We start from the raw sequence: 272,991 nt of genomic DNA, 5'->3' as shown, positions 1-272,991 counted from the left end.
GAAGGGAACTCTGCCCTGGGCAGGGACAGCTCCCTCTGTCCCAGCTGCTCCAGCCTGGCCTCGGGCACTCCCAGGGCTGGAGCATCCCGGAGAGCTCCTGTCCCTCTCCTGTGCCTTGTCCCTCTCCTGTCACTCCCTGCCTTGTTCCCCTCCAGGGCTCGGTTCTATGAAGGCCCTGAGGTCGTGGCAGACACTGGAGTTGTCCTGGACACCACCATGAGAGGGGGACGCCTCGGGGTCTTCTGCTTCTCCCAGGAGAACATCATCTGGTCCAACCTCCGCTACCGCTGCAATGGTGAGTTTGGAAAGGCCAATGCTGCTCCTCCACCTCCTCCACCTCCTCCACCTCCTCCACCACCACCTCCTCCACCACCTCCTCCACCACCTCCTCCACCACCTCCTCCACCTCCTCCACCACCACCTCCTCCACCACCTCCTCCACCTCCTCCACCACCTCCTCCACCACCTCCTCCACCACCTCCTCCACCTCCTCCACCACCACCTCCTCCACCACCTCCTCCACCACCTCCTCCACCTCCTCCACCACCTCCTCCACCTCCTCCACCTCCTCCTCCACCTCCTCCTCCACCTCCTCCACCACCTCCTCCACCACCTCCTCCTCCACCTCCTCCTCCACCTCCTCCTCCACCTCCACCACCACCTCCTCCACCACCTCCTCCTCCACCTCCTCCTCCACCTCCACCACCTCCTTCACCTCCTCCACCTCCTCCACCACCTCCTCCACCTCCTCCTCCACCACCTCCTCCACCTCCTCCACCACCACCTCCTCCACCTCCTCCTCCACCTCCTCCTCCTCCTCCTCCTCCTCCTGTCCTTCAGGACCTGCACAGCCACAGGGATGGGGCAGCAAACAGGACCCAAATCCATTTTTCACTGCTGGCCCTGGCCCTGATCTCCCTTTGCTTCATCCTCAGACACCATCCCAGAGGACTACGAGACATTCCGGGTCCAGCAGGACTGATCCCCACGGAACGTCCCTGCAGCCCATCCTGCTTCTGCTCCTGCTCTGGAACCCTGCCCCGAGAGCTGTCAGCACCTCCCACCACGCCCTCACAGCCTCCAGCTCCCCTTCCCCACCAGCAAATCCCTGACAATGTTCCACAAATCCTCTGGGAAGGGCAGAGGTGGAGACAGGGAGTGTGACCAGAAGCCTGAGCTGCTGCCAGCCCCGCTCACGGCCGTGCTGGGAGCTCCCTGCAGCAGCTGGGATGGTTGGAGTCACTTTGGCAGGGAGGATTCCCAGGAATCCTCCCCCTGCTCTGAGGCTCCTGGGTCTGAGTGTTGTTTTCCTTTTCAAGACCTGCTGCAAAAGCAAACCCAGCACGAGTCTGAGAAGGACGCGCGGAGCGGCCTCGGTACGAGTTGCTCATTTTAATAAATGAAAAAAGCACTTTAAGGAGAGTATCTTTGTTCTGGAATGCTGGATAATAAGCACTTGGAATGCTGGATAATAAATTCTAGATTTCTCCTTGGTCATGTGTGTGTTCTCTCCACTCTTCTGAATTTTTTTCCCCTGCAGATGTGGAAGGGCTGAGCTCAGTGGGGCTGGGAGAGCCCTGGGCTGGGCTGGGAATTTTCTTGGGAATGCCAGTGCATGGAGGAACCTTTTCCTCTCCTTAGCCCTGCCCTGCCTGGGTCTTGCTGGAACAACAAATTGAAGCTTTGTGCTGGGTTTGTCACCGTGCCAGGGCTCCCACAAACAGCTGAGGAGCTGGGAAAATGTTCCTGTCTGCCGGGGGAAAGGTTTTCCAGGGTTGGAAACCTGGGAAGCCTTAAATCCCTGTCCCTGCCAGGTAACCAAGCCCCTGGGGAACATTCTGGGGACAGTTTAAATTCGGAGCTCACAAGGTTTTAGAGCAGCTGCAGCTTCTTGAGGAGTTCCCCAGTTCAGTTTTCAACTGAAATAATCTGATTTTGCCATTTCCTTATCGACACTGAACCTCCACCAAACCAACAACAAATGAAACTGAGAAAAAGCTGAGCAGCCAGAGGCAAAAACATTTGAACTTTTATTTCATTTCCTTTACAAAGAATGCAAAGGTACAGAAACAAAAGCCTTCACACACACCAAAAAGAAAAAAAAAAAAAAAAGAAAAAAAAATCAAGGTTGGAAAGGATAAAACACAGAGCTCAACTGGGTTTTCACATCAGGTCTGGTTGCAAACACTTAAAGCTAATGTCAGTTTACCCAGAGAAAAACACAATACATAAATTTTTGCTGGCACAGGGGTGGCTTTTCCTGCACTTCTGTGCTCCTGCTGCTGCACTGAGCAGGGTTTGTTTGCATAAATCAGTGAAATCACTCAAAAATTATCTGAATAAGAAAGGTTTTGATTGTCCAGAGCAGCATTTTTAGGCTGAAAATGCATCATTTTGGTTCTTTTTTTCCCCCAACTCGACCCCCTCCAGGTCGGGTTCAGCTGCCACTGAGGCAGAGACACTGCTGGGTTGGGTTGGATAAAATCAAAGTTTCCCTTCAGGAGTACAAACACCTTCACTTCCCCTCCAGCAGGGAATCTGGTCAGGAAGAGCTGAAAGTTCTGATTCCTCCCCAAAATACCACTCAGGGTCTCCTGTCCTGTTTAATCTGGGTTTTTTGGGATTTTTTTGTGGATGTCCAAGGGATGCTGCCCCTGCTCCTGCCAGGAATAGTCAGGATCCAACAAGGTTTGGTTTAATGAGCCTTAAACCCCCAAAATTTCCCCCCACAAAATCACAGAACTTGGACATGGAACATCCCTGCAAGGATGGAAACATCACCTCTATTTCCTCTTTTAATACCTTAAAAATCCCAAATTTGAGCCAGGCTGAACATTTTCCTTTCAAAGGTGCCATCAGACAGAACCCAGGATATTTGGGAAGGGCTTTTCCTGCTGGACAAACAGGAGAGGTCTGGCTGAATTCCAAAAATTCCCTTTTTATGGCATAATTCAACCCCATTTCTAGGAACAAGTTTAAACCCATTGGTTTTTCCTTCAGGAATTTTACAATTCCCCTGGTCCAGAAAGGACAGAAACCGTTTTTAGTTGAGAATGGAGACTTTTCAATCCTTGATTTTCTTCCTAATCCACTGTGGACAAGTGGGATTGAGGAACCCCTGGGAGTGTTGGAGCAGCCACAGGGAGCAATCCCAGCTCTGTCTGGAATTATGGACTGGAGGATTCTCCAGTGGCTCCCAGGGACCAGGAGGTGACACCGGGGTGGACTGACCTGGGTGTGTCCCTTGTCCCCTCTGGGGCTGGGACATTGGGCAGGAAAATCCAGGATCCCAAGCCAGAACCAACCCCTGTGTCCAACCCCAGCTCCAAGGTCGGCTCCATCCCAACTCACCAGCACAGGGAATGAAGGGAAGCACCAGAAACGTGACCCAAAGGACACTAAAATCCTAAAATGCAACAGTTTTAGGTCTGAGCCAAAGCCACCAGCAAGGCCAGGCCCTCAGAGCTGCCTGTCCCTGTCCCTGTCCCTGTCCCTGTCCCTGTCCTGTCCCTGTCCCTGTCCCCATCCCCGTCCCTGTCCCTGTCCCTGTCCCTGTCCTGTCCCTGTCCCTGTCCCCATCCCCGTCCCCGTCCCTGTCCCTGTCCCTGTCCCTGTCCCTGTCCTGTCCCTGTCCCTGTCCCTGTCCCTGTCCCCGTCCCCGTCCCTGTCCCTGTCCCTGTCCCTGTCCCCGTCCCCGTCCCCGTCCCCGTCCCTGTCCTGTCCCTGTCCCTGTCCCTGTCCCTGTCCCTGTCCTGCCCCTGTCCCTGTCCCTGTCCCTGTCCCCGTCCCTGTCCTGTCCCTGTCCCTGTCCCTGTCCTGTCCCTGTCCCTGTCCCTGTCCCTGTCCCTGTCCCTGTCCCCGTCCCCGTCCCTGTCCCTGTCCCTGTCCTGTCCCTGTCCCTGTCCCTGTCCCCAAGGCCACCACAGCTCCAGAGTGTCCGGACAACGCTCCCAGGAATTTCCACCTCCACAGGGGTAGAACTTCCCATGGAGGTGGCAGAGGCTGGAACAGCTCCAGGGAGAGTCTGGGGACATCCCAAAGCCACCAGGACACGCTCCTGTGTCCCTGTTCCAGGTGGACTAAGGGATGTCCAAGGGCCCTTCCAACCCCAACTGTTCCGGGATCATGGAATTCTGTGATGAGGATTCCTGTGGGTCCCTTCCAACTGAGGATATTCCAAGATTTCAGGGCTGGAATTCCAGGACTCAAACTCAACCTCCTGCTCTTCACTCCCAGGAGTAATTCCCACACGGCCCAGCCATGTTTGGGATTCTCTCCCTTTATTTTTATTATATTTTTTTTTTTTCCATGGGATTCTCCCCCTTTATTATTTTTTTTTTTCCCCATGGGATTCTTTCCCTTTTTCCCACACCTTCCCCACCCACCCCTTCCAGCCCCTGAAGAAAAGAGCCAGTGGATTTCACCCCTTCAGGCCTTTATTTTGATAAAATTGGTCAAGCCCACATAAGGCAACGCACACACGGCTCCGCCCGCCCCCCGCCCGCCCCAAACCGCCTCGGAAAATAAATAACACAAACCAAGAGAGGACTCCATGTAGTGTTTGGCTTTGCAGTATAGAAATTCCACACAATGATTCTGTTGTGTTGTTGTTACTTTGTTGTTTTTTTTTTTTTGTTTGTTTTGTTTTGTTGATTTTTTTTTTCCCGTTTAAAAAGGTAAAAATGATTTATAATACAGTCAGAATGTCGTGGTGCCCGCATAGAAAACCGACATGCAATCCATGCCTACACTGCGCCGTATAAATAAGATGCAACTCAAAATACAAAGAACAGGAACACTACAAAGTTTAATTCTAAGAGGGAGGTGTTTTTTTTTTTTTTGGTGGGGGGGGTGGTGTGGTTTTGTTTTTTTTTTTTTTTTTTTTTTTCCTTTTTCCTGGTTGTTTTTTAAAAAGGACAGACACACGTAACAAAGGCTACCTGCGCTTTCACATTGCCATCACAGTGACGGGGGGGGCGTTGCTCCGAGGAATAAACGCGCTGGTTTTGGGGTTTCTCCCAAAAAGAAAAAAAAAACAAAAAAAAAAAAACAAAAAAAAAAAAAACAAAAAAAAAAAACCCCAACAAAACAAAACAAAAACCAACCATGGTTGGGATCTGCAGGGGGAGGAGGGGCCTTCCTGATTCCTTCAGATCCAGAGGGGGTTTCCAGGGTCTTTCCTCAAGGGAACAGATCAAGCCTTAATTGTTGTTTTGAAAGAAATGCAAGTTTTTAGGATAGAGGGTTTGTTTTTGAGGGAAGTTTAGGTAAACTGCTTGTAGATAAATTCAGGGCAGCTTTTGTTCTTGGAATCATGGAATTGAGGTTGGGAAAGAGCCACTGAATCAAGGGTTGGGGAAGAATCACTGAATTAAGGTGGGAAAAAAACCTGAATTGAGGGTTGGGAAAGAATCACTGAATTAAGGTGGGAAAAGAACCTGAATCGAGGGTTGGGGAAGAATCACTGAATTAAGGTGGGAAAAGAACCTGAATCGAGGGTTGGGAAAGAATCACTGAATTAAGGTGGGAAAAGAACCTGAATCAAGGGTTGGGAAAGAATCACTGAATTAAGGTGGGAAAAGAATGACCAAATCAAGGCGGGAGAGAAGAAAAAAACAAATTAAGGTTGATAAAGAATTCTGCAATCAAGGTTGGTAAAGAACAACCAAATCAAGGTTGGAAAAGACCTCCAGGAGCATCAAACCCAACCTCCCTCTGAGCTGAAGGTTCACCCACAAGTGCTCCTAAAAATGAACTCATCCAACAATCCACAGAACCTCCACGGGGCACGGAACCAACGATTCCTGAAACGTTTCTGGAAAGGTTTTCCCCTCTTGAGAAATGAAAAATCAGCCCAGAGGGGCAGAGCCCAGGCCAGGCTGGGAGTGGGGGGCACAGGGGGGGTTGGCAAGGGTTAGGGTTGGGGTTCTGCCATGCAGAAGCCACGGGAGCCCAGAGGGGGAAGCTATGTACAGGGAAAGGAGCCTCCCCCTGGCCCCACAGCACCAGGGCTGGGCTGGCTGCTGGGAAAAATAAAATTAAAGTTAAAAAAAAAAAAAATAAAAAAATCACAGTTTTGGATGCACCGAGGGTTTATTCCTGTTCTTCCCCATTGTATTGGCAAATGCAACAGTCTAGCTTGGGAATTAAGGGGTTAATCTGTTGTGGAGATAGAAAAACACTGAGGGAGGGTGGGACAGTCACCCCTGGAGACACCAGACAGCTTCACCACCACTGAAACCAAACTTAGCAGAACAGCAATTAACTCCATTTTCTCCTCAAATTGTTTTTTTGTTTGTTTTTTTGTTTGTTTTTTTTTTGCTAAGTGATGATTTTCCCTTTCTGCTCCCAGCCCTGGGAAAGGAGCCCCACACAACTGAAATGAGCACAGGCTTGTTACATTTGAAATAAAATTGGATTATTTCTTCTGGGAACGCTTGGGATCCACTCCACGCTTTTCTTTCTGTGGGTTTGCTTCCAGATCAGCCTGATGCCACAAAAACTGGGATTTGAAGGAGTTGAGAAGTGGGGGAATCCTCTGGGGCAGCTCCCACGGGAAAGGGAAAGGCAGGAGGTGCTGGGATGAAAACCTCCTGTCCCACACAGCATTCCCACGGGGACATCCCAGCTCCTTCCCTCTCCCGAGGGATAAAACCTGGATTTCTCTCAGCTGGAGGCTCCCTAACGGTGCCAGCTGCATCCAAGGTGTGGAAATTTGAAATTAAGGCCATTTGCAAGGTGTACTGACAAGTCTAAGGAACAAAGAGCTCTTATTTACACACGGGGTTAAAAATGCAGGAAGGAATCTCAGAACTCAGCTCCTGCTTCGCTCTGGGGATAAAATCACATTAAAACCACACCTCAGACAAGGACGGCCACGAGCACGGAGCCATTCCAGGGGAGAGCACCAGGAATTCCCACATGGAGCTCCAGGAGCTGAGCTCCAGGCTCCCACTGCTCCTTCAGCAAATCCTGAGTCACCTGGGCTCAAACCCCTCCTGTTCTTTCCAGGTTTCCTCCTGTCTTGAGCTGCCTTTTATCTCCTCCTCACACTGGAAAAGCAGGAGGGATCTGAAAGAAGCAACCACCAGGAGTGAACTGGGCTCAGACCCTGCCAAAAAAAAAAAATCCCAAAGCATTCCTGAGAGATGTGGGGAAAGCTCTGGAGGGCGTGGTGAAGGGTAAAATTAAAAAAAAAAAAATAAAAAATAAATTAAAAAAAAGACACAGGGAAGCCAAGAAAAAAAAATTCCACGTTTTTAGTGCAAATGGTCAACAAATGGCACAGAAGGTGAGGGGAGCTGCAGGACTGGGGAGATCCCAGAGCAGGAATCTCAGGGATTTCTGGAAGCACACAGAAACTTGGTATAACTCATTAGGAGAACTCAGGAGAGCAGGGACACGACGTTAATTGCAGGGAGAACTCCTTAAGAGCAGCCCAGAGCTGTCCCCAAACAGGAGCAGCTTTGGGATTGGGAGAGCTGGGGTTGGGATTTCCTCGGGAGGGATGGGCTGGGGGGGAAAAAAAAAAAAAAAAAAAAAAAAAAAAAAATCCAGGAGGGGTGGGAAGGGGTGAACAAACCCAACTGGGGTGAACAAACCCAACTGGGGTGAACTGGGCTGCACTGGGATTGCAGGGTATGGAACCCAGGCCTCCAGCTCACCCTCGGGGGGGGTTACACTGTTAATTAGTTAATTAGACTCCAAATCCTGTTAATTCCTGCTGAATTCCTGCCTTTCCCCCAGCAGATCCCAGGGGAATGAGGATGCTCCAGCAGTGCCCTTTAAATTCATTTATTCCCACAAATCTGGGAAGCACCATGGATCCAGCCAGAGTGAAACCCCCAATTCCCAGCCTGAGCAATCTGGATGGGAATTATTTTTTTTTTTTTTTTTAATTTGCAGCACAGAATATTCACAAGGACCACAAGAAATAAGCAATTCTCCATTTAATTACGCAGAATTTTGGAGGATTTAATCCTGGTCATTGTGGAGCAAGAGATTGTGGTTTTTTTGGGTTTTTTTGGGTGAATGAAGGAATTTTTAAGTTCCAACCACCCTATTTTGCCTATTCCAAAGGAAAATATCTAAACTTGCCTTAGGCTTCCTCATTCCTGCTTAACATCTGTTTAAAATTCCAGTTAGTTTAAAAATACCTACATATATAATATATATAATATATTTCTGGAATAAAACCACAAAAAAAATGTCCTGTACAAATATTATATAGAGTGCTTCCACTGGCTGTATGTAGTTGAGCTACTTTCCTAATATCCAAATATTTAAATAAAAAAAAAGAAATTACAACAACAACGACCAAAAAAAATCATAAATAAGTAACAGAATAAGTAATGAGTAAAAAATTAAAAAATCATGATTCTACAAGCCTGGCATTGCTATGGAAATGCCCTTCCTGTTGCCCAGGAATCTCTCACAAAGTAAAAATTAGGATTATGCAGGTTAGTCTCTTATTTTTTTTAGCTGCTTTAAGATGTTCTGATCCTCTGTCTAATCAAGTAATGAATTATAGAATTTTCATGTGTGCTCAGAAATGCTCTCTATACATGTAGCCATATATAGAAATAGATATATATTACATATATATTAAAAAAACCAAAAACCAAACAAACCAAAACTAAAAAAAAAAACAACATAAAAAGCTTGGAAAAAAAATAGTGTTTAAAGTGGATTTTTGGGCTTGGTGGCGGCTCCGCTTTGCCGGGATTGCTGGGGCCAGGAGGGAGGGACACACCTGGGGACACCTGGAGGGGTGACAGTGTCACAAAGCAGAGTCCCAGCTCCAGGGAAAGGTGGCAGTGCAGGGATCTGCTCCCGGTCCAGGAGAGAGAGGAGGGGACAGGAGCCTTGAGCCCCCCTGGATTTCAGTCCCTGCCAGCATCTCCTGCCCTTCCTCAGCTGCACAAAACCCTCCCCTGGTGCAGACACAGGGACAAGGAGCTGGGCTGGGGGGAGAAGGGGAGGGGTCCGGAACAGGAGAAGGATGATGGAAAACCAAACTGGGACAAACTGGGACGAACTGGGACGAACAAACTCCTTGTGCTGGACGGAACGAGCGGCTCGGGGGCGACATCGCTGGACGGGGCTCGGCAGCGCGGCAAGCTCAGAACAACAAGCTGTGGTTACTCATGGTACAGGGGACACGGAGCAGCTGCTCCCCAGGGATGGGGGATCCCACGGGCTGGGGTGGATCCCTCGGGGTGGGTGGGATGGATCTCCCCAGGCTGGGATGGATACCCCAGGGTGGGTGGGATGGATCCCCCCCTACTCCCCCCCCGGCTCAGCTGGATCCCCCCAGGGCGGGTGGGATGGATCCCCCTGGCTGGGATGGATCCCTGGGCTGGGATGGAACCCCCAGGCTCAGATGGATCCCCCAAGCTTGGATGGATCCATGAGCTGGGATGGATCCCCCAGGCTGGGATGGATCCCCCAGGGCGGGCGGGGTGGATCCCTCGGGGACGTGCAGGTCCCGGCAGGTCACAGCCGGTCCATCCGGAACGTGTCCTCTGTGGCGGGGTCGGTGAGGACCATGTCGGGGTCGTTGAGCATGTGAAGTCCATCCAAGGTCAAAGGGTCAATTTTGAGTTCATCCAGAGGGAACTGGGAATCCGTGTCGAAGCTGACGTCCCCCACTCCTGCCAAGGAGCTGGTCAGTTCTTTTGATAAGCTGGGGGGGGATTCTCCTGTCACTGCAGGGGGACACAATGCACAAGGGTCAAACACCATCAGGAAACAGCTCCCAAAAACCCTGGAAACATTTATGGAGCTCTCGGAGGAGGAACATCCACCCTCCTGCAGATTTCAGATTCCTCACGGCATCTTCAAGCCACCAAGCACGACCCAGAATTTGATGTTTGGTGTAACTTGAGTCTTTTCTCTCCCTCGGGTTTAGGAGGAATAACCTCAATTTCCACCACTGCCACCAGCTGCAGCCACACCATCCCTGGGCAGGGATCGTTTCCAAAATCCCACTGTGACCAGACTGGCCACCATATGGGACGTTTTGCTGGCCATCTTAGGCTGAGCACAGAAGGAGTTTGGCTCCCACAGCTTTTCCTCACTCCAGGGAATTCAGAGGCAGGATGAATCCATAGGAAAACTGGAGCTCTACCTGAGCACTGTGACACACACCTGGACTGGCACTACAACCCAGGTGAAACAAACCCTCAACAGCAACAGTGCTCAGCACAAACGCCAAGGCTGGGATCATGGAATATCCTGAGCTGGGAGGGACTGACGAGGATCATGGATCCAGCTCCTGGCCCTGCACACACCCCAAAATCCCACCCTGTCCCAGAGAGCTGCCCCAACACTCCTGGAGCTCTGGCAGGGTTGGGGCCTGGGCAGAGCTCTCTGAAGGGCAGAACCTTTCCCTGATCTCCATCCCAAAACCCTGGAACAGCTCCAGCCATTCCCTGGCTCCTGTCCCTGCCCCCAGAGCAGAGATTGGAGCTGCAGAACCATGGGGTTCTCTCAGTCCTTTTCCCATCCCTGTATCCCAATTTGGGACACTCAACACCTTCAGATGCAGAACCCAGAGTCCCCCCAGTCCTTCTCCCATCCCTGTATCCCAATTTGGGATCCTCCAGCAGTTTCAGATGCAGAACCCAGAGTTCTCCCAGTCCTTCTCCCATCCCTGTATCCCAATTTGGGACACTCAACACCTTCAGATGCAGAACCCAGAGTCCCCCCAGTCCTTTTCCCACCTCTTTATCCCAACCTGGGACCCTCCAGCAGCTCCCGAGGCACCCCCAGGTGAGGACCAGAGCGACCCCTCCCCCGTGGGCCCTGCAGGGCCAGCAGCCCCAGGTGTGCTCTCACCTGTGAGGATGATGTTGGGGATGTTGCTGTGGCTGGAGTAGCTGAGCTGCTGCGAGTCCTGCAGGCTGCCGTGGCTGCCCGTCAGTCCCATCATGGCAGCCTGGGAGTAGTTGAGGGTGGAGCAGGGGCTGTAGAGGCTGTTGGAGCTGATGGCGTTCTCGATCATGTTGAACTGCTCCAGCTGCACACAAACACCCGGGGAAGGGTTAATTAATGAGTTAATTAACGCCCAGCCCTCGGGGGACACGGGGCACGAGGACACGGCTCCAGGACACCACAAGGACAGGCAAACAAATTCATCTTTCCTTGCTCAAGAAGGGGCTCTTGGCCCAGGGGATCCCCTGCCCAATTTGGGAGAGGGGGGCACAAATCAAACGGGGCACGGGAGAACGAAAAAACGGGAGGAGGGAAAGGAAAATAAAGGGAATTCAGGCTCGTCCTGAGGTGTCTGCCCACCAGAATTCCCTGCAGGATACATCCCATAACTGAATTAATTAATCCAGGATACATCCCATAACTGAATTAATCCAGGACACATCCCCTCACTGAATTAATTAATCCAGGATACATCTCATCACTGAATTAATTAATCCAGGATACATCCCATAACTGAATTAATTAATCCAGGATACATCCCATAACTGAATTAATCCAGGACACATCCCATAACTGAATTAATCCAGGACACATCCCCTCACTGAATTAATTAATCCAGGACACATCCCAGAACTGAATTAATTAATTAATCCAGGACACATCCCATAACTGAATTAGTCTAGGACACATCCCATAACTGAATTAATTAATCCAGGACACATCCCCTCACTGAATTAATTAATTAATCCAGGATACATCCCATAACTGAATTAATTGATCCAGGACACATCCCCTCACTGAATTAATTAATTAATCCAGGACACATCCCATAACTGAATTAATCCAGGACACATCCCCTCACTGAATTAATCCAGGACACATCCCAATCATTTAATTAATCCAAGCTCTGGTTTGCCAAACCAAGGGAGGTTCAGATTATTCCTAAATTAAACCAGCCATGGGTTTTTCCCAAATTAAATCAGCCATGAGTTATTCCCAGATAAAACCAGCCATGGGTTATTCCCAAATTTCTGAGTCAATCCTGTCATTGCCTACAAGGGAATTCTTTCCCAACTGCAACTCCAGCCAGAAATGTGGAGCTTGAAATAGTTAATTATTTTAATTTTTCAATGTGTTTCCATGATGTTTAGTTTTAAAAATTTTCAGCGTCGTAAATTCTGTTTGAATTATTTTCATTATTTTAAAAGTGTAGGTTTGTCATTTTAAATTTTAATTTCATAATTTTGCTTGATAAAATTTTCATTTTAAAAGGTCATTATTTCAAAAATTTAGTATTTTTAAAGCTGATTCTCATTATTTTAAAAATATATTTTCATTCTTTTTTATTTTTAAAATGCATTTTCATTGCTTAAAGGTTTTCAGTATTTTTCCTCTTTCAAATGTCATTATTTTTCTGTTTTCTAGTTTCCCATTATTTTAAAAAAATTATTTTCCTCATTTTTTCCTTTTTAAAATCTTCCATTATTTTAAAAACTTCATTATTTTTCCCTTTTAAAGCTGATTTCCATTTTAAAATTCTCGCTATTTTTCCTCTCCAAAACTTATTTTTACTTTTTTTTTTTTTTTCAAGCTAATTTTCACCATTTAACATTTTCTTTTCACTGTTTTTCCCTTTCCAAAGCTGCCTGGCATTATCTGAATGTTTAAAAGCTTTGTTATTATGGATATTTTTAATTTTTTTTTTTTTTTTCCTTTTGGCAGAACACCTGAGCGGGATTGGGAACAAAGAAGAGGGGAGGGGGAAAAAAACAAACAAAACAAGAAAACTGCAGAGTAACACAAACAAAAAAAGAAGGAAAACTCTACATGGACAATACGGGGACGTGACAGAAAATTAATTAGGAGTTAATTGGGGTTAATTTGAGGTGGGAGAGATGAATTTGCTCACCTGGTGGGAGAGGGCATTAGCCTGCCTAGCTGTCATCTGCTGCTCATAATAGGAGTCCCCAAAAACACTGCCCAGCATGGAAGAATGCTGAAAACAAAACAGAGGCTTTATGGTGCAAAATCCCCAAATTCTCCCCCGGATCTCCCGGCAAAGGCAGCTCCAGAGGAATCCGGGAATTCCAGAGGAATCCAAACTCCAGAGGAATCCAAATTCCAGAGAAATCTGAATTCCGAAATACAAATTCCAGAGGAATCCAAACTCCAGAGAAATCCAAACTCCAGAGGAATACGGGAATTCCAGAGGAATCCAAATTCCAGAGAAATCTAAATTCCAAAACACAAATTCCAGAGGAATCCAAACTCCAGAGAAATCCAAATTCCAGAGAAATCTGAATTCTGAAATCTGAATTTCAGAGAAATCCGGGAATTCCAGAGGAATCCAAACTCCAGAGAAATCCAAATTCCAGAGAAATCTAAATTCTGAAATACAAATTCCAGAGGAATCCAAACTCCAGAGAAATCCAAATTCCAGAGAAATCTAAATTCTGAAATACAAATTCCAGAGGAATCCAAACTCCAGAGAAATCCAAATTCCAGAGAAATCTGAATTCCAAAATACAAACTTCAGAAGAATCCGGGAACTCCAGAGAAATCCCAATTCCAGAGAAATACAAATTCCAGAGAAATCTAAATTCCGAAATACAAATTCCAGAGGAATTCAGGAATTCCAGAGGAATCCAAACTCCAGAGAAATCCAAACTCCAGAGGAATCCAAATTCCAGAGAAATCTAAATTCCAAAATACAAATTCCAGAGGAATCCAGGAACTCCAGAGAAATCCAAACTCCAGAGAAATACAAATTCCAGAGAAATCTGAATTCTGAAATCTGAATTCCACAGAAATCCCAACTTCAGAGGAATCTGGGAATTCCAGAGGAATCCAAACTCCAGAGGAATCCAAATTCCAGAGAAATCCAAATTTCAGAGAAATCTGAATTCCAAAATCCGAATTTCAGAGAAATCCCAGCTCCAGAGGAATCCGGGGATTCCAGAGGAATCTGGGAATTCCAGAGGAATCCGGGAATTCCAGAGAAATCCCAACTCAGAGAAATCCACACAGAGAGGGTGGGAATCACCCAGGGCCCTCATGGGATCCCACAAGATCCACAGGGAGAAGGAGGGAATCCCACAGGACCATGAAGATCCCAAAGGATGCAGAAGGAATCCCAGAGGACCCAGGAGATCCCAAAGGTTCCAGAAGGAATCCCACAGGACTATGAAGATCCCAAAGGATCCAGAAGCAATCCCAGAGGACCATGAAGATCCCAAAGGTTCCAGAAGCAATCCCAGAGGACCATGAAGATCCCAAAGGATCCAGAAGGAATCTCAAAGGATGCAGAAGGAATCCCAGAGGATCATGGAGATCCCAAAGGTTCCAGAAGGAATCTCAAAAGATGCAGAAGGAATCCCAGAGGACCATGAAGATCCCAAAGATTCCAGAAGCAATCCCAGAGGACCCAGGAGATCCCAAAGGATGCAGAAGGAATCTCAAAGGATGCAGAAGGAATCCCAGAGGACCATGAAGATCCCAAAGGTTCCAGAAGCAATCCCAGAGGACCATGAAGATCCCAAAGGTTCCAGAAGCAATCCCAGAGGACCATGAAGATCCCAAAGGTTCCAGAAGCAATCCCAGAGGACCCAGGAGATCCCAAAGGATGCAGAAGGAATCCCACAGGACCCCACAGCTGCCACAGGGTTGGGGCACCACAGAGCCCCTGAGGCTGCAGGGACCAGACAGAAAAAGGGGATTTAGGGCCAAGGACACTGCACTGGGATCACGCAGGGACAGCAGAGTGGGAAGTGTGATTTGTTGGGATTGGGGTGGAGGAAGCCAGCGCTGAGGCCGGAGAAGCCGCTCTGGTTCCGCACCCGCAGCCTCAAAGCACAAAATTCCTGCTCTGAAGTCATTCCATGGGAGCTGCAGAGCAGGAGAGGTCAGGAGGAAAAGCCCAGTGAAGAATTCCAGGAGAATTCCTCAGCCTAAATCACCCCCTCAGTTATTCTCCATTATTTATTAATTATTCTAAAGGTGATCAGGAAATTTGAGGTCCATGTTTTAATCCTGATAAAAAATGCCAGATATAAATTAGCATCACTCGTGATTTAAAATTCCCAAATCCTGATACTGCAGCAGAAAAAAACCCCACCATTAACTGACAAAGAGAACATCTATAAAAGACAATTTCCATTTCTCAGTCTCGGAGAACAAAATTCAGCTCTGGTTTATCCACGTGGCAAAAGCAGAAGGCTACAAATTTCCTCCTTAAAAACCTAGCATGGAAAATGCAGGAAAAGCTTAGGGAGGATCAGAACAGGCATGGATTGCAGACCCCCCAAAAAAACCAATAAAATAAATATTTTAAAAATATTTTGGTTTTAAAAATATTTTTAAAAAACCACCTACAAATATTTCAAAATAATTCAAAAAACACCTAAATTGCCAAATTCTTTCCATGAGGGGAAAGAAGCACCAAGATATTCCTTAAAAGCCTCCCCACTTCCAGCCAGACCCCTGGGCTGTTTTTGGGATGGTTTGGGATAAATGGGATCAAGGGAGGGAATTCCCAACCTGAGACCCCATGGCTGGAACTCCTCCTGCAAAATCCTTGCTGAGCAGATCCTGCTGGGATGCTTTGGGATCCCAGAGATCTGGGATTCCCTTTCCTGAGCCAGAGCACCCAACAATCCCTGCTCCACACATGCAGCCAAAACTGGGAAAGGGCTGGAACTGGAGCCACTTTTCCCATTTATCACCTGGGCATCAACACTTGGGGGAAAAAAGGAACAAATACCACGAGAGCCACTGGTAAGAGAAAAGCAAAGCACCACTTAAAGCAATTTAAAGAAAATTTGGGGTTTTTTAACCAACCTAAGTCCGCTATTCCAGCTGTTCCCAAGGAAAATCTGAATTTTGGGATGGCACAGACTTGACAGGAAGCAAAACCAGCACTAAAATCCAATGGTTATTTGAGAGCTCCAAAGAAGATCAAGGTATTTTGTCCCTTTAACTCCTGTGGTTTCATTCCACAGAATGGGAATAAAAGGACAATTCCCAAAATCAGGACAATCCCTAAAATCTTGGTGTTTCACCGAGCACTGTTCCTATCCCAAAAAAAACTTTGGGGAACAGGAGAAATAATCAACAGGAGAGCAAAATGTGCTTGTGCAAGTCCAGGTCAGAGCCTGCTACCCAAACCCAGCCTGGATTTGTTCCTCCTGTGGAATGTGCTGGTTCCTACAGATGCAAGCACGGAAATTCCCCAAGAAAACCCCAAAATTCCCACTGGAAATGTCATTCCTTCAACATTTCAGAGCTTTAGAATAATTTATCAACAACTCCAGGAGTAACATTGTGCAAACACCATCTCCAAAACCACTGGAGAGCCACCAGAGCTTCTTCTGGGGTTCATAGAGTGACTGTGAGGGGAGGGGGGGGGGGGGGGGGGGGGGGAAAAATAGAAACAACAAAACAATCCCAAAGCAGAAATCCCTGGCTGGGATGATCCATCTAAAAATACCTACCAGGTTCTCCAGGTCAGAGCAGGAATATTTGTGTCTGAGTGGAAGGGGAATGAGGGCTGAGAGCAGGCACTGGGGTGGAAGCCATGCAAACACAGAGCTGGGGAGGGCAGGCAGAGCTCTCCCAGCCCTGTGGGACTGGGAGCACTGGTGGGACACACACACACAGCTGGGACTCGGGAGCAGAGGGTTTGGGAGAGGTGGGAGCATGGAAAAGAACCTGTGGTGGATGTGGGACACAAATCAAAGCTGGGGTTTGTGGTTTAGGGAATGTCCTTTGGTACTCTGAGGATGAAATCCCAAATCCACGGGAGGAAGAGGAGCACGGGGAGGCAGTGCCAGGCTGCTCCACCAGGGAATTTCTGCTGTTGGAAGGGATCTGCATTCACTCTGGGCAGATAAAGGGATTCTGCTGCCTGCAGCTGCCCCATCTTCATCACCAAACCCAAATTTCTCCTCCAAACTGGTTTTTCTCCTCTCCACGTTTCATGTTTGTGACCACCACCAGCTTTTGGGTCATTCCTGGAGGTACCAAATCCACCTCAGTTTTAATTGAGCAGAACTAAGGAATTCTGTGAGTATTTAAGAGGCTGAAACTACAGAGAGTAGAATTAATAAATCCTCTGCCTTCCACTCAGAGTTGTGGTGTCCCTGTCAAACAGAGCAAAACCTGAGGAAGCTTTTACAGGATAAAACCAGCAGGAAAAAAATCATAGCCCAGTGTGTGCTCTGGTCCTTGGGACTGACCAGTGGGGACAAAACCAAGCCAGAGTGATTGAGAAATCAAAGAGATGGGGAAAAAAAATCAACATTAAAAAAAAAAAATCAATATAAACCCCAAATTTGGACGTGCTGTCCAGTGAGAACTGAGTGTTTGCAGCATGCTCTGCTCTAGGGGACAGTGCTGGTTCTTTGGAGGCACACAGAGCAGAACTCACAGAAGCAGGTAGAAGAGACAGAGAGAGGTTAAGAAGCAATTAAGGCAGGGTTAAGGAAACGCAGCCAATTCCTGCCACTCGGATCCAGGCTGAGCTTACCATGACCTGGCTAATGCAGGAGACCTGGAGCTTCTGCCTGGGAACCATGAAGGGGCAGCACTCCTTTACAAAGGATCCTCCTTTCACAGCCTTCAACATTCAGTGACGAAAACAGAAAATGGATTTTCAGATTCTTGTGATGCTCTGGAAGAATTCCCTGCACTTCTTTTCTCCAGGTGGGATTCTCCAGAGCAGCCAGCTGGGGCTCACTCAGCAGCATCAGGCACTGAAAATGCATTTTCTTACATTGGGGCACCCTCGAATTTTGCTGGTTTTTGGCAGGTGAAAATCCTCCTCCAGAGGATCACACACTTCCCCAAGTTGTGATTTCCAGCCAGGACATGTGGATGTGTGAGGAGATACAGGCAGAGCAAGGAAAAGCAGCTGGCATGCAAGGGAGTGTGCTGGGAACCCATTCCCTGCCAGCCACAAGCTGCTCATTTTAAGAGCATTTTCTCCAGTGTTTTCTCTCACATCAAAAAATCCTGATCTAAATCAATTTGGGATATTTAGTGTAAATATGTAGTGCCCCAGGAGTTTTCCTGCTGCAGGAGGAACTGAAATTCCCCATTTCTCACCCTCCTAACCTCACACCCATCAGCTCCCCTGGGATCCTGGGGAATTGAAATGCTTCTACCTGGACGTTCTGCCCCCCAAACAAAGCAAGCAGGTCCCCCAAAAATTCAAGCAGCAGCCTGATCCTGTGATTCTCTGCCCACTAAAAAAAAAAAGAAAAAAAAAAAAAAGGCAATTCAGCAGCTCCTGAACCCCTGTGGGAGCGGGGATGGAGATGGGGACGTCGGTGACGCATGAGGCACACACGGAGTCACAGTGAGACAACTATGGGGCAGTGATGGAGAAACCCAGCTCAAAACACACACAAGAAGCAAGGCCTGTGGAAGCACAGAGTCCCTTACTTGAGGGGAGCTGCCAGGAGAGAAGCCTTGATTGGAGACAGGAGAGGTGGGAGACTGGTTGGCTGGGGAGCCAGCATTACTGCGGTACTGCTGGAGTGAGGCCTACAGAACAACACACAGTTAAACACCTGCCAGCGAGGGAAAACAACACCTTGTGCACTGATGGGGCTGGGAGAAGCCATCCTCTTCACCTGCTGGGTGGGAACACAGGGTTTTGTGAATGAGGGCTCAAAATGATGGTGGGGAGAGCTCTGGGATAGCTGGGAGCATTTCCTGCCTGTTCTCGCTCATGTTCGGTTCAAAATTATGAAAAAATTATCAGGTCAGACAAGGATTTAGGGTAAAGAAGTGTGGGAAGATGGGAATAATTCCAAAAGGATGTCACTTGTGCTTCAGTTCCCACATGTGTGATCAGTGGGACCGTGCTCTGCCTCCAGCTGTGTCATCAGCACAGCACAGGTGAGAACACCTGAAGGATAAACCTGTCCCACAGAGCCCCAAACTCCACTGCACCCCAGGACATGGAGCAGGCACCCTCAGGGAATTCACACTGTGTTCTGGGATTTTTATACTCTCCTCAGGTGTCTCGAGAAGTTATTTTTCAAAGATTTAATTTTTTTTCCCCATCATAAAGAACCCTGGTTCAGAACAAATTAATAATATTAATGGTATTTAAATTAATTATCATCAAGAGTAGCCCAGCTCTTCTTATTTTGCTTCCATTATTAATTAAGGGATGATTGAGGAGAACCTGCAATCCAGTGAATTTAACCAGATTTGTAGTGTGGGAGAACTCTGCACTACCACTTTTGACCCCAAATTCTGTAAATCCCAAGAAAATTTCCCTTTTTGCTCTGCATTGCCATTCAACCTGTCAGCAGCCACCCAAACCTCAAATAAATTTCAAAGTCTGCTTCACAAAACCTTGCCAGCGAGGTTGTGACAGCTCCAAAGGCTTTTTGATAAAGTGGCTTTAAATCTGTTTATTTAGGAATTACTTGAGTTGCTTTAAAAGATAAGCACAGCAGCCTAAAAGTTCAGGTCATAAAGAGGTTTAGGATGAGGAAAGCAACACAGAAAGCAAAGGATGAGATCAGAATTGTCTGCACTGGTGCTACATGAGGATTAGAATCAGAACAGGGACACATTTTGAGTGGGGTGGGATCCTTTCCACTGCTGGATTGTCCTTTCCCTCTTCCCCTTCCCATCCTGCAAGGGAAGCAGCTGCTCTCAAGGAGCACCAAGTGTTCAAAATTCCATCCACAATCGAGTGCAGATCAACAGAATTGATTTGTTCTCATTCCCAAAGCCATTCCTGTCACCACAGCACTGCCAGGGTGGGACAGACCCAGCAGGAGCTGGGACTTCCCTTCTTCCCTTCTGTGATTGCTCATTTGGGATTTTCAGCTGCTGAGAACATTTCCTAACAAGCAGGAAAAGGGATCTGTCCAGAAACCCTTGCTCCAATTCTTCTGGGCACTGGAGACAGCCACAAATCTCATTTTGGAATACATGCTCTAAAATTCCCCAAAAGAAAAGGGTTCTAAACTAGTGAAACTGCAGAAAGGACCTGGTTCTCAAGAACTTGTGGGAAATAAATTTTCCAGGTGGTATTTTATTGGAAAATGGTTGTTGTAGCTGGACTCTCCCTCAAGGCTCTGGGAGCTCCCCCAGTCTGTATCAAGATGTGTTGGGGGGACACTGAACACCCTGAAAAATCTCCCAGTAAATGCTGATAGATTTAAACTGGCTCTAATCAAACCTGGGAGAAAAAAATTAATAAAAAATTACCTCCAGAAAACATTTAAAGCTACATTCAACCAAAAGCACTTTAAATCTACTTCAACCTCCTTAAAATTCTCACGCTCACAGGGTTGCCCAAGCTGATTTCCCACCCTCCAGTGCACATTCCCAGCCTTTTCCCAAGGAAAGCCCTTCCCAAACTCACCGAGTTGATGTCGATTCCCATGGAGGGCTGGCTCTGGCTCCCTGGAGGTGACTGGGGGATGGTGGAAGGTACCGTGACAGACAGAGGGGGGAGCTGGGGACCCCTCTGCAGCCCCGAGCTCTGCAGCAGAGGGGGGGTCTGGGGCAAGGAACTGGCCACTGGTGGCTGCTGCTGCTGCTGCTGGGAGCTGGTCTGGGTGAAAAAGGGGTAAGGGGGGAGCTGCTGCTCCAGGGATAATGCATCCATAGCCACGGCCTGCAAGAGAAGGAGAAGGATCAGCCAGGCTGGCAGGGAATTCCTGTTCACACCAAGGGAAGGTTTGCGTTGTAAAAATGGCACCCAAAGGTTCAGAGAGTCAAGGAACTGCTCTGAGATGCTCCTGTGCCCCTGGCAGGGGTGGACTGGATGAGGTTTAAAGTTCCAACCCAAATTATCCTGTATAAACTGGTATTTTATACGACCAGTTGAATCTCAAGGTTAGAAATCACCAAACTGGGCAGAGACAGAGCCACAATAAAATAAATTTTAAAAGTTAATCCAGCTTCTCTTACAAATTAGAGAAATGGCTTTCAAATTTTGCATCTCACTTTTGGGACAACATAAAAATTGTGGTCTAGGAGATGGTTTTTATCACAGTTCTAGAAAAGAGAAAGTAAAATCTGTTATCTCTATAAAGCTCTCCTGTTTTAAGGCTCTGAATTAAGGAACACCTTTAAAGGAGGAAACTACAGAACAAGAGATGAAGATCACACAATCATGGAATGATTTGGGTTGGAAAGGACCTTAAAGCTCATCTTGTCCATGGGCAGGGACACTTTTTACTATCCCAGGCTGCTCCAAGCCCAGTCCAACCTGGCCTTGGACACTCCCAGGGATCCAGGCTGCTCTGGGAATTCCATCCCATTCCCTCCCTTCCCTCCCAGCCAGAAATTCCTTCCCAAAAATCCCTGTAGCTCTTTGAGCTCAAACTTCCAGCCTGAACAGATGAAAGCAATGAGGATGTGATCAGAAAACCTGAACTCCCACCTGAGTGATGGGTGACAGCGGGGACAGCGTGGGGGACATTTGCTGGGACTGAGGTCGCCGTGAGTCTGCACCCAAGGACAGGGGGCTCACACTGGGCTGGCGGTGCTGGGACGGGGCTGGCGTCGTCGTCATCCCTGCTGGGAACAACAGACCACCCTCAGCAGGGACACAGCAAAGCCCTGCTCACATTTACACCCAAAAGAATTCCCTAAATAAGGGGGGGAAAAAAGAGAACGGCCGGAGCGGACAACACCGGAAGCGCCTCGGGAGCTCGTTAGGTGATTTGCAATTAATTTTTGTCGGGTTGAAGAGCATCAGGATGAGAGGAAGAGCCCTGTGGGTTGTCCTGGCTCAAGCTCAGGCACTGTTGGTCAGGTTGGTGGCCAGGATGAGGAATTGGAAGAGGCAGAGCAGCCTCAGCAGTTCCAGACACCGCAGGCAGCGCGCTCGCACACCTGCACTCGCCGAGCCCAGGGAAAACAGGTTCTGCTCTGTTTGGCTGGAATGAAATAACATTTGGGAATGAGATAACAGATCCTGGAACCAGGCTTATCAGAGGGCACTTGAGGTATTGTAAAAGCAAACACCTCTTAAATGGAAAAAGCAGAAGCAAAACTGGTTAGGCAGGAAGAGCCCCGTTTTTAATGGAACACCAGGGCAGGAAATGTTCATTACACTCCCAAGAGCAGGACATGAGGATAAACAACCCAAATATTATAATTCTGTTCAGATCAAGCCAAAAATCTGTGAGTTTAGAAACCTCACCTTTTTTTGTGCTTTCACCCAGAGTCACCCAGGGCAGGGATGTGAGGTCAAGCTGCTCCAGAGAGCAGCAACTCACAGGAGAGCCTGGAGCTCCCGGGCACTTGGCAAAGGCTCAGGGCATCCAGGCAGGATGCCAGGGAGCCAGGAAAGCCAGGAGGCAGCAGGAAAAGGGGCTCAGGTGCCCAGGTAGGTGCCCAATCCAGCCTTGGCTCCAGGGACGGGCAGGAGGGACCCAACACCTGCGGGCATCCAAGTCCTGACACCTGGCAGGTGCTGCCCTGCCCGGCTCACCTGGGGCACAGCCCGGGGCTCTGGAACGTGCCAGGGGTCAGGAACCTCCACTGAGGGTTTAGCAGCAAGGAAAAGTTGGGAAAATCTGTTTGAAAAGCAAAAAAAAACGCTGAGGGGGTAAGGAGTGAAGTGTGGGGTCGTCCCGAGAGAGAAGCTGGGATTAAATCAGGGAGTAAATCTTGGATTTGTTCTGAATTTGGATGGATCAGGGAATGGTTTTAAAGCAGTTTCAGACTCACCAGTTTGGGTTTATATCATTTACTTTGCTTTGTATTATTTACTTTGCTTTATATCATTTACTTTGCTAATTATGGGGAAAAAATGTGGAGATCCACTGTGGCTTAAATCCTAATTTCTAAACACATGCCTGAAACTTTGGAGACCAAAAAATTCTTCCAAGGGTGCTGGAAGTGCTGTCCCACTCTGTCCCCAAATGGTCAAATCCTTCCAATGGATAAATAAATCCTTTTTTTTTTTTCCCCAAACTCACCTCAACCTGGTTACAGTCATTTCCTTCTCCCAGTCCAGGAGAAAGGGAATCCTGCCCAGCACAGGAAATATATTTGTATTTTTGGATACAACTCCTCATTTCTATTCTAGGAATCAACAGACTTGCAACTGTCACTGATAATGATAATAAAAAATAAATCCTCTTCATAATGATTTGAGTATCAGTGAAATTACTTTAAAAATAGAAATTAATAATTTAAATGTTCATCAATAATAGGCTCCAAAAGGATCCTCTAATGAAAAAAAAATTGCTGTTCTAAAGGAATGGAAATAAAAGGGTGCTGGAAATATTCCCATAACACAAGCAATGCTGGAGTTCAGCACAAGGAATTCCAAGACAGGAAAACATAGATAAGTAAACACATATATACATAAATAAATAAATCCATTTAAAAATAAACAATAAAAAGACCCCAAAAAAGCAGATTTGGGCATGAAGAACACAAAATAAATGTCATAAAATATCCTATTAAATATAAATCTCTATTTTTCTGTACAATGTAACCCAAAGGAACAACGAGACCAAACTTCCTTGGGGAAGGAGCAAGAATTCCATAAATGCCCTGATCCCACAAATCCCTGATCCCAGGAGCTCTGTACCGGTGGGAATGACCAATAACCCCACAAATCCCTTTAATCCCAGGGTCTCTGTACCCCATGGAATGATCAGTAACCCCACAGATCCCTTTAATCCCAGGACCTGTGCACCCCAAGGAACTCCCAGTAACCCCACAGATCCCTTTAATCCCAGGGTCTCTGTACCCCATGGAACTCCCAGTAACCCCACAGATCCCTTTAATCCCAGGGTCTCTGTACCCCATGGAATGATCAGTAACCCCACAGATCCCTTTAATCCCAGGGTCTCTGTACCCCATGGAATGATCAGTAACCCCACAGACCCCTTTAATCCCAGGGTCTCTGTACCCCATGGAATGATCAGTAACCCCACAGATCCCTTTAATCCCAGGGTCTCTGTACCCCATGGAATGATCAGTAACCCCACAGATCCCCTTAATCCCAGGGTCTCTGTACCCCATGGAACTCCCAGTAACCCCACAGACCCCTTTAATCCCAGGGTCTCTGTACCCCATGGAACTCCCAGTAACCCCACAGATCCCTTTAATCCCAGGGTCTCTGTACCCCATGGAATGATCAGTAACCCCACAGACCCCTTTAATCCCAGGGTCTCTGTACCCCATGGAATGATCAGTAACCCCACAGACCCCTTTAATCCCAGGGTCTCTGTACCCCATGGAACTCCCAGGAACCCCACAGATCCCTTTAATCCCAGGGTCTCTGTACCCCATGGAACTCCCAGTAACCCCACAGATCCCTTTAATCCCAGGGTCTCTGTACCCCATGGAATGATCAGTAACCCCACAGATCCCTTTAATCCCAGGGTCTCTGTACCCCATGGAACTCCCAGTAACCCCACAGATCCCTTTAATCCCAGGGTCTCTGTACCCCATGGAACTCCCAGTAACCCCACAGACCCCTTTAATCCCAGGGTCTCTGTACCCCATGGAATGATCAGTAACCCCACAGATCCCTTTAATCCCAGGACCTGTGCACCCCAAGGAACTCCCAGTAACCCCACAGATCCCTTTAATCCCAGGACCTGTGCACCCCAAGGAGCTCCCATCATTCCCGATGCCCCTGCGAGCGCTCACCTTGGCTGGCAGTGCTGATGCCCAGGTGGGTCAGGTTGGCAGCCAGGTTGCCCGTGCTGCTGGAGCTGCTCAGGGCAGGGAATGTGGATTCCTCGGGGTCCAGGGGCGTGGGCAGGGGCGATGGGAAGTGGATGTTGGTCAGGTCTGGCAGCGAGCCGCCCGTGTTGTGCGCGCCGGGGATCAGCGCCGCCGCGCTCTCCTGCTCGGCCGAGGGGAAGATGCTGAGAGGAGGAGGAAAAAAAAAAATAAATAAATAAAATTCAGTCATCTATTCAGCTTTCAGGTCGGATGGAGGTTTGTAGAATGGATTTCAGCAGATTTTTATTTTTTTTTTTGGAGATTTAAATTAATTTTTAACTTTTTTTTTAATTTTTTTTAAATTTTTTTCGCTCTTAATTTCAAAATTTACGTAATAGAAAAAAATGTCATTAAGGAGGTATTTTTGAAGGTTTTAGAATGTATTCACGCAGAATTTTATTAGAGTTATTAACTTAATTTTTTAAATTTTATTTTTAATTTTTGCACGATTCACTTAGAAATTTACGCAACAGAAAATGTCCTTAAGAAGGCATTTTTTTCAAATAATTTTTGCTTTTAATTTAAAAATTTACTTAACAAAAAATGTCATTAGGGAGGTATTTTTGAAGGTTTTAGAATGTATTCACGCAGAATTTTATTAGTTATTAAATTAATTTTTTTAATTTTATTTTTAATTTTTGCGCGATTCATTTAGAAATTTACGTAACAGAAAAAGTCCTTAAGAAGGCATTTTCTGAAAATATTTTTTGCTTTTAATTTAAAAATTTACATAACAAAAAATGTCATTAAGGAGGTACTTTTGAGGGTTTTAAAATGTATTCATGCAGAATTTTTTTAGAGTTATTAATTTTTTAAATTTTATTTTTAATTTTTTCGCGATTCCTTTATAAATTTACGTAACAGAAAATGTCCTTAAGAAGGCATTTTTTTAAAAATAATTTTTGCTTTTAATTTAAAAATTTACATAATAAAAAATGTCATTAAGAAGATACTTTTGAGGATTTTAGAATGTATTCACACAGAATTTTTTAGAGTTATTAAATTAATTTTTAAATTTTATTTTTAATTTCTGCGCGATTCATTTAGAAATCTGCATAACAGAAAATGTCCTTAAGAAGGCATTTTTTAAAAATATTTTTTGCTTTTAATTTAAAAATTTACATAACAAAAAATGTCATTAAGGAGGTACTTTTGAGGTTTTTAGAATGTATTTATGCAGAATTTTTTTGGAGTTTTAAAATTAATTTTTAAATTTTATTTTTAATTTTTTTGCTCTTAATTTAAAAATTTCTGTAATAGAAAATGTCATTAAGGAGGTTTAGTTGAGGTTTTTAGAATGTATTTAAGCAGAATTTTTTTTATTTTTTTGATTAATTTTTTAAATTTTATTTTTAAATATTTTTGTGATTCATTTAGAAATTTCTGTGACAGAAAATGTCATTAAGAAGGTATTTTTAAAAATTTTTTTAAAACCTTTTTCGCTCTTAATTAAAAATTTACGTAACAAAAAATGTCATTAAGGAGCTATTTTTGAGGTTTTTAGAATGTATTTAAGCAGAATTTTTTTGGAGTTTTTAAATTAATTTTTAAATTTTATTTTTAATTTTTTTGCTCTTAATTTACAAATTTATGTAACAGGAAATGTGATTAAGGAGGTATTTTTGACGTTTTAGAATGTTTTTAAACAGAGATGTTTTTTGGAGTTTTTAAATTAATTTTTAATTTATTTTTTTAAATTTTTTCGCTTTTAATTTAGAAATTTACTCAACAAAAAATGTCATTAAGAAGACACTTTTGAGGATTTCAGAATGTATTTAACTGGAAAATTTGATTAAGATTTTTGATCTTTTAAACTTAGAATTTTAATTTTTTTTTAATTTTTAGCTTTTAATTTAGAAATTTATTGAACAAAAAATTCATTAAGAAGATATGTTTGAGGTTTTCAGAATGCAATTAACTATAAAATTTCATTAAGGTTTTTGAGCTTTTAAATTCAATCTTTTAATTTTGTTTTTTAAATTTAATTTTTTTGCTTTTAATTTAAAAATTTATTTAACAAGAAATTTCAATGAGAAGATATTTCTGACCCTCTTAACAAGAAAATTCCATTAAGAAGATATTTTTGAGGTTTTAAAAATGTATTTAATGCTAAAATTTCATTAAGAAGATATTTCTGAGCTTTTAAAAATATATTTAACACGAAAATTCCATAAAGAAAATATTTTTGAACCTTTAAAAATACATTTCACGAGGAATTCCATACAAAATTTATTTCTCAGCTTTTAAAAATCATTTTTAACAAGAAATTCCTTCAGGAAAATTTTATTTTTTTTTTTTTTTTTGCATTTCTGACCCTCAGAGGCTCTTGTTTTGTACCTAGAAAATACCAAAAGAACAGGATATTTAAGAATATTCAATCCACAATTTTTCTTCAAGATCTCAGTGCTCTTAAAATAAAAATAAAATTGCTGAGAACTCACTTGATTCCTGGAACTTCACAGGATTTAGGTCTCGACGACCCAGTCTGAAATAAAAGGGAGAGAGATTGAAAAGCAAAGATGCTGCTGGAGGGGATTGCCTTGGAGATATTTCAATTAATCAATTTAATTTCATCATTTCTGTCTAAGATCTGGGAGCTCTTAGAAGATATTTATGATTTATTTTTTTTTTTTTTTCTGGTTAACAAAAAAAAAAAAAAAAAATCTGAAATTTCAAGAGTTTCTCCTCCTAGATCCAAACCTGTGCATTCACACACACATAAAATCCTTTCTGATGGATTGTTTATTAACATTTTTTTAAAAACCTGATGTTTAATCTCCAATCTCCTCGAGTTGTTTATGAATACTGACAGTCATTAAAGCATTCTTTTATCTAAATATGTTCAGAAAATGAAATTTTTATGCTTTGAAAGGTGCAATTCCCACCTTTTTATTGTCCCAGCCTTGCTTTGAGAGGGTTTTGTCTGCATCAGAGGTGGTTTCTTCCATTCCAGGGACAGTCAATAATAAAACTAAATAAAAATTAAAAAAAAAAAAAAAAAAAAAAAGGAATCACTAATAATCAATAATATTCAGCTTCTCACTGAGACATTCTCAGATTGGAAATTTAACTTTTGGGAAAATGTTACCAAGTTTAAATTATCAAGGAGGATGAAACAGTTGAATTCTGTTGGTTCAAAAACCCCCAAAATTCATGAAACCAGACTGAAATTGTATTTAATTAATTATTAAATAAATGGAATTTTTAAAAACCCACCCAAATGATACTTAAAAACATCCTGGCTTCCAATTTCTTGTGCTTACATATCCATGGAAGGTTTCTTTGGCATCTGGTTTTTCCCTTTTTTTTTTTTTTTTTTGCAATTTGCACAAGTGATCAAAACCCTGAACATCCAAAGGGGTTTCCAAGGGGCCAATTCCATTGGGGAAAACCCAAATCCCTCCTCCCTGACATGGAGAAACACCACAAAACTGGAATTTAATTCTCCACATCCCAAGGATATTTATTTGTTGATTAACGTGACAAAGAAACAACGATTGTAAAATTTAAAAAAAAAAAAAATCTAACACCCGTGAGTGTAAATTCCGATTTACACTGGAATTTAATTTAATTAAATTCATTTCTGATTTCTGGAATCCTGCTCTGGATGAACAATTCCCAAGGATCTGCAGCTCCAGGAGCTCCTGGCAGAGCTGCAGGACAGCACGGACGTGTCCAAGGGCTGAAGGATTTAAATGCAGGAGTTTTCCTTGGGATCAGGGAATGAAGGAGTTTTAGGATGAACAATTCCTGATTTTTTCCTGAGCTGGAGCAGGCACAGGCCCCAGCAGAGGGCACCAGAAGTGAGGGTGCAGAGCTGCTCCAGCCTGGAATTGTCTGCAGTGTTGGGGATCCCCAGCAATAAACAGGGGGTGAAACCTCTGGGTGTCCCCGAGTGAAATCCTGGCAATTCCAGGGTGGGAGTGCTCAGAACTCCAGAACCTCACCAGCCCCGAGGATCCTCCCCAGGGCAGCAATGACACAATTTGGAGCTCAGGAAAACGTTCTCCCTTTGTTTTGGGTGGTTTTTTTTCTGGATTTCACATTCCTGGAATGGGATCCCATTGTGTTCAGCACTGCTAAATTTTACAAACACAAGGAGCCCAATCCGTGAGGATTCCATTGTTATAAATCTTTTTATCCTTTTTCTTTTTTTTTCCCCTGCTCACCTCTTTTCTGCTGCATGTCCTGTGACCCTCCTGAAAAGGAATCCTGCTGAGCTGGAGTCATGGTGCTCTGGTGCAAGGCAGAGTCAGAATTTGTCCTGAGAGAAAGCAAAACCCACAACATTTTTACTTTTTTATTGTCAGAATTTTCCTCTCAGATTAAAAGCAACAACTTGGTAAAAAGCTAAATATTGTGCATTAAAACCCAAAAATCTCTATATGGCAGAAACCAGGCAGAATTTCCTTGTGAAAAAATCAATTTGCAGAACAAATTAGTTCAAGTTTGAAGAGCAATTGTTTCAATAATGGGATTGAGAGGAACACAGGATGAACTGGCTGCCCTTGTTAGAACAGTTTTATCTGCTTTGTTCAGATTAAACATGACCAAATAATGCCATTTTTAAGTTGTTTAGCCATACTTTGGTTATTGTGGTGGTTGAAAAACAAACATTCCTGGCTGGGAGGAGGAAAAGGAATGGCACAGGATGTTGTGGAGATGGGAATTCTCATGGCAAACACATCTCAGGATGAACTTTGTGATTGTGGTCACTCTCAAAAACTGTAACCCTGTGTTCCTTCCCCCTGGAACATTCCCAGCCCAGCTTCTGCACCCAGAGAAATATCCAAGTCTAATTATCCAACATCCAAGTCCCAGGGCTGTGCCTGGGAACTTCTGGATTTTTAAAGATTTTTAAAGATTTTTAAAGGATGTTGAAAGATTAAACTTTAAGGATTTACCTTTCAAAAGGTACCATTAAATTAATGCATCGCTTGCAGACACCTTAAATTTCTTTTAAAAGGAGCACTATTGATTTAAAAACTCAGTTCCTGAATTTCAAAAGGCACAATTCCAACCTGCTGCAGCTGGAAGTGCTGCAGTGTCACACAACACCCCAAAACCCCCCAGGTGACACCCAAACTCCTCAGGTGGTGACACCCAAACCCCCAGGATGGTGACACCCAAACCCCCCAGGAGGTGACACCCCCCAGGATGGTGACACCCAAACTCCTCAGGTGGTGACACCCAAACCCCCCAGGAGGTGACACCCCCCAGGATGGTGACACCCAAACCCCTCAGGTGATGACACCCAAACCCCCAAGATGGTGACACCCAAACCCCTCAGGTGACACCCAAGCCCCCAGGATGGTGACATCCCCCAGGATGGTGACACCCAAACCCTCAGGTGACACCCAAACCCCCAGGATGGTGACATCCCCCAGGATGGTGACACCCCCCAGGATGGTGACACCCAAACCCCCCAGGAGGTGACACCCCCCCCAGGATGGTGACACCCAAACCCCTCAGGTGACACCCAAACCCCCAGGATGGTGACACCCAAACCCCCCAGGATGGTGACACCCAAACCCCCAGGATGGTGACACCCCCCAGGATGGTGACACCCAAACCCCCAGGATGGTGACACCCCCCAGGATGGTGACACCCAAACCCCCAGGATGGTGACACCCCCCAGGATGGTGACACCCCCCAGGATGGTGACACCCACCTCCTCCAGCTCGTGTCTGATGGCGGGGACAGGTACACGGTGCCATAGGGGCAGCTGTCCACGTGAGCCTGGGTTAAGGCAGCAACTCTTCCCACTCCAGCAGCAAATCTTTTCCCAAGAATAATTCCAATTATCCTGTCAGAACCACTACACTCACAGATTTTTCTATGGGGAAGTGTAAAAGGATCTCGACCCAAAGTACTCTGTGGATTGTTGGAATATCTGAGCAGTAAAAATTCTTCCTCCTTTTGCATGGATTTCACTGCTGGTGCCTCCACCCTGCTGTCACACATCCCCTCCAGCCCCATCCATCCCAGCTGATTTTAAACCTGTCAGAAACGATCAGCTCATTCCCATCCCCAAATGCCAAAAGGATGAATCAACCCGCACTGAACTGCACGAGGAGCTGCAAAGGAGAATCCTGCCATGGGTTTGCTCAGCTCTGAAGGGAAACTCCATTTCCCCAAGATAGCCCTGACCTTTCAGGGAATCATGGAATGGTTTGGGTTGGAATGAGAGGATCCAGAGCTGGCAGTGAGGGTGCACCCAATCCCACTGTCCATGTTCAGTGTCCCCAAACAAACTCTGAGGACACCACTTGGACACTGAGCCATTGACCAGAACCCTTTGGACACATCCTGATCCACTGATCCAGTTTAGACACGAAGATATCCCATGGGACAGAGCCCAATGCCTCACACAAACCCAGCCAATGATGGCAGCAACCACATCAGAGAGGGCCACCAAATTTACAGGACACCTCTGCCCTGAGTGACACCTGCTGAGTGTCCCCAGTCCATCCAAGCATCCCTCAGCTCCACGTGGATCATCATCCCCAGGGAAAGCTGAGGAAAGCTCAACTCTTACTCACAAACAGGAGGCAATTCGGGACTAGAAATAGGATTTTCACATCTTGGGAAAGGGAGTGACACAGAGATGGGAGGTGACACCAGCTGGGTGAGGAGGGGAGGAGAAGGGAGCTGTGCCCAGCACACAGGGATTGGAGAAGGGAGCTGTGCCCAGCACAGGCAGGGATTGCAGGAGAAGGGAGCTGTGCCCAGCACAGGCAGGGATTGGAGAAGGGAGCCGTGCCCAGCACAGGCAGGGATTGCAGGAGAAGGGAGCTGTGCCCAGCACACAGGGATTGGAGAAGGGAGCTGTGCCCAGCACAGGCAGGGATTGCAGGAGAAGGGAGCTGTGCCCAGCACACAGGGATTGCAGGAGAAGGGAGCTGTGCCCAGCACACAGGGATTGGAGAAGGGAGCTGTGCCCAGCACAGGCAGGGATTGCAGGAGAAGGGAGCTGTGCCCAGCACACAGGGATTGGAGAAGGGAGCTGTGCCCAGCACAGGCAGGGATTGCAGGAGAAGGGAGCTGTGCCCAGCACACAGGGATTGGAGAAGGGAGCTGTGCCCAGCACAGGCAGGGATTGCAGAAGGGAGCTGTGCCCAGCACAGGCAGGGATTGCAGGAGAAGGGAGCTGTGCCCAGCACAGGCAGGGATTGCAGGAGAAGGGAGCTGTGCCCAGCACAGGCAGGGATTGCAGGAGAAGGGAGCCGTGCCCAGCACAGGCAGGGATTGCAGGAGAAGGGAGCTGTGCCCAGCACACAGGGATTGGAGAAGGGAGCTGTGCCCAGCACAGGCAGGGATTGCAGAAGGGAGCCGTGCCCAGCACAGGCAGGGATTGCAGGAGAAGGGAGCTGTGCCCAGCACACAGGGATTGCAGAAGGGAGCTGTGCCCAGCACAGGCAGGGTTGCTGTGCCAGCCCTGCTGTGCCAGCCCTGCTGTGCCAGCCCTGCTGCCAAGGATATCTGCCTGCCGTGCTTGTCCACGGAGAGCGGGCGGCGGTGCGGCGAGCCCAGGCGGTTCCGGTCCCGGTACACTCTGTCCACCAGCCCGTGGTGCCTCGTGGTTCTGCTCGTGTCCAGCGCCGACGACTGGAATGGGGTCTGGGAGAGACACAGGGATTATCCCCAGGGAAACGCCCCCCAGCCTGCCAGAGCCTCCTCCTCCTCCTGTGCCAGGCTGGGTCCTCCTCAGGAATCACACTCAAAACAACACGTGAACCTTGCGTCGCTTCGCTTGTCCTCCGACAACTCTTTAGGGAAAGCTGTCTCCTCCAGGAGGGGCCATGCTGGAGCTGCCCTGGCCTGGCTCAGCGCTGCCCTCACACCTTGGCACCCCTGAACCCCGGGGTGAGCGTGGCAGGAGCTGCCAGCTGCTGTCCACATGCCCTTGGTGCAGCATGCAGGGTGCATCCAGGAGGAACATGCTGCCACCCAGAGCCTGAGCCCAGGCCAGGAGACGCAGGGAGGAGCTGCACGCTGAGCTCAGCATTGCCCAGGACACGCTGCCTGCTCTCGGGGCTGCCTCTCACCCCTCCTTGCAGCATATTTGTTTGAATGGGACATTGAGAGATTAAAAAGAAAAGTGGTTTCCTTCCTCCTCTGTGTGATGGTTCTGAAGTGATTTTTCAGCTCCTTCAGTGACCCGAGGTGGGATGGTCCCACCTGGACTCTTATCAGCACTGACATCCTGAGCAGTTCCTGAGCAGATGATTTCAGAGCAGGAGGATGGCAGGGGAAGGAAGGACAGGGAAGATGAATTCCCAGGCTAAACTGAAAAACTTTCCCATTTTCCACATCCCTTCCCAGTGTATGCCTGGGGGGGGGACAAAGGAAGTACCGAGGGGTCAATCTCTGCTCCTACTCCACCAGCAATTTATGGCTCTCCAGGGAGAAAAATCCTCCCCAGCCTTGCACTCCCTGCCAATGTGAACAGCTTTGCCGAGTCCCTCAACACCATCTGTTTGGAAATCCAAAATTTCCTCCTCCATTCAGGTGCTGCACGTGGCAAATGCACTGTCCTGTCTGCCAAGCCATGAAACCATCTGGCTTCCACATTCGTCCCTTTTTCTTTTTTTTAAATTTTATTTTGCTTTGCTTTTTTTTCCAAGTGTCAGCTTTGGCTGTTGAAAAGATTATTTCTATAAAGCTTTGCATTTGTTTTGAAAGGCTTTGTTTGTATGAACTTTTTAAAGAGCCTTTCTACTATTTTAAACTCTTTTCAGCAAATATTGGGCTCCTCACCCTCTCTGCACACACAGGCTGTGTTAACAGAGCTGCAGAGGGGCTGTGGTGTTTATTTTCTCATTTCAGGGCCAACATTTTACATGCAGCAGAATATTTAAGGCAACAGGGGACTAGAAAGGAGCACAGTGACTTTTTACAGGACTCTCAGCACTTCAGTTCACGGGGTTTGTGCTTCACTTCCTCACTTGGCTGAGAAAACTCAAACAGAATCTCAATTTTTAGGCTTTTAAATTCAAACACGGTGCTTTAATCTCTGCTGCAAGCACTGAACAACAATCCCCACACACAAGTGGGAATATTCATCAATCCAAAGCCACAAAAGGTCTCAAAGTCCTCCTTTTTTTCTGTTGTCACAGCCCAAAAGGCAGCAAAATTTGCAAATACGTGCTTGGAAGGTCAACAGGAAAAGTAATTTCCTATGTCAGAGGTGTCAGCACAGTGCTGCTAAAAAAAGGAGCAGCCAGCCCAGAGCACAGGGAATGCAGAGCTCACCTGGAATTTAAAGGGAGGCCAAAGCATAAAACTTTAAAAACAAAAAGTTCAGTGTAAAAACAGCTATTTGTCAGGTTTTTATCTTTTTTTGGGGGGGGCACAATTTCCTCATTAAAAACACAATAAAAGTCTCACTTGAGTTGAGCAGTGGCACAAATAAATGTGGGATGTGTCCCAGCTCAGGGCTACAGTTTATAGAAAGGGGGATTGTTGGGCAATGCTGTTTCCTGGCTTTCCAGGAACCCAGATCCCAAAAGAACCCTGAATTTAAGGAAACAGAAAACACCTGAGGAAATGGCATCACCTCCAACAGGTCTGACTTCTCCCAGCAACCTTCCTATAAAATTTATTTAGGGCCAAACACCAAGACAGTGTTCATGGATTAAAATTCCCCATCTCTGCATGGCATGAGATATTTAACTACACGGGGGAAAAAACGGATTAAAAAAATTAATAGATCTGAGCATCGACTTTATTTGGGAAAATGAAGAACTAAAAAGTTTTTACTCCCATGAAAAACATTCAAGGGTTTGAGACCAGACCCAAAATCCCTCAAAGCATGAAAAAAATCAGCTTAAACCAGACAGGAAGGAAAAAGCTCAGTGCTCTCCAAGTGTCACTTTAGGATTGACCAGGAAAATAAACCCAGGTGAGCTGGGTGAGGGGGAAGGAGCAGTGGTACCTACTGCAGCTTGGTATTTTGGTGCCTCCTGGTGCCAAGCAGGATTTGGGAATTCATTCTGCCCTTCCCCATGGATTGAAACATGCAGGCTGAGTGCACATGCTCAGAGATTGCTGAAACCACAGGCCAAAACTGAATAATCTGCTATCTGCACCAAATAAAACCCTCCCAAAAAAAAAAAACCAAAAAAAACCCCAAAAAACAGAAATAACCACATGACAGCAAGTCCAGGGAATCTGCAGAGGAATTATTTGCATGTTCCAGACTGGGATGCATGGCAAAACCTGGATTTGTGTGGCAGTCCTGTGGAGCTGGGGGTGAACCAAAGAAACGCAGCGCAGGTGCACAAATACGTATCCACCTGGGCAAACAGGACCAGTCCTAAATACGTATTTGCACAAACCTAAAAACTTGTTTACCAAAGAGACAGGAACTGCTCCAAAGGCTTCAGCCAGAGCTCCGTTGTGCTGCAAATCAAAGAAGCAGAAGATGCTCAGACACCAACGCTCTCAGCAGGCACAACCACCCAGGCTCTGCCTTCACACCGTCCCAGCCTCGTCTGCAGTCGTGCTTGGAGCTTCCAGTTGGAAAAAACCTGGAAAGCTTTTCTCCCCACCCTGCTACAAACACATGGAGGTTGTTTTGTTGCTTGTCACCATCTGGAACAACGTCAATTTGGGTTTTTTAGTGTGTGTGTGTGTGTGTTTGTGTGTGTGTGAAAAATTATAGAAAACCCCAGGGTTTAAGGATAGTTTGTTTTTGTCTCCTCCTCCAGTTATTCATAAATTTTTGAATATTCCTTTTTCAGCAGTCAGGATTAAAGCAGTACAGGTGAAAACCAGCAGTGATGGCCATCAAGCACAGAAATATTATTGTTTAAAAGGAATTCTTAGCCTCCTTAACAAAAAAACTTGAACAGAGCAGACACTGTGGAGTAACACTGAGGACTTCAATCCACTACAAACCTCTGCTCTGTATTCCCCAAAGAATTAAAGATTAAAATAGACTTTAGCCTCTCCTCTTGCACAAGATTCAAGCTTTTAACCTGCTCAAATTCAGCTGTCTGCACCTATTTGAAGAAGCAGTTAGAGGAGGTCAGCGAGAGTTTCTCCATTTGTATTAAGCAGCCTCCATCAAAAAACCACAAACTGCAAAATTTCCTTCCCACCACATCCTCAAGAGTTCAACTGTAACTGTGACTGCTCAAAAAAGGAAAACCAATGCAGAAATGTTCATTATTTGGAGCACTCTCAATCAATTAAATGTGAAAATCAGGAGTTCCCAAAGGATCCATCAATTAATCCTGTCCTTGGACAACATCCTCTGTCCAAACACGCTTCAAACAGCAAAATTATTCACCTGAAACTCTGATTTTCTGTTTAAGGTGCATCATCCCTGGAGTCACAAAACCCAACCAGGACATTCTCACATTTCCTTTTCAGCCAGCCCAAAAAAAAAGTGATTATTCTGATAGCACTTTGTGACCCACTGCTCTTCTCCTCTCCCAAAATTCCTCCCACAGAACATGCACATCAATTCCTGCACTCCCCACTTCCCAACATCACCTTTATTTCCTCCCATTTTGCTTTGAATTTACAGAATCTTCCCAAATTTCATTAGGAATTGCATCTCTCAGAGTACTCCTGACCCCAAGACCTCAAAACCAGGGACAGGAGAGCTAAAATCTACCATAATCAATATTAAAAAAACAAAAATGCCCACACATCCCAAACTCATCAGAAGTTTTTAAAGCAGGGTGCTGACTTCTGGGCCAGCACACCAGCATCCAAGCACAGAATTCACCAGCAAATCCAAGGAAAAACCCTCAGAACTCACCTGGAAGGGGAGATCCATGGCACTGTTCCCAATCTGATTCACATTTGGCAATGACCCCCCATAGTACTGGCCACGACTCTGCCCCAGTTGCAAATATTGAGTTTTCTGCAGCTGTAGCTGAAAGAAAAGGAAGGGGAAAATACAGTTTTAACTGTTTTAACCAGCACAACTCGACACTGTGACCGCTGAGAATGGAAATCATTAAAAGGCATCAATCCAACTTTCACAAAGGAGGCTCAAACTTCTCCACGAGTTTCTTGCAGCAAGAAAAGCTCAGGAGAAAGGGAAGGGAGAGATTTCCAAGGAAAAGGCAGAGCCAGGTTTTCAAACAAAGGACAGAGAGGTTTTCACAGAAAACCCCTTCAGCCAAGGAAGAATCAAACCACCACGAGGATTCCCTGTGGGACAGGTACACGTGGAAATGAAGGGGATGATCTGCAAAGTTCCACTCAATCCCAGGTACTGCCCTCCAGTAAAATATTCCAGGGGTTCACTCAGCGTTGGAGACATTTCTGGATGTTTACATGGGATGCTCAGGATGTTCACGAGAGCTCAGGGATGTTCAGGGATATTCTGGGATGTTCAGGAGAACTCAGGGATGTTTCAGGGATGCCGAGGGGTGCTCAGGAATTTTCAGGAATGCTCAGGGATGCTGAGAGATTCTCAGGGATGTTGAGGGACACTCAGGGATGTTCAGGAGTGCTCAGGAATTTTCAGGCATGCTCAGAGGTTGTCAGGAATGCTCAGAGATGCTCAGTGATATTCTGGGATGCTAAGGGGTGTTCAGGGATGCTTAGGAATTTTCAGGAATGCTCAGGGATGCTCAGGGATGCTCAAGGATATTCTGGGATTCTCAGGGATATATTCAGGGATGCTCACAGGTTCTCAGGGATGCTCGGGGGTGTTCAGGGATATTCAGGAATGTTTAGGGATGCTCAGGGATGTCCAGGGGTGCTCAGGGATGTTCAAGGGTGCTCAGGAATTTTCAGGAATGCTCAGGGATACTCAGAGATGCTGAGGAATGCTCAGTGATGTCCAGGAATACTCAGGGATATTCAGGAATGCTCAGGGATGCCCAGGGGTGCTCAGGAATATTCAGGAAAGTTTAGGGATGTCCAGGGGTGCTCAGGGATGCTCAGAGTGCCCACAGCACACTGCCAGCATTCAGACAGGATGCACAGAAAAGGCCCAGCCTGTTTATTCCATGCCAGCACTTTGGGGAGTATCCATGGAAGATCACAGAATTCCAGAATGATTTGGGCTGGACGTGACCTTAAGGATCATCTCATCCCACCTCTGCCATGGCAGGGACACCTCCCACCATCCCAGGCTGCTCCAGCCTGGCCTTGGGCACTGCCAGGGATCCAGGGGCAGCCACAGCTGCTCTGGGAATTCCACTCCAGGGAGGAATTTCATATTAAAATAGTCCCTGAATAAAAGATCAACCAAGAGGACAGCTCACACATTCTCCTGACATCCAAACAATTCCCAGAAAACTCAAATACCTTTTATTCACAGAATTTCCCCCAGAAACCACCAATTTCCAACAGCACAGACAGCCAAAATCTCTGTGCTTGAGCTGAGGGACCAAATTAATCCTTGATTTAGGAGATGAAACCTCTTCATGGAGCACAGAATCCCAGGATCACTGAAGTGGGAAAACAACTCCAAGATTGTGTCCTGCCTTTGCCAGGCTGCAAGGGAAAAACACCACCCACAAAGCTGTTGAGGGGTTTTTTTTTCCCCTTAAAAAAGGGCTAATAACCCCTCAGGCTGAAGATTTATAAAATATTCCAAATTTTTCCTATCCAATGGCTCAGAGAGAACCCATGTAAGGAGCAGGAAGGGCCCTTTAGCTTTTCTTGTGCAATATTTTGCCACGCAGTTCCTGAAGCAAGACATGAAATTAGAGAAACCCTGTGCTGGTATCACTTAATGAATCACAGCCCTTCCAACTCAAAGAGCACAAAAAGCACAATATCAGAACTAGCTGTGTTTTTTTATCCCCCCTGGCCCCTGCACATGTTTTTGTTTTTTTAGGTTTTTTTTTTTTTTTTTAATATTTTTTTTTAAAGCATTGTTTGGGATTTGGGCCAAACATTGAAGTAATTATTTCAACAGGTGTTGGTTTCCTTTCAAGAAACTCCAAAAGGCACCCAGGGAGGAGGGGGTAGCTCGGTGTTTTTTTTAGGATTTTAGGGGTTTTTTTGTCAGGATATTCCCACCTCAAAGCAGCACAGGACAGGGAGGTCAGGAGCATTTGTCTTTTGTGCTGCACTTCCATGGAAATGAAGTGACCCAAGAGCTGGGGAGGGAGCTCAGGCTGTTCAATGGCTTTGGCTGCACCATTAATTTTAGCAAGGATAAACACTCCTGGAGATCAGTGCCAAAAATAAGAGGAGTGATTGCTGCTCCCTGCTCTCATCCATCAGCACAGCAGGGAGAGGCTGCTCTGCTCAGCTCCTGCCTTGCAGGACAGAGTGGCCCCCAGACTCCACATTTATTGGAGCCCATCAACAACTGCCACTTGCAATCTGTGAAGATCAAGTGGATGCAGAGCAGGATTTGTGTCCTCTGGATTTTGAGCTGGAAAATAAAGTTGGTTTGAATCTTAGGAGCTTGTTGTCATTCCAGCAGGAAATCAGGAGTGAAATCAGCTCTGGGTTTTTGTTTTTTTTTTCCTTCTCAGCAAAATCTACAAATTTCTCTGAGATACCTCATTGCACCAAAATCCACAATAAAACTTTGGGAAGGGACCTTAAATGTTATTTAATTCCACCCCACACTTTCCACTACCCCAGGCTGCTCCAGTCTGGCCTTGGACACTTGCAGGGATGGGAAATCCACAATTTCTCTGGGCTATCTGTCCTCACCCTTTAGGAAACCAGATGCTGTGCCTAAAATAAAATTTCATTTTCCTTTCCATCCACCCTGCAGGCACATGGCACAACTGGGGGTGAGGTTTTGAGGAGGGTTTGATTTTAAAAGCAAGAAACAAAAAGCTTTTTCTTAATAGAAAAATTCCCCTTACTCTGGAAATGTTAACAAGTCTCAGGGCAGCTCCAGGGTTATCTCCTGGGCTTGGATTCAATTAATGCAATTTGGATTCTGGATGAATTTAGCCAGGGAAGAATGATAAGGAATTACTGAGTGCTCACCAGATTTATTAATTTCATCAACCACGAGAACTTGGTGACTCTAAATTGCAGTTTTTCCATTTTTCTGTGAGGTGGCCAAGAGCAGCTCCCTGACAGCTGAAAATATTGCTAAATATCCCAGTTCCTTCCCAAGAAAGCTTTTGGTAAGGAAACAGCTTTTGCTTGTTAATCCACTTTATTTCTGCCTGGTTTTCTTGCTCTCAAGAAACATTCCCCAAACGCCAGACCCAAATGGAATCTGTAATTTCCCTTCCACCAGCCTCTTACTCAACTTTAAATCCTCACTTCTTTTTTTTTTTTCTTTAAAATCCAATTTAATCACGAACAATCATATAATTTATTTGAACATTTTTATGAAATTCATCAATTTTTCCATTTGGGTCACCATTTGCTGGACATACAGCTGTGTTTGTAGGGAGAGATTCAAATTCTACAATTAAATAAATAATAAATAAAGACAGAAAAAAAACCCTAAATACAAATCCAGTCTTCCTACAGACTTTCTAATATACAGATGGGAACTAAATGAAGCATTTATTAATAATTCAATACTTTAACTTATTGAAATTCTTCCCTGAAAAATTCTGAGTAAATACAAATTTGTGGGCAGAACTTTTTGGGAAGTTTGGTGATTTTTGGCACTGTAAATCAACCCCAGTGCATTGTAAAATTTTTTCTAAAAATGTCTTTTTTAACAGATGAGATTTGGACTGCCAGAACGATAATAAAAGGGTGGAGTGTCCGTTTGATAAAACCCCAGATATCTGGTGACTACAGGAAGCAAAGATTTACTGATAACACCTTTTCACTGCCTTGCAGTTTCCACACTGAGCTTTCTTATAATTTCTTTTTTTTTTTTTTTTCCTCTTTAAAAAAATAAAAACCTTTCCTCTTTAGCACCTCCAGCCTAATAAGCAGCAAAACCAGCACGGATTAAAATTAGAAAATAATTATTGAAGCTTAATTGGGACTTCAGTTCTGCTGGCAGGATTTAGAGGGGGTTTTAGAAGCTGCATTATTGGGAAATCCCGTTGTGCTGAGCAAGAGTTTGCTTGGACAGGGATGAAATTCCCCAAGAATTTTCACCTGGAGCACCCGGGCCTGCTGCAGAAATTGAGATTTTGGATTTTGGATGGGAGGAACTTGTGCTGAGAGGAAGCAGAAGGAAAAGAAGCTCCCAAATGCTGGTCTGGTTTCTCTCTGCAGTTGGAATTAAACACCAAGTCAAACAAAAGCTGCAGTTCCTGCTGCCATCCCAGCGGGACTGGTGCCTTCAAAGGGACATTTCTCCCCATTCACAACCCTCATGTTGATAAGAAAAACAAATAAAAGCTTAAAAAGAAAGAGATTTTAACAGCCATTTAATGATTCCAGTTTAGATTTAGTGGCACGAGCTACAGATCACCTCATTAACCCTTTGATTATTTTTAAAAAGTTCTTTAAGGTGCCAAAAAAACTTTCCTTGGCTCCTCAAGGGAATCATTTTCTGTTAATAATCCAAAATTCACACTAAATTTGAATTTTAAAAACTCAACGCTTGCTACTCGTAGAATTACTGAAATTAATACATATTCAAAGAACTGCTCGTTTGTGAACCCAGCCACCCTGAAAACTGCCTGGGATTTCTTTAATTCAATGAGGAACAAATCACAAATAAATAAGAGAAAATCCTGGTAAACCAAGGAAAAGGGAATTTTCTGTGTTGGTCACAATTTTCTTAACTCCAGCAGCTGCTGGTGCCTCTCCACATTCCCAACCTCAGAATTAAAATCAATTATGAGCAGACACAAATGAATGAAAGGTTGGGAAGACTTCTGGACTTTTTAATCTCTATAATGCTTTGAGAGCTTGGGAGAATACTGACTGTTTTTATAATTTTATTATGTTTTGGATAATTTATTGCAAACAACTACAAATACTTCCATTATTTACTGATATAAATTCACCCCTGCTGTTATCAGACAGTTCAATAGGTGGCTGAAGAGATGGATTTGCAAGTTGAGCTTTTTATTTTAATTTCCCACGTAATTAAAAAATTAATATTATGAAATCAAACAACAGCAGTATTTTCACCTCAGCAGGCACCTGTAATATGTAAATAATGGAGTTTATCTTCCATGCCCTGATAAATGAGGGAAATAAATTTTATGGTGCAAAGCCACTTGTTTGAAACTGTCTTTTGGAGCACCTCAGAGAAAGAAAAGGGTGTGATAAGAGCAAACTACAGCTCAAATTCCGTGGTAAAACACCCTGATTCTCCAGGAAAGGGCTTGAGACAGAGGGAGATAAAAAATATCTGAAATTGCAGCCAGGTGAGCAGGCTGCTGTCACTGAGAGAGAGAAAAGGGGGCTCAGAAAGCCCAGTGAGTGCCTGAGAGTGACAGCAGTGCTTTCCTGGGGAATAATCAACATTTGGGAGGGAATGGGGGAATGGGGGGATGGGGAATGAGGGAATGGGGGGAAAGGGGGGAATGGGGGGGAATGAGGGAATGGGGGGGAAAGGGGGGAATGGGGGGGAATGGGGGGGAATGAGGGGGAATGAGGGGGAATGAGGGGGAATGAGGGGGAATGAGGGGGAATGAGGGGGAATGAGGGGGAATGAGGGGGAATGAGGGGATGGGAGGAATGGAGAGAATGGGGAGAATGGGGGGGAATGAGGGGGAATGGGGAATGGGAGAATGGGGAATGAGGGAATGGGGGGAAAGGGGGGAATGGGAGGATGGGGAAATGGGAGGATGGGGAATGAGGGGAAAGGGGGGAATGGGGAGAATGGGGGGAATGGGGGGAATGGAGAGAATGGGGGGAATGGGGGGAAAGGGAGGATAGGGAATGAGAGAAAGGGGGAAAGGGGGGAATGGGGAAATGGGGGGGAATGAGGGGGAATGAGGGAATGGAGGGAGAGGGGGGAAAGGGGGGAATGGGGGGGAATGGGGGGGAATGAGGGGGAATGGGGAATGGGAGAATGGGGAATGAGGGGATGGGAGGAATGGAGAGAATGGGGGGAATGGGGGGAAAGGGAGGATGGGGAATGAGAGAAAGGGGGAAAGGGGGGAATGGGGAAATGGGGGAAGGGGGGAATGCGGGAAAGGGGGAATGGGGGGAAATGGGGGAATGGAGAGAATGGGGGGAATGGGAAATGGGGAGCAGTGGCAGCTCCTTCACTCTCCCCAGGCTCCTGTGCCAGGACAAAGAGCAGAGGAGCCTGTGCCTCTCTCTGCCTGGGCTGTCACACTCAGGAAGAGGCAGATTTCCAAAGTCACCGATTTCCTGCAGTTTCCAGCCGTGCTCCAAGAGCAGCAGAGGCTCCAAAGGCACAGCTGTTCCTCCCAGGAAGGAGGGGAAAGGAAATGAAGGCTGAAGTTGAGAGGAAAGGGATAATCCACAGTGAGAGCAGCTGCTCTGCCTGCCTCGCTTGGGACCTCGGGGATTCCAGCAGCATCTTGGAACAAAATGTTTTGCAACAGTTTGGAATTTTTTTTTTTTTTGAATTTTCAGAGTGTTTTTAGTGTCATAAAAGTGAAGTTTTGAAAGCTGGCTCTGCACAGAGGAATGAGGACAAGCCCAGCACAAGTTTCTCTTGCTGCCTGTGCCAATCCTTCCCAAGGATCTTGGTGTCCTGGAGTGATGGATTTTGCAGGGAATGGGACAAGCAAAGCCAAAACAGGAAGCCAAACGTCTACTAGAAAAGAAGTGAAAATTACCCCAAAAAACTGCAGACATATGAGATGCACTGGATGTGACCCCATGCTCGTGGAACTGCTACATCATTGTTTACTCCTCCAGCACCACAACTGTCACTCCAGTCACTTTTAAGGATTTATTCCATTATCCCATCCCCGTGGCAGGACACAAACACAGCTCTCAGGCCGAGCAAACACAGCCAGGAAGAACAAAAATGCAGGAAAAGGCCAAAAAAAAAAAAAGCATTTTTGTTGCATTTTTTTGTTTGGTTTGGGGTTTGTTTTTTGGTTTTTTTTTTTTTTTTGAAGGGAAGGAAGCTGTTGTAATATCTTGGAATTTAGCAGCAGTTTTGTTTCTGCCACTGGGACATTTCCCAAGCAACTCCTTCCTCAGAGCTGAGCTGAGAACACAAGGCCAGCCTTGATTTTCAGGGATTTTGATTTTCACCCTCAATACACTAAAACACCCAAATTTTCTTCAAAAAAACGTCACAAATTAACAACAAAACGGGAGGTGACACCTCCAAGGAGCAGCTGGGATTGTCCCAGCTTCCACCAGTTCAGCACAGAGCAAAAAGGGAAGCAAAATCCTCTTCCATCTCCTGGAATGAAACAGGAACTCCATGAAAAAAAAACCAAACTGGGATTCAGAAAAAGATGTATTTATCATGAGAGGAATGAAAACTGCCAGGCACAGGGAAGGGCACAGCGAGGCAGCTGACTGGAGACTTTCTAAATCTGATTATTTTTAAGGTTACCTGACAGCATTGCTCCAATACTGCACTTCCAGGAAAATCCTGAGCTCTAAAAGGCTGCAACACCTGCAGGAGGCCCCTGCAGCTGCTGAAAATCCTCTCCAAAATGAAGGCAGAACTGCAAATTCTGTGCTCTGACAGAGGGGAAGGGGGTGATGGAGTCAAAGCTCTTATCTCAAGTCTGTGATAACCTGAGGAAGGCATTCCCACCCTTTGGATTTGGGATTAAAATCACTCATTTTTACAGGCTGCATGACCAGGAAGCAGAGGACTGGGAGGCAAGGATCATTTCTTCTTTGTTATCATCAAACTTTGGGCAGTGGGTGGTTTGTGGAAGAGACAAAGCAAAGCCAGAAAGGAACCCCAAGAAACAACCCCAAAAATGAACCCCAAAAAGAACCCCAAAAAGCAGAGACACAGCCCTGCCCCACACAGCTGAGGTACAACACAGCACTCACTATAAAACAACACAAAATAAATTTATCACAGAAAAGTCTGAGTTAAAAGGGATTCACGTGATAAGTTTATCACAGAACAGGCTGAGTTAAAAAGGATCCATCAGGATCAAGCTAAAATGAATTTATCACAGTTAAAAAGGATCCATCAGGATCAAGCTAAAATGAATTTATCACAGTTAAAAAGGATCCATCAGGATCAAGCTAAAATGAATTTATCACAGTTAAAAAGGATCCATCAGGATCAAGCTAAAATGAATTTATCACAGTTAAAAAGGATCCATCAGGATCAAGCTAAAATGACTTTATCACAGAATACACTGAGTTAAAATGGATCCATCAGGATCAAGCCCAGCTCCAGGCCATGCTCAGGACACCCCAAGAACCCCAACTCAGAACTGCAATCCATACAACCCTTTGCTAAGAGCACTGCAGTCCAGTCCAGCCCAATAAACTCCATTCATAAGGGCTGCATGTTATTGATCAGCAGAGCCCAGGCAGGAATCAGCTGAGCCCTGGCCAAGCCCCAGCGCTGCACTTTTAACACTCCAAGAGAGCCAATTATTACTCATGAGTTCATGTTTTCTTCACCTTCCTGTTGAGGAGATTATTTAAGACCTCAAATCACTTAACTGGATTGTTTTGTCCTCTTCTGAGTCATCTCCAAATTCCAAGGCCCCATTAGATTCTCCTTCAGGAGCTGCAAGCAGCTCCCCAGGTTGCCTGAGCAATAAAAGTGTGAGGAAACGGGGTTGTAAAAAATCACCCAGGCTCGGAGCTGTCCCACAGCTGCCTCCTTCAATTCCTGTGAAAGTGGAAAGATCTCACACCCCAGCACTACTTAAAACCTCTAAACTCCACAGTGCATTCAAATCTTTTTTTTTTTCCCCAAGAAAAGTTCAATTTTTTCTTGTGAACCCAAAGAAAAACAAAACAGAAAGAGGAGGGGAGAGAGGAGGCAACAGCATTTAATGCTGTGAATTTTTTTTTAATTTCTGGTTTTTTTCTTCTAATCTCTGAACAGTGAAAACAGATAAAAAGTCCATTTTTCTCCCCAAAATGAATGAAAATTAATCATTAGGAGGATTGAGGGCAAAGAATCATTAGGAACACACCTTGCAGGATTAAAACAAACAAACAAAACCATCACAATAAAGATTAAAACTTAACGCACAGGCTGTGACTTGGTGTTTAAAAACACTTTTGCTATTTCTGGTGAACAAAGGTTTACTGTTTAAAACTTCACAGTCACAACTGAGCAGCAAAAAACAGGATACAGCAAACTGGAGCCTTAAAATAGTGACTATTCTTCCAAGTTGTGCTCTATCGCCGGGCAGGGAGCCAAGCAAAGCTACAACAGGCACCAAACCTGATTTGAGAGCTTTGAAAAACAAACCCCAGCCCGTGGCAGCTCAGCTCAGCTCCTTCCCTGCGAGGTTTTTCAGGCGTGGATGCTGCTGATAATTCAGTAGCTCGTTTATTATTTGATATCCAGAAGGCAAAGAATTCTTTTGGCTCTCTTTAGATGGAGCTCGACACGCTGAAAATCTTGTTTATTTTTGTGAGTGTTATTAGCTAACGATGAGTTGTGCAGAGGATTGGGAGGTAAGGATTACTTTTTCTTTGTTAGCATCAAACTTTGGGTACTTGGGTGGCTCGTGGAGAACAGGAGACAAAGCAAAGCCAGAAAGGAACCCCAAAAAGGAACCCCAAAAAACAACCCCAAAAAGCAGAGACACAGCCCTGCCCCACGCAGCCAAGGTGCAACACAGCAATAATTACTACAAACCATCCTAAAATGAATTTATCACAGAAAAGGCTGAGATTAAAGGGACCTTCTTTTCTTAAAGCAAATATTCCTTTTGAGCAGGGATCTGATTGAGAACAATCATCCAGTTCCAATAAAAAGTTCCTCAACCATCCCCATTCCTCCTATTGAAATGCCTCAGAAAAGCTGAAATAAAAGCAGAGATGCCCTCATTAAGTAAGATAAAAATAGCTTTTATGTTCCATTTTTTATTTTTAGCTAAAGAATGAAAATTCAGTTACGTAACCCTACAAGTTTCGTAAATTAGGAGCCAAGCAGGGCACGTTTGCACTCTTTGGGGTTCAGGGGCACCTCACCCTGCCCTCAGGGTGGCCAAAAGCTACAGAAAATTGTTTGTGGCTTGAAAATGTGGCATCAGCCAACCCTTCAGGTATCAAAAATATCCCAAATATCATCAGAGTCCAAATTCTTGAAATTGCAAAAGGCTCATTCAGCACAATCATCCCCCTGAACCAGAGGCAAATCTAATTACAAGGAGAAGGTCAATCAGACATTTGAATCTGAGCTGGCTGCTGGAGACTTGTGCAATATTTAAGATATTAAATAAATATTAAATCAGATATTTTCTATCCCTCTTGCTGCCAGGAATACAATCTATACCAGGACTCTGCAAGGAATCAAAAAAGTCAGAAGTCTGGGTATGAAACAATCCCTGCCTTCCCTTCTCCCACAGAGGGTTTTTATTCCTTTAATCCAGCTTACAGATGTTGAAATCCCACTTTGAGGCTGCAAAAAAGAAAAAAAAAAAAAATCTCCTGCACAGCTTCTTCATAAGCTGCTCTTCCAACAGGTCTGAAGAGGCCCCATCCTGTCACCAACAACTGCTCCTCTGTCTGAGGTGGAAGCTATCACCATCTGCCTGGAAATTTGTATATTTTGGGATATGGACTCCAATTCCCTCCCCTCAGAGACCTCGACCGTCCAAGGAAAATAATATTCACATAAATAGTAATAGCTGGGTACCAAAATTAATTGAAAATTCATCTGACAGAGCTGCAGTGTGCAGTTAACACATCTTACTGCTCTGGAGTGATAAGTAACCAGAGTAAAACCAGCAGTGAGCAGCTCAGCAGGGACAGCACAGAGGAGATTTTCCCAATCATCAGGAAAAGTGATAGACCAGGCAAAGGAAGGAAAAGACACTTGGAGAAAATCTGCCTGTGAAGCAGGGACTTTCAGCCAGGGCTGTGGAATTCCTGCTGCAGCCTCAAGCTGCAGCACTTCAGCCTCCTCCACCTCATGATTTAAGAGCTGTTTTTTGTGGGTGTGTGGTGGTGTTGTTTCATTGCAAAGGATTGTTCTGGTACAAAGGGAAAGAATTCTCAATTCCTGAGAAATAATTTGCAAAACAAGGCAGTTATCAACACTTGGTTACAACTTTAAAAAGTCCCAAGGAGCTCAGGCCAAAACATAAAACATAAAATGATAAAGAGGAGCTGTTCAATGCTCCCTTGGCTCCACAAGCACTGCTGGAGATCCTCATTCCTGGATATCACTTCCAACAGCACGAAATGCAAATCATTTCAAAACAAATCAAAGCAACATTTGAATTATTAACTCCAGAGATGCTGATAATAAACACACACATCCAGCTGCCACCTCGAGCTCAGAGAATTCCAGAATGGTTTGGGCTGGAAGGGACATTCAGGCTTATCCAAGTGCCAGGGACATCTCCCACCATCCCAGGCTGCTCCAAGCCTGTCCAGCCTGCCCTTTGATACTCCCAGGTCCCAAAAACTCTTTGGGACCACAAATGTGAGGAGCTGAAAGCAAGAGAAACAAAAAAGTGAAGCAGCAGCGAGGTCACAGCTGGTCACTGTCACAAAATGAACCCTGCTCCCAAAAAATCCACCTGATTTTGAGTTTGCTGCTTTTCCCTCCCTCACCCAACCCCTCAGGAACCCCTCAGCAACAGCACAGCTACAAAAACACCAGGGGTAGAATTCCAGCCAGCACAACCAGGAACGGTTTTAACCCAGAAAAGCTTATTTTATTTATTTATTTATTTTAAAGACACAGCTTTACACTTGCTGAGAAATGCCTTGAAGTCTACTTGAGTTTCAGATCCTGCATTAGGCACAAAAATATCGATGCCAGTGTGGAACAGAGCATTAGGGAGTGATCAATGCTGTCAGGACCATGCACCAAACTGCCCTTCCACTGCTCAAGAAATGTTCTTTTGCAAGCACAGATGGATAATGGAGAACACAGATACATATTTAGCCTTTAATACATTTTGGTTAAATCCCTATTGATAATTTTTGAGAGGATGTCTGTTTTTTGCCAAATTAGTGTTTGATTACCACAACAATGAAAGTGTTTGATAATTTCACTGAATCCCAGAACCCCAGACTGGTTTGGGTTGGAAAGATTCTAAAATCATCAAATTCCACCTGGTGCCACAGGCAGGGACACCTTCCACTATCCCAGGCTGCTCCAAGCCTTGGATATTCCCAGGGATGGGAAATCCATAATTTAGCTGAGCAAACCCTGCCAGGGCCTCCCTACCCTCACAGGGAGGAACTTCTTACAGAAAATGCAGGAAATGTGGGTTAAAATTCCCCCCTAAAAGGTCCAAACCCATGGGTTTGGTTTCATGAGGTCCATCCGTGCTCTACCCACACATGGCTGGACACAGGAGTGAAAATTCTCTCTGAAATGTGCCCGGTGCTGCTGCCTCAGCAGAGCCAGGGCTTTGATATTCCTAAAGTGCAGGGAGTGCTTCCCAACCAAAATCAATGGCATTGATAAATTGATTATAAAATGGAGAACAAAGTGTTAGTGAGAGGAGCAGGGGGTTGATGGACGGCAGATTTCAATAAACGTTGTTTCTGAGATAGCTAGAAAATAAAAATGTGGTGTACTCGATAAAAAAATCTGATAAGCACTGATCTGATGGAGAAAGCCAGGAACAGGTAAAAATGGTTGCCAAGCCCACGTCCTCACACAACCACAACCACGCTCTGGGCTTTCCATGCCCTGGGGTTCCCCCTCCTTTTCCTTCGTGCTGGAGGAACAGCTCTGTGTCCCTTCCCTCTCACAGATCCTCAAGACAGCTCGCCCTCAGGCCACACTGCTACTAAAATCATTTTTCAGTACCAAATATTCATCAGAACGACTCCGAGGCACAAGTCCTGCGGCTGTGTTTTGTGGGGTGATGTTTTTACTCAGAGAAACCCTCCTTCACCCCCTGGCCAGCACAGAACTCAGATGAACACCGCACCAGCCCCTCCTGTCCTCCAGGGCTTTGACACCTCTGCCACTTCTACAGTCACAGCTGGATCTGAAAGGCAGCACCACAAATTTCAATTTCTGACTGGTAAACTAAAGAGAATCAGTATCCACACCTCCCCCTTTTCAGGGTAACCACAGGCTCAGCTCCCCTCTGCAGCTTGTTTTGAGGGGAAAACCCCAAATCAACCCCAAAGGACGGGAAGAACCGACTGCACCTCCTCACCTTGAGAACAGATTCTCTTCCCAAATGAGCACCTTCTATAAATGCAAATTACCACCCAGTGCTGATGCTAAATAAAACCCAAGCGCAGCAGCCGGAGCCGAGTCCCACATGTTCACCCTGAGAATTACAACCAAACACCCAAAATGCAGCAGTTGTACAATTCAGCCTCACGTGCTCCCAGAGCCCTTCCCCAGCTTTGCTACATCATTAACACCGAGGGATTTGGCCACTGCACACACAGAGATTTTGTCCAGCAGCAGCTGTGCTGTACTGTGTGGGAGTGATGGGACAATCAGTAAAAAAAGGCATTGTCTCCTTAAAATAATAATAATAATAATAAAATTAGAAATCCAACAAAAGCTGCTTGGGTTTGCCAGAAGAAACCTTGCCCTGCTCGGTGCAGTTTCCCAGGATGGCACAGCAGAGCTCGGTGTTTACCTTGGACAGCTCAGGCAGGCTGAGGGAAGCCAAGGGTTGCACAAGAACAGAGATTCTTTGTGCCCTGCCAGGTCCCCTCTGCCTCTCACCCTGCTGATTTACAAATGTTCTTTCAAAGAATTAAGGGTGCTGCTGGCTCGAGGTGGCAGCACCTGGAGCATCTCTGCAGGTTCCAAACTCCCTGCTTTGCTTGGGGGTCCTGCTCCATGATGGCCACACAAAGCTCCCAGGACAGGAGGAAACGGCCTCGAGCTTTCCAGGCTGGGCATCAGCAGGAATTTCTGCATGGAAAAGGTGGTCAGGTATTGGAGGGGCTGCCCAGGGATGGGTTGGAGTCCTCTGGAGGTGGGGACAAGGCACAGCTTGGGCTGGGAGGGCTCTTCCTACCTCAGGGATGCTGGGATCCATCAGAGAATGAAATTCATCACACCAGTGGGTGAGCACAGATGAAACCCAAATCACTCTTTTCTTGGAAATGTCCAAACTTTGGGAAAGTTAATGAAGAAAAAAATACCCTCTAGAGCTTGAAAAATTCACATTTGTGTTTGGAGAGAAAGCCACTTTTAGCCTGAGCTGCCAGCTGGAAGCATCAATATCTGCTCAGAGGGCTCAGTCCTGATTTTGATGAATTTCTTTAATATCTCCCAGACATTCAAAACCACTCTTACGTCATCAGGAATTTCTTTTGTATCACATTATTTAATAAAAACCTGCTGAAGACATCAGGAACCACTGCAGTTCTGTGTCATCATCATCATCATTAGTGTTTCTCATTTTTAAAAGCAGATTAGCATTCCTGATTTAACTAAGCTTTTAAAACTGTTTTGCATATTATCTACATCCAATGCTGAGCTGGGGATGTACAAAGACACATTTTGATCTCTTCCACAGCCAACAGGAACCAGAAAACCACTGAGTGTCTCATTTTTAAGTACAAATTTTGTGCCAGGGGGATGTGTGTGGGTTTTACACACTCCATCACAAACTGTAGGGTTTTACTTCATTTTTATTTCAAATAAAAATCAAATCTATGCTGTTATAACATATTCCACTCGATAAAATTAAACTACTAAAGGGTTTTGTATTAAAAGTAGCCAGGTTTAAAATATAAACACCAACGTTTTACTTCACATAGTTTCCAGGAACTCAACAAAAGCAATGCAGAACTTTGGATAACACCTAAAAATACACAAGCAAAAGGTGATGAAATTTTGCACAATGTTTCCAAACATCACCATTAACCTGGGTTTAATTCCCTGGGTTTGTTCCAGGACAGATGAAGGTGGGAGACTGTACCCATTGGCAGCGTTTTGGAGTTTGGGGGGGGGGTCTTTTTTTTTTTTTTTTTTTCCAAGGTAAGACTGCAGAGCCATCAGAGGGAGCTCAAACACAGCTCTGGCTGAAAGCCCTCAAAATAAAGTGATTTTAAGTGAATATATATTTAAAAAAAAATCAATTCTGGAAACCTGAGAAAATCTCCATCAAAAACCACCCTAAAAATGCAGGTCACAAATTGTCTTTAAATATCTTACATTTTTCAGCATTTCAAGAGTCTCATATTGAAGGGCTCAGCACTATCTGCACGTTAATTTTTTTTTTTTTGTTAATTACAATTTGAAAGGATGAGTAAATAGCTGCATCAAAAGCATCCCTGGGCTGAGAAATTGAGACAAGCCCTGGTAAACAAGCCCAGAAATCAGCGCAGTCCTGAAATTCCAAACCTCACAGAAAAAAAAAATAAAAAAAAAAAAAGGGAAGGAGAAGAGCCACAAACAAAACACAGGAGTCAATGTCACAGAGCAAAAAAAAAAAATAACTCCCCCTCTCCTCTCCTCACCCACTTTGTTACTATGGGGTTGGCAGAAAGCTCTGGATTATGAACACCAAGGTCCCACTCAAAAGACAATTAAGCAGCTCCAGAGCTTCCATCGACCACCCACCTCCACTCTGCACAAGGTCTGCGCCTCCCAGCAGAGCTGAAATGCCAAAAATCCACTGTGCCAGCTGAAAAACAGCACTCTGCTGCTCCACACTACAGGGAAACCCTTGGGAAAACAAAGTTTATTCTTTCTCAAATGATTTTTTTTTTTTTTGGTGAGGGCGGTAAAGGAGGGGTTGATATCACAACGGATCAGAATTTAAAAATCCCACATGGATCCAACGTCATAAATAGGTGGAAGATGACCATGAGAGAAAGGAAGTTCAGAATTTCTGCCTCTGCTCTGAGCAGTAACCAACAATAAAGCAGACAAGATGGTAAACATTGCAAAAAGACAATTACTAATAATGAAAAGGCAAGAGAAATTTTGGGCTGCTTCCACCAACTGAGTAAGGCGTTTTCAAACTGACAGCAACGTGCTGCTTGCCAAATGAAAATGAGAGCAAACAGCAAAGTTGTGCTTAACCCCTTTTTGCTTTTATGCTGCATTTTAAACGCCGATGAAATAACGGAATGTGAAAGAAAGTCTACAAAGGAGACATTTTACTCAGCTCTCTGGTCAGTGTTTCCATCACTTCAGTACCCAGAATGCTCAGAAAAGTTATTCATCTTGGGTTCTTTCCTCAAAACCAGGTTCTTGAAAGTGTGATGGGTTTCCGAGTGCAAAACCTGGGTTAGGAGCGCTTGGATTTGGGAGAAACTGAAATGGGATTCAGGAGAAATGAAATTTGGATTCTGACTTCTCTTGCAGGAGGTGGGAGCTCAGCGTGTGAGTTAACTGAAGGACAACCTGTAATTGCAGATTCCAAGAACTCCCTCTGGAACACCCAGCTCTGGAGTGGCAGCAAGGACTGACCACTGAAGGCAAAATCCCAGGGGACTGAGCCACACAAGATGATTCCAGTGACTACAAACACCTCCAAATTATCCTCACTCTGCTCCCAACTAACTCCAGCAGGAACATCCAACATCCAGGTGAGCACAAAGAGGGCTCCAGCCTCACACCTTCCCAGGCAGGTGCCTTTCCTTTACATCCAACCAGCAGCACCACCAATTCCAAACAAATATTTACCCTCTCCTGACACAGAGGAATAAAAGGGAACCTTTCACTGCAAATCCAACCATGCATTCCGTTGTTCTTGCAAAGCTTCCGCCTGAAACAGGCTTGTAAATTTTCTTGAAACAGTTAAAAACAAAACACTGACACAAGCAGCTGAGACAAGAACAAAAAGAGCCCTGACATCCCAGAATCTGGACCAGAAAAGGCATCTCGTACCCAGAAAGCGCATTGGTTACGCCGGGAATTTCTGCTGATGGGCTTTGCAGAGACAGCACCAGCCAAGGGAGGTTTTGGAAGTGCAGCAATTTGCACCTACGACAACCGGAGTGGAACGGCAACAACACCGGCCACAGCGAGTCCCGCAGCTCCCGCCCGCAGCCGGGGATGCTCCGGGGGGCTCTGAGGGACCCCAGCCCGTGTCTGCCCCCGGCTGAGGAACCTGGAGCCCACCGAAGACTCCGGTGAGGAAACCGCGACACCTGCTCGGAGCTGCGAGCCAAGCTCGGCCCCCGGCCTGTGCCGGGATGAGGAGCTGGGGAACCCTCCAGGCCAGACTGAAGGGACCGGGATTCCCCTCAGAGCCGGGACTGTCCCGGGGTGAGGGACACGGGCCCCGCTCAGACCGGGGGGCTGGAAGCAGCATCCCCTCAGACCCCGCTGAAGGAGCTGAGATCCCCTCAGAGCCGCGACCCAGCCAGAGGTGATGGAGCCGGGATCCCCCCTCAGACCCGGGCCTGTCCCGGGGTGATGCAATTGGGATCTCCCCTCAGATACCGGCAAAGCATCCGGGATCCCCCTTCAAGCTGGGGCTTGTCCCGGTGTGACGAACCGGGACCCTCCTCAGCCCCCTCGCAGGGGACACGGAGGTGCCCCCGCCGCAGCCCAGCCCAGCGCAGCCCCCCCCTCCCCGCCGGGCCCGCTCCGGCCGTGCAGTGATGCCGCTGCCCCGACCCTCCGGTTGGCGGCACCGCGGCCTCCCCCCGCGGCAGGTGTCGGTCTCCGGAGGATGCTGCGGGCCCGGTGGGCGGCGCGGGCAGGCAGGGCCCGGTGCCGCCAAACCGGGGGTGTTGGGGAGACCGGGGGGTGTGAGGTGGGGGCTGAGGGGGGCCTCCCCCCACCGCCAGGGGGCGCTGCCCGCCCCGCCCGCCGCGCGCCGCCGCTGCCCCCGGCCCGAGGGGCTCGGGAAGGGAGGGGGGGGGGGCGCCGCCCCTCACACCCCCCCCCCCTCCGCCCGCCTCAGCCGGGGGCGGCGGCGCCGAGTCTCACCCGGTGCGCGCGGGTCAGGCTCAGGTCCTTCATGACCTCCTCGAAGGCCGCCGTCTCCTCCGCCTGCTTCTGGTTGTGCAGCGCGATCTTCTCGCTGAATTTCCGCGGGTTGTTCGAGGCCGCCATCTTCCCCCGTCCGCATCCCCCTCCCCGCGGCCGAGGGGGGGGGGCGAGGCGCATGCGCCGGCCCAGGGATTGGGGGGGGCGGCCGCAGGGCGCGTGCGCGGCGGCGGCGGCGGGGCGGGAGGGGGCGGTGAGGGGGCGGAGGTTGCGCATGCGCGGGGCCGGGCGCGCGCGGGAGGGACGGCGGGGGCGGGGGCGCGCGCGGGGCTCGGGCCCGGTTCTGGTCCCGGTCCCGGTCCCGGTCCCGGTTCCTGTTATTGTGTCTGTCCTAATCCTGATCCCGGACCTTGTTCCCATCCCTGTCCCGCGTCCCTTCCCTTGTGTCCCCGTCCCCATCCCCGTCCCTGTGCCCTTCTCTGTCTCCATCCTTGTCCCTTTTTCCCTGTCCCCGTCCCTCTGTGGAGGCTGCTCAGTCTCCTGCTGAAAAATCGACTTTAGTGATGTTCTCACTTCACTGAAATGACGAAAACTCAGGAGGTGCCCGGCTTGGTTTATCAGGATTTCACACAAAAATCACCTGTAACTGCAAGAAAAAAAAAAACAAAAAACCGACACCCAGAGCTCTCCTTCACACACTGATTTATTTCTTTTTAATACCTTCAGTGTGAAAATCGGGCTTTGGACTCACAGGTGATTGTCTGCCCTCAGGGATGGACACAGCAGAGCTTGGGTTTGCGCTGGGATGTGAACCAGAGCAGCATCACCTGAGCGTGGATGCTGCTTCATCAAGAGCCAGGAATAATTAACAATTCTCACAGATAATGAGCAGGACTTGGGAACAGGGTCCTGCCTTAGTGAAACGGGAGCTTCACACGGACCAGGTGGGCTCTTGTGGCATCTTCGGGGCTCTTCCTGTGGAGTTGTCACCTCCTGCTGTTGTCCCCTGCTATGTCACACGGGTCCCTTTGTCCTGCCAGGGCTTGGTACCAATCCCCAGTCCCGGGCAGAGGGGGATCAGGACCACGAGAAACACAGGCAGGTGAAGAGAAAAGGTTGAGCCTCAGGACTAATGAACATGGGAAGAGAGAGAATCGATTAACCGGTGTAAGGTAGAACATTAATTAATAAAGAATCCGGTAACTTGTAGCCAAGGAGCTGCGATTTCTTGGTTTGCTAAAATTACTCGCAGTGTGGAGGTTTGAAACTCCTCGGGCTTGATTTGTGGAAAACTTGTGCAGCCTGTGCAGAATAAACTCCTTCCTGAACTGGTCCCCGTGTTTAGAAAATCCCTAAACTGGCACCAGTGTGGTCCCCACCGAGCAAACCCCAGACCTATCATTTAACATTTATTTCTCAGCATTTCCTACCCATTTTCCCATAATTTCCCACAATTATCCCGCTGATGGATTGATGAATCCTCATTCCAGGCTCAGGATTAGCCACAAAGTCACGTCCTACCCTAAACCCTGGCTGCCAACTTGCACTTAACATTTCCAACATGAGCTGAGATACCATCTCGGGAAAGCTCATCCAGACCCTGGCAGGACCAGCCCTTCCTCCCTCACTGCTGGCAGATGTTGCTCCAACCCCTTCCTCGCCTTTTCCCACCAGGAATAAACACCATTTTCCCTAAAATCCCCTCTGGCTCTGTACACGAACAGCACATGACCTGCAAAATTGGCCTGTCATGCTAAAAGCACATCAATCACCAAGATTTAACAGGGAGATACTGATTATCCACATTGTTTTCGCTCGAGGAGCGAGACAATGATAAATAATCGGTGGAGTTGTCCTGGATTTCATCCCGAAGGGGCTGATATCAAACATCTCCAGCCCCAGCTGCCACTCTGCCTCTGCTGCAGCACCGCGGGATGAAGTGCCTGAGATGGAGCTTGATAAATTCTCCCCTTTTGGATCTCCAGAGATGGGATCTCCACTCCTGGTTCGAGGGGAAGGAATGCAGATGGCCTGGGAGGCAAAGGGGGGCTGTGTGTGTGCAGCTTCCTCCCTTAAAAACCTCCCTCCATTCTCTTTGTTTTCCTGTGCAGCTTTATCAGATCGAATTCCAACGTGAACCTGAAATCCCCACGTTTCACCCGGCTTTGCAGCACAAACTTCTCTCAAACACCACATTTGGGGCTGCTGGAACATCTCAAGCACTCAGAACTCCAGGTTTTGGGGTGGCTCTGGGGGCTGCTGCTCCTGCAGGGATGCAGGTCCAGGTGAGGGCAGGGAGAGGCTTTGCTGGGTGCCAGGTTTGCTCCTTTCCCCAGGGAATTGTGCCATTCCTTGGACAGAGCCTCGAGCTCCTGCCCCGAGGGTCATTTCTGTCTCCACGAGCACATCTGGGGCCATCTCTGAGCTCCATCTCACCTGAACAGATCCAGCTCACCTGAACAAATCCATCTCACCTGAACTGCTCCATCTCATCTGAACAGATCCAGCTCACCTGAACTGCTCCATCTCACCTGAATGTCTCCATTTCACCTGAACATCTTCACCTCACCTGAACAGACCCAGCTCACCTGAACTGCTCCATCTCACCTGAATGTCTCCATTTCACCTGAACATCTTCACCTCATCTCAACAGATCCATCTCACCTGAACTGCTCCACGTCACCTGAACAGACCCAGCTCACCTGAACTGCTCCATCTCACCTGAACTCCCCCATCTCAGAAAGCCACACTGGTACCCCCAAGGCAGCGGCCCCGGCTCCTTCCAGACGTGTTTGGGAAGAGATTTTGGTAACTGGGACTCCAGAGCAAACAAAGAACCCCTGGGGGCTGGGGCTGCTGTGGCCACATCTGCCAAAAAAACCTCCCTGAGCAACCTGAGCCTCCTGGAGCAGATGTGCTGCAGGGAGGAGCTGCCGTTCAGAACCTCCCTGGCAGACAAAATCCAGCTCCTTGAACGCTCTCCCTCAGGGCTTTCCCAGGAAGGTGTGAGGTTGAGGGACTCACACACCACCAGGGCAGCACTCGAGCACTCTAATGAGCTGGTGGTTCTTTTTTTTTTTTTTTTTTTTTTTTTTTTTTTTTTTTTTGCTTGCAGACAAAAATGATTTTGATCTTTCACACTTCCTACTTAATGTTCCTGTTGACATTCCCATTAACCTCGCAGAAGAATATCCTCAGAGTCCCCAGTTATTTTGAACTGGGCTCCAAACCGTGCTTGGAGTAGGAAAACATTCTCTTGTTTCACTTGGAACTGGTGAAAATGTCTTTAATTTGAGATGTCCTTGTTTTTCAGAGGGCAAATAAAAGCACCTGAACCACTCTCCCCCTCCAAGAGCCCAGCAAATCCACTCACACTGAAGGTTGGCTCAGCTCCCTGCACCAATATTCCCTTGTCACCCTTCCAGCTTCGCTCCTTTACCATTCCCTGTAAAATCTAAAATTACAGAAAAGCCAAGCAAACAGCGACTGCTGAGTGAAATTAATTCTCATTTCCACACCTCGGATCTTTTCACTGTTTCGAGAGGTTTTGGCAGCCACGCCGAGGGTTCTGTTCCCTGTTCCTTCTCCCAGAATGGGGGCATGGCTTTGTTCCACATGGGACACAGGGATCATTCCCGGGACACAGAGATCACTCCTGGGACGCAGGGATCATTCCTGGGACACAGGGATCATTCCTGGGACACAGGGATCGTTCCCGGGACACAGAGATCATTCCCGGGACACAGAGATCATTCCTGGGACACAGGGATCACTCCTGGGACACAGGGATCACTCCTGGGACACAGGGATCATTCCTGGGACACAGGGATCGTTCCCGGGACACAGAGATCATTCCCGGGACACAGGGATCGTTCCTGGGATGCAGAGATCATTCCTGGGATGCAGAGATCATTCCTGGGACGCAGGGATCATTCCCGGGACACAGAGATCATTCCCGGGACACAGGGATCGTTCCTGGGATGCAGGGATCATTCCTGGGATGCAGGGATCATTCCTGGGACGCAGGGATCACTCCTGGGATGCAGGGATCACTCCTGGGATGCAGGGATCATTCCTGGGATGCAGGGATCACTCCTGGGACGCAGGGATCACTCCTGGGATGCAGAAATCATTCCTGGGATGCAGGGATCACTTCTGGGACGCAGGGATCATTCCTGGGATGCAGAAATCATTCCTGGGATGCAGGGATCACTCCTGGGACGCAGGGATCATTCCTGGGACACAGGGATCACTCCTGGGACACAGGGATCATTCCCGGGACACAGGGATCATTCCTGGGATGCAGAGATCACTCCTGGGATGCAGGGATCATTCCTGGGACACAGGGATCACTCCTGGGACACAGGGATCATTCCCGGGACACAGGGATCATTCCTGGGATGCAGAGATCACTCCTGGGATGCAGGGATCACTCCTGGGATGCAGAGATCATTCCTGGGATGCAGGGATCACTCCTGGGACGCAGGGATCACTCCTGGGATGCAGGGATCATTCCTGGGATGCAGGGATCACTCCTGGGATGCAGAGATCATTCCTGGGATGCAGGGATCATTCCCAGGACACAGGGATATTTCCCAGGACACAGGGAATTGCCAGTGCCACAGAGCAATATCCCACTGGATGGGATATTGGGTAGGAATTCCTTGCCTGGGAGGGTGGGGAGGGGCTGGGAATGAATTCCCAGAGGATGTGGGATCCCCTGGATCCCTGGCAGTGCCCAGAACCAGCTTGGAGCAGCCTGGGATGGTGGGAGGTGTCTCTGCCATGGCAGGGATGACCTTTAAGGTCTTTTCCCATCCCAAACCATTCCTGCTCTCTGATCCCACTCTGGTTCACATCCCAGCGCAAACCCAAGCTCTGCTGTGTCCATCCCTGAGGGCAGACAATCACCTGTGAGTCCAAAGCCCGATTTTCACACTGAAGGTATTAAAAAGAAATAAATCAGTGTGTGAAGGAGAGCTCTGGGTGTTTTTTTCTTGCAGTTACAGGTGATTTTTGTGTGAAATCCTGATAAACCAAGCCGGGCACCTCCTGAGTTTTCGTCATTTCAGTGAAGTGGGAACATCACTAAAGTCGATTTTTCAGCAGGAGACTGAGCAGCCTCCACAGAATTCCTGCTTTTGTGGCTCCTGGGAGCTGCTCCCTTTGCCCAGGGACATCTCCCACTATCCCAGGTTGCTTCAAGCCCTGTCCAACCTTTGGGCACTTCCATGGATGGGGCATCCACAGCTGCTCTGGGAATTCCATTCCAGGGTCTCTTCACCCTCACAGAGAAAGATTTCATCCCAAAATCCCATTGAAATCACCTGTCAGGGTCCCTTTACCCCAGGGATTATCCAGGGAGCTGCAGCACTCAGGGCTGACACACAGAGAGCACCTCTGCCCATCCAGGGGTAAATCCTGCCCCTTTTCCATGGGGAAAACTCTGATTTTTCTCCCTCAAGAACACCGAGCCTAGGTTTTTGGCAGCCTCCCCTCACATGCAAACCCCAAATCCTGCAAAAAGGAACAACCCAGGCACCTTGGGGCAAACTTCTCCCTTCTAAACCTCCGTGAAATTCAAACATTCCTGTGAAATCCAGCTGCAAACCACTGTCCTGGAGGGGCTGACACTGAATGCCAGCACTGACCTGCCACAAAGTCACTCTGCATCCTAAGGAGGATCAAACACCACCCCAGGCCACAGCAGGGAGGGGAAAAAAAAAAAAAAAAAGAACTTTGCATTTATAGCTAAATAATTGCCAGCTCTGTGGGCAGGCCCAGATTAGCAGCCTGATTACAAACATCACTTAACCACATGGAAAATGGCTTTTAGTGCAGCTGGGACCGGGACGATGAAAAATATGAAATATATTAAAGGATCCATTCTGCTTTAGGTGCTCCTGATGTGGTGCAAGCCCAGTGACTTCAAAGGCCTCCCTCCAGCTGGGCTGGTGGCCTGCACAAACAACCACCCCTCTCAAAAAAAAATCAAAAAACCCCCAGATTTTCATTTCTTAAGGAGCCATATAAACCAGTTCTAGCTAATTACAGGGGCCTGGGTGTGAAAGAGTAACTGCAAAGCCTCAGGGACCCAGCCAAGAAGCTTTGATTTCTCTTTCCAGCTCATAAAACCTTCTGAAAACTTTTGCCCCGGCAGCTTTTCTGCTTTCAGAGAATCCCAGAGTGGTGTGGGTTGGATAAAGATCATCCAGGGGGGCACCTTCCACTACCCCAAGGTGCTCCAACCTGGCCTTGGACACTCCCAGGGGTGGGAACTGTCACCCTCCTCTTCCTCCTCACCCTTTTCCTGAAGATCTGAGGCTGATTTGGGGGGGCACAGCTCAACCAGCAGCTGTTTCCCAGCAGAAAATTTTGTGTTCATTTTTCTGGAATCCTCAGCGTTGCAGCAGTCAGACACAAACCTGCCCCACAAATAAAAGCTGAAACTTCTCCCTGGAGCTGAGCAATCAAAACAGAGAAGTGTCTGCTCTTGGAGCTCAGTGAGGAGCTGGGAACGAGAAACAAAAAGTTCTGGAGGCTGTGGGATGCTGCTGTGCCCACTCAGCATGAACATGCAGAGAGGAATCGGAGCTGCCTCTGCACAAAACACCTCGGGGGGAGATGTCTGGGGGGGATATTTCTGTGCTCCCAGGTGGAAACCAGGAGAGCTGAGCCCTCCTTGGAAGGTCAGAGCAGCCACATCCTCCCTCTCCTGCCATGCCAACACACCCAGACTGAATTTCTCCAGCCACATCCACTTTTCCTGATCCTTCAATCCTCCCAAACTGTGAATTTCTCCAGCCACATCCACTTTTCCTGATCCTTCAATCCTCCCAAACTGTGAATTTCTCCAGCCACATCCACTTTTCCTGCTCCTTCACTCACGAGTGATGAAATCCCATTCATTTGTGCGAGCAACTGGGAAGATTTATTGTAAATAAAGTTCTGCACATTACACAACTGGCTAAAAATCATAATTAGAGCTGCACTGGGGAACATGTTTTATTTATCCTGACAGTAGTCTGGCTCCAATAATCCTGCCGTGATAAATGTCCCGAAAGTTTGTGGAGTTTCAGCAGCTCCAGCCCTTATCACAGCAATGGAAGTGGGAATTTCTGCCTGGGTTTGATGTGGCTCCCACAGCAGCACTCCAAACCAGCAAACCAGGCAAACTGGGAGCTGCTGGGAGTGTCTTCCTTCTGTCTGAATCAAAGAAATCGAAATTTTTCCACTGCTGCTAAAAAACTTCCAGGGCTGCAGCCACGTCTGTGTGAATTATCCGGGTTCTGGGCTAGGGAGAAGTGACAGTGGGATTGGGAGCAGGCAGACCCTCTGGAAAAGGGTCAGTGACACCATTAATGGGATGCAGACATTCCCAATCTCGCTGCTCTCCACCCTGCCAAGACTCCCAGGGCTGCCTTTCTAGTTTTAAGCACAATTTCAGGCCCATAAAACATCAGAGGATACAGGAATTATTATCCCAGCCCTGACAGGAGCCTCTGCAGGGACACAGGGGCTCTGTGCTAACGATGCTCCAGCTTCTCCTGCTCCCCCATCTGCTCAGGGGCATTTCCAAATTTACCCAATTCACCCCCAGAATTTTTATGGCTGCTCTGAGACCCATAAACGACTCCGAGCACAATCAAACATTGATCTGGCTTTGCTCATTCCTCAGCAAAAGAGGAAAAAAAGAGGAGCCCAATCCACCTCCTTTCCATGTGGGGGAATCCTGGGAAGTATTTCCACACAATCCCATCTGTATTTATGGGAAAACCCTCCTGAAACCATCAATTGTTGAATCCACCAAAAGGACCAAACCTTTTTTTTTTTTTTTTTTTTTTGTCAGAATATCAGAGAGGTTTTGCCCAGCCCAGCCCACAGCCACCAACTCCATCCTCTGCTCAGGGGTCAAGCAAGATTTATGATCCAAAATATTTATGGTCCACAAACATTTAAGTCTGCTAAATTTAGAGGGGCCAGAAGATTTCCAGCTCTCTTGATGAGAAATAATTATTTACATTGCTATAAAAAGAACATTCCAGCAACAAAGAGCTGCTGTGCTCTGATCCAGAGACCTCCAGATTCTTTTCCCACTGCTCCTCAGTGGCAGGGAATAGGAATGGGAATCCTAGGTTAGTTCTGCCTCATGACAGGCAGTTATTTAACAAACAGAATTCCAGAAGGGCTTTGTGCATCCTCCTGTCTGCAAAACAACACTTCCAAAAGGAATGAATACCTGGATTACATTTATTTTTACAAGGTTGTCCTTAAAAGTGAGACCAAGCAGGTTTTTCCATGTTTTCCAAGGATTTTCCACTTTCCCCCCCAACACACACCCCCCTACCTGAGAAGCCTGAAGGGAAGAATCAAGTTTGGTTTCCTCAGGAAGGGATTCCAGGGATGGTGTCCACATGGATCTCCAGGCTTGTGTAGGGTGAATCCAGAAAAACTCAGGGATTACAGAGCACCCAAACCATCCCCTGCTGCCTCAGGAAAGGGGGGAAATTTAAAATAAAACGGGGAAGAATGTTCAAGTGCTGTAGAATAAAGGAATTCCAGAGTGCTTTGGGTTGGGAGGGGCCCTTAGAGCCCATCCAGTGCCACCCCTGCCATGGGGACACTTCCCACTGTCCCAGGTGGCTCCAGCCTGGCCTTGGACACTTCCAGGGATCCAGGGGCTGCTCTGGGAAGCTGTGCCAGGGGCTGTCCCCCCCGCCAGGATGGGATTTATCCTGGATATCCCACCTAAACCCCCTCTCTGGCACTGTGGATGAAGGAATGACACCCTGAGAAGAGATGGAGCAGATCCTGCACACAGGAAAAGGGAGGAACACCTCCCTTTGTTACCAACCTGAGAAATGGCATTTTTTATAAACATGTGCAAGCATTCAATAAGGAAAATCCATTCTTTTGTAACTGTGAAGCTTGAACTGAGCCCCAGTTCATCCTCTCAGCATCTCCTGTCTCTGCCAAGCCCATCCTGGGCGTTTCTGGCAGCCAGGCCAGGCCAAAGGAACAGAGAAAAGGAGTGAATTAAGTGCCTGAGAGCCCTCCAAGTGCAGCATTCCACACAGCAACACGTCCTTTCCATCGATTTATTATTGGCAAACCAGCAAATGGAGAGGAACAGAGGAAATTGTGCATGGCTTTTATCTGAAATTCAGAATGCGAGCGCCCTGCGTCCTACCCAAAGCTGCTCTGATCCCATGGATTCCAGAAAATTCTCTGAGGTGTGGAGTTCATGCTTTACACAGAGCTCTCAAGGATTCAGCAGCACACCAGACATTACGAGTTGTCAGTAAAGGTTGCAGCCCAGGATTTATTTCACAGCAGAACGCAACAGCTTCTCTACAAAAGGAGACCGTGTGCATCCAAATCAAGCTGACACAGATACAAAACAAAGCCCTTGGAAATGGAATTCCTGATAAAAGCAGAGATCTTTGCAATTCATTCATCAAATTAAATAAGGAAAATGGCTTGGAGGAAAGTTCAGGAAGTGTTCTCTGCAGTGAAGACTTTACAAAAACGACAGAGCCATCTTAAACCATATCTTAATTTAAAATACCACCACAACAACAAAACCACATTCCACTGGGACTCCCATCACTTGGGGATGCCAGACTGCTCATTCACACGGCAGGGAAGAAAACCTTCCAGCTGCTGGAGGAGTAGCACCCACCTCCTTTACTGGAGGAAGAGTTGGGAAAGGTGAAAATCCTGACCCAGAATCTGCAGGAGCTCTTGGCTTCACTGATGGACGGCTGCAGAGCTCTTATTGCCAGGGCAGCCAAATTTTTGGCACTTCTAAACCCAAATAATCATGCCTGTTTATATATAATCAAGCTTTCACCATGGCTTTAGTGCTGCAAACTCTGCACGCCCCAATTAAGGGAGAATTTCTGCACTGGAGGAGCTGGAGGGGGTGAGGAATTGCAGCGTGATCCAAGCCCTGAAGACCAGAGGTGTGCAGGGATAAATATTCCCTTTTCCAGGGAAGGAAAAGCCACCTTTGAAAAACAGGGATCTGCTTTTCCAACCCGAGCACCTGAGCTCTTGTAGCTCCTACTGTCCTTTTATTGCTTCTGGAGGTCAGTGTGTTACACAGGTTTTGGTTTGGTTTTTTTTTGGTTTTGTTTTTTTTTTTTTGTTTGTTTTGTTTTTTGTTTTGTTTCTGGCTTTTTTTTTGGTTTTTTTTGTTTGTTTGTTTGTTTTGCTAAAAAACCAACAAAGCAATGCACAATGATTTTTATTTTTCAGAGCTATTGATTAAAAAAAAAAAAACAAACCCACCTGATCTCTTGGAAACAAGACCCCAGTGCTGAATTACTCCTGAGCTGCCAATGTTTGCAGTGCGTGACTCCGTTAAAAATAGGAAAAATTGGCAAAATGCACCCCCCACAAAAAAAAAAAAAAAAAGAAAGAAAGAGAAGAGAAGAGAAGAGAAGAGAAGAGAGAAAAGCTTTTCCCAGCTGTAACATCTGTTCAGTCTGCCTGGCTGACAAGTGCTGCTGATGGAACTGCCTTGCCAGCACTCCCCAGCAGCAGGAGGGACTTTCTGGAGCAGGGAACTGGAGCAGTTTTGTCCTTTTCCCTGCCCCACAACCCCAGAGTCACCTCTGGCTCGTCACCTGCGGGAGGATGAGGGGGGCACAGGCAATGCCAGCAAAAGACTCTGGGAAGTGCAAATCCCTCTCCCACTCGTCCGTCTCTGTGTTGTAGACCTGCACGATGCTGGTCACGTTGTTCAGGTGCCAGTTGTAGCCCCCCACGATGTAAATCTTTTTTTCCAAGAGGCAGCAGCCTGCCTCCGACTGCCCCGCGCGCATCGGGCTCACCGTGGTCCACTGGTCCGTCTCGGGGACGTAATATTCCACAGCCAGGACATCAAAACATCGATCCACGTGGTCCATACGGCCTCCCAGGGCGTAAATCCTGCTGTTGGCACTGACCATGGCGTGCAGCACCCTGGGCTCGTTCATGGGAGTCTTAAACTCCCACTGATCCGCGGCGGGGTCGTAACAGTGCAGAGCTTTCTTGTCCTCCACGGAGATCCCGTATCCCCCCGAGATGTACAACCTGTCCCCCGCCGTGGCCCCGGCGTGGCCCCACGTCCTGCGCTTCAGGGAGCACACGTAGGTCCACTCGTTGTCCTTGGGGCAATACTTCTCCACCGAGGCCAGGCTGCCCGAGCGGTTACGGCCGCCCGTGGCGTAAACCATCCCTCGGAGAACGTTGAGCTGGAACTGGATCCTGCTCTCCTGCATGGCCTGGATACGCAGCCACTGGTTGAGGTGGGGATCGTAGCGATAGGAGACGTCCACGGCGCCCTCCCCGCTGCGGTACTGCAGCTGCTGCCCTCCTACCAGATAGACAAAATTATCCAGCACGGCCACGCAGGAGTGGCTGCTGCCCACCTCCATCTCGGTGAGCTCGCGGAACTGGCGGCCGGCGGCGTCGGGCAGGCAGAAAACCTTGGAGCTGACGGTGCGGTCGTTGTCGGTGTAGGGGGTGCCACCGAAGGTGACGAGGGACAGCGCGTCCGAGCGGATGGCCGTGCGCGGGGACTGCATCTCGTGCTGCCGGAAAGGAAGGATCTGGTAGTTGAAAGCTTCCAGCAGGTATTGTCGGCACAGCACGTCCTCCACCATGATGTCCAGGGTCTGCACGCTGTCCACCAGCTCCGAGGATTTCATCAGAGGGAAGCGGATGTGGCAGAGCACCTGGCTGGCACTGGCGCGGCGCGCGGGGTCGAACTGCAGCCAGCGCACGGCGGCGCGGAACAGCTCGATCTCGCTGCAGCTCTTGAGCTTGTTGCTCTGAAGGAAGAACACCAAGCGCTCCAAGGGCAGGTGGAGGAAATCCTCCTCCTCGGAGATCTGCAGGAAGTGCCTGAAGGTGAAGGAATCCACGGATTCCTTAAGGGATGCCAGGCTGAAGGTGGTGGCCATCTGCCCGATGTTGAGGCACGTCTCCACGCTCATGGCAGACTTGAGGAACTCCTCGCACAGCTCCACCACCGGCACCATCTGCAGGAAGACGGCGGCTCCCAGCACGTCCTGGATGCAGTCGAGGTCCAGGGTGACCTCGGCGCTGTAGGCGAAGTCAATGATGTGCTTCAGGCCCTTGGCAGACACACCTTTGAGCTCGATCACGTCCTGGCTGGCTTCTCTCATCCCGCCCGTGAACATGGCCCTGCAGGTCAGCAACACAAACAAAAAAATCCCCCCTTGTTTAAGCAAAAGATGTAGCACCTTGGAGTCGGGTTTTATTTAACACTCTGATTCTCTTAGGGTGGGGAAGGGGGGAATAAATCAAGGCTAAATCTCTACGAGCCAGGAGAAATGAGAGTGTGCAATGACTTACATAAGGCTTGCATAAACAGTGCACTGAGGAGGAATATTCAGCAACCGGAGAAGTTTTTCAATCCCAGTGGCAGCAGGAATAAGAGCACACCACAGGACCAAGCTCCAGGAAGAGGCAGAGCTGCCAGAGCAGGGAGTGAACAATTCTGGACACCAATGAATCCGTGATATCCAGCAACAAAAACGAACCCACGGGATCTGCACCAGCAGAGATCAGGAGCTGGACCCTGAAGGGTTTCAGGTTTAGGATCTGGGAGCACAAGGAAGGAACACACCTGTGGTAGGAGTCCAGTGATTCCTGGCCCTGTTATCCTGTTACCTCGCAGGGAAGTACGAAACGGCTCAAAAATTGCAGGTGCAACACATCTCATGAACAGCTCTGGGCTTCCAGCAGAACCTCCCCTCCAAAGCTCCTTCCTGAAAAAATGGGAGCTGCAGCCCCTCCAGCAAGGCCAGCAGCAGGGGGCTGACAGGCAATTAAACAAAAATCGGGGGGAAAAGGCTCAGTTACAGCACAGCTGTGAGCACATCGCTCGCCCAGGCCACGCAGAGCTTAGGCCCTGCCTGGATCCCCTCCTTGAGAGGCTCCTAAATCCCACAGGAAGCACATTCCACACCGAGGGCTGTGAGGCCAGGGCTGCACTGGTGGGGTTTGAGGCCATTTCCAGCCCCTTCCAGAGGGTTTTGTTGCCCAGGGGTGGCTGGGGGTAAAGGTTTGCACCCCTTGGTGGAGCAGTTGTGGGTCAGGCAAAGTCAGAGCAGGTGACATGGAGCGACACGGAGTGACGTGGAGTGTCACCACTCCCTGCCGCTGCTCACACATCCCAACAAGTCCATGAATTGTCACATAAGAGGTGCCTTAAAATTTCACATTTTGGGCTGGTTTTTTTCCACCTCCTCTTTTCCATGGGAAAAGGTAAATCCATGGTGTCACCAGAGCAGCTTGCGCCGACTCCAAGGTGCGAGTCAGCCCCAAAAAATGCTGACCAGACCCTACATCGACACAGGAATAAAGGAATATCTTGGGAGCACTGTCAAAAGACAGGAGTTCCAAGTTTCCTGTCCAAACCAGGCTAGAAAACCTGCTGCCGTCCAGCATAAACCCAAGAAATCCTAAATGACCTAAATAAGGAAATATCTGCATGTGAGATCAGCCTGCTGTAAGCGAGTGACCGGCAATGCTGTTCCCAATTATTTGTCCGTGCAGCAGATGAGAGAATTCTGCTGAAATCCCTGCATATCCCATGTCCCAGCCCTGATCCCTCACCCCAGAGGACACCCAGCCACGTGTGTGCTCCAGCACCAGCTGAGCATTTATTGTTGCCATGCTGAAGACAAATCATCAACTAGAATGCAATTCCCTTCCAAAAGTGTTATGGTTTTAAAGTGCTGATTATATAAATGCCTCGATTTCACTCTTTTCCCTCCCCCTTCCCACAGGAAAAAAAAAAAAATCAAAACCACAGAGGGTTTGCAAAAGCTGGATTATTCTGCCATTGTTCCCCAGGACAACCTTCTTTAGCACCACTGAAGTTCTAAGGAGGAACTTGCTCAGAAATCAGTTTTTGACAGTGAAACCACCCTGGCAGTGGCCCTGCACCCTAATAAAACAGAGCCATCAGCATTGGGGGGGAGAGCAGCTCCAGGATTAATTAAAAAAAGGAGAGGGATAAGCCTGGAGGGTTTGTGTTAGGCCAGGGAGAGAGGAAGGAAAATGAACACAGAGCAGCTGAAGAATGGGCAGAGAGAGGGACAGCAGAAGTGAAGCCCCTTGGTCTGGTTTGCCTGCTGGGAGGGACCTGCACATCAAGGTAAATCCCACTAACAGCCCCTCTTCCACCCTCCCCAGAACCTGGAACAACTCCAGCTCGAGTTCTCTGTGAGTCTGAGCCTTTCCTGCTCCTGGTGTCCCCACGTCCCTCACTTTGTGCTGCCACTGGTGCTGTCCCAAAAAGATCCCAGACTCCAAGGTCAGAGCTGGGGTTTGACAGAGAGCCAGTCCTGAGGTGGGGGAGCTGGGGAAGGGGCTCAGCAGGAGAAAAGGGGGCTCTGCACAATTCCCTGACAGGAGGGGACGGCTGTCAGGGGACAACAGGACAAGAGGGAACGGCTCAGGCTGGGCCAGGGGAGGATCAGGTTGGATATTTGGGAAAATTTCCTCATGGAAAGAGTGGTCAGGCTTTGGAAGGGGCTGCCCAGGGAGGTTTGATGTCCCCATCCCTGGAGGTGTCCAAGGAATTCCGGGACATGGCACTCAGTGCTCTAGGCTGGGGACAAGGTTGAACTTGATGACCTTGGAGATCTTTTCCAACCTCAACCACAATTCTGTGATTCTGTGACAGAGGTAAGATTAATAAAATACCTATTTTCACTCAGGACTGAATTCCCTGCCCTGCAACTGGCTCCCTCTGCATTAATTTGGCTGTGGGAACTCCTCGTGATGCTTCAGTTTTCAGCCCACACCAGTCAGGAAAACTCTCCCAGACCTTCCGGGATCACACAGGGACCCAGGGCAGGGAGCCCTACAGACAGAGCAGTGGTGGTCAAAGAGAACAGGAGGATGGGATGTCTCGTTCTGGAGCCCTCACTGCCACTTCCAAATCAGCTCAATTGGCTCCAAGAACAAAAGCAGCAGCAACACGTGCCCAGGTGGGTTCAAAACCTGAGCTTGGACTCCTGCCTTGGCCCAGCAGCTGTAGTTGAACAAACCTGAGTGCAGAGGGACTGATCCTGAACCTCTACCTGCCTGCAGGACATTGTGGAGCAAGCCAAACCTCCAAAGGTTTCTGTGGGGTGGGACTTTTGGGGTGTGGTGGGGAGATTGGGGCAGGGGAGGATGGGGAGGCAGCAAACCCATGGGAAAGGTGCAAGTGCCTGCTTTCCTATGGGATTCTCACCTGAAATAGTCACTGCAGGCAGCCAAGACAACTTTATGAACCTGAAACACTTCATTATTTATAGTGAGGATGACATCAAGCAGCTGAGCCTGGGCTCGGAGCGAGGCCAGTCCCTGCAGCAGCGTGGTGCTGTGGCCAGGAGCAGAGAACGTGCATTTCAGGGTGCTGTTCTTGTCAGCCATGCTAAAAACAGAACAAGAGAGACAGGCTGGTTTGAAATGAGCACAGAAATGTCAGGTACCCACCCAGAGAGATGGGGACACGTGGGAAGGCAAATTCCCACCTCGACAGCCACCCAGAGAACATCAGCACCTCGAGTTCCCTTGTCCCAGCACAAAACACTTCCACATTTTCCAGATATCCTCTGGCACTGCTGACAACCCTGCAGCACACACGGGGCTCCAGACACCACCCAAACATCTCCTGGGACCACAATCTCCAAGGAATTTTGGTGTCTCCACTCTGAGCCCACCCTGACACCAGGTGCTTTTTCTCCTCACCATCTTCCCTGCCTGCAGCTGCTGGATTCCCTGCTCTGGCCAAGGACAGCCCTGCCAACCCCATTTGATCCTTCCCTTCTCCCTGACCCCCAGAGAGAAGCAAAAATCAAAATATTGCACGGCACTGGCTGCCCTGAATAACGTCAGCTGTTTGAGCAGCACTGTCAACAGTCCCCTCCCAGCGTAAACATTTCCTTGCTTTTCCCAATGCCTCTCACACGTGTTCCCCAGCAGCATCCCAGGATCTGCCTGGCCTCAGATGCACTTGTCAATGGGAACAGCAGGAGCCCTGCTCCAGGGGAAGAGGCTGTGGGATGCTCTGGAAAGAATTCCAGGACAAACTTCAAGCCCGCTCGTGGGAAATCCCAAATTCATTTGCAAGTTTAATCCGGTTCTGAGTGATTTTTCAGGATCAAGATCCTGGAAAGAAAACACAGGGATCAATATTCAGGATGGGGATGATGTTTCCAGGAGCATCCTGCTGCTTGTTCTCTGCTTTTTTGAGGAGTGTTTTATGGAAACGTGACATCAAAAAAATCCCAAGGAGGAGATTATCCCGGGTCTGGGAAGCTGCGTGAGTTGCTCCAAAATCCACAGTGGGAGAGTGCACTTAGGACTGCACTAAGAGGGAATTATCATCACTATAATAATAATAATAATTATTATTATTATTATTATTTAGGTGGAATAAATCAACGGAGCCAAAAAGGAGTAGGCTGGGGCTGAGTAATCCCAGGGTTTGCTCCAACCCTCCTCCCCAAGAACTCCCTGGAACAACAACAGCCACACACAATGGACCAAATACGAGCCTTCGAGGTCAGGGAAGAGTCAGGGAGATGGGATAACAAAAAAGGGGATGTAAACAATCCTCAAACAATGAGGGACAAGGGACAGGGCTCTGCTCCTATCGGGTTGCAATTTCCTGCAAGCTTTAGGGTGAGGGAGCGAGGGGAAATCTGGGATGTCCATCAGAGCACTGGGAAGGGAGGCTCTGGATGCACAAAACAAACCTTGGCAGGCTGGCTCGAGCTCCTCAGGATTGGGAATGAGCCTCAAAATCCATCGGAGCTCCTGCTGGGATGGCTGATGGTGCTCAGGGGTAGGGTGGTCTGAAACCCCCACCCTAAAATCAAAGCACTCTAAAGAGCCTCAGAGCAGAGTGTGGAGTATTCCTCGCCGGAATAAAAAGGATTAGCAAAAAGGCAGTTGCTGACAGGACGTTTAGCCACACTCTGCAAGCCAAGAAATGCCTGTCCACCCCAGCTCTTCCCAGGGAAAAAGAGGGAAGAGATTGGAGGGAGCGAGGAGCGGATTCTCACCACATCCAGAACTTTTCCCTGTCCTCTCTGGAACTTGGATTTGCTGGGGGAGGAAGGAGGAAAGGTCCAGCAGCAGCAGGGAAGTGATTGTCCCTCTGCACACAGCAGCAAAGCCACAGCTCCAGGCTGGACAGGTAAAATCCACAGGGACAGATCTGTTGGGAGCTGTGACTTCCCCACACTCCTGTAAGAGTCTCCTCATGGGAATTTTCCTTTTGTTTTGTACTGATTTCAAACATTCCTCTTCCCAGCCTTGGGGTTCATCCCTATGGGAATGCTGTCCCTGGATGCACAGCACAGGTTCAACGAGTGTCACCTGAACAAATATTTTTTTTTTTCCTTTTCCTCAATTAACTTTTACAGGATTAGCTCAGGGCGGGTTGGTCCATCTGTGTGGGATAAAGGTGTTTGGATGTGGGACTCATTTCAACAGGTAATGGAACAGCTACTCCAGGAAAAACTTTGTGTTCTGGTTGCTTTGTCTATTTACAGGGTTAGAATAAAAGGATCCAATGATTACACAATACCCTGAGGAGGGAAAATAAAAAGCAGAACAAAAAAAAAGCATCACTAATGTCCAGCAAAAAAACCCAAAAGGGTTTTCAAGAGAAAAAAATAAGCTGGAAACAAAACAAAATCCACACAAAGCATGAGAAATCAAGTAAGCGATTTATGGAAAACAAAGCAGGAGGAGGAGAGGTGAGAGAACAGCACCAAGCAGTGTTTGCTCTGCGGGGAGAAAAAAGGGATTTGTGATAAGAGCAGGCTTGGCTGGGCACAGGAGCACACCTGAATCCACGGCCTTGGCTCCCACTCCAGCACTGGGAATGAAGGAAGAGGAGAAGCAGTTAGATGCCAGAGAGTGAAAAATAAATATGTAAAACCCCCGAGCACAAAAGGAAGCCTTGAACATCTGAGAGTGCCTTTGTGAGGCTGTCGCTATCTCATCCCAGATCTCCAAATGCTGTGTACTTGTTGCTTAACAATTTGTTATAGCAGGAACAGCCTGGAAGACAAAATTTGGGAAGAGCTTGTGTCTCCTCCTCGAAGCTCAGAACGTGTCCCGGAGATAAAAGCCTTTCAGCACAAGAGGGAGAAAGTGTTTATTCCACTCCTTCCCTTTCCTTGGGAGGCAGGGCTGGAGAGCTTCTGGAATTTTCCCTGGGATGTCCTCAAAGATCTGGGGTTTCTGTGGTCAGAGAGTTCCTTCAACACCTTGGCTCGGAGCAGGGTCAGGAGTGGGGGCTGCACCCGAATTTATCCTTTGGGAAAACAAAAATCCCACCCACACCAACATCCCACGGCAGGGATCCCAACATCCCAACACCAGCAGAACCTCTCCCATGGATACATCGGCATGGAGGTGGCTTTGGAAGGAGCAGGAATCCCATTTTCCATATGGAAACAGCTGTGAAAGGCATCCTTCTATCCATGGCACACACGGCAGGGGCAGCTGGAATCCCACAGCCACGCTGAGCCAGAAGGGTGATGCCTTTAGGGCAGCAGCCTCAGAGGCTCTGATGGTAACATCCCTGGTACCCCAGAGACTCTTAACAACATCCCTGGTACCCCAGAGACTCTGATAACAACATCCCTGGTACCCCAGAGGCTCTGATAACATCCCTGGTACCCCAGAGACTGTGATAACAACATCCCTGGTACCCCAGAGACTCTGATAACATCCCTGGTACCCCAGAGACTCTGATAACATCCCTGGTACCCCAGAGACTCTTAACAACATCCCTGGTACCCCAGAGGCTCTGATAACAACATCCCTGGTACCTCAGAGACTCTGATAACAACATCCCTGGTACCCCAGAGACTCTGATAACAACATCCCTGGTACCCCAGAAACTCTGATAACAACATCCCTGGTACCCCAGAGACTCTTAACAACATCCCTGGTACCCCAGAGACTCTGATAACAACATCCCTGGTACCCCAGAGACTCTGATAACAACATCTCTGGTACCCCAGAGACTCTGATAACAACATCTCTGGTACCCCAGAGGCTCTGATAACATCCCTGGTACCCCAGTTCCAGGCAGGGAATGAGTAATGGGATTGAGGATTTGTCTCAGAGCCGCTGCTCTGAAGTCAGATTGTATTAAATCCTCTGTGTCATGTTTTCTGTGGTCAGCGTGAGGGATGAACCCCAAAAGCTGAAGCCTGCTGCTCAGGGAGGGTGTGGAGATGTCCCAGAGATGGTTCAGGGAGCAAACAGCAGGCAGGGAAAGGAAACAGGGCCAGAAATCCTCCTGCTGCTCACCCCCAGCTCACCGACCACAGGCTCTGCTCACACACTTTGAGTTTTGACCAAAACCAGATGCAGAGAGAGAGAGAGAGAGAGAGAGGAGGCATCTGGACAGCCCAGAGACCTCTGAAGCTGAGATGTTGAGGGCCACACTTCAAGAACCAGCTCAGGCACAAAGAACATCCCAAGAACCCCGGTGCTGCCTCCTCCGTTCCCCCCCCGGCGTCACGTGGAATCCAAGATGCGTTTCGAGCTAATGAATCATTTTTACCAAATCTGTACTGATGATTAAAAACATCAAAGCTGGAATTAAAGGCTTACCAAGCATGAGTTCATATTTCAGCGTGTTTGCAACCACTGTACAAGTACAAGTGGAGAGAATTAGAGCAGGACAGATTGTAACATTTTAGTGATTGAATTAAGGGTGAAAAAAATCTTTGGCTGCACCACTGCCTGTCGTGTTCCTCCTCTTCTTTTACAACATGGAAGGAGGGGTGGTTTGGTGCTCTCCATCCCAGCTCAGCATCCCCACATTTTCCCACTTTTTGGGCAGGTGGTGCTCAGTAATTTTTCATCCAGGAGAAACTCAAGGGGTTTTGGCAGGATTCCTAAGCAGGGCAAACTTCCAGCAGCCAAACTCTTCCATAAACTCCAGCTCCAGAGCTGGGACACCGTGGGGAATGGCTGGGGGACAGGAGGGGAAGGAGGAAAAGCAGCAGAACGGGTGGAAAAGAACCAGGTGTGGAGTGGCACAGCTTTTCCAAGGCTAAACAAAAGGGCTGGGGATTGCAAAATAGCCAGCGAGGCACCTGCAAGGAATTTTTTGTGGTGAGAGAAGCAGAACTCCCATAAAGCTGGAGAGTAACTTTATTTAGAACATAAGGTATGAATATTAAGGACCTTCTTTAGGAACCTTTGACAGGCAGCATTATAGATATCTTAATAATGCAAATCATTTAATGCCTTTAGTTTCATGCCCAAGTAAAAAAAAAAAAACAAAAAAAAAAACCACACATTTAGATTCAGATTTTTAAACTACAATTAAGACACTTAAAATCAAAACAAAAGTCAAACTCCCTCAGATAAGTCACTGGTAGCCATGGTGACTGTAATATTTCAGATCCTGAGGCTTTATATCACATGCCCAAACGATGAAAATGAGTTTTCAGCACTTCACACTCACAAATGCTACGTTAGGGCAGAAAGGCTGAGCCCTTCACTGTGGATTTGCTGCTTCCCAGACTCACATTTGGGATTTTTGGATGACGTTCCCATGGCCTTTGCATCCCTCTGAGAAGACACAGCAAGGAGTTTCCTTGGAAGTTTGGGGGCAAGGAGGATGAGGCACAAAAATACCTGCCCTGTTAACCTACTTCTGTTCCCAGCAGCATTTACAGCATTTCCCAGCCAAATTAGCAACCACAATAAGCACTTAATGATCAGCAACTAATTAAATATTAACACTCTGAATGAAGGGGATGTTTTCCAGCGAAATATAATCATCCTCAAGAAAGATATGGGCGCAAAAAAAAAGTGTTTAATCGATTTCTTTGTTCCCTTTTCCAACTCCTTCTCTTAATTTCTCCCATTTCCCTCCTCTGCCTCCACTCATTTTCCACTCCTGACACCATCTCTTTCATCAAAGCAATAAATAAAAGGAGAGAGCCCGAGACTAATATCGCTATTTAAAAGTGACTGGCAATTTGCAGGGCTCAAATAAAGAGGTTATAAATGGGGGCTGAGTTTCAGGAGTGTGAAAATAATGGACCTCTGGAAAACGCCCTCGAGCACAACAGGAGAGTTTGAAAAGTCTCCAGCCTCGAAATTTAAGGGAATTTAAAATTTGGCAAAGGGAGAGCAAAGAAACATTCGCTGTTTAAGAAAGAAAAAGGACAAAGCCCAGCAAACAAAGCCTTTTTTTTTAGTTCTGTTTCAGGGCCCCAAAGGTTTGTCCCTCTTCCAGCAGCTGCACTGGTCAGCACTGGGATGGGACTGGGCACTGCTGTGCTCCCACACTGACCACTGCCAGCCAACCCAGGCCTCATTCAGCCCTGCAACTCTGTGAAAATTGCAATTAAAGCTGGATTTTACAGAAGCCAGGAGGCACCTGGTTCATTTTCCAGTGCTTTCTGTCTCAGGTTCTGCTGATCCCTTGACTTCCTTATCTGCATCCCATTTCCCTCAAGGACATCCTGGAGCCCAAAGGTAAAGCAGCAAGAAGCTTTTTCAATTTATTTATTTGTTAAATATTATTATTTTTTATACCCCTAGAAGTGTCAGACATTTCCAAAATCTCTGTTTTTCTTTTCTTCTGAGCCGGGCTCGCTCAGGGCCCAGCAGACACACACATGAATTTATTCTGCTCCCAAGCATCAATCAGGAGGTTGTTTGCAAGCCAAAGGAGGTGGGATTTTGGTTTCTGCACTAATAAAACTGGATGGCTGTCAAAAAGCTGGCTGGCCTGGTAAACCACAGCAGCAAAAAAAAAAGTGGAGGGTGAAAGATGTGAAGATGTTCAACCCTGCCACCACCCAGGGTTTGAACGTGAGGCTCTGGGTAGGACATGCTGTACCCAGGACAAATGGGGGGGGGGGAAGGAAAAACAGCAACAAAAAACCCCCAGAATCTGATTTCTTTAAATGTTTCTGTCACAGAACCAGAGGTATCTTTGTGCTGGTGCAGTGGGAGAAGCAGTTTGGGGCTGGTTATTCAGCAGCCAAAAGGAGAAATGGACTCTCAGGTGAGAGGTTTGTACACCTGGGCTTGGAGGGGTGAAAATGTCACAGTAAGATTAATTAGAAGGATTTGCCATTTCTCTCTCTCTCTCTTTTTTTTTTTTTTTTTTTTTTTTTTTAATATATTTAGAGCTACCACAGAGGGTTTTGTCCTGTACTGGGGTTTTCCTCAGTCCTGCCCAAAGCTGGTCACAGCAGAGAGGTGACAGCTGGAGAGGTGACACCCATCACCACCCACCACTGCCACCACCTCCACCTGCTCTTGTCACAACGACTGAAAAGATGCTCCCCCCACCCCATAAACCTGGTGGTTAAACCAAACCTAATCCCTCTGAGCCAGGAACAAACAGAGCAAACACAAAAAAATCACTGGCAGCGTGCCCATGGCTGTGTGACAGGCAGTGTGACAGCAGTGACAGAGCCAGGCACACAGGGACCCTCGGAGCATGGAGTTTACATCCATGTACATAAAATCCATGTACACCCCTGAGATCAGGCTGGTTACACACTCAGTACTCCCTGACAGCTCTGCATTAAACACTCCACCTTTCCCCAGCTCAGGGTCAAACCCTGCTGTGCAAAAAGCCAAACTACAGCGGTGCCACGTCCAAAATAACCCAAAAATCAGAGTTGTGCCCTGCTGATGGAACAGCCCGAGGGAGCAGCGGGTGCTCCTTGAGCCTCTCCCAGAAGTGCAAAGGCTGGGAGGCACCTAGTGGTCTTGGGAAGCACAGCAGAGCCACCAAGGCCACCCCAAAAGTGTCACCTGGGCCACACACAGGCACTGCTGGACACTGCCCACCTGCCCTGCGTCACCTTGTCACCTCTGGGAGCCGAGCAGAGCTGATCCATGGCGTTATGTCCATCCAAAAATCTGTCAGGACCCATCCAGGCTCTGCACAGGTCACCTTCCCTTTGGGGACAACCTGTGCCAGCTCTGCCAGCAGCTCTGGCAGGTCCCCACTGCAAGGAAATCCTTCCCCACTTTGTTCCACACGAGCACGCCGGGCCCTGTGATCCACACCTGGGAAGAAATCAGGAAAACTTCCAGCTTTTCCAGAGGTCCTGGGAGCAGTGCTTGTGCCAGGCTGTTTGTGCAGCACGGATTTTGCACGGCCTGGGCAGTGTGGCAATAGAACAACAGGAGCAGTCACCTGCAGGGCAGGTGCTCCTCTCCCCACCCTGCACCTCCACCCTCCACATTACAGCCTGGGAGTTCAGGCAAAACCAGCACAAAGTGATGGGACAGCAGAGAGCAGCAGCAAACCCTCCCATTCCTTCCATGGAAATGAAGGAATTGGTGTTTTCCAGCAGGTGGGAGCAGCTGCCCCAGCACTCGGCATCAAATTCCAGCTCAAACCTGCTTGCAGCCTATTCCTCTCCTCACCTGAACCCTCTGCACTCAGGTTTGTCCCCATCACAACATTTTCTTTCCCAGCTCTGTGAGAAGCTTTGTCTTGCACAGGCTTTGTGCCACCTTGCCCTGAACAGCTTTTCTTAAAGATCCCAAATTTCTGTTCAACACCAGCATTCCTTAATAAATGAGAAAGTGGGAGAGACACTTCAACAACCATCCTGCTGTGCAAGGCTCCTCCTTACAAAGCCACACCTTGGAGGTAGGACAGGAACCTGTAAAGCATCCCCCAAGTTTACTTTTGGTCTAAATAAAACCCCCAGCTCGGGACTCTCCCCACACTTCAAGAACAAGCAGCAGTTATTTTTACAGTGATTCAGTTCAAGCATAAACATTTACACCACGTCTACCAGATCTAACAACTAAATCTGTCTGAAACTTGCCATGTGGCAGAGGATGGATTATAGAAACCCCACAAAAACTCCACTTCAGCTCCAAAAGGGAAAAAATACCCAGTCTGATTGAAGGGTGAAGCTGTAGGAGATGACAGGAATACCAGAGCAAGGCAGGCTCACAGCTCTTACCTTCCCCCCTTTGTGGTTTTACTCCATCCTCCTGGACATTTCTCTCCTTCCCACCATTTTCTCAGAAGGAATTAAGTCTGTGAACCCCAGGTCAGCATTCCCCTGATGGGAACCCAGATAATTTGTGATAAAACCTTGCCTTGTTCATCCTGGTTTTCACAGCAAACACTCCGGCGTGTCCTTCAAGGGATAATTCCCAATTAATTCCTCGGCAGCTTGTCTGGATACCTCAAATAATTCCCATGGAAAGACCTGCATGGGGACATTCTCTGCAGCATCTGGGGTGATGTTTATCCCATATTTTTGTGACCTTGCTTTGCACAACCCCACCTCACCAAGGCTGCAGGAATGGCTTAAGCACAGAAGCTTCTGCTGAGGGTCCTGAAGGGTTCCACACTTCCTCTCCCTGACCCCAAATCACATCCCCACTGCTACAGAGTGAATTCTGCAGCCTGAAACTCTCCCTCTACGTGACAAAGAGGGCTGGGAGTAAAATATGAAACCCATTTGTAAGTCATGAAATTCTACCCAAGCAGGAAGAGAGGGGGAAAAGAAACCACCCCAACCTTAAGTTTACTTCAAAATAGAAGTTTGGGGCTGTTTGCTTTTCAGTGCCCAGGAGTGGCATTATCTTGTGTCATCAGCATGTCCAGGGCCTTTTGTCCCCATGGTCTTGCACAGCCTGTTCTGTGTTGAATGAAAGAGCAGGATCCCAGCAGAGAAGTGAATTTTCCTGCTCCGGGGCAGCCACGCAGCTCCTGGGCAAGCAGTAGCAATTCCTAAGATGGAAATTCTGCCCGTGGTGTTGGAGCTGCAGTGCACCATCCAAATGGCATGTGTGAAACAGCCCCAGAGCCTCTGTCCTCCTGCCTCACAGAGCAAATTACAAGTGCAGAAAAGTCACAAGTGCAAGCACCTAACAAGGAATCACTGCTGACAGGGAATGCCCTTGGAATCCTCCTCACGCTCTGCAGCACATCCAAAGCCCTCCATCAGGCTTCTCCTCGTATTCCCCAATAAATCCACCTTCAAACAAGTAAGAAAACCTTTTAAACTGCAGACCAACAAGAAGCAGGATCCAAACTTCAACGGGCTTTGCTTTAAAATTAACCAAGAAAATAAACACGCTGCGATAGGGAACATGACAGAGCTGCAGCTCGGGGAAATAAAACTGCTGCAGCTCCAGCCTGGGTGATTTATCACAGCCCTGAAACAAATTACTTCCCTTTCTCACTGCTGCACACCCAGGGAACTCCCAAGTGTCAGGGGAGCAGTGCTACCAACACCTGGAGTGAGAAGTGCTGGAATTCCTGTCTGAGAAAGGAAAAGGAGGCATAGAGGGATAAAATGAGATGCCACAGGTGACACAGCACGGAGCTTCACAGAGCACAGATGGTTACTGGAGGGGGGCGAATAGGATATGTCTACAGGTGAGGATTCAGAGAGGCTTTTCCAGACCCAGCAATGACTGGGAGAGCTTCCCCTCATGACACAGACGGGGATCACTTCAGGAGGCAGCGCGAGGATAAACGATGCTTTGGAGGGAAGTGACACCCTGACAGCACCAGCGAAACATCCCCAAGACAGACACAAGTCCCTGAGCACCCAGAGAGACACCACAACTGTCCAACACCCAGAGAGACACCACAACTGTCCAACACCCAGACACAACTGTCCAACACCCGGACACCAGAACTGTCCCAGCACCGTCCAACACGAACTTGGGATAGCCACAGACAGGAAAACTCTGGGAACAGAAATTCCTCCATGAGCAGGTGGTACCTGCAACATCCAGAGCATCACCCAGCCAGGTACCACATCACCTAGACAGGTAATCCCCAGCCCTGGGGACACCGGGCACCAGGCACTGAGTACTGAGCACCGAGCACCGGGCATCGAGTATTGGGCACCAAGCACCAGGCACTGAGCACCGAGCACCGGGCACCGAGCACCGGGCACCGGGCACTGAGCACCGAGCACCGGGCACTGAGCACCAAGCACCGGGCACTGAGCACCGAGCACCGGGCACCGGGCACCGGGCACTGAGCACCGAGCACCAAGCACCGGGCACCGGGCACTGAGCACCGGGCACCGAGCACCGGGCACCGGGCACTGAGCACCGAGCACCGGGCACTGAGCACCGGGCACTGAGCACCGAGCACCGGACACCGAGCACCGAGCACCAAGCACCGGGCACCGAGCACCGGGCACTGAGCACTGAGCACCATCGCCCCCAGGCAGCGCTCCCCGTGCGGCCGTGCCGGCGCTCGGTACCCGCGGGCCCGGGGGAAGGCTCGGACTCCGCTGGGGCCCGGCCCCGCTGCCCGGCCTAGGCCGCGCCCGGCCCCGCTCACCTGCTCGGCCGCTCCGCGCCGAACTCGGCCCCGCCGGACTCCGCCATGGCCGAGCGCTGCCGCCGGTGCCGCCGGTGCCGCGGGGAAAGCGGCGGGGCCGCCGCGTTAAAGGCGCAGCAGCGGCGGGGACCGGGAGCCGCGGGCTCCGCTCCGCGCCCGCCGGGCCTGGCGCCGCCCCGCCACCACCGCCACCGCCGTGTCACCGCCCCGCGGGAGTGCGGGCTGTCACCTCCCCATGGGGACGGGGGACTGGGGGATGTCACCTCCCTATGGGGATTGGGGACTGGGGGATGTCACCTCCCTATGGGGATTGGGGACTGGGGGATGTCACCTCCCTATGGGGATTGGGGACTGGGGGATGTCACCTCCCTATGGGGATTGGGGACTGGGGGCTGTCACCTCCCCATGGGGACGGGGGACTGGGGGCTGTCACCTCCCCATGGGGATGGGGGACTGGGGGATGTCACCTCCCTATGGGGATTGGGGACTGGGGGCTGTCACCTCCCCATGGGGACGGGGGATTGGGGGATGTTACCTCCCCATGGGGACGGGGGACTGGGGGATGTTACCTCCCCATGGGGATGGGGGACTGGGGGATGTCACCTCCCCATGGGGACGGGGGGATTGGGGGCTGTCACCTCCCCATGGGGATGGGGGGATTGGGGGATGTCACCTCCCTATGGGGACGGGGAACTGGGGGCTGTCACCTCCCTATGGGGATGGGGGATTGGGGGCTGTCACCTCCCCATGGGGACGGGGAACTGGGGGCTGTCACCTCCCCATGGGGACAGGGGATTGGGGGATGTCACCTCCCAGACTGAGGGGACCAGGACTCTGTCAACCCCCAGACTGAGGGGTCTGTCCCCAGGGATGTCCAAGATGTCACCACCCTACAGCTGTGGGGTCCCGGGGCTCTGTCACCACCCCACAGGCCATCACTTCCATCCGAGCAATGTCCGGCTGATGTCCCTCGGTGCAGCCTGCCCTGGAAATCTCAACACTTCCCTTGGGATTCCACCTGCGGGTCACTCAATGTCACCTGCGAGTCATTCAGTGTCACCTGCGGGTCACTCAGTGTCACCTGCGGGTCCCTCAGTCGATGTCACCTGCAGGACCCATCGCGTGTGCAGCCAGCCTGGACTGCAGGGACAGCCCCGGTGGGGACAAAACCTTGTGCCAGGCCACCTGGGCCGTTCTGGAGCAGGATTTTTTGGCCGAAAGCTCCACGTGCAGGAGCAGCAGTACCCTCCAGAGGGTGCAGTCCTGTCGCCGGAGATCCCTGCCGGTCCCTGTGCCAAAACCGCCTCCGTCCCCACACATGGTCGGCATCAGAGCCCTCCCAGCTCTCCCCAAAGCCACCGAGGCCACGCGGGGTCCGTGTAATTCCTAAAGCCGGCGCGCATCTGCTCGGGGGGGCATTCCAGGCATCAGTGGGAATCAGGAAATTATTCATAGCGCTGGTCCTGCCAACGGCCGGGGGTAGATTTCTTTGATTTCCCAGGCTCGGTGTCCACATCTGTAGAAGGGAAAGGGGGGAATTCGTACATGAGAATAAACGCGCTTGGAAAGCCGTGAAAACTCCCTTTCAAGTCAGCCTGATGAAAACTTCATGTTCTGGAGCTCTTTGCTTCAAGGAGAGCAATCTGTTTCAAAGAGGAAAAGCTGTGTATTTTTCTTATTTAAACCTCCTAAATCTGCTGGAGCATTAAAAATATTTGGCATTTCCACAGCACATTTCATTCCCAGCTCCAAATGCATTTTACAGACATTCATTAATTAAGCCTCGCAAAACCTTGGGGAGAAAGGGAAGCAGTACTTATTAATTTGCTATTTGTGTTTCTGCAGCACTCGGAGACCCCGGCCAGGACCTCAGGGCCTTGTTATTTTAGACACGACCTGCACAGAGGAGGAGATGTCAGCATGGGAAGAGGTCACGGATGGACCCTCCTGGTGTTCCATCCCCTGCCCCTTGTGGAAATTGGAGCTGCAGGGGCTCCCCCCCAGCTCTCCCCCCTCTCCAGGGGTGCTTTTTTCATTGTTCTGGTGTTTGGGGGAGGCCCCCTCCTTCCCAATACCTTGTGGTTGTCCCACGTCCAGCTCGGCTTCATTTGACACCTTCCCCTTTCTCTGGGGGTCACTTTATGGAATCACGGAGTTATTTCGGTTGGAAAAGACCTCCGAGTCCAAGCTGTGGCTGATCCCCAGCCCCCAGCACTGAGTGCCATGCCCAGGAGTTCCTGGGACACCTCCAGGGATGGGGACTCCAAACCTCCCTGGGCAGCCCCTTCCAAAGCCTGACCACTCTTTCCATGAGGAAATTTTCCCAAATATCCAACCTGATCCTCCCCCGGCCCAACCCTTTTGTCCTGTTGTCCCCTGACAGCCGTCCCCTCCTGTCAGGGAATTGTGCAGAGCCACAGGGACCTCCTTTTCTCCTCCTGAGCCCCTTCCCCAGCTCTCCCAGCCTCTCCTCACCTGATCAGCACACCCTGACCCATGGAAGACCTAAAACAAACGCTTTCCCTCTGTTATTTTTAGGTCCACCCTGATATTTGAAGTGCAGCTATTTCCGTCCCACCACGGGCTGTGGCTCTCTCCATCCCAGGTGGGGCAGCCATGGGAGCTGTGAATGTTACACCTCTGCTTCCCCTGCAGGAAAAGCTGGATGCTGTAAATGCCTTTCACGTGTTCCCCAGATCCCAGTTAAATTGAACCCCAGAAGGTCTCTCAAAGCAGGAAAAAATGCATTTATAAGACCCTGGAAGGAAGATGTATTCCATAACGACTCTGGTGACCAGGCGTGCTGACTTGTGTCATGTGGAGAAGGAACCAAGGGGGGTATTTCTACTTATTTCACATTGCTGATGGGATTTTGCCTCTGGCAGCAAATCCAGGAACTTTTTAGTTACCATTATTGTTTGATTTTATGGGCCATTTGATATTTATTTTTATTTCTCTTCATTATTTGTTGAGTGCACTTAGCCCCCTTTCCTGAGCAGCCTGCCTTATATCTAAGGTGAATTTTATGACCAGTGTTAGCACAGCAATCTGAGCAACTCACACAACTGTAATATATTTATCCTGTGCACTCAGTATATCCAGGCAGGCCTGGAATTCCTACTGTGGAGAGCAGTGGTCTGCCTGGAAAATCCCAACTCTAACTGGACTGGGTTTAAAAAAAAAATCAAAAAGGAATAAACCTAAACTATTTACATTCTTCTTCTTTCTGATCTTGATTTCAAGCGTTTAGGATCTATTTGAGTCATATTTTCACCTCTTTTTTTATTATTTTTTGTTTGTTTTTCCCCTTGCAAAACATGAGGTCTCTCCATGTACCTTTTGCTGCAAGCCAAGCTCTTGTGAATCCCACGGCTCCCACAGCTGGCCTTTAAAATCCACAGCCAACACTGGGAGAGTAATGACAAAATCATGAGCTGGCAGTGCTGCTTTTCCCTCAGACCTCCTCATTTCATCCTGCTCAGGAGCAGGAATTCCTCACAGCTCCCAGCACCAGCATCCAGAGGGGTTTTTTTTCCAATTTTTGTTAGATTTTTCCCAGCACAGGGTTTTTTTTTCTACCCAATTCTTGTTACATTTTTGGCTGCTTTATTTTCCCTTGCTGTGGAGGAGGCTGTGATGACCTCTGTTTCTCTTCTTTGGTGAAATCTCAGCTCCATCTCTGCCTGCCCAGAGGGTGTGGTGGGGTTTCAGTGCTTCTCCCTGGTTTTATTCCCTCTGGATTTCTGGTCCTCTGCTCCCTGCTAATCCCTGTGTAATCCTGGCCAGAGTTTGAGCCCAGGGAAGGTCGGGAACACAGGCTGGGGTGCATCTGCTGTGCCAGGAGGATGGACCAACCTTTCTCCCTCCCTTTTATCCTGCCCCTTTGGATGCATTTCCCCATGGAGATGTTTCATAGAATTACAGAATATTCTGAGTTGGAAGGGAGCCACAAAAATCATCGAGTCCAAGTCTTGTGTGAACGACCCATACAGGGATTGAACACACAGCTTTGGTGGTTTCATCACCAAATTACAATTTCCCCAATTCCAGAGGCAATCCAACACAACCAGCTCAGCTCTGGCACAGCACATTGGGAGAGCAGCATCCCTTCCGTGCTGGGATGGGGCCAGCCTGGCTGGATTCCCACCCCCAGGCAGTGTCCCCTACCCTATGGAGCAGCAGGGATAAAACACACAGGGTGGGAATGCTGCGCCCTGTGCTGGGTATCAGCAGGACAAGGAACACGGAGCCACGTTGGGGCTGACCTGGGGGAAGGTTCAACACCTTCTTGCAGGAATCTTGGGCTCCTTCCACTCCCACGTGGAGAGCTGATTCCCTCAGGAGCAGGCTCCCACTCAGCTGACCTTGGCCCTTCCAGCACCATTTTGGCCACGAGTCCCCTCCGTATCCAACACGTGTCATCCCCCAAAACCAGGGATGGCTCCAGAGGGGAGCAGGTGCTGGAGCACCACCCCGACCCATCGTGGAGCCTGGTTCCCATCCACCCAGTCAAACCACAGCCACACACCCCAGCTTCCCCCGGCCAGCTTGGCTGCGCTCCTCACCTGGCAGGAGAACACACGAATGCGCACGCAGGGAAACGAAGCCCCTCGCTGCCCCGCGTTCCAAGAAGTAATGAAGGCCAGGGAATGGAAAATGCCTGTCACTGGCTGTGCTCCGAGGGTGCTCCCCTTCCCCACGGCAGCGCCAGGGCCCAGCAGCTGCGCCAGGCTCGGCCAGCGGCACCGAGCTCAACTCTGACATTTGAAGAAGGAGGAATAATTTGGCTTCATTATCCCCCCCTTTTCCCCCCGGCCCCCGAGCGGTCCCTCGAGCCAGGCTGGAATGTGCGTGGTAGGGACAGAACCAATCCCATTAGCACGAGCAGATTGTTTTTCCTTTGGTTTTGTTGTTGTCGAATCACCCGTGGCTCCGGCTCGGTGGGGTAGGAAGGAGGACGAGCAGAGGAAACCCATGGATGTGTTTTCCCATCCTTGGCACGGTCCAGCCCTGCCCAATTCCAGCAGCACCATGGGGTTTCCATCTTTGAAGGCCAGATGGGCTTTGTGTTGGCTCCAGGCACCACTCAAAGGAGAATTTGTAAGGGAAAGGGCTCAGCTCCACATGTGGGGTCAGGAAGGTGCTCTGAGCCCTTGTCCAGCTCCCCATCTCACCTCCTCATCCTCGCTCCGTCCCTGGATTGATGGGGATTTATCTCCATCTGGGTTAAAAGTGAACTTACAGCTCTGAGTGTTGGTCGGGAACTCAGGATCACAGCTTTGTGCTGGCAGGAGCAGGGAGAGGCAGCTGGAGCTGCTGGAAAATGTTCTTTCCCAGCTGAGAGAGGAGCCCAGGCTCTGCTTCCATCACCTCCAGGAGCCCTGCAGCTCCAAACCCGCTTTTCCACCCAGACTGGGGATTATTATGGAAGAATGAGAATCATCACCTCCTTCCTCCTACAAGACAGGAATAAGAAACCTCTCCGGTGTCCTGCAGCATCTCCCTGGGATGTGAGTGGGAAGGGGATAATTTGTCCCAAATCATCAAAAGGGGAACTGGCACATGGACTTCTCGGAGTCCCTGCTGACCCAGTCCTGGGATTTCTGCCCTCTGAGGCATCCCAAGTGCTCTTCCCAAGCAGAGACATCCTGGAGGAACAGACCCAGGGCTCCAGGACAAGCGCTCCTGAGGAGAATGGGGTGAGAAATAGGGACAAAGGCATGGTTGGGAGCAGATGGCAGGAGGGGAGGGAAATTCATGCCTGGCACAGCTCCTCTGGGCGTTGTGTGAGCCTGGTGGAGCCAGGCCAGCTCCCAGCAGCTGAGATTTTCTGGAGGAGACAACAGCAACCACCAAAAGCAGCCAGGGGGGCTGTTGACTTTGATTACAGCTGGTGAGACCCCCACAACCCTCAGCACCCACTGCTGGCACGGAGACCGAGCCACAGCCAAGGGGGGGAGATGCCACAGGGGTCTGTGGTGGAAGTGTTGGGAAAAACTTGCTGGATTTTTCCTAATTTTTGAGGCTACTTCTTGCTGCAGACCCATCTGGGATTAGTTGTGGAGCTGTGGCTGGACATGAAGACACACGGAGGTGAGTGTGGACATGTGGACATAAAGGTGAGTATGGACACAAGGACATCAGGATGAGCATGAGGATGTGAGGATGGACACAAGGACGTGAGGACAGACACAAGAACATGATGATGGACACAAGGACACGATGATGGACACAAGGACGTGAGGACAGACACAAGAACATGATGATGGACACAAGGACGTGAGGACAGACACAAGAACATGATGATGGACACAAGGACGTGAGGACAGACACAAGGACACGATGATGGACACACAAATGTGGGCACAAAAATACTCGCCCAAAGGACGTGACCCACTGTGGGCTCAGAGTGCCCCCAATGCCCTCACCACCACCATGGGCTGGGGGCTGGTTCCACCACAGCCTGGCTTGCCCATGGCCACACACCACGAAATTTCCTCCCCCTGTGAAAAAATAAAAGAGGGAGCAAGAAGGAAAAGGCGTCGGGTGGAAAAGGCCCTGGCTGCCTGCTGGGGGGAGTGGAACCAGCAAATTTCATGCATCTCCTTCTTGTTAGGCTGGGGTCCCTCCTCACCTGCTCCTGGGCGCAGTTTCCTGCACCCCGAGCCAGCAGTGAGGAATCTGACTCCAGTTTAAAGACGAGGAGCTTGTCCACGGTCTGCAGCCCGGCTCCCATCCCAGGAGGGGACGTGCTCGGAGCCGCTGCCCGCCGTGGGCAGGGTTTGCCAGCTGTCTGCACCGATCTGGGGCCTTCCCACCTCCCCCAGAACCAGCCCCTGTGAAAATTCTGCTGAAAGACAACACCCCCTGAGGGGTGTCCCTGCCCTCTGAGGGACAGTCTGTAGCCTGGGCCTGGCCAGAAGGTTCTTGCCCCCGAGTCATCAGATTGTGCCCACCTCGAAAGCTGCTCCGTGCTGGGGTTCATCTCTCCCTGCCACCCCTCTGCCCACGGCTGAGGACACCGTGCAAGCCCCCAAATCCCACTGTGGGCTGGGAAATGCAGCCATGGCACCCGCTCTCCCTCCCATGCCAGTCCCACACAACCAAGGTTGCCCAGAGCATCCCCCCGGCCAGGCAGCGAGCTGGGAACACCATCCTCTCACTCCATTTAGGGAAAATCCCCTCCTGTCCCCATCGTGCGAGCACCGAGCCACGCTCCCCTCCTCTGCAGCACCCGGGAGATGGGGACGTGGCACTCCCCACGGAGGGACAGGCAGGGGACGTGCTCCGGCAGCGGAGGCTGCTGGCAGGGAGCACACCAGGCCTTTGGAGAGCCTCCTCTGGCTGCGACTCCTGCCAAGCACCCCGGCATCCATCGCCGGCACCTCTGCATCCCTGGCTCCGCATCGCGGGGCAAACGGGCGGCGCAGGCAGCGCCAGGCGCGGCTCCTCGGGGCCCCGCGGGGCTGGCTCCGAGCACGGGACCCTGCTGAGCTACTGAAGTGCTGCAGACGAGGCTCCAGCCCCTCGCGTGAGCTGTCCTGCCGTGCCTGGCACGGGCAGAGCTCGGCTGTGGCGTGGGCACGGGCACCGCGCCAGGACAAACACACGGCAGGGGAAAGGTGGGGTGTGCCAGCCCCCGGGTGCTGCTGGTGTGCGACATTGCTGTGTGACACTGCGTGTGTGACACTGGGTGTGTGACATTGTGTGTGACATTGCTGTGTGACACTGCGTGTGTGACACTGCGTGTGTGACATTGTGTGTGACACTGCTGTGTGACACTGCGTGTGTGACACTGCGTGTGTGACATTGTGTGTGACATTGCTGTGTGACACTGCGTGTGTGACACTGCGTGTGTGACATTGTGTGTGACACTGCTGTGTGACACTGCGTGTGTGACACTGCGTGTGTGACATTGTGTGTGACACTGCATGTGTGACACTGCGTGTGTGACACTGCGTGTGTGACACTGCGTGTGTGACATTGTGTGTGACATTGCTGTGTGACATTGCTGTGTGACACTGGGTGTGTGACATTGTGTGTGACATTGCTGTGTGACACTGCGTGTGTGACACTGGGTGTGTGACATTGTGTGTGACACTGCGTGTGTGACACTGCGTGTGTGACACTGCATGTGTAACACTGCGTGTGTGACACTGTGTGTGTGACACTGTGTGTGTGACACTTTCCCTCCACGAAACGATGTCCACGGGTGGTTTCCAGTTTCCTTTCCCAACCGTCCCATGCACACAGAGCCCTCCCTGACGCTGCATCCCGGCTTTCCCCTCCTTGCAGCTCGCAGGGGGATGTTTTGGGTGTTTTCCCCACACCATGTCCTCCCACACTCGATGCTGAATCTCTGAACCCAGAGCAGAGAGGAGCTTTGCTCCGTGTCCGTGCCAAACAGCCCAGCAGGGATTTCTCTGCGGTTTGCCAGAGGTTTCATCCCAGCTCACTTTCCGGAACAGGAACAACCCCGTGCCCTCCTGCCCGGCCCCATGTGGGGGGACCAAACCTGCTCCCATCCTAGGACGAGCACCCCACGAAGTCACCGACTCGCCCATCTCTGGTACAAACCTTTTATTCTATTCCCCCAAACCCAGCTCAGGCTGGGTTTGCCCTTCGGAGGTGAGGCCGGGAGGGCTCCAGGGCCGTCCTTTCCCTGGAGCTCCTGTCTGGGGATCGGGGGAGCTGCCGCGGCCGGAACATCACAGACTCCACCGAGCTTCACACGCGGCCCAAAACCAACAACGAAAAGTGGACCCCAAAACGGACACGAGACCCCCCCCACCCCACCCCTCCCCCCAACCCGGTTCCCCAAACCCAGATATGTTGGATGGGTGAAAGTGATACAGAGCAGCACAAAACCGGTGGGGACGGGGATGAGACACCCCCGTCCCACCGCGCCACGGCCCCCCGAGAGCCGCCGGCACACGGAGAGAGCCCAGAAACCCAGGGGAGGGGGTCGGGGGTAATAAGTTAATCTGTACAGACGTGTTAGGTGACACGGGGGTGGCGGCACCCACACCCTCCCCGCACAGGGGTGTCCCCGTGGGGCGCTGGAGGAGCCGCATGCCGGTGCAAATCAAACCACGAAACGATGCCATGAAATCGAGTGGTGGAGAATGAGGGGAGGGAGATGGGGAGCGGGGAGACACCTCCACACCCAGGGGCTGTCGCGGGGTGAGCCAAGGGGAGCCGTGCTCGGTCCCACTGCCCACTTTGAGGGCAGCGCTGTGAGCCCAGGGACACCGAGAGCGGGTCCTGCCGTCAGCTACAGCCCCGCAGGCTGCTCCCAGCATCGGGCAGGGCTGCCCAGCCCAGGATGGAGCCATCCCTACAGGATGCCGAGACCAGGATGGAGCCGTCCCAGCAGCTCCCACCTCCTGTCCGAGCTTGAAGTCAGGGAAACGCCGCCTCATCCCCTGCTTGATGCCACCAGACACTTGTTGGCACCGGGATCGGCTCCCCAAAGGCATCACGGAGCAGGGAGGGGAAGGAGCCACCCCAAGGCCCCTCCGCAGCTCCGGGAAGGGGCTGCCTGGGTGCTCGCGTGGGCACGGAAGCGGCGGGATCCGCTCCTGTCTCCGGCTGCCAACGCCAAATCCATTCGCCACGTTTCGGCTCCCCGAGGCAATCGGCTCCGGCCGGCGGAAGGGAGTTCCCAGGGCCGGGACAGGCGCCTCGGAGGCTCAGCCCAAGGTGGGAGGCCGGGGATGTGCCGAGCCAAAGCTCAGAAGGCTGCAGACACTCTCCATCCCCCACCGCAGCCGGATCCCTCCTGCCCAGCGCTGGACCCATGCCCGGAGGGCTGCGGGGCCCCGGCGGCTCCGGGCGGGAGGAGACAGAGTCCCGCTCCGGGAACGGGCTCCCTCCGGCCTCCCCGCTCTGGCAGCTCCCCTCTTGGCTCTGCAAGCCAGGATCCCAGCTCACAGCACATCCCTGGAGGAGACAGAGCCGCTGCCCGGCTCCTGGAGCATCCCCACAGGAGGGAGGAGAGCGGGACCCGGCCGGAGCCAGAGACGGCCCTCTGGGAGCTGAGACAGCGGAGCGAGGGTCGGGGCGATGCCACGGGGATGGTGAGAGGGAAGTGGAGGTGGTGGGAAGGGGTGGGAGCGCTACAGGATGGTCTTGTCCAGGTCGACTTTGAGGGGCAGCGGCCCCGCGTCCTCCCCGCCATGCGCAGGGCACAGGGTGACAGTGATGACGGGCGGCAGGGGGAAGGTGCCGGGGCCATCCAGGTCCTCCAGGTACTCCTTGTCCCCGTTGATGCTCAGAGGCTGGGAGAGAGGCAGACACAACAGTGGAGCCCCAGAACGGGGTGCAGAACCCCCCTCATCCTGCACCTCACAGCCCACACGGTGACTGGGTACTGCAAACAGGGCACAGCAATGTCCCACCCAGCCCTGCCAGGTGTCCCTGGCACCCTGGGGGCTGTGGTCACCCCCTACCTGGGTCTTGACGTGCTGCTCGGGGGCGGTCACCAAGCTGGCACAGCTCAGCCACAGCATCACCACGATGGAGAGGAAGAGGCAGGCAGCCAAGATCCAGCGAGGAAGGCCCGAGCGCCTGTAGCACCCCACCACCCCCCGCCAAAGAGAGGGGACGAGTTTATGGCAGGGCACGGACTGGGAATTGGGGTTGGGAGGGGATCTGCCACGTCCAGCAGGTCCCAGACCACCTACTTGGACATGCAGCCGAGGAAGTCGTGCTCCTGCTGAGGGGGTTCCGGGGGGTGCGCCTTGGCTTTGCCCCGTGGCTCCTTCACAGGGGGCTTGTCCCCCTTTCCCCGAGGGCCTGGGAGGGGAGAAGCGATGCTGAACCTGGGCACCCATGTGAATACAACCCTCCCTTCTCCCATCCCCTTGCCAGCATGTGATGGAGGTCCCCCCTCTCTCCCCGGGACCCTCTGCCCACTAAGGGGGCACAGAGGATCCCAGCAGGGCCCCATCCAGAGCCCCCCCCCCCCCCCCCCCCCAGTGTGTGTGGGGGTGTGGGAACCTGATCAGACCCCAGAAGTGGGAAATTTATTCAGCTCTGGAGGACTCAGACGGGAGCCAGGAGGGCTCAGAGGCTCCCAGCCCCCTCCCAGCAGCCCGGACCCCCCCCACACCTGTGTGGGGCTGGGGGATGCCAGGGCTGGATCCCGATCCCAATCCTGGGTGTGCTGGTTGGATCTCCAGTGCCTCAGGTGCTGGATACTCCATCTCAGGCTGGGACTGGGTTGGCAGGGAAAGAGGGAGAAGGCAGTGAGGAAGGGGGGTCCCCACCTCTCTGGGAACCCACAGAGAGGGTCCTGGGCACACCCCCACCTGAAACACCACGACTTTGCCATCATCTGCCTGCAGGTAGAAGGTCCAGGTGGAGGAGATGAAGCTCTGGGCAGAGCTGACGATGTCGTTGCAGAAGGTGGAGACCAAATCCAACATGGAAAACGATGGCGCTTGCAGCTCCAGGCTCTGCAAAGGAGCAGGGACATCACATCACCGCTGTCCCCTCGTCACCCACCCCAGCAGGACACGTCCCACCCCGAGGTCACGACTGGGTTGAGCCAGGTGCTCAGGTCTGGGCTCAACATGCTTTTCCCAGAGATGCAAAGAGATCCAGTCCCAGGAGGGTCACCAAGCGAGGGCTGCAGTCCCTGGGGTGACCACCAAGCTTTGGGATCATCACCCAGCCCCAGCACCATCCCTTTGGGGTGGGATCACCCTCCTCTTCCAGGGACAATGGGAGCGGAGCAGCCGCGATGCCGAGGGCGTTCCTCTCCTGGCAGCCTCTCGGTGCCCTGGATTCTTGGCCGTCTCGGCAGTTTGTTATTTTTAAAGCATCCCTGCTGGAATCCGCTTGGCTGCTCCCTGCCACTGGCTCCGAACATTTTCCGACAGCCCCTTGCACGGTCAAACCAGCAAACAGGAAATAAATAGGTCAGATTCTGTATCTAATTATTATGCTAAATCTGCTTTGCCTGCTCGTCTGGGAACCCGGGGAAAAATGCTTTGGGTGGGTGGAGGGGGTGAGAGCCCTCCCTGTCACCCCCAGTCATTCCCAGATGCTCATCCCTGACCTTGGAGAGGGGCTGGGAAGTGGGATCAGGCACCAGGAAGGTCTCAAAACTGGGCTGCAAAGGAGGGTTGTTCAAAGGAGCTTTTCACTCTTTTCACGGGGTGGATTTATCTTTGCCTGCACGTGCATGAAGCCAAAAGCCTCCTCCTTGGGCCAAAGTCTAATTTAATTAATTGGTCAAAAGCTGTATTAATTACACGTAGGAGGAGAAAGTGTTGCTAATTGCTGGGAAGGATAACAAATCAAAACTGGGGGAATCTGCCACAATTCCCCATCAGATCTTCTCACCCTGGGAATTCCCTGTGGTCTCCCTGCCTGGCCCAAGCCAAGTCCAGCTCAGTTAATTTGCTTTTTATACTTGCAACAAAGCAGCTGGTAGTGGCTTGGATCTACCTGGCACATCTGGAGCTCCCATCCACATGGATTGATGGATGGATGGATGGATGATGGATGGATGGATGATGGATGGATGGATGATGGATGGATGGATGATGGATGATGGATGGACGGATGATGGATGGATGGATGGATGGATCCATGAGTGGGCTGCACATATGGGGCGTCCCCCACCCCAAGGGAGGAGGTGCTGAGCTCCTGTTCGAGGAAGGCTTTCCCCATCTGCCTTCACCTTCTCCTTCCTGCTGTCCTCCACCTCAGGCAGCTGCTTGCGGCACCCGGTCACGCACCCAAACTGCTCCTCTGCGTTGCTGTAGGCTTCAGCACAGGCTGGGAGAGAGGAGGGCTCAGGGTTTGGGGGTGCTCAGTCCCTGGGACCCCCATCCCCCTCCCCTATGACACCCAGGGTGTGTCAATCTGCCCCCGTTCTCTGCGGGACTGAGCAGGGTGGATGCTCCAGAGGGTGTCCGGGCTCGTGCTGCTCCCGGTGGGATGTGGGGATCCCCTCGGGACAGCTTTTGGGGCGCGGGGGCCTCTCGGCCACCGGCTCCTCTCACCTGCTTCGCACTCGGCTCTGGTCGTGTTGAGCTCGGCGCTCGCATCCACGAAGTGACAGATGGAGAACAGCCGGCAGCCCCGGTAACAGGCGTTGAGAACAGCATCCTGCGGCGAGGAGGAGGAGGAGGAGGAGGAGAGCGCGGAGCTGGCACCGGGCTCAGCCCGGTGGTTTTGCCGGACACCCCCCAAGCGTCCCCCTCGCCCAGCTGGGGGGCACCGGGCAGTGCAGCCCCCGCCCAGGACCGTGGTGAGGGCTGGAACCCCAAACCCGGCGTTCCCAGAGGAGGAAGAGGTGCCCCGCAGCACCCCGGCTGCACCCCACGGTGGGTTTGCACATGGCCAAGTGCTCGTGGAGGGTCCCCCCATCTCTGCTGGCACCAACCAGGCCCAGGCACGGGCCGGCAGGAGGTGGGGGTGCACTGCTCTGGGGGAGTGGTACAGATTTGGGGGGCCACGAGCACACCGAGGGGGTGTGGGGGGCACCTACACGAGGGTCACCGGGAATGGGCAGGCTCAGGGTAAACGGGTGACACTGCGAGCACTCCAAACCAGTGGGAATGCCCTCACTGGGAGCACCCCAAAGCTGCTGGTGGAGACCCTTGGGGGTGGCCCGGTGCCCCCCATCTTGCTCCCACCGGGGGGTGACTCAGTGTGGGGCCGCGGTGGCAGAGATTCCTGTGAGGAGTGTCCCCGGTGCTCCTGGTGGCCCTGTTGCCTCTGCTGCTCCCAGTTCCCTCCAGTGCTCCCAGTCCCCCCAGTGTCCCCCCTAGTGCCACTGCTGCTCTTGGTACCCCCAATGCTCCCCATGCCCCCTGTGCCTCGCAATACTCCCAGCGCCCCCAATCCCCACAATGCTCTTGGTTCCCCAACGTTACTGATGCTCCCCATGCCCCCTGTGCCTCCCAGTACTCCCAATACTCCCAGTGCCCACGATGCTCTTGGTACCCCCAATGCTCCTGATGCTCCCCATGCCCCCGGTGCCCCCCCCCCAGCCCCCGGTGCCCCGAACTCACGGCGGCCGCCCGGCGCTGCAGGCTGCGGCCGCACTGCCCGCGGCACCCGCCGGTGTCTCCCAGCTGCGGCGAGAAGGGATCGGTGGCGGCGGCGGTGGCGGCGGCGAGAAGGGCCAGGCCGAGGGCGAGCAAGGCCCGGGGCCGGCGGGCCGGGGCCGCCATGGCGGGCTCGGAGCGGAGCGGAACGGAGCGGAGCCGAGCGCACCCACCGCCGCCGCCGCCGCCGCCGGCCCCGCCGTGACGCGCCGTGCGCCGGGCGGGGGGAGCCGGGGGCGGGGGGAGACGCCGCAGCCTGCCGCAGATCCACCGGCACCGGCACCGGCACCGGCACCGGGCGAGGATAATGAGACAGGGGTGCGGGAGGATGGGGGAACCCCGGGATGCAGGAGAAATGGGGAGGGTGAGGGGGGGTGGTCCAAGGACCAGGGATGCTCGGGGATTAGGGGATGCATGGACACCAGGGGATGCAGGGGGACAAAGGGGACGTGGAGATCAGGAGATTCATGAGGATCAGAGGGCGCAGGGGGATGCAGGAGGGTTCAGGGGGACCGGGCGATGCGCAGGGACACAGCAGGACTGGTGGTCACCCTGACGCAGGGGGACTGAGGGGATGAGCGGGAACCGGGGTCACACAGAGGGACGGGGCTGCCTCAGTGCCACCCACATGGACCAACACCTCAGGAGGGGACCAGCCTTTTGTCCCCAGGGTCCCCAGCCGGTCTTAGACCCTCCCGTGTCCCTCGAGGATTCCCCAAGTCACCTTCATCCTTCCCATCCTCACCCTCACTCCTCAGGGCCCCCCCCGGCCGGTGCTGGGCTCTCCCTGACACCTCGGATTTACAGCTGTGATTTCCCAGGCTTTGAAGGACACCAAAGGCAGCCCTCACCCCTGCCCTGTCCATTCCTTTTATTTATGGCAGCACCCCAAAGTGGGCCCGGGGGGAGGAGGAGGAGGGGGAGGGGGAGGGGGAGGGCTGGGGGCTCCGCTAACCTCCGGCCGTAATGGGGAACACATGGCAAGACCCCGGCGCGGGGAAGGGAGGGGGGATCTCCCTGTCCCAGCTCAGGATTGAGGGGTGCTCCGTGCCCTGGGGCAGGGAGAGAGGGGTTTGGGGTGCTGTGGGGTGCAGCCCGTGCCCCCTCCGGGAGCGGGGCCTCTCTTCACCCCGCCAGATTATTAATCTTATTAATCAAAGCAGGGCCGGCAGAAAATGAGCTGCGGCCGGGCCGGCGGGGCTGCCAGGGCGCTGCGCTCCCCTTCCCCCTCCTGGAGCCCCGCCAGCCCCAGCCGCGGGTCCGGCACCGGTGACGAATGGCCCAGTAAATGGGGTAGATTGGGGGCTGTCGCTGTAAATCACAGCACCGCACGTGGGGCTTCCAGCGGCGGCAGGGGCAGAGCCGGACCCGGACCCCCGGGGTACCGGGATTCTCCGGTGGGCATCGCTCCCGCCGCACCTGCCCACGCTCCATCCGCTCACCTTTCCACGGAAAAAAAAAATAATAATAATAATAAAGCCTTTCCCTGGCAAAACCATCCAAGCTGGCAAACACTTGCTGCCCTCCCTCCTCCCCTCTCCAGAAATACTCGATGCCTTTCGCATTTATCACTACTGACCTACATTTTTTTTTCCCGGAGCCTTTCGGGAAGCCTCAGGCTCCCTCCACATGGTCTAGGGTGTCCCCACGGTCCCTTCCATGAGCAGGGGACCCTTCACTCCATGTCCCAACCCTGCAGAGCCCATCCCTCGTGCTCAAGCACCCTCTTGAGATTTTTTTCCCTACTCTAGAGCTCCTCAGACTCCGTCACGGGGCTGTTTGTGCTTCCCAAAGCAAACAGAGGCGGGGAGGTGCGGCCACCCTGAGGATGCTCTGGAGGGAAAGGGTGGTGGGCGGCAGGGAAGGGGTTAAGCGGGTTATAAATTACCCATGGATGTGGAAATGTGACTGAGAGGAATAGAAAGCAAACTCTGCCTGCTGGATTCTTTGCATTTCTTGCCTCTTTATTTTTCCCCCAGGTCACTTTAAAAGGATGCAGGCAGTCGAGGCAGCTCCGCTGCGCCTCTCCTCCCGCTTTTCCCGGGGTTTGGGTTTGTTTTGTTTTTTTTTTTTTCTTGTTTGTTTTTTACACCCTGGCCCTTGAGCCAGATGCTGTCTGCATCCAAGGATTTTATGGAGTGAGCTCTGGCTGGGAAATCAAGTAATTAGATTAATTCAGGGCCCTGGTGACGGAGGGTGGTGGGAAGGTGACGGCTGGTGGGAAGCTGGACCGAGGATGCTCGGGGCGGGTTTGGGGGTGTCACCAGGGTCACCCACGTCCATCTGGGGGGAGACACATCCCGCCTGGGCAGAGCAGAGAGTTCGTGGCAGGGAGCTGGGCCCCATGGGCAGATCCTGCACCGCAGAGAGGCCCTGGGAACGGAGCCACACCGGGGGGGGGGGGGGGGGGGGGGCAGCCGGACCGTGCCGGCCTCGGGGGACCCCCGTGTGACGCCAAGAACCCGAGCCGCGGGTCAGAGGGGGGGTCCGGGCTGGATCCCGCCTCCGGCCGGTGCCTGTGAGCGTGGCGGCTCGTGGGCCGGAGGGAGCAGCTTTAAAGGTCACTGTCAAAGGGCAGCGCTGACCACAGCTGCCGCTGACCGGCCGCCGCTGACTCAGAGCACGGGAGAGCGGCTCGGTCACCTCCGGCTGCTCCCGGACGGGTCCTGACGCCACCCTGGCACTGCTCGGGTTTGGGGACTCGCTCTGGACCCTCACCCTGTCCCCATCCCACAGGTGCTGCTGTGAACTGCGACGTCAAATGTCCGTGTGCCAGCCGGGGTGACACCCCGCGATGTCCCGGGTGACACCAGTGGGGACCGACACTCCCCACCTGACACCACAATCCCCCCAAATTCCCCCTGTGCCCCAAGCGCAACCCCAAGCCACCTTCTGATGATGCCTCTGCCAGAGCCACCCGTGTCCCCTCTGCCAGCACCAGGGTGGGGGTCGCCCCCTCCGCGGGATCCCGGCCATGCCTGACTCCGCTAAATCCCACAAATTCCGGGTACAAGCTGAGGAGCCTGGCCAGGGATGGAGAAAACAGACGGGGGAAGGGTCTGGGCAGTGCAGGTGGGCAGCCGGGGTGGCCGCTGCTGCAGAGGGGGAATTTCTCCTTTTCCCCGCAGCACCCAGCGCTGGCTGCGGTCCCTCGGGGGCTTCCCCGGGGGGATGCGGGCGGTGGGTCGGGATCGCGGGCGGCCGCCAGCCCCCGGGGCAGCCGTGATTCACTCGGCCAGACTGCGGCCGCTGGGGCTGAAGTTTCTCAGGCTGGGTGGCTCCCGGAGCCTGACATTTTTGGGAAATTTCAACAAAAACAGTTCAGAAGCTTCCAAAAAACAGGACGATGGGAAAAGGCATTGTTTGGGCTCCCTCCCCCTCTCGTTTTTTATTGTGTTTTCTGATCTCTGCAATCTCTGCTGGTGCCCAACGCCTCGGAGGCCCAGGGAGTGTCACCCCCACCCCGCGTCCATGGGGCACCCCGGGCCACCCATGTGTCCCCTGCCACCCTCCACGCTCCGTTCCCGGCAGGGAATGCTGTCCCCTCTCCTCACAGCTGGGGACACGCCACACGTGGGGACGGTGGCCTTGCCACGACCGGGACCTGCTGTCCCGGGGTTCTGTGACTCCTCTGGGGGTCTGCAAAGCTCTCGGCACCTCCGAGACCTCGGGCAGGGACACTGGGGGATGCCCGAGTGGGTGGCTTTGTCCCGATGCTGGCGGCACAACCGGATGTGCCACCACCCTGGGGACAAACGCCAACCCACTCTGGGGGAACTTGGAGCCACTTGGGATGTTTTTTCCACTTCTTTTGGGAGTTTTGAGGAGGAAAGCCCAGAGGTGATGGATTCGGTAGAAAACATCGGGATTTATGGGTTGATATTCCTGTTTTCAACCCAAAATTAAGTAATAACAGGGCTTTGGATCTTAAGGGCGCTCGGAGCGTGGGGAAGCCGCGGCGGGGGGGAGGGTGGGGTAGGGGGGGGGGGGGCCGTTCAGCGGCGAGAGCGGCCCCGGGGGCGCGGGAGGGTCCGCGCGTGACTCACCCGTGGGCCGGCGGCCCCGGGGCGGCTCTTACTCACCTAGCGGGGGGGTCGGGGGGAGCGGGACACCGGCCCCGGGGAGGGCTGGGGGGGGCCAGCATCCCGCGGCGGCAGCGGGCACCGGGCGGGGCCGATCCCGGGGCCGGTACCGGAGAGAGACGGGGGGACGGGGGGGGTGGCGGGGCCGGTGGCTTTCTACCCCCCCGGGGGCGGTCCCGGGGCGGGGCCAGGGCGGCAGTTGGGGCTTTGGTAACCGGGGGTTGCTCAGACTTGCTCGGGACTTCCCCGGACGTGCCGGTGCGCTCCGCCGCCCCGGGCACCGACGGGCACCGGAGCAGGCCATGCCGCCGCCGCCGCTGCTCCCGATGCTCCCGCTGCTGCTCCTGCTCTGCCCGCGCCTGCCCCGCGCCGATCCGCTCTCCTGTGAGTACCGGCAGCACCGGGCGGATCCCGCAAGGTGGGCGCGGGGCGGGCGGGGGTCCCGTCGGGGCCACGCGGGCGCTGAGCGGAGCCCACCGGGGCTCTCCGGTCCGGCTCCGGCTCCGGCACGCGGAGTCCCCCGGGGCTCCCCCGCTCCTTTCCGTGTGCCCCGTGCCCGCCCCCCCCCCCCCCCCCCCCCCCCAAGGGTGCCGGGATGCGGAGCCCTCCGGGGCTGTCCCGTTCCTCTCCGTGTGTCGCGTCCCCCCCCGGCCCCGGGATGCGGAGCGGTCCCGGGAGCGGTGGAGGAACCGCCGGGCGCACCTCGGGGCTGCGCTTCGCCTGCTGCGGATGGGGAAGGGGGGACCCCCCCCTCGGAGAGCAGTCGGGACGGGACCCCCCTATCGTCCCCCGACAGGCAACTGGGACCCCCCCCATCCCCGTCCCCGCAGCCCAGCCGGGACCCCCCCGCCCCTTCCCCGCAGAGAACAATAGAGGAACCTTTTTTGTGCTGCCCCCCATCCCCGAGAGTAGCGAGGAGAGCCCCCCCAGCCCCGGAGCAGCGAGTGCTCCCTCTCCCCACGGAGAAGGAGGACCCCGAGAAGGGCCGATCCCCCCTTGTCCCCCCTCCCCGCCGTCCAGCCCCCCCTCCCGCAGGACAATGCGGCTCCATTCCCCACCCAGGACAATGGAAACCCCCGGCCTCCGCCCGGAGAACAATAGCGAACCCCTTCCCCACGCGACCCCCTCGCACCCCCGGGAGCCATCGCCCCCCTCTGCCCCTCCCCGATGCCTCTGAGACCCCCCCCCTTCCCGTGCCGAGAACAAGGAGTCCCCCCTTCCCCCCGGAGAACCGCCCCCCCATCCCAGAGAACAATGAATCCCCTTTTCCCACCCAGAACAATAGGGATCTCCCTCCCTGCCCCACAGAGAACAACGAACCACCCTCCCCCAAAAAAATCCCCCTGGGGGACCCCGCAGCGATGCCCAATTTGGGGTCCCCGCCGGATGGTGGCAGGTCCGGGAGGTGCCACCTGTGGGCTGAGCCTCGGAGCGGCCTCAGCCCCGCGGGGATCGGCGTCCCCCCGGCCATGGGAGGGGGACACAGGGAGGAGGGGGTCCCCCCTTCCCCACAGAGCCCTAAACCCGTCCCGGCCGCCGCCCCGCTGCCCCCCCCTGCGGCCCGAGCCAGAGGAGGGTGAGATCCCGCTCCCCGCAGCAGGAAGTTTGGCTTCCTCCCTATGATGGGAATTTCTCAAGGCGATGGATGTTCTCCGCTCCGACGCGCGAACGGGACCCGCCACAAACGGCACCGCTCGCCCGGCAGCTCCCGCGGCCCCTCCCCGGTCACACCGCGGGGTCCCGGCCACCGACACGGACCCCTGAGCCAAACCCGTCCTGAACGGGGGGGCGTCCTCAGGGCGTTAATTGGGGCAGGAATTGCTGGAAGAATAGGGTGGGGAGAAGGAACGCTCCAAAAATCCCTTAGGGGCCGTCAGCGAGAGCGGCCAGTCCCGGTGGCTCTCGGTGCCCACCCCGGTGCCCACCCCGGTGCCTGGAGGGGTTGATCCCGCTGGGAACAACACGAGGCCACAGCCCGACCCTTGGTGGGACTGATCCCTCCCTTTTCTCCTCCCAATTAGCCGGGTCACCCCCGGACCCCCATTTCCCCCCACCCCACGGGGGTCCGGGGCAGCGCTGGCCCCGCGGCCCCTCGACGTGCGGCGCTGGAGAAGGCGAAGCCAAATCTCCTTTTAGAGAGCGAAAGTTTCCCCTCGATGCAGCTCGGCCGCGCTGGAATGCCTGGGCTTTTTATAAATCCCTCCTCGAGCCCAGGGATGGGCACGAGAAATGCCAGTCGGGGATGAGAAAAGGGAAAAAAAGACTCTGGAGAGCAGAGCAGAAAAGAGGGATAAAGCATTTTTTTGGGTACCGTGTCTGCCCGCAAACCTCACTGCTCGAGTTTTAGAAGAGGTCTAACTACACGTATATATTTAATTTTATTTTTCCTGTGGAATTCAGAGCTTCCCAAATTCCCTTTTGTTCTTCAGGGCAATTATTTCTATTTTCCTTTAACCCCCTGCACAGCTCAATAAATCTTTTTTTAACTGTGTGATCTCTGACACTTATCGGAGCTTTTTTTTTTTTCTTCCCCCCTTTTCTTTCCCAACCCCTTAAAACTCCGGTATAAAACTAAAATGAAATCCGGCCCTTCGGAAGAAAAGCATAAACGTTCCCGACACCTTGGAAATGTGGTTTTACTTTATAGCATTACTTAGCACCTGATCAGCATTTTTTTTTTTCGCAATAGAGAAGCCATAAAACCCCCGAGCAGGTATTTTCATTGCAACTTGCACATTCCACAGCCTGCCTGCGTCTCTCCGGCCCTTTTCCTCTCCGTTCGGAAAACTTCACACTTTTCCCTTTTAAAACACATGTTCAGCGCTGCGGCCGCGCTGAGTGGGGGGGAAATAATTCCAGGGGGGGAAAAAAAGTATAATATATATATATATATGTATATAATTGGCCCCTCCAGAGTGTCCTGCTTGGGGGAGGGTTAAAAAAAAAAAATCCAGGGGAAAAAAAAATAGAGAGAAAAAATTGGCCCCTCCAGAGGGTCCTGCTCGGAGGATGGGAAACGTGTCTGTTTTATGGCGCTCGTGTGAGTTTCTGGAGCTGTTTAGATTAAGATTGAGGAGAATCAGGGCTCGGAGCGCTGGCTCTGTTATCGGCAGAGCCGCTGCAGCTCCGGGCTCGGCTCGTGGCGGGGTCGGAGCGGGGTGGGCTCCTTGGCAGAGAGGGGGGATGAGAATTCCAGAGGCCTTGCTGGCCTTGGGAAGGGTTTGTTCTGAGGGCTGGGATGGATCCATCACCATCCACGGATGCTCGGGGGATCCCGGAGTAGCCAGCACCATCCCCTGGATGTTTGGGGTACCTGGTACCAGCCCATGGCTACTCCGGGGGTGCCCGGCACGGACCCATGGATATTTGGGGTATCCCAGGTTGATTTTCCCCACTGGATTATCTTCACACACCCCCCCCCCCCCCCACCATCATCCCCCAAGCACGGCGGCAATTCCTAATTAAATCCCCCCCCAAGACGTAACGAGGATTTCGGAGCAATAATTGCGGAGGGTGGGAGGAGGAGCGGGAAGCGGGGACCCCTAATTAGGATCTCCCCGGCTTGACGGGGATTTTGGGAATGCCGGGCGGGCGCTGAAAGCCGATCGGGGCCGGGAGGTCGGAGGGGCGGGGAGGTCGCGGCACTTTCCGGGAGGTAATTTGGGATATTAGCCCGGCGCGTGCGGATGGAGCCGATAAGGGCTTGACGGACACGGAACACCCCGGAGCGGGGCCGGGGCAGCCGCGCTTGGGGAAACCTCGTGGTCGAAGGGTCCCGGGATAATTCCCGGGATGGGAATTTCCCCTCCCGGAGGGGCTCTCCCAGCCGGCAGCACCCTCGGGATGTCGAGGGGCGAGCGGTGGGATTTGGAAGATTTGGGAGCACATGGTGGGGAACAGCTCCCCACCCCTGGGCGAGGCGATCCAAGGGGAAATGCCGGACCCTGGAAAAGGAGGGAAGTGGAGAAATCCCCTCGAATTTTCCTCTTTGAAATGTTTTTTGTCGCGGAAAAACTTCCGAAGCCTCGACCCAGCCCCGCCCCAGCCCTGGGGAGGGGAAAAAAAAAAAAAAAAAAGAAAAAAAAAAGATAGAAAGTAGATATAAAAAGTAGTTTTAAAGTTCTAAAATAGATGTAGGTATAAAAAGAGATATTAAAAGTGTTTAGATATAAAATGCTTGTAGATATAAAAGTAGGTATAAAGTATCTTTAAATAGATAAAATAGGTGTGTATTGAGATATATAATAGATATGAAAATATTTAAATAGATATGAAATATATAAAATGTCTTTAGGTATAAAATGGATGTAAGCTGTGTAGAAGTAAAGAATAGATATGAAACGCATTTAAACCAATGTAAAATAGAAACCAGTGTGTTTAAATTGATGTAAAATAAAAACCAGTGTGTTTAAATTGATGTAAAATAGATATGTGATGATTCAAATCTATATAGAATAGATATGTGATTTAAATCAGTATAGGCTTGTGATGATTTAAATCGATGTAAAATAGCTAAACAATGTGTTTAAATTAATATTAAACACATATGATTATTTAAATTGATATAGACGTGGCAATTTAAATCGATGTAAAATAGCAAAACGGCGTATTTAAATAGACATAAAACGTGTTTAAATGAATACAGAAGAGACTTAAAGACGTTTGAATCAACGTAAAACAGATATAAAACATATTTAAAGAGACATAAGACATATTTAAACAGCTCTAAGCTGTACATAATTGATTTTTTCCCCCTCCCGCTCTCTGTCTCTCCGGCTGCAGACCCCGCCGTGATTTCCCCCCAAGACCCCACCCTGCTGATCGGCTCCTCGCTGGTGGCCACGTGCACGGTCAGCCCGGACTTTCCGCTGAAAGCCGAGGACCTGTACTGGACTCTGAACGGGCGGCGCCTCCCGGCCGCCTCCTACGCCACCCTGGGCCCCTCCACGCTCAGCGTGGCCCTCGCTCGCCTCAACGGCTCCAGGCAGCAGTCGGGGGACAACCTGGTGTGTCACAGCAGAGATGGTGGCATCCTGGCCGGCTCCTGCCTTTATGTTGGATGTACGTGGGTGCCGCCGCTCGTGCCGGGGTCTGGTCACTCTGTGCTGGGGTCTGGTCACTCTGTGCTGGGGTCTGGTCACTCCATACTGGCGTCTGGTTACTCCATACTGGGGTCTGGTCACTCTGTGCTGGGGTCTGGTCACTGTGCTGGGGTCTGGTTACTCCATACTGGCGTCTGGTTACTCCATACTGGGGTCTGGTCACTCTGTGCTGGGGTCTGGTCACTGTCCTGGGGTCTGGTTACTCCATACTGGCGTCTGGTTACTCCATACTGGGATCTGGTCACTCCATACTGGGGTCTGGTCACTCTGTGCTGGGGTCTGGTTACTGTCCTGGGATCTGGTCACTCCATACTGAGGTCTGGTCACTCCATGCTGGGATCTGGTCACTCTGTGCCAGGGTCTGGTCACTCTGTGCCGGGGTCTGGTCACTCCGTACTGGAGTCTGGTCACCCCATACTGGGGTCTCATCATTCCATACTGGGGTCTGGTCACTCTGTACTGGGGTCTGGTCACCCCATACTGGGGTCTCGTCATTCCATACTGGGGTCTGGTCACTCTGTGCTGGGGTCTGACCTCTCTGTGCTGGGGTCTGGTCATTCTGTGCCAGGGTCCAACCAGTGCCGGGGTCTGGCTGCTCTGTACAGGGTCTGACCATTCCATGCCAGGGTCCAGCCAGTCTGTACCGGGGTCTGGCCAGCACTGGGATGTGCCTCCCCCATGGGAGAGAAGCCAGGGATCCCCACGGAGGGATCAGCGCCCTGGTTCTCACCAAAAATGTGCCAGGAGCTGCTCTGGTGGAACCACAACCCACGCGCTGCTGAGAGGCTGTTTCGGCAAAGCCTCGGTTAAAACGTGCTTGTCCGAACCAATAATCGTAAGATTTTATCTCGGGCTATTTTAAGGACGATGCTACATCCCAGGAATACACAATCGGAACGGGGAATGCAGCTTGGGTTTGTTTTTTGGGTCGCTACGCATTCCTGGGAATACAGAGGCTCAGCTGGGAACGCAGCTTGGATTTGGGGTTTGTGTCTCCGTGGCCGGAAAAAAACCAGCTCTGGAACCTCTTTTTGGGTTTTTGTCTCTCCCAGTACCGCCAGAAAAACCAGTCAACATCACTTGCTGGTCCAAAAACATGAAGGACCTGACCTGCAAGTGGGCGCCAGGGACAGAAGGGGAGACCTTCCTGCACACCAACTACACCCTCAAGTACAAGCGCAGGTGGGTGCTAGCCTTCATCCCCATTATTGTTAGAAACCTTGGACTGGGATTTAATGGGAAACAGGGAACAGGCAGCTCAATGTTTCCTGGCTGGACCCTGCTTGGAGGTGGTGCTGCTGTGATGAGTTTCCTCATGGAGTTTTGAGGGTGAGGAGAAGCTGCTGTGGGCCTGGTTGAACCACGAGGCCGATCCCACAATTCTGGCGGTGTGGAACGGCCAAAAAACCACCCATGGGAGCATCTCGGGGATAGGGGAGAGGTGCTGGTACCTCATCCATCACCTGCCCGCAGGTGGTACGGCCAGGACAACACCTGCCAGGAATACCACACGGCCGGAACCTACTCCTGCCACATCCCCAAGGACCTGGCCCTCTTCACGCCCTACGAGATCTGGGTGGAAGCATCCAACCGCCTGGGGGTGGCCGTGTCCGACGTGGTCATGCTGGACATCCTCGACGTGGGTGAGCCGCGCCACGGCCGCGGTGTCACCTCCGTGCCGGTGACCTCGCGGGGCCGGGCTGGGCCGGGGTGGGGTGGGCTGGGGTGGGGTGGGGTGGGGTGGGGTGGGCACAGCAGGAAATGGGTGATATGTGAGCAGAATTGCTCCTAATCGAATTAGGCTGTTTGCTCCGAGTCGCTTTTACATCCGCGGCTCCTTAACCCTCGCGGCCCCGCGGCGCGGCCCCGCTGTCCCCGCCAGCCCTGCCCTGTCCCCGCAGTCACCACGGACCCGCCGTCGGACGTGCACGTCAGCAGGGTGGGCGACCTGGAGGACCAGCTGAGCGTGCGCTGGAGCTCCCCGCCGGCCCTCAAGGATTTCCTCTTCCAAGCCAAGTACCAGATCCAATACCGGGTAGAGGACAGCTCCGAGTGGAAGGTGGGTGGGCGCTGCCGGTGCCGGGGGACAGGACGGGATGGCCGAGGGTCCAGGGCGCTTCCTTCCCCTCCCTCTGCAGGTTGTGGATGACGTGGGCAACCAGACCTCCTGTCGCCTGGCCGGCCTGCGCCCCGGCACCGTCTACTTCGTCCAGGTGCGCTGTAACCCCTTCAGCATCTACGGCTCCAAGAAAGCCGGGATCTGGAGCGACTGGAGCAACCCCACGGCCGCCTCCACCCCACGCAGCGGTGAGTGCCGCCGGTGCCGCGCTCCCCTCCCCGCGCACCGGGGGATGTGCGGGGGACCCTTCCCCGCTCCATGCCCGGCACCTGGATTTCTTGCAAAGGAGCCAATTCGGAGCTCGGCTTTCCCAGCTGGGAGCCAAGACCTGCTCGTGTTCCTCTCGGCCCTCCTTATTCACGCCACGGCGGCGACTGGGGGCGGGGGTTGAGGTGCGTCGCCCCCAGTGTGACACTGCCCCCCCCTTGTCCCCGCAGAGCGAGTGGCGGGGGGCTGCGACCCCAAAGGCGGGGAGCAGAACACGACGCTGCGGCGGGAGCTGAAGCAGTTTTTTGGGTGGGTGAAGAAACACGCCTACGGCTGCTCCAACCTCGGCATCAAACTCTACGACCAGTGGCGCGTGTGGCTGCAGAAATCGCACAAAACACGCAACCAGGTAGGTAAGGAGCCTTTCGCACTTCTTCTCCCCGGCTGGGTGGGGACGGGGGGGGGGACGAGGGGTGACCCCCCACCCCAGGGATGCTGGGGGGTGACGCCGACCCCGGGGCGACGCGGGGCTCTGCTCCTCTCCGCAGGTTCTTCCCGGCGATAAGTTGTAGCCCGCGGGGGACCGAGCGCCGGCAGGATGGGACGGGGCGCCCGGCGCCCACCCGGGACCGCCCGCGCCCACCCCGGCCCCGCCGCGGGGGAACTGGGAGGCGGCCGGGGCGCAGCGCGGCCCCGCAGCCCTGCGGGATGGGGTGGGGTGAGGTTGGGGGGCCGGGCTGGCCCAGCCCCGGGGGCTCTGTGGGACCGCGGCCCCGAGGCAGCGAGGGGACCCGCCAGCCTTGCCCGGCCGGGGGGGGCACGGGAACTTTGCTCCGCCAGCCGGAGCAGCCTCTGGGATGAAAGGGGCAACGGGGACTTCCCGGGTGACCCCACCCTCGCCGCAGTTCCCCCCGGGAAGCGATTTTGGCCGTTTTCTCGCCGGGGTCCCACTTGCGAGTGCACGGGGAGGGGTCCGTCCCCGGGGAGCCACGCGGGCTGATTGGAGGCTGCTGGGGTTTGCCCAGTGCCTGCTCCAGTTTTGATTCAAACCAGCCTTATTTTGGTTCCATTTCAGTCAATTAGGAACAGATTTAAGCTTAATGCCAATAAACCTCTGAAACCCCACCGGGGTCTGCGTCAGCGGAGCGGCAGTGCTGCGCGGGGACGGGGATGCAGCGGGCAGCCAAATGGGGCCCGTGGCCCCTGTCACCCCATCCTGGGGCTCCCAGGGGACCGAGCCAAGGTGGAGGGAGTGGCACTGAGGCAGCAGGGGCCACAAGAACCCTTGAAATCACACCACTCAGGTCAGCTCCGTAGGGACAGGTTTATTTGGGGGTGACCATAGAAAAAGCGCTTGTGGAGCGCCAGAGCTGCAGCGGGGCTGGAAGCACAGCTGGTCTCCAAGATGTGATTTTGGGGGGACTGCTCCCATGGAACTCCAGTTGGCAGCAGGGACAGTGCCCACCTCGATAGGGGCCAAAGCATGGCAGCCCCTTGGCACTGCAGGGTGTGGTTTGCCTTTGGCACAGCCAAAGGGAGGGGAACCAGCCCCATGCCAGACCCCTCTGCTGAGGGATACTCAGGATTTAGGGGGACCTCACTTGTCCCAGAGGGGGCTTCCCCACCCCTTCCAGCCTGTGCTCCAGAAAAGGGGCCCAGAGGATAATGCCCACCTTGCCAAGGTGCACCAGGAGCGGGTGGGGGATGAGCGGGGCCCCCGTTTCACCAGCCCGGCCCCTCCAGCCGTTCCCACGGGGACACCCATCACTCAACTTCTTCCGAATCGTACTTAAGGTCCTGGAGAATTTCGCTGATTGCCTCAATGGTTTTAATTAGCCTACGAGAGCGGATGGAAACTATAAATAAAGCCCATATGGAGCGTATTATGTGGGCCGCCTCGCCTTCCCCGCGCTGTTTATGAAACACTCAGCCCGGGGAGGCCGAGGGGACGCGGCCACGCAGCGCCGCCAGACCCCGAAGGCACCATCTGGGCCCCCCTGGGCCGGGGGGAGAGCGGTGAAACACAGGGAAGGGGCTCCTGGCCTGGACTCCATGATCCGTGTGCGTCCCTTCCAATGCAGGACGCTCCAGGATTCTGCGGGCTGGGCAAGGGGGGTGCCATCCCAAAATAGAGGGAGAAGGGGATGGCAGTAGGGGGGTCCTGGGCTAGGGGGAATGCTGCCTTCCCAAAATGAGGGGGGACAGCAGCGGGGCCACCACCTACTTGTGCTTGAGCTCCTGCTCCTCCTGCTGATGGGCGTCCACCTCGGGCTGGTCCTGTGCCTGCTGCCGGGCCAGCTGCAGCTGTGCCGTCTGCGGGGGGACACCGTGGGAGCTGTGACCCCCCCCAAACCAGCCCCAGAACTGCCCCAGGGGCCCCCCCAAACCAGCCCAGCACCCACCAGCTGCAGCTTCTCCTGCTCCCGCTCCTGGAGCCGGGCCAGGTGCTGAGCCAGGTCGGCGCGGCCGAGCTCGTCCCGCAGGCGCCCGGCGATGTCCAGCACCTCCTGGGAGATGCCGCTGAAGGCCACGGTGACCTCGTGCACCAGCTGCCGGTACCGGGGGAAGTCATAGTGGGGGGCACTGCTCAGGTACGCCCGGTGTCCCCTGCGGACAGGTCAGGGGGGAGAAGCCACTGTCACCACACCTGGGGTGCCCATCCCAGAGCTGAGCCCCCTTTGCCACACGCCACAGGCAACACCAGGAGGGTTTTCCTGCCTGGGTTTGGGAGCATGACCCGGCAGCTTCACCCCTTACATGGGTCAGGGTTGGAAATCACTTTTTTTGAGGGGGAAAGTTTTTTTGGCGTTTGGATTTTTTTCATCGTTTACACTCTCAACCCTACATCCCAGCAAGTCCATCATCTGCTGGATGCTAAAATAGGATTCAGGTGTCCAGCGCAGAGTCCTGCTGCCAGCTGGAGCTCATCAGCCACCCCCATGGCCCCGTCCCAACAGGATGCAAAATAATCGGGATGGGGGATCCGGTTCCCTAATGGAGGTGCCCCGCCCCGGGAAGTGCCGCGTGTCCCGCGTCCCCTGCCCGCCCCGGCGGGTGCCGCTGCCCGCCGGTACCGCGGCGGTGCCGGTACCGGTGCCGATACTCACTCCTCGAAGAGCCTGTACGTCTCGACCCGTTCGCTCTGCAGGGCCCGCAGCCGCTGCAGCAGCTCCCGCACGGCCTCCCCCGTCTGCGGGACACAAGGGGACGCGGTGGCACCGGTGACCCGGTAACGGGCTCCGGGCAGAGCCGGTACCGTCCAGGGGGATCATCCCAGTGCTGGAGCAACGCGTCCTCGTCCAGCACCGGTTCTGGGGGGGGGGTCCCAGGTGGATTCCGCCCACGGTACTTGAGCCGAGCCTGGCACCGGCACCGGGACCCCCCCAGGCCTTGTGCACACAACACAGACGGGCACCGGGACCCCTCACATCCCCCTGCCCACCCACCGGGCCCCCAAACCACTCGTGCACGAACCGGACTGACACCAGGACGTCCCGGTCACGTACCCGCGATACCGATGGGCATCGGGACCATTCTCTGTGTATGCCCGGACCGGTACCGGGACCCCCGGCCATGCCCACACAACCCAGACGGGCACCGGGACCTCCCCGTCCATGTGTGCACGGACCGGCCCGGACCCGGGGTGTCCCCACCCCGCTACAAACGCACCGGGAGCCCCCCGGCCACGTGTCCAAGGACCGGCACCGGGATCCCCCCGGTGCACAACACAGACGGGCACCGGGACCCCCCCGTGACCAGGCGCGCTCGGTCCCGGGACACCCCTCCCGTTCCTCGGGGGCCGTTGCCGTTGCCGTTCCCGTTCCCGTCCCGTCCCATTCCCGGTGCCGCTCACCATGGCCCAGCCCCGCCGCACGGCGCAGGCCCGGGGCCCGCGGGGCGGAGCGCGGTTCCGCCGCCACCTGCAGGCTCCGATCGGCAGCGCCGCCAGTCCCGGTCCCCTGTGCCGAGTCCCCGGTTCGGTCCGCTCCGTGCAGCCGTCAGTGCTGTGAGTGCACGGCCGGTGGTCCCGGTGCATGGGTAGGGGGATGCAGTGGGGTCTCCGGGCTGCTCTGTGAACAGAGGGTCCCGGTGCCGGTCCCTAGACACGCGGCCGTTTGCAGCATAACAGGGAGATCCCAGGACCGAGTCGGTCCCATGCAGGTGTGGCCAGGGGGCTCCCGGTGCCAGATTTGTGTTCTGTGCACGTGGCCAGGGGTCCCAGTGGGTGGATAGGGGGGGTCCCGGTGTCTGTCCAGACCCTACAGTACTGACCAGAGCCCCCAGTACATGAACAGGGCCGTGTAGGGGGTCCTGGTGACAGTCCCTCCCCATGACTGGGGGGATGGAATCCCAGTGCATGAACGGGGGGGGGGGGGGGGGTTGCACGTGGTTCTGGTGCTGGTCCAGTCTGTGGGTGGGTCCCAGTGCCCATCTGTTGTGTGCACATGGGCAGGGGGGTCCCAGTGCTGGCCCAGTCTGCTCACACATTGCTGCAGCCACTGACCACCAGCACCACCACCTCCATCCCTCCCTGTTCCCCCCACCCCCCTACGCTGTGCCAGCACAGCCCCCATTTATTGAAAACCCCACCAATATAGGTAAAAAAAACACCAGAAAACGGGTCTGAGCGTTGCAATACTTTATTAGCCAGTGCAGGCAAGGCTGGAGGTTCTACTTGACCTTCTTCTTGGGGCGCAGGTTGTTGGTGTGCCCACACTTCTTCTTGCGGCAGTTGACGGCGCGGGGGTGCAGGCGGGCGTAGCACCTGGGGGGGGACAGGTCAGCTGAGCCCCATGTCCCTGGGGAGGGGCTCTGGGGACTGCAGAAGGTGGGGAGGGGACACAGGGAGGGGACACAGGGACGTACTTGCGGCAGATCATCTTGTCGCAGTTGTACTTCTGGGCCAGCTGGCGCAGGGAGGGTTCGATGATTCCCCCTCGCAGGCGCAGCACAAGGTGCAGGGTGGACTCTGCAAGGAGAGGTTGGTGTCACATCGGGGGCAAGGAGCAGCTGGCACCCCAAAACACCCCGTAAAAACCCCTGGGATCGGGGGAGCACCTTTCTGGATGTTGTAGTCTGCGAGGGTGCGGCCATCCTCCAGCTGCTTCCCCGCGAAGATCAGGCGCTGCTGGTCGGGAGGGATCCCTGCGGGACAGAATCATCGTGCTGGGGACACCGGGGGACCCCCGCGGGGCCACGCCACTACTCCCGGCCCTGCCAGTACCTTCCTTGTCCTGTATCTTGGCTTTCACGTTCTCGATGGTGTCATTGGGCTCCACCTCGAGGGTGATGGTTTTGCCCGTCAGGGTTTTCACGAAGATCTGCATCTTGGCACTTTCTCGCCTGCGGGAGCGGCGGCCGCGTCACCCCGGGTCCCTTTGTCGCCGTGTCCCGCCCGTGACAGAGCCCCGCCGGCCCCCGACCCCTCAAACCCTGTCAAAGCCCCGTTCCCGAGCACTCCTCCCTGGATCCAGCCCCACTTTCCCGGTATCCAGCTCCCATCGTGGGTTTCGGGGCCCTCCCGCGGGATCCACTCCCGTCCCCGGGGACCCAGGGCTCCTCCCGGTTTTTCAGCCCTCACTTCGGGATCCAGCCCTCCCCTCCCCGGATCCCAAGCCTCCCTCCCGCATTCCAGTCCCCATCCCTGGCTCCACCGGCCCTTGCCGGGACCTAGAGCCCCCACCCCGGGCCCCGGGCCCGCTCCAGTCCCGCACCGCGCGCACCCGCGGCCTCGCTGCTGAGGAAAAAGGAGGCGGGGCCGGAACTGTGTTTGAGTCACTTCCGGCGGGGACACCGGCACCGCCCCGCGAGGGCACCTCACTTCCGGCGGGGACACCGGTACCGCCCCGTGACTGCCGGGGTGACACCGGTACCGCCCCGTGACAGCCCCGTGACAGGCTCATCACTGCCGGGATGACACCGGCTCTGTCCTGTCACTGCCGGGGTGACACCGTCACCCCGGGACACGGCACGGGAGCGTCTGCACGGACCTGGGACCGGACCAACACTGACTGCATGGCCCCATGGCCCCAAGGACCGTCCCCCCAAACCCGACACTGCCCACAGGGCCCTGGGACAGGCCCCACACTGACCCCACGGCCACAGGACTGCACCCACGACCGGCCCCAAAGTGCCAGGACCAGTGCCACACTGACCCCATGGACCCCACAGCCCCAGAACCATCCCCATGACGGGTCCCACAGCTCCAGTTCCAGGATCAGCCCCAAAACCCAGTCCTCCATCCCCTTACTCTCCTCTCATCCCCTCCCAGGCCAGCAGGAGCCCAAACCCAAGCAGTTCCTCCATCACACCGCACTGCTGGTGGAAAAGAAAGATCTGGACAGGTCCTGCCCTCGGCAGGCTGCCTGTGGAGCAACCATCAGCACCAAATGAGGGGCTGAACGTGAGAACCAAAGGGAAACACGGCTCTGGCTCATCCCAGCAGTGCAAAACTCAGCCAGCACAATCCATCAGCAGCAGGGACAGAGCTGCTGAGCCTCAGAGACAACATTCCTCACAAAATACAAACATCTGTACCCCAAAACAGGTTTTCTGCAACAAAAAATTCTACATGGACGGTGGAGTTTAGCTGCTCTCCTGAGCTCAGGAACGAGGGAGGACAAGAGGTATTTCCAATCCAGGATTTACTGATTCCCCCTGAAGCGAGTGGGGGGCAGAAGGGCAGCACCCTTTTCCCTCAGCTTCTCCCAGCCTTTGCTTCCCTCTTCCCGAGGAAAAAAAAAAAAAAAAAAAAAAAGCAACACACAAATATAAATACAGGATAGAAAGTTCTCCAGGGGCAGGGCTCCTAGTCCAGGCCGTTGGCCGTGTCCTCATCTGTGAGACTCTGTCCATTCATGGCTGGGCTGTCATACTGGCCTTGGGATAAATCCTCAAAATCCTGGCTGGTGGTGGGGGAGATGACGTCGGGGCTGGTGTCACAGGACTCCGTGCTCTGCTCAGAGGTAGCGATGGTGGTTGTGGTGCTCTTGGGGACGGGGTCAAAGTCGTCATCGTCCTCCAGGATGGGGGATTCGTGGATGTCTGTGAGGGAAAAGGGAGGCATTGTTTGTGGTGGGACACCAGGAGCGCAATTCTCTATTTCTGCTTGTAGCAGGGATTTAAAAAAATACCCCAAATCACCAGCACGTAAATTAGTGGTTGTTTCGAATTTCTTGAGACTGGATTTAATGGAATTAAAGGAGTTTTCTGGACTTTTAGAGAGGCAGCCACGAGCCAGCACATGGACTTTTCCTCATTCCTGAGAGATGCCTCACGTGTTCTTAGGAACAGAGACTTTTCCCACAGGAGGAAAACCAAGCGTGGAGTGCCAGGACAAGGAGGGAATTGCTTCCACTGCCAAAAAGGGCAGGGATAGATGGGGTATTGAGAAGGAATTCCTCCCTGGGAGGCTGACACAGGGTGCCCAGAGCAGCTGTAGCTGCCCCTGGATCCCTGGAAGTGTCCAAGGCTGGACAGGGCTTGGAGCAATCAGGGACAGTGGAAATTGTCCCTGTCCATGGCAAGGGGGGCACTGAATGAGCTTTAAGGTCCTTTCCAACCCAAAACATTCCACAACTCTGAATCCGCACGTCAGGAATTACTCACTGCTGAAAGCCTCTGGGTACTGCTTTGCCAACTTCCCTTTGAGTGTCCTGTGGAGGAGAGAACAATCTGAGTCTGTGGGGAGCTGAGGGATCTGGAGCTGAACTGCCCGACATCTCCCTTGGCCTCCAGCAGTTGTGGATAACACAAGTAAATCCCAATGCTGAGGGATTCCCTCCCCAAATCCCTGGAACACCCCACCCCACCCCTCCCAGCACATGGGGAGTTTCTGAATCCCACATTTTGTGACCACCCCGAGCAGGTCCAAATGCAGCACAGCCCATCCCATCCAGAGCAGGATCATGGAAACCCAAAGCTGCAGCCTCCACTCCTTGCACGTGTCACTCAAACATAGATTTTTCCCTTCCTCAACAGATTTTCCTTCTCACAGCTCCCCAAACTCTGACTCATGCCCTGCTTTAAGACCCTCACGCCCCACCCAGCCCCCCCCATGCCATCTCCCTGCCCGTTTCCACCCCGTTTCCCACCGGATCCTCCGGAAGATGCTGTCCAGGTCCTTCTTCATCTCCACCAGGGTCCTGGTGTGGTGTAGGAAGCGCTCGTTCATCTGCTGCATGCGGACACTGGACAGGTTGTTGAAGTTGAGCAGCATCTCGTTCGTCTTCTCAAACCGATCCAACCTGCACAGGGGAGTCAGACGGAGTTTAGCAAAGATCCCGGGAGACTCCCGGTGCCGGTACCGGGTTTCCCACCGGCTGCTCCCCCCGGGACTCACATGTTTTTCTGGGCCAGGATGATGGCGTTGACGTCCTCGGCGTTAACCATGCCCAGCACCCTCCCGCAGAACACCTGCGAGGCCGTGGGCTCCATCGTGGCCTGCGGGACCGTGGGGGTGGCTCAGCCGGGGTGACCGGAGCGCTCCGCGCCCCCCGCACCGGTAACGGAGACCCTCTCCTCTCCGCTCCTCTCCCTCCGTGACAGCGGGTCCCACTCCACCCTGCCATGCACTCAGTACCGGGTACCCCGCCGCCGTGCCCCTCTCCCGGGGTGGCCCCACACGCCGTTAACGGGGGTCCCCTGGCCGCCCGCCTCCCCCCGGTTCCGGTAGCGCCGCCAGCCCCGGGAACTCCCTCGGGGACACACGGGCCTGGGCCCTCACTGGTGTCCCCGGGAACTCCCACCAGCAGTACCCGCACACCTACGGGAGCCCGTCCCTCCGCTTCACATGACGGGAACGGGAGCGGTACCGGGGGCGGCACCGGCGGCCACTCCGCGCCGCTTCCGGATGCGGAGTCACGTGGGGCGCGACCCCGCGGCGTCACCGCGCCGAGCCGGAAGTGCCGGAGACCGGCCGGGCGACAGGGTCACGACCCCCGCGGGCATCACGGAGCCTTCCCGGTATCGGTGCCAACCCCCGGCCCCGCTGCCCCCCTTGCCAGGGCGGTCGCGCTGGTGGCGGCCCCTTTAAGGCGTCGGGCGTCGGGGGTCGCCGCGGGCGCGCGGCTGAGGAGCGTGCTCCCCGCCCAATGGCGTCGCGCGGTGGGCGGGCCCGGACCAATAGGAGCGGGGGGGGCGGAGCCTTTGCGCGTTCGCGGGCCAGGTGGGAGCGGCGGGGGGCGCGCGGCGGTCACGTGGGGCGGGCGGGCGGCGTGGGGCCGCCCCCCCCCCCCCCCTCACGGTACCGGCCCGGGACCGCGACCTCCCCCCCGATCCCACCGGGACAAACACCCTCATCCCACCCAGATCCAGCCCCCGCCTCCGCCAGGCCCGATCCTTCCCCGGCGCTCCGGAGTCTCCGCTGTCCCATTGCGCATCCCCCTACCCCGGAGGGTCCCGGTGGTTCCCGGGCCGGCGGAGCGTCTCTGCCGGTAAGAGCAGGCCCGATCCCTGTCCTCTGTCCCCACTCCAGGTAGCTGCGCCGTGATGGCGTCCAGCGGGGAGGAACCGAGGAGCGGCTCCCCGGGCCGGGCGGGTACCGGCGCCGAGGCGGGGGCGGACGCGGCTCAGCTGGACACGGCGGAGGATTTCGAGGTCCTGGAAGAGGAGGGGGAGGAGGACGAAGATGACCTGAGCGAGCTGCCCCCGCTGGAGGACGTGGGCCGGCCGGCGGCCCCGCCGCGGGAGGACGCGCAGCCCCCGGAGCGGGGCGAGGGGGACGCGGCCGGGGACCCGCAGGAGTGGCTCGATGTTTTGGGTGAGAGCCCCGGGCAGAGGAGGGCGCTCGGTTCTGGGGCCTCTTGGGCTTCCCCGGGGCTGCAGGTGCCACGAAGGCCGGGCAGGAGCCAGAGAAGGGTGGGAGCAGTCGGGCTTTTCCCTCCACGCCGTGTCCTGATGCCCTCTCTTTTTTATGTGCCCAGGAAACGGTTGTCTCAAGAAGAAGACTCTGGTGCCAGGCCAGGGTGTGGACAGCCGTCCCCAGAAGGGCCAGGATGTGACAATCCGCCTGAAGGCCATGCTGGAGGATGGCACTGTGGTGGAAGAGGACCCTGCCCTCACCTTCACGCTGGGGGACTGCGATGTCCTGCAGGTGAACACAGGGTGGAAGCTCACCTGGCTTTATCACTGCCCCAGGGCACACAGGGAGGCTTGGGGTCAGTGACGTCCCATTTGTGGATCAAAGTGGCTCCTCTGCCTTTGCTCGTGCTCCCTTCCCATGATGTTGACCAAGTTAGAGGTGTCTTGGAGCAATCTGGTCTTGTGGAAGATGTTCCTGCTCATGGCAGGAGGTTGGAATTGGATAATCTTTACAGTGATCCCATGTTGTTCTCTGCAGGCTCTGGACCTGTGTGTGCAGCTCTTGGAGATGGGAGAGACGGCTTTGATCGTGTCAGAAGCTAAGTACTGCTACGGAGCTCAGGGCAGGTGAGCTGGCAGCACATCAGGTGGAGCTGGATGGTCCCCAACAGGGCTGGGGACCCTGTCCCCTACCCACCTGGTGACAGCCCAGCTGTCCAACCTCTGCTTCCTCGCTTTGCCATGTCCTGCATCAAGTGGAAAGATCCCCATAACTCCTTACTCTGGGAAACTTCCCTGGCTCGGATTTCTGAGCCACGGCGCTAAATCCGTACAGCTCAGTGTCTGAGAGGTGACAATGGCCGCATGGCTTTGTGCAGGAGCCCTGACATCCCCCCCAACGCGTCCCTCACACTGGAGGTGGAGCTGCTGGCAGCTCGGGATGCTCCAGACCTGGAGCTGCTCAGCGGGAAGGAGAAGATCCAGCTGGCCAACCGCAAACGGGAGCGTGGCAACTTCTTCTACCAGCAGGCAGATTACGTGCTGGCCATCAACTCCTACGACATTGCCCTCAGGATCGTGGGCTCCAGCTCCAAAGGTACCTGTCCCCCTGCCAAGAGAGGGTCACCTGGGCTCCTGGCCCTGCTGTAACCTGGCCTCGGGGTCTGTGCAGTGGATTTCAGCCCGGACGAGGAGGCCGAGCTGCTGGACCTGAAGGTGAAGTGTCTCAACAACCTGGCGGCCTCGCAGCTGAAGTTGGACCATTTCAAGGCAGCTCTCAAGTCCTGTAACCTCGTGCTGGAACACCAGCCGGGGAACATCAAAGCTCTCTTCCGAAAGGGGAAGGTGAGGAGGGTGTCCCTCTTGTGTGGCGTGGTAGGGGACTGAGGGACAGCCCTGGTCCATCCATGTGTCACTCTCCAGGTGCTGGCTCAGCAGGGAGAATACAGAGAGGCCATTCCCATCCTGAAGGCAGCGTTGAAGCTGGAGCCTTCAAACAAGGTAGGTTGGAGTTGTGTGCTGCCTTTGATCCCCCTCAGTTGGGGGTCTCCTGGATGCTTCTCTCTTGTCCATGTCCCTACAAATCTCAGTGTCCTCCCTGGAAGGCTGAGATGCCCTGGAGCTGTCCCCAGCTCTGTGAAGGGAGGCTGGGAATAGCTCCCAGAGCCTGGGGAATGATGCAGCACGTGGCATGTGGCTGGGCTGGTGGGTCTCTTATCTTCACGTTGACCTTTGGTCCTGACAGTGACAGGACGCCCTGGCAGCCCATCCATGCTCCAGCCATGCCTTGGGGATGGTCCAGGCTGCTCCAGGTTCCCCAGGTGGCTTGGGCAGTTTGTGCTGTGGTTGAGGGAAGTGGAGCAGAGCTGAGTCCCCACAAACTCGCTGAGCAGCCCCAAGAGTGAATCACTGGGTGGTGGGAGCAGCCAGACCTCAGTCCAGCGCCTGGGCAGGGCGAGCTCTGGGTCAGGAATTTCCTGTCAGTTAATGATCAGCTGCAGCACTGGAGCCTCGGGAGAAATCAAAAACCAGTGCCAGGAAATGACCACAGCAGGAGTGAGACTGGGAGGAGACAGGGAGGTACTGCTTGCACAGGGTTGTCCTGGGGGTCTTGGCTCTCCAGATGAGCTTTAATTCTTGTCTGGATCTGTTGTATCCATTTCTTTCATGAGGATGTCACAAGACCATCAGGATTTGTGCCATGATCCAATCCCTGAAGGTCACAGGTGGGATGTGGCACAAGCAGATACTTGATGGCCGCACAGCACCTTCAGGGGTGGTCTGATTATCCTTGGAAGGGTGAGCAGGACCCCAAACCTTTTCTTTCCCAGCAAGGTCAGATTGGAGAGGGAACCATTCCCCTGGCACGTCCCTGGGCAGGGCGGCTGCTCCCCAGTTCCAATGGACCTTTTAATTGGAGAGGGCTGGAAAATCCAAATGCCCGGCAGTGACGTGTCCAGTGAAACCACAAGTACAGCAAATTACTGCCCTCCCTGGCTGCTGCCCGGGGAAGTGGCCGTGCCTCTCCAGTCGTGGCGTGGGTGACTCAGGGGCCACGGCTATCGGTGCTGAAAACACTCCAGAAATGCAGGGCTCCACCTGCCTCCTGCCAGGCTGTCACAGACATCCCTTCTCCTCACCCCTTGGAAGTGTTCTGGGAGCATCATGGGATGCTGGTGGTTGTCTTACACTGATGTGACAGCCCCGGTGAGCTCTGAGCAGGAGTGTTCCATGCTCCAGACATCCAAATTTTGGTGTTGGAGGCAGCTTTTCCCAGCGCGGCACGAGCTGGCAGAGCTGGTGTTGTCGGGATGTGTCCCCCAGCAGAGGGCACAGCATGGCCGTGCCACCAGGGCCACCACAACGTCCTTCTGACACCCTCCCCTGCTCAGGTCCCTGGCTCTTCCTGCTCCCTTTGGGGAGCCTGTGGGCTCCACGCAGGACTTGGAGCCTTTTCCTGCCCCAGCAGGGCAGGTGTGGGCATGCTGTGCATCTTGCTGCAATCCCACTTCACACCAGGCTGAGTTTTAAGCCTGCTTTCCCAGCCTGCTTTCAGACAGAAAGTGGGAGAGCTGGCACATGTCTGTCCTCAAGGCAGACACTTTCCTGTCTCGATTAAAGGATAAAATCCTTTTCCTGATGTCTGGCATCAGCCATGGGCTCTTCTCCCTACTGCCAGGCATGGAGTGGCTAGAGCAGCCAAAAAGGACTTTAGAGAGGCTTTAGACCCGCAGGATATCCCATGCCAGCCTGGTGCAGCCCCGTGGTGTTGGGACATGGGGCAGGATGAGGCCTCATCATCCCCTCAGCTGTTTCTAAGCTTTTCCACAACATTTCTGCACGTCCCAGGAGGGGTGGAACCTGCTGTGGGTGACACATCCCCTCCCTGGCAGGCAGAGGTGGTGCAGGGCTGATAACACCACACTGTACTCCCCAGACCATCCACGCTGAGCTCTCCAAGCTGGTGAAGAAACATGCGGACCAGAGGAACGTGGAGACCGAGATGTACAGGAAGATGCTCGGGAATCCCAGCGCCGCCAGCACCTCCAGGAAGTGCAAAGACAAACTTCCCTGGGTAAGATCTCTGGGGGCGGCTGAGTGGGTGGGGATCCACAGGGGGTGTGTCAGTGTCCCGCAGGTCCCACAGGAGGGGCACAGCCCTGCTCCTGAGCAGGATGTGGACGGGCTGTGTCAGGACAGCGATCCCGCTGGGAGCAGGGGGCCGTGCTCCGGGAGCCGTGCCCAGAAAACACTGATAACAGTCTGTGCTCCTGGCTGTGTCCACCGGATCCCAGCCATGCCAGCTGGAGGATCTGGACTTAGCTCCCAGCTGCCCATTGGGAAGCGCTGTCAGCCGGGCAGCTGGTGGCACACGCTGTCCCTGCGGACACAGCCAACACGACACTGCCTTTTTGGGATGCCCCGCGCAGGAGGCAGGGCAGGCAGGGTGGCACGTGTCCCCTGCCACAGGCACAGCCCCTCATGTGTCCTCTACCCCGCAGTCCATCCCCTGGAAGTGGCTCTTTGGTGCGACAGCCATCGCGCTTGGCGGCGTGGCCTTGTCCGTGGTCATCGCGGCCAGGAACTGAGGGTGGCACCAGGGGTGGCCCCTTGGCACAGGACCAGCACCGGGTCCCGCCTCTCTCAACCGAGGAGCTCCCCCGAGGCTCTGCTACCCCTTCCCGTGGACTCACAGCTCTGGGAACACGGATGCTTTCTCTGCCAGAGGTGCTGGATCTCTCTCCCGACGTTCCCCTCATCCCTCCTGGCACGGGTGGGTGCAGCTGTGGGGAGGGAGCTGCAGGCAGAGCAGGGACCCCCGGGCAGCCTCCCGGCAATCAGGGGCTCAGCCCCCAGCCCCAAGTGTGCCAGGGGCAGCAGGAGGTGCCGCACACCGGTACAGCCTGGCCGTGCCCATCCTGGGTGTTGGGATGGGATGGGCAGGGGAAGGAACAGAGAAGGAAGCTGTGGGAAGAGATGTGGATGTGTCCAGGGGCAGATGCAGCAACATTCCCTGATTCCTGGGGGGCTGCCAGGGACTCAGCCCTCATGGAGGTACTCGCTGCCCTCCTCTGCACATCCCTGGAGCGTGCAATGTCCAATGGAAGCCAAAGAAACCCGTGGTGGGAGGGATGGAGGAGGGGAGCGCTGGAGACCCCCTGTTCAGGCTGTCTTCCTGTGGGTCCAAGCCCTTTGGGGGTTCCTGCCTGCCCTGCAGCCCCCCCAGCGCCCGCCACTGCCCAGCTCTGCTCGTGGGGGGCTGTAGCACTGTCCTTGCACCCCAAACTGACTGTGAACTTCCCAAATAAAGGACAATTCCTTCACATTCAGGTCTCTTTATTGCCTCACGTGGGGACACATAGAGTCTATGGGGGGAGGTGAATGCTCAGGAGAAAGCCTGGGACCCTAAAATCTGCCCTGGGGGAAACCTGGGACCTTCAGGCTCTTCCTGGGGATCAGGGGGTCCACGCTGGCGTGTTCATGACTGGGGAGATTGGCGGGGTTGGGGGTTCATGCAAGGGGTGCCCACCACAGAGGGTCATGCCCGGGGGGCTCATGTGCAGGGGCTTCCAGAGGGTTCATGCTTGGGGGGACTCACACTCGGGGAGTTCTTGACAAGGGGGATTTGATGCTAAGGTGTTCCAGGGACTTCACACCCAGAGGGTTAAATGCTCCGGGTGGGTCCGGGGGTTCATCCCGGGGGTTCGGGTTCCCCCTCCCCACGTTCCCGCAGCGCTCCCCGGCTGCACTAGACCACCCTCCCCAGCATGCCCCGCGCCTCTATTTACGTGTCCCCGCCTACCTCCTTCATTACGGACCAATCCGACGCGGCGCCCGGCATTACCCATCCAATCAGCACGCTCGCTTCCCACCTCCTCGCCCCAGCAACAGGCTCCCCCGCGTGGGCGTGACCGGCGCATCATGAATAATTCATAAGGGGGGCGTGTCCGCGGCGGGCGGCCCCGGCGGCCCAGGCGCGGAGGGGGAGACGGTCCCAAGATGGCGGCGCTGCAGGCGGAGCGCGGGTACGGGCTGTCCTGCGGCCGCCTCGGCCGCGGCACCCGCGTCTCCGTCTTCCACGTCAAGCTCACGGAGAGCGCCCTGCGCGCTTTCGAGAGCTACCAGGCCTGTAAGGTACGGGGCTGGCGGGTGTGGGTCGGCGGGCACGGCCCCGCCGAGGGGGGGAGCGGGCGGCCGCCACGAGGCCCCCGGACGGAGACCTGCGGGCGGCAGCGGCGGGGAGGTGAGGGGAGGTGAGAGGGGGAGCTCCTGGTGAAGTGGCTGTGCGGCCTGGGGCGGAGGGACTCCCTGCTGAGGGGCTGAGGGGGTGCGGAGGCTCCTGGCTCCCCCCTCTCTCCGTGAGTGACCGGGGACCCGGGAATGGGGGGTAGGGGCGATCCTGGTGCCAGGTGCCTGAGGGACACCGGAGGGGACTCGGTGCCCCTCCCAGTAACACCTCGGTGTGTTCCTCGTCCCCGGTAGTGTTTGCGGGGGTCCCTCCGGGTCCTCCGGTGTGTGACCGGGGAGGGGTCGTGATCCTCCGGGAAGTGCCCGAGGGGCACCGGGAGGTGTCGGAGGTTCCCCCCGGTAATTGCCGGGAGGGGTGCGGAGGGGGGGGGAACCCGCATGTGCCACCAGCCCGCTGGGTGAGCGGGGACCCCTCCAGTGTGTCTCCCCCCTCCCGGGTGGGTGACAGGGGCCCCGCGGTGTCGGTGCGGGGGTGGGCGCTCCGTGTCCCCCCCGGGAAGTGACGGGGCGATGCCGTCAGTCCCCGTGAGTGTCTGGGGAGGGGGGCCAAGGTACGTCGGTTCCCCCCCTCCTCCCGTTTCCCCGGTGAACGTGACGTGGGTTTTCAAAGCCGGGGGAGGGCGGCGGGTCCGTCCCCGGTGCTGCCATCCCGGACCGGGGAGGGGGGGTCCTTCCATCGCTGTCCCCTCCCCGGGACACCCGGTTGTTCATCCCCCGCCGGCTCGGTGCTCCTCTCCCGGCAGTGGTGGTGCGGGGGGGGGAAGGCACGTTCAGACTGTATTTTGAAATTTCCAGATTGTCTTTTCCGTGCCGTTTCCTTGAAATGCATCCAGAGAGCATATTAGTCATGTAAATAGAGAATAATGGCAAAGCACGGCAGCTGGTGTTGGGATGGACCGGAGAGAGGTTCAAAACTGTCATTTTTAGTGTAATTTTATTTTTATTTTATTCTTTCTTTCTGCCTCTGATCCTGCGATGAGCATTTCTATCTCCTCACCTTGCTGGGGGAAGCTGGGAGCCTAAACCCGTTTGTCATTAGGAGCGTCCTGCCTGCCAGCTTCTGTAGGATAAACCATATGTTGTCACAACACTATTTTTAATTTAGGGTGTTGGTTACATCACATCACTGAATTGGGCAATCTCTGTATGAGGACGAAGGTAATGACTGTACCAGGGTTTATCAACTTATATTTTAATGAGTGTTTATCAGCATTATGAGAAATCAGGAGGAATAAGTAACTTGGGTAGACTGAATTATTAGCTTTTTTCTCTCTGAAAAATTATTGGCTTTTTTTCTCTCTTTCCTATAAATTAGGAAAGCCTTTTATTTTGGGGGAGGGAGAGTAGGAAGACTACAGGCAGCTGCATTAAATATTTTGGGAAGCTATTCCGAGTCCATGTCACACATGAATAGTGGTGTTTATTTTCTAAATGAAGTCTGGGCTCGGGATTGTTTGGTGGCCAACGGCCACTAATGAACTTTGCTTCCTTTACCACCACCCAAAAGAGAAATAGTCAGAGGCTCCTGGTGATTAACTGGGCAGGAAGGGATAAGGGCAGAAGAGCTGCTTGTTTGTGTAGTGAATAATGCAACAATTAGTGGGCTGTTAAACACATATGCTCATTCTGCATCGGTTCTATAAACAGTTTCCTCAGCTTGTTGAACATCTCTGCTTCCTCGGAAGCGCTCGGCCAGGCCCTGCCAGGAGCCACCTCCAACACACCTTTGCAGCTTTTGTTTGTCCAGTCCAGTTCAGCTTTAATTTTGGGCCGCAGTAGTTAAATGGAAAAAATTTGCTCAGGCTCCTTCTGCTCGGTTTGGTTTGAAACGTGGTGGAACTGACGGCAGCGTTGTGTAATATGGATAATGGCCTGGAATCCAATCCTGCTCTTTGTGTTACCTGGAGTCCAACATGTGCAGTCTGACCTGTTTTGGGCACCGGGGTAGCACGTCCGTGCGATTCCTGCGACAAGGCTCTGTCCCTCTGCCAGAACGGGCAGGGAAATGTCTTCAGTTCCTTGCTTGAGTTTGTTCTTGGTCTAATAATAATGTATTGGGATTACATAATCCAAAAATGATCACCCAGCCGGGCGAGCTGCCATTTGTTTGGAGTGTCCCTGGTGCCAGAGCAGTTGCAGGCTTGGTGTGGAGCTGCATCATGTGTGGAACAGGCAGCAGGGCTGTGGAGAAACAGATATTTGTCTTGTTGGGCCTCTGCTGAGCTGTGCTCTTGTGTTTTCTGCTGAATTGTCCGTATCCTAGGGAAGAAAATGGTCAGGGATCCACATTCTGGAATGGGTTTAAAGCAGCCTGGTTTAGTGGAAGGTGTCCCTCCCTGCTCATGAAACTGGTGTGAAACAGGATGAACTTCAAGGTCCCTCCTAGCCCAAACCATTCTGGGATTCTGAGATATTGATCCCCAAAACTCTTGTGTTCCAGCAAGCTGTTCCTGTGTCACGTACAGAGGACGTGGAGCTGCTGGCTTCTCTCAGTCCTGGGAAAGGTTTCTTCAGTAGCTCACCTAAAAGAAATAGGAGCCCTAAAAAGAGAATTAGCACTGGCTTCACAGGGGACACAGTGAGATGTCACTGGGCTGCTCATTGTGAAACTTGCTGCCCCTGAAACTGTTTCTCTGGGGTTGTGAAACCTAGAGCTCTGGCTGCTGAGCTTGGAGGGCTGAGCAGTGGGAAGTGTGTCCCAAGTTGGTTTGTCCACTGATGAAATGGAGCCAGTTTGGTGTGCTCACCTCAAACAACTCTGCGTTCTCCAGGGGGTGTAATTCCAGAGCAGCCTGCAGTTTGCTGCTTTCCTTTTGGGGGTGTGTACGTGGTTAGGCATTCCCACTCCCCCCCAAAAATGGCTAAGCCCAGGTTGGATGGGGCTTGGAGCAGCCTGATGTGGTGGAAAGTGTTCCTGCCCATGGCAGGGAGGTGGAGCTGGGTGGTCTTCAAGGTCTTTCCAACCCAAACCATTCTGGGATTAGATGATCCTACAACTTTTCCCATCACTTCTTGTGTGGCCCCAACTTTGTTCTTGCCCCTGTCAAGTACAAGGGAACTCCCCATGCCTGTGCCTTGCTTTGCTCTTTCATTCCTGTCCTCAGTGAGGAGATACTTTACCATCCTCACCTAATACCCTTAGTTACCATTCATCCTTTATTTTTCACACCTGTTTTTTTTTTTTTTAGCAGCATCCTGGGTAAGTCACCATCTTCCTGCCTGATTCGGATGCCACATGGCAGACCTGAGTGTCACTTGGCAGTAGTTCTGTCTCCCTTGCTGTTCCTGGCACTGTTACCTGGGAATTTCCCAACTTCCACAAATTTCTATAAACCTCTCTCTGTGGTTTAGGGGTAATTGTTTGATAACAAGCAACGTGTTGCAGTTGCACACTTTTCCCTGTCAATTTATGTGTTGACCTAATGATGGCTGAGCTCTGCTCCTGGCCCTGCCTTTCCTGGTGGGTTTTAGGAGGATTTAAAGGAGGTTGTAGCATCCATCCTTGGTGATGGTCCCATCCTGCTCCTGTCGTCTCTCTCTGCCCCTGCCACTCCAGAGTGTTTTGAACTGAAGCCACTGGTTGATTCACTGGTGAACTTTGGCAGATGCACAGATATTTATTGGGGACTAAGTTGAGATAACCAAAGCACGTTGTCCCTGTGCTCACCCTGCTGAGTTTTGGGACTGTGGTCTGATAGATGTGGCTTCCCAAATCATCTTCCCCATGCTGCTCTAAAACCAACCGTGAGAAGAACAATCCCTTGAAAATGAGGCTTAACCCAACCCCTTGGAGTTGCTATATATTGAAATAACTTTCCAGCCTTGGCTTTTGGAGCATTGTGGAGATTCCTTCATCTTGCTGTGTTCAAAGCACGAAACACAAAATGAAGGCTGTGCTGTCATTACAGGGTCTTTAGGGTAATGCCTGTTCATGCTGACTTGAGAATTGAAAGCTGCTTGCAGGTGTCAGGAGGAGAAGAACAATCCAGCTTTCGAATCAAAATTCATTGAATTATCTCAGAGCTTTTTGCATCATTCCTCCTTCCCCGTAACCTGTTTTTTCCTGTCCTATTAATTCACTGATGCTGTAGTCCGTCAAAATTGAGGCTCTTACGACATCGGGAACATGAGTCGGTGACATGACTGAATGAATCAGAGGAGGCTGGAGAGGAAGCTCATCGCACACGTACGGCTCATCAGCAAAAATGGGACAGGATCTGCAGAACACCCTGAACTGCTCAACTCCTGCTCAATGTTCTTCACGTTGACCTGAATGTGGCACCTCCCATTGGAAGGAAGGGGACAAAGGAACACTGAACATTGTGCACCAGGAGTGTTTTGGCCCCGTGGCAGTTTCCTTTCAATTATTTAGGGAAGCTTTTTCTCTCGACCATGTAGCATTTGGATCTGCTCAAATTATAGTTTCATCTCTATAGTTTTCGAATGGCATTGGAAGGAATTGTCTGTAATTTACATCTAAAGTGATGTACAGTTGCTATGGGATTTGGTGGCAAATTATAAAGCCATTATGCTTTTTTTTTATACTGGTGGTAGCAGACTAAAGAACTAGGTCTAATTGGTGACGTGCCAAGGGAAAATAGAAAGTTTGTGACAGAATCTTTGTGACTGATGATGCTTTCATTTTTTTTTTTTTAATAATCAAACGTGATCTGCTTTTTATCAGTAAAACATACCCTACCATTAATTGGAGAGGTTGAATTTGAATTAATAATTTTTGCTCTCTGGCAATACAGGGAAAAGCAAGCTAGAAGATTAACCCTTTGTGTTATTTATATGGGGCTAGGTTGTTGGTTTTTTCTTTTAATTTAAGTGGGATATTTCATCAGTTTTATCAATGGCAGCTAGATGTGGTGATTGTGTTCCTTACCCGGCAAAATTCAACCCTTGCTCTTCTTCAGCACGTTCTGGTCTCTTATTCCACTTAAACAGCAGAAAAGAAAGCTATTTTAATATCTTTTTAACTTCTGTCTGAAGCATAAAAGTCTCTTCAGAACACAGAACGTGTCTCCCAAGGACCCATCTCCTACCTGGAGTAGCTCCTGCTGGTCAACTCAGAGTGATCCTCCAACATCAGGGCTTTTCTGAGCCCGTGTGAAGTTCTCTGTCCTGTTCAGTTGGTTTTTGTCCTGGTGCAGCTTGGCACGGGGCTGGTGGCTGTTGAAACAGTTCCCTTGCGTCGGGCCAGCTCTGTTGGGACAGCAGCAGCGCCTTTATCGCTGCCGAGGGAGGGGAGGTTTTGTTGGAGGGAGCATTTGAGGTCTCCTTGGTAAATGGATGTGTTATCTCCTGAACAATTTGCACGTTTCAGACCATTTAAACTCTGCCTGTAACTTGTAAGCAGAAACTTGTGAAGCGTCTCCAAATCCCTGGTGTTCGTGCATGTTGAAAAATGGGAAGGGACAGACTGCATGCGTCACTCCCGTACTAATTTGTGCCAGCTAATCCATGGGAGAAGAATACATTTTGGCTGACTTAGTGGTTTTGCTGCTAATGCACATGAGAATGCATTTGAATGGATGGAGTGGCTGCACGGGTTTAGGTAGACTTTGAAGGGATACCCTGTGTCTAGGATCCTGTGCTGGATACCCTCATTTGGGATCACAGTCGTGTAATATCCTGGATTTGTTTGGAAGTTGGGAACGGGGAGAGGGGGTGGGAAAGTGGTCGTCACTCAACGTCATAACATCAGGAAGGTTGGGATCGAGTTTCCTCTGAATAATTAAGGTTAATGCTGTTTCTGGAGGAACCATTATCTGCAGCAAACTTAATGCTCGTGATAAGCTGATAACATGAACTATGCTAATATTTCATCCAGGGTGGATACAGAGGAGGCATCACCAAAACTGGGCTTCGGTGTTCAACGTGCCTTAGCTTGACCTAGATGAATTATCCAGGAAAGGAGCTTGGATTTGCTGATAAGAATTTTCTGTAGTAGCTCATGCGTTGCTTAGAAACATCCCATGTACAAAAGGCAACTTTTGCACACCCTGGTAACCTGGTATTGCCTTCTGGCTGGGGATTTTGGTGAGTTTGGGGGTTTTTTTCAAGCATTTGTATATTAAAGAGCATGCTAAGCCTCTCAGCAGTTGGTTTGCTGTGAGGTGTGTGTATCCCTGCTGCACTGGGAGAGCAGACTTCCCAAAATCCAGTCCTTTTTGCATTACAGTCTAGAAAAAACACATCTCCGTGCACTTGGTCTCTCCTTTCTTTACATTGGACTAGTGCCTTTTTCTAATTTAAAGAAACCAGCATTTGTTTAACTCAAAAAGATGTCAGTGCTGGTGAGCAGGCCTTGCCTGAGCTGCCCACCTCCACCCACCTGGAGTCTTCCCTGGTCTGGTCCTGTCTGATCATGGTTAACCCTCTGCTCTCCCTCTGTGCAGGCTTTTATACAGTAGAGAATACTTCAGTGCACATTTTTTGTGGAAAACTGAGATATTTTTTCCTTTGGGGCTCCATTCTGTGCTGTTTGGTTTAATGGCAGACGCAGACTTTGTCCTTGAGGTTCATGTCCACACGTGATGCAGTTCAGCAGGTACCACAAAACTTCCTGAGAACTACCAATTGCCTAAATCTCTGTAGTATTTAGATTTCATCAGTGCAAACATCCTCTTGGTTACTTGGCTCTGTATTTTGAGCATATATGAGTTCAGCCATGCTTTGATAAGGGCAGCCATGTGACAACCGGGCCAGGTTCGTATGGGATCAGTGATGGGGAGACACAAACAGATGTGGAGGAAATGGGGCTGCCCCAGTCCTGGAAGTGTCCAAGACCAGCTTGGAGCAACCTGGGTTAGTAGGTGTCCCTACTTGAGGCATGGGGTGGAATAAACTGAATTTAGTGGTCTTTCTAACCCAAACCATTCTGTGATACTAAATGACAGTTTAAGCTGATTGTTGTTATTTAGCAAGAGCAGACGTGTGTTACTTAAAATCCTAACAAAAATCCCAGCAGGACGGAAGAAACTCTGGCTCAATCTATATCACTTTGCCCACAGGATCCATATTTTCTACAACTGAGGTGGAAGAACTAATTTAATCTTCCTTCTATATTCCTCCCCACTGAGGCCCGCTCTGCGATGGGCTGCAATCAGTGTGTTATGTGCCAGTTGTGGTTATTTGAATCATATTTCCACATTTCAGTGTCTAGACTTTATGTTTGTGTGAGTTTTTGTTGTACCTTTCCAGCTCCGGCGCTGATTTCAGTTGGTTTTGGCTCCTGGTTTCTATGAGAAAATCAAACAGGCTGTGTTTCTGCCTTTCCCAGTCCCCAAAAAAAGAAGGGAACAAGGGAATGGGCAGAAGTTTGGTTTTATAAGCTCCTTTGCCACCATTTTTTCTCTCTTTTGAGAAAATCTGTGTGTGTGTGTGTGGCTGAGCTGGGTTCTGCCATTTGGTGACCAGCAGGTGAGAGTGAGGACAAACCACTGATGGCTGCAGATAAATCTCTGCCTGCTTCTTGCACTGAGGGACATCTGCTGTGAAAAAAAGGGATGATCTTGGTACAGGCCAGCAAGGCTGGGAAAAAAGTGTAGACATTTTTAGCAAAAAAACCCAAATTTTATAATCCACAGAAGGAGAGCATTTATTGAAAATTAAGCAGCCTTTAAATTGTCTACATGCACTGGGCTTCATTTTTTGCCAGCACTTGTGGATATTAAGGATGATAGATGTGGCTGTGTTTTAGAGAATTGGAGGGCTGGTCTGTGATGCTCAGAGAAGTTGATAGTGACACCAAACATGGATAACATGGACCTCACTGTGACCAGGAGGCAGAACTGGCTTCAGAATTGTTCACAGTAATACTGACTTGTGCAGGAAACAGTGTGGAAACCTGAGCCAAGGCTGTTTTCTGTGCTCCTGGTATATAATAAAGTGTATTATGGCTAAATCAGTGAAAGGAAATAATGTTCCCAACTCCTTGTTAACCTGTAAAACTTGCTGCCATCAAACACGAAAGGCTTAAGTGCAGCTGAATGGCAAGAAAAATCAGAATTTTTCATAGGGAATGCAGAGAATAGAAGCTGTGGTTCCAACTTCTCTCTGCACCCCTGCCTGCCTGTTGGCTCCCCGTGTTCCCCCGGTGTTTGAGGTGACCCACGGTGCTGCCAAAGCCGTGGCTTCCCCTCTTCCAGGGAGCTGAGCAGTGTAAAATCTTCCATTCCTTTCAGATCCAGGATTCAGTGGATGCTTTTTCGGAGCCTGGCATGGGTGGAGTAGCGAGGAAGCAAATTTTTCCACCCTGCCTGAGCTTGGGCAAGCGGAAATTGTGCCTTGGAAGCCATATAAGGCCAGCGAGCTGGCTCTGGCTGGGCTCACCTTACCACCAGGATGCTGGAGAAGGGAGCAGCCCTCGCTCCCAGGGAGAGTTTCAGGACCTTTGAAGTGCTGCCTGTGCGTCTGCCACTTGCCAGAGGGACGGTGTGGCCGCCCTGATTAAGTGACAGCAGCTCATTAACTCCCTGACTTTTGTGGGGCTCCAGCACCCGGCCCCAAACGGAGGCGGAAATTCGTGATTCAGAGCGAAACTGCTGTAAAGTGACGGAGCTGGGAAGGTTGGAGCCTCTGTCACAGGGTGTCTTCATTTCCTTCAGTGTCTGAGGTAAATCCTGCTGACTGCACACAGTGCTGAGCAGGACTTCGCTTTGAAACGAGACTTCCTGTGGTATTAAAATAGATTTTTGAAAAGCCTGGCAGCACCTGTTCCCCCTTCCAGGGATGTTCAGGCCTCAGAGCTGCCAGAGCCCCAATGGTGACCTCTGCTTCTGCCTCTTGCAGAATTAAGAACAACTTCTGCTCCCATAAATAGTCCCTTAAGAAGTGCGTAGGAGCTCTGTGACCAATTTCTTTTGAAAAGTGCTTTCAGTGACACCCGTGGCTGTGACCTTGCTCACTGTTCCCACCCCTTGTCCTTGCAGGGCAGCTGTGTTTTGATGGGAGCCTGGTGGTCCTGGCCACAAGCTCTGCTTCCTTCTCTCACATTTGATCAGCACTAAAAAGAACCTTTGGTTATCTCTGTGTTTTGTGGGAAGCTGCTGCTGCTTTTTCCTGCTGCAAATCCCAAATGCTTCCTGCCTCGTTGAGGTCTCATTCCCTAATGAGGTGGTCTCATTCTCACTGAGGTGGCTAAGAGACAGCATCTGAAAGCTCCTGTGTTCATGCCACAGCTCCCAATCCTTGCTTTTATTCCAGAAATAAAGTGTGGTTTTCCAGAGCAGAGCGATGCGGCCGAGCCGAGTGCATTGTCACAAACCAGTTCTCCCAGCCTGGAGTCTTGGAGCTGGTGGAGAGTCCCAAAGCACCCAGCTCTGCTCAGGAAGCGGCTTTGTGTTTGATCTTTGCAAATGTGGAAATGGGAAGAGGAAGGCAGTAATGGATAAAATAAAACATATTTAACCTTTAGGGATGTAAATAGGATATCTTGGATCTGTTTGCAACAGGCGCTCGGGTTGACGTGGAACGTGGTGGTGATTAAAACCAACAGCAAACATTTTTCTGCTCATGAATTACAGACTTTGTTCTTAAATGCATTAAAATCTAGAACACTTTGGGGTTTCTTAACATGAAGGGGGAGAAGAAATGGATTTATTACCTGGAAGGTTTGATGTTGTAGTTCCAGGCATGTTTCCACAACCTTACTGCAACCATTTGGAGCTGTACCTAATGTGGGTGCTGCCTGCATTGGGCTGCAAGTTGGAGCTCTCTCATACAATTAAAGCCATTTAACTCCATCTAAAGACCTTTTACTTGTCATTAAGGCTAAATTTACTGACGATGACAGCAGGAGGAAACACATTTACCCTAACTCAGATGGGCTAAGAAAGCAAAATGTTCCAGCTAACTATGACTTGCCTGGATTGTTAAATTTAGACTAAAAATTCTGGTCAGACAATTAAGTGCCGGCTCAGTGGCCACACCACTTCTTTTGCATGTGTGAATTGGCTGAGCTGCCTGTGTCAGGCTAGAGAGATTCTCTGTCTGAATGTCTGAATTCTCTGGGGGTTTTTGGGCTCAGACCTAGGGAGTCTTTTCATGGCATTGTGGTCGCTCTCTGTTTAGTTAGCAGCCCTGGTATGTTTTTCCTCTTCTTATCTGAAAAATTTTCGTGTTTATTTTTGGAATTCGTTGTAACCTGAACTTTCTCAGGTGTCCTTGCGGAGAGCAAAGAAACATCTGACTTATTTTTTAGGTAGATTTTTGCCAGTTGAGAAGAGTGTGTTCTTTCTTTTACTGTTTGTCGCTTTATTTTTGGAGCAGGTTTGTTACTGACCAGCCTGGCAGTGCAAATACAGAAGCAGCTGAAACAGTGCAGGTTCTGTGCTTCTTGCTGAAGTAAAGGCAGCACCTAATTTAACTTCTTCAGGCAACTGCCTTTACTTTTCTCCTGGAGAAAGCATCTCTGGAAGCTGGAGGAGGCTGTTAGCAGAGGGTATGTAATACAAGGTTCTGTCATGGTAGGAAGTCTAGAGAGGTTCTCTTGCTCAGTGTTTTCAGCTGGAATTTTCTTGGGCAGCTTCCCTGAGTGATAGGAAAAAAGCTGGAATATTTGAGTGCTTTATTGCTTTCTGCCCTATGGAGATGGTAGGAAATTGGGGAGACATCCCTGCTGAATTCTGAGTGTCTGTCAGGTTGTGTTCCCACTGTCTTGGTTGGCATTGGAACACCTCTGTTTGCGTGGAGGCCAAAAGAATCTATGTGTGAGCATCTTGCTTTAGCTTTTGATGTTGGTCTGGCTCGTGGTGTGTTGCTGGTTGGATTTCTCTGGGATTCCTTCAGGATCCAGGCTCTGGCTTTGGTTTATGGCAGCCTCTTCCAGTGGCACTGTCAGTGGCTCCATGAGCAATATCTGCAGATCATCTTCAGCAGGACTTTCTCAGACTAGTAATTACTCTTCCCTCCGAGTGTCAATAGGATATAGCTGGGCACAAGGAAGAAAGAACTGGTCCAGGCTTGTTTTCCTGGGCTCAGCAGTGCGAGGTGAGATTTGTTCCGGGATGGTTGAACGGGTTCGTCAATCTGATCTCTCAATTGTCTTTCTATATTTTTCTCTTGCAAGAAAAGGAGTAAAGCCCTGTGGAAGATAAGGATCGTTCTGATGTTTCAGCAGCTCATTTAAGCCACCTTATGAGCACATAGGCAAGTGAATCAGCCCTGGTGTCTTAATATGTCCTAAAATAAATTAGACTTTCGTAAGCAAATTCGGTGGGTTTGAACTGCTGTATTTTCATTAAAAGATTGCAGTGGAGAAAATGCTCTTTAAAATTCAGCCTCGGGGTTGTGTTGTTCATTAACTGATAGTCACTCCTGTTTACCTTGTGTGATAAGTCCCATGTTAAGAATGGCCAGCAGTGCTGATGCCGTCACAGCTGCCCTTCAGAGAGAATTGCTTTTTTTTAATGGCTTGCTTTACTGACAGGTGGGAGTTTTTTTGGAACTCTAATAAATGCAAACAGCCACGACTTAGCTCTCCTAATCGTGGAAAACCACTTGTTTAGTTTAGTTGTTTTTTTTTTTTTTTTTTTTCCCCCCCTGTTCTTAGCAGCTTGGTAACACTGTTGTAGGTACAAAGGTCGTTTAAAAATCTGACATGTCAGCCCAGCAACATACTGCTTCTTAATGAGGCTTAAAACCAGCGTGGAGCTGCCTGGTGGAAATAAATTTGGAGCTGCAGAATAGAGGGAGACATGTGAACAGCTTACTGGGATGGGATCACCTGGCTTTCCTTTCACCAGCCCCCCCTCCTCTTCCCCAGATCTCTTGGAAGCCCTGGGTACTTGCAGTTCTCTTGCATAAAGGGGTTTAATTTTTCCTCTTGTTATTCAAATGAGCCCAGGTGTTTGACAGCACATTTGTGTTCTCAGAAGAAAAGCAACTAAAATATCTCCTGAAATCCAGGCGTGATGTTTTTAAAATGATTCCTTCCTGTGTTTGAAGTTTTCTCTCCTCCTCACCTGGGTCTCCTGCTGCCCCATTGAGGAGGTCCTGCAACACCTCTGACTTCATCCCCACCTGGCTAAAGCCCTCCTGTTCCTCAGGATGTCACTTGCCATTGAACCCAAGCTCTTGAACCTCCCTGTTCTTGTGATGCTGCCTCTGTCCTTTGAATGTCTGAAGGCTTTTCCTCTAATCCTGCTCCCCAGCACTACTGGAATTTCAGCACCTTCAGCCTCGCCTCTGTCTTTTCAGCTCTTTGACTGTTCTCCAGTGAAAACTAGGTCAGAAACAACAGTCAGCTTCTGATATTTCACTATTCCTGTTTTATAAGTTGTAACCCAATGTTGCTGTGTTTAATCACTTGCTTTAATTTTCATGTATTAAGTGTCTCAGCTCGCTCTGCGTGAGCAGCCTGACACAGTAAAACTGCTCCAAATAACATCTTGGCTGTAAAAGCCACGTTACCTTGATTGGGGCTGAAAAGGTGAATTACCTTTTTTTGTTACATACAATGCTGGAGATGCCAAACTTGACAGATTTTTTTCCACCAGCTCTCTCTGAAAGTGTACATTTGCTGGCAGTTTTGGAGCTGTAATTAGCCAGCTTCTCTTTGTGCTTGTGTGGCTTTTTAACCTGATGGGTGAAAGCAAAATAAGTTAAAAACAATAACAATAATTGGAAATCCACAGGTTGGTGAGGAACACTGCAATGCAGGTATACTGGAAGACATTTAAGAGATTTATTTTTAACTGAGTTGTAGATGACTGGACCCATTCAGTGTTTTTATAAAACTATTCTTGGAATGGTGCTTGAAGTCTGAGCTGAGGTGCCTCAGTGTTCAGTGGAATCCACCTGGTGTAATTCAAGAGTATCCTTCCTCCTTTCTCTTAGGCAGACTTGGAGCCAGCCAGTGTTGGAATACTTGGGCATTCCAGCATAAATGGCATTTAAATGAATCCTTACTTTTCAGTCTAACTTAAAGGTTGTGGTTTTAAAATTCTGCCTGAGCTGTTGTCTCTGAAAAGTTTCTTCCAAGTTGTTTATTAAGCTGTTCTTTATACACGTTAATTTTCTTCTTTCAAGTGTCTCCTGCTGCTCTGTGGTTATTTTCAAGGATCCCAATCCAGGCACAGGGTGGGATTGTTGGGCTGTCTGTGCAGGGCCAGGAGCTGGAGTTTGATAATCCTGGTGAGGAATCCCTTCCAACTCAGGATGTTCAGTGATTCTGTGATTTTTCTAGGATTTGAGGATCCCTGTTTTGCACGTACCAGCGTGATCCAGCTCTTGCTTCCCATCTGGGAAACATTACCTGTGTTTGACAGCTGGGGGAGTTTGGACTGGGGTGAAATGCTTTATTTAAGGAAAACTTTTGGAGGGACCAGTGGAACAAACCCCAGCCCTAAGTGTGGTTCTGTAGTCACTTCCCATCACTTGTGTGGCCGTCAGCCTCAGATGGAGGAGCTTGGGTGTCTTAATCAGTTCTGGAAGCTTTATTTATCCATGATGGGGATGAGGGGGAGTTAAGATGTGCTATCGTGACACACTTTTCTGTATTAATTTGGGAAACATTTTCTTCTGGCAGTTGGGGGATTTTGTAAAGTGCAGAAAGCAAAATACTTGTAGTAGATGCATTTGATACAGCTGGTCGTGGGAAAGCTTTTAATTATTTTACCCTCTGAGCCCTAAAACTGCATTGCTGCATTGCTTCAGAAAGGCTAAAATCAGGGAAAAGTGCCATCTCCAAGAGGGACAGCAGCGAGCCAAAGCAATTTCTACAATAGAAATTTGTTTTTCTTGTCATTTCCACAAGGTTCTTGGGGTAGTTGCAGAGGTGGTCAGATCTCCAGTACCTCAAAATCAGCAAACTTCCCTCTTCTGCCAGAGAAAGCACAGAAGGCTTCATTCAAGGTGTCTTGTTCTACAGGATTGACTCTTAAAATATTAATCTGAGAACATCTAACCCCCCTGAATTCTTGGCTCATAACGAGTGAATCCTCCAGGGAAAACCAGCACTGCTGGTCACCTTTAGCAGAGTTGGGGATTTTGGGTGATTCAGTTTCCTTCTGCCAGTTCTGTTGCTGTGGGGTTGTTTTTTTTCCCTTCAGTCCTTTCCCAATTTAACAGGATCATCTGATAACTCCAATAAAATGCTGCTGCACAAACAAGCAGTATTGCATGCAAGAGATGATTACCCAGGGAATTCTGGGCATGGATGTCTTAGTGGGATTCTTGCCAGGCTGAGGTCTCTGAATTGTCTTGCAGTGTGTGGAGATGCTGCAGATACTGCTGGACTTCTCTTAGAGGAATATTTAATATTAAATTTAATATTTTATTTAAAGGAATATGTAATATATTTAATATTAGCATTTCCAACATAGGGAGGCAGAACAGGAAGCTTCATTCTGCAATATTTTTTTTTGTTGAAAACTTTGCTTCAAAGCAATTCCACGTGTTTGAAAAACAAATCTAAGGGTTTGCTTTCCTTTGCCTGCACTGTAGAAATACCAATATTTACCTTCCTTTTTTCTACCCTGTCTTTAATTTACTGTAACTGTTCAAAGCTGGGCAGTGCTGCTCTGCAAGAGGGGGACAGACTTAGGCCATATGAACAGACTTAAATTCAAAATTAATTTTACTTCAACCACTTTTTTCTTCCTGTATAAGCAACCTACTCTAGATTTGCTACTTTTGATAAGGAGTGAGCGCTGGGATTTGTTCATTTAACTCTTCCTCAAATTAGTTGCAAGTCATAAAACAATAGGACTTATTTCTAGGTTTATACTTGATTTTTTTTTTTTTCCCTGCAATGAATTTGCCAGCACAGCATTATCTTTGGAGGAGAGCTTTGGGAAATGTTGTTGCAACTTGTTTTATGCTTTCCCACTTTTACCTTTTATTGCTTTTAAGTCAGAGTTAGAGGAGAAAAATCCCTTCAGGAAAAAGGGTGATAAAAGAAGAGTTAGTGCAGAATTTTGCTGGTTTCTGATGTGCTTGTGGAAAAGGGAAAGGGATCCTTGAACCTCTGTCTTGGGGGAGAACAGGACAAGACTGAAATAAGTGTAAAGGTGTTTGAATGAACAGTTTTGTCTCAAGAATGCAACACTGAATAATAAAATTAAAATAGCTTTGAGGGCTGCTGGTTCTCAGTGTCAGGGAGGGTCTGGAACACCCTTCTGGAGTGAGTAACGGATATAGAAAATCCACTCACACTAAATGAAACTTCCTTTTCTGGGAGATGCAGTAATTGTATCAGAACTGGGAGGTGGTTTTTTTTTTTTTTTTTTTTTTACTTGCAGGAAGGAAACTCCTGGGTTATTACACTAAGAAATGGGCACTGTGTTCTGTGACTTAGTAATTCTTTCATTAGAGACATTTTTAATTGATTCTGACTGCTTTGATCAGTTCTGAACACTGGAAGCTGCACAGGGATGCAAAGGAGCTTTTTTCCTTCCAAAAGCCTTTCCTCCCTAAACCTTTGGAAGTTGTGGGAGTTGGCTCCTGGTCTTCTGACAGAGCCTCCCTGAGCAGCCCCATCTTGTTAATAGTGGGATTGGTGGGAGTTTGACATGATTAAACTGCAGATAATCATCATTACAGCCCTTGTGGCAGCCTGGTGATGAGACTTCATGATTATTGCTCTCCTTAATGAGCAGGTCTGCCTTAACTCTGCAGAAAAGCAAAGAGGGAAAACAGCAAGTTTAAAAAAAGGAGAACTGTCCCATTGGGAAACGTGCCCAGAGTCTCCCAAGTTGGATTCCCACAGGAGCTTGACTCCTGCCTCTGTTCCTGAGTTAATTGGGAGCCCGTGGTGCCACAAACCCACTTTGATCTTTTCCTCCTTCTTGCCATCCACCTTCCCCCTGACCTTGCTTTTGGGGTGGGTTTGAAGCCCTCTAGGTTTTGGGGCTGGATTTGGAATCCCCTCTGGTTTCATGGTAATTTTCCTCTGCTTTTCATCCTCAGCCAGGCAGAGCCCCCAGATCTGATCCAGCAGAGAAGCTGGGTGTCCAAGAAGCAGCAATGAATCCAGTGCCTGACTGGCCATTCCAAGGGGAACTGATGTTTGGCATAAAAATGCTCTTGAAATGAACCTGTATCTTTTTGTCCTCCTGCAGTCTTTCCCCACGCCCTGGCAGGGGAGCCTTGTCCTGCAGACAGGTGGATTTTAACTCTTCAGTGTCCTCTAGAACCGCTCACTCTGCATAAACAAATTTTCTTTGCAGCCAGAGCATTTCCTCCTTGCGGCCATTTCAGCCCTTTTGTGCATTCATATTTATTGAAGAGCAAATCCCTGTCCATGTCTGTGCTCGTGAAAGAGTTCCTCAGTTCTTCTATCTGCACTGCCACGGAAATTTGGGATTGCAGGAAGGCGTTTGGTGGTTCCTGCTCTTGGGAAGGGCTCAGCCCAGCGGATGGGGCTGCTGTGTTTGCCAGAGCCAGGCTCTGCTCCAGCCAAACAAAATCTCCTGCTCCACAGTGGGCTGAGCAAACTCGAGACCAATTCACAATACTTTAATTATTTCTCCAAGGATTTGAGCTTCCTTTTAATTTTCTTCCTGAAAGGCATTGCCTAAATTGCCTCTGTGCCCAGCTTTCCTTCCTAGTGGAAAACTACTGCACCTTGTGCTGGCCAAACATCCTGGCTTGATGGTCAGGAGCATTTGTCCCAGGATTTTTTGGGATGTTCAAGGGGCTGGATCTCCCTTCCCAAATCCATCTTTTCCCAAGGTTTGTGTTCTGATGCTGAGGATGACCAGAGGATCAAGCAGTGTCAGAGCTATCTGTTCTTTGGGAGTTTAAAGCTTTTATTTTTGCAAATACAGAAAAATCATCAGGTAATGCTGTTCTAGGAAGCAAAGATTGCGTTGAAGAACCGGAAAGTTTTGCTTGGAGTTACCAAATTGAAACCAAAAAAGTTTTGCTGGGCTTGAGCAATCTGGGATAGTGGCAGTGTCCCTGCCCATGGCTGGGAGTGGAACTGGATGGGGCTTTAAGGTCCCCTCCAACCCAAACCATTCTGTTATTCCATGAAAAAAAAAGGATTCTGGCAAAAATCACCATCTGCTGCAGCCTATCACCGAGGCTGGAGAGCCTCCACCTCCATCCCTTATCCTGAGTTTTTGGGATGGGTGTTTGGGGAGCCATGGGGTTCATGTGTCCTAATTCCTCACTGCATCTCCTTCCCCAAATTCCTGACTGGAGGAGCTCTGGCAGTGCCCAAGCAGGGAGCTGCTGGGACGGGGGTGCCTCGCCCTCGCTCGTTTGAGTCCCCAACAAAATCCTGCAGCAGGGACCCAACAAACAAACTGCATTTTATTCAGGAGGAGCTTTTTAACCTGGATTAGCTGAGATCAGAAGCTCCAGGCATGCGAGAGAGAACAGGCTGCATGGCTGGCTCAGCTCTCGTGCCTGTGGGGTGACATCTTGATGACAGTGGAGTTTAATTGCTCTCTGCTTTGCTGATACAGGCTATTGTCCATTTAGGGCCTGGCTTTCTGCTGTACAGGGCAGGACAAAGCAATTCCATTAGGCTACAGTTTGGTTTTTAACTTAATCATGTGTCTTACTGTCTAAACTTTACACCAAAGTAGAGTTTTTCTGCATTTCAAGAGGGATGATAGCTGAGATGCTCAGTATGTAGTGATGTCAAAGGCTGCTTGTGGTGCTCCCTGGTAAAATTGGTAATTTTGTTAGAATGGTGAAATTCTGTAATTCTGAGGAGCTGGGAATGGTGAATGAAATTCAGTAACTGTAAGGAGTTGGGAATGGTGAAATTCTGTAACATAACCATAAATTTCAGCAAATCAAGTTGAGGGGTTTTTTGAGCTGACACTTTAAACTCCTTTACTTTCTGTCTTATGGAAACACACTCGATTTTTAACCCTGGAAAATTAAACCACTGAGGAAGCAACATTTGTTCTGTAACAGCCCACATTAAATGATGCAATTATAACCAAAAAAGCCAGTGTGCCTTTTGCAGTTTAGCAATTAAAAACTTTGAAATGTACAGCGTAGCATTTTGGCTGACATAAAAGCTTTTGAGTATTTTATTGCTGCTTGTACTTCTGGGCAGGATTCGTAGATGCTTTAATATTATGGTGATAATGTGTCCATTAATGCCTATTAGGCAAATAACAAATACAAACTACAGTTCAGAGTAATTGGTGAGAGTCCAGCTCTTAAACCTTCATCAAAAGCACCTTTTTAATAATTATTTGTGTTAAAAGCTGGAGTGTTCACTTCTGCCCAAAATAAATTCTTTTAGATGTTTGGGAGAGGAAAATGAGGGGTGAATGATGTCTGTGACAGCACTGGGTCATCAAGGTGATAAATAGAATTATCTTGGAGAGGAGGAGTGAGCAGAGGTGTCCATGGGGGTAATTTGGAGATTGCTGCCTTAGGAACTCCTGTCACACTCTGCTCTGCTCCTGCTCCCTGGGGTTTGCAGGATCTCATCACGATGTGGGTGAATCCTGAAATCCTCCAGCAGCATCCCCGTGACTCACCTGGGCAGCTGGCACCTCTCTTGAGTGGAAAGCCTCAAGTAATGGTGGATTTACATGGAATTTCCAAGGATCTATCCATGAGAATGTTGGATTTGAATAGCAAAACTGTAATTTTCGAGTCGCAGCAGACTCCATCCCATCTGTGCTCAACTTCAAACGGGATCCTTGGGAGGCCTCAAATTGCAGATGGAAATTGTCTTGCAGGGAGACGGTGTTTTAATTCCATAAGTAATAGATGGGACATGAAAAAAAGGAATATTCAGGAGGCTTTTCTGGCTGCTGAGTTTCTGGGAGGAGGTAAATGCAAGCCTTGGAATAGTGGAATGTCCTGGGAGCAGCCTCAGTGGCTCTCTGCTGGGCCAGCTTGGGCTAATTGGCTGCCAGCAAACTTCACCCAGCCTCACTTGGAGCTGTGGGTCTATTCCAGGATATTCCTTTCCCTTGGGATTTGTATTTCTTGCTGCTAATGAACTCAGGGACTGGGAGGTGTCTCCTGGGAGTCTGTCACAGTGAGGGACAGGGTGGATCTGCTTTGCCTTTGGACTCTGGTTTGCTTTGCAAGCCCTTGGAGTGGGTGTTTAAAACAAAAATAGCAAAAATGGAAGGTGGAATCTCTGTAGCTCTGCAGCTTTTCCCAGGTATCCAGGTGTGTTTAAACTGAGGCTCCTCCTGGACTGGGACCTTTTTATCCCACCCTTGGCCCAGTTGTGCTGGGAAGCCAGAGGAAGCAGGGGAGGAAGCCTTGCCTATATTTGGACTTTGCTGTGTGGGCTAAAGAAACATAAACCAGTCATAACCGAAGAATTAAAGAGGAACTTGGAGTTTAGGGCATTACAGTGTCTGAAATTTGTGCTTTTTAGGCGATTTCTGGTTGTTCCCATATTTGTAACTTCTTCCTGCTTTACCTGGGCACTGGTTTTACCTGGAATTGCACATTGATGGTTGGAAACACCCCATTAATGCCAGCCTTCGTTAGCAAGATTTTATAGTTCCTCTGTATATTTATTGGAGTTCTTGCTACTAATTTTAACTGTTGGTAAGAAGCTTTAAATTCTGAAAATAATCCCCTTATTCCAACACAAATAAGGGTAAATTTTCAGTTGCACGCTGTGCATTGGTGACTCTGAACATCCAACAAAACAGACAAACACATCAATACTAAGTTTAGGCAAATACTTTCCATAGAACACAGCCTGCAGTATAAATTCCAGTAAATACATGACAGAACTTCCCAAAATGATGTCATCTTTAATTATCTGTATTTCCCTGAAGAAACAGAGAGGTTTCCAGCTGGCTCCTTGACCAGAGGATTATTTCCAGTGTCCTATCTGTTCCTGGGTAGGAATATCCCATCCCAGGAATTGTGTTCCTTCCCTCTCCAGTGCTGTCACCCTCATGGATGAGCTGCAGGGATGAATAACTGGTACCTGGCAACAGCATAAAACCTGCTCACCTAGCAGGTGGCTGCTGCAAAGTACCTGAACTGTGCTTTTCTTCCTTTGATTTTTATCTTTAATCGACTTCCAGCAGCTGTTTTTAAGCCCAGAGAGTCTCCTGGAGGGATAAAGCTGGGATTCACTGGAAGGGGATGAGGTTGTGCTCCTTTGCTTGGACAAATCTGCCTTGTTTTCCTCTTGTTTGAACACAGAGATGAGGTTTCATCAGCATCCTTGATTTGCCAAGGATTTACTGCATCCAAGGCTGAGGAGGTGACTTGGTTTCATTGGAAAGGCAGAGGGAAAGACCTTGTTCCCACTCAAAAGGGATGGAATAGCATTTCTAGGAACTGTAATGCTGGAAGTTCAGTCATGACATCAGTAAGGAAGAGGAATTAAGTGACTCTGAGGTGGCTCTTCAGAAAATGACAGAAATTTTGGAAAGGGAAGCTAGAACTCTTGATGACTGAGGTTGTGCATCCCAGGACATCCAAGGAAGTTAATCCAAATGAAGATATAAATGGAAATGTGGTTTTAATTTGGTTTCACATCATTCATCTGTTCTCTTTTGTTCTGAATGAAGGTGTCCATGCGGGGATTTAATTTCATCTAATAAAGGTACTTAGAGTCACATCCTTAATTAGTGTAGGGTGTGCAGTGTGCTCTCCTCTTCCACAAACATCCTGAACGAGCTGTAGCCAAGGAGTTGGACATCAGGAGAGTGATGCCTGTGGAGGTTCAGGGATGCTACTGCTGAGATGCCAAAACTCTTCCCCTTGCCTGCCTCGAGAGGAAACTGGGATGGTGCAGTGTCCATCCAAATCTGTCTGTTCCCTGTGATCCCCTCTGGAGCCTGGCAGGGAGTTCCAACACCAATATTCCTCCACAGGCCTCCCAAACACAGACTGAAACACTGAATTTTGGGAGATACATCTCAGCTTTGCCATTTAACTTGCACGAAGCTGGTATTACCGCTTAAGTTTATGTGTGGATTGTGGGATTTATAAGTTCTGTAATTGAGCCGTGTCTGATTTGTGCATCAGGGTTTTTGTAAGATTTAGAAGTTCTGTAACTTAACTGCATCTGATTTAGGACTTTTGTTCTGTCTCCTTGTCCTACTTCCATCATCCTTACCCCTGTTATTCCCCTTAAACAACTTTCCAGACCGAAGAACAATGTGGATTCCCAGGGGCAAGAGCAGGCAAGGAGAAAACCCCTTTAGGTCATGGTGAGAAGTGCCTCCCTCCCATAGGCCTTTGCGGCACATGTTAATTCCTGAAGTTCTATTGGTTAATACAGTTCACCATATATGTACCTTCCCTAGAATGTTCTTCCCTCTCCTGATCCCCATTGGTCCTGCTTTGCTGCAGGGCTCCACCCCTTTCACCTCATTGGTTCTCCCATTTGGTTGCCCCACCCCTGCACCACTTTTGCCTGTTCCCATTGGCCCTTGACCTCCAGCTCCGCTCCCCTCATCCCCTATTTAATCCAGTGCCCTCTCCCCCAGCTCATCTTTGTCACTAGATTCCCTGTGAGATCCAATAAACCTTCCCTTGGATTTCTGTACGAAACCCATCCTTGACCTCTTTCATCAGCCACTTTTTATTTTAGCGAGTGTGCTCCAGGCTCCAAAAGCACAGGTCACTCCCAGAGAAACCCCCTGAAATTCAGAGAAACCCCCTAAAATTCAGAGAGACCCCCTGAAGCACTGCTCCAGAGCAGAACTTCCCAAAACTGTCATTTGCTGTACAAGAACCACATGGATTGGTTTGGGGGGGGTTTTTTGTTTGTTTTTGATTTTGTTGGGTTTTGTTTGTTTGTTTTGTTTTTTGTTTGGTTTTTTTTTTTTCCCTTAAATCCAGATTTTTTTCGTGTTTCAAATGCTTGTTTGCTCAAGTATGTTCCTATGAATTTCTGGACACAGGGAACAAAAAGCTGGCCAGGCTGTCCATGAACAGCGTGCTGTGGAATGCAGTGTCGTGGCACTCGAGGAATTCGGTGATCTCTGTACCCAAGAACAAGATGTTGTTTATTGGTGCTTTCTAAAGGTTGTTCTGGGTCTGTAAAATTCCTTATCCAGCGCTCAGAGCGCTGTCAGCTCCGAGTGTTCCTGCTTTCCTCAGAGTCACGAATGTCCTGTAATGATCCTGGGTGTGATGCAGATCTGTGAAATCCTATTGGATGAGCTCCTCAAAAACTCAGACTCTGTCTTGGGCTGGGTTTATCCATCCAAGTTTTGTTAGGTTTATCTGAGCTAAAAGGATTTTTATTTTGTTGGCGGATTTATCCTTTTTGTTGTTGTTGTTGTCGATGTCGTGGCTGAGATTCTTCTCTGCTAGGGTGGAAAAGTTTTATGAGGGATGGTTAACTTCATTAATTTCAAGCTCTCTTGCTGTTAAAATTTTAATATTTATATCTCTAATCCATTGGAAATTGATCCACTGGAATTTGGATGACACAAACAGCACAATACAAGAAGGTTTGTGCTTGCTTTCCCAAATTCCTGGTGAGTTTTCCCATGGAAATGTCTCCCATTCACATGGTAACATTTTCACTTATAAATGATACTTTAAACCTATTTATAAATTCTTCTGTCCCTTCACAAATGGGGTCCCCCAATCCCCATGGGGCACAATTCCAGTTGTGGAATGCTTTGCGTGATTTAGGAAATAAAACTTCCACAGCCCAAATTCTGCTGGAGTTGGAGAAATCCAAACTCGGTGTGGCTTGAGTTGAGTCTGTTATTTTATTTTTTTTTTTTTCCTTCAGTTAAAACCTCAGGTGAGGCTTGGAATCGAAAAGTCTTTGGGATCTCTGAAATGACAGCGAGGCAAAAAAGCTGAAATTGAGCACTTTCAGAGTCACAGGAATATAATTTTTAAATGTAAGCAGCTGAGCCTGGAGGAAGAGGCCAATTGTTGAAACAGGCAATGTAACAACACGATTTTGCAATGGAGCTGCAGTTTGCTTTTCCAAGGGATTGCCAGCTTTCTCTTGGAAAAAATTCGCTTTGCGTCCTCTCAGGCCGAGAACTGGAATAAATTTTCCCCTCAAGTGTCCATTTTTTAACTCAAAAGTTACATAAGCACCAAAGCTGAGCTGTTCTGTGCCCAAAATGTGATGGAGGAGCCAAGTGTCACCTCTGACCTTAGTTTATCCCTTTTCTGGGTACAAAGCATTGTTTCAGGATTTTTGTTGTTTTCTTACTTGAAATACACATTTCCCTGACTTTTCCCTTTTAAAAAAAAAATAATAATAATAAGTGAAGTAAAAAATCCAGGTGAAAAATCAAGCTTGAGTGTGGCTTGGCAGCAAACGCTGGAGCTTAGGATTTCTCTGAGGTAATTTTTGTTTTTCCACTTGTTTCTGTAGGATGCTGTGACGTCAAAACCAGTCATCCAGTTTCAAGGAAGCCAAGGGGTAAGTTTGTCCCTGGAAAGTTCTTTACATTTAATGGGATTGAGGAATTTGGGCTGTTCCAGCTCAAGGAATGATGCTGTGATTGCTGAAAGTGAGAGATGGTGGTGCAGGTGTGGTCCAGGAAGGGTTTGCTCATGGATTCTCTCTCTCTAAAACCTTTTCCTTCCTCTTTATTTCCTAACCTCCCTAAATCCATGGGAAATTCATATTTATGAGGCTGTGCTGGTGGGCAGAACAGGGAAAAGGAAAGGATGCAGAAATCCATGGAATCCTCACCTGTATCCCAAGGAAAAACCGTGCAAGACTTTTTGGGTCCCGGTTCCTTCCAGCAGCAGAGCTGCTCTGGGAGTCCTGGAGGTTTATTTAATGTAACTGCAGTTCTGTGAGTAGCAGAAGTTATTTTAGATTTAGGAGTTTTACTTCCCCAACTTCTGTTCCAGTGACAGAACTCTGGGATATTTTTAGCCCCTTGAACCAGTCTGTCATGCCAGTTGCTGACAACGTTGAGATTTACGTGGTGGTGTTTCTGGTAAAGCAATGCAGCCCTTCAGTGAACTTGAAAAATGTCATTTAGATACCTTTTATTTCTAAAAAAAAAAACCTGTGTTTAACTTTAGTCTCTGCAGAAAGAAGGAGATTTTTTTGTTTTATTTCAAGAGTCTGAATTTAGCTGTAACTTCTGATTATTTTTTATGCACTGGCACATGAAAGCTTTCAAAAGGGCCTGGTTTGAGTAGACATTAAACCCAGCACATTGTCCTTGCCCACATCCTACTTTGTGATATTATTCTCACTAACAGTACATAGAAAATACAGCAGGAAAGACATGATTGTTATTGTAAGTTAAGAAGAAAAATACAAACCTTCTTGTTCTGGGAAATAAAGAAAGGAGCAATTTCCAGGTTTTTTTTTTTTTTTTTTGCTTTGTTTAGACTTTAACTTCCCTGAAAGCTCAGCATGAAAATTGAGATCAAAATCTGCCACTGAGGTTGGGCACAGTCAGAAGTGAGGAGGAAAACTGAAGGGTGGGTGATTTGTCTTTATTTGATGAGCTTTGCTCATGGACTAAAGAAGCTAAAAACACTGGGGGTGCTTTCCTTTCCCTTTGGAAGCAGGATCTACACCTGACTTTTCCAGTGAAGCTGTTTCAGTTTTGGAAATGCCTCCTCTGAATGTTTTTCCTTGAAGGAAATGTAGGAAAAGGGATCAAAACAGCTTAAAACGTTCCTCTGCCCTGAGCCTTTGCTCTTGGTGGATTCCACATGGATCTGATATGGACAAGAACTGACAAAAATACTAATTTCTAGGGATAATTAAGAATATTTTCAAATGCTACAGTTGCTTCTAGAAATTAAAAACATAAAAAGAAAAGATTAATTCTGTTTAAACCCTGAACTCCCCGAGATGAGTCCTTGGTGGAAGAACTGCCTGGCACCAGCAGTATCACTGCATGGAGAAAGGAGAGCATCCAGGAGGGCTGGGCTGGGCTGGGAGGAGGATGTGACAGCCAGAGCTGACCTCTGCCTGCTCCTCCTCAGTGGTTAATTAATGGCACTGACGAGGAAAGGCCAAAGGTAGAGCTTTGAAGGGAGCTGCAGCTCCATGGGAGTGCACAGAAAGAGCTCTTTGTCCCTTTTATTATTATTTTTCCTGGGTATGACAAGGAGCTGGCAGCTGGGGAACCATCTGCTTTTAAGGTTAGGACTCTGCATGTCAGGATTCTCCTGTTCTTGAAGGAGCTGAGGCTTGAAATGCTTTCCAGGGATCCTCCATCAGTTGGGCTGAAGAGATAATTCCAGGAATTTACCAGGCTCTCATACTCACATGATGACATTAAAACATATTTGTTGAGCTGTTTTGCTTTTTATATTATTTCTTCTGCTCTTCCTCAGTTCCTCAGTTTGCTGCCTTCCTATTTTGCTTCCCAAAAAATGCAGCTATGGAGAGCTCCATGAACTTTTTGAGGTGGGAAGTTTGTGCATAGCACAACTGTCAAGAGTGATTTAAAGCAGTGAGGTTTTAATAGTGGGAATTTTCTGAGCAAGTATCCCTCTCTCAAGAGGGAAAAGCTTTATTTGATGATTTAGGGAGGCAGGACATAAAATGAGAATTTAAACAAACTGCTGCTTCTTGAATTTCATTCTCTAGAAACCTTTAAATTTCTGTGTCCCTGTGTTTTCACCTATTCCAGTGTTACTCTAAAAAGCTGTCAAGGATACTTTCAGTTTCTAATACACAGAAAAAGAAACCTCCATGTTTGAGACACTAATTAACCAGGGAAGAGAATTGCTGGGAATAAAACCCGGGGTCAGCAAGGTGGCAACAGAAAGGAGGAAATCAGTGGTAGTAGCCCAAAATAAAACAGCTGTTCCAGTGACAAGGGACAAAACCTGTCCTGTCTGGATCCTGCTCTGATCCAGTCTCACAGGAGCTGATAAAAACTTTTGGGATTTTTCCTTGGGACGTGTTCTGTAGTGATGCTGCTCTTGTTAATTTTTTTTTATAATCATAATTTCAGCTGTAATAACCAGGTTGTTTTTGCCAGTGTTCCTCTAAGGTGGGACCATGGAAATTCCTTAGGAGCAGCACCTGGCTGTCAGTTTTTCCTCATGGATTTTCTTGAATAGTTTTATAAGTTTTTAGGGAGTTTTGAGCATTGTGCTTGTTTTGGTGTGCACATGAATTAGAATTTAAGAGCTGGAGTACCACAGCATTACAAATTGTATGCAGAACTGTGCTAGAAGTACTGAAAATGCTTCTATTTTGGTAAAAAGACATGCAGAATCAGAGCTTGGGCTGGCTGAAATTTGCAGGTGTTTGTGGGGTGGTAGGAGCAGGGACAGACTTGAACTGCGGGGAAAAAAATACCCAAATTCACCAAAAATACCCAAATTCAGGTGCCAAACCCACATGTGTTATGCAGCATTTTTAAAATGACTGCTGGGACCAAACATATTTGCTTTGTGATTGGAAAATAGAACATTTCCCCTGTTTGTTGGGATAAATTTTTGGTATTAACAGAGGGAGGTGAAATCTCTGTTCGGAGCGAGCTGTCCACAGATGAATGTTACTTGAAAGAAGAAAACAGAAGTCACATCTGTACTGAGCTATTTTTAAGTGTCTCTGGTTACTGGTGCAGTACCCAGCACCAAAATTAGGGCTCCCTCAAAGCAGTCACCATGCTGATTTGGTGGCTTGAGAAACCTTCTGTTTTCAGCTAAAAATAATTCCTAGATAACGGCCAGCTTGCACATGAGACACTTTTCAGTACAAAAGTGACTCTGCCTCATTTTATAGCCTCTGAAATGCTGCAAAAATCCTACAAAAATCCAAAACCAAAGCTTTTGGTGCAGCTATTTTTTTTTTTTTCCAGTGGTGAAGCAGGAGTGAGGAGAAGTTTTTTTGAGTGTGTGGAGATGTGATTTGGTGACATCCTGCAGGTTTTATTTTCCAGGCTCAGGTGCAGCACAACTCAATCCCTTTGGAAGCAGGACAGCCCTGTTGCACTTTCCTTTTCCTCCCATTCCCACCAAATTTCCAGCTGCAAAATCCATCCCCCTTCCCCAGTGAGCTGCTTACATAACTCTGCCTTTGTGCCTGTTCTGGTAAAGCAGAAGGGAATTTTCTTCCCCCTGCCTGGGTGGGGCCAGAGGATGCCAGGAAAGATTAAAGGGCTGTGACACACATTTGGCAGGGGAGATAATGGAGCTGCTCAGGGAGGGTCCAGCAGCACCCAAAAAATCTGCTCCCGGTATTTTCAGACCTGGATCCAGGGGATAGCTTGTTCTCCTGTACAAAGCAAGGCTCGGGTTTGGGTTTCTGAGCTCGTTTTGGGAAGAAGGGAGCTCTGTTTGAGGGCAGGGAAACGCCGCACACGGGCTCGGCTCGAGAGCTCCTTGCTGCCTCTGAGAACATCCCTGTGGTTTAGCAGAGGGACACGGATCCCTGGGTTTTCCAGGCTGCTGGAGACATCTGAGGTCTGAAGGAAACCACCCAAAACCCCTCCTGTCCCAGCTCAGTCATGTGTGGATGCCACGGGCTGGTTTGCTGGGAGCGTGTATTTTCTGCGTAGATGTGGCAATCTGGGTAAATATAAATCCATGTGGTAAAAGCCTGGCCTAAAATAGGTTGGAGCTGGTGTTCCTTCTGTCTAAGCTTCTGGAAGCCATCTTAATTATCAAATATTGATGTGATAGTAGAGCTCAGATGCTGACATTTACGTTGGATCCTGAATGCAGAGGGGAGACAGTTTCCCTTTTGAAAAGTGAATGGCTGTGGAGGGGGTGAAAAAAACAATGCAGGATGGCTGTGGAGTTGTCTGTGGAGCACACTTAATGCTTGATTAAATATTTAATTTAGCAGCAGCGTCACACTCTACTGTGAGCCATGAAATCTTGTTATGGAATTATAATTTCTTAAAAAAGAATAAGCATGCTACCTAGTGACCTGGCTTGTGCTATGTTTAGTGCTGGATCAGTAATTCTAAAGAAATGAGCCTCGAGTGTTTTACATTGAATATAAACAGTAGAAGTGAGTCTGTTTTGAGCCTGAATCTATAGAATTGGGTCAGATTCCTAGAACAAGGTGGTTGTGGGCTCTTTTTGAGGCACTCTTCTCCCATACCCATATCCATGTTCTCTTTCCCTCTGTTACCTTTTCCTTCCCCCTGCACACAATAGGGATAACTTGAATTCTTCTCGCAGTCTCTGTGCAGCAACCCGGGTGCTTTCCTTGTTGCAAAATGCCTCAGAGCACCCTGGCTGCAGGAGAACTGAGCTCTCCTCAGCCTGGGGTTGCCTGAGTGACCAATGTTCCTCCTCTCCTGAGCAGCACATCGCCATCCCCAGGCCCGATCGACCGGCAGAAGTGCGGACCTTCACCTTTTATCTCTCCAATATTGGCAAGGACAGCCCTCAGGGGAGCTTTGACTGCATCCAGCAGTATGTATCCAGGTGAGTGGGGCATCCAAGGAAAAAAACAGCCTTTTTTTTTTTTTTTTTTTAACCTGCTGTTCTGGAGCATCTTTTCCTTAACAAAGGTTTCATGCACGTTCTTCCTTTTTAGTGTGTTTGTGATCTGTTTTGATGTGGGGTGTTTTTGGGTTTTTTTTGTTTTTTTTTTTTTTTTTGAGAATCATCTCTCAGCTCCTCTGTGTGTCCCCCACTATTATTCAGTAAACCTCCCCCCCCCAGCTGTCCCCCAGTGCCAGCCTGGTGTCCCTTTGCAGTGTCAGGAGTACCTTTTCCATTGCATTTCTCTTGCAGCAATGGTAATATCCATTTGGATTGCCTGGGAAGCATACAGGATAAAATCACCGTGTGTGCTACTGATGATTCCTACCAGAAGGCGAGGCAGAGCATGGCACAGGCAGAGGAGGAGACTCGCAGCCGGAGCGCCATAGTCATTAAACCTGGGGGGAGATATGTAGGTAAGCAGCCACTCAGTTTGGGGCTCTGGATTCCATTTGGGACCCAGAAGGTTCTGGAGGCAAATCCTGATGTTGTTGGCTTGTTTGTGGCAGTCTGAAAAGTTTTCCTGGTAGTTCCTCATGGGTGATTTAGGCTCTCCTTTTGTTGTGTTGTCTTCATTTCTATCGTTGCCCCAAAGGAACTGTGGCTGCCCCAGCCCTGGTGGTGTCCAAGATCAGGTTGGAGCAATCCAAAGGTGTCCCTGTCCGTGGCAGGGGGTGGCACTGGGTGATTTTAAGGTCCCACCCAGCCCAAAGCACTGTGGGCTGTCCATGTGCAGTGACATGGCTCTGGTCACGTCTGTCATGTGGCAGTGCTGGGGCTCCCAGCTGAGCCCTCCCAGCGTCCCTGCTCGAGGCCAGCTCAGCTAAAACTGCCACCACCGTGTCACAGCTGTGCCCACGGGACTGCAGCAGGGAGGACACAGGCAGCAGTGCCCTCTGTTAATAAACACAGACACTAAAGCAGCCTGGAACAGCCCTTCTCACTGTGACAGCAGCAGGAAAGCCTTAGCAGAGGAAATAAAACCAAGACAAATAGCACAGGGAGCTTCAGAGACCCAGGGCTCAGGGCCCTGCTTAACCTCAGCTCATAAACTTTGGGCACAAACAGTAACCAGAATGCAAAGTTTCACTTTTTTTTTTTTTTTTTTTTCTCTGATGCAGCTGCTTTTCCTGCAGCCCATGTGATCTGCAGCCAGTTTCTTCTCAGAGGATCTGTGATGAGAAGGGTTGAGTTGCAGAATGTAGAACTGACCCTGACTCATTGTCACAGCAGCCAAGTGCTCAAAGCTGAGAAAGGAGATAGTAATCAGGAAGGAAATGCATTGATTTCCTGTAGGCCAGAAGATTATTTTGTTTAGCTCCTCTTTGAGAACATTACAGTAAGTGCCTGAAGTTAAAGCTTCTGAGGGAGAAGATTCTCAAAGCAATTTGCTTCCTGTAAAGATGAAGCAAAACTTCTTTTTTTTTTTTTAATTAAAAATACTCCTGGCTAAAACCTTTTACTGCCCTGAAATGGAGACAGAGCTGTGTGAAAGCAGCAGGGGCAGAGCGTGTGCTCACAGCACTCCAAGATAAGATGTCAGTGTTTGAGGAGGAGAGCTCTGGTCCAAGAAGGAAGGGCTTGGAAGGACAGTCCTCGTGTGGGATCTGCAGGTCCTGGTGTGCCAGCAGCATCAGCTGATTCCTGCAGGCTGGGCTGGAGGGGCAGGGCTGGCTCTCACATTTCCAGGAGAACACGGAGCTCAGCACTTGAGCGCCAGTGGAGTCGTTCCAGGCAGCTCAGATGTGGAAAAATTTATATGAAATGTTGAAATTGGAGAGCAGCAGAACGTACAGATGTGAGCTGACACTTGAATAAATAGATATGTAAATAGACAGCTGCAGGTAAAGCTGCAGGGGATGTGTGCTTGTAGCCACACTAAATATGTGTGCATACATCCACAGACATGCACGTGTATAAATATTTGAAAACCCTTTGTGTCCTGGCTTAGCTTGGCTTTTTCTTTCCCTATCACTGTGCATTTTGGCTCCAGCCTTTTAAGTGGAAACCTCCCAATGTGATGTTTTTACTGTTCATGACCTGGCAAGAGTTAAGGCAGTTTTAGAAAGCTGACGAATCTTCTCTTGTCCAATTTCTGGAAACAAAATCCAGCTGACCTCTGGATTGTGGGATGTTTAACGTGCGAATTGGTGTCATTCCCCCCTCTCACCTCCCCTCAGCCCTGCCGAGGATGGGTCGTGCTTCCTCTCCCAGCACTGTGGTGTATAATAAAAATCCAGGAAATGGGGCCTGGGTTACGCAATGTGCAGCTCAGTAAAACAAACAGTGCAGACAATCCCCAGTATCTTCAGATGACTCAGTTGAAAACGTTGCTTCCTAGCAATGGAGCAGTGCCCTGCTGGAATAAACCTCCCAAACACTCACAGTAAATGCTGGATGTTGTTTGTCCTAGTGAAGGTCACTTTCTCCAGCCCAAGTGATTATTGATTGCATCTCCAGGTTTCTAGACCTTGGAACCCACACGTTTTGTTTTCAGCTTTATTGGTTTGCTTTTGGTAGCAGGAACCTGCTCCTGTGTTTGAAACAGTCCCAGTCCTTGGATTTGGGCTCTAGTAAGAGATGGTGTGAGAGTTCTGTTTTTCAGTAGGAGTGGGGAAAAAAATGAATTGTTGGATGGTGCTGTCAGCAGCCAGGAACCACAGTGGGGATGGAGCTGAGATGAACTTGTGAGCCAGCTTTATGTTGTCACTTATCTGCAAACGCAGTGGAGAAGGGGTTATTCCATCAGCACAGGCAGCACCCTCATGAATAGGCTGATGGCCCAGTGTCAGCCCCATTCATGGGGCTGTGTTTGGAGGGGGAAGGGAGGTGGACCCAGCCCCATAAAGTTCCTATTGTTCTAAAAGCAGAAACATCTGCTGGAGGGGCGTTTTTGCTGAGCTCAGCAGCGGGGAGCCTCTCGTTGACCAGTTCTGGTCTTTCCACTCCGTATTTCCCACTCTTCTACATAATAATGCAGAATTTTCTTCTCATAGGGAGGGCAAAAATGGTTCGATTAACCGTGGGGATACGTGTACTTGGGATAAATGAAAAGCTGGCAAACAAAGGGAGCTTTATGTAAGCTGCTAGCCAATAATACTCAGGTTTCCAGAGCTCGGTGTTGCTGTTTACTTGTTACAAGCTTGTCACAAACCATAAACCTCACGGGATGCTCGTTCCGGCGGCGCGTCGGGACAGAGGGGGTGTGCTGGTGGTGTTTGTCCTTCCCTCCCTGTCACCTCGTGGCACTTCCCTGGGGTGTGATGAACTCAGGATTGGTGCTGACAGCCCACTGGCCTTTGCGAGGTGACTGCTGCACTTCACTATTCTCATCTCATTTTAGGCAAAAAGGTTCAGGTGCGTAAACCTGCACCAGGAGCTTCCGATGCTGTTCCCTCCAGGAAGCGCCCAACGCCAGTCAACCTTGCCAGTGCAATAAAGAGAGGCAATAGTGCGATTTCCCAGAGACCCTTCAAAGATAGGGTTGTGCACTTACTGGCACTAAAGCCTTATAAGAAACCTGAACTTATTCTCAGATTGCAGAAGGATGGACTTTCTCAGCAGGACAAGGATTTGCTGGATAACCTTCTGCAACAGGTTTGTACTCTGATGAAGGCAACGATTTAGTTAAAGGGAAAAAAAAAAAAAAAAAAAAAGTCTTCTCAGCTTCCCCCCCCCCCCCTCCACCTCCCATGGCAGTGGAACCTGTTATCTCCAGGCTGCAGCTGAATGTGACTCTAAAGGTTGTGGGGGACACATTTCTCAGCTCCTAGTGCTGGTGCAGAGATAGCAGGAGCCTCCCGTGGCTACGCCTCAGGTTAGGAGGGTGCAACCAAGCTGGATGGTTTTGGCTCACCAGATCAGTCCCTTTTAGAGGGACACTTCTGCTTGGTCATGGGGAGGATTCTCTTAACAGAGGATCTACAAATTATTCAATTATAACTTTTTTGACTCACCAGATCGGTCCCTTTTAGAGGGCTGCTTCTGCTTGGTCATGGGGAGGATTCTCTTAACAGAGGATCTACAAATTACTCAATTATAACCTCTGAATATCTCTTTTATTGTCATGGGCGTAAAGGAGCAATGCTCTGTATTTGTACAAGTTTTGTATCTGAAGGAAAAGATGTCCCCGGTTTTTTTTGTACTGCTCAGAGCCTTTCCTGCTTGGAAGTGCCACTGGTCAGGTGTGAAGATCATGCAGCTCCTTGCCAAGCACATTATTTGTGTGTCAAGTGTGAAAGCTGTCTCCAAGCTGAATCAGTTCCTAGCACTTTGAGTCACATTAAAGGTGCCATTTTAGGCCTTGCAGTAAACACCTTCATTGCTTTATTAAACACATCATGGCTATTTATTTAAATGCTGCAGCTGCCTTCTTCTGGATTGGAATATATTCTGGGGGAAAAAAAAACTTTTTTTTTTTTTTTTTTTTTTTTTCTTTTTTTTTTTTTTTTTTTTCTTTTTTACTCCTTTCCATCAAGAGTGAGCCAGGAGTTCACTTTGCCCAAGGGCACAGGGCAGGTCGTATTAAAAACAGAATCACAGCTGGCACAACTCCTTCCTTCGATTTTAATCCCAGAACCTTTAATTTCCCAGCAGCTTTTCAGAGCACTTTTCCAGTCCTATCACTGAGTTTCAGAGTAAAAAACTCTTGTTTCTGCTGCTCATTTGTGATGGATGCTCTGCCCCAAGCCCTGACACGCAAGCGGCGCGTGCGGTGCTGGCCACGGGGCCGCCCTTGTCGGGCTCAGTGCTGATTTGGCTGTAAACGTGGTGCTCGTAAAGTTAATCCCTCTCAGCCCTCCCAGGGCTCCCATCCACAAGCAGACACAGATAAGCTAAAAATTACAGGCTGTGTTAAAGCTACACAGCTAAATCTGTCTAGGTGTGGGTTTCATTGTGCTCTTGCATCTCTCGCAGGACTCCGTGTTCCTGGCGGCCTTTTTGCCTCAATTTTGCAAGGTTTCTATTTTTGGGAGGGCTGGGGTGGAGCTTGCAGAGTCCCACACGAGCAAAACAAGGAGGTAGCAGCTCTCAGCCTCTGTGCAGAGAAAAACCCAAGTTGTTCCTCCTGGGCTTCAGGAACAGGCAGGAAACAGAGAATTTCTGGGAGAGTTTGTGTTTTGGTTTGGTTTGGGGTTTTTATTTTTTGTTGGGTTTTTTTTTTTTTTTTTATGGTAAGGGAGAAGCTGGATTTGCTTTTGTCTCCTGGGTGTGTTTACAGGGATACCTCAAAGTAAAACACAGCTCAAATTCTTGTTGTATTTTGGCTCAGGATTTTGGAAAGCTGACAGCACTGAAAGGAAAAAACAAAGTGTTTGTCATGTAAACTGATAACTGGGCTTTCTATTTTTCGCTTATTAGGAGAGTTTGCCATGTTGGTTGTGCAGCCTTTTGCTCTGAAATTTCTAGATTTTTAATATTTTTAATATTAGGTTGTAGCCTCCCTAAAGCAAAAGCAGAGGAATCAGCAGCATCTTCAGTTTATTCAAGACTTCCCACTCCTTTTGCTTGTTTTTGAGGCATTTTCCTGCTGTATGGATAATAGAAATCCCTGAGCACAGCCACGTCCTGAATGGAGAACAGTAATCCCTAAACAGATGCACAAGATCTCCATGCACTGAATAAAAGCATTTTCCACTTTCAAGGGTAGCAGTCCCCGAGCTGAGGGGCTCCAGCAGGGAATTTGGGCTGCAGCTGCTGGCTCTGCCTGGCTGTGGGCAGAGCATTTGGCACCTGGGCCTCCTTATCCCTCTTCAAAAACACATTGAAGGCTTTATTTTTATTTGAAACTTGCAGTGCTCTGCAAGCTGAGGTTGCCCAGAGAAGCTGCCCCCATCCCTGGGAGTGTCCAAGGCCAGGTTGGAGCAATCTGGGATAGTGGAAGGTGTCCCTGCCCTTGGAATTTGATGGAACCAAACCATTCCATGACACTCTGGATCTACCCAAGGGAGGTTCACTCTCTCTGAAAGCCTCACTGGGTTTTTTTTTTTGCTTTGTGCCAACTCTGGATTTTCATGCGTGTACCAACAGCAGGAAGTTAAATTTTCAGTCAGGGCTGTGGAAAGACTGATCCAAGTGTGGGATAACTCTTTCCCAAGTTGTTTCCATTCTAATCCAGCTGTGCCCATTCCAGCAGCATTTCCTCTCCGTGCAGGCACCACACAGGGTTTTGTGTCAGGCAGCTCCTGGTGCAGATGTGCTGAGCTCCCTTCAGTGTTATTCTGCCTTAAAACTGGAAATCCCAAGTTCTGTTCTTGCCCTGGAGAAGTTCTCCATAAAATCCAGGTGATCCCAGGGCATTCTCCTCACAGCTCCCTGAGAAAGCAGCTCTCTGTGGCCTGTTCTCTTGGCTGGTTAGTGAGAAATTATCTCCTGGCAATTGTTAACCAAGTTATCGCCCCGAGAGTTCCTCTTTGGCCATAAACTGCCCCATTTTGGCTATGGCACAGGTGTGATAAGTGAACTGCCTGTTCCCATTAAGGTTTTATTTCCAGGTGTTTCCATCAAGTGGAGGTGTGCTGGTCCAGGCTCCCCAAGCTGAATAATCTCTTTTAGATATGACTTATTTCCCACTCAACTGGTTGTGCTTTAGAAACTCTTTATGAATTATTGCAGTGACAAGGCGAAAGGAAAGGCACAGTTTGATTAAATAATCTTAATAATAAGGAAATGAAATATTAAAGTCTCTCCTTGTTCTCTGACATTACTAACAGCTGCTAAGTCTGCTCAGATTTTGCCTTCATCTTAGCTCTTGTTTGGTTGAGGAAATGAAAAAATGAAACCCTAACAATGTTTTTCCAAATTCCTTCTGTTCCAGGTGGCAAATCTGAGTGCCAAGGACAGCACTTTCACACTGAAAGATTGTGTATACAAAGAAGTGCAGAAGGACTGGCCTGGCTACTCAGAAGGAGATCAGCAGTTGTTGAAGAGGATCCTCGTTAGGTAATTATCCATTTTCTTCTCTCTGCTATCATCCAGGGAATCCTGGGCCATGGAAGGTTCTGTGAATCAGAAGGTCTGTAAGCTGAGCGTGTGACTTAGTTTGGCATAATTTTAAACTGTTCATCACCCAGGGATCTGTAGGAGTGGACTAAACTTGAATATCCCAAGTGGATCCACATTTCACATCATCCTGGGCTTTCTTTAAATCATGAAAGGCAAAGTTTGGGGGAAGAAACCTGGCTGGGAGCAGAGCTGGGGGAGTTAATAGTGCTGGTCTAAAATGCTGGGAGATGAAGGGAATAAATGTCTCCAGCTCAGCTCTCCTTTGAAACTCTCCTTCCTTTTTCCACATCTTCCTGTGCAGGCTGAAGTGTTTCATCTCTAAAAATCTGAGATTTGATTGAAATTGTGGATTCATGGAAAAGCAAGAGGTTGTTCTGTAGGGATAAATCCCTTAAAACTCCTGCTGGTTGTCCTGCTTGGAGTGTGATCTCTGTTCCCTCCTGGAACAGCCCTTACCACACTCAGTTCATCCTTATTGCTGAAAATTTTTTCCCTCTAGAGATATTTTCCTTAGGTGAAGCTTCAAGATTGGAAGCTTCTGGCTGGCATGGAAAGAAACCAAATCTTCCATTTTCTACAGAATTGTGCTCTGAGTGTTGATATTTTCAGTGCCTTGGTACAGATTTTGTCATGCAGGCAAAGCTTTTACTTGTGCTTTATTTTATTGCACTTTTGGTTAAGATGAAGCACAGCATGCTCTGTTTGAGCACTTCCCATGATTTAAAAGCACAATTGACTTGGAGATGAGACTTTTTTAAACCAACAGAAAACTTGCACTCCAAGTGCTTTGGAGTGCTTAAGGAAAATCAAAATTCATTTAAGTGGCCTTGATGTGAAATTGTAATTAAAAGGAAAAATACAACTGTCGTGCAATCTTTATGGCTTTCAAATAAACAAAAAAAAAAAGAAACTATCTAGAAAAAAAAACCCAAAGTGAATTTCTCCCTGTAGAAAAGCCATGTTTACTACTTTTTCTAGAATTGTGGCATTCACTTGGGTGAGGGTCTAAAAATAGACCTTGGAAAGGATGTATTCAACTGTACAAACAAAGCCCTGCTCAGGCAATTCAGGTAATGAGGCTCCAAAATGGAAAAAAAAAAAAAAAAAACCAAACCCAAAAAAAACCAAAAAACCAACATGTTGGGTTGAAGACAGGAGAAAAACAGGCCCAGAAAAAGGGCACAGGAGGCAGCAGACGTCGGGGTTTGCATCACCAACCAATTGTTCCAGGTCCTCCTGGATTTCAGGGCCAGTGGCCACTCAGTGCCTCAGCAGCTGCAGTAATTAACACATCTGCAGATATTAAAGCTGGGTCTAATTAGGCTTGGGTTAAAGCAACTGGGTTTTTTCCTCCTTTTTAGTGTTTTCCATCCCTCTGTCGCCATTGGGGACCTGGAGCAGTCTGGTCTGTGAAGATGTCCCAGTCTGTAAATGAGCTTTAAGGTCCTTCCAACCCAAACCATTCCAGGATTCTGTAAAATCTCTCCTCTGCTGAACCTAGTGCTTTAAAACTCCTTAAATCCATAATTAACAGTTAGAAGATGTGACAGGCTTGCTGAGGCTGATCAACCCCCAAAAGCCACTTTCACTGGGGTGCTTGGGCAATATCAGTGTCCCCATTTTTACAATCCCCAGGTCCTTTCCTTGAGTTGATCTGTGGCTGCTGAGGTTGTTTTAAATAAAATGAAATAAAGCTAGGACAGTGGTGACGCTGCAGATGTCTAAATATTGCTGCAACACAGCCCAAGGTTCAAGCTCAGGTTATAAGCCAAATCTTGTCAAGTCCTGGGTGTTATCTCTGAGATAAATCTTCCCAATGTTTAAAGGATATGAGTGAGCTTTAATGCTGATCCCAGTTTCTTGTGGGAGAATTTAAAAGTGGGTTATTCAGGCTCCACAGCTCCTGACAAACTGACTGCAGAGCTGCTTTATTAAAACCTTTAACCCTGAATTCTGGTTTGTTTTTTTTTCAGTTTGTCAGCTGCAACTTGATGCAAGAGTAGTTGGGTTTTTTTCTGGGTGATTAATTGAGGGGCAGTCTGGTGTATGAATTGTTGGGCAAAGTTGGTGGGCTGGGAAAATACTCTTGAGATCTGGAGAGGAGCAGAGACCCAGCCTGGAGGGGAATTTAGGCACTCAAGTGATTCTAATTGTACTTTTGGTTGCTACAAAAGGGTTTCTTTATTTGTCCAGTACCACAAATACAGCCCAGAGTAGCTCTGTTTTGCATGATGCAACTTAAAAGTATTATTGGGAAGCCCAGAATGTAAATCCTGGTGGACCAATAATACCTCAGCAGTTCCTGTTATAATGCTGCTTTTCCTGGACCCAGAGGAGCTTGCTGCTGAAAGGGCTCCTGTTGCCATAAAATGTTGTTTTAATGATGCTAATGAGTGGGAGAACTTATTCCTCAACATCTGAGCTTGAGTTTCAGCCCCTCTTTAGTGAGCTTTGCTTTCTGAGTTGTCTCAGAAAGCAAAACCTCAGCAGAAATTTGTTTAATTAATGTCTCCCTGAGCTGTATTTCAGTCAGCAGGAATAATATCTGATATCCTTTACACCTTGAAATTCAGTGCCACTTTTACTGATCTCTACATGAATTATGTTTCTGAGGCTGGAATTGATTTGTTTTAATTGTTACGTCACCAGTTCAAGAGAAAAAAGGTAAAATTTTTGAAAAAGGAATTCCAGCCTCAACAAGCAGTCTTTTCACGTGTCCAAGAGCTCAGCCTTGACCCTGTTGCTCCAAGGTGTTCCTTCCATTGCCAAAGAGCCACAAAAACAATGGGAAAGCAAGGATGAGGAATTCCAATCTGTCATTGATATTTTCCTGTAGTACTTTTTCCTTCCCAGATTTTGTCAGAGACCAGAGCCTGAACGAGCTCCTTTATGGCACCTTCAAGCAGAGTTTGAGCCCAAGGAATGCTCCAGGTGTGCAGTGCCACCTGCCCCCCTGGCACGGGCTGTGACCAGCCCCTGGTTGTGTTTTGCAGGAAGCTGTGCCAGCCCCAGAACAGCGGCGCTTTCCAGGGAGAAGCTCCTTCCCTGAGCCCTCCAAAGGACACCCTCAACTCCAGCTCTCCCCCTCAGGTGGGTGATCCCCCCACTCCCAGCCCCTGGATCTGTGTGTTCCTGATGGATTTGGCTGCTGGCTCTGTGGATCCAGGCTGGGCTGTGCCTGTCTGCACCCTGTAATCACCTGCTGCCGGGTCAAGGGGTCCTTGGGTTTTTATTTCTGTTTTATTAAGTTGGAGTCTCATTCTGGCTTTGCTCAGCATCTGTTTCTCCTCTCCTCAGCGAGGGCCTGTGGGGAGGATCTCTGACAATGAGGCTCAGGTTTTGTTTTAAGGGCTAAATTCCTTTTGCAGTGCCTCCATCCCTCCTGGAGTTCCTGGGAGAACGAGCTTGTGTTTTCCTCATTACTAATAATTGAGTGGAACGAAGCTGTAATAAGCAGCTCCCAAACATGGTTGGGTTATTAAAACCCTTGACCTTTTGCAGCCTAATTGCCATGACAGATCAGGGGCAGGTTGGGCTGCTCCTGGCTCGGAGATGCCAGAGCAGGGAGCTGTGAAAAGAACATTTTGCCTGCTTTTTCCATGACCATAAACCACACAGGAGCCACGTTTGACGTGTGTCAAGCAGAGCTTTGTCCCCAGTTCTCCCAGTATCTCCCAGCACAGGCGTTGCTGGCGTTGTGAAATGTGCTGCCTTCCCTTCTTCCAGTGTGGGTCAGCCCAGACAAGTTGAGTATTTATTCTTCTCCTGCCAATGGAATGTGTAATGCCTGCTTGTCTGGACAGACACACCGAGGATTAGTGGCAAAGAATATTAACAGGTAAAGAAATTATGTGCTCTCTGGCACTGAGAGGGAGGCAATTCTCTGGTTGAGAACAAGGACTGTGTAACTCGTTTGCCAGGTAGCTGATTCAAAATCCTCTCCTGCTCTGCTGTGGGCATGTTCCTGGTGAATGAAGAATGATCACCTTCAAGTTAGCTCAGAAGGATCCTGGTTTTGTGTCCTATTTTTTTTTTTTTTTAAGATTGAAAAATTATCTTGTTTCTCTGGCTGTCCGTATTTTAAAGATTCAAAGGTCTTTAAGGGTGAGGTTTTGATCTCTCAGAATTACCCAGTTGAAACTTTGGGTGGTTGGTTGGGTTGGATTTAGGTAAGGCTGGTGAAACAGGGACAATCCAATGTGGAATAGAAATGTTTCCAGCATGATTCTGTCATGTCAGACAGCAAACCACAGCAAACCTTGTGAGCTGTCACTTTTTTAATACTCTCTGGCTGTAGTTTCTATTTAGAGAAATGGTTTTTAATGGGTGCAGTGCCAGCAGAGGATTGGGATTTGGTAGGTTGGAATGTAGAATATTTTGGGAGAGTTCAGCTGTGGAATGAAGGTGAAGATGATTGGTCTGGTAATTCTAGCAAGTGGATGTATATAACCCTCCTAACCAGAGAGATGAGTTTGGAGAAGCTGATATTTGTTGTTTTTAGAGAAAAGGTTGTAAAATCTGGCAGAGTTTTTAGCTCTGTCAGCTGTTCAGAGCCCTGCAGACAGAGATGGCCCCTCCTTGGGGAGATGGACACTGGGAGCTGATGTTGCCAAGCCGGTCGGACGTGCTGTCCTGTCCTTGCCCCTCAAGCTCAGTGGCAGAACCAGCAGCTCTTCCTTAATTACCTTGACAGGTGGAAAGAATTCCTGGCACTCAGCAGTGTCCTCAAGACCCCTGAGTTAGCAAAGAGAGAGAGAAAATCCAAGGGAGAAAAGAGGGAATTGGGGGCTGCTCCAGCCACCATCCAGTTGCATTTCAGCGATGGAACAACATTTCCATTCACAAACACGTCGCAATCCTGCCTGAGACAGAAAGAAAATAATGAATTATCCAAAAGAAATACCCAGAGCTATCGCTTGTTTTCCTCTGGGCACAAAATAATCTTTGGCTCAGAGCTGTTGCAGCCCCAGAGCTGCCAGGTGGGCACACACTGAGGTGGTTTTGGCTGGCACGGGCTGAGCTGAGTCTGATGGATGGGTTCTTCCATGGAGCAGCTTTTCCAGGCTGGAGGCAGCTGCCTCCAAGGTATGGGCACAGCTGGGAACCACTTCCTTTTCTACCCTTGTTCAAAAAAGGGCTGCTCAGGTCACGTTGGCCCCTGTGACGTGGATTTTTAAATGTCCCCTTTTGCCTGAAATTCTGAGAACTGAGCAGTTGGCACTTCCTCCCTCTTCTGGGCAGTGCCTCGTTCTTGAGAAGAGGAAGGAGCAGGGAAGGGATGAAACTCTTGGCCACAGAGCTGGGAATCAAATTCAGAACTGGTGAATGCCTCCCTGCTCCAGAGGGTTGAGCACATTTTTCCTTCACAGGGACTTTGGGGTGCTCAGGACAAATATTTTTATTACAGATTGGTTTGGGATGGGAGGGACCTTAGAGCTCATCCAGTTCCATCCCTGCCATGGACATGACACCTTCCACTGTCCCAAGCCTGGCCTGGTTTCTCCAAGCCCTGTCCAGCCTGGCCTTAGACACTTCCAGGGATATTTCTCTAATTGGCTGGGACAGAGGGGAAGCTGCAAGGTTTGAGTTCCAGAGGGCTGGGTTTGAAATAAGCTGCAGTGAGAGCGGGCTGGGGAGTGGCATGGGCTGTGTGTGGATAATAAGGGAGGTCAGGATGGTGGGATTCTTTAAGGGATGCTGGTGGGATTCTTTAAGCTGTCCCACCAAACCGTGAGCTCTGGGAAGCAGCTTGGGATGGATAAACTGCTTTTCCCGGGGATATTCCCTTCTCCCCTGTATTGCACCACCACCTAGTGGTAACATCCAGTTCCACTTCTGCACCTTCAACGCGATTTATTTCTCTCTCTCTTTTTTTTTTTTTTTTTTTTTTTTTTTTTTTTTTTTTTTTTTTTTTTTTTTTTTCCTCCTCCCCCTCTCCCTAAACAGAAACGATCCCAACCTCTGGAGTTCATCGACCCCCTGGCCAACAAAAAGCCCAGGATCTCACATTTGGCTCACAGAACTCAACCCACTCTCAACGGGAAGCTGAATTCCTCCAACGGGAAGGACACCCTGGCCCCCCCTGCCCTGCCCCCGGCTCTGCCGGAGCCGGTGAGCTCCAGCTCCTCCCTCCCAGCCCTGGAGCTTCCCAGACCTCACGATCCCCTCTCGGATGTCAGCAACGACCTGACTCACAACGGCAGAGACTGTGAGAGCACGGAGCCTCCCGACAGACTGAGTCACCCCCTGCCCACAGACTGTGCCCAAAGCAGCAAACACAACTGCGGCTCCTACGTCAAATCCAAGAAAAAATCCAAAAAGCACAAAGACAAGGAGAAGGAGAGGAAGGAGAAGAAGAGCGAGGAGAAGTGCAAAGAGGAGAAGCAGAACTGTGAAGTAATAAAAAATGCTGACTTAGTTAGTGTTCCCCAGGAACAGGTCCCAGGTGAGTTGGGGGGCCCAGAGGTGCTGTGGTGTTGGCTGGGAGCGATGGCAGAATTCCCTGGAGGAATGGGCACATCCTGGGTCGTGCCAGGTGCTCTGGGGACCCAAATGCCAGCACTGTCCTCCCTCCAGATCACCAGAGGTGCTTCCTCTCCACACAGGGTGTCAGGTTTTTCCTGTTTAACCTTTCGTGCTGTTTGGAGCTGCCTCAGAGCGTGTCATGTTTCTCCTGGTTAAATTAAAAGCTGGGATAATCTGTGGGGATGAAAGGCTGGGAGCAGTGGGAAGAGCAATGCAGCGCTTGTGTTGGCTGTTGTGATGACTGTTGTTTGGGTTTATAATGAAAAGTTACTCACAAAAGCTTTTAATACTGGCTACAAAAGAAATGATAGATAAACCTGGTGATAAATGCTGTTAAAGCAGTGGAGAACCAGCTCTTCCAGGCTGGAAAAGCTTCCTTCCATCCCACTGGGGCTGGGGATTTATTTATTCAAGGACTGACACAGCAGTGAATCTTCATTGAGGTGGGATGAAAACGTTTTCCATCAAGCCACTATTTCAAAACCATGTCTGTGCACTCTTAGAGCAGAGAATATTTCTTGACTGATCCCATCCATTCCTTTTCCTGCTGCTTCCATGTTTTCTGCTGTTTCTAACAGCTCCCCAGAGCATTGGGACTTTCCCTGCAGCCTCTGGGAATATCTGTTAAATTCCTTTTTGCATTTTCCTTCACCCTGTTACTATTTTCTACATTCCCCTTCCTGCTTGGTGCATGAAAATCCTCCAGTTTTGGCTCCAAAAGGACAATATTTTGAGATGAAGACTCCTTTGCTGGATTCCTGGAAAGGGGGAGTTTCTCATGGTGTTGGCATTGAGCTGGTCCCAGCTCTCCCCTTCCCCACAGGCTTTGCAGCAGTGACAATTTGCATTTTGGTGGCTCAGCAGTGATTCCTGATGACAGTCTGTGGGGCTGATGGATGTGTGGCACTGCAGAACGGAGAATTCTTGGACTTCTGTGTCAATCCCAGGGGTTTTTTTTTCTGTGAATGTTGTGTTTCTTCCACATTGTTTCTCTTCCCCATGTGTTTCTGGACAGGTACTCAGACATCTCTCTTTTTGTCTTATAAATACCCAAACACCCCAAATTCTTGGGAAATTGCTGAGCCTCCTCCACCACCTTTTTCTGCTTCTCTTTAATGTTTAATTCCTGGATTTTTGTCCATTGTTAGCAGTTGGGTTTTGTTCCTGCTGCTGTTTTGAGGTAACAAATCTGAGCTGATCTGAGAGCAATCACAAACAGGATGTGGTCAGTCCTGCTTGGATTCTGGACAGCCAGAACTGAGATGTTTTCCTTCTGTGGGTAGCACCATCCTCATCCTGCTCCTTCCCTAAATTCCCCCTGGAGATGTAGGGAAGCAGAGAATCACAAAAAAAGTTTGGTTTGGAAGGACCTTAATGCTCATCTGGTTCCACCACCTGCCAGAAGTGGGAGTTTCTCCAGGGAATTTTGTTCCAGAGCCTCTGGAGGGACCTTTGGGGTCCTCTCAGTCAGTAGGTGGCACTCACAGTCAAAATAAACCTTCAGTGTGTCCCTTTCCTTCCACCATCCTTAAACCTTGTTCTGCATCTTCCATGCTGTGGTCAGGAAAGGAGGAAAAGCAGGAGGAGCTGCAGCAGGAATTTGGGATTAGGATGTTTTTAGAAACAGTGGGTTTGTGCCATTCTCCCATCCTGCACAGGAAAGCTTTTCTGTGGAAATTCAGAGGAAAATCCATCTTTTTAAGGATGCAGTCTGGGTACTGCTGACTCAGGTTGTGCAGCTGACTCTGGTAAGGATTTGGAGTGTAACACACAGTTTGTGGAAAATATCCCTTTCCAAATGTGGATCCAGCTGCTTTCTTCCTCCACATTTATCCTTCAGTGTTTGGTGGACGTGGAGGATGAATCTGCTTTTGGTTTATTCTGTTCTTCCTTCAATTTCTGAACATTCTTAGCTGAGCCTTCATTAATGCCTGGATTTGTGTTTATAGCTGCATTCCCTAAAATCCTCTCAGTGGTGCGCTGCAGGACTCTGGGATATTAATTCAGGATTCTCACCCTGGAGTATCCCCAGAGGAATCTCTCAAGTGTAGAAACAGGAGAACAGAAGGTTCACCTTGCCCAGCTCAGCTCTCTGGGCTCAGGGTGTGTTTTCCTTGTTCCCAGTGGTGCTGTCTCTGTCACCTCACTCCAGGCACTGTTTATCCACCAGTTACATTCAGATTTTTTTTTTTTTTTTTTTTTTTTTTTTGCTGCTCGGTGTGCTGGCTCACGTTGGTGTTGTTTTGCTGACAGACAAATATTGGAGTAGCCTTGAACTTTCAGCCACCTTGTTGTGGCTCCTCTGTCGGTTCCAAGCAAAACAGAAATCCTTTAGAATTCCATAAACTGTATATCTCAGGCAAGTTTTATGAGTTTGAGGCTAAATTGCAAAGAGCTTTGAAGTTTAAGAACATCTATAAACAAATCTTTATTTTTTCAGGTTTAAATGGAACATGCAATAATTCTAGTGTACCAACATCAACTTCAGAAATGCCAGATTATTTATTGTAAGTATGTTTATCAGTTGTTTCATCACTTTGGGATCATGTTTCAAGCTCAAAAAAAAAATCACAACGTGCTGGGGATTTTTGTTGGACTTTTTGTGTTATTTGATAGAATTTTGTTAGGTGGGTATAAGAAAAAGAGTAAAAAGAGCAAATCCAGCTCTGCAGATTAATAGTTGAGACTAAACTTGATATCAAAGCTGGTTTTTACCTACTTAAGGTGTCCAAGGTTATCTCCTATAAATTGTTTTAAGTACTTCAAGAAACATTTCACACTTTAGAGGGGTTTGAAAGGATTAAACATCTCCATGTTCCAGCTGGAAACTCTGAGAGGGAATAATCTGCTTTTGTGTTGGGAAAGGCAGGACAAGGAAGGATTTGGGGTGGTTTGCTAATTCTTGCCCTCTTCAGAGCCAAGATCATCTCCATAAAGCAGTGAAATATTCTTTCCTGGGAGGCTGTAACCCCTGGGTTAGGATCTGAGTTGTTTCACCTCTTGACTCTTTAATCAGATCCCCTCGAGGTTAATTAAACAACTGAAGCCCAAAAATCCCTGTGAAGGAAGCCCAGAATCTGCATAAACCCAAACCTGTTCTAAACAAACCTTTGGGGTGAGGAAAAAGTTGTAGCTGAGGTGGAGAGGGTTGGGGGGGGGAAATTCCCTGTGCATGTCCCAGCCCTGAGGTTGTTTCTATCAGAGCTGGTTTGGCTGTGCTGGAATTGCTGGGAGGGAAGGGATGGAGGAGGAGGAGGAGGAGGAGGAAGCTCTAGGGCAGATAAAGGTTTCTCCTGTGGTTTCTGCTTTGCTAGGCTGGATCAACCATACAAACGACCCCTTCGAGGTGACATTTTTAGGGCTATTCCCAAGAATTTGGGTGGCTGGGGCTTTTTTTTTCTCTCACCCACATGCTGATCCCTCCCAAAAAGGGATATTGCTGCTCCTTGGGCCTTCTCCTAAGAAGCTGGGAGAGGTTTCTGAGCTCTGTGGTCTCACCTGGTGTGATCTGACTGGTTTGTGCCCAGCTCCTCAGATTCTAAGACCTGTCACTGCTGTTTGATGCTTCTTTATCCTGTGTGGATGGTTCTTTTATCCCAGCCCCTGGCAAGGAGGTCAGTTCTAGAAGTTTAGAGCACTTTAAAAGTTTCAAGCACTGAAAGTTTCCCTTTAATTTGAGGCCTAAATCAGCTTTTCCATGTCCATGCACCAAGCTGGCCTTGCTGCAGCCAGAGCAGGGAGGCAAATTAGAGCCATCACCTATCAAAAGATGAATTTTACCTTCAGAGAGGGCTTTAAATAAGGGCTGTAAATAACAGCTTTAATGGCTTTTGCTGAACTGAATCACTTCCAAAAGACCCCCAAAGGCACATCAGTTCAACCTGAGCTCAGGACACATCGAGTGTCTCCAGAAGGTGCTGGAAATAGAGCTGCTGTTGGTAAAAAAAAAAAAATGGAATAAAGCTCCTCACCGTGGTTTCTTGTCATGCTCTTGCCACATAATCACCCTGCGAGGGTTTTGCAACGATGGCTCAATGCTTTTTGTGTTCCTTTAAAGACTCTTAACACTGGAAGCATCGTATTCCTGCTGTTCCAATGCCTGGCACAGATGCAGAACTCCATGTTCTGCAGGCCAGCAGGAGTCAGAGAAGCTGTAGCAGCACTATCTGAGTGTCCTTCTCCACCCCCAGCTGCTCCAGGCTTGGCTGTACCTGCCCATTCCACCCTATCTGGCAGAGATAGAAGTTTTGGGAGCAAACATTGTTTGTTTTACAGGAGGTCAAGGCAATAATCCTCAGTGGTTGCCTCCATAATTTGCTACTTTAATGTGAGTCAGGATGAGAGGAAACAGCCTCAAGCTGCACCAGGGGATGCTTGGATGGGATATTAGGGAGAATTTCTTCACTGGGACAGGGAAACTCCATCCCTGGAGGAGTTTAAGCCATGTGGATGTGGCTCTTGGGGATGTGGTTTAGTGGTGACCTTGGCAGGGCTGGGATTTGATCTTGGAGGGCTTTTCCAGCTTTAATCCCAGAATGGTTTGGGCTGGAATGAGTTAAAGCCCATCCAGTCCCACCCCTGCCACAGGCAGGGACACCTTCCACTATCTCAGGCTGCTCCAAACACTTCCAGGGATGAGGCTGCCACAGCTTCTCTGGGAATTCCATCCCAGACCCTTCACAGTGAAGAAATCCTTCCCAATATCCCATTTAGATGATCTATGATCCTAAATTATCCATGATTTCGTTTCCAGACACTTGGCAGGCTCTTCCCTCCCAGTGCTCATCACCAGCACATCCTGCAGAGAATCCCCCCCCAATTCTAGTCCCTCCCCAAAACCCATTCACCAAACCCTTTTTCCCCTCTGCAGAAAATACGCAGCCATTTCCTCCTCGGAGCAGCGTCAGAGCTACAAAAACGATTTCAACGCGGAGTACAACGAGTACAGGGATTTACACGCCCGGATAGAGAGGATAACCCGACGGTTCACCCAGCTGGATGCCAAGCTGAAGCAACTTCTGCAAGGCTCTGAGGAATACAAGGTAGAAAGAGAGCTAAAAAAACCACCCCCCCCCCAAAAAAAAAAAAAAAAAAACAAAAAAAAAAAAACAACAAAAAAAAACCAACTCGTGCACGTGGTAGAGCTGCAGGTCTTCTTGATCTTGCTCTGTTTGAGCCGGGTCGGTGTCGAAATTCCATCCTCAGAACTGGTGGGGAACGTGCACACAGCTGACAGCTTTGGGGGAATGCTCCTAACCCAGCTCTGTGCTGCTCCTTTTTCAGGCTGGAGCCACATCAGGGGACTTGTTGACAAGGAAAGGCCTCAGTGAGACAATTGGTGTCCTTAGCCAAAAGCTGCTGGAAGCTATTAGTGTATCCCAGCCAGAAAAACTCATATTTGCACATATGGGAGCGTATCAGGGCTGGAAGGGGAGCTAGCACGGGGTCATCTGTTCCTCTGCAATCTTTGATCTTAATAATGCAGCATTATTGGACTTGTCAGAGTGATTTTTAAAGAGTTTTAGCTATTCATTAGCTTGAAAAAGTGAGTCTCGTCGAGGATAATAAACAGATTTTTACAGAGCACCTATTGTGCTAAGCACAGCTTCTTCCCTTAAACCCCCTGCCCTTCTCCTTGCAAAATTCCTCACTGGATTGTTTTTAGATCTTGGTGGAAGGAAAAAAACATCAGTTGGGGCTTTGGAAACGTGAATTATTCTGGAATCCAGGTGCTTGTCACAGGTAGTTCTCATGGCTGGGGAGTGTGGCCTCGTCCTTGTGTGTCAGCTCCAGGATATCCATGGAAACAGAGCTGGTTGTAGCCATTGGATCTGCCCAGGGAAGCCATGGAAGGAGCAGATTTTGGTTGGAATTTGGAGGAATTGTGTACATTGAGCCATCAGTAAATACCTACTTCAGAACTGAAAATAATGCCCTATTTTTTTCCTCTCTTTTTTTTTTTTTTTTTTTTTTTTCAGACCATCCACGATCAAATTTTACAGGAATATCGAAAAATTAAAAAGGTAAGGGAATGTCCTTGGCCACAGAAGGCTTTTGGGTGGTGCCCCTGGTGTGACTGAAAGAGATGGGCCCTTGCCAAGAGCAAACCCAGGCTCTGAGGCAATTCCAGCAGATCTTTGTTCAGCTCCAGCCCGTCCCTAAAAGCAGATCAGAAAGGGTTTGGGGGGAGCTGGGAGTGCCCCGTGGATCCTGGGGATCGCTGAGCCGTGGCCGTGGCACAATGGGTGTGTTCACTCAGGCCCTTTATCTCTCCAGGGAAGGAACAGTTCGTGTCTCAGATCACAGGCTGAGGGATAAACAGGATCCTCTGGGGGCTGCTGGGACACGGGATCTGAGCTGGGATCAGGCTCTGGAGTTCTGTCCCTGGATTTTTGGACTTTGGGGCATGTAAAATACCTTAAATTTCAGTAGTTTTTATGCAAAGCATCCACATGCCAGTGGGGATTTGGTTTGTTTTTTTTTTTTTTCCTTTAAGTAAGTGAATATGGTCCTGAGCCCTGTTGTCCTGAAGGATTTAGGAGCTTTTTGAAGAGATTCCCTGCATGTTGGGAATTCATCTTTGTTCCAGAGGCTCTGAGATGATGGCAGAGGGAAGGTGGTGATGGTTGGAAGTCCATTTAGGCTGATCCTAACTCAGGTGTGCTCCTTCCCTGTGAGGAGGCTCTTGGAGCTCTTGGATAATGCTAGAAAGGGATTTTATTCATGCTGGGTTTGATCAGAACAGGACAGTTTTAAAGAAGGATCTAAAAAAGCTTCTTTCCATGGTTTTAAGTTTAAAGAGGGGAGGTTTAGGTGAGATGCTGGGAGGAAATTCTTCCTGGGGAGGGAATAGGATGGAATGCCCAGAGAAGCTGTGGCTGCCCCATCCCTGGAAGTGTCCAAGGCCAGGCTGGAGAAGAGAAGGCTCTGGAAATACCTTAAAGCTCCTTGCAGGGCCTGAAGGGGGCTCAGAGGGTCTGAGGACAAGTGATGGAGGGACAGGACACAGCAAATGACTTCCCACTGCCAGAGGGCAGGGCTGGATGGGATATTGGGAAGGAATTCCTGCCTGGGAGGGTTTGGGATGGAATTTCCAGAGCAGCTGTGTCTGCTCCTGAATCCCTGGAAGTGTTGGATGGGGCTTGGAGCAGCCTGGGACAGTGGAAGGTGTCCCTGCCCATGGGATGAGATGATCTTTGCATTCCCTCCAACCCAAACCATCCCATGATTAATTCCATGATCTGCTCCATGCTGTCAAGGCTCAGCTTTGATTTTTCCAAAACCTTTCCCACCTCTGCATTTTCTTTTTTTTTTTTTGTTTTGTTTTGTTTTGTTTTGTTTTGTTTTGCAGACAAACCCCAATTACAGCCAAGAGAAGAACCGCTGCGAATACCTCCACAACAAACTGGCCCACATCAAAAAACTGATAGCAGAGTATGACCAGCAGCAGTTTTAGCTGCCACTCACCCCTGGACTGGGTAGGGCAAACCAAAATCCAGTCACCCTGGACGTTACGTTCCCTTTTATACACCCAAAATCCCTTTCAGAGGCGAGCATTAATTCCTCGTGGTTGAAGAACTTGGGGATGACTTTAAGATGCCAGATCTGTCATGTCCACGTCCAGCACGCTCCTCCCGAGTTTTTAAGCCTCTCTGAATGTTGGAATGTAACAAATGGATAACAAAAAACAAACAAAAAGCAAACAAACAAACAAAATTCTGCTTATTTGAAGCCAGCGTTTGACACTTAAGAGAAAACTTGCCTAAAGTGACCGAAGCTCCCAAAGGTTAAGAATCTGTAGTTTTCATGGATTAAAAGTTTGGCATGCAGTTGTAATCCCCCCCCCCCACCCCCCACCCCGGCCCAGCTCCACGTGGGTTACAAATTGTCCTACAAATGGTGAGGAACTGGAATTGCTGCTAGGACTGTTTTTGGAATGAGAGCTGTGTGCTCCCGGCTCCGCGGAAATACATCACGTTCCCTGAGCTCTCCTTGTCTGGCCCTGCTTTGTCATTGTCATCCTGGGGTGGGGGTTGGTGGTGGCAGCACAGGGGGTCCCCCCGGGCTCAGCACCTTGGCACCAGGGCAGAGGTGGATCCCCACAAAACCAAAAAAAAAAAAAAAAAAAAAAACCCACACAAACCCCAAAAAACCCTTTTCTTTTTTTATCTGCTTTGTGCGTTTGGGTGCAAACCTCCCGCCCAGTCTGCCCAGTTCACCTCCAGCTACCAGTGCTGGGAAGATGGAGACCTGTCTGGCTTTGACTTTTCTAATTTTCTACCAAGGCAGCGAATTTTATTAATTGCTAATGAGACTATGGTCTATTTTTGTATCAAAAAAAAAAAAAGAGGAAAGAAAAAAGCATCTTTTTTCTAAAACTGTGCCTCCCTTTTCCTTTTAGGCCAAGTGCTTGGGACCCTTTCCTTGCAGTATTACTAAAACTTACCCAAGAGTCACCCAGAGGAGTGACTTTATTCCTTGATCCATGAGAGGAGGGGGTGGGGGATGCTCTGCTTTCTCCTGGGATATTTTTTTTTGGTTTTTTTTTGTGTGTGTCTGTGTGTCTTTGCAAGGCAGCAGCAAATCCTTGTGAGAGCAGTAAGGTGCAGTTTTCCCACGCGGATCCCTTCCACTGGTGTGCTTTATCTCAGCCAGCTTCTCCCTGCAGTCCTGCTTCCTGATTTTCTTTTTTTTTTTTTTTTTTTTTTTAATTCTTTACTTTCGATTGAAGGGAACGTTTTAGAGTATGGCCAGGGTGTGAGAAACACTCCAAAAGGCACAAAGGTGTCCTTTAACTCTGCTGTTCCTTTCTTTCTCTCCCCTCTCCCCTTTTTTTAATCCTGCCAGCCTGTGGGATTTGACTTCTTCCCGCTTCCGTTTATCTCAAAGTAAAGGATTCCTTCCCTGTGGAGTCTCCATCCCTTGGAGGTTGCACTGAAGAGCTTTTTCACCCTTTGAAGGAGAGGAATGGCAGAGTTAAGGAGGGAAACACTTCTTACACACAAGGAGTTATTTTGAGGGGTTTTTTTTGTTTTCTTCCCCACCCCAAACAAAACATGGGTCCATCTTGCTGTATTAAAAGTAGGAGATAAAATTATTGTTAATAATTATATTAATTTCATTGTTGTCACACAGCCAGAGCCACTGCTTTTGCTTTGTCACTTTATTCTGAGGTCTCTCCCTGTGCAGCCAATGCTCAGCAGGGCTTTGCCATCCCCTTCTCCAAGGGAAAGCTGACAGCCAGAGGGACACGGTGGCCCTTGCAATGCTACTGAAATACCCCCAGGTCTTCCACTGGTCTGTGGAGAAGGAGGGTGGGAAGAGATGCTCTGCCCAAGGAGCACAAGGGGAGCACCCCAGAACCGCCCCCAGGGCATTCCTGCAGGGAATTCCCGGGGCTCAGGAATGCTCTGCTCCCATCCCTTCCTCCCCAAAGCAAACCTGGAGGTCAGGGAGCGTTGGGGCAGCACCACCTGCCTCTGGTGCTTCTGGAAAATGCTGGGACTTGTGGAACCAAGGAGCTTTTGTCTGGGAAACTTTGTGCTCGTGCTCCTGCTCCACGGGGGCTTTGCCGGGAATTCCAGCCGGGAATTGTGGCGGGCGGGGTGGGCGCGTCCGCAGCCGTGTGGGGATCTGGGAGGGGATGAGGAGGACCTGGGATGTCACAAATCCTCAGCCCGGCTCCGGGATTGTCACTGGCACTGGCCCTGCCCAATACCAGGATTTTTTTTTTTTTTTTTTTGGGGGGGGTGGAAAAAGTGAATTTTTCCCCAGTGCTGGGGCTTGGTGGGGGCTTCATTCCGACTGCGGAGGAGGCAGAACTCGGGATGGCAGAAGAGGCAGCAGCTACAAACCCAGGATGAGTAAATTCTTCCATGGAAACACTTCTCCTGATCCTTAATATTTTGAAAGGAGGGTTTTTTTGTTTTTTTTTTTGTTGTTGTTGTTGCTTGGGGAGGGGGGGATAGAGATGGATCTCGATCTTTATACATCTGCTATAAGATATTTTTGCAAACAGAGTTGTATACAAAGATGTATTGTGTACATTTACATGTATATTCTGGAACTTCTAAAAAATTTGAATATAAAAAAAACCTGAAAATATTTAATGAAATATCCAAACTGTGAGACCCAATTAGCATCCACCAACTTCCTGCTTCACTTTTCTTTTGGACTGTGTTAAAGAATTGTAGTCGAATCTGCCTTTTTTTTTTCCTTTTTTTTTTTTTTTTTTTCTTTTTAGAGACGACAGAGCTTAGGCAAAATTTTGTGCTTTTTGGGTTAATAGAAACCAGTTCTAGGTGATTTAAGTATGATCTTAACTTATTGATACTGTGTTTTACTTTGTAATATTGTACTGTGGATAAAAACTATATTGAGCCATGGAGTTGGAGTTTACAAAAGAGCTTTTCACTTTGCCAAAATGTTACAATTTCAAGGCAGCATAGTCTTCAGCTTTCCTAATCTTTTTTCTTAAGAGCTAGTGTCCTTTTTTTGTACACTAAAAAAGCTGAATGCTGATTTTGCAACATATAATAAATTCACTGTATTGGAAAACAAGCAGACAATAAGGTTGTGGATTTCTTTTCAGAGCTTCTCCCTGCAAGGAAACTCAAAAAGGGAAAGGTGATAAATGGCTGGCGTGGAGCTTGGAAGCAGGAAACGGGAAGGAACCGGGTCACTTGAGTGAGTTAAAGTGTCAGAGCAGGGACTAGGTAAGAAAGAGGAGAGGGAAGAGGTGCCTGGAGCTTGGGCCAGCTCCTTGGAACGCGCTGGGATCGGCCTCCAGCCCTGGCACGAGCTGGGGGCGCTTCCCACTGCAGCACCCTCGGCGTTTTTGGAGGAAAAGTTGCTTTGGGAGAGGTGCTGGATGCTGCTGGTGTCAGCCTGGAGCAGCAGGAGGTTCAGGGATGCATGCTGCAGGAGTGAGGCTCATCCCAGGGGTGCTGCTGGAGCAGGAGGTGGGGATGAACCTGGCATGGACCCTGCTGGAGCTCCCACCTCCTCCCACCTGGCTGAATCATCCCCAGAAAAAAAAGCTCAGGATGCAAAGGGCACCGGGGCTGTGTCAGGACTGTCCCTTGCCTTGCTGTCACTCTGGCCCTGCCTTCATCAGCATCCCTGGGGCTGGGATGGAGCAGGCAAAATAAAATCAAGGATAAAAGCTACTCAGGGGTGTAATGGCCTTGGAGTAGCTGCCGTGTTCCTTCTTGCCTCCCTCCTGGAGCAGGAGGTGACTGCCACAAACTGGGGGCTGCAGGCCACAGGTGCTGGCACTGCATTCCCTGTGCCCATAACGTGTTCACTTGGGTTAAGTGCTGGATTCGGGATTGTTCCTCCAAAACAGCAAACTATGGAGAAGGTGACAATAATCCAGGGATCAAACAACGTTTTTACAGAGTCTTGGTTTATTTTTTAAAAGTTGTCCTTGTCCTTGCAGCTGACACGGCAGGAGGAGACACCGGTGGGACTCAACCACGGAGCAAGAGCTGAGCCCAGGCTCTTGCAAATCCCCAAATCCTCCAGTTTTAGTTTCAGACGTAGCTTCGGGAGCCAAGCTCTGCACCCCAGGCCCCCTTTAACCCTCCGTGAGCTTCCCCCGGGGCGCTGAGCTGATCCAAGGCCGGCTCCTGCCCCGCGGGGCCGCTCGCACAGGAAGGGTCCCCATCCCCTCCCAGCTTTCCTGGGGAATTCCTCCAAACCGCTGGCAGCTCCGGCGCTGCCCGGGGTCACGCATTGAGCTCATTAACTCGGAGCTGCCCCAGTGGAAATTTACTGGCTGAGTTTGCTGTGCCAGAGCCAGCCGGGCTCCTGCCGCCGCCGCCTCCTTATCGGCACCGCCGGGAGCCGGGACCGCCGCACCGGGAGCATCCCCGCTCTCCGTGTCCTCCCGGCTGGCAGAACCGAGCCGGCTGCAGGCTCAGGAGGAGCCCTGGGCTGTGATAATTCGCTGATAACTCAGGTCACGCTTGGGAAGAAGTCACTTCGCACCACGTCTTGCACAAACCGCCCCTAATTTGGGGTCACGCAGGCGTGGGAAGGCCCTGGCCAGGTTTTAGGAATGCTGGAAACGCGGTGACAGCACTGTGGGTTTTTTCCCTCTCCGTGTTTTTTTTCCTCTGTGGGTATTTTTCCCCCATGGGTTTTTCCCCTGTGGATTACCCCCCTCCGTTTTGTATTTATTTTTTTTTCCCTGGGCACCTTTCGCTGCTCGTGGCTCGTTTACAGGAGGAAGCTCATTAGAATAATTTGTCCTCGCCACGCTCCGATGGCTCTGGTCCCTCTCCCAGAGCAGCTGCTGCACCTCCAGCGCCAGGCACGACCCCCAAAAACACCCCCTGCTCCCTCCCTTGCAGGCGTGGGTCCGACCTTGGGCACGCAGCGCCGGGAGGGCGATGGCACAGGGAGAGGGAGGAGGATGAGGAGCTGCCAGCAGGGATAATGAAGGGCCAGGGCCTGGGATTGTGTTACACGAGGGGAAAAAACCCAACAGCGGAGGAAGGAAAACGTGGCAAGGGAATGCTGAGGCTGTTGCAAGGCACAAAGCTGGGGCTTATTGTGGGGAGGGGACACAGAAGGCAAGACCCCCCCCCCCCCCCCACAACCGAGCCTTTCCCAGCACTCTCAGCATCTCCGGCTGCTGCAGGAGCAGCCCCTCTGAACCTGCTTAGAATGAAACGCTGCGGAAATTTGGGAGCCCCCAGGGGCTTGGGGGGTGCTGCGTGGCCTGGATACCCATCCCGGGGTTGGAGCGGGGGGTCTGCTGGAAGCGGGGGGTGGGCACCATTGCTGGGGGAGCGGGGCCGGTCGCTATGGCTCCGCTACGGCTCCGCTGGCCACTCGCCAGCCCCCGGCAGCTGGGGAGCGAAGGCACTGGGCGGCCGGCCCGGGCTCCCGGCCCATGGACGCGTTGGGCGAGCGGGAACAAGGGAGCCCCGCTCATGCGGTGCCGAGCGTGGGAGGAGTGGGAAGGGAGTGGGGGGGGGAAAGGAACAATGGTGGGAGTTATGGGAGGGGGGCGAAAAAAAAAAAAAAGTAAAAATAAGGGGAAAGAAAAAAAAAAAAAAAAAAAGGAAAAGCAGTGGAAAAATACCAGTTCTGGGCCCCTGGCAGCGTTGCCCGGACCCTCCCCGCCCCAGGATTATTGTACAAAGAAATGTTATTTTTGTTTCAATAATTTGCTGAGGCACTGGCATTCCAGCGCGGGGCTCGTTTTGTCCTCCAGCCCGGCACCAAGGGATCATTGTTCCTCCATGGCCAAGGGGCCGGACGCGGCCCCCCGGCACCGCCGTGCCCTCCACCGCCGCCTCTCCCCGCGGCCGCCCGGCCGCAGGTGCCCTCCGGGGTCGGTCCCGGTGGGTCCCATCCCGCTGAGAGCCGGAGGGTGGGTGGCGATGGCAGCGAGCCCCGAGGAGCGGGGTGGGTGGCGGAGGAGGGCAGAGCTGTCCTCGCCGTGTCTGCGGGGAGCGAGGGTGGGGAGGGGGCCGGGGCGTTGCTCCGGCTCCGGGGGCCCCTTTGAAGCGGGGCGGGCCATTGAAAGGCAGCGGGACCCCGGGGGCCGCCGGGGGGGGGGGGGGGTGGGCGGCCGCGATCCCTTCTCTGCGCCGGTGCCGGGCACTCCCCGAGCTCCCCGGGCTCACACGGGAGGTGCGGCCTCACACAGGGGCCGGTGCCCCCCGGCAGCGCCCGCGGGGACCCGGGGTGGGCGCCGGGGGCGGAGGGGACACCGTGGTGGGATGTCCGCCCTGGAGGCTCCGGGATGCCAGGGCTCCCATGGGCTCCGGCGAGGCGTGATTTTTGGGGTGCCCACGCCGGGGATTCTGGGGTGTCAATTCCAGGGGCTGTGGAGTTCCACGACCTTCGGGGTGTCCGTGCCGGCGGCTCCAGGGTGCCATGACTTTTGGGGTGTGGGGGTACCGGGGTGCCCTCGCCGGGGGCAGCGCGGTGCCGGTGCCGGGCTGGCAGCCCCGTGGGAGCGGCGCCGTGGGAAGGCGCCCGCGGGTCCCGGGTGCAGGAAGCCGCCGGGCCGGGGTTGTCAATGGCCGGAAGGCGGCGGCGGGACCCCCGGTCCCGGCCCGGGACCGGCCCCGGCGACACTTCCCCTTCCCGGGTCAGCGGCCGCTTCTCCCTCCCGACCGTGACCTCCCGCCGCGCCCCCCCCCCCCCCCCCCCCCGGTACGAGCGGCTGGCGTGGTCCGGAGAGCCCGCACGTGCCCCGGGACCGGGGGTCGGGGGTTTGGGGGGGAGGGGGACCGGGGCTGCCGGTACCGGTGGGCACGTGCGGGGGGGGCGGGGCCGGGCTGGGGCGGGGCCGGGGCGGGGCCGCGGAGCGGATTAAGCGGCGGGAGCCGGGGCGGCCGCAGCGCGATCGCATCGTCCCCGCGGGGCGGCAGCGGACACCGGGCACGGAACACCGGGCACCGAACATAGGGCACTGAGCATCGGACACCGGCTGTCGGCACTGGGCACCGGACACTGGGCACGGGGTATCGCCACCGGACAACGGGCACCGGGTACGACCACTGGCACCGGGCACCGGCACGGATACGGACAGAGACACCGGCTTCGGCTCCTGCGCGCCCGGCGCGGCCCGGCCCGGTGAGTGCCCGCGGCGGGGCGGACTGACCCCCGGAGAAGTTCGGGTTTGCGGATCCGTGTCCCTCCGTCCCCTCGGCGGGGTCAGCTCTCGTCCCGGTGTCCCCCGCCACCCCCGAGGTGCTGGGACACCCGCTGTGCCCAAATCGCCTTTTCCCTGGAGAGGGACAGCTCTTGTTCCCACGTCCCCTGTGCCAGCACGGGGTGCTGGGACAGCCGCTGTCACCGTGTCCCCTCTGCCACCCCTGGGAGCTGGACAGTCTTGGTCGCGATATCCCCTGGGACAGCTCTAGGAGTGGGAACAGCCCTGATCCCCATGTCCTCTGCCCCATCTGTCACCCCAGGGTGTAGGGACCGCCCCTGTCACCAAATTCTCTGCATGCCTGGGAGCTGGGACAGCCTCTGTCCCCATGTCCCCTGCACGCGCTGCCACCCTCAGGAGCAGGGACACCCCTGGTCCCCGTGTCCCCTGCGCACCACCCCAGGGTGCGGGGTTGTCCCCACGCAACCTGGAAGTGACCTCTGTCACCCCCAGGGGTCGAGGGAAGACGCAGTTCCCAGGCCCCCCGGCATGCAGGGTCACCCCATGAACCCTGGGAGCATCCCTAACCCCCCCTTGCCTTCCTGTGCCACCCCCAGAGCAGGGACAGCAGGGACAGTCCCTGCCTGCCCTGGGCAGGACCGTGCACCCCTGGGCTCTCTGTGAGGTCCTGGGGTGAGGCTGTCCCCCCCCAAACACCCCCTCTGTCCCACGACACGGTTGGGAAGGAACTGCAGTGACCGTCCCAGTGCCACCACCACGCTGGGGAGGGCAGAGAGCCAAGGTCCCCACGGGCGGCACAGCCACGTCCCAGCAGGGCGGAGGGCGCGGGGAGGGCCGGGGGGTGGCCCGGCATGCCAGGCCAGCGGCGCTGACACCCATTTCCTCCTATTCCAGCTCCAGGAACAATGGCAGAGCCGTTCCTCGTGGAGAGCCCCAACGTCACCTACAGCAAGGAATTTATCGAGGCCAAGTACACGTACAGCACCGTGCACGTCTGCAAGGAGAACGGCGTCACCAAGGTGGGCAAGGGGTCCGGGGGGCTTGGGGAGGGGGTGGAGGGCTCTGCTCGTCCCCGCTGTCCCCAGCTGTCCCCTCTCTCTGTCCCCAGGTGCGGCCGTGCTCCACCCGCTTCACCTTCCGCACGGGCCGGCAGGTGCCGCGCCTGGGGGTGATGCTGGTGGGCTGGGGGGGCAACAATGGCACCACGGTGACAGCGGCCGTGCTGGCCAACAAACTGGGACTGTCCTGGATGACCAAGACGGGCCGCAAGGTGGGTGTCCCCAGCAAGGTGGGTGTCCCCAGCAAGGTGGGTGTCCCCTGTGTGACCCCTACAAGGTGGGTCTCCCCAGAGTGACCCCTACAAGGTGGGTGTCCCCAGAGAGAACCCAGTAAGGTGAACGTCCCCAGAGTGACCTCAGTGGGGTGGGTGTCCCCAGAAACACCCCAGTGAGGTCCTGGGGGTCATCCCTCAGGGATGGGGACACCAAGCTCAGCTGCACTGGTGTCCTTCACCCCAGTCTCCTCCCTGCCCTTGCAGGGGGACTCTGCAGCCCCAGCCCCCCAATCTGGGGGTACTGGGGACCCCGCCTCCCCTTGCCAGCATCTCATCCTTGCCTGTCCCATTCCAGAAAGCCAACTACTACGGGTCCCTGCTCCAAGCTTCCACCGTGTGCCTGGGCACCGGCCCCTCCGGTGATGTCTACGTGCCCTTCCGGGACCTGCTGCCCATGGTGCACCCCAACGACATCGTCTTCGATGGTAGGTGGGACACGGGGGGGACCCCACAGCGGCGCGGGGTGCCCCGAGCTCTTGGGTCACCCCGTGTCCCCCAGGCTGGGACATCTCCTCGCTGAACCTGGCGGAGGCCATGAAGCGGGCGGAGGTGCTGGAGTGGCCGCTGCAGGAGCAGCTCTGGCCCCACATGGAGAAGATGAAGCCCCGGCCTTCCATCTACATCCCCGAATTCATCGCCGCCAACCAGGAGGAGCGGGCAGACAACGTCCTGCGGGGCTCCATGGCCGAGCAGGTCCTGGCAGGGCAAGGGAGGGGACAAGGGAGGGGACAGCCACCGAGCTGACCTGTGTCCCCTTCCTCCCCGCCTCGGCCGTGTCCCAGGTGGAGCAGATCCGCAGGGACATCCGAGACTTCAAGGAGAGCAGCGGGGTGGACAAAGTCATCGTCCTGTGGACGGCCAACACGGAAAGATTCTGTGACATCGTTCCGGGGCTCAACGACACCGCTGACAACCTGCTGAGGGCCATCGAGGTCAGGGGGTGGGCGAGGGCAGCGGGAGGGTGACAGCGCAGCCGCGGTGGTGCTTGAGCTGCCCCCGTGTCCCTGCAGAGAGGTCTGGAGGTGTCCCCGTCCACACTCTTTGCCGTGGCCAGCATCCTGGAGGGCTGTGCCTACATCAACGGGTCCCCCCAGAACACCTTCGTGCCGGGGGCGGTGGAATTGGCCGCCCAGCGTCGCGTCTTCATCGGTGGTGATGACTTCAAGTCGGGGCAGACCAAGCTCAAGTCGGTGCTGGTGGATTTCCTGGTGGGCGCGGGGCTCAAGGTATGTGGGGTGCTCAAATGGGGGGGGGGGGGGGGGGGGGGGGGGTGTACCCACTTGTATGGACAGGGGGTGACCTGCCCACGTCCCCTGCCCCAGACCAAGTCCATAGTGAGCTACAACCACCTGGGGAACAACGATGGGAAGAACCTCTCGGCGCCGCAGCAGTTCCGCTCCAAGGAGATCTCCAAGAGCAACGTGGTGGACGACACAGTCCAGGCCAACCCCGTCCTCTACGGCCCCCAGGACAAGCCTGACCACTGCGTGAGTTGGGGGTGGGGATGGGCTGGGGGGGGAGACCACACACGCACTCAGAGGTGACAATGGGGGTGACGGGGACGTGGCTTTGGCAGGTGGTGATCAAATACGTGCCCTACGTGGGGGACAGCAAGCGGGCGCTGGATGAGTACACGTCCGAGATCATGATGGGTGGCACCAACACCATCGTCATCCACAACACCTGCGAGGTGCGTGCAGGGCCACCGGGGTGTCCCCAGAGTGTCCCCGAGGTGTCCCCTCAGTGCCAGGGTGGCTCCTGACCCCCCTCGCTGCCCGCAGGACTCGCTGCTGGCCAGCCCCATCATCCTGGACCTGGCCATCCTGACGGAGCTGTGCCAGCGCATCACCTTCTGCACCGAGGCCGATCCCGAATTCCAGGGCTTCCACAGCGTCCTGTCCATCCTCGCCTTCCTCTGCAAGGCCCCGCTGGTGCCCGAGGGCACCCCCGTGGTCAACGCGCTCTTCCGCCAGCGCAGCTGCATCGAGAACGTCCTGAGGTACCCGGGGGGGCCCCGTCCTCGTGGCCACCAAATGCCACCATCCCGGTGCCCACGGTGGCGCCCGAAGGCTTGAAGGGGGTCTCGGGGTACCAAGGGGGTCCCAGTGCCCACTGTGAGGTGTCCAAATCCACGGGGTGCTGGAGCGCAAGGCCTGGAGGGCCCAGTGCTCGTGGGTGGGTCCCAGTGTCACCAGTGGGTTCCAGTATGTGCTGGTGGGTGATGGTCCCAGCATGGATGGGTCCCCATTTCCCAGTCATGGGGTGCTCAAGGGGAGCAAGGTCCCAATCCCTGGGGTGTCCCAGCACACAGACCCTGGTACCCAGTGCCTCGGGAGCTCTGCACCAGTAGCTCCCAGTACCTGATGCCTGAGAGGATGCCCAAAACAAATGGATCCCAGTGCCCAGCACCACTGCCTCCCAGTAACCAGTGCTCAGGGTTTCCCAGTGCCAGTGAGTCCCAAACCTTGGGCTTCCCAGTACCTGGGGTGCCCAATTCCAGTATCCCCCCTCCGCACCCCTTCCCAATGCTAATCACCAGCACATCCCAGTGCCTGCAACACCCATCCCATTGCCCCCAGTGTCCCCCATCCCGTGAGTGCCACCTCCCCATCCCGGGGGTGCCCACGCTGACCCCGTGTGTGCCCCCAGGGCCTGCCTGGGGCTGCCCCCCCAGAACCACATGCTGCTGGAGCACAAGATGCAGCGGCCGGCGCCGAGCCCCAAACGTGCCTGTCCTGGGGGGGCCTCCTGTCCCCTGCTCCCCAAGAAGAGCCCGGCAGCGCCCGCCCAGCTCAACGGGCACCCCTGTGCCCCCCGGCCGGGTCCCCCCCGAGGCCCCCTGCACATCGATGGCACCGACTAACCCCGGCTGACAGCCCGGAGCAGCTTTTTAGGGGGGTGGGGGGCAGGGGGAGTGGGTTTGGGGGGGGTTCCCCCCCACCCCAATTACTGATGGCGACTCCAAACTGTGAAGCTTTGTACCCACCAATAAACCTGGAGCACAGCGTGACACTCCCCGGTTTTTTGGGGTCTTCTTCACTTGGGTTTTGAGGTCCCTCGCTTGTTTCTTGGGGTCTCATGCAGTCTTTGGGGTTCCCCCAGGTGGTTCCTGGGAATCTCGCTTGGTTTTGGGGTCCCTTTACTTGGTTGTGCGAGTTCCTTCACCTGGTTTTGGGGTTCCCCTCACCTGGTTTTGGGGTCCCTTTACTTGGTTGTGCGAGTTCCTTCACCTGGTTTTGGGGTTCCCCTCACCTGGTTTTGGGGTCCCTTTACTTGGTTGTGCGAGTTCCTTCACCTGGTTTTGGGGTTCCCCTCACCTGGTTTTGGGGTCCCTTTACTTGGTTGTGCGAGTTCCTTCACCTGGTTTTGGGGTTCCCCTCACCTGGTTTTGGGGTCCCTTTACTTGGTTGTGCGAGTTCCTTCACCTGGTTTTGGATCCCTTTACTTGGTTCTTGGGGTTCCCTCTCACCTCCTTCCTCTTTGTGTGGTTTTTCTGGGGTCCCTTCACCTGGTTTTGGGGTCCCCCCCACACCCAGCAAGACCCAAATATCGCCGCCTTCTGAAAAAAAATCAAATTACATTTATTGATGCGGGGGGGGGGGGGGGGAACACGTGTTGGGGGGGTCATGGAGTGGTTATTTTTTTTTTGTCATTTTAGGGCTTTTTTTTACTTTTTTTGGCTCTTTTTGTATTTTTTTCTTTTTTGTTGTTGTTCTTTTTTTAGGGGGGAGGGTGTTCCCCCATTTTTTTTTGATAAGCAATAGGGAGAGGAGATCTAGAGGCTTAGAAATGAGGGGGGGAGGGGTCCCTACACAGAACGACTACGCCTATTTGGGAGGGGGGGGTTACCCCTATGGGGGCTGGGGGCTGCCCCCCACTTGGGGGGGGGGAAACACGAGGGGGCCCCCCCGGTGTGGGGCTGTACAAGGGAGGGGGGGGGGGGGTCTGGGTGTGCAGCGGCATTCTGGGGGGGCTCTTGGGGGGGGGGGGGCGGTAAGGAGGAGCTTTGAGGTCCTTTCTGTTACAAAAGAGGAAAAAAAAATCAGCAAAAAAGAAAAACAAACAAACAAAAAAAAAACCAAAAAAACCCAAAACCACACACACACAAAAAAAAAATTCCTTCATATTAAAGTGGTCCCTGGGGGGGGAGGTCGAGGATGGGGGGGACGGGACCCCGGTCTGGCGCTCGGGGGGGGCCGGGGGTCACAGTGCTGGCTGAGCACACAGACGGGGCTGGGGGGGGCCGGGGAACCCCCCCCGGGGCTTGGGGAGGGGGCTGCTCTGCACTGGGACCTGCCCTAAACAGCACTGGGGGAATTGGGGGGTCCATGAATGGGGGGGTCATGGCTTGGCCCCCTCCCTCAGCACAGCCTGGATTTTGGGGTGGGGGGGGGGGGGGGTGTCTGCACCCATGTTATGGGGGCTGTGCTGGTTTTGCCCCCTCCCCTTTCCCTCCAGGATTCAGGGCGTGGTTGGAGGGGAGGGCACTGGGAGAACTGGGAGGAGGGGTCACACCCTCCCAGTTTGGGGGGGGGGGGGGGGGGCACAGACCCCTAAAATTAGGGGGGATTGGCACCACCTGCCATGGAGGGGTGGGGGGGGCACAATGCCCATGAAACCCTCCAAAAATCCTCCTCCCCAGGCTCGGTGCCACCCTATGGGGGAGGGCAAAACACCCCAAAAATGCCCCCTCAGCACCCCCACAGTGCCAGACCCCCCCCTCCCAGCACCGCCCCCGCCCTGGGGAGGGGGGGCTGTGGTTGGGGAATGTGGGGGGGGGGGGGAGTCCCCAGTGCTGGAAGAGGGGACAACAAATGGGGTCCCAGTACAGAGGGGGGGGGGTCCCAGTGCTGGGTGTTCTGTCCCAGTACTGGGGGGGGGGGGGAGAGAATAAATGGGGGTCCCAGCAATTTGGGGGGGTAGGGGGGGGGCAATCCCAATGCTGGGAGCACTCCCAGTTCAGGGCAGTGGGAAGGACTGGAAAAAGAACCTCCCAGTACTGGAAAACTGGGGGCAGTCCCAGTGCTGGGGGATGAAGGGGGGGTGGGCAGCAAATAAGTCACGTGACTTATTTCTAATCATCATTATTATTTTTTTTCCTCTCTCTCCCGCGCTTTTTTTTTTTTTCTGTTTTAGTGTTCGTTTGGGAAAAAAAAAAAAAAAAAAACCCATAAAAATATAGAGGGTAGGACGGGGGGGGGCTCTGAGAGGTGGGGTCGGGGTTTGGGTGTGAACGGAGGTGGGGTGGGATGCAGGGTGGAAAAGGAGCGGGGGGAGGAGGGTGGGAGGAGGGGTTTGGGCCGATCATTAAAATTAATGAAAAAAAATTAAATTTTTTTTTTTTTTTTTTTTTTTTTTTTTTTTTTTTTTTCGGTGGTTGGGTGAGAGGGCGTCTGGCTGTCGGCGGCCTCGGCGCGGGGCTCACACGCTCATTGTCATGCTGGGCGAGTACTATAGAGAGAGCGGAGACACCACAGCGTTAGCCGGGGCTGGGGGGGGGTTGGGGGGGGGCGAGGGGAGGGGGTCTGGAGGGGGGAGGGCACACACACATCGCTGCCCCCCCCCCCCAACCCAGCGCCGCCCTCCTCACACCTCGCTCGGCCAAGGCGACCCCACCGCTGTCGCCGCCGTCGCCGCCGATGTCGCCGCCGCTGTCGCCGGTGATGCTGACGTAATTTCGGGGGGTCGCCACTGGGATTTGTTCGTTGACCCCCCCCGTCCCCTGCCACCGCTGCCGATGCCGCCGCGCCCCCCCCGGGCCCCCCGCCCTCGCCTCCTGCCCCCCCGGGGGTCCGCGGGGGTCCCCGCCGGGTCCCTTACGCTGTCGCTTTGGAAGGGATTTAGGAAATTGCTGCTCAGCTCGGCGTCGTCCCGAGGGGTCCCGGGGGGGTTGCTCAGGGCCCCCAAATTACTGGGGGAGCTCTGGAGGAATGGTGGGGGGAAGAGAGAGAGAGAGAAGAGTTAGTGGGGAGGGGTAATAAATGGGGAGGTTCCCATTGGGGTGGGGGAGTGCCAGTGCATGGGGAGGGGGAATAAATGGGGTCTCAGTAAATGGGGTGGTCTCAGCACATGGAGGAGCCCAAATAAATGGGGTCGCAGTACATGGTGCGGGGCAATAAATGGGGTCCAAATAAATGGGGTGCCCCAGATTGGTCTATATATGGGGTCCCCTATTTATGAGGTGGGGGAGTCTTAGTACATGGGGGGGAATAAATGGGGTTCCAGTAAGCGGGGTAGTGCCAGGACATGGAGGAGCCCAAATAAATTGAGATCCCAAATAAATGAGATCCCAAATAAATGAGATCCCAATAAATGGGGTGGTGCCAGGACATGGGAGAGCCCAAATAAATGAGATCCCAGTAAATGGGGTGGTGCCAGGACATGGGGGAGCCCAAATAAATGAGATCCCAGTAAATGGGGTGGTGCCAGGACATGGGGGAGCCCAAATAAATAAGATCCCAATAAATGGGGTGGTGCCAGAACATGGGGAGCCCAAATAAATGAGATCCCAATAAATGGGGTGGTCCCACCACACAGGAGAGCCCCAGTAAATGGGGACCCAGTACATGGTGGGGGACAATAAATGGGGTCCCAGTAAATGGGGTGGTCCCTGAATATGGCGGAATCACAAGAAATGGGATCCAAATATGTGGGGGGGGGGCTCCCAGAGCATGGGGGGGTCCTAGTGCATTGAAGAGTCCCAATAAATGGAGGTCCCAAGACATAGGGGTATCCCAATAAAAGGGGTCCCAGCACCGTCGGGGTCCCAGGGCCCCCAACTCACCTTTGGCAGCCCATCCATGTCCCCAGAGCCTGCCAGGATGACAGCAGGGCATTAGTGACCCCCCCAATGCCCGTGTCCCCCCAAACTTCGTGTGTCCCTAGTCCATGTGTGTCCCCCAAACTGTGTCCTCCATAATCCACATGTCCTTCCCAAACCACATGTGTCCCCTCAACCTGCGTGTCCCCAAATTCCTGCATGTGTTCCCAAATCCCCATGTGTCCCCTCCCATCCATGTGCCCCTCCAGCTGCACGAGCCCATCCAGCTGCAGACGGAGCTCATACCCCACAGGATTTAGGATTTTGGGGATGCTGGGGGAGACAAAGGACCCCTGCTGTCCCCAGGGTGGTGTCACCCACCTAAGGATCCGTTCATGTGGTGCGGCTCCATCGCGCTCATCCCGCCCATGGGCCCCTCGGCTCCGGGCCCCATCGGGAACTGGAAGGCAAAGGTGGGGGGGGGGGGGGTGTGGTGTGGTGAGGAATGTTGGGGGGACCTCCCCCCCCCATACCCCAATCCCTGTCCCCAGGCCCTGTTTCCCCCATCCCATCACTCACGTTGGGCCGGTTCCCCGCGGGTCCGATGGGGTTCATCATGGTGTACATGTTCTCACTGGAGTTGGTGGAGTCTGGGAGGGACAGCACACGTTGAGGGGGTGAGCGTGGCCCTCACAGATCCCACTCACAACCCCAAATCCCATTCACCCACCCTGCCATCCCCCCCCCACCCCCAAATCCCACTCACACCCCCAAATCCCACTCACTCACCTCCGGGGCTGGGCAGGATGGGGGTGCCGGGGGGGCCACCGCCCCCAGGAGGGCCCTGGAAGGAAAAAGGAAAAAGGAGGGAGTGGGTTTGGGGGGGGGTGTCACAGGGTCACTGCAGTCCCCCCCAGCCCCAATCGTGCACCCCAATACTCACCACATAATTCCCAGGGGATGAGGAAGAATAGGCGATCTGGGGGAGGACAAAGTGGGGGGGTCAGGATGGGGGGGACACGGGGGCAGCACCCCTCCCTTAGGACCACCCCCCCCCCAAGAAAAGTATTAACCCCTCACTTCCCTCCAATCCCAAAACTTACAGAATTGGCGTTAGGGTTGGGCCAGGGCCCGCGGCCACCAGGACCCCTGGAAAGACAACAGGGACAGTGTGGGGGGGGTCCTGCTGCTCACAAGGCTCCCCCCACCCTTAGGGGGTTACGGGGGGGGGGGGGGGGGGGGAAGGGGGTCTTACATGTTCATGGTGGGCATTCCAGGGCCGGCCAGCGAGCTGGGGGGGGGGCGCATCCCGCTGCCGTAGCTCTGCCGGGAGAGGGGAGGGGTCAGCGGAGCTGGGACATCCCCAGCACTGTCCCCACCCTGCACCCCTGTCCCATCGCCGTAGCCACTTCCATCCCTGTCCCCAAAAGCCATCCCCATATCCCCATTCCCAGCCCCCATCCCATCCCTACCCCTATCTCCTTGCTCCCAGCCCCATCCCACTATCCCTGTCCCCATCCTGGTCTCTGTTATCCCCATCCTTGTCTCCACCCACATCCTTATTCTTGCTTCCCTGTCCCCATCCCTGAATTTCCATTCCCATCCCTGTATTCTTCTATCCCCGTGTCCTCATTCCTCTCCCCTCGTACTCACCCCCATTCCCATCCCCCATATCCTTGTCCCCCTGTACCTGCAACCACTTCCACTCCAGTATCCCTGTCCCTGTCCCATCCTATTATCCCAGTACCCCAGTATCCCAGCAGCCCAGTACCCCATTATACCAGTTCCCCAGTATCCCACTATCCCAGTACCCCACTATCCCAGTATCCCATACCTGTGGCCCCATCCCCGCCATTCCTCGGGGGGGGTTCATACGCTGCATTGGGCCCCCCATACCAGGATGCCCTGCACAAATTAGGAAGGGCGAGCTGTGAGACACTCACAGCCCCCCCCCCCAAAAACCCACTTTGGGGTCTGGAGGAGGGCACGGGGAACAGGGGCAGGGACCCTAACTCACCCTGTGACCGTGCAGCCGGGTCCATGGCGTTGGGCAGCAGCGGCTGGGAGCCAGGAACACCCACGGGGGGCTGCAGAGAGGGGGCAACAGGAGGTCAGGGTGATGGGGAGGGGGGGCTACACCCCTTTTTTTTGGGGAGGGGAGGGTCCCGGAAGCGACTGCCTCACCTGGTTGGGCATCCGGAGTGGGGGCCGGGGGCCACCAGGGTAGCGGGGGGACATGAAGGGCTGCAAGAGAGGGGGGTTTGGGGGTCAGCCAGGGCTGGGGGAGGGGGTCAGCATCACCCTGGGGGGGGATGGGGGGGCTAGCAGGGGAACCCTGGGGGTGGTGGGCAGAGGGGGGGCACCCACAGGAGTATTGGGGAGAAACACAACAGGTTTGGGGGGGGGGGGCTGTGACCCCTGGGAGGGGGAGCAGGGGCGGGGGCTGTGATCTCAGGGAGAGTCGGGGGGGTCCGTGCAATGGTGGGGGTGCAACCCCCACCCCCCAAAAAAACCCACTACAACCACGGGGCTCAGGTGTGTGCGCACACCAGGGACACGCAGGGCTCGGTACCTGGAAGAAGGCGGGGGGCACGGGACCCCCGGACATGCCATCCCCGGGGGGCAAGTTCCCCATCACCGGGCTGGGCGCTGCCGCCGCGCTCTGCGGGGAGACACAGCTCAGAGAGGGGCTGGGGGGGTCCCCATCCATCCATCCATCCATCCATCCATCCATCCATCCATCCATCCATCCATCCTTCCCCCCCTGTCCCCCCACCCTCAGCACCGAGCTCGGGGCCCAGCTCGCCCCACATTCCCCTCGCAGCTCAACTGGGGGGGATCGCGGGCAGGGGGCCCTGGCCCCACTCGCCCGCCGGCCCCGTCCGAGGGGAGCAGTTAAGGGAAGGAATGTGCCGCTTTTCCGGCTCGGCCCCTGCGCCACAACTGGTTTCAATTTGGAGACGAGGAGGAGGAGGAGGAGAAGGGGGGGACTCCGCGCTGCCCCCTCCAGCCGGGGGGCCCTGCGCCCCCCCACCTCCAACCCTGCGGGGATGGGGGTCCCGTTGTGCTTGGAGCTTTAGGGACAGGGATGGGGATGGTGACATCCCGTGCTGCAGGGGTCACGGCTGGGACACGGGTGACACCCAGGGTTGGTGACAGTGCCAGCCCAGGGACAGTCAGATGGGGTCTGTACCCCATGGGGGTCCTGGGGGGGGGATCCCAGGTCATATCCCCTCTTGGGGACCCCCCACTCCTGCCCCAGACACAGTGACAGTGACAGATTGGGGTCACTGCTGTCCCCCCAGCTGCAGCCTCAGGGGGGGTGACAGCGCTGCCCCCTCAAAGCAGAGACCAAATGGGGGCCCCCCCCGTCCCCCCCATCCCTCGGTGATGCAAAGCAGAGTTGCCATGGCAACAGGTTGGGGAGCTGTGGCTCCTCCTGCGGGCTCAAGGTCAGGAGGGAGAAAATTGGAGGGGGGGACACATGGAGGGGCAGGCTGGGGGTTGCTCACAGCAAGGGGGGGACCCCAGACCCTGCTGTGGGGGCAGCTGCTGCCAATACCCCCCCCCCCCCCAATTGCTGTGCACAGGCCGGACCCCTCCCCGATTTTGTGGGGTCACCAGGATGCTCCTGGGGGTGGGTCCCAATGTGCCCTGGGGGGGCACCCATGGGAATATGAGGGGCCCTGGCTCCATTTTGGGACGCCCCCCACCCCCAGTTCATCCCAGCTGGGCACTGGGATGGGGCCATGGCTGCGTGGGGCACCCCAGTGGGTGCAGGGGGGTAGGTGGGGGGGATCGTGGGGTGCCCCCCCCAGCGCTCCCCAGCTCTGCCAGGCAGCAGTGCCATGGCAACGTGGCCTGACCCGCGCCATGTCCCCGGCGTCACCGGCACCGCACCGGCAGCCTCATTAATTCCAGCATGGAAATCAGCTCTGCGCAGCGCCGGGGGCCGGGGGCGGTGATGGGGGGGGGGTCCTGCTGCAGCCCCTGCGGCACCGGCGCGGCCCCACGGGACCCCACGGGAATGAGGGGTTTCCTGGGGGGCAACTGCTCTGCTGCAAGGGCCTGAATCCAAATCCAGGGGTCCACGGATTGGCCAGCACGCCCTGGCATCCTGGCAGCCCACAGCGTCCCCATCCCCGTGTCACCGAGGGTCCCACAGCACCCTGCAGCCCGTGGCTTTCAGCATCCCACGGTGGCATCCTACATGTCACAGCATCCCATTTCCTGTGAGACTGTGGAGCCTGCAGCATCCTGCATCATCCCACGGCCTCCTGCACATCCCACTGTATCCTGCATCATCCCACAGCATCCTGCATCATCCCACAGCATCCTGCACATCCCACGGCATCCTGCATCATCCCACGGCATCCCGCATCATCCCACAGCATCCTGCACATCCCACTGTATCCTGCACATCCCACTGTATCCTGCACATCCCACTGTATCCTGCATCATCCCACAGCATCCTGCACATCCCACGGCATCCCGCATCATCCCACAGCATCCTGCACATCCCACTGTATCCTGCACATCCCACTGTATCCTGCATCATCCCACAGCATCCTGCATCATCCCACGGCATCCTGCATCATCCCACGGCATCCTGCACATCCCACTGTATCCTGCATCATCCCACTGTATCCTGCATCATCCCACAGCATCCTGCACATCCCAGAGCACTGTGGGCTCCACAGCATTCCACATCCCACAGCACTGTGGGTCCCACAGAATCCTGCATCCTATGGGGCTCTGGATCCTGCATCATCCTGCATCCCACAGCACTTTGGACCCTGCAGCATTCCAGGGACCACTCCCCATCCCAAGGCACGGTGTCCCCCATGTCCCCCCAGTGCCTCCAGTCCTGGCAGGAGCAGGCACAGGGACACGTTGGGAACACCGGGGGCTGTTGACTCCGTGCCAACGATTAAATCACCAGAGCTGGAACTGGGAAGGAGCAGAGCTGTCCTGGGGGGGTACCCTCAGTGTGAGGGGTCCCCACTGAGCCCCCAGTCCTGCAATGACCCCCAGGACACCACATGGGGAGGGGGGACACCCCCGCCTGGACAAGGAGAGCTTGCTACTGTGTCCATGGTTTGGGACCGGGGGGATGGGGAGGGGTCCCTGTCCCCTGAAGGGGGGTGACAGTGGGGGATGGGCACACCAGGTTCCCCAGCGAGGGGGGTGGGGGGGCGCTGAGCCATGCCCCCAGGGATTAACCCCCCCCTCTCTGCTGCCCCGTGAAATAGGTCACCCACAGATCCGGGGCTGGCAGCGTGCGGGAACCTCGGCGGGGGGGTCCTGGCTGCGGGGGGAGGACAGGATGGGGACAGCGAGACACTGACCCCCCCCCATCCCGAGGCACTCACGTAGTCATGGAAGGCTTTGGCCTCGCTGGAATGCTCGCAGGTCTCCCGGCGGTCCGGAGCGGCACAGTACAGATCCCAGAAAACGCTGGGAAAACAGGGAAGGGGGGAAGCGGGTGAGGAAACCCCCCCCCTTCGCTTCAATTTACACCCTTGCTCCCCCCTCTCCAAACCTCACGGAGAGGCTGAGCACGGGCACACTCGTGTCACCAGTGGGGCGGGGGGGCTGCGGCCGTGTCCCCCCCTCGGCGGGGGCCTCCCGGCTCCGGCGCTGCCGCCTGTTTTCCCTGGAAACGGTCGCTACGGCCGGAGCCCAAATTCCTGGGACTTTACATCAGGCTGCAGCATCCCGGGCCGGGATGTTGGGGGAGTTGGGGGGGGGGGGAATCCCTTGCCTGCGCCCCCCTCCCTGGGTGTGGGGTAGCAGAGGGGTCGTAGTTTTTGGGCGCCCCCCTCCAGGTTTGGGGGGCGCTGGCTGGGTGCCAGCTTAACGCCCCCCCCCCCCCCCTCCACTGTGTGTGTGTCCCCCCCACATCAACAGCTGATCATTCACTGCCCCCCCCCCCCCCCCCGGAGCCCCCACCAAGTGATGTCCACCTGTGGGGTGCTCCCCCACATCCCCATCACCCCTCTCAGGGGGGCTCTGCTGGGACCACCCCCTCAGCACAGGGGTCCAGCCCCGGGACTGGGAGCCCCCCCAGCTCCACACTTGGTGCCAAATTGGATCCATCTGGAGGAGCCGGGCGGGGGGGCCAGGATGGGAGGGAAAAGGGGGGGGGGGGCCCAAATCGCTGATGGGAAAAGCAGAAGGATGGATTTATGGGGTACGAGGTGATGTGGTGGCAGAATCGAGGGGGGTCAGCTCCTAGATCCTCTCCCAGCCCATCTGCTATGGAAATGGGGCGGGGCTCCCCCCTTTCCAACCCCCCCAGACCCCAGCTCACCACCACCAGGAGTGCAGGAAGCCGGGGGGCTCCCCCAGCGTGATGTTCTTCTCCCATCGGATCTGCGGAGAAGGACACCGGGAGGGAGGGGGGTCAGCAGCCCCCACCGGGGATGGGGCTCCAGGACCCCCCATGGGTGGGATGGGGGGGTCCGGGGGTGCTGCCCTCCCCCCCCTTACCTCTGACAAAAAGGTCTGGGCGGATTTCTGGGCCCCCACGTGCAGCAGGTACTCGTAAACGTAAAGCGCCAGCCTGTGGGGGGACAGGATGGGGACAGGGACAGTGTCAGGGACCTGACACCCCCACGGTGACATCCCCCATCCCAACGGACCCCGAGGGACACGGGGAACAGCCAGGACGGAGCCCCTTCACTCAATTAGCACAAAATTAATGAAGAGTGTTCGAGGTCACCTCCCTGCGAGGGACCCCACCGGTGACACCGAGTGACACCGCACGCCATCCACGGCAACCGGTTCCCACCGCTAAGGTAGCTCCAGGACAGGTGACACATCCCACACGCTGGGGTGGCTCCAGGACAGGTGACACATCCCACACAGGATGTGGCCCAGGGGCGAGTGTCACCACGGGTGGCCCCTGGCAAGGGGACACGCACGGAACGCCAGGGCCCAGTTCCCGGGGCTCCATCCCCTCCCGGGAGCAGGAACGGGACCCGCGGGACCCCCACGGGGGGGTCCAGCTTTGGGGGGACCGCGGTGGCCACAACCCCCCGGCCCCAGGGTCCGTGGTGGCCTCGAGCACCAGGACACAGCAGGACAGGGACATCCAGGAACGGTGGGTCACGGTCCTGGGGACCGGGGGTGGCAGGGGCCGGGGAGCATCAGTAGCCCCGGTGCCATTCAGGTCCCCGCCGCCCCGGGGGATGGCACGGCCGGGGAGGGCTCCCGGTGCCCTCAGGGATGCTGCGGACCGGCCACATCCCGGCTCCCGGTAGCCCCGGTACCGTGCCCGGGTCACGGTTTCCCCGGGGGATGGCAATGCCCGGGGGGATCAACCCGGCTCCCGGTACCCCGGAGGATGGCAGAGACCGGGGGACACAGCTCGGTTCCCGGCAGTCACGGTGCGCTCCCGGTTCCCGGTACCCTGGCTGATGGCACGGCCCGGAGGGATCATCCCAGGTCCCGGTGCCCCGGGGGACGGCACGGTCGGGGAAGGGGCATCCCGACTGCCGGTGTCCCCGGGGATGCCGCACACCGGGAGGATCATCCCAGGTCGCGGTGCTCCCGCAGCTCCCGGTGCCTCAAGATGTGGCAATACCCGGGGGGCACATCCCGGCTCCCGTTAGCTCCGGCGTGATCGCGCTCCCGGTGCCCCGGGGGATGCCACGGACCCCGGCACATCGCAGCTCCCGGTGCCCCGGGGGATGTCACGGACCAAGGGAGACCATCCCGAGTCTCGGTACCCCGGGAAATCACGAACCGAGGGGACCATCCCGGTTCCCGGTACGCCGGGGAATGGCTGAGATCGGGGGGAATCATCCGGCTCCCGATGCCCCCGCAGCTCCCGGTGCCCCGGGGGATAGCACGGACCACGGGGATCATCCCGACTCCCGGCGCCCCGCCCCGGGGGATGCCACGGATCGGGAGAATCATCCCGACTGCCGGTGCCCCGGGGGATGCCGCAGACCGGGGGGCTCATCCCGGTGCCCGGCTGACCCCCGCCAGCTCCCGCTGCCCCGCGGCTGCCGGTGCTCCCCGGCGGGGCGGGGCCGGGGGGTCCTCCCGCCCCCCGATCTCCCCCCGCTTTTCCCGATCTTCCCCCCCCCCACACACACACACCCCTTTCCTTCCCGCTCCGTCCCCGCTCCCCGGGCGCCCGCCCCGGCAAAAACTTCCGCGCCCCGGCCGTTCCCCGCCGCCGCCCGGCGCCGCACTCACTTCTCGCGGGCCTGGCCGTCCGAGGGCACGCCGGAGCCCTTGCCCTTGGCGTACATGGCGCGGCGGCGGCTGTCAGCGGCCCCGGGCCCGGCCCCGCGCGGCCCCCGCCGCCCCCGCCGCCCCCGCCGCCATCCCGGCCCGGCCCGGCCCGGCCCCGCCGGCTGCGGCCGCGCGCCCGAGGGGGAGCTTGAAACCGCCGCGCCCCCCCCGCGCGGCTGTTCCGGCAGCGCCGCCACCACCCCCCCCGCGCCGCGCGCCGCGCTTAAAGGGGCGATGGCAGCGGGGGGAGGAGGTGGGGACCGCGCTGAGGAGGGAGGGAGAGGGGTGGTCGCGGGGAGGGGGATACGGACACGGGGGATGCGAGGAGGGTCACGGGCACGATGGGGTGGGCACAAGGGGCACAGAGGGGTGCGGATATGACAACGTGGACGTGGACCCGGGAAGGGGGGTGCGGGGGATGCGGGGACACGGGGCCACGGAGGCGAGGAGTGGGCACGGACACGGGGGACGCGCGCGAGGGGGTTGGCATGGAGGGACAAGGACACGAGGGGGGTGGGCGTCCAGGGACGGGGACACACGGGGGATCATGGACACGAGGGGGTGAGTTAAAGGGGCAGTGATACGAGGGGACGCGGACACGGTAGTCACTGAGGGACACGAGGGGGTGGGCACGGACACGAGGGATACGGGGGGTGGACATGTGGAGGAGCGGACACGGACGAGAGGGGTTGGGCACGGAGGGACACGGACACGAAGGGGTGGATATGGGAGGGGGGACACAGGGGAACACGGGGGACACAGAGGGACACGGATGTGACAGGGTGGACACGGACGCGGTGGGGTGGACTTAAAGGGGCAGTGACACGGAGGGATGGAGACAGGATGGTCGTGGAGGGACACGGGTTTGAGAGGATGGACATGGAGGGACACACGGGGTGGGGGCACAGACACGGGGCACAGAGGGACACGGATGTGACAGGTGGACGTGGACACAACGGGGTTGGGCACACATGGACACGGACACGAGGGGGACACAAGGAAAGGACCGTGAGCAGGTAGTAGCGAAGGGACTCGGGCACCAGGGGGCGGACACGGACACGGTGTGACACGGGGGGACACACTGGGGACACGGAGGGACAAGGAGGGACGCAGGGGGGTGGACGTGGTGGAGGGACAGGGACACCAGAGGGGCTTGGACATGGGGAGTGGACACGAACATGATGCTCTCGGGGCACGTGGGCTGCAGTGAGCTGCAGACACAGGGAGGGGACACCGGGATGGGGACACCCATCCTGCCAGGGGACACGGACACAGAGTCCTCCGACTCCTACCCGGCCCCGGGGTCCCCTCACACTCGGGTGGGGGGGGTCCCTGCGCTGCCGGGGGGGGGGGGGGCTGTAAGCGCACACGTGTGGGTGTCCCTGTGTCCCCACGCGTGTGTCCCCCACCCCTCGGGGGTCACCGGGGTCACTGCCACACTCAGCCAATGCCAGGGGGATGCTCAGCACCCCAAGAAAGGATCAGAGTGTCTGGCAGGGGTCAGGGGGTGCTGCCCCCCTGCACCCCCCGGGGGCCGGCTACGCCCTGACAGGGTGACACGGGACAGCCGGACCCGCCTGTTCCTCTTCCCCACGCCAGGCAGCAGCGGCCGGAGCGCAGGCGAGTCGGGCTGCTGTGGTTGGGAGAGGGAAGGGGGGGCTGGAAATGCCCCGCTGGGACCCCCAGGAGCTGCCCAGCCCTGGAACAGCAGCAGTGGGGTGGGGACTGGAACTGGGTTGTACTGGTTTGCGCTGGGAAGGGGATCCGGTGGGAAGGCGGGGTCCTGATTCCCGTTTCCCACCAGTCTCTCGCTGTAGTGGGGGGACCATGGGGCTCCCTGCGGCCCCGCTCGTGCTGCTGCTGCTGCTGCTGCTGCACCCCGTCACCCCCCTGTCCACCGTGTCCACCGTGTCCCCCTGTTCAGCCTTGCTGCTGGACAATTCCGAGGACCTGGACCTGGACCTGACCAACAGGAGCCGTGGATGTGCCGAGCTGGACTGGAGCCCGTTCCACCGGCAGCGCCGGCTGGTGCTGAGACACAACGGCATCGAGTCCCTGAGCCCCTCGGCCCGCCTGGGCCCCAAAACGGAGGAGCTGGACCTGGCGGAGAACCGGCTGCGGGAGCTGCCCGATGGATTCTTCACCAACGCCACGGCCCTGCGGATCCTGCGGCTGGAAGGGAACCCCCTCCCTGCCGTGCCCCCCGCCGCCTTCCAGCCCACGCTGAGCTCCCTGTCCGTGTCCTGCCGCTGTGACCTGCTGGGCACCGTCCTGGCCCCCTGCGCCCGCGACGGGATCCGGTGCCTCTGTCTCACATCCCAGCAGCATCCCTTCAACGTCACGGAATTCCACGGCCGGGAATGCGGGTCCCACGTGGGGCTGGTGGCCGGGGTGGCCGGAGCGGCCGCTACGGTGGTGGCCGCGCTGGTGGCCGTGGGCACTGCCGTGGTTTGGTATCGGAGGAGGAGAGCGAGAGCAGCGGTGGCCGGTTCGGGAAGGGGGAAGCAGGATCCCGCTGGGAACGTCCGGCAGCCCCGTTACATCAGCCGGGACACCGGGACCGCCAGCGCCGATGTCACCGATGCCCCCGACTATGAGAACATCTTCGTGACCCCCGGCACGGCCCCTGCTGCCGCACAGGGATGGCAGGAGCAGCGCTACAGGTGAGGCTCCGGCACAGGGAATGGACATTCCGGGAATGTTCCATCCCCTCCCTGCCGTGCTGTGCCCTTATGTGTTGTCCTGCCCCATCCACCTCCATCCCATCCCATCCCATCCCATCCCATCCCATCCCATCCCATCCCATCCCATCCCATCCCATCCCATCCCATCCCATCCCATCCCATCCCATCCCATCCCATCCCATCCCACCCATGACATTCCCTCCTCACTGAACCTCCTCGTGTCCCCCAGCCCACAGGTCCTGGTGGATGAGAATTATTTCCTGGAGAGCACGGCCGATCCCGGGGACCAGCCCATCTATGCCAACACTCTGGGCCCCACTGAGGACGTCTACATCATTCCTGACCAGTGAGGGGCTGGGGGGACACTGGGAGGGCTGGGGGGATGCTCTATATCCCCCACTGATGCCCTTTCCCTGGCTGTCCCCCAGCCTAGAGGGGGCAGAGACATTCCCCACAGCCCTGCAGGGCCACACATGGTTCCTACACGCACATCCTGTGGGAACGCCTTCTGAAGGGGGATTTTATTTTTTTAACAGCCCCAGTCCCCTCCTTCGCCCCAGTTCTCACCCTGGGGTGAGGGCTGAGCTGACATTTCCTCCCGGGGCTGTGGCCACCGACCGTGGGGACGCCTCGTGTGCCGCATCCGCCGGCAGCTGCCACCAGAGCCGGGGGCCAGGGCATGCATGGGGTCCCTGGGGCTGGCTGGAGGAGCTGGAGCTGGGCTGATCATGGCCTTGCTTTTCTCTTCCCCTTTTGGGGCTGGTGGCAGAGCATGGGGTGCGAGCTCGCCTGGGGATGTGCTGGTGGTTGGGGACATCCGGTGCCACCTGCGCCCTCCTTTCCTGCTAAATCCGCCAAGAAAAAACTCCTTTTTTAATCCTCCTGGTGAGACCCTGAGCTGTTTGGTGCCATGAGGACATAGGGACCCCATGGCTTGTCTGAATGTCCCCCCAGCCCCTGGGAGGTTTCATAGTGTCCTATTAAATAGTTTAATTATCTCTAATTACCTGCATAGCTTTTGGTCTGTGTGGAGCCCTGGGCAGGACATGGGATTTTCCCAGGGGACAGTCCCTGGAGCTCCCAGAGCCTGTGCCCCAAAGTGGGGGGTCCCAAGAGACCACCACCCTCAAGGTTATGTCCCCAAAGCCTTTGTCCCCAGGGCAGGGGGTCCCAAGGGACCAGGACCCTCAAGGACAGCTTCCCAAAGCAGGGGCTCCTAAGGGACCCTCAGGGACAGGTCACCACAACTCGTATCCCCACTGTGGGGGTCCCAGGGGACTAAGAGCCAGGTCCCTCCAGTCCCTGTCCCCAGAGAGGCCACCTCCACAGCTTGCATCCCTCAGTCCCTGGTTCCCAAAACCCCTACCCCAGAGCAGAGATCCCATATTCCACCTCCCTCAAGTCCAGGACACCCCCACATCACACTGGGAGAGGGGACAGAAAGGAGCTGTGACCATCAGAGCCACCCCATTGAGCCATGGGGAGTCTTTTGGGGACACAATGTGTGCCACCAACCTCCTAGGGGGGTTCCCCCATTCCTTTGGTGCCCACAGGGTCCCAGGTCCCTGGAAATGGGGCAATGGTCACCTCCCAGCTGGATGTGCCCCCCAAGGGTCAGAGCTGAGCCCAGAGCCCTTCCCAAGGACACAAACAACTCAAAGGTCTCTGGGAGCAGTGCCCAGGCATTACTCACCTGCTGGCACTGGAAATCCATGAAGATTTACCAGCAAATCCTCATGGAGTCATCCCCTGGGAGCTGAGGGTCCCAGGAGGAGGGGTCCAGAGACACCCCCCCAAAGTGTGCAGGAGGAGCAGCCAGAATCCCTGTTACAATCAATTTATTCATCATTATTACATCATTCTGGTTTTATAGAAATATATAAAATATAAAAACACCAAAAAACCCCTCCCTTTCACCCCCCCCCAAAAAAAGTATATTTTGCTATAAAATACAATAAATTAGAAATAAATAACTGTGTTGCATAAATAAGTCTCTGAGCAGAGAAGAGGGTTTGGAGTGGGATATGGACACCTGGGCACGGATCCACCCCAGCCCATCTCTTGAGGGTCTCTTGAGTGGGGAGGATCCACCTGCTAAGGATCCTAAAATATGGATTTAAATAAGAGACAGGGGAATAAGTCATTGTGGGGGAGAGTTCAAAACGTGGCTGAGCTGGGTGGCAGAGTTGGAGACCCCAGGGCTGAACTGTGCAGCAGAGCCAGGTCTGGTGTGGAGTCACTGGGTGCCACAGGATCTGGATTTTAGGATGCTGATGGTGGAGACCCCGTGGCTGAGCTCAGTGGTGGATCCAGGGCTGGGATTGTCACTCGATGCTGCAGGATCTGGATTTTGGGATGCTGATGGTGGAGACCCCGTGGCTGAGCTCAGTGGTGGATCCAGGGCTGGGATTGTCACTCGATGCCGCAGGATCTGGATTTTGGGATGCTGATGGTGGAGACCCCGTGGCTGAGCTCAGTGGTGGATCCAGGGCTGGGATTGTCACTCGATGCCGCAGGATCTGGATTTTGGGATGCTGATGGTGGAGACCCCGTGGCTGAGCTCAGTGGTGGATCCAGGGCTGGGATTGTCACTCGATGCCGCAGGATCTGGATTTTGGGATTCCGGAACTGCCGGGAGTGGGGATGGCTTTGCCCCACTGGATGGTGACACATCCTGGTGGGAGCTGGCAGCTCTGCCATCAGGCACAGTGGCACCTGGTGACCAGCATGTCCTCGAAGAGGCTGGACACCAACCTGCCCTCGCTGTCCAGGTGCATCAGCACCATGGGGTCGTAGCCGGCGGGGACGCAGCAGGGCGGGGGGGCGGCCTTGGACAGGGAATGCACTCGGGATTTGATCTGGGCGTGCATGCTGGCCGGTTTGTAGTTGTGGGGGCAGGAGCCCTCGCAGAACCTCATGTAGTAACTGCTGGGGGCGATGACCCAGTCCGACCAGCCGATGTCCTCGAAGGAGACCTTCAGCGACTTCAGGCAGCACTTCCCATCGCTCTTCCCGCACTCCTCATCCAGCCCCCGAGCTCTCCTGGCTGCCCGAGCCGCGTTCTCCTGGGTTTCCACCTCCAGCACCAGCGTTTCCCCCCGGGAAGAGGCCAGGGCGGCCGAGACATTGGTGGTGAAGTCCAGTTCCAGGAGCAGCGTGACCTCGGGCCCGGCCACCCAGGGCTGGATGGCTTCTGTCAGGTCCAGGCTCCGGGAATCCCGGCCCAGCTCTTGGCTGCGCAGGAGCTGGGGGGTCCCCTCAGCCCCCTGCAGGGTGTAGATGGTGACCCGGGGTGGCACCGAGGCACCGGGCAGGGACAGCGACTGCTTGAAGAGTTTCAGCTCCGCCTGCACCACGCGGAGCTGCCGGTGGAAATCCGCGGTGCGGGACAGCAGGAGGTGGTAGCGGTAGGGACCGCGGGGCTCCCGGTGTCCCTGGGTGTCCCGGTGTCCTTGAGAGTCCTGATGTCCCTCGGGGATGTCCAGCCAGTGCGACACTGTGGGGACAGAGGGGACAGCTGATGTAAGAGCCAGCAATTCTCCACCAGCTCAGGCTTGGGATCAGCTCCTGCCCGGCAGCCAAGCTCTTGCTTCCAGGGAATCACCCTCATCCTGACGGATGCTGGAAATTCTTTGCTATGCTCATCCTCAGAGCCAGCATCTCCAGGGACCCCATGGTGGTCTGGAGGGTCTCACTTTTCCTGGTGCCAGAGAAGGCGTCCCAGGATCCATTGGAGCACGTCCACTCACACCCCGACTGTCCCCTCCCAGCCCATGCAGCAGGAGGGGAATTATTTCCCTAAATCCCCTCAGAGGCAGATAAATCCCCAAACTGGACCTCGAGCTGGAGATCGACGGATGACACCTCCCTTCCCCCTTCTGCTCACCCCCAAAATCCCTCGAGCCCCACTCCGAGCCCCCCACCCCGAGCTGCCGCTGATCAAAGCTTTCATCCCATCCCTCCCTTAATTTTTTTGTGATTTTAAGCAAAACGCCTCCAGCGGTGGCTCCTCTCCACTTCCAGGGCAAAGAAAGGAGCAGGATAAGGATGAGCGTGGCCACCGTGCTGCATGCCCGGTCATGTCCCCAGGCAGCGGGGTGACATTCCCCAGTGCGGGACGCGCTGGGACACACGGGATGATGGTGGGAGGGCGGTGACACGGAGCCACGACCACTTACAGGTGGGGGTCAGGCGGTGCAGCCGCCGGGTCCTGGACACGGCTTCCTCCTCTTCCTCCTCCTCCCGGCTCCGGTTCCCTGCCAGCTCCGCCACTTTCTGCTGGTAGAGCCGCTGCGCGCTCTGGATGCTCTCCTGATCCAGCTGGCGCCGGATGACGGGGGGAGCCGGCATTCCCAGCCGCTCCAGGATCTCTTTTTTGATATTTTCCAGCTGGAACCTGTCCTGGTCCCACGTGTGGGGCCGGGAATCCGCGGCGGAGAGGAGCAGCAGGAGCTGCAGGCAGGTGAGGGCGGCCCCGACGCCCCGCAGCGCGTTCGGCATCGCTCTCCTCAGCATCCTGCAGAAAACCGGCGGCTTCAGGGCAGGAATTGTTCCAAATTCTTGTGCAAAAGGCTGGACGCGCTGCTGCCGGCGGTGCTGCCAGTGGAATGAATGAAGAGGACCAGACCTGACTTTATAGAAGCCGAACTTTGCCCGCCCTCCATCCCCCCTCCCCTGGAGGGTGACGCCGGAGAGAACTCCCAGTAGGAAATCTCTCCTCTCCTGGGATTTCCAACAGGAGCTCTTGCCATGCTGGAGCCGGGTGATGTATAAACTGGTTTGCAGCTGAGGAGATAAAAAAATACGGAATAGTCCTTTTCAGACACAAACATTTCCCTTCTACCTCCCGTTTTCCCGGCGGATCGCAGGGCTCAGGGAATCCCACTCACCTCCTCCAGCCGGGGTGATGGACAGGGGATGGTGAGCGAGGCAGGAGCGCTGCAGGAAGCATTCCAAGCACGGATTTTCCATCCTCGCATCCTCTGTCCGCCACCTCGCGGGTCAGGTGGCTCTTACCGCACGGGGCTGATCCGTCCCTTCCCAAAATCCCAGCTGAGCAGGGATGGGGCGGGGAGGAGGAGGAGGCAGCTCGTGCCGGGCGCGTGGCCGGAGCAGGGGAAGGATCTGCCTGGACCTTGTCCCACCGGACATGTGCGACCGAAGGGATCTATCCATCCCGAGCCTTCTGAGGCAACCGGGGCCGGGGTTACGTAATCCCAAATGGAGGCAGCCGGGATGGAACCGGGAACGGGCACGCCGGGTGGCAAAGATCCAGCGGGGCCACGTGTGCCGGGCAGCACCGTGCCAGAGCGGGGCTGGGCAGGAGGAAATCCAGAGTGGGAACGAGCCCTGGGGACCAGCACAGCACCGCCCCTCTCCCGGCTTCTCTTCAGGGATGCTTGGACAAAAAAAAAAAAAAAAAAAAAAAAAAAAAAAAAAAAAAAAGTAAGAGGAGGGATGAGAAGCTCCCGGTCGCATGAGGTCCCCCCGGAGCAGGCGAGGCCATTCCCAAATGTCCTGAAGTTGATGCGAGCGCCTGGTGTTCAGCTGTGCTCCCGCCAGGGAAGAACGTGCGGTAATCCCGTGATTTACGGCTGCTTTATCCCTGCTCCTCCTCGGGACTCGGCTCCAGCCTTGCCCCGGTTTTTCTCACCCAGTTTCTAAAGGGGTTGCCTGAGGCAAAGCTGAGACCGAGTGTTTCACCCTAAAGCACGGGAAAGGAGAAGTTTGTCAGGATGAGCAGGGTCGTGTGGATGGGATTGTCCCGGCCCCGGCTCTGCTGCCCTGCTCTGGATCCCTCCTTGCAGTGAGGAGGAGCAGGAGTCTCCCCAAATCCCCTCCCCATTTCACTGCTCTTCCCTTCCCAGAGCATCCACCTTGGAAGGAAATCCCATGTGTGGCTTGCAGGGAAACCTCAGTTTGTCTCCGGGGCTTCATCCCATGTGGATTTGGGCACCATGAGTGGGACATTACCCATCCCTCCAGCAGCTGGGCAGGGATGAACTCCCCTCCTGGAGCCCCTTTCCCCAGGGAATTCCCAGAGCCCCAAACCCACTGTGATCCCTATCCCACGGATTTTATCAGCTGGGGTGTTTGCAACCCTCCAGCCCCCCAAATCCAGGGCAGAAAGTAGAGGGAGCACCACCCCAGGAGGACACAAGGGAAGAACCACCACACCATTCCCTCCCTCCAGACATCTCCGTGTCCACATCAGGCACCAGCCCAGCCACCAGTGCCCCCTTCATCATCCTCAGGGTGCCTAACGTGCTGATCCAGAACGAAAATGGAGCCCTTGGCACATCCGAGTGCAGGAAGAGGCCCCGACCTCTTCGGTGATATTGAGCAAGACCCAGCAGAAACCCCGAAATCCCGAAGTTCTGCTTTTGCAATGGATTTTCTGCCTGTGGGTGCGAGCCCTGTATCCAGGAGTGACGCACTCCAAGAGTATCAAAGTTTGCTGGAGCCGGATGTTTTCCCCCAAAGGCGCCAGCAGTGGAAGCCAGAGATTTACAGTCCAGCAAGGGCCATAAAAGAGGGATTTTGGGAGCAGTGGTTTGATCCTGAGTGAGCGATGATGAAATGTCCCAGCATGTCCTCACCAGTCTGCAACAGGGGATTGCGCAGCCTCTGCATCCCACGTTTCCTCAGCTCTTCCTGACACATTCAGTGGTGGAAGGTCAGGTTAATCCAGTGCCTTTTCCCAGCAGGATGGAGGCTCCTCTCCAGTTAATTCATCCCATGTGGGTCCCTCATCGGCACAGCTCTCCTGGCATGGATTTGGAGCTGGGATGCCCAGGGGATTGCTGTTCCCAGGGAAGGAGTAGCTGGGATGGGTGAGGAGGGTGGAACTCTGGGAAGTCCAGGAAAAGCTCAGATGGTGCACTGCTGAGCCTGGAAAGGTGTGGAAGTGTCCAAGGCCAGCTTGGATGGGGTTCAGAGCACCCTGGGACAGTGGAAGGTGTCCCTGCCCATGGCAGGGATGGGCTTTAAGGTTCCTTTCAAAAAAATTATTCCATGATTCCAAATAAATAATGTTTTCCCCTTCTCCAGATGCTGGGGTTCAGTGGGGAGCATGGTAAGGACACAGAGCAGAGGGCTCTGGAGGGCTTAAATTCTCCAAAATGCAGGAAATTCCCTACGGCTACCCAAGCTGGCAGAAACTTCGGGGTTTTTCTTGCAGAGTTCCTTACCACAAGTGGCAAGAGGGGAAGTGCTGCCTTCCAGATTTTAGGGCTATCAGTTCCTCACAGTTGTTGAGCAAAAGTTCCCCAAAAAGTGCCCAGAGACCTCTGGGAATTGGTGGCATCACCCTGAGACCAACGGAGCAGGATCGGGTTCTTCCCACATCCTACAGGACCTCAGTGCTTCCCGAAACCACTCAGGCTGAGCAAATTGGATGCTGCAGGGAGGATATTCCCTAGAAAGAAGGGAATTCATGCTTTCCCATGGTGTTTTTTTTCAACCAAAGGATAAGAAGGGAAGAGCAACCCAGCTGCTGCCACCACACGAAGCTCCAAGCAGCCCTTGGGGCTTGGCCTCAAGGCTAAGTTGGAGCTGGAGGCTCCAGGAATTATTTGGGATGAGAAATCCCTCAGTGAGGCAGAACCCCAGGTGGGGTTTGCTCCATCCCATCTCATTTTAGGTCTGGAAAGGGGCACGGAGGGATGGGAGACAGGGCTGCCTCTCTGCTGCCAGCGTGGGATGTTTGGGAAGCCTCAATCCATGTTTTCCCAGCGCTGGCTGCTGTCACTATGAATCGTCGGAGTGGACGCTGCGGTGACCTTCGGATGTTTCTAAATCAAAGACAACCAGGACGGGTCAGGCAAGCAAAAAGCAGCTTTTGCCCTGTCACAGCAGGAATCACATATTTTCCCCTTTGCTGCGAGTTTACGGCATCTCCCAAAAATGAGACTTCTGCTCCACTTGGACAAAGACATTCCTGGCTCGGCTGCACCCGCGGTCAAAGATTAACTCGGATTCCCAGCCCCCTCAGCCCGGGAAGTGCAGGAAATGCCTCTGGTTCGACCACCAAAAATGGAAATCTGGTTTGGGAAATCCTCATTCACGCCACAATCACCTTCCTCTCAGAGATGCTTTTGGCACCTGGATGTTCTCTGCTTCCCAAGGAGCATCTTTCCTGGATGGGCTCCCCGGACAAGGATTTCCAGGTAGGGTCTGTGCTCCACTGAGGATGATTTTCAGTTTACAGACATTAAATAGAATCCCTTGAGAGCATTATGGAGCTGGACTTCCTGATCCTTGTGGGTTCCTTCCAGCTCAGGATATTCAGGATGAGGATATTCAGGGAGCAAGGTCCTACTCAGCCTGGGTAGGGTTGATGTGATGGTTATTGAGAAGCAGCTTTTAAAAGCAGCTTTTCCATGGTGGGAGCATCTTTCTGTTCAACCTCACCCTTTCAAAGTACCAAAACAGCCCTTCCTTCCATTTTTGGTGTAGATCCAGGAGGTAATCCCAGGCCAAGGCTTTTGGGAGCATTGTGATCCCTTGGGATGGTGGTGCTGAGCCCAGGAATGAAGCTCAAAGCTCCAAGGGAGCCAAATCAGTTTGAAATCCTTCCTCCAAAAAGATTTCCAACACTGAGCAGGGAAAACAATGGATGGAAGGAACCAAATCCAACCTGGGCACATCCTAGAGCAGCATCTCTTTTACCAAGGAAACTCTTAGGATGCAATAAAAGGGAAGGATAACCTAGAAAGTTCCTGAAAATGGCAGGATTTTAAGTGTGAACGCTTTAAATGGTGAGAAAAATAGATGAAGGAAACCAAACCCAACCTGGGCACATCCCAGAAGAGGATCCCTTTTATCAAGAAAGATGCTACAAGAGAAAGACAACCCCAAAACCTCCTTAGAACTGTAGTATTTTAAGAGCCTGGATGATTTTTAAAGCACAAAACATAATTTCGGACGAGGAACGAGGGATGGAAGCTGCTGGAGAATTCGGGGAAGTTGCTGTCAGTCCAACCTCCAGGAGAAATAAATGTATTTATTTGTGAACCCGGACACGGGTGAGGCTCCACGTGCCCATCAGGAGGGAATTAGTCACCGGAGCGTGACTCGGGAAAGGGTTGTGTACACAGGGCACGTCGCTCCCGCACCGAGCATCCGCGGCAGCGGCCAGCAGCTGGAGAGAAGCAGCATGGAGAGATTTCCCCCCAGGCTGGAGCCGTGGTGCCGGCTGGGAACTGGCCAAAAAAATCCCATCTCGCAGCAGAAAATAGCCATCTGCATCTCCTGGATGCAGGCAGGGAGGGAAAGTCACGGTGAGGAGTCTTGGAATGGGGGATTACTCAGGCAGAGCATCATCTCTGGAGTGGGGAGCTCATCCTGGGAATTCTGTGACCTGCTGGGAGTGTGTTCATCCCCAGGTACCCATTCCAGGGGGTTAGAGATGGAGGATCCTGCCCTGGGATGTGCCCACACATGGATCCTACCCTGGGACATGCCCACACATGGATCCTACCCTGGGATGTGCCCACACATGGATCCTGCCCTGGGATGTGCCCACACATGGATCCTACCCTGGGACATGCCCACACATGGATCCTGCCCTGGGATGTGCCCTGGGACATGCCCACACATGGATCCTGCCCTGGGATGTGCCCTGGGATGTGCCCACACATGGATCCTACCCTGGGACATGCCCACACATGGATCCTGCCCTGGGACGTGCCCTGGGACATGTCCACACATGGATCCTGCCCTGGGATGTGCCCACACATGGATCCTGCCCTGGGATGTGCCCTGGGACATGACCATACAAGCCTCACCCAAGGCAGCCAGGGCAGGAAATTCCAGCCATTCCCCTACACCAGAGCCGCAGCGAGGTTTTGGGTGGAAGCTCTGGGGAGCCCTCCCGCAGCACCTTGGCTTTGATTTGCAAGCTGGGAAAACAGGGAGAGGGAGCAGCCTGCCAGATGGAGGCTGCCCAAAAATCCCACCTCGTTTAGGAAGGGGTTGGAAAGCGGGAGGAGCTGGGGAGGAGGAAAGAATGGCAGTGGAGAAGGAAGAATTAAAATCATTGAGGAGCCAGTCCACCAAAGGGATCCTCTCCATGAAATCTCTGCATCTCCAGGTCCAGGAGGAGCCTCCTCACCACGGACAACACCCTAAAACCTTGGGTCTGTCCACCCGGAGGGTTCTGTTTGTAAAATGACCTCATAAGCACATGACTTACCCGAGGCATGACATCACCCCGGGAACACCGGGGAAAAGCTTCTCACCTTACAAAGGGAATTGAGAGGGGAGTGAAGTCATCAGGGCTTGGCTCAGTGGCTGCTCCCAGGAGTTCAAAGCCTGGCTCACCTGTGAGGGAGATCCCAAAGCTCCGGGTGCCTGGAGTGTGCTGGGCGTTGGTGGGTGGAATAAAAGCTCCATCTCCAAGAAAAGGTTGAAGAGCTCAGCAGGATCACCATGGCAGCTCAGGGGAAAAAAAAAAATCCTAAAATTAGGGCATAAAAAGGACAGAGAAAAAGCAGAGATTCCAGAGGAACAATGAGTTTGTCCTTTCTGATCCTTGCTCCAGACTAAAACCACCTGGAGCAGGGGCACGGACCACGGTGTGACCTCCCTGAGCCTCATTCTGCCAGGGTTTGGTCTGGGTTTTAATTACCTCGGGTAATGAGTCCAACTCCATCCTGCTCCGCCTGGATCCCGTGGAGCTGCTGGCGAGGGGTGCCACCAACACCCAGCACGGGGCTCTGCTGCTGTCCCTTCCTAGGTGACATTCCCTGTCTTTTGCCACACCAGGGAAATGGGGACCAGAAGCCCCCAGGACCACGCTGGAGTTGAGGAGGGTCTGTGACCTCCAGCTGTCCTGGATCAAGCTGGAATTATCCAGTGCTGCACCCTCTGGCTGTCCCGGATCACTCTGGATCTGTGGAGGGGTCACACCCTCCCTATTTCCCGGAGCGACCCGGAGCTGTGGAGGGGTGGCACCCTCGGCTGGCCCCGGGGCGACACCGAGCACAACGAGCACCATCTGCTGGCACCAGCCCTCCCAGCCAGCCCAGTTTGCTCCCAGTCAGGACCAGTGGCAGCAGGAGCAGGGGAGAGAGAAACCTTAAAGCTGCCAGCACAGAGCATCCATCCCTGGAGGGGGATAAAGGTGTGGATGTGGCATTTTTGGGGAACACGATTTAGGGTGGATAGGGCAGTGCTGGGGGTACAGCTTTGTACCAACCACCAGCTTTAAAACCGACAAGGGTGACAGGACACTTGGAGTCAGAGTTAAACTCTTTATTTCCTTTGAAACAGGGGTTTAAATCCTCAGTTACAAAGTCCAGTCTGGCAGTACAAGCTGGGAGCGCGTCGCTGGTCCCTGACCCCACAGCCCCTCCGGGACATCGGGATTGTTGGGATTTACAAGGCACTGCAAGAACACACGAACGGATTGGGATTGGTGCTCCAAGAGTCCTGACAAGCACGAGGTGACACCTGAGATGCCCACACAGACACTGGTGGCTTCACAAGGGACACACAGACACTGGAAAAGGGTCTGGACAAACACCTCGCTCCAAGAGGACACAGCAAATCCCTCAGGAATTGGGGCAGCCCAAGCAAAAGCGAGGCTGGAACAGCAAATTCTGTTTTGGGCAGGCCCATGTGTGAGAGCAAACCTGGGGAACTCAGTCAGTGAAGTCTGAGGAGCACCCACAGATAATAATGGGGATTCCCACCAATTCAGGGGGTTCCCAGCTCAATTTTTCCACCCACACATCGGGCAAATCCATCCCCATCACCCCCATTCTGCTTCCCAAACGTGAGCCCAGCACAGGACAAGGCACTCCCTGATCATCAAAGTAAACATTTATGATTTAAAAGGCTGGTGCAATGGAAAACCTGAAGGTGGATTCTGAAGTACCACGGAGTTTTCTGTAAGGGCAGTGATAGTTTCACTTCTCATCTTCAATTCCTATTTGTGGGGAGGCATTTCCTTCCCTACTTTGTCTTAAAATAGACTGAGCAGAAGCAGGTCCCAGGTTTCAATGAATACCTCGAAGAATTAACAATGCCCTCAGCTCTGGAGCTTTGGCAGAATATCCCTTCCAGCACATAAGACACTCATCAGACAGGAATACAAGATTTTTTTTTATGAAAAAGTGCACTTTATACTGAAAAAAAAATAGGGATTCTGGTGCAAAAATAACAAATCCATCTAGATCAAGATGAGTATTTATGGTATCAACAAGGGGGGGGGGGGGGGGCGGTTTCTCCAAGTCAATAAGTTTAGAAAGAGCCTTTGCAACTCTGAAATTCCTATAGTTAAAATAAAATTAAATCATTAAAATATTATTGGATAAAGTATTAAAATAAAAGGAGGTAAGAGGGAGGAAGTTACTTTGGGAAAGGATCTGTACAAATTCATTGCTGGCTATTTAATCTGTGCTGTGGGGTGAAATCTGGAAACCAGAATGAAAAAAAAACCCACAGAAAATCCTTTTTATGCCTAAAGATCCTGATTTTCAGTCCGATTTTGGACACCACCTCTCCCTCCTGCAGCAGCTCCGTGTCTGAGCCTTGGCTGGAGTGAGAAATCCAGGAGTTAAATCCAGAAGTTCAAAAGATTCAGGAGTCACAAGGAATTAAACTACAACCCCCCACAGCCAGACCATCATCGCTGCTGCAGCTCCTGGGGGAGCAGGGATTCACCAAATTCTCTCTTTTCCAGGGTTTTCCCATTTTTGGTTTGTAGAAGCTTCTCTTCCTCCTCCTCCTGCAATTCCTTAAAAAAAAAAAAAAAAAAAAAATCCCTAAAAAATTCTGCCCACCAGGGCAAGGAGCCAGCGAATCCCAGGATGGTTTGGGTTGGAAGGGACCTTAAAAATCACCCAGTTCCAACTCAACTCAAGGTTATTTGAGCATCAGAAGAAACTTCAGTGGATTTTAAACTGTTTTAGACCATTCCTTACCAAAACCAACAACTCTGGGAGCTTCTGCTGTCCTAGCAGGCCTGGAATAATTCCCTTTGCCAGCTGCTGAGGCACTGGAAGGTTCAATATTGCCCATCTGGGATACAGGGTGGGGTTGGATGCTACATCTACACCTGGGCCCAGGTGAGTTCAGACACAAAACACCTTTTCCTGTGGGATTTTCCACAGCACAAATCCTGTGGAGGTGATCATTCACACACCCCTCACTCAAGGAATGTTTTCCTGCTGTGGGCATCACCATCCCCACGGCTCCAAGGAAGCATCAATCCTGAATTTATCCCAAAGCAGAGCAAATTTTTAGGTTTTTAAAATTTTTTTTATGATGTTTCAAACTCTGCAGGCCCCAGCCAGGTCTCTCCTGGGATAACTCTGGGAGCTCAGCAGTTCCTGGCTGCAGCCTCATGTCACAACCACACCTCAAACCCTCTTTCCTGACCTTTCCACCCTTTCCCACCTCTCCCAGTGTTTGGGGGGTTGGGGAATGCTCCAGGTAAGGTGAACTGCTCTGCAGGAGCTCACAAGACTCTTGTCCTCTCCCAAAAACTGCCCCCCCGCCAAAAAAATTCCAAACACCCTTCAACCACAACACGGAACCTCTCAGGATGGAAGGGAATCCCTAAGGATCATCAAAACCCCACAGGAATCCTTGAGGCCAAGAGCCTTCCAAACTCCTTGGAGCTTGGAATATTCCTTTTCCAGGGGAAAAGGAAAAAAAAAAAAAAAAAAAAAATCCTTTTTCTTGGGGTTATAAAGCAGATTCTCAAAAGTTGAATCCATCTCCTGACAGCAGCATCACCAAATTGAGACATTTGTGAGTCTCTGGAGCTCCTCAAAATCCTCTGCAGCACTTTAGTGCTGGAACAATTAAATTGCCATCCCAAACACTCCCCAATACGTGGGCCAGCCCCTGCTCCAGGCAGATCAGTGACATCAGACCCAATCCAGCAGAACCTCCCCAAATCCTCTCTTCCACACCAAAAAATCCTCAGCCCTGTTTCCGCTCCCCCCCCAAACCTTTATCCCCAGAGACAATTTTGCAGTCACAGCACCCTAAAAAATTTCACCTGATTTTTACATTTTTTTTCCCATGTTACATAAGAATGAACCCTCCACCTGAACTTCCTATGCTTTTACTCACTAGCACAAAGTTTTGGGGATTGGTAAGAGGTCTCCCAGTCAGTGCAAATTAGCAAATTCTATTAAGTGAGGACGTGGAAAGCAAACAGGATTTAGCAAAACATCAGCTTTTTGAAGCTCTGCATCACTTTGATGTCCTATTCCCAAAGAAAATAGGGAACTGTAGGAAAAGCTTTGTGAATTGAACAAAAAAAAAAAAGTTTTAAAAAAAACCCCAACCCTAAAGTATTTAATTTAGGTCATATTAAATAAAATTAGTTTAATGCCATTTTTCCCAAGTTGGGCTACAAGAAATTTCTCTACCACCAAGACACCTTTTATAAACACAACCTCAGGCTAATTTCCCAACCCACACCCCACTCCCCCCCACCCCCCCCCCCCAAAAAAAAAAAAAGAAGAGTATAAAATAAATTATGTTTTCTAAGGAACTGATCACGTGGAGCTTCCCAAAAACAGATTGGGAGGAAAAGCACAGCTCGAAGCAATGCTCAAAGCATTCCCAAAAAATGGGATTTTTTAATGCTGACACACCCAAGGCCAAGCACTTCAGTTCTCAAGCTCCAGCAGGCACAGAACTGGCTCTGGATTTTCCCCTGGAGCAGCAGAGAACACCCAGGAAAAGGAATTATTTTTAGGATAGAACTCCCTGGGCTGAACAAATCCGCGTGGGAAGAGCTCTGCCCACGGAACTGCTGCTGTCTGTGCTCCCTGCTGATGGATCCTGAGCCACCAAACACATCCAGGGGGGGATCTCTGAACCTCCAGAGGCTGCAGATTTAGGGATGGGCAGGGAATATCTCACCTGGAGATGCTGATCCCTCACTGAGTCCTCCCAGGTCCTGCTCTGACTCCTCTGTGGGTCCCACCCTGCCCCTGCTGAGATTCCATGCTTGGAATTTTGATGTGACCTCACCCATCTGTTGATTTTCCACTTCCATTTCATCCACAGCTGCATTACAGGTGAATTAAGCAGCTTTTCTGGGAATTACTCCAGCACCAAACCCCATGGGATATTCCTCTTCCCCAAGTTTAGCAGCTACAAAACACCCAGGACAAAAAAAACTTCTCACCAACAAAGGAAGAATCCTATGGGGATAAGGAGCTCAACTAATCACAAAAAAACCCCAAAAAACAAACCAAAATACCAACTGTGTCAAAGCACGAAGATTTAAACAAAATATTAAATAGAATAAATTACTAATCAGGAAATCTGACAAGTGCTACCTCAGATTCGATGGGAACAACAATATTTCACTCTAAGGCAAATTCCTCTGAGCAGGAAAGCCTGGATAGTGAACAGAGAAGGAATTTCCTTGGGTCTATCAAAAAAAAAAAAATCTTCCTGCTCAGGTGCCCTCAGCAGAGTCCTTGCAGCTGCAAAGTCTTTGTCCCATGTCAAGGATTACAAGGAGTGGTTTTTGTCCTGTCACCAGACTTCTCCTGGCAAGCTCAGGGCAGCTCTCACTGAGAGTTACTATAGCAGAGCCAGTCAGCACCAGAGAAATTCAAACCACGGGGTTTTAAAACCTTTAACATGTTGTTATAGATATCTATTTGTATTTTAGATCTATTTGTAAAAGCATCCTTTCAAATCACAGACTTCTTCTTTTGAATGGCCTCTCCACAAGGCCTCAGCTCCCAATTCTGTGTCTGTTCCTGCTCCAACTTCAGCTGGGTTTTTGCTGGAATCTAAGAATTTGGCAGTAAAATCTCCACACAAGACCAGCATCACCCACCTGCTGAGATCCTGCATGTACCCTTCCCCACAATAATTCCTGGAAAAGCTCCCACAGGCAGCACCACTTTGACACCCCCCAATTGGGAGGGGGACACCAAGAAAAAGCCCCAAATCCTCCCTCTAAGCAAAATTCCTTCATTTCAAATCATTGCCTCTGGTTTCCAGGCAGTGGGATTGGGTTGAAAATCTCACATTCCATTTTGCAAGGGTGTCCTTCCACCTGCATTTTTTTTGCTTCCACTCAATCAAGGTGGAATTGGGATCTCAGTTGAACATTACTTCCCTAACCTGGAACAAGAGGGAAAATCTGCAGCTCAGAAAGTTATAAATTACTCAAGCTTCACCTCAAAAACAGCATTGAGCACCAAGAGCCCAGGATAAAGATCTCCTGTGGGGAAGGTGGCCCTCAGTAAAGCTCTTTACCCTCTAATAATTTGTTTTAGACACACTTAAACCGAGGTGTTTGTTACAGGAGCTCCATGGTTGATCCGAGGGAGGGAGGTGGCCAAGAGAGAGGCAAGAAAAAGATCTGGAAAGATTTCAGGCTCCAAAATAAAAAAAAAAAAAAATAAAAAAAAATCCAGCTGGATTTGGGCTCCAAAAGGAACATCCCTTCTGCTGCAGCTACAGAGACCCTATGGATATTTGGAGGATGTGGAGTGAGGAATCAGTGCCCAAAATAATTTTCTATTCCAGCAAAGCAATTTCAGGCTCCTCATACCCACCAAACTCTGCTCTCCAAGACAATCCCACATCATCCCAAGTCCAGCTGTCCTCACCATATTACCACCTTGAATCTGGGTCAAGAGAGGAGGGAAAACAAACCTAAAACCAACTGAAAGCAAACCTTCCAACTCAAGAATTAGCCATGAGAGGACTGGGTGAGCAATTCCCTGCACCTGAATGTCGAGTCCAGGTGAGGAACATCCCAGGGTGGATCTGGCAGGTGAGGATCCATTCCCTGGAAGCTCCTCCTTCAGGAATGAGGAGCTGCAGGTGTTTTAGAGAAGAGATTCTGGATCCTTTGTTGCTCAGGCTGAAACTCACAGATTTGACCAAAAAAAAAAAAAAGTTAATTTCTAGAAGTGGAATTTTCCTTTTTTTTTTTTTTTGAAGTCTCCAATTCTGAGTCCAAGAACCCTTTTTGTTTTTTTGTTTTGTTTCTTTTTTTTTTCCCCCTCAATACTTCGGCAGCAGGGAAAAAAAATCTTGGAAGTGCAATACTAGGAGAGCTCCTGGGAAGGTTCAGTGTTCATGTTGACAATTGATTTTGTCTTCAGAATGCTCCAAAAGATCCAGCATTTCCTCTATGATGGCCTGCAGGGCCCGGCCCAGCTGTTCTGCAGAATAAGGTTTTCCCAGAGGAGGCACGTGGACAAATGCTGACCTGCCACGGCTCTGGTACAAGGAGGTGTAGTAGGTGAAGTCACACAGGTACCTGGAACACCAAAACAGAGATTATCAGCAAAAAAATAATGGATAAAAACAGAAAAAATGAGCCGTAGGTTCAGCATCGTGGTGGCATCCTGGGATTGTGAGTCTGGGATGGTTTTAATTAAATTTAGGATGAATTTTTTTTTTTTTTTCTTTCCTGAAAAGACTTTTTTCCCACTGAAAATCAGGTGGTTTTGTCAGCCCTGAGAAGTGAAAGGTGTGGGAGGCTTCAGAGGCCACGGGGATGTGGCACTTGGGGACGTGTGGTGGCCTTGGCAGTGCTGGGGAATGGTTGGACTCGATGCTCTGAGAGGGCTTTTCCAACTTCAATGGTTCCATGGGCAGTGTATGGATTGTAGGGGCCTCAGGAGCACAAAGAGAACAGGAGTGACATGGTCACAGGAAGTTGTGGCTGTCCCTGGATCCCTGGAAATGCCCAAGGACAGCCTGGATGGGGTTTGGGATAGTGGGAGGTCCCAGCCCCTGGCAGGGGGGGATGGGATGGGATTTAAGATCCTTCCAACCCAAACCACTCTGGGATTCCCTGATTCCATGAACAGGGTGACAAGATGGTGTTAACCAGGCTGCCAGTCCCCGAGGGGCTCCAGGGGAGCTGGATGGGATTTGGGATGGAGGGACAGGACACAGGGAATGGCTCCCACTGTCAGAGGGCAGGGATGGATGGGATACTGGGAATTAGGAATTGTTCCCTGGGAGGATTCAAGGCCAGGCTGGAAAGAGAAGCTCCAGGGAAACCTTGGAGCCACTTCCAGAACCTGAAGGGCTCCAGGAGAGCTGGAGAGGGATTTGGAACAAGGGATGGAGGAACAGGACACAGGGAATGGCTCCAAACTGGGAAAGGGGAATCTGGGTAGGATACTGGGAAGGAATTCCTGGCTGTGAGTGTGGGGAGGGGTTGGGATGGAATTCCCACAGTTTCCCTGGAAGTGTCCAAGTCCAACTTGAACACTGGGGCTTGGAGCACCCAACCGGAGAACCCTTAAAGTGCCTCCCAACCCAAACCACTGCAGGATCCCCTGAGCCCACATCCCCGTGGGTCACCCCCTACCTGCCAGCATCCTTGGAGATGGTGACAGTGACATCCAGCCCCAGGGCTGAGACCCTCCTGCACACGGCGTCCATGTCGATGATGGAGTCGATGCACTCGGGGCCTCCCTCCACGCAGCACTGCGAGCCCGGGCAGAAGCGACAATTGTCCAGCCCCTTGTAGCCCACGTTGTGGCCACACTTCTCCAGGGTGACAGTGGTGGCCATGCCTGACACTCCCACGTGAACCACCAGCTGCCAGGGAAAAGGGATGGGTTGGATTGTAGGAAATCCGCAGCCTGATCCTTCTAAGTTGGGATATCTCTGATAGCTGTGCCTGCTCGGCCACTCTATTCCCTTGTCCCAAAATCCACCTCTCTTGGAGCCACTTTGGGGACTGGGAGGTTGGTGATATCTTAGCACTACCTTTGTCACCGTGTTCACAAGGTGACAGAATCCTGAGGGCTTGGGTTCTGGATGTGGCACTCAGTGGTGCTTCGATGATCTTTGATCATTCTCCATCCTGAATGATTCTGTGGTATGATTTTGAGGTCCTCCCCACCCCAAACCACTCTGGTATTTCATGGTTCCACTCCCAGTGAACCACAGAGGGGTTACAGGGATTTTTCTGTGAGTACCAGAGGAACATTTTTATCATGGGTTCAGTACAGCACAATTCTTCTCATTTCATCCCCTCCTGAACTGAATTGTGATTTCACCACGGTAAAAAGGAGCCTTGGCACCTTCACAGCTGCTGGAGGAGCCCAGGTGGCACAGACAAACCACGAGCTGTCTAGACAGCCCTCTGCAGTGGCCCCTTCACACCCACTGCTCCTGGGAACTGGAGCACTCCGAGCTGTAAAATCCTACAAATTCACATGTTCTCACCACAGAAGAGGAAAAGATCCAGCCAGGGACTACCAGGCTGAATGAATACATTAAAAAGGAGACTTCACATGGTGCCCACTGCAGATTCCAACCCTCTGCTGGGTGGTTTTTTTCTCCTCCCTTTACTCACTCACTTGGGGACTGTGCTTCTTCCACAAGGCAGGAATGAGTCTCTGCACGGTCTGGTACTCAACAGGGACCTCATAGACGTGCAGGTCCACGTCATCCCGCAGCCCCAGCTTCTCCAGCTCCTAAAAACACCAGCAAAGCAAAACCAAGATGATCAGACACGAGATGAACAGAGGATTTACTCCTGGAAGGTTTAATAGCAGAGTGAGGGACTAACACCAGTTTACACCAGGTTGTATAACCTCATAAACAGCACCTGCAGTGAATTTACAGCAACCACTGTAAAAAAAAAAAAACAAAAAAAAACCAAAAAACCCCAAACAAACCCAAACTTGTGATGGGAACAACAAAGGCATCTCTCCACCTGTGTGAAGAGTTTCACCCACAGAACCGTTTGTCTGGCTCTGATGTGTGTGTAACAAAGAAATCAACATTTAACTGACAACAGTTATCAGCAACACCCACACTCCCAGGGAAATCTTGGCTCTGTTATTTATAGAGGGAGAGAGTCACAATCCCTACTTCTTTCAAGGAGTGGCAATGTGGAGAAGGTGGGACTGGAAGGATTTTCTCCATCATCCAGGGCTGCTGGCCTGGAGAGTAATTTCACATTTATTTACAGATAAAGAGCTCTCAGGGCTGGGTGACAGTACTGGTGATTCAACTAACTCAGTAAATTATTTCTCCCTCTCTAACATGAAAACATCCCAAATATCCTGGCAATAAACAGAGCCAATTTCCTTCAAACCTCTTAAAACACAAAGTGTCAGTAAAATACCTTGCAAAGACTTTAAAACCAGAGGAAAGGGTGCTATTTTTTTTTTCCCCTCCCCAGTATTTCTGGCTGGAAAGCTCTGTTTGATCCCAAAACTGGGAGTTCTCCCTACACACAGGTTCTGGATGCTTCTCCCTTGCTCTCTCCAGTCCCACCAGTAAGGCTCCAGTTGGAGCTTTGCTCCTCTGGCACCTCTCAGAGCCATCAACCCCAAACTTCCCAGAACTCAAGGAAACACCCACATGGTCTGAAGCATCTGGAAAAATAGAGTTCTTAAATAAAACCATCTAAATTTTGGAGCCAGGTAATACCAGGAATCATTTTTCCAGTGGGAGAAGAGACCTTGGCCATCATGTTTAAGGAATTCCTGCAGCATCTAACCTGGATCAAGCTTTGCTCTTGTCAGCAAATATCCAAAATAGCTGTCCTTACAGATCTGAGGTAGGAACAGGCAAAAAAAAAGTCAAACTTTCAAAGGACATTTCTAAATATTCTGGAATTTATCTCTATTCCATGTTTGGATTGGGTGACCAAAGAGCCACGAGCTGCTCCCTGAAGCAATTCTCAGGCTTTATCTTCCTCCTTGCCATCTTCAGGCCAAGGAGTGCAGATCAGCTGTTTTTACTCTCCAACATTGTATTCCCCCAGGTTAAAAATTAAAAATTAAAGACACTTGAAAGGAGAAGACAAGTTGAGGTTTGAGGCCACCCCATTTAGACATGAGCAGCGTCTTGCCATCGTTTTTGTGTGTTTTTATCAGCATGAGTGGTTTTCTACTGAGGAAAAAAAAAACAAACACCTTTCACACTTGTACAGCCAAACCATGGCGATGTAACAAGATTTAAGGTAACTAAAACACCCAGAAAGGCCAAAGTGACACTTTCAGAGAGCAGCAGATATGAGCCATGATGATAAATCACTGGCTCAGGCTCCCAGGGCAAGGCTGATATTAAAGCCTTGCTGTATTGATTAGTGTCTGGCACACTCAGACATTCATTACCACAGATGGATGGAAGGGATGGTTCATCACAGCTCTTTTGCACAATTCTGCCTTCAAAACCTCCCCTGCTTTACCTGGAGCCTTAATAAAGTAAAGGAGTTTACAAATGAGAGTATTCAAACACCAGTCAGCCTCTTTAGGAAAAAAAGAAAGACTCTTTAGGAGTGTTAACACTAACGAGGAGTGATGCTCCTGAGGATGAAGGATTATGAAGGACACAGCTCCCAGGGATGGATTTGATGGTGGGAAGTTTTGCTGGATGAAAAAAGAAACCTCCTCACCTCCTCCAGCCACTTAAACCTGAAGTTTACCAAGCCACAACTTTCCTTTTAACCAACCCCAGCACTCCATAATGAAGATGTTTGTAACCTTCTCCCCCCTCCCTGAATAACTTCTCCCCCCCAGCCCTGTCCACCTGACAAACAGAGCACACTGAACATGTGTGACCGATTCCCTGACCCCTCCACAATGCTGCTCTTTGTGAGCCTCTAATATCCTTATCAGGTCTGTCTAGACACCCTGACAGCAATTGTCCTTCCTAATGTCAAAATGCACTCTGACCCCTCTCCTCCTCCTCCTCAGCCAGAAGCATTTTGGGGGGGATGAAGGAGCCCAGCAGCTTCCCAGTCCACAGGTCACACCTGTGTCCACACCTAAGTCACAGCAGGGAGGGCAGAAAACGCACTGAGGAAAGCTCATTTCAGTGATTTCTTCTCTCATTTCAGTGATTTCTTCTCTCATTTCAGTGATTTCTTCTCTCATTTCAGTGATTTCTTCTTGGAAGTCCCTCCCCAGCAAAAGCTGCACCCATTAAAAAAAAAAAATCCTGAACTGAAACACTAAAATGATGAGAACTCAAAACAGCAAACCTGAATTAACACAGAGTGTGTTTTTGCTGCAGAAAGGAGTTTTTCTTCCTGTTGATTTTTCTAGGAAAGCTCTCCCCCATGAATAAAAACTCAAACATTTTATTGGGGGTTTTCTGAGTGGGATTTTGAAACTTTTCATTTCAGCAGCATTATTAGATTGCTGCTGCCACTATTTAAGGTACCCATGTGTAAAAATCAGTCAGCTTGCAAAACCAGACAGAAATTCACTGCACTTCCAGGGAGAACTCACACCGTGTCCATGTTCTGTGGGAGAAGCCAAATAAAACCGGGGGGGGGGGGGGGGGGGGGGGAGGGGGTGGGGGAAATTAAAAAAAAAAAAAAAAAGTGAATTTTATCCTCCGGACGCAGCGTAATAAAAGATGTAATAAACCAGAACTAGCTCAGCCCTAGAGCTAGGAAGGATTTACAAAGATTGTTTAATTGATTTTTCTTCTATTAAAATGCAGATCACACCGTCTGGGATTCGGGAACTCAGACACGCCTTTGTGTCCACTCTGCTCCATGAAGTCCCCGTCTGAAACTTGCACAATGCCCACCTCGGCCAGGCTCAAAGACATGCTGTTCCTTTTTGTCTGGGCCTCTGGGGGCTGAGACAGGGGAAGGAAAGGCAAATCCTCCCTGCTGCGTCCGAGCTGATGTTTTCAGTCACAATAATCCGCCGGCGATGGGACCCGGAGCCTCCAAGGCGGCTCTGGTTTGTACTCCAAACACCCCAAATTCTGAATTTTATCCACTCCAAACACCCCAAATTCTGAATTTTATCCACTCCAAACACCCCAAATTCTGAGTTTTATCCAAACATCCCAAATTCTGAATTTTATCCACTCCAAACACCCCAAATTCTGAGTTTTATCCAAACATCCCAAATTCTGAATTTTATCCACTCCAAACATCCCAAATTCTGAATTTTATGCACTCCAAACATCCCAAATTCTGAGTCTGGCCCACTCCCAACACCCCAAATTCTGAGTCTGGCCCACTCCCAACACCCCAAATTCTGAGTCTGGCCCACTCCCAACACCCCAAATTCTGAGTTGTATCCAATCCAAACATCCCAAATTCTGAGCTTTATCCAAACATCCCCAACTCTGAGCTTTATCTATTCAAAACACCCCAAACTGAGTTTTATCCACTCAGACAACCCCAACTGTGAGTTTTATCCATTCTAAACATCCCCCAAGCCCCTAAAAAACTGATTTTAAATGGAGGGGATGACTTCATCCATCAGCCACACAGCTGAGCAGCCACCAGTGCCTCGAGCTGCTTCTCTTTAGGTTTTTTTTTTTTTTTTTTTTGAGCAACAGCACAACACCCACCACTCCTCCTGCTCCAAAAACACCCTTTTGTCTGTCTCCTCTAAAATAAAAGCAGCTATTTACAACAGCTGACACTACAACAGCATGAGCAAACCAAATCAGTGAGCCTCACTTCTGACTTTTTAGGAATGTCCTCTATTTTTTTTCCCCATCCACAACCTGCATATTCCTCCAAACTGACCCAGATTTAAATATATCCATTCCCAAAAAGGTCTTGGAGGCAAAGGTTTTGTCTTCTCCTACCAGCCAACACATTAGGCAGCTGGACATTAGTTGGCTGTAATTGATTAGAGTTTGTGATTTAATTTAAAAGCATTTGAAAGAAGATATTAATCTCAGAGCTCTGAAGGGGAAAGAGACGTGGTGGGGAGAAAAATAGATTTAATTCCCTGGACAACTGTACTAAAAGGTACCCTGGAATTCCCAGTAGCTTTGCCACAAACCCCATCCAGAAGTGACAAAGGAGGAAGAAGTGGGATAATGCGGCAGCATGATCCCTGTAAAAAGTGTTTTTTACAGAAAAAAAAACAAAAAAAACCAAAAAAACAACCTTAATTCCATTGAACAGAGCTGAATTCCTTCTTCTTACCTCACCAGTGGGATGTCAGCCTCATACAGATGAACTCCTGGGCACAGGGTGGGGTTTTGGGGGTGTCCTGTGTATGGCCAGGAGTTGGACTGGATGATTCCCTCCCAGCATATTCCAGGATTTTAGGAATGTGCCCAGGCAGATACAGAGCTACAAGCAGCATAAACTTGATTTGTCTGAGTGGGAAGGACCTGCAGGAAAAGCATTTCCCCAGAAACTCTCCTGTCCCAAAAGCCAAGAAGAGAAGGGGTGATTCAGGGGGAGAAAAGAGACAGCTCTGCCTCAAAATCAGGTTCCTGACACTCAGACAATTCCACAAAATCTCCAGCTGGAAGTCTCCTCTCAGGCATGAGGCTTGGTTTAAAGGTGAACCAACTGGCCCAGCTTCAAGTCAGAACTGAGAGAAAAACATCCAGATTCCCCTGGGTTGGTAGGTTGGTTTGTTTATTTTGAATTCTCCAGGGCAGAGGAAGATTCCAAGCTCCCTGCCCCATTTAAAATCATCCAGAGCTGGGAATTCCTTACTTGCCTCAGCTACATTAACTCTATCTCATTAAACTCCACCAGCTAAGGGATTGTTTTCTGAGCAGGGAATCAAACATTATCCAGCTGACCATCTGGATATCTGCAGTGTGCTTTCTCTAATACACTGGGAAGAAGTTGGAAGTGATAAAAAGAGCAGAAACCCCAAATTTGTAGGGATCTGTCCTCTGTTTTGACTTCCTAAGAGGAAAATTCAGGGTTTTTTACCTGAACTGCAATCCAGCTGGCGTTCACAGCATGTTCTCCAAACGGCCCAAACCCTGCAAGAGAAGAAAAATTCACAGATTTGACTCAACTTGAAGATGCAAAGAGGTTTGTGCTCTCCTGGTTTAGTTCTCCTGAAAAAAACCAAAAACCCACTTCTACCACTCAATCCTTATTTCTTTACACCCAAGTATCAAACAAGACACCTGCACTAAAATATTTCAACTACAGCCTCGTACAGTGAAGGAAAACAATAACTTGCTTGAAAAGAAACTTGTTTTTTTTTTTTTTTTTTTTCTTTGGGAGAAGAATTTCCCTTCCTGCCCAGGTTAGAAAAACTTGTTATTACCAGCTAACTCGCCCGATGTCACAGAATTAGAATCATGATTGGATTTTCTATTCCTGATTGCTTCAGCCCACAGCAGATGCTTCCACAAGCCTGCCTCAAATGTTCCTTCTCCGTTCAGGGTCTTCTCCAAGATCTTCGTTAGCATTAATTACACCTCACAAGGAAATAAACAGAGCTGTTGACAACCCACCTACACCACAGCAAAGGCTACCAAAGCGTTATCGAAAATACTTCCTTCAGCACCTCTAAATTCCTAATGAATAACTTTGGAGTTAACTGGTAATCCATAACATCTTTTTTTTTTTTTTTTTTTCCCTGAGCAAGCACACAAAGGTTGGGCAATTTATCTGGGCGTAACGTCGATATGCTTTAATTTAAAATGTCAGCGTTGCCCTCAGAGCCTCGTGCAATTAGGAGACATAAATTCTGCAAGGATCTGAGAGGGACCACAAATATCAGATGACACCTTAATGGAAATGTTGGATTTGCCCTCCCCAGCCAGGCTGAGGTGATGCTGCACAGGAGGAACTTCCCAAGCGTGGGCTTGTCCACGCCCGTGGATCTCAACCCGGCGTTGCCAGCTTGCCAAAATAAATATTCCCACAAAATCAAAAATGTTGGGGGTGTTTTCCTGTGAGCAGAACTGCAGGGGTGTGAGACAAACTATGACGGGGGAAAGAGGCAAATTAATGCCTTCCCAGCTGTTTCTGCAAGTCCCACACGACTCTCTGGAAGCAAATGTTGAGACCTGCTAAGTTTAATTCCTAAATAAAGCGTGATAATCCTATAAAAGAAATTAAATCCATATTTTAACAACTTGGCCACGGAAAGGCTAAAATTCTACAGGTGCCCAGGCACAGGGCACAACTCCTTTGCTCCAAATCCCAAACTGGCACAAACACAGCTGGGGTTATTGGTGCTCTGATTCATCTCCTGCCCAGATCTCTCGTGTTATCCCTTCCTGGGAGCATAAGGAACTTTGTGGGCAGCATCCGACCCCATGGAGCACGGCACATCCACCACGGGGCCCTCCAAGGCTCATTAGCAGTAAACCAGCTGCAGGGATCGTGATGGGATTATCTCCTTAATGAGTTCTAAAAAAGAAATTGTGCACAAATAACGCTTATCCTCAGCCAGCACAAGCTCGGAACCCACTGGGAACACGACACCATCCCCAGTCTTAAACAGAATTCAGCGTGACATCGATGACATTATCAAACAGGGGCAGACCTGACAAGGCAGCCACTGCATTTTGCAAGCAGACTTCCCTGGGAAAAAAAAAAAGAAAAAGAAAAAAAAAAAAGGGGAAAAAAAGAGCGTGGAGGAGCCTTGCAAGCAGCAGAACATTTCCTGACGCAAGTTTTCTGTTTAGTCACTGCCACTCCACGCTGGATTTGGGGTTGGGAAAGGCAGGATTTGCCACCTGCTCCTCAGCTCCCCACAAACGTTCCCTAGAAAAGGCACTTTTTGCCTGTGATTACAGCCCCTGCTATTCAAACGGCCTCAACTTCAGCTGCTGGGGGGGAGACCTGAATAGTTTCAGCGAGTTCCCCATTTGTCACAGGATGGCCTCACCCACAAATCACCCCGAGCTGCCTTTGTACCCCGGGAAGAGCCTGACAACACCGGGGCCTCTCGCTGCCTCTGCTCATTCTTCCCTGAGGCAATTCTCAGGGCTGCTTTGGGGAGCAGCTCCCACACCTTGGTGGTTCAGGGTGGGGTGGTCAGTGGAAAATTCCCCCCCTCCCTGAACCCCAACTTGGTTTTCTTGCTCCTTGGAAAGCTCAATTCCCTTCTTCTGGCAAATAGCAAAGCTTCGGGATGGGGTCGTGGATGGAAAAAGGGGATCCAAGTGGACACTGGATGGATAAGTGTTAGGGAAGCTCCTCAGTGGTGTACGCCCCCAGCTCTGACACCCCCGACCCACAGCAGTCCAGCCCCAAAGCACCCTCAGACTCTGCCCTTCACCCCATTTACCACCCCACACAGGGGACAGACCCCTGAGGGGACAGCCCGGCTCCCCATTCCCTTCAGCCGCCCTCTGATGGGACAGCAGACCCCTCTCTCTCTTCAGGGAAGGGATCCCCCATTATCTCCTCCAAGCCCTGTGGTAAAGGGGTCCCCAGAATTACCCCTTTCCCCCAGACTCCTCATCACAGAGAAAGGGGTACCCCTTCCAAGCCCCCCATCACCTCGGGGAGGGGTCTTATACCAAACCCTGACCCCTTTCCGTCAGGAAAAGGGTGCCCAAACCCGCTCTCCTCACGACAGAGCAGGGGTCCCCCACCTACACCTCCAGACCCCTCAGATTTACCCTTCCCTCAAAGCTTCCCCCTCACCTCAGGGAAGGGCTCCCTCACACTGCCCCCTCCAATCCCCCCTCAGAGAACGGCTCCCTCAAACTCTCCCCCCTCCCCAATTTCCCCTCTCACCGCCTCGTACCCGTCACCACCACCGCCCGCCGCGGCTTCTCCATCGCGGCTCCGTCCCGTCCGTCCCGTCCCGTCCCGTCCCGCCGCCGCCGCCCCGCACTGAGCGCGGCCCCGCCCCGCGCCGCCCGCCCCGCCCCGCGCCGCCCGGACCCGCCGCTTCCGCCGCCGCGGCGGAAGTCCCGCTGCGGGACGGCCTGGAGCCCTTCACCCGTTACCGACCACCGGGAGCCTCCGTGCGCCGCGCAGCCTGAGAGGCCTCCGCTCGCCCGCCTCAGCGCGGGACTGGGCGGGGGGGTTGGTTAAATAATACGCTCACCTTGAGCCTCCCGGAGGTTCCCTGCCCGGCTGTGGGGGAGCACGAAGCGAGGTCGCGGTACCGAGAGGTCCGGAGCGCGTCCCGTCTCGTCCCGGCGCGTCTCGTCCCGGGCGGTGCCACCGCAAAAGGCGCGGACCGGGCGGCGCGGCGCGGCCGGGCCGTGATCCGCGCTCTGATTGGCTGCGGCGGGATCGCGCCGCGCTCTGATTGGCTGCGGTGGGACCGCGTTGCGCTCTGATTGGACCCGCGTGGAGCCGGGGGCGGTTTGAGCGGCAGCGCCCGGCGCGGCGGCGGCTCCGGGGTCTGGCACGATGGTGAGCGGCGGCACCGGGGCCGGGGAACGGGGAACTGGGAAACGGGAGGAGGCTGGAGCGGAGGGCCTGGCTCGTCTCTTCCCCCCCGCCAGGGATGGCGTGCCCGGTACTTCGCTCGGTGCTCGGGCCGGTGCCTCGGCCGGTGTTCCGTTGTCGGTGGGTGCCTGAGGCCTTTTTCCTCTCTTCCCCTCGCAGCTGCCCCTGTCTTTGCTGAAGACGGCGCAGAACCACCCCATGGTGAGTACCGACCGCGCGGCCCAGCCCCGTTCCCCACACCGGTGCCCTGCGGGTGGTACCGGGCACATCCCGGTACCGGCGCTCCGTGACTGCTGTTCTCTCGCAGCTGGTGGAGCTGAAGAACGGGGAGACGTACAACGGCCACCTGGTGAGCTGCGACAACTGGATGAACATCAACCTGCGGGAGGTCATCTGTACATCACGGGTAAGGCCGGAGCACCGGGCAGGGGTCACCCGTGGCAGTGTCCACGTGGAATAACGGGCACCGGACAGGGGTCACCCGTGGCAGTGTCCACGTGGAATAACGGGCACCGGACAGGGGTCACCCGTGGCAGTGTCCACGTGGAATAACGGGCACCGGGCAGGGGTCACTCACCCACCTGGTGAGCCCCCGGCACCGGGCAGTGGCCACCACACATTGTGTCCACAGGGAACACCCAGGACCAGACAGGGGTCACACACCCACTGTCACCCCAAATACTGTCCCCAAAGCTTCCCTAGCTCTGTCCCTGCTGCAGCAGCTCATGTCACTCGTACAGAAGTGTGACCTCTGCCTGAAATGCGGATTTAATATAATTATTAGTAATGTCCGTATAATTATTGATAACATCCATAATGAAGGAGCAGCCTTGTGTATGTGTGCAGGTGAATTTCTGCACTTCACAGGATGAGGGGCTGGGGTCCCTCATTCCCCTGGGCCCCATGTGCTGTGATGCTGATTTAGGTTTCCCAAAAACCGGAGCCTTTACCTGTCCCAGGCATCCTCAGACACCAAAATCTCTTTTATTCCCTGCCTGTCTCTCTTCATCCAACTGAGTTCACCCGCTGAAGCTGTCTGGGACCTTTGCCCTTGGCCCAAGTTGCTCAAGGAGATTGGTATCTGTGTTTTGGGCTTTGACCTCCATCAGAAATGTCTGGTCTCATCCCTGTGGGAAGTACGGATGGAAATCCAGCTGTTGTTGTGCTTTCCCAGCTCTGGAATGTCAGAGCTCCACGGGAGAGGCTGGCAGACATCCTTGTTCTTCCAAAAATCTCCCTGCAAACCCCACAGTTCCCGTTTTTTGAAGTGGTGCTGCTGGGGCATATCAGTGTGACAGAGGAAACACCCTGAGTGAGGCATGGGAGGGAATTTTGGGGTGGAATTTTGGAATTGGTGGCTGGATCACGTTGGGACAAAGGAAGGGAGGGGGACTCAGACATGGTGACAACAAAGCCTTACCTGTGCCCAGGACACAGGGGATGATTCCCTTCTCCTTTGAACTTTGCTTCCAAAGGCTCAGTGCTCTGCCTGGGAAGAGCAGCAGCTCAGGTTTTATTCCCTCTGGATGATCTGGAGGGATCACTCAGAAGGATATGGAGATGTTGGAATGAGTCCAAGATAATCAGAGGGATGGAGCAACTCTCCTGTGGGAAAAGGCTGGGAGGATTGGGATTATTCAGCCTGGAGAAGAGAAGCTTTGGGGTCGCCTAATTATGGCCTTCCAGTGCCTGAAGGCAAAAACACGGAGAGAAACTTTGGACAAGGCATGGAGTGTCAGGACACAGGGAATGCCCTGACAGAGAGAGCAGGGTTAGATGGCATTTGGGGAAGGAATTCCTCCCTGTGAAGGTGGTGAGGTTTGGGATGAGATTCCCAGAGAAGCTGTGGCTGCGCCATCCTTGGCAGTCTCCGAGGCCAGGTTAGACAGGGCTTGGAGAAACCTGAGATACACTGGAAGGTGTGGAATTGAACCATCCTTTAGTCCTTTCCAACCCAAACCATTCCGTGATTCCACGATTCAATGGCCTGACACACGGGAGAGCATCCTCAGCTGCCTTCAAACACCCCCAAATCCCGGGTGTAGGTGGAGTCTGCTGGGTTGGACTGGTGGCACTGGTGGCCACTAGATGGCACGGGACAACGAGCCGGGAGCCGCTTGTTTACTCGGGGAAGGAGGAACGAGGAAGCAACGAGAGTCTGGAGCTCCATCCCTTCCTGCATCCCGAGCCAAGGAGCAGCCAGGCACATCCAAGGCAGGGTGGGGTTTGCCGGGTGTCTCTTGCAAGGGAATTGTTGCTTCTCTGCTTCATCTTGGACTTGCCCGTGCAGGCAGAGCTGCCCCAAATAATTCCCGGGGTGTGTGTGTGGGGGGGGGGGGGGGGGAAGCGGCTGCTGCATCCCGGGAGAGCAGGAACGGGGTGTGCTGGTTTCACCTCCTCTCCTGGGACACAGCAGGCGTCTCGTCCACATGAGGATCTCTGGTCTGGAGCCATCCCAGCTGCAGCCAGGCCCTGCCGGAGCTGGGGCCAGGCGGGTCCCAGTCCCTCCTCCCAGTTACATCATGGCCAAGGAGTTGTTGTTCAGCTCCGAGTTCTTATTCCCACAACCACTCACTGAAACCCTGCTGGGCTGAGTCGTAGGGAAGCCCGTGGTATCCCAGGAAAACCCTGAAACTGCCTGAAAGCAACACAGGGAGGTGGCTGCTCCGAAACTGGGCACCTGAATTTTTTTTAATTTTTTTTTATTTTTTAATAAATACATAATATGTGAGTTCCTAATTTCCCTCAGCTGCTCTGGAGGCTCACATCCTGCAGCCAGCTGGCTCGAGAGCAGCCTCGCTGCTCCCTCCACACCCCAGAGGAGTGAAGGAGTGGGGTGACTCCCAGCTGGAGAAGAATCCCAGCCACAGCTGCGTTTTTCTTACCAGAATTGTGTGTTCACCACCGTTTTAACTCGTGTCTCTTGTCCCACTTTCAATTCCCTTCTCGTGCGAGAACGGAAGAAGGGCTTTGTTTCCTCACCCTCTTCTTCTGACATTTTCTGCCACTGTTTGAGGGAGCTGTGGAACAAATTGAAATCACAGTTGTTTGTGGGGCTCTGTGTTTTGGGGAGTTAATCCCCGCCCTTTTTCACAGCTGATTACAGATAATTCTCCCAGCAAAAACTGCTGAAGCTCTCTCCCTCTCCTCAAAGGCCCTAAAAGTGACCCAAAAACACCCAAGTTTTGCTCGTGTTGCTCCCCAACAGGATGGGGACAAGTTCTGGAGGATGCCAGAGTGCTACATCCGTGGCAGCACCATCAAATACCTGCGGATCCCCGACGAAATCATTGACATGGTGAAGGAGGAGGTGGTGTCCAAGGGCAGAGGCCGTGGTGGGATGCAGCAGCAGAAACAGCAGAAGGGCCGTGGGGTTGGAGGAGCTGGACGAGGTAAACAAAAAAAAAAAAAAAAAAAATCCTGTTTTTTTTCCCCCCCAGCTTGGAGAGTGAGGAGGAGTGGAATCCCTGCCTTTAAAATCTCCCCTCTTGTACAAAGAACAGCTCCTGCTGCTCTGTTTTAAACCAAGGATCCAGTTGAGCGAGTGCATAAAGCAACCCCTGCCAAGGAACAGGGAGGATTCGTGCCAGGGATGGGCCTCCCTCGTTCCTGGGGTTGGGCAGGAGCTTAACAGAGTCAGAACTTGACTGTTTCAGCTCCTCCTGGCTCGTTTGGGAGTATGGCCCTGCAGAACTGTAGCTTAGCAAGGCCAGGGGGAAAACAAAAGGCAGTTCTGGGTGAAAATAGTGAAAATAGATCAGGCTCTGCCCATGGCGGTGAGGGGAAAAAAAAAATAAATCATCTTCTCCCCCATTAAAATGGGGCTTTGGATTTCCTGATTTGTTAATTTTTTGTGGGTTTTTTTTTAATACAGAACTATGTGAGGGTTTGTGTTCTTCCTGAAACACGAATAATTCATGTTTCTGATAAAGGGGAGGTTGCCACTTCAGAAGAAATAGGTCACCAAAACAACCCTTCCCATTTCATGGGGTTGGGTGATCCCAGGGCACTTCAGCTGGGGGATATGCTGCTCCTTTTTCCCCAGATTATCCTGCTGGAAGCCTGGGAGGTGTTTCTCTGCTCTCCTGCTCAGCCCTGATGCCACATCTTTGGGGTTTGTGGTCACCCCACAACCCTGGGGCTGCTCTAAGCCCAGGATTTACCTGCAGTCAGAGCTTAAAAATCCTGAGTTAAATTTTGGAAGGAGCCCTGGGGACGGGGACAGGGATGTGTGAAGCCTCTCGGGAGAGCTGCCTTAAGGAGCTTTGTGCCAGAAATCCTGGCAGGACAGGTGGGATGAACCTGGGGCCATCAGGGCAATTCCCAGCAGCATCTTCTCCCCAAATCCCTTCCAGAGGCTCCTGGAAGCTCCCAGCAGGCAGAAATTACTTTTCCAAATCTGAAGGCTCCCTTTATTTTTGTTCCCCTGCTTGCCTTTGCAGTGTCCAGAGCACTTGGCAGTTTTTTTTTATTTTTTTTTTCTTTTTTTTTGGGATAAACACCAAAGCCACACTGTTTTTTCCCTGCTGTGGCAATGCCCACCTTGTGGGGAGCAGGGCTGAGCTCCGAGGTGGAGCTGCTGCTGTTTCCATGTGCAGCCTCAAGTTGCTGATGGAATATTTTCATGGGAAGCTTCGGCATTTGCTAATTAGCTCAAAGGTTTGGCTCTCATTACCAAGACATGAAGGGAGGAGGGAAAGGGGAAAAAAGAAATGCAGGACAATTTTTTTTGGGAGGCCAACGGGCAGGAGGGAAGCTGTAATTGTGCTCACAGTTGAAAGGATTATTGTTTCTGACACTGGTAATCCTCCTCCTTTGATTTCTTGCTTGCCAAACTCAGAAGTCCCCAGCCTTTGCTCCAGGAGGAGCATCCCAAGCACTGCAGGGTTGGGAATAATTTATATTTTGCCTCTGGTTTGGGCACGTCTCCTCCTTTTAGAGAAGCTCTTGTGCCTGGTGCTTGGCTTGGGTCTCCTTTGGGTTCTACCTTTTGTGTAGCAGGGTGGATCCACTTTTCCCTAGGGTGGAATTTTGGGGATAAATCTGAGGGCTGGGCTCAGCAGCTCCTGTTGTTTTGGGTCTGAGGATGCTCACCTCACTGTAGCTTCCCAAATCCCTGCTGTCCTGTGCCCAGTGCCCTCTGAGAGCCAAGAATTGCTCTGTCCAGTTTTTGGGGTGCCCTCACAGCTCTCAGGGGACACGTTACAACCTGGATTTTGAATTTGTTGCTTCCCTGGTTCTGTTTTTGGGTTTTTTTTTTTTTTTTGTTTTTTTTTTTGTTTTGTTTTGTTTTGGTTTTTTTTAAAGAAATTTCAGTTTACCACAAAATGAACAGAAATCATGAGATTTACACACTAGGGAGATACTGCTAGACTTGCTGCTGAAAGGGGGATGAGTTTATGCACCTCCTAAATAAAGGTCTGGGGCTAGAAAAGGAGAAGTTAAAAAGTCACATTTCTGCTTCTACGACTCAAAAATAAGCAAGTTTTTTGGATAAAAACAGGGATAACTGAAGCTCTGAGTCATTGCTGGCTTACAGGGATGCTGTTACCTCTTCCTTTCTGCTCCACAGGTGTGTTTGGTGGCCGTGGCAGAGGAATTCCAGGCAGTGGAAGAGGCCAGCAGGAAAAAAAGCCAGGCAGGCAATCAGCCAAGCAGTGAGATGTCTGCACCCAGGCAGGGACAGTTTGGGTTTTGTCACCTCAGGGTTGCCACATGTCCAAAAAACGTTTCCCTTTCCCGTTCTTCCATCAGAATCAGAACCCAAATCATGTTCCTTTGGAAGCCCCTCACGCTTTAATATGGTGGAGTTTTCTCTCCTTCTACTCAGTAAATCATTGGAAAAATTTTTTAAAAATTCGTTCATGGTTAAGGACCGAGGTTCTGCCTTCTCCTGAGAGTGATTTTTTTCAGGCTTGCTAGATTTAATTTAAAATATTTTTCTGTTCAGAGGTACCAGTATGAAGGCAAACACTTCCTGGATTGCTTGGATTTTTTTTTTTTTTTTTTTTTTAATACTTGAAACTCGGGAAACTTGTTTTGTTGTAACAGATGTGTTTTGGTTTAAAAACACTGAACCTAAGGATGTTGTGTCTGTACATGAATAGTCCTAAAGGTTTGGGGTTTTTTTTAAATCCAAGAAACTGTTAAGCTATTGCTTTTCTCCTGGCTAGTGAGTTCTGATTCTCCAATGGCTGAAAGGAGGGATGAACATTGACCTTCAAGGCTTGTACCCAAGAGAGCTTTGTGACAAATGAGTGTTTCCCAATTAATTAATTGCTAATTTGACTTCAGATTAGAAGTTTCCTTCAAAGGAACAGGATTTTTTTCTGTGGTTTTGGGGTTTTTTTTGGTGGTTTTGTTTTGTTTTTTTTTTTGTTGTTGTTGTTGTTGTTGCATGAGGCTGGTGTACCCCTTCTTCCTCATGGGGGATTTACATTTTTTTTTCTTTTTTAAAAACTTGATCAACTTGAGTTGATTTACATGGATTTATTTCCCCCCCCTGCTTTGAAAACTCTCTCCCTTCTGCTGTGACACCGAGTCCTGAACTCTGACAATATTTCTCAACCCAATTTCTTCCAGCACCTGGTGATTGACCTCACTGGCTCTACCTGCCACTTCCTTCCCCAGCCACCAATTATCTTCCCTTGGGGACACAACCAACGTGTGAATGTGTCCCTCCTGTAGTTTCAGAAAACTCCTGGGAATTCCCAGGTCAGGTTGCTTCAGTCTTCCATCCCATTAGCAGAATGCACCCTCAGAATATCCTGGCTGCTCCCAGTTTAGCATCTGCACGAGGGCACAGGGGGAAAAAACAAAAAAAAAAAAAACCAGCTCTGGGTGTGCCTCAACCCCCTGAATGGATGAAGCAGCTGAATTTTGGGGGGTGGGAAACTGTTATTGTGACTTATTTTGAGCAGGTTTTGGGTTTGTACAACTGGTTCTCATATTGGATCCACTGCCTTCGCCACTGTACTGAAAAGGAGTGAAGAGCATGCTTTTATAGACTTATTTTTTTAATGTTTATGGAACTGGGCGCAGTGGTGAGTGAGAATAAATCTCCAGCCTCTTCCAGTTTCCTCCCTCTGTGTGTCTGTGATGCTGCTGGGCCCTGCCCGACCCAGAACCCTTCCCTGAGCCCTGGAGTCGGGGATAAATCCCTAAACATTCCGTTTCCAACACCAGCCACGTGTTCTCCATGGAGTGTTCCTTGTCGAGGCCGTGACCAGCACTCTGTGCTCATCCCAGACTTCTCCCAGGGAGCCAATTCCAGGGGATGGGGTGATGTGTCCTCCCTCCTGGAAAACTTGTGTGGCATTTTAACAAAGCCCGGGCTGTGTCAGACTTTCCCTTCCCAACCTGCTCCCTCCCTTCAGATCCCTCCAGCCACAGAGACTCCGTGTGCTGTGGCTTCCCTGCTGGAAAGGGAAACGGCTCCAGCCCTGCTGGGATGTCAGGTTGTTTTTTTTTTTTTTTCTTTTTTTCTGGCAGGAGAAATCCTGACTGCAACAATGGGACCTTTGGCTCCAGCTCAGGGTAGAGTCCTCTGAGTTTTCCTTATCTCCTGGCCCAGGCTGTGGGATCAGGTGATGGAGCTCATTAAGTTCTGCATTTGTTTAATTACACCACGGGCTTTAGCAGCATTCCCTGCCTGTTTCCCCCTTTTTCCACCTCTGCAGGAATATTTTTGTCATTCCCACCCCCCCACAAAAGGTCAGCTGGGTGGCAGATGGCTCTGTGGAAGGGCACTCAGCTGTCACTTTGGGTTTTTCTGCCCCAAAAAAGGCTGGCTGGGGCTGTCACTGCCCCGTGGCAGCACTGGGAGGCTAAAACAACAAAAAAAAAATAGACAAAAAAAATTTAAAAATCAAAACAGGGAGGAAGGAGATTAAAGCAACAACCAGAGTGGAGGAAAAAAGGTCTGAGCCTGGCTGCTGGCGTGGGTGGGTGCAGAGCCTGGCACGGCCAACGTGTCCGGCATGGAAAGACCCAGCAAAGGCCACCCTGGAAACCCTTCCCGGGATATTTTGGTGGCAGCAGAGCTGGTGGCAGCCCCGGCAGTCACTGGTTTGTGTCTCTCTGACCGCCCCACGGTGACTCAGAACTTCTGAGCTTCGCCGAGGAGGCAGCACAGGAATAGTTACACACCAGCGACGCGGAGGGAGTGGCTGCTGAAATATTTCAGGGCTGTGCTAAGCAACTAAAAATACACGTCAAACCCTCCTCCTCCTCCTTTTTCCTTTTAAAATCTGTTTTCTTTCTCTCTTTCTGTTTTCTTTTTTTTTTTTTTTTTAATTCTTGTTTTTGATTGTTGGAGGCCCCCGTGGCCCCTGGGGGTTTCTTGGGGACAGGCACAAGTTTGGGGACAGGCGCTGGCAGCTGTGACTTCTTATTTTCCCAGCTTGGTTCCTCTCTCCCTGCCTGTGGCAATGAGTAATAAGAGGCAGCTTCCCCCTGCGTGTCCAGTGCCTGCAGTGCAAATCTGGGGTACAAACCCTGTTTGTTCCCTTTTCCAGGGGGAGCTTGGCACGTGGATGCATCCTTGGTAGCCCATGCATCCAGCCCATGTTCTCGGTGGCCAACGCTTTGTCTCAGCTGCTGGCCAGAGCAGGATCAGACACCTCAGGTGTCGTGGAGCTGGTGGCACACAGGGAATGGTTCTGGTGGCACTGCTGGAGCCATGAGGATGCTCTGGTAGCCGTGGCCTTGCTGGAGGCTCATTGTGCCCTGCTGAGGTCTCATCCCAAATCCTCGCTGCCTGCTCCGGGGTAAATATAGCCCGGCTGGCAGGTGGCAGGACACTGTGACTCGCTGGGTGCTTTGTGCCTCCGGGAACAGCAGCTTTAGCCAGCCCGCCGTGGGGACAGTGGCACTGCCACCAGCACGGGGACCTCCCCACGGGTCTCCTCTCACGGGAGACGGAAGGAGCCGCTGATTCACGCCCCTCATTAAAGGCTCATTAAGGAAATGAAGCTGCTGGCTCGCTGCAGGCATTGGGTTCTTGGTTTGGGGACAAGGGACATGCGGGATGAGCAGCAGTGGTGACAGGCTGGGAGCAGGTGGGGAGGACACAGCAGGACGAACCCCGGGGTGCTGCGACCCTTGCGGGGTGAGGTGGCGGGGTTGTGCCGGTGGGGCCCGGCCGGAGCGTGGCTCATGGCTCACATCCCTGGCCACTAGCCAGCCGCTCTTCCCGGGAGGCCCCGGGGCTGGCTGGTTCCTCCGTGGAGCTGCTGAAAGCACCGCCAGCCAAAGCCGGTTCTGCTTGCCCAGATTTCGGTGGGGGGAACACGTGTGGCTACCCCGCGGGGTACAGGTGGCCGTGCCCAAGGTGTGTCCCCGGCCCGGGGTCCCCAAGCTGGGTTGGGGCAGGGGGAAGGGGAGGATTTTTTTAACCTCCCTCCCTGCTCTCTTGTCCCTCGCTGGCCGGGCTTGGTTAGGATGGAAAGTCTGAACCTGCCGGTCCGGCTGCGGCCGCGCCCGTAAAATGAGGGGTTCGGGACGGAAACGGGGACGGCGGCTTCACCTGGGAGCTGCTCCCCGGCAGAGCCCCCGGGACACCGGCACTGGCACCGCCACTGGGTCAGGACACCGGGGACAGCAGGCGACACAGAGCTGGGTCTGCTCTGCTTTAGCTGAGATTTAATAAACTGCGTTTATTTGGGATTTAATTAACAGCAGCTGTTAAGAGGGGGAGGGTAGATCCCAGTTTTTCCATCGTGCCTCAGTTTCCCCAGTGCCAGCACTGCGTGCGCGCTGTCCCAGCCCTGTCCTGGGTGTCACCCGTGTCCCCTGAAGCCAGGGCTGTGCTGTACCCTGTGCCGTGCTGTCCCCACACCCCGTGCCGTGCCGTGCCGTGCCGTGCCACACCGTCCCCGCTGTCTGTGGGCAGCAGAAAGCACGAACGCACCGGGGCAGGAACTCTTGGCACCGGGAGAACCGGGGTCGAGGAGTCCCCCGAGTCCCCCCAACGCCCCCGGCGCTGACACCGCTGATTTATCGCTCTCGTTACCGCAGGCCGGGAAGCATCTGGCCGCAATTAGGGCCGGCTCAGCGTCACCCGCTCCGGTGTCCCGGGGGCTCCGCGTGTGCCCCGGGTCTCGGCGGCGCGGGGGCCGCATCCTGCCCGGTGGGGGTGGGTTATCGGCGGCCACCGGTGCTGCCTCCCCCCGCGCCGGTGACGTCAAGCGCTGACGCCGATCCGCCCCCTCAGCCGCCCGCGGGCTTGGCCGGCCGTGACGTCTGCCACCGCCACCGCCACCGCCGTTAACTCCTTCCCCGGTGTCGCCTGCACCGGGCTCGTGGTGCCCCTGGCTGACCCACGGTGCTGGGTCCGTCCGGAGTGAGCGGGCAGTGATGGTGTAAATCCCCCCCCCCACATCCCGCTGAACAGTGGTTGGCCGGAGGGAGCGGCTGCTCCCTGGGTAAACCCCGCTGCCACCGGGACACTCCGGTGACAAATATCGGGGCGGTGACACGGGACAGGCTGTGACAAGGGAGGTGTGGGGACATGCATGAATAGTGGCTCTGCTCCAGCAGGGTACACGTCGCACAAACCCTGCTGTGTCCGGGAGCTGTCCGGCCGTGCCGCCGGTACAGCCAGTGCCCTGTCCCGGTCTGACCCACACGGGTGGTGGCCTGGCTGTCCCCAGAGGTTCCCGTGATGCCCGATGTGTTTATTTATTTCTTTGTCGTACCCTTTTTACACCCAGTGTCCAGTGCCAGCGCCCAGTGACCATGCAAGTACCAGTGCCCGGTGCTGGTGGCGGGCACCCATGCCAGGGACGGTTCTAGTGCCGGTGCCGGTACTTGGAGTCCAGTACCAGCTGTGCCCTGTGCCGGGTCCCCGGTTCCCAGTACCCAATTCCCGTGCCCGGTTCCCGGTGCCCCGTGCCCGGTTCCCGGTGCCGTTCCCGTGCCCGGTTCCCGCCCCTCCCTTTGTGCCCATCATCCCCGGCGGGGCGCGCGCCGCGGGTCCACGTGACCGCCCCTCCCCCGCGATGACGTCATCCCAGAGCCCCGCGCGCTGTTGTCCCGTTTACCCGCCGGTCGCCGCGGCGACGGGCACGGGGCGTGGCCGGGACGGGGCGGGGCGCCGCCTCCGCGGGGCGGAGGCCGCGCCCCGTATGCAAACGAAGGCGCGCGAGGACGTCATCTGCAGCCAATGGGGGCTCGACGCGGTGAGGTCACCGCGACGGCGCCGCCTATTTAACGCGGCGCGGGGCGCGCGGCGGCGGTAGACGCTTGTGCGCGCGCGCAGGAGCGGGGCCGCGGCCGGTGCGCACCGGGCGCCTCCTCCCCGCCCCGCGCTCGCCCCGGTCCTCCCCCCGCCCCGGCGCCGTTTCCCCCGCAGCCGGGCGGGGGAGGAGGATGGAAACACCCTTCTATCATGATGATGTGTTGAGCGGCCTCGGCAGCGGCTTCGCCCCGTCCTCCGGCAGCAGCGGGCTTCTCCTGCCTTTCCCCGGCGGCAGCATGATGAAGAAGGACGCGCTCGGGATGGCCTTACCGGAACAGGTGGCGGCGGCGCTGAAAGCCCCCGGCGCGGCCAGCGGCGAGGCGGCGGGGCTATTGGGTTCCCCCGATCTGGGGCTGCTCAAGCTGGCGTCCCCGGAGCTGGAGCGGCTCATCATCCAGTCCAACGGGCTGGTCACCACCACCCCGACCAGCGGCCAGTTCCTCTATCCCAAAGCGGCCGCCTCCGAGGAGCAGGAGTTCGCCGAGGGTTTCGTGAAGGCGCTGGAGGACTTGCACAAGCAGAACCAGCTGGGCGGCGGCGCGGCGGGGAGCGGCGGCGGCGGCGCGGGCGGCGGCGGCGGGGGAGGAAGCGGCGGCGCGGGCGAGCTGCCCGCCGCCGGGATGGCCCCGGAGCCGCCTGTGTACGCCAACCTCAGCACCTACCCGGCCGTCAGCTACGCCGCCGACCCCGGCCCGTTCGCGGCGCCGCCACCGCGGCTGCCGCCGCCGCCGCCGCTAAAGGACGAGCCGCAGATCGTGCCGGAGGTGCCGAGCTTCGGGGAGAGCCCGCCGCTGTCCCCCATCGACATGGACACGCAGGAGCGCATCAAGGCGGAACGGAAGCGGCTGAGGAACCGCATCGCCGCCTCCAAGTGCCGCAAGAGGAAGCTGGAGCGGATCTCCCGGCTGGAGGAGAAGGTGAAGAGCCTCAAGAGCCAGAACACGGAGCTCGCCTCCACCGCCAGCCTGCTCCGCGAGCAGGTCGCCCAGCTCAAGCAGAAAGTGCTCAGCCACGTCAACAGCGGCTGCCAGCTCCTGCCCCAGCACCAGCACCAAGTGCCGGCGTACTGACCCCGGGCGGGCCGGGGGAGCCCGAGCCCGGGCACGGACCCGAGGGATCCCGGGCAAGGACCCAGGGAAGCGCGGGGGGGAGCGCCCGCTCTGCCCCGGGCATGGACCGAGAGGAACGGGGGGAACCCTCCCCAGCCCGTCCCGGGAACGGACCGAGTGGTCCCGGGCACGGAATGAAGGGAGCGGGGAAAGCGCCCGCTCTGCCCCGGGCATGGACCGAGGGGTCCCGGGCAGGAACTGGGGGAAGCGCCCTGCCCGCTCCGGGCTCCGACTGAGGGGTCCCGAGGGGAAGAAGAAAAGCGATGATCATCCCCCTCCTCCATCTCCCCTGACACAGACTGAGGGGTCTGAGGGGAGAACCCGGACCGGCTCCGGACGGTGGGCACCGAGCGCTCCCCGTTCCCCGCGCACGGACTTCGGGGAGGGAGAAGCCGGGACTTCCCCACCGCGCACGGAATGAGAGAGGGGCCCGGGCCGTTCCCTCCCGGGGCCCCTCCGCGCCCCACACATTCCAGTCAGGTCCCAGTAAAACCCCGCGACACCGGAGAATTGGCCTCTCGCTGTTTGCTGCGCCGGGGTCGGACGGGATGGGCCGGGAAGGGAAGGGGCAGCGCGGGCAGGAAGTGGCGCGGCCCGGGTGCCATTTTGGGGCTGGGGAGGGGGGGATAGTAGGGACCGGGGGGGGGGAGGTTTTGGGGAGTTTTAGGGGGAGGTGGAGATCGGGGAAGTGGAGCTGAGGACCCTCGAGGGCTGGCGGAGAGGCTTTGGGAATCACTGGAGAGGGTGGAGGGCGAGGGGGTCCGTGGGGTGGGTGTTAAGGGGGGGAGTTGGGGGTAGGTTGGAAGGGTGGGGGGTATTGTAAAGAGGGGGTGGTGAAAGGTTGTGGGGGGGTCTGTGGGGTTATTTGGGAGTACTTGGGGGGAATATTTGGGCTCCCCTAGGACTGAAGGATCCCCATGTGTGAGGAGGTGGGCGAGGAGACCACGCTGCTGGTCCTGACTGTGTCTGTGCCCTGCCAAACACTCTCCGTGTTGGGGGGGGTTCACCAGCACCCCCCCTGTCCTGGCCCTCAGGGGTCATCCCGAGCCTCTACTGCTCCTCCCAGACTTCGCCACAAGTATTGGGCTTCCCGGCACTGCAATGGCTCCTCCTTCGCGTCTCCCCTCCAGGGGAGCAGCACCCCGGGATCCGACCCTATGTCCCTGGAACTTTTGGGGACGCTGCTGGTGACAGCTCCAGCAGTGGGATCACCCCACTCCCGGGGGCTGGAGTGGAACCGGCTGTGACAGAGCATGGGCTCCCTGCCCTGGGGGGCTCCCCGGGGTCCCCACGCTCATCACGGAGCCGTGCCGTGGGTGGCTTCCCGGGGACGCGGTGCCAGCCGGCTGCGGTTTACCGGAGGAAGCGCTGTCCCCGCCGCACGGAAGCGGCGCCGTGTCGGCGCGGTTGTGCTGCGCCCCGGATGTGCCGCTCCGGCACAAAGATGGACGGGGCAGCCACCTGTCCGGCCCCATGAACTCAGTGTCCCTGTGTCACCAGATTCCCAAGTCCCCACATCCTCATGTCCCCAGATCCCATTGTCCCTGCATCTTCATGGCCCCAGGTCCCATTGTCCCCAAATTCCCACGATCCTGTATCCCGATGTCTCCACTTTGCCCAGATCCTTTTGTCCGCGAGTCCACACATCCCAGCGTGGCACATTTCCCCCACATTCCCTGATCCCTTTGTACCTGCTTCCCGCTGTCCCCACGTGTCCCCGGAGATCGCGGGCTGCTACCGGCCCTGCTGGCTCCCGGTGCCGGCGGGGTCTCACGACCCCGGGGTGGGAGATGCGCGGGGGAAACAAGGCCGGGCTGGGGGGAGTTTTGGGGGGGTCCTCCCGGTGCTCGCAGCATCCCGGCGCTGCGGTGCCGCCCGGTACCGACAGGGGGCGCCGCGGGCGGGGGCGCCTCCGCCTTCCCCGGGGCGGGTAAAGGCGGCGGCACCGGCACCGGCACCGGGCGGGATGGCCCGGGGCACGCTCTGCCTGCTCTGCTGCGCCGCTGCCCTGCTCGCTGCCACAGGTACCGGGCACCGGGGGGGGGGGGGGGGGGGCGATATCCGCGGGGTCCCGGGGGCACTGGGATCTGCAGCACCGGAGGGCTGAGCGTTCCTCGGTGCCACCGGCGGATGGGTCTGTGTCCTCCCCTTCGCCCAGTTCCGGGTATCGGGAGGGGCGTCCAAGTGCTCCGAGGTACCGGGGAAGTTCGGGGAGGTGACCACGTGTTGCCTGGCACTCTGTACCGGTGGCCCAGTGGGGCACTGGAGGGGGTCCCGTGTTCCTCCCGGGGCTGGGGTCACCGGGGGGCTACACCCGGTGCCAGGGAGTGCCAGGCTGGACCGGAGCACCCTGCCCCTCCCAGCTTGGCTCCGGTGCTGCCAAACCGGCTGGTTCTGGCACAGGTACCCTGGCACCGCCTCGGCACTCCCTGGGCAAAGGGCCCCCCGGTATCCCGTGGGTTCCCCGTTTCCAGCCTGGGCCCCCCACACCCTCTCTGCATCCCGAAGGGCCTCGGCTCACCCATCCTGGCACACTGGGTGCTTGGCCTTGGGTTCAACACCATCCTGGCAGAGGGTGGCAGCTGGGTGGGGACAGCCAATGCCGGTGAGCCTGGCAGCTGTGGGGACCCCCAGCCACACTGTGCCCCTGGGTGCTGGCTCTGCCACGGAACATTTCTGTCCTGTGTCCTCCTGGGGCCAGCCTGGACTTGCTCCTCCTCGTGTGCAAACAGGATTTGTGCAGATAAGGGGCACTGCCCGGCAAACCTGCTCTATTCCACGTGGCTACGGGAGAGTCCCCACCACACCCGGCCCTGAGGGTGTCCGGTGGGTGCCACAAGGGCTGGGTTGGCACATGGCCCTGTGCTGTGGCACTGCCCGCTGCTGTCACGCTGCTCTGCTTGTCCCCAGCAATGCTGTGCCCATGCCACAGCAGCTTGGGAAGCTCTTCTGATTCTGGATTTCTGGGATTTGATACTGGCTAAATCCCAGTTTTCTGTATGATAGAAACCACCTGGGAAATGATCCCTGTGAAGCTGGGAGGTGGGGCAGGTGCTGCTGCCCTGCCAGGACCCTGCCATGTCCTTTCTGACACAGCTCTCTCCTCTAAGGTCTGGAGTCAGTAGGTGGCACTTCTTCCATCACCACAGTGTCTCTGAGCAGCTCAGGGACAGATGCATCACCATCTTCATCCCCTTCAGCCACAATCACCATCCAAGGAGCTCATAGAGAGAGTCAGTCCAGCCCTAACTTGGGAATGTCTCCATCCAACCCCATCCCAGCATCAGATATATCTAGTACCTCGGGATCAACACCTCCATCTAGCACCATCATAGAATCAACTCCAGCCAGTACTTTGGGATCAACACCTCCGTCATCTCCATCTAGCACCATCATAGAATCAATTCCAACCAATACTTTGGGATCAACACCTCCATCATCTCCATCTAGCACCATCATAGAATCAACTCCAACCAATTCCTTAGGATCAACATCTCCATCACCTCCATCATCTCCATCCGCTGCCACCACCTTGGAATCAACATCCTTGATCAACACTACCTTGGGATCAACATCTCCATCCGCTGCCACCACCTTGGAATCAACGTCCTTGATCAACACTACCTTGGGATCAACATCTCCATCCAACACCACCACAGCATCATCTTCAACCAGGACACTGGGATCAACAGCATCTTTGACACCCTCATCCAATGCCACCACAGCACCAGCTCCATCTCACACCAGTGTGTCCAGATCCACAGAGCATCCATCCAACTCAACAGCCCCAACAGGTCCCAACAGCACCAGCACTGTCACCACCAGCTCCAGAACAACAGCAGCCACTGGCAGCACAGCTGGTAACTCTGGTGAGAGCCAGGTTGGGGTTCACTGGACAGATGGGGGACTTGGGTACGGGCATGGATCCCCCCTAGATCCCCCACTTGGGGCTGCACTCACACGAGGGCTCAGGGGTGCAGGTCCCATGGTGAGTCCAGAGCCCCCCTGGCTGCTCCCCTCTCCTTGGGGGGGGGGTTATTTAGGGCTCCCATTTTCTCCCCCAGTCTCTGCCAGGGGGATTGGAGGGCCCTGGGCTGGTCCCCTACAGGTGGAGGTGACACAGGACCTGGGTGCCAGGTCTGTGATGGGTGGAGTGGTGGCAGTCAGGTGACTGGAGCCAGTCTTGAGCCACTTTTCTCCGTGGTGCTTGAAGGCTGGGCATGAGTCTCAGTGTGGGGAAACAACGAGATGCCAGGGGGAATAACTGGGTGCCTGTCTCACCCCAACAGAGCAGCACCCCACTGAGCCGAGCCCTGGTGTGGTTGTTGTCATCTCGCTCGCCGTCTGCCTGCTGGTGGCAGGGGTGGCCATGCTGCTGGTGCGGCTGTCCCGGCGTGGGACCCCCCGATTCCAGCACCTGGACGAGGTGCCCATGGTGCGTGGGGGAGCCGGGGATGGTGATGGGGGATTTAGGGGGGGCAGCAGGTCCATGGTGTGGGCTCTCACCCCGCTCTCTTTCTCTTCTTCCCCAGAGCAAAGTGATGGAGGGGACCCCTGTCACCCCCCCCACGCCCAGCTGACCCCCCCACTTCAGCCCCCCGGCCTCCCCACACTACTGAATAAAGAAGCTGCTGCCCTGTCTCTGTTTTCCCGTCTGCCATGTGCTCTGCAGACTACCCGGGGAAATCCCCCGTTCCCGGGGGAGGCCCCAGCGGTTTTCGGGGTCCCCCGGCTGGGGTCGGCGGCTCCGGAGGTGTTCCCGGGCCGGCGGGGTGGGTGCGGGGTGCGCGGCGGTGATGCCCGGGGTGGTGGGGGGGACCCGCAGCCCCCCCTCGGCGAGGTGGGATGGGAGGGAGCGAGCGGCCAGGCACGCACATCGCCTTCCTTCTGCTCCGCTGCACTCGGCCGAGGCCGCGCTCGCCGCGAGGACCGGGCACCGGTGAGGGGCTGCGGGCGGGGCCGGGGGCGCTGCCGCCGGCGGGGACCCCCGTGCCGGGCACCGGCAGTTCCTGGGGTTGGGATGAGGCGGCTTCCAGTGCTGGGAAATCTCGGGGGGCTCGGTGTTGGGGACTCTGTGGGTGTAGCCGTGCGCCCCGGTGTGCCCCGGTGTGTCCCGGTTCTAGGGGACGGTGGGTGGCAGGTGTGATCATTAACGTGGCACCGGTGGGATCGCGATTTGGTGGTTACTGAGGGATGGGGGTCACCCCCCGTGGCCTCAGATCCACGTCCCTGTCCCCATCCAGCCCACGGGAGCACCGGGAGTGGGGCGGGGGGGGGCCCCCGAAACCCTAGATAGGGGCTGAGACCCGGTGGCCATAAATCACGGTGGGGAGGAGCCCGCGTGTCCCATCCCCGGGGCGTCCCCGGTGTGTCCCCAGCCTCGGGAGGGGGGTCCCCGCCGGAGAGCCCCTCCCGGCCGCGGCTCCCGGAACTCCCCCCGCAGGGACGGCGATGAGACGGAGCCGGACAGCGCTGTCCTTCCTCGGCGCGGAGGTGAGACCGGCACCGGGGGCTACCGGGGGGGGGGGGGGGAGGCGACGGGTGGCCCGGGGGGCGAGGGTTATCCCCGGTATAAGAGTCCCAGCGCCGGGCCCCCGGGGAAGCAATAACCGGGCTGGCGGCGCTGAGCGGGAGTTAATTATCCCCTTAATGGGCGGTTAATTATTATTCACCTCTGCGTAATTGCGCGTCGGCTTCGGGGGTTTTTCCGGTGGGGTCCCGGGGGAAGTCAGGGGTGTCCTCTCCGGTGGCGGCGGGAGAAGGAGGAGGACGGGGGGAGTCCCGGTGGCTCCGTGCGCGGCGGGCGGAGCCGCTCCCGGTACAGCGGCTGTGCCTTTCCCCGCGCTCCCCTCGTCCAGGTAACCCCCGGTACCCCCGGCTGCAGCGCCGCACCGTGTCCGGCAGGGGGAGCCAGCGCGCTACCGGCGCTCGGTACCGGCGGGGGCGGGCGGGGGGCGCTGCCCGGGCGAGACCCTCGCACCGGCACAAGCCGGGAGCCCCCCGGGGCCGCTCCCCGCGCCTCTCACCGCTGCTCCATTTCCCGGCAGCGCTGCCGCGATCCCGCCGAGGCCGTTCCGTCCGGTCCGGGCCCGGGAGCGGCGGTGGGCGCCGTGCGCCGGCGTTTCTCCGGGACCCCGTTGCTGCCGCCGCTGGGCTGCCGGTTGGCGGAGGCGGCTCGCGCCCCCGAGCCCGAGGCTGCCCGGGTGGTGTTCACTATCGAGGAGAGCGGCCCGAGCAGCGGCGATGAGTCCGAGCCCCCCCGGTAAGGGCAGGAGGGGAAGCGGGGAGGTGATGCCCCGGTGGCATCGGGAACGGGTTACCGAGCAGGGCGCGGCTGGCGGGGAAGCTCCCGGGTTCAGCACCGGCGGCCGGACAGCGGCACCGGGGCAGAGCACCCGGTAGGTTGGGGACAAACCCCTCTGTCACCGGTCCCGCTGTTCCAGTCCCGGGATGTCCGTTCTGATCACTGTCTGTCCCTGTCACCCACCAAACACTCCTGTCCCCCACTGTCCCCACCACACTGGCTCTGTCACCCCCAGCCCCCTTTATCCCCACCACACATCCATGTCCTCACCCCCTCCTTGTCCCCATCCTGTGGCCCAGCCAGAGCCACCACAGGGCTGGCCTGGCCCTGCCCGAGGTGACCTCAGCCCCTCCCGCAGTGGCTCGGGCCCAGCTGTGCTGCTGCAGGGCTATTTTTGGGCCGTTCCCCCTGTCCCGTGCCTCTCCCAGCCCGGCTTGTGGGGATAGCAAGGAGCTGGCACAGCCGAGGGACATGGCTCTGGTGTCACTTGTCCTCCACCCCTGAACAGACACGTGGGGACAGTGACACTCTGATAAGGACTGGCTGTCCTGGGCACGGGCTCTGCCTGTCCTGTGGCCAGCCCAGCCCTTGGTGCCCAGGGCTGCTGGCTGCCAGCCAGCACAGGGGGCTCTTCCATCTCTCCCACATCCCCTGATGTCCCTCTGTCCCAGCATCCCTCTGCCCTGATGTCCCCACCATCATGCTTGCAGTCCCTTGAAAGCAAAGGTGACCCCTCCAAGACCCCCATCCGGTGGGTTTTGGGGTCCCCAGCGGTACAGTCATGGCAGGTGGACCCTGTGGCTGTCCATCCTGGCTCCCTGCCAGCTGCTGGATATTTTTGTGGCTATCAGGAAGAGCAGGTAGCCACATCCTGCTGCATCAGGCACTGAGCAGGTGCCAGCTCCCACAGCCAGGCCAGTGGGTCCCCCATAGTGTCACTGTCACCAGCTGGACCTCACCCTGCTGCTCCCTGTTCTGCCCGGGAGTGGCTCCAGGAGGGGACAGCACCGGGGAGGGGCTGGGGCACGGTGTGGGGAGGGTTTGGCTCTCACAGGTCCCTCAGTGGCACCATGGCATGTCCACACCACGTGTCCGGGATGCTCCAAACTTAGCTGTATCCCTTGGTGGCACCATGGCACAGCCACACTGTGTGTCCAGAATGCTCCACACTCAGATTTGTCCCTTGTTGGCACCATGGCACAGCCACACCACATGTCCGGGATGCTCCGTGCTCAGCTGTGTCCTTCTGTGGCACCGTGGCACGTCCGTTCTGTACGTCCGGGTCCCTGGGGGTTTTGTGGAGTGTTTTCCCGTGTGTCCAGGCAGAGCACCCCTGCCCTTTCAGGAGCAGCTGCCGCCTCGGGGACAGCAGGGTGGCCGGTGGCACCGGGCCAGCGAGGGGCCACGTGCCCGGGCCGCCAGGCACACCGGGGGGGGACCCGCTCCCTGCGCCGGCTGCCGGAGCCAGACAGTTGTTTAATTTCCCAGGAGCAGGGAGGGAGGGGGATGGAAAGTTTCCCGGCGGGGCTGCCGGGGCCGGGACAGCCGCACGCTTCCTGCTCCGCACCGGGACGAGCGGGGCCTCGCCGCCGGTCCGGGGGTCCCTGAGCCGGGCCATGCTGCCCACCACGCACTGCTCGCCGGGGACTTCTCCGGCCACGTCCCCCCGCAGTTCCCCCCGCAATTCCCCCGTCTTCTTCAGGAAGCTCCTGATGAACCAGAGCATCCGCCTGCAGCGGCGCTTCACCGTGGCGCATCCCCTCTGGTAAGGGGGGGACGCTGGCGGGTCCCCGCGGGGGGGTGGCACCGAGCTGTGCTGCCGGGATGGGGGCAGCGGTTCCCCCCCCCCCCCCCCCCCGCCCAGAGTTGTGGCACGTCCTCAGGGCTCTGCGCCCACGGGAATGCGGAGGACGAGGAGGGGACAGCGGCTGTCCCCCACATGGTCAGGGACTGAGCCGGGCAGGGGGAGGCGCCGGAGGAGCGGGGCTGAGCACGGACACGCTCATGGCAGCGATGGCCATGGCAGGGACCCGCGGCGGGGTGGCCCGGTGGGCACGGAGTGGGGGCTCTGCCCTCCAAATCAAGGCACCAGCCACCCACCGCGGCTCCTCCCTGCCATCTCCATCTCGGAGCTCTGGGGGGGGGGGAGGTTGGTTTTGGGGTGCCGGCCCCACCTGCGCGGGCGCCGTGGGGGTCGGCACATCCCTCCTCAGCGGCGACAGCATCTATTTATAGCGGCCCCGGCCCCCCCCGGCCTGCCACGGACACCGCTCGCAGGTCATTAACGCTGAAGCGAGGGGGGTTAATTGGGCACCAACCCCGTGGCTGGGGCTCGTGTCCCCCGGGGCTGTCCCCTGCGGTGGCAGCGGGGTCAGGGGTGGTGGCACGGGGCCGGGAACAGACGCGGGCATCACCCCGCGAGGCCGTCGGAGGGACAATGAGGCTTTGTGTCGCCGGTACCATCGGGGATGGGAAGCCGAGGCAGGAAAACAAGGGGCTGCGGGATGGCATGACGCGGTGCCGGCTGGCACTGCCACTGCCGGGGACGGCCGTGCCACAAGGACCGGGGCTGCCGGAGCGGGACGATGCTGCCGGGCAGCCGGTGCCCGTCCCGGAGGCATTCCTGCATCGGGTAGGTGCTGGGCTCCCGCGGGGGACACGGTGGCCCCAGTGGTATCCGCGCTTTCCCCCCGTGCTCTAGGGTGGCTTGTCCCCGTCCCCACGGCGGTGGCGGCTGCGGGAGGGGACAGACCCTGGATGGCCCTCGCTGTGTCCCTGTTGCGTGCAGCCTTTCCCATGACCCCGTGTCCTCAGCAGTGCAGCAGGGTGGGTGAGGCGGCCGCGGCCAGCTTGGGGACACTGTAGGGTCACCATCGCTGTCCCCTGTATCCCCTGGATGTACGTGGTTGCCAGGTGACTCCGGTTGGGGTGCCCGTGGGCTACCGCCAGCATGTCCCCAAGGGCCAGGGCTTGGCTTCTGCGTCGGTTTCTGTCCTTCGATGTCCCCTGGCTCTGTGCCGTGGCTGGGATATTGTCCCCTCCATGGGACACGGCACCTCGAGACGGGGCTGATGGAGGCTTTGGGGCTTTGGAGGACTTGGGACCGTGGTGCTGGTGACAGGTATGGGAAGGGACAGGCAGGAGCCAGTCCTTCCTGGGGTGTTTGGAGCTCGGAGCTTCAGGGCAGTGGGTCCTGTCCCACCTGAGTGATATGGGACAGCCTGGCTCTGTTGTCAGTGTCCCAAATCCCAGACCCCACTGTGCCAACAGGGAGCTGAGAGTGTCAATGTGCACTGAGCTGTGCCTGTTCCCAGCAGCAGGTGGAGGAGCCAGCAGGGCCAGACTGGGCACCAGTTTCACAGCAGGATCACCAAGCCAGAGCGTGCTGGGCAGAGTGAGATGGTGGCACAGAGAACCTGACAAACCTGGCAGCATCCCCTGGGCCGAGGTCCCTGTGCCACACACCCCGTGCCAGCCTTGTCCCCTCTCCCCTCACAGCTTTGACCTGGAGAATGGCCCCCCCGGCCGGGGTGCGCTGGACCCCCAGGCCAGCCCGGGCGCGGGGCTGGTCCTGCAGGGCACCTTCTCACACGGCCAGCGCCGGGAATCCTTCCTGTACCGCTCCGACAGCGACTACGACCTGTCCCCAAAAGCCATGTCACGCAACTCCTCCATCGCCAGCGACCTGTGAGTGTCCCCCCAGCTCAAATCCCCTGGGACCCCCCTCCCCTCGCCTCGCCTCACGCTGCCTGTGCTCCTGCAGGCATGGAGAAGACATGATCGTCACACCCTTTGCCCAGGTAGGTGCCACCGTTGTGTCCTGCCCAGGAGGGGACACGGCCTGAGCCCAGCAGTGGGGTGGGTGTCCCGGGGGGGTCCGCCCGAGCTCAGCCCCCTCTCTCCCCCCAGGTCCTGGCCAGCCTTCGCACCATCCGCAGCAACCTGACCCACCTGCAGGACCGAGCTGGCGTCAAGTGAGTCGGCGGGGGGTGGGAGGGTGAGGATGTCACCTGAGTGGGGACCCCAACCCATGGCAAAGGGGGGGGGGGGGGGGGCACCGCTTCGGGGGTCCCAGCTGCTCAGCCCCACTGTGTTTCACAGGCGAGGATCAAGCAGCAGCCTGCCCTCGGGGAGCAAGGCCAGCCTCTCCGGTGAGTGCTGGGGGGACGGTGCTGGGGATATTTTGTCTGTCCCTGTGTCCCCAGGGTGTGTCCTGCCGTGCCCTGCGGGATGCAGCAACTCCATCCCCCCCCACCCCCCAAGCCAAGGCAGAGCTGCGGCTTTGCCCTTCGGGATCCATGTCTGGTTTTCGGCAGCTCCTCCCGCCTGGCCGCCCTTCGCGGCTGTGGAAAAGCTCCCGTTGACGTCAAACCTTCCATTAATAAAACCCCGGCGGTGAGCGGGGCCCCGCGGGAGCCCGGCTGCCCCCGGGGCTGGCTGTCACCCCAAGGGACAGCGTGGCACACCGCGTGCCGGGGCTGCCACGCCATGGGGACAGCGTGCCGGGGCTGAGCCCCGCTATCCAGGGATGCTTGACCCCGACCCCCGCGTCCCCCCGTGCCCCCCACCACCCCGCTCGGGGGATGCTGTGACCCTCCGTGCTGGTGAGCCCGCGGGTTTGGTGTGGCACCAGCCCCCCCGTGCCGGGTGGCCGCGCTGCTGGCATGTCCCTTGCCAAGCTGGCGGGTGCCCCCAGCAGAAGATGCCCACCAGAAGCTCTCACGGGAGACCCTGGAGGAGCTGGATTGGTGCTTGGACCAGCTGGAGACGCTGCAGACCAGGCACTCGGTCAGCGAGATGGCCTCCAACAAGGTAAGGGACCCTGTCAGGGTCACCCTGGTGGGTATGGGGGACCCCAGAGCCCCCCAGGATGTCCTGCCAGCCCCCCACACCGCTGACCTTGACAACCACCCACAGTTCAAGCGGATGCTGAACCGGGAGCTGTCGCACCTCTCGGAGACCAGCCGCTCTGGGAACCAGGTCTCCGAGTACATCTCCAGCACCTTCCTGGGTGAGGAACCCCCCACCCTGGGGTCACCTCCCTGCTGCCAGAAGGGTGGGCTTTGTGTCCCCAGAGAGCTGGGCAATGATGCCAGCTGAGGGTCCCACTTGCTTCTGGTGGAGGAATGGAATGGGGCAACCAGGGGGGGTTTTCCCAGTTGTCCCAGTTGGGATTTGCTGCCTTGGAGGTATCACAGCATTTGTCCCTGTTGGGAATGCTGGCTCATACTGGTGTGTACTGGTGCATTTGGGCTGTTGGGGCCATCCTTTTGTGTCTGGAGGAGTGTCCAGGGGTTCTCTGGCAGATATGCAGCCTATGGATGGTGGTGAGGTAAAGTGCTGCGGCCCCCCAAATTGTCACAGTGCGACCAGTGCCTGTCCTCAGCGTGATACGGGGGGATGCTGGCAGTGAAATCTGGGCTCGTGCCCTGCTCACAGCCTCCGCCGTGTCACCCCAGACAAGCAGCACGAGGTGGAGATCCCCTCAGCAGTGGTGAAGGACAAGGAGAAGGAGCGGAGGAAGCGCCCCATGTCCCAGATCAGCGGTGTCAGGAAGCTCACACACAGCTCCAGGCTGGCTGCCGCCGGCATCCCCCGCTTCGGGGTGCGCACGGAGCACGAGGCGCTGCTGGCCAAGGTGGGCACTGGCAGGGGTGACCCACCCGACCGCAGGGTCCCCAGCACCAGCCCACCATGGATCTCTGTCCTTGTGATCCCCAGGAGCTGGAGGACACCAACAAGTGGGGGCTCGACGTGTTCAAAGTCGCTGAGTACTCAGGGAACCGCCCGCTGACCGCCATCATGTACAGCATCTTCCAAGTGAGCATCCCACTGGGATGTCCCTGTCCCTGTGCCCACATGGGGACACAGGAGCCACCTCCCGCCTCCCCGCAGGAGCGTGACCTGATGAAGACCTTCCGCATCCCCGTCAACACCTTCATCACCTACATGCTGACGCTGGAGGACCACTACCACGCCGACGTAGCCTACCACAACAACCTGCACGCCGCCGACGTGGCACAGTCCACACACGTCCTCCTCTCCACACCTGCACTGGAGGTGATTCCTGGTCACCTGAGGCCACCCAGGTGTGCCTGGCGGGGCCGTGATGCGTCTTCAATGGTTTTTCCCACCATTCCTAGGCTGTCTTCACGGACCTGGAGATCATGGCTGCCATCTTTGCCAGCGCCATCCACGATGTTGACCACCCCGGGGTCTCCAACCAGTTCCTCATCAACACCAGTGAGCTGGGGCACAGGGAAGGAGGACCTGGGGGATTTTGGGGGATGCCAGGAGTCACCCTGAGGTGACCAGTGGCATCTTGCAGATTCAGAGCTGGCCCTGATGTACAACGATGCCTCAGTGCTGGAGAATCACCACCTGGCCGTGGGCTTCAAGCTCCTCCAGGAGGAGAACTGCGACATCTTCCAGAACCTGAGCAGGAAGCAGAGGCAGACGCTCCGTAAAATGGTCATCGACATGGTATGGCGGGGCTGGACCACCCCAGGGTGGGGTCTGGGCTGGGGAATCAGGCTGAGACCCATTCCCACCTCTCCCTGCCCAGGTGTTGGCCACAGACATGTCCAAGCACATGAACCTGCTGGCGGATCTGAAGACCATGGTGGAGACCAAGAAGGTGACCAGCCTGGGGGTACTGCTGCTGGACAACTACTCTGACCGGATCCAGGTGGGGACACACCTGGGCAATCCTTCCCAGCACTGCAGGTGTCCATCCTGGCTCTGGCCTGCCGGGATGCCCCGTTTGGTGCCACCACCCTCCCAAACCCAACTGGGGGGGCCAAGCGAGTTCATGGCGCAGTGTGGGTGGCCCTGAGGGACAGAGACCACGTTGTCCATGCCCGCAGGTCCTGCAGAACATGGTGCACTGTGCTGACCTCAGCAACCCCACGAAGCCGCTGGAGCTGTACCGGCAGTGGACCGACCGCATCATGGTGGAGTTCTTCCACCAAGGAGACCGGGAGCGGGAGAAGGGCATGGAGATCAGCCCCATGTGTGACAAGCACACCGCCTCTGTGGAGAAGTCCCAGGTGGGGGTGGCAGCCCGGGGACAGGGTGGGGGACACAGGGCCGGGCATGGGGCTCAGCTCTGTCTCCTTCCAGGTGGGATTCATCGACTTCATCGCCCACCCGCTGTGGGAGACGTGGGCAGACCTCGTGCACCCCGACGCCCAGGAGCTGCTGGACACGCTGGAGGACAACCGGGAATGGTACCAGAGCATGATCCCGCGCAGCCCCTCCCCTCCGCCCGAGGGACCCGCGGTGTCCCCCGCCACCACCGACAAGTTCCAGTTCGAGCTGACTCTGGAGGAGGAGGAGGAGGGTGAGTCGGACACAGAGCTGGAGGGGGCCGACAGCCCCTTGGAGGAGGACAACAGCGGCTCCAAGACACCAGGCACGGATGACTCGGGGAGTGCCGACACCAAGCGCCTGTCCCCCGGCCCCGGGGACCGGGACTCGCCCGTGCCCCGCCCCAGCGATGTGGACAACCGGCGGGCACTGGAGGGGACACTGCCGAAGGACGGTGGCAGTGGCTGCTCCCTGCCAGGGCCTGAGGGCAGCCAGGGGCTGTGCCTGGACACAGAGGGCAATGTCACATTCCTGTCCCTGGGCACGTAGCCACACCGGCCCCCGGGTCCCCTCGCTGCCGGGGGATGTGGGGCTCTGCCCTGAGCGGTGCTGGGGACAGTGGGGAGCTGGCACTGGGGAGCACCGGCACTGTAGGGACTCGGAGGCACCCAGGTTGTGTCCCCGTCTGGGAGCCGGGCAGGTCCTGACAGGTACGAGGATGCTGCTGGCCTTCTCCCTGCTGATTGGGAAGGTCCTTGTCCCCTTCAGACATGGCATGGGGACACCGTGCTCTGGCCCCAGCCCAGCCCTGGGGACATCATGCCCCACAGGGCTGCAGAAAGGAACATTCCAGCACCTTTCCAGGTGTCCCCTTGCAGGACAGCAGCCCCACGGTGGGATGAAGTGGGCAAAGGGTGCTGGTGACACCCCCAGCTCGAGGCACCCCCAGGCACTGGTACACAGCACAGGCACGACTCAGTGGTTTATTTATTTGGGGATGGGTTCACTTTTTAAAGCCTTTTGTAGCTCACTTTTTACTACAAGCCTCTCTGAGGCTCACACACATTTTTGGGGCGGAAAGATGCATTTTTTGGGGGGGAGGAAAATTGCATTTCTGCTCTGTGATCACTCAAAATACCATTTGTATTTCACATTTCGGACCCTGGCGGGTGCCGTCACCATCCCCGCCACCCCCTATCTCCGGTGTCCTGCCTGGGGCAGGGTCCTTTGGGATTCCATCCTTCACCTTCCAGAGATTAAACCCGGTTTGTTCCACCCTAAACATGAGCCTTGTAAGCGCTTCTTTGTGTCACGGGAGCTGCAGCCAATGTCCCCAGGGACCGGCGTGGTTGGTGGCCCCGTCTCCTGCCGGGCACCGGGCAGGGCCTGGCTCTGTGCTGGAACAAAAGCGAGCTCCTCCCTGGAAACGCCGATCCATCACTGGCAAACACGACCTGCTAAGGTAAATATTTAATCGCCGGCTTGGCGCGGTGCGGAGCCCGTTCCCGGCTCTTCCGCATTGCTCCCCACGGTGATTTATCTCCACAAACACGTCCCCACCCGTGACACTGCCCTGGCACGTGGGGCCCTCGCCCCCTTTGCCCGCCCTGGCAGCAGCAGGTCTTTGGGAGCTGGTGGTTCTTTCCCAGCCCACATGTTTTCCAGGGTTTGTCGAGTTCTGCACGGGTTGCTTGGTGGCTCTGTGCCATCCCTGGTGGGTGCTGGGTGTCCCCATCACTCCAGAAAGGGACTGGGTGAGACTCTGTGCTTTCAAAATCCTCCAGTCCAGATCCAGGCCAGACTCTGCCGGGCTGGAGCAGGGCAGGAGCTGGTGGAAAAAACCTCTTTTCCCCTGTTTCTGGCTGAGGGGCTGCAGCACGAGGAGGGTGCTGGGGCTGTTGAGCGCTGAGGAAGGTGATGGAAAATGCCCACAGCAGCCAGGTCCATCTGTGAGCCTGGATCCATCCCTAATTCTAGATCCATCCCCAATTCTGGATCCATCCTACAGCTGGTTCTATCCCTAAGCTTGGATCCATCCCCAGTTCTAGATCCATCCCTAATTCCAGATCCATCCCTAATTCTGGATCCATCCTAAAACTGGTTCCATCCCTAATACTGGATCCATCCCTGACTCCATGTCCATCCCCATGGCTGTGCCCATCCTTGCCTCCTGGTCATCCATCCCATGCTGGACTGTCCGTGCCGGTCACCGCACTGTCACTGGGGGCTGTGCTCAACATCCCCAGTGCCCACCCAGTGCCCACCATGTCCGGCTCGCTCCTGCTGGGCTGTGGGTTTGGGATGAGCCTGGGGCAGGAGCACAGAGCTGCACCGGGACACAGGGCAGAGAGCCCCCCTGCACGGGCAGGGTAGGACAGGGCCCGGGAGGCTCCCGAGGCCTCGGGCAGGGCAGGGCAGGCCCGGGCAGGGCAGGGCGGTGCCGCTGCCCTGAGGCCGCCATATGCTGCCGGCCCTAATCCTCGCTGGAGCCTCAGGGCGAGGGAGGACATGGCCGCCCACCTGCGCACCAGCCCCGCCTCAGCGCCAGCCGCCCTGTCACGGGAAGGATCAGGCTGCCCGCGGCTGCAAGCCTGGGGAAGGCGTCACGATAGCGCGCCATGTCGCGACAGGGAGGCTGTCAAACCTCCCCCCCCCCCCGCCCCCTTTTGAGCGGGAATGGTTCTCCCTGCACCCCCGCTGGCGCAGGGGGTGGTTCATCCCGCGCCCCGCGGAGCGCGGCCGGACCGCACCATTGCGCGTTGCCGGAGGAGGGGGCGGTGGCCACCACCGCGCCGGGAGGGGGGGGTGTCCTCCCCCCTATTCCACCCCCTGTCCATCAGGGCGCGCCGCCGAACCAATCAGCGCCGCCCTCAGGGGCGCGGCCGTGACGTACCAGCTCATTTGCATATCTAGTCACGCCCCTCAGCCGACGTCACCCGGGCTCCGCATCTGCTGCAGTCGCTGCGGGGAGGAGGTGGCGGCGCGAGCGCGGCAGAGGTGAGACCCCCCCCCCCCCCCCCCCATCGGGACCCCCACCGGGACCCCCTTACAGCGACAGCCCCGCAGGAACCCCCCCCGAGACCCCTCTGTGACCCCCCCAGTACGGGGAGGGGTGGCTGCAGAGGAGGAGGCGGGAGGCGAAAGGGGGAGGATGATGATGATGATGATGATGATGATGATGATGATGGATGCGGTGCGGGGCGGGGGGGTTCCACAGGGCCTGGGGGGGATCTCGGTGCGGCGGCGACCGAGTGGGTGCAGCGGGGTCGGGCCTGCGGGGAGGAACGGGGGGTGACCCCCTCCCCATCAGCCCTGTGCGCACCCCCCATCAGCACCCAGACGCCCCCCATCAGCACCCTGACCCCCCCCATCAGCACCCAGACGCCCCCCATCAGCACCCTGACCCCCTCCTCGCAGCACTATGTACCCCCCCACCCCACAATCAGCACCCTGTGCACCCCCACATCAACATCCTTAACCCCTTCCTTGCAACACTGCACCCCCTCCCCCCGAAACATCAGCACCCTGCACCCCCTCCCTGCAGTGCCCTACACAACCCCTTATCAACCCCGGGGATTCACCAGCACCCCAAAATGCCCATCAGCACCCAGCACCCCCTCCCTGCAGCTCCCTGCATCCCCTCTGCTCAGCATCCCTGTTCTCCAGCCCTCTGCTCCACCCTCCAGCCTGGGCGAGCATCTACCTCTGTGCCCCCCCTGCCTGGCATCACCCTCCCCACGGTGCCCTGTGCCACCCCATGGCACCCTGTGCCACCCCGGCACCGCGCTGGCCATGGCGTGTGGTGGCACCGCCACCGGTGCCATTTTGTCACCGGGAAGATGCGGGAGAGGCTGCGGCGCCACGGCAGATCCTGGGAGCCACGGCAATTCCTGGCAGCCGTGGCAAATCCTGAGAGCCACAGCAAGCCCTGGCAGCCACGGCAAATCTCTGGGGCTGTGGCAAACCCCAGGGGCCACGTGCCCCACATTTGCTGTGGACACACTGCAGGGGGTGACTGGAGGTGGCCTCTCCGAGCCCTTCAGGGCTGAGTGACCCATTGATGGCCGCACCATCACTCATCCTGAACCAAAATATTCCTGATCCGTGCCGGTGGTGCTGGGAAATGGCTCCAAACCGGGGCCTGGCACTGCTGAGGCTGCGGCCGTCGCCGTCACGGCCTCTCCCCCTCCTTGCAGATGGCGTCCGCTACCGACTCCCGCTATGGGCAGAAGGAATCCTCGGACCAGAACTTTGATTACATGTTCAAGATCCTGATCATCGGCAACAGCAGCGTGGGGAAAACCTCCTTCCTGTTCCGGTACGCCGACGACTCCTTCACTCCCGCCTTCGTCAGCACCGTCGGCATCGACTTCAAGGTCAAGACCATCTACCGGAACGACAAACGCATCAAACTGCAGATCTGGGTGAGGAGAGAGACCCTCGGGGTGACCCCAGACCCCTGTGCTGGGGTAGGGTGATGGGGAGAGGGTGATGGTCGGGGTGGGGTGATGGATTGTTGGTGTGGAGTGTGATGGTCACTCTGGGGTGATGGTTGCTGTGGAGTAATGGTAGGTTGGGTGATGGTGGGTGTGGGGTGATGGTCAGTGAGGGATGATGGTCAGTGAGGGGATGATGGATTGTTGGTCTGGGGGGTGATGGTCAGTGAGGGGTGATGGTCAGTGAGGGGATGATGGATTGTTGGTCTGGGGGGTGATGGTCACTCTGGGGTGATGGTCAGTGAGGGGATGATGGATTGTTGGTCTGGGGGGTGATGGTCACTCTGGGGTGATGGTTGCTGTGGGGTAACACTTGCTTGGATGATGATCAATTTGGAACTGCCCCACCAGGGCAATGCCAGGGACCTAGTGGCTTTGGGAGGGTGTCACTGCATCCCTGGGGGGGATGAGGTGGCATTCTGCTGTTCCCTGTCCCTGCCCAGGACACGGCCGGGCAGGAGCGGTACCGCACCATCACCACGGCCTACTACCGTGGGGCCATGGGCTTCATCCTCATGTACGACATCACCAACGAGGAGTCCTTCAACGCCGTGCAGGACTGGTGAGTGCCACGGGGGGCTCTGGGCACCCCAGGCTTCCCCAGCCACCCCCTCCCCACACCTCTGATCCCTTTCTTCCTTCTCTAAGGTCCACCCAGATCAAGACCTACTCTTGGGACAACGCCCAGGTGCTGCTGGTGGGGAACAAGTGTGACATGGAGGATGAGCGCGTGGTCTCCTCGGAGAAGGGTCGCCAGCTCGCCGAGCACCTGGGTGAGTTGGGGAGGGGGGACACCCTGCCACGGCTGCCAGCCCACAATTAATTTAATTAAGGACTTAATTCCCTCCGTGTAATCGCTCCGCTCCGATGTCGGCGGTGACTTGGCACCCAGCAAAAAACCACAGAGTCCTTACACACCTTAAACTCTCTGAGAGATGCTGGGGGGAGGAGTTGGGGGGATCTTTGGGTGGGAAAAACAGGAATTTGTGGGTAGTGGGGGCGGGTTGCAAACTCTTTAAATATTGAATGAGAGGAGGAGCAGCTGCGCGAGGCCGGAGCTTTGACGTGTGTGCATGTCCCTCTGTCCATCTGTCCATCTGTCCCCTCCCTCTCCACGTTGTCCCCTCACCTCAGGCTTTGAGTTTTTCGAGGCCAGCGCCAAGGACAACATCAACGTGAAGCAGACCTTCGAGAGGCTGGTGGACATCATCTGTGAGAAGATGTCGGAGTCTCTGGACACGGCTGACCCCGCGGTCACCGGGGCCAAGCAGGGCCCCCAGCTCACGGACCAGCAGGCCCCCCCCCACCAGGACTGTGCCTGCTAGGGGCCAACCCCCCCAATTCCCCCCCCCAAAAAAACCGGTCAGTGCACCCCAACCCCCCTCCCCCCCACTCCAAATTCCTCCTCTTGGGGGTCCCGTGGGGGCTTTTGCTGCTGATACCTCCGAAAGGGCTGCGGCCCCTCTAGGAGCCCCCCTTCCCAATTCATTAGGCTATGCCTCCCCCCCCCCCCACTTAATTTATTTTTAAGCCTGGGCTGGTAGAAAAATTCCCCTCCATTCTGCTTTTAATCACTGTCAAGAAATCATCACCCCCAGCCCCATCTCCCCTGGTGATTCCCTCTGTCCTGGCACCTGGAGACCCCCCTGCTCTGGGACACCCTGTCCTGGAGACCCCCCTGTCCTGGAGACCCCCCTGCTCTGGGATCCCCTGTTCTGGTACCTGGAGACCCCCTTGCTCTGGGACCCCCTGTCCTGGTACCTGGAGACCCCCTTGCTCTGGGACACCCTGTCCTGGAGACCCCCCTGTCCTGGAGACCCCCCTGCTCTGGGACCCCCTGTCCTGGAGACCCCCCTGCTCTGGGATCCCCTGTCCTGGGATCTTCTGTCCTGGAGACCCCCCCTGCTCTGGGATCCCCTGTCCTGGCACCCCCTGTCCTTTTTCCTGTTCTGGGACCCCCCATCCTGGTACCCCCTACCCCGGAGACCCCCCCTGCTGTGGAACCCCCTGTCCTGGGGATCCCCCAATCCTGGGACCCCCTTCCCAGTGTGTGGGTGCTGTGACAGGACCCCCCCAATTCCCCCCACCCCACCCCACATACCCCTCTCTTTACCCCAAGAGCTCCTGGTGTGGAGGGGGCTCTTTGTGCCCGGCTTTCCTGCCCCTCCAGCTGGATGGATATTTCCTGACTCTTGTTTATTTGTATAAATAGATGCTAATTTATGCTCCTGCCGTCTTCCTCCTTGTACATACAGAAATTCCTTGTAAATAGGTGTAGGAAGTGACGCTGTGCGCGTGACCTGCTGTGCTGTGGCCGTGGTGGTGCATTTATATATATATACATACATATATATATATTCTGATTTTTTTCTTTTTTTTTTTTTTTTTTCTCTGTGTGGTAACCTTGCTTGTGAATATCACTTAAAAAAAAAAAAAAAACCCAAAAACACAAAAAAACCCCACACCCTCCCAACCAACCAACAACAAAACTCTTATTATTTAAATAAGATTTAAAAAGAAAAACTAATTCAATCCATCAGCCGAGGCCGAGCCAACTGGAGTGAATCTGCCCTGGGTTGGGCTCGTGGGGGGCGAGCAGGGCTGGGACTGTGGCTGGTTTGCTCCAGGGATTTGGGATCTCGTGTTCCTGTAGTTCTGTGCTTCTGTGGAGACTGTGAATAAGTGGATATTCCCGTAGCCATGACAGAGCTGCCCTTTATTTATTTTTCCTGGAGCGCTGTGTTTTTATTTTACAGATTTCCCTCTATTTCCCACCCAATGTGATTCCGCCTCCTTCCCTCCCCTTTCCCCCCCCCTTCCCCCCTTTTTTTGTGAAGTTTACTTATGGAAGAGTTACACTGTACTGTACAAATGTCAAAAGTGTCAAAAAGAGTACAATTTCCTAAAAATCACTGTATTAAAAGAAATGTTGTGAAGAAATAAACTGATGCTGATCAGAAGTTCCTCGGGGTCCCTGAGTTGCCAGAGAGGAGCAAAATTAATCTGTTTTTTTTTAAATTATCATCCCCCCCAAATAGCTCCTGCTGCTGTTGAGGGAGTGTGTGACAGCAGGGACCAGCACAGGGCATTAAGGCACAGCTTTAAAAATCAGGGGGAAAAAAAATCCCATCCAGGCACTTTTCATTGACACTGCAAATAATTAAATTCTTGGGTTGTGCAGGGAGCATCCAGCTTGCCCAAGGCTGGGAGCAGAGGGATATGATGGCCCAAACTCTGCCAAAATCTGGCTCCAAACCCTCCCCCTCCGCCTCCTGAGCGCCGCAGAGCCGATGGGTGCAATCACATCCCTATTTATAGAGGATCCAGGTGGCTGCAGCCCCCGCCCGGAGCCGGGGGGGGGGGAGAAATGGGAGCTGAGGCAGCAAGGGCGGGGGGTGAAGTGAATTTATCCTTGAGCTGGAAGAGAAAAAAGCAGGAGGGGAAGGAGAGAGGAGCTGCAGGGAGAGCAGAGGGGCAGCTGGAGTGAATCACAGAGTTTGGGTTGGAATGATCTTAAATTCCATCCCTTCCATGGCAGGGACACCTTCCATGATCCCAGGGTGTTCCAGCCTGGCTTTGGACACTGCCAGGGATCCAGGGCCTCCCCACCCTTGCAGGGAAGAATTCCTTCCCAATATCTACTTAGTGGGGTTCCAGGTGGCTGAAAGGTGCTGGAGGAGCAGCATGGGGCTGGTTTGTTCTGGAGAGGGAACAAATCCAGCCAGGACCCTTCCCAGGGGCTGCAGCAGCTCCTCCTCACCCCGGCTCCATGGACAAATCCCAGAAGAAATCACTTGACATGTTATCCTGCAACAAGAGATTGTTACAACCCCAACCCATGGCTGTAATTAGCAGATGAGTTAATCAGCAGCAGGCACGTGGTGGGGCTGGCTCTGGCCATCCACTCCCTCAACTGGGGTGATCCACAATGCCCAGAAATCCATTTGGTGCAGGCAGGAACCTCTGGAGTGGCCTCGTCCCTTCTCTACGCCCCAGCGCTGCGCTGGCTCTGCCGCAGAGGCTCCTGGAATAAAAACCAGGAACACCGGGATGAGCGGGGCATTCCCGGGGCCGGGAAAGGGCTGAGGGGTGGGGCTCACCCGGTGTTTGAGGTAGGACAGGTACGTGTCCCAGCCCAGAGTCACCACGTTGACATAAACCACGCGGTACGTGGGTGGTACAAAGAGGAAATTCAGGATCTGCGCCGCCGGCCACACGCACCAGTCAGCCTGGAAAGGAGCAGGGAGCAGCTGGGTGCTTCCCACCGGATCCCAGCGGGGGAAACGGGAGAGACTGGGCTGGGGGGTACCTTGTAGAATTCCCAAAATTTCTCCTTCAGTTCGTCCCAGCTCTCCTGGAAAGATTTGCCCTCCAAGGTGCCGATGCCTGCGGGGATAGGTGGGGTCAGTGGGGATTGGGAGCGCTGGTTCCATGCTGGGAATTGGGGGGGGAATTGCTGGGAAATGCCCCAAACCCCTCCCAGTGTGGGAGGGGATGGCAGCGCCGGCACCATCCAGAGAGAAGGAGTTCCAGGAAATGGAAAGGAAAAGTGAAAGGGAAGGCACTGATCTGTCTGGGGCCGGAGGGAACAGCTGGAGCTATGTCAGGGATTTGGGATGGAGATCAGGGAAAGGTTCAGGGATTTGGGATGGAGATGAGGAAAAGGGTCAGGGATTTGGGATGGAGATGAGGGAAATGTTCAAGGGGTTGGGATGGAGATCAGGAAAAGGGTCAGGGATTTGGGATGGAGATAAGGGAAAGGGTCAGGGATTTGGGATGGATTTCAAAGAAAGGCTCAGGGGGTTGGGATGGAGACCAGGGAAAAGTTCTCCCCCCAGAGGGTGCTGGGCACTGAACTCCCAGGGAATAAGCACAGCCCCAAGGCTGCCAGAACTCCAGGAGCTCCCAGGGATCCCCAGGGTGGGATTTTGGGGTGCCTGTGCAGGAGCAGGGGTTGGATCAGTGATCCCTGAGGGCCCCACATACCCAGGAAGAACCAGGCTCCCATGCTGGGTGATGCCACCATCTGGTCAATCAGGACTTTCTTCAGGACCATCCTGAGGCTCCGCACGCCCCGGGCTGGGAAAGCTGAGTCCAGCCAGAGGTACCAGTAATGCATCAGCGGTCCCAGGCTGCAGCCCACCACAAACATCCGGCCTGGAAACAACACCCTGGCTCAGGATGAGGGGTCTACATGGAGAGGGCAGGGTTAGGGGTCATTTCAGGAAGGAATTCTTCCCTGTGAAGATGGGGAGAAGCTGGGATGGAATTCCCAGAGCAGCTGTGGCTGCCCCTGGATCCCTGGAAGAGTCCAACGTTGGAGAAGGGAAGCTCCAGAGAAACCTTGGAGCTGTTTCCAGAGCCCAAAAGGGCTCCAGGAGAGCTGGAGAGGATTTGGGACAAGGGATGGAGGAACAGGACACAGGGAATGGATTTGGAATGGGAATTCCAGTACACAGGGAATGGCTTCATATTGGGAAGGAATTCCTGGCTAGGATGGAATTCCCAGAGCAGCTGTGGCTGCCCCTGGATCCTTGGCAGTGCCCAAGGCCAGACTGGACACTGGGGCTTGGAGCAGCGTGGGATGGTGGAAGGTCTCCAGCTACCCCTGCCCTGTGGCAATGGGATTTGAACACATCCCAGTGCTCACCAGTACGTCCCAGCTGGAGCTGGCTCTCGGGGTGCTTGCGGCGGTGCCATTCCTGCTGCAGGCAGTCCCCGGCTGCCAGGAGCCCCCCGCAGCTCAGGGTGTTGGTCAGGAGCAGCAGCCGCCCCGTGAACAGAGACTTCCAGGAGCGCAGGAGCATCCTACGGGCACAGCCGCCGGCACCCTGTGCTCCCAGTTCTCCCAGTTCTCCTGCACCCCCCCGTTATCTCAGTTATTCCAGTTCCCCGTTATTCCCTCTGCGTGTCCCAGCTGTCCCAGTTACCCCTTCCCAGTCCCCCCACTGCTCCTGCTGTGCGCCCCACAGCTCCCCCTCCACCCCCTGCCACCGCCCCAGTGCCTCCCAGTATCCCCCATCCCGACCCACCGGGTACCCCCCGCTCATCCCCGTTATCTCGGTACCCCTCCACTTACCCCGCTGGGTCCCCAGCGCCCCTTCCTGGACACCACCCCGACTCCCGGTGCCTCCAGTTCCTCCCAGTCCCTCCAGTTCCCCTCGTGCTCTCCCCCCCCCCCCCTTTCGCCACTACCGGGCGTTACCGCCGCCCGCACCCGGAACGGGCGAGTGCCACGTGACAGCAACGACTTCCGCTTCCTGACTCCGCCATGACAGCTACCGCGGCACAGGAGGCCGCCATGACAGCTACCGCGGCACAGGAGGCCGCCATGACAGCTACCGCGGCACAGGAGGCCGCCATGACAACTACCGAGGCACAGGAGGCCGCCATGACAGCTACTGAGGCAGCACCTCCAGGGGCTCGTGGTGGGGCGAGATGGGGATGGTCCAGGGGATTCCCGTGGTGCCCCAGCCCTGCCCTGTCCCTGACACCTTAGTTTTGAGGAGCTATTGTTGCCTGGGGATATCCTTGTAGGGGTGGCCATGATGGATGTCAGCAGTGCTGGGATCACCGCTCTCCCCACTCTGCTGGTGGCTCTGGGGTCCCCCAGGTGTTGGGATGCTGCTGAGACCCTCCAGGCTGTCTCCAGAGCCTTCAGAATTCTTTGAGAAGCTTCTTTTCGGAGCTTGAACATCAACTCCGTGTCACCTTGGTTGCGGGAGATGTTGCTGCTCCTCATCCTGGGAATTTGTCACTCCCAAGGACATCCTGGTGGGAACTTTCTCAGCGACATGGGGCAGCTGGGACAGCTCTGGCTGTGAGCTCCCCTCACTAATGGGTGTTTGCCTGCCAGGATTGATGTGCGGCAGGAAGGCAAAGAAACTCACCAGCTTCTAGAAATATCAGCTTTATTCCAGCTGCCAGCACAGCCGAGGAGCCCTGCTCCTCCTCCCAGCACATCCAAACGCCTCCTGATGCTGCAGGACAGGGCCTGGCCAGCCCTATCTGTAGGAATTGGCCTTGTGCTTTGGCAGGAAGGTGAAGCTGGGTGGAACTGGGCCCAGGAGCAGCTCACTGGGAGAAATAATCAATATTATAGAATTAACTCAGAGACCATAAAATTAATCCAGTGTCACCCCTGCCATGTGCAGGGACACCTCCCACTATCCCAGGCTGCTCCAAGCCCTGTCCAGCCTGACCTTGGACACTGGCAGGGAAAAAAGACAACAACAAAACCAAACCCAAGGAGGGGTCAGCGTTCAGTCCTCAGCTGCCACGCTACTCTGTCTCTACAGGGGCTCTGCCACATCCCTTTGTAGCAATTTAAATGAGATTTGATGCTTCATTACCTTATTTTGATCCAATCATCCACGTTTTGGCTGGCCATGAGGGTCTCCAGGTAGTCCCTCCCCAGGTAATAGGGTGGCCGCTCATTGATTCTCTGAGGTAGATGTTCCAATAATCCAACTGGAATGTACCTGGAATAAAATGAAATGCAACAGCAGCGAGTGCTAGGGATTCATTAATTATTATTTAGAGATCCTGCTGGCAAGGCAGCATTACCTGCACAGGAAGGAGAGCCATTCCAGCAGGAATTTCCTGGTTTTCTCCACTCCCTGAGTGTCTGACCCCCAGTGCTCGAGGCCATAGTTGGTGAAGTCCTTGAGGATGTCAAATCTCTCGCTGGAGGAGATATCCCAGTGTCTCTGCTCCTTGATTTCCGTGAAAAGCCAGGGTTTGATGAGTGCCCCTCTGCAGCCAAAAAAGAAAAGGGATTGTTATTCCCATCACTGATGCTCCTGAAGATTTGAGACACTTTCCAGCACTGATCTCCCAGCCAATTCTGCTTTAAATCTCCTTTTCCATTCCAACAAGAAGTTCCAACTGATACAAATTTATTTTACTAATTTTCAGAGTGGTTTCACTGAGAGGAAATTCCATGCTTTGGGTTTGTTTAGGGATTTTTTTAATCCCATTTTCTTTTTTTTCTTCTTCTTGAACCACCAGAGCTCAGGAGTGAAGGGAAACACAGACACTTGCCTTGCAATCATGATTCCAGAAACTCCCATCTGCATGGCTCGATTTGCATCTTCATAGGACAAAATATCCCCGTTTCCTGCCCGGAAAGGAAGGAGAAGCCAGAGGTCAAAGTGATCTGTGAGGACAAGTCAAAGTGAGCTAATCCAGGCATGGGATAAAATTCAAAATGGACACAATGTCCAAGAGCCAGATGGTCCAAAGAGGCTCCTGGTTTGGATTCCCAGGGATGTTTCTGATGGATGTTCCCTTACAAGGAAAAAAGGAGCCTTCTCCTCTCTTCTCCTTCACTCTCAGCTCATTTCCCTGAAGGTTTAAGGATTTTGTGCCACAGGGGCAAGAAAACACCTTTAAAACCCAAGTGATTTGTTTCCCTTCCCTCTGGCACATCAGCAGCACCAGGGATGCTTCAACCTTTTCCCCATCCTAAGCATCCTTGGGAACATTTTTTCCCCCATTTTGAAGGAATTTGAAATGAAACGAGTGCCCCACGTACCAAAGAGAGGCATGGGGCTGGCGATGCGGGCGCACTCGGAGATGTATTCCCAGTCTGCACTCCGGGTGTACCTCTGCTCCCGGGACCTCCCGTGCAGCTGTGGAGACATCCAGGGACACCTCGCTGGGCAGGCAGAGAGGGACAGGGGGCAGTGACACCAGGATGGGGAAGGGAGCTTTGGGAGTGGCCTTGGGATCGACCTCGGGATCTGCAGGTGCTGACAGAGCAGGGTAAGGGATCCTTTGGGATCTACTTCTGGATCTACCTCTGGATTTAGAGCCAGGGGTGCTGACAGTGGGCTGAGCAGAGCTGAAGGACTGGAGGCTTTTGAGGTGATGTTTGGGTATTTGTGAGCCAGAACAAGAAGTGGCTCTCCCCAGGGAATGCACTGTGGATCAGAACTAAACCCCACACAAAGAGCTGATCCCCCATTCCAGGAGCCATCTGTGGCTACCCCATCCCTGGAAAGGTCCAAGGCCAATTTCAACAGGGCTTGGAGCACCCTGGGATAGTGGAAAGTGTCCCTGCCCATGGCAGGGGTAGGATGGGATCAGCTTTAATGTCCCTTCCCAAACCATTCTGGGATTCCATGATGATGGACCCAAGGCTCAGGAGCAGGTAGGAAAACACCCTCTACACCCGAATTTTCATCTTTATTTATTTTAGCAGAAGACACTAAAAGGCAGGGGAAGGTCACCCCCATCTGATCTCCAGGCAGAATCCCCCCAGCCACCAACCCCACACATCTGTCCCCATACCGTGACCATGGACGCTCCCCACTCCCGGATCCTGGGGATGATTTTGTGAGCCACGTTAACCTTTTCCTGCACCCCAGTCCGGATCTTCACTGTCAGCGGGACATCCAGCACCTGCAGAAGTGGGAAGATGAGGCCAGGCTGGACTGAGGTCCATCAGCTCAGCCCCAGGTGCTCCAACTCACCGAGTTCATCCCGCGGACAATCTGCTCGAATTTGTTGGAGCGAGTCATCAGAGCACAGCCTCCTCCCTGAGGGACACAACATGGCACACTCAGTTTCCTCACATAGCAGACAGTCCTTGGAGATGCTCAGGTAAGGCTTGGAGCATCTCAAAGTTTTGGACAAAGTGGATCATTCAACCAAAAAAAAACTCCAGAGTGCTTTTCCCTCCCAAATTCTGCCAGCCTGTTCTTGAGCAGCTTATTGCCCTTCTCATTGATACCTACTGCCCATAAACGAACCGGGAGCTCTGGATCACACTGGAGAGAGCAATCAGGCAGCAGGGGATTAGGGAGAAGACAAGGATTCATGGAAGGAAAATGCATCACAGAACTTCTCACCTTCTTGTAGACCAAGTCAATGGGACACCCGACGTTGATGTCAACAAAATCCACGTTGATTGTCCTATTCAGGAGCTCTGCACACTTGGTCATGGTGTCTGGAAAGGCTCCTTCCAGCTGCCAAATGGAAACAGCTTCTCTGAGTTCCAGAGACAGCTTTTCCCCTGGGAAGTGAGTTATTGGTGGTTTATGGGGTGATGACACTCACCTGCACCCCGAAGATGTCCTCGGTGTGGTGGCGTTTGAGCAGAGCCCACTCGGAGGACTGGCCCTGGAGCAGGTTGGTGCACACAGCCATCTCCCCACAGGTGACATCTGCTCCAAAACGTTTGCAGATCCGTCGGAAAGGGAGGTTTCCACACTGCCAGGCACAGCAGGGAAGGGGATTGTCAGATCTGCTCTGTTCCAGCTGTGCCCGCAGTGAACTTTGGCACGAGGATGGAGTTATCAACCTACCGTGGTCAGTGGAGCCAGGTACAGCTTGCCTTGGATTTCCAGCTGGAAAACAGGGATGGAGGCTCAGGTTAGCAGAGTTGCAACGGTTTTTATGGAATCACTGAATTGTTTGGCTTGGGAAGGACCTTAAGGATCATCCAATTCCATGCCCTGGCCATGGGCAGTGACACTTTCCACCATCCCAGGATGCTTCAAGCCCTGCCCAGCCTGGCCTTGAATACTTCCAAGAATGAGGCAGCCACAGGTTTTCTGGGAATTCCATCCCAGCCCCTCGCCACCCTCCCAGGAAGGAATTCCTTCCATATGTAAGCAATATTCTGCTTGTGCCTCCCCCAGCTAAAGGTTCTCCAAGGGATTTCTCCTCCATTTTTCCATGCACAATCTCCACCATGGGATCAGGACACAAGGGACTCTCACCTTCTTCTTCTCACATGGCCGCAGCTTTGTCACATCTTCATCTGTTAGTGGGCCCAGGGTTGGGATGGAGGGAGCACTCTCAGCCCCTTGGGGGCTCTGCATGGCCTCAGGTTTGGGGTCACCCTCAGCCTCTTGGGGGCTCTGCAGGGCCTCTGGTTTGTGATCAACCTCAGCCCCTTGGGAGCTCTGCAGGGCCTCAGGTTTGGGAAGTTCTTCCTGCTCCTGCAGCTCAGGGCTGTCTCCCAGGCCCTCCTGGGGCGCAGTGCAGTTGGAGACCTCTGTGGAACTCCCCTTGGCTTTGCCTCCCTTCATACACCGGAGCCCACGGAGAAATTCCTCGGCCTTGTGGAAAGTGAACTTCCTCTTGCGCAGCTGCTGCTGGAGCTCCTTGGAGAGGCTGTTCCTCACCAGCAGCTTCCCTTCCCACTGCTGGGCCAGGGCGGCGTTCACCAGGTTCTGATGGCCATCACCAAGGTGGGCTTGGCCAAAACGACAGGTGACACCGTAGGGACAGCGGCCAAAGGTGTCGAAGAGGACACAGCGCTGGCCCAGGTCCGCCGGCTTCGCCGCCAGGTACTCGGACACGTCATGGAGGAAGCGACAGCGCGGCCCAAAGTGGCACTGCGCTCCACAGCCCTGGGGACAACACGGAGCAGGGGGAGCTGGGGATGGAGCAGCAGAGCTCAGAGCTGCTCTGAGCACCTGAGATCCCCAGGTGAGGGTGGGAATGCTCCCAGGGATGTGCTGCATGAGATGGACACACTTCAGGGAAGGGGATGGTTCACTTGTGACGCTCAGCTCATCCCACGTCACCCTCTCCCAGCTGGTTTTTATGGAATTCCAGACTGGTTTGGGTTGGAAAGGACCACAAATCCCATCCAGTCCCACCTGAAGGGACACCTTCCACTGTCCTAAGGTGCTCCAAGCCTGGCCTTGGACCCTTCCAGGGACCAGGAGCACCCAGAGCTGCTCTGGACATCCTGTGCCAGGGCTTCCTCACCCTCCCAGGGATAAATTCCTTCCCAACATGCCACGTAACCCAGCCAGAGCAGGGCCTGTGTCACACCTGTGTCACCGAGGGGCACAGCCTGCTCTGCTCGTAGCAGTTGGGTTTCATGCACGGGCGGCTCTTGTTCTGCCCCCGGGCTCTCTTCTTCTCCGGCCGTTCCTTCTCTTCCTCTCCAGCATTCCCTTGGCTTTCCCCATCCTGACAGAGCTCCTCTGCCTTCACCCTTTTGGCTGGTGGTTCGCTCTGGGTGCTGCTGACATGCTCTTCTTCCTTCTTCTCCCCCTCTTCCTTCTCCTCCTCGCCCCCTGCCTGCAGGTAGGCATGGAACTGCTCCTTGGAGGTGAGGAACCTGCGGGGCAAGGGGGTGTCCGTGGAAAAGGGGGTCAGGAGGAGGGGAGGTGTTATGGATCAGGAAAAGGGGATGAAGAGGAGGCGTTATGGGGGACAGGCCATGGACTGGGGGGTTGGAGAGGTCGGGAATGTACTGGGAGGATTATGGAAAGACCAGGAACGTACTGGGGGATTAGGGAGGAGTTGGGAATGTAATGGGAGGGGGATATGGAGAGATGGGGAACGTACCGGGGGGTTTATGAAGGGAGCGGGCAGGTACTGGGGGGATCACGGAGGGGTCGGTAATGTACCGGAGGGGTTATGAAGGGACCGGGCACATACCGGAAAAGGTTATGAAGGGACCGAGCCCGTTCTGGGGAAGGTTAAAGAGGGGTCGAGCACGTCCGGGGGCGTTCAGGACGGGCCGGGCAGTGCCAAGGCCGCGATCCCGCACTCACCGGGCTCGAACCGGCGCCACGCCGGGCGCCGCCACCGCTGCCATGCTGCCGCGCGCGGGGATGACGTCAGCGGCGGTGCAGAGCCACGTGACCGGGCGCGCGCATCACGTCGCTATATAAAGGCCCGGCCGAGGCGCGATCCCCTCACAGAGGCGGGAGCCACGGCCGTGTGTGTGGTGTTATGTATGGGCTCGTTCACTCTCCGAGGCCGGTTCCGGAGCTGCCCACAGCCCCTCGTGGGTGTTAGGCTTGCCAAAGCAGGGAAAGAAGTCTTTTGTGCTGCTCTTGTGGCAGGGAGGGGTGTCATCCCTTGTGGCAGCTCCTTAAGGCTTCTCTTTGGGGACACCTGAGGGGGGGGGTCACAGCTGCTGCCCCAGGCCTGGTCCCTGAGGGTGGGCATGGCTGGAAGGACAGGGGAGGACCCCTGACATCACTGAGTTCTGCTTAGGACTGAACTATGCCAACCAGATGCACAAAGTGCCACTTTGTCTTTCCTTCAACAGTTCCCTGTTTTTGGGGCTGTCTGCCTCTGCCGCCTCCTCATGTTATCAGGGGAGAGGACGGAGCTCTACAGAGATCTGGGATACTTGATAACGTTTTTTGTTTGTTTTTTTTTTGTATTTTTAGGGTTATTTTTAAGCAGTAAATGCAAGGACTGGCTGTGCAGTGCTGAAGGGATGAACCAGCTCTTGCTCATGAGCTACCTGGATTGTTCAGGCTGCCCTTGCCTTTTGTCTGTGGGTGGAAGTTTGGGCTGAAAACCAAATAAACACGTCAAGCGTGGTGTGTTTGACCTTTTCTCCCTCCCCTGTAGCTGCCATGAGTTCCCTGTGCTTGTGCCAGTCTTTACACCCTCTCCTGATCCACATCCCCTCTGTGATCCTCCGAGCCTGACGTGTGTGAGCAGGAAAGATGCTGTAGTGAGGGGGCTGATGTCTCATGGGTGACGTATTTGGAGCCCTCCTGGATGATGTTTCCTTTCCAGCTCCATCATCTCCACAGCCCCGTTTAACTCACACTTGGCCTGGGGTGCTGAGAGGGTGAGAAAAGGCTATGAAATCCAAGTGCAGCAAGATCTGGGGTCCATCTTTCCCATCCCACGCTCTGCACTGAGTCCAAGGAGCTTTTTTAGCTGGGTTAAAACCATCCGTGAGGCTGGACATGGGGTCAGCTCTGTTCTGTGGAGGTAGTGACGAGGTGACAGCTTAACTCGTGGGTTTTGTCCTAATTTAGGAGCTGCTGGAACCTCTGGAAGAGTGACCGCTCTTGGTGTTGGGGCATTATCATGGTGCTGACATTGTGGGCACTGCAGAATTGTGTGTGCACGTGGGGTGGAGGTAGAAGTGCACGTGGGGCTTGAATTCTGGTGATTTCCCGTTTTAGCTCAGTTCTTTCCAGGTGCTTCATCAGAAACAGCTTTTGGAAGGAGCTGGGAGCCCAGTGAGTGCTCCTGCTGCTGCCAAGGATGAGCAGGTTGCACCATGGGGCCAGGCTGCTGTGGGAAGAGCTTTGGGCTGATTGAGTGTTAATTAGTCCTGGAGTGAAATATGGGGAATGCAAAATACTATTTTAAGCTTCAGCTTGGCGGAGGGAAGGAGGGAAGGAAGGAAGGAGGGAAGGGAAGGAGGGAAGGGAGGGAGGAAGGGAGGGAGGAAGGGAGGAAGGGAGGAAGGAAATGAGGCTCTGGGGATTAATGAAGTGATTTCACTGCTGTTTTGGTAGGGCAATAAGCCCGAAGTCAGAGCGCTTTGGGTTGGCTGCACCCGGCTGAAGTCAGGCTTTAGCATCTAATCCCTGCTCAGGGCTCTGGCTCGGCAGCTTTACGAGGCTGAGCCTTGGATGAGCTTCCCAACAAAGCCTTTCCCAGGCTGGACAGGGTTTGGAGCAACCTGGTCTAGTGGAAGATATCCTTGGCCATTCGGGGGTGGGAATGGGTGAGCTTTGAGGTCTCTTCCAACCCAAACCATTCCATGACTCTGCTAGGTTTGGAGAGGTGCTGGCTCTGTTCTCCTTCATCTTTTCACCCCTTCAGATCATGCTGAGGTTGGAAGAGGAGCCAGGGGAACGAGGAGCTGGATAAATGTAGGGTGAATACAGAGCTTGGAAGGCCAGAGCTGTCATTCCCACATCCTCCAGCAGCACTAAAGCAGCTCCAGAGAAAACCAATACCCACGAACTTGCTGGGAAAGGCCAAGGCAGGAAAAAGGGAAAGGTTGATTAACAGGAAAGTGGGATATAGATACAGGGAGAGCTAAGTCAGGAAAAGTTCAGCTCCTTCAAGATCCAAGTTAAACACATATTAATGAACCTGCCCCTTCCACAGGCTCCCACACAAAAGTCGGATGTGTCAAACCCCAGGGTCTGGCTACCACACCAGGAATTAGCCAAAAAATGAGGCTCTGTAGCAGCCCCAAGAGCAGCTGCCACGGGGAGAGAAATTCGGGCTGGTGACACTGTTTTGGAGCTGTGCTGAATGTTGTGACAACCTCTGCTGGTTTCTGGTGCCAGGGGGCTGGATGTCCCAGGTGTGGGGTTGGATGTGTGGGAAGGTGGCTGGAGCTTGGAGGGAACCTCCGGGTCCTGTCTTCTGCTCAAACCAAATCCATTCCTCATGTGTTGTCTCCCCTTTTATCCGGTCTCGTTTCAGCAGCACAGCTTCCAGCCTTCTGCAAAGGAGACTATTCCCATCGCTCATAAATCTCCTATCAGGAAGCTGTTTCCAAGATTAAAGCTTTAAACGTTTCCCCTCTCTGGTTTCACATCCCAGCTCCCAATTCCCACCCTGCTGGAATCACCAGCTCCATTCCCTCCATCTGGACATGCTGGGGTCTCTGTGCCTCACACCAAGCTCTATCTGCTCCAAGGAAACCTGTGCTGGGACAATTTGGAATTGGGGTGTGTACCTCCAAAGCTTGGAAACGACCACTCCAGGCTTTGTGTCATGGAGTTTGGAAAGCTCTTCCTGCTGCAGGTCCCTCCTGGCTGGTTTCAGAGCTGACTTAGCATTTGGAGGAGCTAAAGGTCATTATCTGGGCAAGGCCCGTGGATTTGGGATGAGCTCTCAGTGGGGCTGGAGCTTGGGGCCTGTTGTGGGTATTGGATCACTGGCAGTGCTCATTGCTGGAGCTGGGATAATTATCCGTGCTGACGAGACCTTGGGTTGGCAGGGAAAGAGAGAAAGGCACGGGACAGGGAAAAGCAGGGGACAGGGAAAGACAGGGAAAAGCAGGGAACAGCAGGGAACAGGGAAAAGCAGGGAGCTGGGAAAGGCAGGGAACAGGGAAAGGCACAGGACATCTGGACTCACGTGGGAGTGCTGGGAACGCTGTGGGATCCTGGGACTCTTGGCTGTGACACTCAGCCCTGGACTGGGAAAGCTTGGAGGAGACCCCAGGCCTTTTCATCAGACCCTAAAATTAGAGGCAACCCAAGGCCTCAGTCCTAGAAGAGGCGGATTCCTTGGCAGAGGCTGCTGTGCTGATGGAAGAGGCAGGATGTGGCTTTTCCCAGTGCCCTGGGCATGGGAGCAAGGGGAAAGTCCCAATTCTCCGTTCTGGTGGCTCTGGGGGGCATCTCTCACCAGCCTTTGTCCTTCTCAGCCTTCATCACTCTCAACCCTGCTGTTCCCAGGGCTGTTTTGGGGCAGTTCCATGGGAGGCTCCCAAAAGGAACCTTCTCTTCTGGCCTCTGCTGTCACCTGAGGTCACCCTGGCCCCTTTCTGTGCAGGTTGCCTAATCCCTCGTGGCTCAGCCTGTTGGGAATTAGGGGAGTTGAGGATCTGGACAGGAAAGGTGCTTGCCTTCAACCCTTTATCTGGCTTCTTCTAATGCCCTGTGTGCCACCAGATAAAATCCTGCGTGCATTTTTAATTTTTTATTTTTACGCGAGAAAGCAACACTGAAATTTCCTCCTGACATTTAACTCACTCAGTCAGTGACAAACCGAATAAACATTCCTGTTTTGCTGGGACAAAGGCTCCAAGATCCTGCTGGGACTAAAATGTTTCATCATTTCCGAAGTAAAATGTTTCAGTTAAAAAAAAAAAAAGAATAAGAACAACAACTAAAAATCGACACGTTTCAATGTTTTTCTAATTATTTTCTCCACTTTGGCTGGAGCTATTTGTCAAATCTGGCCTGGCTTCTCAAGTAGCTTTGGAACCTTCCAAAACTGCTGTTTTGGGCACTTTTCCTATTATTGATGAATAAATTTGATCCCTGCCCTGCATTCCTCTTCATTCCAGGTGTTTTCTGGGGTGTCTTACAGGTGATGGAGCCTTGGTGCCACCCTTGTGATGCCATGGGCAGGGACACCTTCCACCATCCCAGGTGGCTCCAGCCTGGCTTTGGACACTTGCAGGGATCCAGGGGCAGCCACAGCTGCTCTGGGAATTCCATCCCAGCCCCTCCCCAGACTCCCATGGAGGAATTCCTTCCCAATATCCCATCTAACCCTGCCCTCTGGTAGTGGGAAGCCATTGCCTGTGTCCTGTCCCTCCATACCTTATCCAAAGTCTCTCTCTGCATTTCTTGTGGCTCCTTCAGGCACTGGAAAGTCACAATTAGGTGACCCTGGAGCTTTTCCAGGCTGGACAATCCCAATTTTCCTAGCCTTTCTTCCCAGCATAGCTGCTCCATCCCTCTGATCATCCTGGTGTCTCCT

At 53.2% G+C, this 272,991-nt stretch overlaps 21 protein-coding genes across 39 annotated transcripts in view; 10 read left to right on the top strand and 11 right to left on the bottom strand.

The window, feature by feature from the left end:
• The window catches only part of COMP (cartilage oligomeric matrix protein), a 13,728-nt gene extending 12,746 nt beyond the window's left edge, over positions 1 to 982 (top strand). The window contains exons 17-18 of the mRNA XM_062510420.1: positions 156 to 295; positions 936 to 982. Of these exons, the coding sequence (XP_062366404.1) occupies positions 156 to 295; positions 936 to 982 (187 nt within the window). The remainder of the gene's footprint in view (positions 1 to 155; positions 296 to 935) is intronic.
• Positions 983 to 9,495: 8,513 nt separating this feature from the next.
• CRTC1 (CREB regulated transcription coactivator 1) lies at positions 9,496 to 54,598 on the bottom strand. Of its 2 annotated transcripts, XM_062510125.1 has the most exons (15): positions 54,473 to 54,598; positions 36,437 to 36,553; positions 35,020 to 35,067; positions 32,146 to 32,283; positions 30,335 to 30,396; positions 28,833 to 28,927; positions 27,549 to 27,634; positions 27,105 to 27,148; positions 24,586 to 24,806; positions 21,350 to 21,483; positions 20,324 to 20,578; positions 18,376 to 18,477; positions 12,845 to 12,931; positions 10,840 to 11,020; positions 9,496 to 9,707 (listed from the first exon to the last, which is right to left on the bottom strand). In XM_062510125.1, the coding sequence occupies exons 1-15, from the start codon at positions 54,596 to 54,598 to the stop codon at positions 9,496 to 9,498; spliced, it is 1,908 nt and encodes a 635-aa protein (XP_062366109.1). The 2 variants fall into 2 exon arrangements, with proteins under 2 accessions (XP_062366109.1, XP_062366110.1); XM_062510126.1 differs by lacking the exon at positions 35,020 to 35,067.
• A 9,775-nt stretch (positions 54,599 to 64,373) lies between these two features.
• On the bottom strand, positions 64,374 to 80,881 carry KLHL26 (kelch like family member 26). The gene is given in 6 exon segments (XM_062510075.1): positions 64,374 to 66,667; positions 66,839 to 66,923; positions 66,926 to 67,112; positions 67,455 to 67,560; positions 69,735 to 69,917; positions 80,835 to 80,881. Coding segments are annotated over 6 exon segments (2,190 nt in total). The 3' UTR covers positions 64,374 to 65,085.
• A 10,071-nt stretch (positions 80,882 to 90,952) lies between these two features.
• On the bottom strand, positions 90,953 to 95,026 carry TMEM59L (transmembrane protein 59 like). Its single transcript, XM_062509852.1, has 8 exons — positions 94,865 to 95,026; positions 93,851 to 93,956; positions 93,526 to 93,623; positions 92,147 to 92,293; positions 91,948 to 92,053; positions 91,520 to 91,631; positions 91,286 to 91,427; positions 90,953 to 91,114 (listed from the first exon to the last, which is right to left on the bottom strand). The coding sequence occupies exons 1-8, from the start codon at positions 95,024 to 95,026 to the stop codon at positions 90,953 to 90,955; spliced, it is 1,035 nt and encodes a 344-aa protein (XP_062365836.1).
• A 4,258-nt stretch (positions 95,027 to 99,284) lies between these two features.
• Positions 99,285 to 107,271, top strand: CRLF1 (cytokine receptor like factor 1). Of its 2 annotated transcripts, none has more exons than XM_062510185.1 (8): positions 99,285 to 99,366; positions 103,765 to 104,043; positions 105,137 to 105,266; positions 105,558 to 105,727; positions 105,986 to 106,143; positions 106,223 to 106,391; positions 106,641 to 106,830; positions 106,959 to 107,271. In XM_062510185.1, exons 1-8 carry the CDS (start codon positions 99,285 to 99,287, stop codon positions 107,269 to 107,271), a joined length of 1,491 nt encoding a protein of 496 aa, XP_062366169.1. The 2 variants fall into 2 exon arrangements, with proteins under 2 accessions (XP_062366169.1, XP_062366170.1); XM_062510186.1 differs by having other exon boundaries at positions 106,641 to 106,819; positions 106,959 to 106,982.
• A 563-nt stretch (positions 107,272 to 107,834) lies between these two features.
• Positions 107,835 to 110,247, bottom strand: REX1BD (required for excision 1-B domain containing). The gene is made up of 6 exons (XM_062510074.1): positions 110,080 to 110,247; positions 109,760 to 109,799; positions 109,518 to 109,647; positions 108,813 to 109,017; positions 108,635 to 108,723; positions 107,835 to 108,247 (listed from the first exon to the last, which is right to left on the bottom strand). The coding sequence occupies exons 1-6, from the start codon at positions 110,245 to 110,247 to the stop codon at positions 108,175 to 108,177; spliced, it is 705 nt and encodes a 234-aa protein (XP_062366058.1). The 3' UTR covers positions 107,835 to 108,174.
• Positions 110,248 to 111,034: 787 nt separating this feature from the next.
• UBA52 (ubiquitin A-52 residue ribosomal protein fusion product 1) lies at positions 111,035 to 112,158 on the bottom strand. Of its 2 annotated transcripts, none has more exons than XM_062509894.1 (5): positions 112,125 to 112,158; positions 111,635 to 111,753; positions 111,469 to 111,555; positions 111,277 to 111,379; positions 111,035 to 111,175 (listed from the first exon to the last, which is right to left on the bottom strand). In XM_062509894.1, the coding sequence occupies exons 2-5, from the start codon at positions 111,735 to 111,737 to the stop codon at positions 111,082 to 111,084; spliced, it is 387 nt and encodes a 128-aa protein (XP_062365878.1). In that variant the 5' UTR covers positions 111,738 to 111,753; positions 112,125 to 112,158; the 3' UTR covers positions 111,035 to 111,081. The 2 variants fall into 2 exon arrangements, with proteins under 2 accessions (XP_062365878.1, XP_062365879.1); XM_062509895.1 differs by having other exon boundaries at positions 112,134 to 112,156.
• A 150-nt stretch (positions 112,159 to 112,308) lies between these two features.
• On the bottom strand, positions 112,309 to 115,357 carry KXD1 (KxDL motif containing 1). Of its 4 annotated transcripts, none has more exons than XM_062509892.1 (5): positions 115,175 to 115,357; positions 114,752 to 114,852; positions 114,504 to 114,656; positions 114,019 to 114,065; positions 112,309 to 113,454 (listed from the first exon to the last, which is right to left on the bottom strand). In XM_062509892.1, the coding sequence occupies exons 2-5, from the start codon at positions 114,844 to 114,846 to the stop codon at positions 113,219 to 113,221; spliced, it is 531 nt and encodes a 176-aa protein (XP_062365876.1). In that variant the 5' UTR covers positions 114,847 to 114,852; positions 115,175 to 115,357; the 3' UTR covers positions 112,309 to 113,218. The 4 variants fall into 4 exon arrangements, with proteins under 4 accessions (XP_062365876.1, XP_062365874.1, XP_062365877.1 ...); XM_062509890.1 differs by having other exon boundaries at positions 115,179 to 115,356; XM_062509893.1 differs by having other exon boundaries at positions 115,167 to 115,265.
• A 200-nt stretch (positions 115,358 to 115,557) lies between these two features.
• Positions 115,558 to 121,036, top strand: FKBP8 (FKBP prolyl isomerase 8). Its single transcript, XM_062509888.1, has 9 exons — positions 115,558 to 115,576; positions 115,886 to 116,170; positions 116,334 to 116,503; positions 116,750 to 116,838; positions 117,090 to 117,307; positions 117,383 to 117,555; positions 117,634 to 117,711; positions 119,648 to 119,785; positions 120,213 to 121,036. Exons 2-9 carry the CDS (start codon positions 115,900 to 115,902, stop codon positions 120,297 to 120,299), a joined length of 1,224 nt encoding a protein of 407 aa, XP_062365872.1. The 5' UTR covers positions 115,558 to 115,576; positions 115,886 to 115,899; the 3' UTR covers positions 120,300 to 121,036.
• Positions 121,037 to 121,710: 674 nt separating this feature from the next.
• ELL (elongation factor for RNA polymerase II) lies at positions 121,711 to 171,803 on the top strand. 2 transcript variants are annotated; one of them, XM_062510171.1, is made up of 12 exons: positions 121,711 to 121,845; positions 145,229 to 145,276; positions 150,107 to 150,228; positions 150,541 to 150,704; positions 153,632 to 153,885; positions 157,106 to 157,230; positions 160,287 to 160,383; positions 163,240 to 163,738; positions 166,259 to 166,325; positions 168,689 to 168,860; positions 169,797 to 169,841; positions 171,170 to 171,803. In XM_062510171.1, exons 1-12 carry the CDS (start codon positions 121,711 to 121,713, stop codon positions 171,272 to 171,274), a joined length of 1,833 nt encoding a protein of 610 aa, XP_062366155.1. In that variant the 3' UTR covers positions 171,275 to 171,803. The 2 variants fall into 2 exon arrangements, with proteins under 2 accessions (XP_062366155.1, XP_062366156.1); XM_062510172.1 differs by lacking the exons at positions 121,711 to 121,845; positions 145,229 to 145,276 and adding an exon at positions 149,000 to 149,362.
• Positions 171,804 to 179,361: 7,558 nt separating this feature from the next.
• On the top strand, positions 179,362 to 182,652 carry ISYNA1 (inositol-3-phosphate synthase 1). Its single transcript, XM_062510103.1, has 10 exons — positions 179,362 to 179,475; positions 179,565 to 179,726; positions 180,085 to 180,214; positions 180,289 to 180,482; positions 180,572 to 180,721; positions 180,800 to 181,015; positions 181,112 to 181,276; positions 181,366 to 181,479; positions 181,571 to 181,788; positions 182,439 to 182,652. The coding sequence occupies exons 1-10, from the start codon at positions 179,362 to 179,364 to the stop codon at positions 182,650 to 182,652; spliced, it is 1,677 nt and encodes a 558-aa protein (XP_062366087.1).
• A 2,326-nt stretch (positions 182,653 to 184,978) lies between these two features.
• On the bottom strand, positions 184,979 to 194,849 carry SSBP4 (single stranded DNA binding protein 4). Of its 11 annotated transcripts, none has more exons than XM_062510221.1 (17): positions 194,758 to 194,849; positions 193,042 to 193,114; positions 192,863 to 192,924; positions 191,922 to 192,006; positions 189,122 to 189,211; positions 188,734 to 188,793; positions 188,567 to 188,636; positions 188,384 to 188,454; positions 187,805 to 187,872; positions 187,653 to 187,698; positions 187,493 to 187,528; positions 187,339 to 187,393; positions 187,129 to 187,199; positions 186,931 to 187,009; positions 186,574 to 186,602; positions 185,610 to 185,711; positions 184,979 to 185,240 (listed from the first exon to the last, which is right to left on the bottom strand). In XM_062510221.1, exons 1-17 carry the CDS (start codon positions 194,811 to 194,813, stop codon positions 185,211 to 185,213), a joined length of 1,083 nt encoding a protein of 360 aa, XP_062366205.1. In that variant the 5' UTR covers positions 194,814 to 194,849; the 3' UTR covers positions 184,979 to 185,210. The 11 variants fall into 11 exon arrangements, with proteins under 11 accessions (XP_062366205.1, XP_062366204.1, XP_062366206.1 ...); XM_062510220.1 differs by having other exon boundaries at positions 187,805 to 187,918; positions 188,391 to 188,454; XM_062510222.1 differs by having other exon boundaries at positions 193,081 to 193,114; positions 194,758 to 194,813.
• A 1,774-nt stretch (positions 194,850 to 196,623) lies between these two features.
• Positions 196,624 to 198,071, top strand: LOC134054543 (leucine-rich repeat-containing protein 25-like). Its single transcript, XM_062510395.1, has 2 exons — positions 196,624 to 197,459; positions 197,710 to 198,071. Exons 1-2 carry the CDS (start codon positions 196,624 to 196,626, stop codon positions 197,828 to 197,830), a joined length of 957 nt encoding a protein of 318 aa, XP_062366379.1. The 3' UTR covers positions 197,831 to 198,071.
• Positions 198,072 to 200,179: 2,108 nt separating this feature from the next.
• Positions 200,180 to 201,995, bottom strand: GDF15 (growth differentiation factor 15). The gene is made up of 2 exons (XM_062510139.1): positions 201,659 to 201,995; positions 200,180 to 200,976 (listed from the first exon to the last, which is right to left on the bottom strand). The coding sequence occupies exons 1-2, from the start codon at positions 201,993 to 201,995 to the stop codon at positions 200,180 to 200,182; spliced, it is 1,134 nt and encodes a 377-aa protein (XP_062366123.1).
• A 10,024-nt stretch (positions 201,996 to 212,019) lies between these two features.
• Positions 212,020 to 224,945, bottom strand: PGPEP1 (pyroglutamyl-peptidase I). Its single transcript, XM_062509912.1, has 5 exons — positions 224,912 to 224,945; positions 222,124 to 222,176; positions 216,809 to 216,925; positions 215,809 to 216,041; positions 212,020 to 214,743 (listed from the first exon to the last, which is right to left on the bottom strand). Exons 1-5 carry the CDS (start codon positions 224,943 to 224,945, stop codon positions 214,551 to 214,553), a joined length of 630 nt encoding a protein of 209 aa, XP_062365896.1. The 3' UTR covers positions 212,020 to 214,550.
• Positions 224,946 to 225,112: 167 nt separating this feature from the next.
• LSM4 (LSM4 homolog, U6 small nuclear RNA and mRNA degradation associated) lies at positions 225,113 to 232,749 on the top strand. 2 transcript variants are annotated; one of them, XM_062509942.1, is made up of 5 exons: positions 225,113 to 225,531; positions 225,727 to 225,768; positions 225,875 to 225,973; positions 228,776 to 228,959; positions 231,140 to 232,749. In XM_062509942.1, exons 1-5 carry the CDS (start codon positions 225,529 to 225,531, stop codon positions 231,226 to 231,228), a joined length of 417 nt encoding a protein of 138 aa, XP_062365926.1. In that variant the 5' UTR covers positions 225,113 to 225,528; the 3' UTR covers positions 231,229 to 232,749. The 2 variants fall into 2 exon arrangements, with proteins under 2 accessions (XP_062365926.1, XP_062365925.1); XM_062509941.1 differs by lacking the exon at positions 231,140 to 232,749 and having other exon boundaries at positions 228,776 to 229,102.
• A 4,138-nt stretch (positions 232,750 to 236,887) lies between these two features.
• Positions 236,888 to 238,413, top strand: JUND (JunD proto-oncogene, AP-1 transcription factor subunit). Its single transcript, XM_062510032.1, has one exon. It carries the CDS (start codon positions 236,938 to 236,940, stop codon positions 237,874 to 237,876), a length of 939 nt encoding a protein of 312 aa, XP_062366016.1. The 5' UTR covers positions 236,888 to 236,937; the 3' UTR covers positions 237,877 to 238,413.
• Positions 238,414 to 245,294: 6,881 nt separating this feature from the next.
• Positions 245,295 to 251,857, top strand: PDE4C (phosphodiesterase 4C). The gene is given in 16 exon segments (XM_062509920.1): positions 245,295 to 245,398; positions 245,400 to 245,984; positions 247,718 to 247,906; positions 247,983 to 248,019; positions 248,129 to 248,193; positions 248,321 to 248,370; positions 248,916 to 249,031; positions 249,137 to 249,230; positions 249,679 to 249,857; positions 249,941 to 250,039; positions 250,115 to 250,279; positions 250,363 to 250,462; positions 250,548 to 250,702; positions 250,785 to 250,907; positions 251,086 to 251,268; positions 251,342 to 251,857. Coding segments are annotated over 16 exon segments (2,760 nt in total).
• A 3,644-nt stretch (positions 251,858 to 255,501) lies between these two features.
• RAB3A (RAB3A, member RAS oncogene family) lies at positions 255,502 to 257,129 on the top strand. Its single transcript, XM_062509939.1, has 4 exons — positions 255,502 to 255,732; positions 256,248 to 256,366; positions 256,453 to 256,577; positions 256,939 to 257,129. The coding sequence occupies exons 1-4, from the start codon at positions 255,505 to 255,507 to the stop codon at positions 257,127 to 257,129; spliced, it is 663 nt and encodes a 220-aa protein (XP_062365923.1). The 5' UTR covers positions 255,502 to 255,504.
• A 932-nt stretch (positions 257,130 to 258,061) lies between these two features.
• Positions 258,062 to 261,941, bottom strand: MPV17L2 (MPV17 mitochondrial inner membrane protein like 2). Its single transcript, XM_062509975.1, has 6 exons — positions 261,884 to 261,941; positions 261,455 to 261,612; positions 260,791 to 260,961; positions 260,114 to 260,190; positions 259,905 to 260,033; positions 258,062 to 259,828 (listed from the first exon to the last, which is right to left on the bottom strand). The coding sequence occupies exons 2-6, from the start codon at positions 261,609 to 261,611 to the stop codon at positions 259,790 to 259,792; spliced, it is 573 nt and encodes a 190-aa protein (XP_062365959.1). The 5' UTR covers position 261,612; positions 261,884 to 261,941; the 3' UTR covers positions 258,062 to 259,789.
• Positions 261,942 to 262,238: 297 nt separating this feature from the next.
• DUS3L (dihydrouridine synthase 3 like) lies at positions 262,239 to 268,372 on the bottom strand. The gene is made up of 14 exons (XM_062509979.1): positions 268,329 to 268,372; positions 267,598 to 267,889; positions 266,532 to 267,167; positions 266,115 to 266,156; positions 265,867 to 266,019; positions 265,659 to 265,775; positions 265,281 to 265,346; positions 265,099 to 265,209; positions 264,341 to 264,437; positions 263,848 to 263,923; positions 263,371 to 263,559; positions 263,157 to 263,285; positions 262,695 to 262,881; positions 262,239 to 262,575 (listed from the first exon to the last, which is right to left on the bottom strand). Exons 1-13 carry the CDS (start codon positions 268,370 to 268,372, stop codon positions 262,809 to 262,811), a joined length of 2,025 nt encoding a protein of 674 aa, XP_062365963.1. The 3' UTR covers positions 262,239 to 262,575; positions 262,695 to 262,808.
• Between the last annotated feature and the right edge of the window lie 4,619 nt (positions 268,373 to 272,991).

This window comes from Cinclus cinclus, chromosome 28, assembly GCF_963662255.1.
Source record: "Cinclus cinclus chromosome 28, bCinCin1.1, whole genome shotgun sequence".
NCBI lineage: Eukaryota > Metazoa > Chordata > Aves > Passeriformes > Cinclidae > Cinclus > Cinclus cinclus.
This window is presented reverse-complemented; position numbering and strand designations above follow the sequence as displayed.

Bases quoted from the DNA above. Each gene is read 5' to 3' on its own strand.
- CRTC1 (XM_062510125.1), bottom strand. From the start codon at position 54,598: ATGGCGGCCTCGAACAACCCGCGGAAATTCAGCGAGAAGATCGCGCTG. The intron at 27,149-27,548 runs GTGGGAATTGCA...CTTTTATTTCAG, and splicing joins AAGGCTGGGACAATAAAAAG to ACTGGGTCGTCGAGACCTAA. The intron at 24,807-27,104 runs GTGAGTTCTCAG...TCCTCCTCTCAG, and splicing joins TGTGAAGTTCCAGGAATCAA to CATCTTCCCCTCGGCCGAGC.
- TMEM59L (XM_062509852.1), bottom strand. From the start codon at position 95,026: ATGGCGGCCCCGGCCCGCCGGCCCCGGGCCTTGCTCGCCCTCGGCCTG. The intron at 91,632-91,947 runs GTGTGGGGGGGG...CTCCCCTCCCAG, and splicing joins CATCCCCCAGCCCCACACAG to GCCCTCGGGGAAAGGGGGAC. The intron at 91,428-91,519 runs GTAGGTGGTCTG...CCCCTCTCTTTG, and splicing joins TTCCTCGGCTGCATGTCCAA to GCGGGGGGTGGTGGGGTGCT.
- CRLF1 (XM_062510185.1), top strand. From the start codon at position 99,285: ATGCCGCCGCCGCCGCTGCTCCCGATGCTCCCGCTGCTGCTCCTGCTC. The intron at 99,367-103,764 runs GTGAGTACCGGC...CTCCGGCTGCAG, and splicing joins CCGCGCCGATCCGCTCTCCT to ACCCCGCCGTGATTTCCCCC. The intron at 105,267-105,557 runs GTGGGTGCTAGC...ACCTGCCCGCAG, and splicing joins ACCCTCAAGTACAAGCGCAG to GTGGTACGGCCAGGACAACA.
- REX1BD (XM_062510074.1), bottom strand. From the start codon at position 110,247: ATGGGACGGGACGGGAACGGGAACGGCAACGGCAACGGCCCCCGAGGA. The intron at 109,648-109,759 runs GTACCGTGGGCG...CTCTGCCCGGAG, and splicing joins CGGTGCCAGGCTCGGCTCAA to CCCGTTACCGGGTCACCGGT. The intron at 108,724-108,812 runs GTGGGTGCTGGG...GTCCCCCCGCAG, and splicing joins AGCAGGAGAAGCTGCAGCTG to ACGGCACAGCTGCAGCTGGC.
- UBA52 (XM_062509894.1), bottom strand. From the start codon at position 111,737: ATGCAGATCTTCGTGAAAACCCTGACGGGCAAAACCATCACCCTCGAG. The intron at 111,556-111,634 runs GTACTGGCAGGG...TCTGTCCCGCAG, and splicing joins CAAGATACAGGACAAGGAAG to GGATCCCTCCCGACCAGCAG. The intron at 111,380-111,468 runs GTGCTCCCCCGA...CTCTCCTTGCAG, and splicing joins AGACTACAACATCCAGAAAG to AGTCCACCCTGCACCTTGTG.
- KXD1 (XM_062509889.1), bottom strand. From the start codon at position 114,319: ATGATCCTGCTCTGGATGGGATGGGCTGTGCTGCATTTGGACCTGCTC. The intron at 113,455-114,018 runs GTGAGTAATTCC...TTTCCCTCACAG, and splicing joins GTACCCAGAGGCTTTCAGCA to ACATCCACGAATCCCCCATC.
- FKBP8 (XM_062509888.1), top strand. From the start codon at position 115,900: ATGGCGTCCAGCGGGGAGGAACCGAGGAGCGGCTCCCCGGGCCGGGCG. The intron at 116,504-116,749 runs GTGAACACAGGG...TGTTCTCTGCAG, and splicing joins GGGACTGCGATGTCCTGCAG to GCTCTGGACCTGTGTGTGCA. The intron at 117,556-117,633 runs GTGAGGAGGGTG...GTCACTCTCCAG, and splicing joins CTCTCTTCCGAAAGGGGAAG to GTGCTGGCTCAGCAGGGAGA.
- ELL (XM_062510171.1), top strand. From the start codon at position 121,711: ATGGCGGCGCTGCAGGCGGAGCGCGGGTACGGGCTGTCCTGCGGCCGC. The intron at 145,277-150,106 runs GTAAGTTTGTCC...TCTCCTGAGCAG, and splicing joins AGTTTCAAGGAAGCCAAGGG to CACATCGCCATCCCCAGGCC. The intron at 153,886-157,105 runs GTTTGTACTCTG...CTTCTGTTCCAG, and splicing joins TGGATAACCTTCTGCAACAG to GTGGCAAATCTGAGTGCCAA.
- ISYNA1 (XM_062510103.1), top strand. From the start codon at position 179,362: ATGGCAGAGCCGTTCCTCGTGGAGAGCCCCAACGTCACCTACAGCAAG. The intron at 179,727-180,084 runs GTGGGTGTCCCC...GTCCCATTCCAG, and splicing joins TGACCAAGACGGGCCGCAAG to AAAGCCAACTACTACGGGTC. The intron at 181,277-181,365 runs GTGAGTTGGGGG...TGGCTTTGGCAG, and splicing joins AGGACAAGCCTGACCACTGC to GTGGTGATCAAATACGTGCC.
- SSBP4 (XM_062510220.1), bottom strand. From the start codon at position 194,813: ATGTACGCCAAGGGCAAGGGCTCCGGCGTGCCCTCGGACGGCCAGGCC. The intron at 192,925-193,041 runs GTAAGGGGGGGG...CCTTCTCCGCAG, and splicing joins CCCAGACCTTTTTGTCAGAG to ATCCGATGGGAGAAGAACAT. The intron at 186,603-186,930 runs GTGGGTGACACC...TCATCCTGGCAG, and splicing joins CCACATGAACGGATCCTTAG to GCTCTGGGGACATGGATGGG.
- LOC134054543 (XM_062510395.1), top strand. From the start codon at position 196,624: ATGGGGCTCCCTGCGGCCCCGCTCGTGCTGCTGCTGCTGCTGCTGCTG. The intron at 197,460-197,709 runs GTGAGGCTCCGG...CGTGTCCCCCAG, and splicing joins TGGCAGGAGCAGCGCTACAG to CCCACAGGTCCTGGTGGATG.
- GDF15 (XM_062510139.1), bottom strand. From the start codon at position 201,995: ATGCTGAGGAGAGCGATGCCGAACGCGCTGCGGGGCGTCGGGGCCGCC. The intron at 200,977-201,658 runs GTAAGTGGTCGT...CTGTCCCCACAG, and splicing joins GCACCGCCTGACCCCCACCT to TGTCGCACTGGCTGGACATC.
- PGPEP1 (XM_062509912.1), bottom strand. From the start codon at position 224,945: ATGGAGAAGCCGCGGCGGGCGGTGGTGGTGACGG. The intron at 216,042-216,808 runs GTGAGTGAGTAA...TTTCCCTGGCAG, and splicing joins GGAAGAAGCACAGTCCCCAA to CTGGTGGTTCACGTGGGAGT. The intron at 214,744-215,808 runs GTAGGGGGTGAC...TTGGTGTTCCAG, and splicing joins ATCTCCAAGGATGCTGGCAG to GTACCTGTGTGACTTCACCT.
- LSM4 (XM_062509941.1), top strand. The intron at 225,769-225,874 runs GTGAGTACCGAC...GTTCTCTCGCAG, and splicing joins CGGCGCAGAACCACCCCATG to CTGGTGGAGCTGAAGAACGG. The intron at 225,974-228,775 runs GTAAGGCCGGAG...GCTCCCCAACAG, and splicing joins AGGTCATCTGTACATCACGG to GATGGGGACAAGTTCTGGAG.
- JUND (XM_062510032.1), top strand. From the start codon at position 236,938: ATGGAAACACCCTTCTATCATGATGATGTGTTGAGCGGCCTCGGCAGC.
- RAB3A (XM_062509939.1), top strand. From the start codon at position 255,505: ATGGCGTCCGCTACCGACTCCCGCTATGGGCAGAAGGAATCCTCGGAC. The intron at 255,733-256,247 runs GTGAGGAGAGAG...GTCCCTGCCCAG, and splicing joins GCATCAAACTGCAGATCTGG to GACACGGCCGGGCAGGAGCG. The intron at 256,578-256,938 runs GTGAGTTGGGGA...CCCTCACCTCAG, and splicing joins CCAGCTCGCCGAGCACCTGG to GCTTTGAGTTTTTCGAGGCC.
- MPV17L2 (XM_062509975.1), bottom strand. From the start codon at position 261,611: ATGCTCCTGCGCTCCTGGAAGTCTCTGTTCACGGGGCGGCTGCTGCTC. The intron at 260,191-260,790 runs GTATGTGGGGCC...CTATCCCCGCAG, and splicing joins GGGAGCCTGGTTCTTCCTGG to GCATCGGCACCTTGGAGGGC. The intron at 260,034-260,113 runs GTACCCCCCAGC...GCTCCTTTCCAG, and splicing joins AATTTTGGGAATTCTACAAG to GCTGACTGGTGCGTGTGGCC.
- DUS3L (XM_062509979.1), bottom strand. From the start codon at position 268,372: ATGGCAGCGGTGGCGGCGCCCGGCGTGGCGCCGGTTCGAGCCCG. The intron at 265,347-265,658 runs GTGAGAAGTTCT...TGTGTCCCTCAG, and splicing joins TTGACTTGGTCTACAAGAAG to GGAGGAGGCTGTGCTCTGAT. The intron at 263,286-263,370 runs GTAATGCTGCCT...ATTTTATTCCAG, and splicing joins TGGCTCTCCTTCCTGTGCAG to GTACATTCCAGTTGGATTAT.